The sequence below is a fragment of the Equus asinus genome, chromosome X (assembly GCF_041296235.1).
Source record: "Equus asinus isolate D_3611 breed Donkey chromosome X, EquAss-T2T_v2, whole genome shotgun sequence".
Taxonomy (NCBI): Eukaryota; Metazoa; Chordata; class Mammalia; order Perissodactyla; family Equidae; genus Equus; species Equus asinus.
In genome coordinates this window covers 97,707,302-97,995,659 of record NC_091820.1, presented here as the reverse complement: position 1 = coordinate 97,995,659, position 288,358 = coordinate 97,707,302, and the positions used below count along the sequence as shown (strand labels likewise).

The 288,358-nt window shown below is 41.5% G+C and overlaps 9 protein-coding genes, 2 long non-coding RNA genes and 1 pseudogene across 12 annotated transcripts; 8 read left to right on the top strand and 4 right to left on the bottom strand.

Annotated features, from left to right (window-relative positions):
* Positions 1-49,209: 49,209 nt before the first annotated feature.
* ESX1 (ESX homeobox 1) lies at positions 49,210-56,053 on the top strand. Its single transcript, XM_070501779.1, has 5 exons — positions 49,210-49,224; positions 49,533-49,615; positions 50,602-51,336; positions 52,458-52,503; positions 55,547-56,053. The coding sequence occupies exons 1-5, from the start codon at positions 49,210-49,212 to the stop codon at positions 55,874-55,876; spliced, it is 1,209 nt and encodes a 402-aa protein (XP_070357880.1). The 3' UTR covers positions 55,877-56,053.
* An 8,816-nt stretch (positions 56,054-64,869) lies between these two features.
* On the top strand, positions 64,870-121,230 carry LOC139042664 (uncharacterized). Its single transcript, XR_011499657.1, has 3 exons — positions 64,870-65,135; positions 79,823-79,994; positions 120,203-121,230. It is a non-coding gene; the product is annotated as an uncharacterized lncRNA (long non-coding RNA).
* FAM199X (family with sequence similarity 199, X-linked) lies at positions 102,331-129,889 on the bottom strand. Its single transcript, XM_044763493.2, has 6 exons — positions 129,459-129,889; positions 121,238-121,457; positions 111,670-111,819; positions 111,263-111,424; positions 109,881-110,147; positions 102,331-108,594 (listed from the first exon to the last, which is right to left on the bottom strand). Exons 1-6 carry the CDS (start codon positions 129,653-129,655, stop codon positions 108,424-108,426), a joined length of 1,167 nt encoding a protein of 388 aa, XP_044619428.1. The 5' UTR covers positions 129,656-129,889; the 3' UTR covers positions 102,331-108,423.
* A 12,826-nt stretch (positions 129,890-142,715) lies between these two features.
* Positions 142,716-183,379, top strand: LOC139042659 (uncharacterized). Its single transcript, XR_011499641.1, has 2 exons — positions 142,716-142,896; positions 181,889-183,379. It is a non-coding gene; the product is annotated as an uncharacterized lncRNA (long non-coding RNA).
* LOC106840488 (macrophage migration inhibitory factor pseudogene) lies at positions 166,714-168,284 on the top strand (annotated as a pseudogene).
* A 4,741-nt stretch (positions 183,380-188,120) lies between the features above and the next one.
* ZCCHC18 (zinc finger CCHC-type containing 18) lies at positions 188,121-190,740 on the bottom strand. Its single transcript, XM_014855960.3, is given in 7 exon segments — positions 188,121-188,630; positions 188,633-188,815; positions 188,818-189,106; positions 189,108-189,271; positions 189,274-189,597; positions 190,240-190,353; positions 190,526-190,740. Coding segments are annotated over 5 exon segments (1,200 nt in total). The 5' UTR covers positions 189,470-189,597; positions 190,240-190,353; positions 190,526-190,740; the 3' UTR covers positions 188,121-188,262.
* A 142-nt stretch (positions 190,741-190,882) lies between these two features.
* SLC25A53 (solute carrier family 25 member 53) lies at positions 190,883-200,620 on the top strand. Its single transcript, XM_014855959.3, has 2 exons — positions 190,883-191,157; positions 198,098-200,620. The coding sequence occupies exons 1-2, from the start codon at positions 190,883-190,885 to the stop codon at positions 199,047-199,049; spliced, it is 1,227 nt and encodes a 408-aa protein (XP_014711445.1). The 3' UTR covers positions 199,050-200,620.
* Positions 200,621-219,373: 18,753 nt separating this feature from the next.
* Positions 219,374-222,357, top strand: TMSB15C (thymosin beta 15C). 2 transcript variants are annotated; one of them, XM_044764133.2, is made up of 3 exons: positions 219,374-219,528; positions 220,888-221,000; positions 221,912-222,357. In XM_044764133.2, the coding sequence occupies exons 2-3, from the start codon at positions 220,901-220,903 to the stop codon at positions 221,947-221,949; spliced, it is 138 nt and encodes a 45-aa protein (XP_044620068.1). In that variant the 5' UTR covers positions 219,374-219,528; positions 220,888-220,900; the 3' UTR covers positions 221,950-222,357. The 2 variants fall into 2 exon arrangements, with proteins under 2 accessions (XP_044620068.1, XP_044620069.1); XM_044764134.2 differs by lacking the exon at positions 219,374-219,528 and adding an exon at positions 219,642-220,323.
* A 26,107-nt stretch (positions 222,358-248,464) lies between these two features.
* On the bottom strand, positions 248,465-248,875 carry LOC123282516 (histone H2B type W-T-like). Its single transcript, XM_044763765.2, has one exon. It carries the CDS (start codon positions 248,873-248,875, stop codon positions 248,465-248,467), a length of 411 nt encoding a protein of 136 aa, XP_044619700.2.
* A 6,963-nt stretch (positions 248,876-255,838) lies between these two features.
* On the top strand, positions 255,839-256,249 carry LOC123282582 (histone H2B type W-T-like). The gene has a single exon (XM_044764011.2). The coding sequence runs from the start codon at positions 255,842-255,844 to the stop codon at positions 256,247-256,249; it is 408 nt and encodes a 135-aa protein (XP_044619946.2). The 5' UTR covers positions 255,839-255,841.
* A 24,211-nt stretch (positions 256,250-280,460) lies between these two features.
* LOC139042784 (histone H2B type W-T-like) lies at positions 280,461-280,862 on the bottom strand. Its single transcript, XM_070503010.1, has one exon. The coding sequence runs from the start codon at positions 280,860-280,862 to the stop codon at positions 280,461-280,463; it is 402 nt and encodes a 133-aa protein (XP_070359111.1).
* A 6,896-nt stretch (positions 280,863-287,758) lies between these two features.
* Positions 287,759-288,160, top strand: LOC106827899 (histone H2B type W-T-like). The gene has a single exon (XM_014836064.3). The coding sequence runs from the start codon at positions 287,759-287,761 to the stop codon at positions 288,158-288,160; it is 402 nt and encodes a 133-aa protein (XP_014691550.2).
* The last annotated feature ends 198 nt before the right edge of the window (positions 288,161-288,358 follow it).

Genomic DNA, 288,358 nt, shown 5'->3' with positions numbered 1-288,358 from the left:
AAAACGCCACTTTCTCTTTCGGGAACAAAGCGATGCGATGCAGCAATAGCAGCCGAGACACTGTCGTCCTCCATTCAGAAACAACAAAGGAAATTATCCTTAGGAGACACAAGCCCATGTACAACAGACTAATGGGCAAAATATTTACCAGGCTGTAGGCCCTTTATTCTGTATGCAAATGAGTTGAATCGGAGGGAAGAAAGAACCAAAAACAGCTGTTCTGTTTTCTTTCTCCCTGTGTTGACCGGGAGGAAACGATTTTTCAAGTGGTTAAAAAAAATAAATGACTCTCCAGCTATATTGCTCCTGCTGCAAAGGCAGCCTCCACACTTAGATTTCTTATTGTTCCATCGTCCTGAATACATGTAATTATTCTAGGTCTAGTATTATCTGTCCCGCACAACCAGCAGAGTATCTTCCTGAACTCTTGTCCTGTACCACAGGGACCGACCAAAAATAAAATCCACAGAATAGCAGAAAGTGAAAGGATGCTCCCATGTCTGATGCAAAACTTCTGGAGGAAGGCTATGTCTCCAACCTCTCTCTGCCCCTACTATGCACATGGGCACATGCTCATGCATGTACACACACACACACACACACACACACACTCAAGAGCCACATACTTCCCTCAAGACTTGTGTAAGGAACATGATTACAGATCCTCAAACTCCTTCCACTGCATCATGCTTGGGCTGTACCGTAGGGATGTAGTCACCACCCACACACAGCCTGGAAAGCGACAGGCTTGCCTTAGAACTGCCTCGAGAGCCATATGTGCATCGGTTGCAAAGCCAACTATGATTTCCTCCTGGGCACATGGTTCAATATATGTTTTTGCACAGGCAGGCATGGACGTGAAAGTCATTTTTCAAGAACTCAGTTCCTCAGATGTACATATTTATACACTTTGCCGTGCTACAGAACTTTCTATTGAGAGGGGGACATCTTGTGGATTATCTCAGAACTGAACATTTCTGGAAGGCGAGCCACTAATAGGAACAGCACCACCGATGAGAACAGCAGCCCCCCTTTTCTGAGCACTTCTATATGCCAGGCACAGTACTAGGAACTGTACATGGCCTGTCTCAATCCTCAGAGTGCACCTGGGAAGTAGGGGTTATTTTTTCTCATTATGCAGATAGGGAAACTGAGGCTCAGAGAAGTTAAATAACTTATCCAAAGCCTCACATCCGGTAAGTGGAAGAGCCAGAATTCAACTTCAGGCTTTACTGGCTCCAAAGTTAACTCGCTTTCCTTATGTTATAAAACCAACACTATATTTAGCAGAAGTATGAGAACTGACGCTGCCTAGTTCACCGGCTAAGAGAGCAGGCTCCAGTGCCACACTGCTTGAGCTTGACTCCAACTCTGCTGGATGTCCTTGACAGGAGACATATCCTGATGACCCTCGTGGCTCATTTCCTCCCCCTTCTTGGTAGTTTGACCAAAAGCTGGCTCAGGTGCACTGAACCTAACAGCAGAAAGACAAGGCCTTTGGCAAATGTCACCATCCCCGGTGCACAAGGCTGTTCCCAGGGCCTTCAGTATGCAGATCCTTGTGCTCCATATGCCTGTTCCCTGGTATAGTCACTAGGCTGGGAGAGCCTTTGAGGTACTTCTTGTTCCTTAAGAAAACTACGTGTTCCGTTACTCCTCTGAGGCCAGCCTATAAATACATAATGTGAGTTAGAGACAGGTCTCACTCTTGCACTTAGAGTGCGCTCTCTGTCCCAAGTCTGGTGTGCCGGCCCAAACAGACCCCAACCCTGCTGGAACCTTGCCCCCATAGAATATCTACGCATAGAGAACATCCATGCCTGGCCTGTGCCATGGGAGGATGAGAGTTCAGGGGACTGCACGCACTCTTCTACTTCTCAGTTTGTAAATACTGCCCGCACAGAAACCCTACAGTATATGTGTATCATGTGGTACTACTGGTACATGTCCGTGACCCCCTTACACGACAAACTTGAACATGTTACTTAGCCTTCCTGTGCTTTGGTTCCCTTATGCATTAAAAGAGGTGATACCAGAGTATCCACATCATAAGGGTCGTTAAGTGCATCAATAAGTATACAGAGCTGACAGTGCCTGGTCCAGAGGAAACACTCCATAAACATTAGCAGTTAGTGTGGCTATATTCAGAGCAGAAATGGATCTTCAAAGTCATTGAGTTCAGCCTCCTCACTTTACAGATGAGGAAACGGAAGTCTAGAAAATAGGACATTTGAACAAGTGGACACAACTACTTAGTGGCAGGATAAAGCAAGATCCCAGATCTTTTTCTCCCAGTCCAGTGTGACTCAAAATGTTTGCATGTAGGGGCCGGCCCAGTGGCACAGCAGTTAAGTTCGCACGTTCTGCTTCGGCGGCCTGGGGTTCACCGGTTCGGATCCCGGGTGCAGACATGGCACTGCTCAGTAAGCCATGCTGGGGCAGATGTCCCATATATAAAGTAGAGGAAGATGGGCACGGATGCTAGCTCAGGGCCAGTCTTCCTCAGCAAAAAGAGAAGGATTGGCAGCAGATGTTAGCTCAGGACTAATATTCCTCAAAAAGAAAAAATGTTTGCATATAAACAGAACTTTGTAAATTGAGTCCCATATTAAATGTCCCAAGAGTATCAACTACTTAAAAGAATCCTTAATGAGTCCTTATGCAATGTGATAAGCATCTCTTACTTACCATTCCCTCTTCCCAGCCAGATCTTCCCCATCCTTAAAAGCCCCACTCAAAACATCACCTTTAAAAATCCTTTCTTCTCTCTAGCCTCCCTCCCCTCCCCCAGCTCTGGATTCTTGCAGCACTTGTCATCTCTGCTGCATCATTTAGCACTTAATACTCTCTCATACTCTTTTGTAATGTTTCACGCTGCTAATTTCATCTGTCCAGCCAGACTGTAGTTTCCCCAAGGGTAGAGAGCATTTCCTCCTCTTCATCTGTATTTTCACAGGCTCTAGCATTAAGCTGAAAGTCTCTTGATAGATGTTTGTTATTTCTTTACTAGTTTTTATATACATTTTATCAAAGCAAAGTACACTTGGGCCATGCTAACCAGCAAGCTCTATGTCCACAATGCCAAAACACACCTGTGATTCATTCCGGTGCTCCCTCAGGATGGTCCTTAGATACTGGAGCTGGGTTCTAGGTCATGTTTATACAAGTGCCCCCTACTCCCATGACATTCCCTTCTTCTGTAAACTCTGTCCACGCAATGCTTTCCAACAGTTTCAAAATAAAATGAGTCAGGCTCTGTTCCAAGCACTTTACATATATTAATTCATTTAATCCCTACACTAAGACAGGCACTACTAGTATCTCCAGTTTACAAATGGGAAAACTGAAGCTCAGAATGGTGAATAACTTGTGCAGGATCACACAGATAATGAGGCGGAATCCAAATTAATGAGGCAGGATTCAAATTAAACCTATCTAGTTCTAGAGCCCACACTTTTAGCCACTCTGCTCTAGTGCCTCTGGACCTTCACAGTGATGCTCAGTTGTGTGTGTGCCATCTGTCTTCTCCAAGGGAGGAAACAAAATATTTTCAGTGGTAAAACAAATGAGAAAAACCAACTCGTCAATATTATAATATGACTACACAAGGCCATGACAGGTGAAAAGCGGAGAAGCAGGAGTCCAATAACAAGCATGCCGTTATGGAACACTTGCTAAATGCCAGGTCCTGAGCACTTTATGTGCATTATCTCTTTCAGTCCCTAAGACAACCCTGTGAGGTTATGTTATCTCCATCTTTTAGATAAGGAAATGGAGGTTTACAGAGTCCAAGACGCAGAGCTGGTTAAGAGGTAGAGCCTGAATATTAACCCAGATACGCCTGCCCCCAAAGCCAGAGCCCTCAAGCGTTATGCTATACTTGTGATTGGGTTTTGTGTAGGCATAGAAGATTTGGGCTCCTTGTTTGCACACTAAACTGGTTGTACTAGCATCAGGCAAGGGGGTGAGTATTATTTTGCCACTCTGGAGAGCCACAGAGCCAGGGTCACCAGAGAGGGGATGAGAAGAGACAAGACCTATGCAGTCACTAAAAATTAGAGCTTGCAGCACATAAGTATTCTGGGACAGATGGACTGATGGTAGTGAGAAGGCATGGGCTAGGCCAGCAGAACACCACAGAGCAGTGGTTTTCAAACTTGAGGGGCTCAGAATCCCCTGGAAGGCGTGTCACAGCACAGGTTGGTGGGACCCTACCCCAGAGTTTCTCACTCACTAGGTCTCGGGTTGCACCCAAGAATTTGCATTTCTAGCCAGCTTCCAAGTAATACTGATGCTGAAGGTCCTGGGACAACACTTTGAGAATCTCTGCCAGAGGATATTCCAGGTAGGAGGCAAAGCCCTGGCCTAGCCATGAGGATGTGAAATAACTGACAACTTCTAGTTAGAAGAGACAGTGAGAAGGCACCAGCTAAGAGCTTATCCTGATAGCATTATTGGACCCTTCCTGCTTCGCACCCTCTCTACTTTGTACCTGCAGACTCACTCCCACTCCTATTTAAAGGAACAATCCTGACTATGAGCAAGAAGGACTTAATTAAAGAGCTTCCCTCATCAATATCCTGGGCATTAGCAATGTCACACTGAGAAATCAATGTCTTAGTCTCAATTCTGTTCCTCGGAATCTAACATTCCAACCATCTATAAAGGAAGTCCTGCTTTGCTGATGTCAGACCCACCCAAGGACTGGGGCTTCTGCTTCTGATTTGCAGCTCAGAAACTGACGTGTTGCCGCCTGCTGTCTTGCATGCCCAGTGCAGACTGTAGGTCAAACATCTTAATTCCTTGGGCACTTGAGGCTACTTTTACCCTCACCAAGGAGAAGAATCCCTCATATGGATCAAGGTATGCTCAGCCCCACAAAAAATCTATTTTAGCAGGCTTCCCAAATGCAAAGCTCTCTGGTGAGAAGAGTGAAGGGTCTTAGTATTTACCTGTTCCTTTAAGTCTCGTGTGATTGGTATAGGAAGACTGGGCCTAGACGATCCTCCTGCTGGAGATCTCTGGAAGGCCAAGAGGAAGAGGGTAGGGTCCAAGAGAAAGGAAGAAAGGACTCAGTGGCTTACATTTGCTCTGCTTGTAACCTTCAGAAGAATCTCTCTCTCTCTCTCTTTCTTCCTTTCCCCCATTTTGGAATGTAGGAACCAGAAGGTTAAATGGATGGGTCCAGGAGGCCTTTGGATGGAAAAAGAGGCCTAGAGTAGCCTGTCTCCAGTGGGGGCTTCATGCTAAAGCGAGAGAAGAGTTCTCAAGGCCCATGAATGTTTCAGGCCAGCTTTCCCAGAGTCATATGGTACATGAATTTGGGGACCAAACCCCCAGCAATTAGTGAAGAACATGCATTTGTCTGTAGTGTCCCCTCTGCGTCTTATAGCACTAGGGCCCCAGCAGAACAAAAGCAGTAGGTGACTAGAAGTGACCTGAAAACCAGCTAGATTCAAGATACGTTGTGAAAGCAGCATTGACCATCTGAGTGACATTTCTAGGCTTCAGTTTCCTCACCTGCTAAAATAAATGTAGTAATATTCTCTACCTCACAGAACTGTTGAGAGGATTAAAAAGGATAATACATGAAAAGCACTTACCTGAGCACAGTGTTTAGCACAGAGTAAGGGCTTTATAAGTTGTATCTGTTATTATTATTTTTTATTATTATTATTTCTCAGTGCTTTTGGACTGAGATGGGTCCCTGACTTGCTATGTGACATTCATCTTACTACTCTGGGTTTCAGTTACTTTATCTGTGAGCAAAGAATGCAAATACCTGCTCTACCAACCTCACCAGTATGTGGTGAGAACAAAACTAACTGTTCACACGCTTGGAAAAAAAAAAGATAAGAGCTCAATTTGAACGTCAGGTAGTAAAGAGCGTCACTTGGCTTCTAGTAATCATTATTCTCGGCAAATAATTTAATAAAACAGTCAACCCAGCATCAGTCTGTACCACCCCCCCATTAGCTGCATCAATCATCTTAAGATGACACAGATTTCTGTGTTGACTTGCAACTCATGTTGCATTTTATAGACTTCTTAATTAAAAATCTAATTAAGCTAGAGCTCCAGTCTCATTTACTGAAAACTGGGCAGGAAACTTTACACCAACCCTGAGTAGAGGAAAAAGTGCTATGAAACGTGGCTAAAGATGTAGGCATGGACCAGAGCAGACCATTCAGGCCCTTGCAGACCATAGGAATGAATGGTTATCCTAAGGCCAATGGAAGCTATTGCAGGGTTTTAATCTGAAGGGGCAGGGGGACGGTGAAAACATAGTTTGATTTGCTATGGCTGCTATAAGAAAAATGGATTGAAAAGAGGCAAGCATAGAGGTAGAGGGGCCAGTTAGTAGGCTAATGCAGTCATCCAGGTGAGAGATGCTGGTGTTTTGGTCTAGAGTGACATCAGTCAGGACGGAAAGAAAGGCAAATATTTGAGAGATCATCTAAAAGGTAAAACTGACAGGACTTAGGGAGGGGTTTAAGGTAGGTGGGAGGGGAGACAGATCAAAAATAATGCTACCAGCACCACCGGGTTTCTGGTTGGAGCAACTCGATAGATCACGAGGCCTTTCAGTGATGTAGAGGGCACTAGAAGGGAAACAGGCTGGGGCAGACGTCTATCACAAGTACAACTTGGAATATGTTGAGCTTGAGGTAACTGTGGGACTCCAAGTAAACAGGTACAAGGATAGATCTCAGAAAAGAAAGGTCTTAACTGAAGGTATATGTTTGAGATACATTCTTTCCCACCACCAACACTTTGTGTGGACCGTACCTGGGCCTGCTGACTGTATTTGCTTCCCACTCACAACTACACCCTTCTAGGGCATATATCAACCAGAGTTTAGATCTAGTCCAAGGTCATTGCCCTTGTCAGGTTGGTACTGCTGCAACAGTAAACTGAGCCATGGCCAATTGTGTCCTGAGTTGTAATACTGAGCCGATTAGGAGTGCCCAGATCATGGATGTCTACAAGACAGAGCAAGATGGGTTAGGGTAGGAGGTCATGGTAGTTAATGTTCTACACAGGAAAGAGATCCTAAACGGAAGTCAACTGGCAGCCTAGAGTATGAGGCGTATGTCTATACATCTTGAATTCTGAGGCGAAAACTGATCTCCAGAGATCCAAACCAGGAAAAAGGCATAAGCAAAACCCGAATAAGCACATACATTGGCAGTGGCATTTGGGCTTCTGCAGGGACACTTAGGGAATGGAGTGAGAGCAGAGACTACTTAGGTAATAATGTCAGTGTATGCTAGTCACAAGCACCTTTTGCTAGTAATTTATTTTAACTACTGAGATCACTTCATATTGCATTATCATGCATATATTTAAATGAATAATCTTAAGATCCTGAATGGGATAGTGTGGCAATTACATAATTTCTCCAATAAGAGAAAAGAGGGACTCTTTCTTAGTTGTGTATTTTTAGTTGTGGGTCCTTCTAGTTGTGGCATGTGGGACGGTGCCTCAGCATGGCTTGATGAGTGGTGCCATGTCCAGGCCCAGGATTCGAACTGGCGAAACCCTGGGCTGCCGAAGCAGAGCATGCGAACTTAACCACTCAGCCACGGGGCCAGCCCAAAGAAGGGCTCTGAGATGCATCCTAAAGTTGCATTTACCTGAGTGCTGAGTGACGTGGTCAACTGACAAGGACCAATCAGCAGAAATGAAACGAAAACAAGGACATAATTAGCAACACCCATGCACATGTGCACACACACACACACAAGGACATATGCACAGTACTTAACTGGATTTTATTAACATGGATTGTTTTCCTTCCTATAAGTCAGTTTATTATTCCAATGGTAGATTATAACAGAACTTTCCAACCCTATAAATTGCGGAAACTTGATGTGCCACAAAAGTGTCATAATGAACTCATCCACCCTCAGGGCAGCTGGGTGGAGCCTGGGGCTGACACCGGCCTCACCCATCAACCTCACTGTGCCCTACAAATATCATTTTGTGTCCTGTGACATGGAAAACCTTGGGAAGCACTGGATTATAATATGTATTCATTTTCTTCTTTCCTGCAAATTGTTACCATCAGCCTGGAGGCTTTATTCACATACTTAGCTGACATTTTCTCTGTATGTATTGATTTTTTTTAATCTGGGGTTGCTTTGGGGAAGGTTGATGGAGATGCAGAGTGACTCAAGCAGCTACCTGCTTTCCCTTTACTCCTCCACTGATGGTACACTACAATGCTTCCAAATGTGTTCCACTGGTAGTACAGGAGTTCTTCTGAGATGGCATCCAGATCAATAATGTATGTACACATACACACATCGAAACCCATGATTTCCAAGATATCTTTGCTTAAGGAAAAGCTAAAATAGTAAAAAAATTTTCAAAAGATTATTATTAAAAGAAAAAAATCCAGTAAGATAGTAGAGGTGGTACCTAAATTACAATTGACTGAATCTTGGAGGCACTAATCTAATGTAAATTGCACACAGGCCCTGAAGTCAATAGACCTGGGTCCAAATACCTAGTTTGCTCCTTATAAGCTGTGTGCCCTTGGGCATATTTCTTCACCTCTCTGAGTTTCAGTTTTGTCATCTACAGGTTGGAGGTAAGAAGATTGTTGCGAGAGTTAAATAAAATAACACATATGCACAGTTCATAATATAGTACCAAGCACATAATGAGTTTAAGAAAAGTTGGTTCCCTTCTCCCTAAGCCTAATAGTGTTCTTTGACTTAAATCACTCATTGGAGCTCAAAGTTGACCCCAAACAGAAGGCACCCCAAACTCTGACTGGGTGCTTTCAAAGTGACAGCCTCCATGCTTAAAATGCTGGATAAAGCGAATTTAGATTTGCCCAGATAATTATGTTCAAACTTTGATATTCTAGGTATGAAGTAATTTTAACTGAAAGCAAGGCCAAACAGGAAAATTACAAATTTGAACTTGGCTCTCAACAGGAAATCACTGAATTGTCCTTTTCTTTGGAGATTTCTCTGTTGGTTTTCTTCAAGCTTTTCCATAGCTCTGAGTTGACTGATACTCATGAGATAGTAGCTATTTGCTTTTCAGGACAATGTTCACACCGATGACAAAAAGGCATCAAGAACTGAAAGGAGAGAATTCTGACCACTTTGGGCCTTATAAGTCCCTTTGCAGCATCATTTGGAACCTTGATTTGCTTGTGAAACAAGTCAGAATAAGAGCCTACATGTGTGGAGCGCTTTCACATAAACCATCTCTGCCTGCTTCCATCTCCTTTGCAGAGGTCAAAGGAAACCTTTGCTGGGAGACCTGTCACCCAAAACATCAAGAGACGCCATTCTCCAAGGAGCAAGCAGAGCAGAGAACTACGTGGTGAGCTGTGTCTTTTAAGACAAGAAAATCCAGGAAAAATCACCAAAACCTACGCAGCTGAATACAGATATTTTTAAAAAGGAGCCCAATGTCAGAAAGCAGAGGGCCAGTCATATGAGAGTGGAGTGGCAGGGACGACAATGGGGAGAGAAGACAGGACCTGAAGAAATGAATAGGAAAAGTGCTGTTTTCGTGTCTGGGTTTAAAGGCCCAGGGTCAAATATTTTTTGTTAAATTCACCTCATTGTTTCAGTTGTATTCAGCATCTCAAAATGTTGTGTGTGCAATAGAGAGATGGAATAACACTGAGCGCCCAGTACTCCTTGAGATCAGTCTTATGCACTATCACTTGACTGTGAACTTGAAAGCATGGACTGCGTTTCATTTCAGACCTAACTAGCTGCCAGGCTCAATTCTGCTGGTCTCTTATCCTTCGAATAATCTCACTCTCTACTCCCACCATACACGCCAAACATACTGCATCTCCACCTAGACAGTGCATAGGCACTTCAAACTCATCAAGTCCAGAGCCAAACTTAACATCTCCACCTCAAGAGAAAACTGCTCCTCTTCCTGTGTTGCCATCTCAAGCACATACCACCACCCAAACTCACTAGTTTGTGCCAGAAACCTGGGAGTCACCTTCAAATGTTCCCTCTCCTTTACCTACCGTTTCCAAGCGGTCACAGTCATTAAAGTCCTGTCACCTCTGCCTTCTAAATCAATCTCTCTCTCTCTCTCTCTCTCTCTCTCTCTCATCCAATAGTTCTCAAAAGTTATTGTGCACCAGATTGTTAAAAATGCAATTGCTGGGGCCGGCCTCGTGGCCAAGTGGTTAAGTTCTCGCTCTCCAGTTTGGTGGCCCGGGGTTGCACCGGTTTGGATCCTGAGCGCCGACGTGGCACCGCTCATCAGGCCATGCTGAAGTGGCATCCCACGTGTCACAACTAGAAGGACCCACAACTAAAATATACAACTATGTACTGGTGGGGGGGGGGTTGGGGAGAAAAAACAAAAAAGATTGGCAACAGTTGTTAGCTCAGGTGCCAATCTTTAAAAAAAAGCAATTGCTTGGATTCCACTCCAGTCTTACTGACAGATTTTGTAGGGACAGGATCTGAAATTTATACTTTTTATAAGCTTCCCAGGTGATTAGATCAAGCTTTGAGAATCAGTGTTCTAATCCATCCCCTCCCCTCCAGGCGCCTTCCAATGCCTTAGTTCAGGAACATATCATCGCTCCCCTATAGACTTTAAGGTTCATGAGAGTAGGGACCATGACTGTTTTGATCACTATTGCATCCCCAGTGCCTACCTAGTACAGTACCTAGCACACTGTAAGCCCTCAATACATTTTTGTGGAATGAATGAATGAACTAGGGTGAAGCGGTAGCAGTAAAATATTCAGGATAGAGTTTTATACAGTTTATTGCCATTCGGTTCAAAAATTCAGTTTAGCCAAGGACACAGCTTATCTAATCATAACCCTACAAAGCACATTTTATCCAATAATCTCAAAATCCATGTATGGTGGTTATGGTAATGCTAGCTGCTATAACAAATAAACCTAGTGGCTTAACACAATAGAAATGTACCCCTTGCTTACCCAACAGTCCAATGTGGGTACTCCTGGTCAGCAGGTGACTTTTCAGATGGAAATACAGGGACCCAGGTTCATTACATCTTGTGGCTCTTCCATCTCCAACACACTTAATTCCAAGGTCACTGTGATGTCTGTGTCAAGAAATACAAAGAGAGGGTGTATAATGAACATCTGCTTCCAAAATTGACACAAACCACTTTCGCTCACATTCTATCAGTAAGTATTAGTCACTTGGCACCACCTAGATGCAAGGGGAGCTCAGAAATATAATCCCAGTGACAACTCCATAAAGATAGGGAATATTAATTTCTTGATGATTAATTAGCCATCTTTGCCATGCCATATAAGCTGGTAAGCTGACTCTACAAATCCACTTAGCCAGTATATCTAATTGAACTTTAACCTTAGAGACAATTTACAAACTAATTTTCGTTTCAGAGATTGGCTGCACTGTTCAACTGTACCAGAAGGAATACGGAGTAGTTTCATAGCTAAGAATGTCCCTGAGGAGCTTAGCTAGGAACGGAACCAAGAGCCAGATGAGCTAAAGGTGCCAATTGGCTCACCTCTCCCAGTTTGCTCTGCATCTCCTTGCTGGCAAACTCGACTAAAGCACAAAGTACAGTTATTTTCAAATGTGGGCTTTTGACCTCAGAGCTCCAAATCCTTCCTCTGGGGGAATTTAATGCCCAAATGACAGCTCAGCTAAGACGAAGAGTTTACATCTGAAAGATACCCGCAGAAAGTTGCAATGGCACAAATTCATCTCCATCAAGAATTTGCTGCCTGAACACACACACACAAAAATTGTTTGGGTATATTTGTGCCAATCTTCTAAACTATCATAGAAAACCGCTGGGAGCACAGACATTTAATCATTCTGGAATGGAATGGCTTTTGGGGACAGCATGTCTTTGGGTCTATTTCTATTCAAAGTCTTAAAGTGCCTCAAGTGCCTGGCTAGCCTGATGGATTAGGTACTGAACCCGAAGGCTCTTGAAGTCAATGATTTATGGCAGCTGGAAGCTGTGAAATGTCATTCTGTGGAGAGGGCCATACAGCATTCAGTTGATAGAATTAGCAGACACTTGAACATACATTTTAGCACCAGCTGCTAGGCCCTCTAGAGATATTCGACATATCCAGATGTAAGCTTCCCAGGAAGGCCCATCAGAACCTCAACAGCAGCCAGAACCAAGGCTAGCCTATCTACGTGTGACATATTTCTAATGTCGCAGGAGATAATGCATCCAATGGAGATCTTATTATGGATCCTCACCCCTCCTAAGTCCAGTAAATGAACAATGTTCGAAGATGAGGCAAGAAATAGAAATGGATTATCAATCCAGACTCAACAACCACTCCCAACACTCTTCAAGTCATTGAAGGAAGAGCCAAGTTCCATTCCCAACCTGTCCTGGCCCAAGTGGATCTAGCTCATCCACAAAAGCTTGAGTCAGAAATGTAAGAGCCCTGCTCCTGGTCTGTGCCACTGTCATCTGCCCCCACATCTGGAAGAAATCCAGGCAAATCCACCCCACTGCTTGCTGAACCACTCTGTCCTTCACAGTAGAATTCCTGGTGCTTTAGCTCAGCTTTGCCTCCAGATTCAACTTCCTTAGGCTCCCTCATTTAACAACCTGTTCTGGACTTGCCTTTTTGGCTCAATGACTCTCCCTCTGTTCCTTCCAGCCCCAACCACAGTCCTTCACTTGACTTTGAGCATGATGTACCACACTTTAGAGTTATTGCCCCTGGCGCTGTGGGACCAATGGGCTGCTATGTTTCCTGCACCACTTCCCCACACAGAGAAGGGAAATAGACTCTCTCCTCAATACACAGAACAATATCTCACTGAGCACCTACCATTCAGCATTGTCAGTGGCTGCCCCATCTCAGATGTTTAGACTAAGCATTCAACTACCTTTATACAGCCCCATACCATCTTGGCTGTTCCCCAGCACTAGGACAGATGCCAGATATTTTCACAATATAATGAGGTACTAGGCCACCACTGTATTAATCATTATCTACTGCTGCATAGCAAATGACCCAAACCCTTAGTCACTTAAACATCAAACATATCAGTTTCTGAGGGTCAAGAATCCTGGAGCAGCTTAATTGGATGGTTCCAGCTCAGGGTCTCTCAGGAGACTGCAGTTGTAGGCCAAGGCTATAGTCATCTGAGGGAGATGGAGAAGCTCACACTCAAGTCTTCTGGAAGGAGGATTCAGTTCCTCACCACAAGGGCCTCTCCATAGGGCTGCTCACAGGACATGGCAGCTGGACTCCCCTAGAGCAAGTGGACTGAGAGAGACTCCCCAGGATGGAAGCCACAATCTTTTTATAACCTACTCTTGGAAGGGATACTCCATCATTTCTGTTCATTAGAAGCAAGCCACTAAGACCAGCCCACATTCAAGGGGAAAGGAACTAGGCTCCACAACTTGAAGAGAAAAGTGTCAAAGAATTTGGGCACCTATCATTAAAACCACCACAGCCACCAAACACCTCTGGAAGGGAGAACAAGCTTTTCTCTGGCCCCCTTCTGCGTACTTCTACTGAGCATTCAGAGTACCTCCATTCTCCTCCTCCAAAGCTCCTCCAGAGCTTTGGTGCCCAGTGCTGGGGAAAGCCTTGCCTTGTATTCCAGTCAGTTTGTGGGTTCCAGCTACATGCCTCACTTGCTGTCAGCACCATTTCCCATAGGCCGAGCCCTGGTTCTAACAATCCATGCTTAGTCTAAGAGAACCCCTTGGATTTACCTGATCTACACCTTAGGTTATGCTATAGCTTCCCTGCACTTCTGTAGTGGGAAGAATATGACACTCCTGGATCATATTCCCCGCACCTGCCAAAACTGGATGGAGGCTGCCACGCCTCAGTCTGGACTTCATTTCTAACTGCACAGCTCCCCTTGGAGCCACTTCTGCTACTTTGCTTTTCCCCCAGAATTCTTGCCAAGCTTCCCACTAAATTGGCCTCTTCGTTCCCAGCTGATGATGACAAAATACTGAACTGGATCCTTTCCAAATGGAAGCCCAACATGTGCTTCCTGAATACAGAGAACTGCAAGCCCTCATGGGAAAATGTCAGAGAGCAGATGCCCTTCCAGCCCGCCCAGAAATATCCTTGAGACCCCTTCCTAGGCCCAAAGTACGACAATGACTACCAGGGAGGTAACTCTTTCATATCGGCAAAAATGTGTTTTTTAGATTTATTATTTTTAATTATGATAAATACTCTATCCCCAAACCCCTAATAACACTATATTTGGCTACAGACATCAATCAAAATTATATCCCTCCTAAAGTCATAAATATTCATATATTATTGCATATTTATAAGTTCGTACCTATTATTTATCCTCTGCCTTTTTCATTTAATATTACTTCAAGTACAAATGTCCATATATCAATATAGTCCCCATATTTGTCATTTTTAATAGCCATGGTCCATTGCATCTCATTGACACACGTGATTTTGTTTAGCCACTCACCTCTTGCTGACTATTTAGTTGTTTCCAGCTTTTAATGGCTCTGGTAGAACTCCCATTAACATTTGTAGAAATTACTGTACTTTGTTTTAAGGTTACAAACTAACTTCTTTTGTCTTAAGACTATTTTAGTTGAAACACATTGAGCACATTTCAGACTTTTTAATCTAATTTGTACCCCGCCTACATCTAAAGAGATTTTAGATGGCTTACAATAAAAGCACACATACAATACAAGGCAATACATGCATAGATACTGATAGGACAATTAAAGTCGAGGTAAAACATAATTTGGGGCCAGCTCCATGGCATAGTGGTTAAGTTCAGCGCACTCTGCTTCAGCGGCCAAGGTTCACAGGTTCAGATCCCAGGTGCAGACCTACACCACTCATCAGCCATGCTGTGTCAACAACCCACATATAAAGTGGAAGAAGATTGGTAGAGATGTTAGCTCAGGGCTAACCTTCCTCAAGCAAAAAAAGAGGATTGGCAACAGATGCTAGCTCAAGGAATATCTTCCTCAGCAAAAAACAAAAAAAACAAAAAACCCACAATTTAAAAGGTTTATGTGAGGGCAATAGACTCTAAACTTCATAATTCATGTTTTGTGATGTAATAATGATGTCTATGAGTCCAGATTTCAGTTTCTTCCTGTAGTGGTATTTGTTTGTGCCCCACAGAGGGAACTTTCCATCTCCCAAAATAATCCTTCCCTACTCTGTTATTTAAGACAACAGAATATGGTGGTGACTTGCTTCCTGTGTGACCTTGAACAAGTCACTGAATCTCAGTGTTCCTCAATTTTCTCATACTTAAAGCAAGGATAATAGCTTCACTTATAACATAGGGCTGTTATGAGAAATAAATGAGTCAATATGTTTAAAGCAGTTAAAACAGTGCCCAGGACATAGTAAGTATTACATAAGTGTTTGTGAAGTAAATAAAACAATGAGTCCTCTACATTTACAAGACAAAGAATAAAGAGAAGCAAGGGAAACATTAAAGCCACAGATAGTTTTATTTGGAAAGGCATGCCTCGTTTGGACATAAGATAAAAGACCAAACGAAGACATGAACACTTCCACACACAAAAAAAGTCATTTTAGAGAGCGCTTCTTGATGTAATATTGAGGATTGAGGCTCTAGGCTAGTAGGAGTTTGGAGGTGGAAGTGGTTTGGGGATATCAACTTTGGAGTGGGAGAGTGATTTAAAAAAAAAAAAATCTATGATAATTCTGTTCTGAAATAAGTAACCTTATTGGTATTGGAATGTCTCAAATGCCTGCCCCTCACCCAAAGAACCATTCTTCCTCCAGATACAGTGTTTGGGGTGTTTAATCAAAAGGTTTCCAATTTTTCTAAGAGATATTTCTTCTTCTCCCCTAAAAAGAGATTTCCCCTCTTTAAAAAAATCTGTTAAATCTCTATCTCATGCCACTACCAAAATAAAGACCAGATGGATTAAAGATTAAAATACAAAAAAAACTAGTTTAAAACTGGTAGAAAATACACGTGCATGTTATACAATCTCAGCATGGAGAAAGTCTTTCCAAGCATAACCCCAAAGGCAGAAAATCCAAAGGAAAAAATTGATTTATTGACTAAATAAATATTTACAAATTCTGTCCAAAATTCCATAAAGAAAATGTAAAGGTGAAAGACAAGCTGGGAAAAAAATATTTACAATATGGCTTTCAAAGAGTTAATATACTCAATCTATAACAAGCTCATAAAAAATCAATAATAAAAGATAAATATCCTAATAGAATAATAGACGAATTATATGACTAAGCATTTGCCAACAGAAGAAATGCATATGGGAAATAAATATTACCGAATCCAATAATCACAGAAATGCACATCAAAGCAACAATAAAATATAGTTTTTCTTGCATAAATTGGCAGACATATTAAATGTTTCACTGGAGTGGGGGAACTAGGTACTCTCATACCTTGCTGGTGATTGTAAACACCACTTCTGGAGGAATGGAAACACCAGAGAAGCAAAAGCCTTTAAAATATACATACCCACTGACCTAACAATTTCATTTCCAATAAGTTGTCATAAGGAAATTAGTGACAACACGCACAGCATGTTCACTGCTGAGTACATATAATTTCAACCAGCCATATGATGGCAGAGTAGGCACACCATTAAAGATTATATGACCGAAGAATGAGAAAATATACAAGATGAGTTACCAAATTAAAAACAAAAAGATTAAAAACCAGTATATATTGGAAGGATGGGCCTTTTCAAGCTCCTGCTTAAAACCATTCAGTGCTTTCCCATTGTTCTTAGAATGAAGTTCTGAAACCCTTAACCTGCACGGCCTGTCTAGTCCTTGCCTTAGATTCAGCCTCATTATCCCCCACATTCCTCCTTTCCTGTCACCCTAGCCTTCTTTTAGGTCCCAGAACAGGAGTCAGCAAACTTTTTCTGTAAAGGGACAGACAGTAAATATTTTAGGCTTTACGAGGTGCCACACGGCATGTGTGGGAACTATTCAATGCTGCAACTATTCGACTCTGCAGGTGTAGCACAAAAGCAACCACAGACAATACGTAAACAAATGGGCATGGCTGTCTTCAGATAAAACTTTCTCAAAAACAGGAAAGGCACCAGCAAATCATGGTTTGCCCAGCCCTGTCCCAGAACATCTCATACTCCCTCTAGTCACTGAGCTTTTGCTTTTCCCACATGCTATCACCTCAGCTTGGAGGGATCTTCCCTTCTCACTCCTCCTTCCCATCCCCACTTCTCCACCATTCAAACCTCCTTGGCCTAACTACTTCCTAATCATCTTTCAGATTTCAACTCAAATGCCACTTCCTTAGGAAAGCCTTCCTTGAGGTCTAGACCAGGATCGGTCCCCTTCCCACACACTCTCACAGCACAGCGTGCCTCTTCTTCATAGCATTTAACACAATTTGTAACTGCATGTTTAATTTGTGATGATGGGAAACCCCTCATTAGGCTCTGAGCTCCATGGAGACAAGGACAGTCAGTGTTTTGCTAACTAGTATATCTCCAAAGCTTACAAGAGAGCCAATAAATCCTCGCTCAATAAACCCTTATTGAATGAATGAATGAACAACACATACCAAATGGTTATCTTTGGGTAGTAGGATTATGGGTGATTTCTGGATTTCTCCTTTGCACTTAAATGTGTTTTCCGCTTTCTGAGTCACACTCACATTGCTGTTGTAATTAGGAAAAATAAAAATAGAAAAATCAAATTTTTAAAACATCATAAAAGCAATGCATCAATAATTGTGAAATGATGACATAAGAATAAGAAGACTTTGATTAAACGCGTGATCAGAATGGGTGGAGTTACTCTGGAAGGTCTCTCTGGTTGTATGTAAGCTGGTAAAGGGGGAGAGGAGGGCACAGCAGGTGGGGTGACTAGGGTCTGCAAAGACAGAAAGGTAGGAAGTAACGCATGCTCCTGTAGCCTCACATGAAAATGGAAATGGAAAATCACAAAACCAAAAACCTCAGGAGAGACCAGAAACAAACAGTGTAGAGGAGCGTTAATGGCTTCCACTGAACTTTTCCCCTCTCCTTTCTCTTCTTCATCTTGCTTTTGAAAGTATACAAAACGGCAAATCCCCAAGAGTGCCCCTGATGTGCTTTCTAAAGAATCCAACATAGTTCACATTTCCAATCAAACTTGAACGCTCTCTTAGCTGGGGCACCATGGAGACATGTGGTCCCACCTGGGTGACACATCAAATGAAATCCCTCACGACAGAGCACCAGTGATAATTAAGGTACTTTTATAAAGTGCACTGGAATGGCATTTTCTCAGAGATTGTCTGCAGGTTCCTCTCAGTCCCTGGAATTTCAGTTCTTGCTCCTTATCTATCAAAAAGACTCACTCCTCAGCTAGGAATGCGCCAAACATTTTGACCAAGTACTTATCTGCACAACCACAAAACCAATATCATCAGTTAGGGGAAAACAATTTCCTCTGGCAAGTAGAGACAGCCTAATTGCTTAATCTGACAGGTTATTAATGGTTCAAGCCAACCAAAAGCATAATGGATATTGATAACCACTGGCAGGTTGGACATTTGACGCATACAGTATTGCTGGAAATTACTTACATCGAGGGTTGCAACTGACCGTTAGACTAAATTGTCCAATCTCCGTGGGTTTCATTAAACAGTTCTATCAACTTGATAAAGAGGCAGGCCAGAAAGTTAGCCCATTAACTATAGCTCTGGAAAAAAAGAGGCTAACAGGGTGGAGGATATTTACAGTATTTATGTTCCAAATCAACGTGAAAATAAATCTTCTCAGCAAAATTGTACTCTGGGTGTTGGAGACGGTTGCCCCCCCCCCATTTGGATGGTTTGGGGGGCCAGACCTAGACTGAGCCATTACCTGGAAATGACTGTGAATTGGGGGGAGGTAACAATGGCATTGAGTTTAGTGTTCCAGGACGTTCAGGGTCTGATTCATTACTCACCGGGCTCTTCTTGAGAAAAAGCTGAGTCTCATCCAAAGCAGGCATCACTTCCTCATGCCCCATCTCCCCTTTGCAGAGCAGCAGGGATGGGCTAACACGTGGACAGAAATGGCAACTGCCCCAGATCCCGCCAGGATGCCCAGTGAGGGCTGAACGCAGCCCTGAGCCTCCTTTGTGTGCAGAGGACTTCGAAGAGGCCTAGGGAACCCAGGAATCACTGCTAAGCGACCACAGGGGAAATAATCCACAGCACAGTGAGAGTTTCCATCTATATTCTTCCCTCCTCGACGTTAATAAACCCCTTCCATATGATCAGTAACAGCAGCAAGGCAAGTCTTAAAGACTAAACTGGATTAGAGGTTTAAAAGAAGAGAAATGGCTCAATTAAGCACAACGGAATAACAGAGAAACTAAGAACCAAAACGGTAAGAACAGCAACAACAAACAGAAACCCTCTTTTCTCTCAAGGAGGTGGCGGGGTTGAGAGCGGTAGCGGCAACGCTGGAGAAGGCTGTGGCTATGACCCTCCAGGGAAGAGATGACTTAAACCCAAACTACAACAGTGGCAAAGGCGGCGCAGACAGAGAAGAGGGGGTGGGTGTAAAAAATATTAGGAAGTAGAATCATTAGTTACTGACGGAGAAGGGGGCACTGAGTGAGGAATCTAGAATTGTGAGGCTAATATATAATCCTTCAAATAAAATTAAGTGAGTTAATATTTGTAAAGCACTGAGACCAGTGCCTGCTACGTAATAAGAGCTATATAGGTGCTGGCTACGATCATTATTATCTTCCCGGGCAAACGAGAAGTGTGACATGCCAGACTAACCAGGATGTAGCAGAAGTTCCACATTCAACAACAGATTCTCTACGTCTCTGATGTGAAGTTTGCAGGGCACCGCCCTCCTATACCTGCCCTCCCAGACACGCAGATAACTGGCTCAGGCCTGCGCTGTTCTGGTCTAATACCAACACGCAGCATCCATATGCCACTCCACCTTGAACCAAGGGCTTTTACATGTCATTTCATGTGACCTTCACAAGAACCCCATGAGGTTGGCAGAAGCGAGGTGCTGGCTCTTCACATCACTGTGTTTAGTGCTTTCTCCGACTTCAACTCAGGCTCTGTCGGGGCAAGAACAATGTCTTTTTTGCCCTTATCATCCTCCATCAAACCTAGCAGGCAGTTCCAGGTGCTCAGTTCAATGCAGCAACAGGGTTTAAACTACTTTCTCTGAAACCAAATGACCTGGACTTGAAGCCCAACTCCACCTTTGTGTGACCTTGAGAAGTGAGTTCACCTCTCTAAGCCTCAGATACCTCAGCTGTAAAAAGGGAGCAATAACAGTGCTTTCCTCAGAATGTTGCTGGGAGGATTAAAAGAGATAATGAACATAAAGCCCTCAGCACAGCATCCAGCCCCATGCCCAGGAAATGAGAGTTAGACTTAGTATTGTTTGAATGTATGGAAGCCCAATTAATAGAAGGAGTTTTAAGCAGCGAGGGCTAGAGTTAAGGTGTAAAATCGTGAGGATTTTTTTCCATCAAAAAGATAGTTAGAATAGCGCGTGCACAGAAAGAGATTTGCACAGCCACAGGCCTAGTTCCAGGAAAGGAGCAAAGAGCTCTGAGGGTGAAGAGGAAAAGGTACGAAGGAAGAAGAGCCCAAAATAGATTCAGGAACCCACTGCTTGGCCTGGAAACCTAAAAACTCCGAAGTCGGCTCCTCTGAATATTATTTCCCGATTCAAAAATGTGAGCTCAATTACGTTAGGATCAAAAAACTTTGGCATGAGCTGCAAACAGCTGGGCTCTTGCTATAAATTCCCTGCTGTGACCGAAGCATAATGAAGTTGGGGCTTTTTCATGTGCATCTTTTTTAACCTGTGAGAGAAAAATATAGCTCTAGAAAGTGGAGGAATGCAACTGCCCCTCTTAGACTCTATTTAAATCTATTTAAATCCAGAAATGGCAAGCCCTTGCCAGTCAAAGCTAAATGACTTCTCAAGCATCCCAGGCATGCCAAAAGGGGGCATAGAGGCTTAGCAAAAAGAAGATCATAGCTGTGAGAGGCCAGAAATGCCCATGTCTCCCTGCCAAACCCTGGACCTGGGCCATCACCGCCATCTTTCTGCAGTGCTCTGAAGAGGCCCTCAGATAGTCCACCAGGTGGCAGCCAGGCTTGGAAATCAAAGAAAGGCACCAAGGTAAATGCATCTTCCCCCCAGCTCAGTGACATCTCTTAGTGGCTGCCAAGATAAAGCTGTTGAGGATTTGCTGCCTTTAATTTGGTGTCTTTCTGGATCACAAAGGACCTATCCAGACACCACAAAATGCTGAGGCATGCTTTGACCCTGGGAGGAGAAGGAAGGGTGAGAAACTCAATTCGAAATAGCAGTGACCCAGTACTGCCTCAGGCTGGAGGAAAGGCCCAAGCATATGGGCCATTGAAAACCAATTGCCTGAAGTGAAGCACTGCTTTGCCAACTCAAAACATTTTACCCAACAAGATACTGGTCATACTTTTCCATCATCTCAGTGATTTCTGAAAATTGGGGGTTGTTTCCCCCCAAATAGTTTATTTGGGTAAATAAATAGTTTATTTATGGTTACAATTAAAACAGTTTTCTCAACCCACTACTACTGATTAGCTGGACCACATATAAACAATCCTGTACGAGTAGCTATCTTTTCATGTATCCTACCTCACCTCTTCAGTTACGCTATAATCCTGCGGAAGTCTGGGGTTGTGTCTTATGTTTTCTATAGAAGTCCCCAGAACCTGAATGGCTGTGATGCATTGGAAGCAATCCTTGGGAGAGCTGAATTCAAATCTTGGCTCTCCACATAGTAGGTCTATGACATTGACTCAGTTTCAGGACATCTCTGGACTCCAGGTGGCTCATCTGTGTAAGAGAGATGCTTTTGTAAGGGCAGGAAAGCGCTTCTAGAACTGGAGGAAGTGAATTTGGGATGCAAGAAGCCACAAGATGCATAGGAATCCCCCATGACCATTAATTTTACCTAAAGAGGGGGAAGAGAGGGGAAAAAATTATATGTGCATCAAAACAAACACAGAAATACTATACAGTAAAATGCAAAATTCTCATGATTTTCTTAAAGAGCATGCATGAGACTTCAAAGTAAATTTGTGCTGATTTAAGGTAACACATTGGGGAAGCACCTGGTTCTTACTAGATACACAACAAATACTCATTAAACTGCACTGTTGATTCGCACATATCTGTAGGTCAAATAAAAACAGAAAAGAGTGTTATTAATCAAGATCAGCCTTAGTCTTACAATGTGAAACCTCCCAGGAGACAAATTTCAGATAAAACTGCCAGAAGGCAGGTACTGCATCTGCCTAACTTTGCCTGTGCCCTGTACACTTTTGATAGGAAGAGCGAACCCAGTTTATGTGCCTACTTGATCTGGCCCCTGCCTACCTCTCCAGCCTCATTTCTGCCACTTCCCATCCTGCAAACTCCAAGTCCTGGGAATCAGGAACTTTCGTACATCCCTTTGCTAGCTGAATTGCCTCGCAATGCCGGGTAAGAAATTCTCTCTTTCTGGCCTCTATTTTCTATTTGGTTATGAGATCATGTGCTGAAAATGATGGGAGAGGTCACGGGGTTTCCTTGGGGAAACTGCTACAGTTGTGAAATAGGCTCTGTGGGGAAACGACAAGGATGCCAAATGAGACTAACCTTGAGAGGCCAGCAAAAGAGAACTTTCTGAGTTTCCAGCTCCAACAGGTAAAGAATCTGCTAAGGAGCCACAGAAAAGGTGAGGATCCATATGAAAAGGATGTGTCCAGCCATACTAGTCTTATTTCTGTTCCTGGAACATGTTAAGCTTGTCCCTGCCTCAGGACATTTGCACTTGTTTTTCCTGACCAGAGTGCATAAATATTTACTGAAAGTCTGCCATGTGCTGGGCATTGGAGATATAACAGTGTACAAGACAAACAAGGTGCCTGCCCTCATGGAGCTTATAGTCTAAGGGAGAAAAACAATAAATAAGAAGAGTAAATAAACAAGATACTTTTAGATAATGGTTCAAGCAGGGTGAAGCCCTAGGAAGTGACTAGATGGTTGACTTACATTGAAAAGCAAGTATAGTAGATTGAATGGTGGCCCCAAAAAGATGTGTCCACCCAGAACCTCAGAATGTGACCTTATTTGGAATTAGGTAAAGATGTCAATCCAGTCCCGGATTAAGGAGGGCTCTAAATCCAATGACAAGCCTCCATATAAGAGATGGAAAAGGAGAAAGCACAGACAGAGAGGAAGGCCATGTGAAGACCCATCTGAAGACGGAGGCAGAGATTGGAGCGATGCTGCCATGAGCCAAGGAACACCTGGAGCCACCAAAAACTGGAAGAGGAAAGGAAGCATTCTCCCTAGAGCCTTCAGAGGGAGCACAGCCCTGCCAATACCTAGATTTTGGACTTTGAGCCTCCAGAACTATGGGAATAATTTTCTATTGTTTTAAATCAACTGTGGTAAGTTGTTATGGCAGCCATGGGAAACTAATACAGCCAGAGAAGGTCTCCGTGAAGAAATTATTCTTAGGCTGAACCTCGAATGATGAGAAGTAGTCAGCCACAGGAAGATCTGGGGAAAGTGCACTCCAGGCAGAGAAAAGCAAGTACAAAGGTCCTGTGGCAGGGATAAGCTTGACAAGCTCCAGGAACAGAAGTAAGAGCAGTATGGCTTTAAATAGAGGCTTTTATTATATCAATCTAGAAAGGAACTTTCTGCATCAATCAAAGACTAGAATAAAACCACAGCAGATTAAAAGAGATTTCTGCTGAACGGGTAATGAATACTACCCTGATAAAGGATTGAGTTTATATATTTAGTAAATTTATTTACCAATAATAAACATTATTCATATTAAATATGTTTATTTATTTGATAAATTTGTTGAGTACCTGTTCCGTGCCAACCAGTGTGGGTTTTGACATATAATGTGATAAGATACAAATAAGATAACATTTGTACAAGAGCTGGAAAATCACATGGCCTTGTTATGACAGTTGCACCTGATTAAACATTGCACAACATCAGAAAATTACAAGTTCAAGATTATAAATGTAGTGCCAGGGAGCACATTTATGAGAAATCAAACAGTCCATCAGGCTGTGACGCCATTTAAAAGGTCCGTGGCCAGAAGCACTCCGCATCTTTAGGGGACGGTCACTGCAGCTCTGTAGCACCAGTCACAGCTCAGAAAATGCTTTAGAAATAAATGTTAATGGAATTCAATCTTACGGGATCCCAAACAGCTAACAAAATTCAACAAGAAAGAAAAAATATGTCACACACCAAAGCCTAGAAAGTAATGACTGTTGCTGTTACTTTAAAGACCATGTCTCCACATTTCTAACCAGAAATATCTTGCACTATAGAACTTCTCCAGCCACCCAGGGGAAGATGAAAGCTTGGTAGCAGTGGCTCATATTGGCGATTGGTTTCAAATCTACACTTCCATTATAAATGACTATATATAAATGGCTCTGTACTCTCCGGTACTTGTGAGTCTCCCGGCCAAAGCCAAGAATTATGTGGAAACATGTTAAGTCCGACCGTAGTCGCGAAACAGACCATAGAGAAACATGGACTTCGTTCAGTCAGTTGCGGTGCAGATCTGAGTGCCGAACTCACGCCCTCTCACCCTTTCTCCAGCCGAAACTTCCAAAGCACTCTCCTCTCGTGGGGGTGACCGCCATTTCACAGGTCAGGCAGCCAGGAAAGGGATCACCTGGCTGTTCCCTAGTGTCACACAGCTGACAATAAACTACAGCTGAGACTAAAACCCAGGAGCCGTGGCTTCTGATTCTCAAGGGAGGATTAGAAAAAGAAAAAAAAAAAAAAACCTGGGCACTTGATAATCAAGATTCTCACATATCAAAATACTTGCCTGAAAAATGCCAGTTTGTCTGAGCCCAAAGTTCCTGGTGTTATCACTTCTGTAATGTTTCCACCCTAAATGCATAACCTGAACCTCATCTTAAAGAAACATCAGACGGGAGCCGCCCCACGGCCGCGCGCTGAGATTTTCTTTCAAGCGTCTGTGCGGGCCGCGTTTTTGCTGGTTTGGATTCTGGCGCGGAAGCAGTGCTCGCACCCCGCTAAAGGGGGCGTCCCACATAGCACGATCTAAAAGAACCAATAAGTAGAATATGCTTTGGAGAGAAGAAAGGAAAAACAAAAACGACGACGCACAGCAACATACGTTAGCTCAGGTACCAGTCTTTAAAGTAAAAAATAGAAATTCAGCTAAGTTCATCGACAAAATAATTGGCTTGTAATTTCTAACTGTCAGGGTCGTTAAACACAAAGAAAGACTGAGGAACCATTTCATAATAAACACTAAAAGACGCAACTAAATGCAATGCAATGAGTGATGCTGGATTGGATACTGTTTTTGTTTTCTATAAAGGACGTTGGTAGGACAATTTGCAACTTTGAACCAAGTTTGAATATCAGAAACAGCATTGTATTAATTTTCTGGTTTTGATCATTTTATGTGGTTATATAAGCTAATGTCCTTGTTTTTAGAAAATGTACAATGAGGTATATAAGGATAAAGAAGCATCCTATAACATTCTCAAACAGATCAGAAAAAATACATATTTATAATTGGAGTATGACAAAGTGAATGTGGTAAAATGCTAACTTTGGGAGAATCTGGGTGAAGAGTATATGGAAATTATTTGTACTATTTTTGCAACTTTTCTGTAAATCTGAAATTATCCCAAAGTAAAAAAAATTAAAATATCCGTGGCTATCCATCCTTCTCGCTCTAGTCTGCTTTAGATGGAAAGTCCATACACAAATCATCCTCTCCTCCTGTAAAGCTGGCTCCAGTTAATTTAAGGAGCGCATAATAATATTTAAATCTAAGAAATAATTGAAGTTCACTTTAATTTCAAAATTAGACCTATGCCACGCAGCACTGTGAGGAGGCGATGCAGAGAGTCCAAAATAAACCTGGCGAGATTATTCCAGGGCTGCTACGCCAATCAGCTTGCGAATTGGCACCCTAAAGGGAAGAGTGCCATCTCTGCACAAGGTGCCCTGCCGGGTGCCTACCAACTTGCCAAGCACCAGCGCAGATTCTGAGATGTTTGTCCACAGCGCCAACTTCCATCAAAGGCACTGCCGCAGTATTCCGTTTGGCCACCTGAGGGCGTGCTAAAATTATTTTTTCTAACTCGGGTATTTCCAGGCATTGAGGAGGAAGGTGTGTTGGGGGTGAGAGTCCCAGGTGTCTTCAGGTCCCTTTGCAGATTCCTGATGGGACAGAAAAGAGAAGCGTAGTTCCAGCCTTCGCAAAACTGTGCTGTCTTCAGAATTCAGCTTGTCTTCTGCCTGCATCCCTGGCCACCTTTGGCCTTATTGTCAGAGTCCTTTCTATCCCCCTACACCCCTTTCTCTTCTCCAGACATCTGGAGCCCTCTTTCTCTCTTTCACCTTCTTCCAACAGTTTTACCCAAAGCACTCATTCCCACTCAGGAATAAGATGGATAATGATGATAATCACCCTAGCAGAATGTCACAGCATAAGAAATTGATAATGATGATAATCATGATAGCAGAATGTGGCACCTCTCAACAGAGATTTGAATGTTGACAGAAATCCATGCCTTAAACTATAGGATTAGACTCAGATTAGAACTTCAGGCCTCAAAGCTGGTGGAAGAGAATGTGGGTGCCCTCAAGAGCCTTTATCACTCTCCTGAAATCACACCATGAGTGCCTAAAGGGACGTGGTTAGCATCCAGCTAGGCAAGGGAACAGGGGGCCTGGGTTTTGTTGGGGAGGGAGAGGGGAAGGTTTGAATTTCAGGGCTGAAAACTGGACTCTAGAAAGGTGCTGGCTGGAAGGTAGAAAGGCAGATGGAGTGAAGGAAAACGTCACCACTAGTAAACTCAACAAATCCCGTTATCACAACCTACAAGAAGGTTAAGTAATACAATTGTAAAGCAAAGATTGCTGACCCTTTTGTAGTTGTCCTTCTTCCTCCCTCAGAAAGTAGAAATTTCCTTGATTGAAAAGCAGAGAGAAGAGCTGGCCTGGTGGTGCAGTGGTTAAGTGCACACGTTCTGCTTCGGCAGCCAGGGTAAGCCAGTTCCGATCCTGGGTGTGGACATGGCACTGCTTGGCAAGCCATGCTGTGGTAGGCGTCCCACATATAAAGTAGAGGAAGATGGGCACAGATGTTAGCTCAGGACCAATCTTCCTCAGCAAAAAAAAGAGGAGGATTGGCAGCAAGATGTTAGCTTGTGGCTAATCTTCCAAAAAAAACGCAGAGAGGAAGGCTGGGTACAATAGAGCAATCCCAGTGGTTAAGACTTCTGTGGGAACTGATGGTGTCATGGGATTAAGGTCTGTCAAAGGGAACATTCATTTCCTAGAACAATGTTCTTTTAAAACATCTAGTGTCCATCATCTATTTTAGGAGAAATTGATTATCAATACAGATCTAAAATCACCAATTTAAAAACTTGTAGACTTATCCATTTATTGATTCAACAACTACAGATGTGGATTTCAGATGCCTTTTAAGAAGTCTGATTTAGAGGGGGCGGAGCAAAATGGCGGGGTGAGCTGACCCGGGATTCTCTCCCCTCCAAAATACAACAAAAGATTGGAAGAACTGAATTTCAGAGAATAAATGTAATGCCAGCTCGTTAGAGACCTACAATACCAAGAAGGCGGAGATCATAACCTTGCTTACACCCTCGGAGGTGCTGGAATGGGTAGGAGAGAACATCGCTCCCTCCCCTAGAGTCTGCGATGGCTGCGGCGCGGGTCGGGAAGGAGCGGGGCAGGGGCCGCGCGACCGGGGGATCAGCCAGGACTCCTGCCGCTGATTCAGTGGAGACCCGCTGACGGGGGGAAAGCTTCCATCTGCGGGGACCCTATAAATCAAGGGCCTTGGGAGACCAGAGAACAGAACTGATCTGAACCCAGACCGGCATGTGTGAGTAACAGCCCCTCCCCCCCAGCAAAGCCAGTGGGCGCAGCCATCTTGACCCAAGGCGGAGAGCTAACACTGTGCTCTCGACCCCCATCTAGTGGCGACAGGCTGTAACTGCAACTGAATTCTACCACCACGAGAAAAAACCGCTCCTCTACCATCCAGCAATTTATAAAAGCCCCAGACCAGAAGGAAAACAATAAAAACATAGAATTAAGTCCTGAGGACTTGGAATTAGGTAAACTAAGTGATAATGAATTCAGAGCAGCTATAATCAAAAAACTCAATGAGGTAGAGGGAAAGATAGACAAACAAGCCGAGTTCTGGAGTTACTTCACAAAAGAGATTGAAATCATAAAGAAGAATCAAACAGAATTACTTGAGATGAAAAACACAATGGACCAGATAAAACAGAATACAGATGCCCTGAATGCCCGTGTAGACAACATAGAGGAGAAAATTAGCATAATCGAAGATAGACAGGCTGAATGGCGCCAGACAAAGAAAGAGAACTAAGAATTTAAAAAAATGAGGAAAATCTCTGAGAGATAATGGATTCAATGAGGAGTAAGAACATAAGGATCATAGGAATTCCTGAGAATATGGAAAAGGAAAATGGAGCAGAAAGTGTGCTTAACAAAATTATTGAAGAGAACTTCCAAAATCTAGGGATCAATGGAGAAATGTGTGTAGAGGAGGGTTTTAGATCTCCTAGATTTGTCAATGTAAAAAGACCTACGGCAAGGCACATAGTAGTAAAGTTGGCAAAAAGGAAAGATAAGGAAAGAATACTCAGGGAAGTAAGAAAAAAAAAGAATAACCTATAAAGGAGCCCCTATCAGACTGTCAGCGGATTTCTCTACAGAAGCCTTTCAAGCTAGGAGAGAATGGAGTGACATATTCAAAGCTTTAAAGGATAAAAATCTTCAGCCAAGAACACTCTATCCAGCAAGAATTTCCTTCAGATATGAGGGAGAAATTAAATCTTTTCCAGACAAACAAAAGTTAAGGGAATTTGTAACTAACAGCCCTCCATTACAAGAAATCCTCAAGAAGGCTCTCCCATACCTGAAAAAAGAAAAAAGGGAGAAAGGGGACACAATCCACAGACTAGGGCGACCGATGGATAGAACCAGAACAGGATAGCAAATATTCAATTATAGCATTAGGGTAAAGTTCAGGAAACTACCAAAACAAGGACGATCTTAGCACTCTAACTACCAATTAATAAGACAAGTTGGAATAAAAAATGAAAATAATTATTTAGGAGGGGAATAGCAAAGGGTCTAAATCAGTATTGGTCAAGTAAGTAAGAGACCACCAGAGAATAGACTATATTATACACGAGATTCTAAATAGAAACTTCAAGGTAGACACTAAAATAAAGTACAGAACAGAGTCACAAATCATAAATAAGGAAAAATCTAAGAAACCCAGCATAAGAAATTGCAGTATTAAATGGGTAGTCTAAAGCAAACAGGAAAAGAAATGCAGGAAAACAAGATAATGAACAACAGATTAACAGCACTAAGTCCACATGCATCAATAATCACTCTCAATGTGAACGGATTGAACTCTCCAATAAAAACACACAGAGTGGCAAAATGGATTAAAGAACAAGATCCAACAATTTGTTGCCTCCAGGAAACACACCTCAGCCCCAAGGACAAACACAGACTCAGGGTGAAGGGGTGGAGGACAATACTTCAAGCAAATAGCAAGGAAAAAAAAGCAGGTGTTGCAATTCTCATATCAGACCAAGTGGATTTCAAAATAAGACAGGTAAAGAGACACACAGAGGGACAATATATAATGATCAAAGGGACACTTCATCAAGAAGAAATAACGCTTATAAATATCTATGCACCCAACACAGGAGCACCAAGATTCATAAAGCAACTATTAACAGACCTAAAGGAAGATGTTAAAAACAACACAATAATAGTAGGGGACCTCAACACCCCACTCACATCAATGGACAGATCATCCAGACAGAAAATCAACAAGGAAATAGTGGAGCTGAATGAAAAACTAAAACAATTGGACTTAATAGACATATATAGATCACTCCACCCTGAAAGAGCTGAATACACATTCTTCTCAAGTGCACATGGAACATTCTCTAAGATAGACCATATGTTGGGAAACAAGGCAAGCCTCTACAAATTTAAAAAAATTGAAATAATAACAAGCATCTTCTCAGATCATAGTGCTATAAGGCTAGAAGTTAATTACAAGAAAAAAGCTGAGAAAGGCACAAAGATGTGGAGACTAAACAACACACTACTGAACAAGCAATGGATCATTGAAGAAATTAAAGAAGAAATAAAAAAATACCTGGAAACAAATGAAAATGATAGCATGCCATACCAACTCATATGGGATACAGCAAAAGCTGTGTTAAGAGGAAACTTCATCGCAATACAGGCACATCTTAACAAACAAGAAAAATCCCAAATAAGCAACCTTAAAGCACACCTAACTGAACTAGAGAAAAAAGAACAAATGAAGCCCAAAGTCAGCAGAAGGAGAGAAATAATAAAAATCAGAGCAGAAATAAATACTATTGAAACGAAAAAGGCAGTAGAAAGGATCAATGAGACAAAGAGCTGGTTTTTTGAGAAGATAAATAAAATTGACAAACCACTAGCCAGACTTACAAAGAAAAAAAGAGAGAAAGCTCAAATAAACAAAATCAGAAATGAGCGAGGAGAAATAACAACAGACTCTGCAGAAATACAACAGATTATAAGAGAATACTACAAAAAACTATATGCCAACAGAATGGATAACCTAGAGGAAATGGATAAATTCTTGGACTCCTACAGTCTCCCAAAGCTCACTCAAGAAGAGGCAGACAATTTGAACAGACCAATCACAAGGAAAGAGATTGAAACAGCAATCAAAAACATCCCAAAGAATAAAACTCCAGGACCAGATGGCTTTCCTGGGGAATTCTACCAAACTTTCAGAGAGGATTTAATACCTATCCTTTTCAAGCTATTCCAAAAGATTAGGGAAGATGGAACACTTCCTAACACATTCTATGAGGCCAACATCACGCTGATCCCAAAACCTGACAAGGACACCACGAAAAAAGAGAACTACAGGCCAATATCACTGATGAACATAGAGGCAAAAATTCTAAACAAAATTTTGGCAACCAGAATTCAGCCATTCATCAAAAGAATCATACATCATGATCAGGTGGGATTCATACCAGGGACACAGGGATGGTTCAACATCCGCAAATCAATCAACGTGATACACCACATCAACAAACTGAGGAATAAAAACCACATGATCATCTCAATAGATGCAGAGAAGGCATTTGACAAGATCCAACAGCCATTTATGATAAAAACTCTGAACAAAATGGGCATAGAAGGAAACCACCTCAACATAATAAAGGCCATATACGACAAACCCATAGCTAACATCATACTCAATGGGCAAAAACTGAACCCCATCCCCCTGAAAACAGGAATGAGACAAGGATGCCCTCTATCACCACTCTTATTTAACATAGTACTGGAGGTCCTGGCCAGAGCAACCAGGCAAGAAAAAGGAATAAAAGGAATCCAAATAGGGAGGGAAGAAGTGCAACTCTCGCTGTTTGCAGACGACATGATCTTATATATAGAAAACCCCAAAGAATCCATTGGAAAACTGTTAGAAGTAATCAACAACTACAGCAAAGTTGCAGGGTATAACATCAATTTGCATAAATCAGTAGCATTTCTATACTCCAGTAATGAACCAACAGAAAAAGAACTCAAGAATACCATACCATTCACAATCGCAACCAAAAGAATAAAATACCTTGGGGTAAATTTAACTAAGGAAGTGAAGGACCTATATAATGAAAATTACAAGGCCTTTCTGACAGAATTGGATGACGACATAAGGAGATGGAAAGACATGCCATGTACATGGATTGGAAGAATAAACATAGTTAAAATGTCTGTTCTACCTAAAGCAATCTACAGATTCAACGCCATCCCAATCAGAATCCCAATGACATTCTTTACAGAATTAGAACAAAGAATCCTAAAATTCATATGGGGCAACAAAAGACCCCGAATTTCTAAAGCAATCCTGAGAAAAAAGAACAAAACGGGAGGCATCACAATCCCTGACTTCAAAACATACTACAAAGCTACAGTAATCAAAACAGCATGGTACTGGTACAAAAACAGGTGCACAGATCAATGGAACAGAATTGAAAGCCCAGAAATAAAACCACACATCTATGGACAGCTTATCTTTGACAAAGGAGCTGAGGGCATACAATGGAGAAAAGAAAGTCTTTTCAACAAATGGTGCTGGGAAAACTGGAAAGCCACATGTAAAAGAATGAAAATTGACCATTCTTTTTCACCATTCACCAAAATAAACTCAAAATGGATCAAAGACCTAAAGGTGAGACCTGAAACCATAAGGCTTCTGGAAGAAAACGTAGGCAGTACACTCTTTCACATCAGTATTAAAAGGATCTTTTCGGACACCATGCCTTCTCAGAGAAGTGAAACAATAGAAAGAATAAACAAATGGGACTTCATCAGATTAAAGAGCTTCTTCAAGGCAAATGAAAACAGGATTGAAACAAAAAAACAACCCACTAACTGAGAAAAAATATTTGCAAGTCATATATCTGTCAAAGGCTTAATATCCATAATATATAAAGAACTCTCACAAGTCAACCACAAAACATCAAACAACCCAATCAAAAAATGGGCTGGAGACATGAACAGACATTTCTCCAAAGAAGATATACTGATGGTCAATAGGCACATGAAAAGATGCTCATCATCGCTGATCATCAGGGAAATGCAAATCAAAACTACACTAAGATATCACCTTACACCCGTTAGAATGACAAAAATATCTAAAACTAATAGCAACAAATGTTGGAGAGGTTGCGGAGAAAAAGGAACCCTCATACACTGCTGGTGGGAATGCAAACTGGTGCAGCCACTATGGAAAACAGTATGGAGATTCCTCAAAAAATTAAAAATAGAACTACCATACGATCCAGCCATCCCACTACTGGGTATTTATCCAAAGAGCTTGAAGTCAGCAATCCCAAAAGTCCTATGCACCCCAATGTTTATTGCAGCACTGTTTACAATAGCCAAGACGTGGAAGCAACCTAAGTGCCAGCAACAGACGAATGGATAAAGATGTGGTACATATATACAATGGAATACTACTCAGCTGCAAAACAGAACAAAATCATTCCATTTGCAATAACATGGATGGACCTTGAGAGAATTATGTTAAGTGAAATAAGCCAGCGAGAGAAGGATAATCTGTGTATGACTCCACTCATATGAGGAATTTAAAATTATGGACTAAGAACAGTTTAGTGGATACCAGGGGAAAGGTGGGGTGGGGGGTGGGCACAAAGGGTGAAGTGGTGCACCTACAACATGACTGACAAACATTAATGTACAACTGAAATTTCACAAGATTGTAACCTATCAATAACTCAATAAAAAAAAAAAAAGAAGTTTGATTTAGGGGCTGGCCCCGTGGCCAAGTGGTTAAGTTCACGCGCTCCGCTTCGGCCACCCAGGGTTTCCACAGTTCGGATCCTGGGCGCAGACATGGTACCACTCTTCAGGCCATGTTGAGGTGGCGTCCCACATGCCACAACTAGAAGGACCCACAACTAAAATATACAACTATCTACTGGGGGGATTCAGGGAGAAAAACCAAAAAAAAGAAGAAGAAGAAGATTGGCAACAGTTGTTAGCTCAGGTGCCAATCTTTAAAAAAACAAAAAAGTTTGATTTAAGCCAGTCCATTTTACCCCAGTTGTCCCTGTGAATGAACTTGTGGAATTGTCCATCAAATTGTGAGCCCCAGGCTGGTCTGCCTCTGCCCCAACCCCCACTCCCCAGCCCAGACTGAGTTGCCACCCTACCAGGATCTGTAGAGATGGCCCTCCAGTGAGACAAACCAATGTCTTTGTTCACCCAAAATGGTGAAGCTGTGTGGTGCAATGTTCTAGACTATCAACTCCTGAAAAGCAGGAGGTGTGCCTCTTTCCTTAAGGAGCCTGTACCTTGTTGTCATTGGGTCCCTTGTGCTTCACACAACTCTGGCACTGTGTGTTATGAATAAATAAATGAGTACATAAATACATTTTTTGTAAGTTTGTGTTGTTTTTTTTTTTTGAGGAAGATTAGCCCTGAGCTAACTGCTGCCAATCCTCCTCTTTTTGCTGAGGAAGACTGGCCCTGAGCTAACATCTGTGCCCATCTTCTCCTACTTTATACGTGGGATGCCTACCACAGCATGGCTTGCTAAGCGGTGCCATGTCCGCACCAGGGATCTGAACCGGCGAACCCCGGGCAGCCGAAGCAGAACGTGCGAACTTATCCGCTGCACCACTGGGCCGGCCCCTGTGTTGTTTTATAAAGGATATATGAAGTAACCACCAGATGAAGCTGGCAAATGCCTATCACACATTGAACTCTCTAACACCAAATTATTCTTTGTCTCAGTTAAAATCACTTTTTTAAAAGTACAGGAAAGCAAATAGTTAAAATACTGCCAAAGTCAACCTTTAGGAATGAACTTGCTTCTATACTAAAATGTTCCATATTCTACACTTTATACCTTCTGATTAACTTACAATTAACTTGAAACAACAAGTATGCCCTTAAGATCCACAGCGTGAATATTCTTTTATGCCCGAAAGCAATGCACTGTTAATAAACATAAACGTGCCTCAGGGTCACTGCCCTCTGCAAAGCCTTGCCTTTTTCCAGACCTTCCTCTGCTGCCGCCAGTAAATTTGTCCAGTACTTCCCTCTGCCCATCCGCCTCCTGTGCCACCACAGACTTCTGGCAAGTCCCCAGGACCCCCATCATTTTGTCTGCTCATGCACCTGTCTCCTCTGCCGAAGATCAGGCCATCTTTGTCTCTGCAGCTCCTCTTCCTAGCTCAACATCTGGCATCCCAGAAGCCCTCAGTATGCGTCCGTATATTTGTATGTTTTCATAATTATGCGTGATATTTTCCCACTTGTCTGCTCTTTTCACTCTAGCCTTGTAATTGAGTATATAGTTGGAACTCAAGCACAAGGCCAGTCTTAGGACAGAAGCTTGACTGGCCAGCAGAGGGAGCCCCAGAGCCCGGATCAGTGCTAGGGTGACCGGGCAGATTACCTCTCCAACTGCAGCCAGCTCCACCTTTCCTAACCCTCCCTTCCCCTGCTCAGGAAAACTTGCCTATCGTCCAGCCCAGTGAAACTCAGTGTCTGGACGCAGACGGAAGCTGGAAGTACAGGGTCAGCGACAGAGTTCCTTCCAAAAGGAGATGTGTTCAGTTTGTAACCTTGAGAAGCTGAAACAGCAAGTGGATGGCAGCATCAGCAATGAGCACTAAATGAGGTATCAAAATCCCAAGAAGAACAAAATTTTTTGTTGTTCTTGTTGTTGTTAAAGATAACATGATGTGAGCACTGTGTGCCAGGCACTATCTTAAGTGATGATTTAATCGTCAAAACAACACTCTACCAATTAGGTAGAGGCCATCATCATCCCCACTTCACAGATAAGGAACCTGAGGCTCAAAGAGGTTAAGGGAACTTAGCTGTTCATCTGGACAGTAGGTGATGGAGCTGGGATTCAAAATCTAGTTTAATTCAGAGCCCCCACACATATCTAGTGTACTATACTGTCTTCTATAGGGAGATACCAAAAGCCATAATTCAGGGAAGAAACTGAGACCAGAAAATGTGGTCAAATAGAAAACAAGAAGATGAGTTGGTCATTGCACTGTTGATTTTTTTGGAAGTTACTCAATGCACCATCCAAAACTGCTCTCATACAACTTTTTTTTTTTTTTTTTTTTTTTGCTGAGGAAGACCCACCCTGAGCTAACATCTGTGCCAATCTTCCTCTATTTTTTGTATGTGGGATGCTGCCACAGCATGGCCAACGAGTGGTGTAAGTCCACGCCTAGGATCTGAACCAGCAAACCAGAGCCACCAAAGCAGAGTACCCCAAACTTAACCACAACACCACAGGGCTGTCCCATTGTTTTGTTTTGTCTTTTTTTAAGGAAAAAAAGCCTTATCTCCAGATGGCCCTTGGTTCCATTGCAAATATATAAATTTAGCACCCTTTACTATGATAGTGCTAAGTGTTTATTGGACTAATGGGCTTTCATGAATGGGGCTTTGAGAGGACAGGACACAAGGCAGGTATCAAAGACCAAGGGGAGCCTTTAGGAAACCACGGGGGAAAGGTGCCCTGAGTGAAGTGGGAACATGTGTACCAAATTATTGTGCTGCTCAGAGGTCAAATCCAGGTTCCCATCTCCTGATACAAGATTCTGCTCAGAGATCCCCTAACTCAGCTGACCCGGAGGGAAAGGTGTTGGAGGGAAAAATATCACACTTGTAACCGCCTGATTGTTGTTACAATCAGGGCACGACTGCTGGTATTTCACTATTGCCTTATGCTACTGGTCACCAGTTCGTCTCTGAGGGTAGCCACGTGGCCATGTGTCTCATCCCAAGGAGGTCTGATTCCCATTCACAATCGACTCCTTAGGGAAGAAAAGCCAACCAGGACCCCATATGTACCCAAGTAGAGCTCCCATGGAGGTGACTTGCGAGCTTTGCACACCCACTTCAGGAGACTTGTAGCAACCCAGCAGAGTGAAAAATTGCCAGTTGAAACATTTGCCAACCCAATTGGGGTCACAAAGGTTCATACAGATGATATAAATTTTGGTCTCGGAAGAACTGGAGATGTGTCACAAAGGCAAAAATTCCTGCCAAATGCATTCTCCCCGAGTGGAACGTGAAATAGAGGCTCCACAGCGAACCTTGCTTAGGGATGGACATTCCAGGGGCCCCTGCGCCTGGCACTGTGAAAAGGGAGAAGGCTCGACCTTTGTACCCTCAGGCTAAGCCCACTGCTGCCGCTTGGCAGGCCAGCCTTGGCATAAGAGTATAACTAGCACATCCAACCTGTGATCCCGTGGATATTATGGGTTAGGACAAGGCTGCAGTTAAAAGGTCATTGCCTTTGAAATCAATTTAAAATAAAACATTTAGTAAATAATAATATTGATGGTATTTGAAATGGCAAAAGTCCATGAGGGAGCCCCTCATGTGACCCATATTTGGGGACTCCCACTCCCAGAGGAGTACTGCAACAATGGAAATCTCAGTCACTGAGGCAGACCTGTCTGGGAGAGAAGGCTTTCTGGGGGCAGACCACTGTTCCAGCATCCTTGACTTCCTAGGAGTCGGCCTAGCCTGCCCGTAGAGAAGGACAACAGCGCATACATACTCTGAAGCCAGGAAGAAGGAAAGGGGGCACACTCTTACTGGGGGGCTAGGGTCAAATGCTCCCTGCCTTGTAAAAACACGAGCAGGGCTTCAGGGCTGGGTCTCCCATCAACCCAGAGATACGGTGATAACTTTCAGTAAAGCATTGAAGCAAACCTTTTTCTTTTCCATTTTATCCATCCTATAAAAATCTCCAACCTGGTTAAGCTGACCAGATAATTTATTTGGATTAGCACTAGGGGATTCCTGGATCGCAGAGCACAATGCTTAAAATAAATGAATTGCCTAGTTAGCTTAGGAAACAATTTCTTTCATGGGATGGGTCAAACACTGGTGAATGGGAAGAGAAGATGTTTCTTGCTAACCTCCCAGCAAGACTACCATATTGAACAGACGTGGAGTGGAGACAGTCATAAGAGACAAGTAATAAGGAGACAGTAATAAGAGAAATTACAGCCCCGAGATGGAGGCTACCCCTCCCACTGGCGCCGATAGGTAGGCAGAATGTGCTCCAGGGAACACATACAGCTTCCATCTTCTCCTAGTAGGCTCAATAGGTCCCCTGTCACTATTGGAGAAGTCCCTCAGAATTAGTAGCATTCTGAACTGGCTCCAGCTGGACAAATGTGCACTCAGAATATACCAGAGAACATATTATAAAAGCCCCATGCATAGACTTCAGCCCATGGCCCTGGCTCCTCCTCAGCGGGACACTGTACCCAACTCATTGGAATAAGAGGGTAATTCCTAAATCTCTCCCTTTGGGGTAAATAAGAACACAGCTAAAATGAGTTACAGTTTTCATTTACATCCTGCCTCCCCCAAGACACCACCATGGCCAAAAGTATAAATAGAGCTCTGGGGGCTGGCTCCGTGGCCGAGTGGTTAAGTTTGCGCGCTCAGCTGTGGCGGCCTAGGGTTCGGATCCTGGGCGCGGACATGGCACCACTCGTCAGGCCACGTTGAGGCGGCATCCCACATCCCACAACTAGAAGGACGTGCAACTAAGATATACAACTGTGTAAAGAGGGGGTTGGGGGAGATAAAGCAGAAAAAAAAAAAAAAACATTGGCAACAGTTGTTAGCCCAGGTGCCAATCTTTGGGGAAAAAAAAGGAAGATTGGCAACAGTTGTTAGCCCAGGTGCCAATCTTTAAAAGAAGAAAAAAAAAGAGTAAAAATTAAAAAAAAAAATAGAGCTCTGGGTCAGGCATTTCTATTGTTCTCCCAAGAATAAAAACTCACTCTACCTGTCCATCAAGCACATACAATGTAAATACTTCAGCAATAGATTTTAAAAGGGTGCACATATACTCTGAGTTCATCATCTGTACACCTTCTTCATGTTCCTTTGCATCAGCAATCATATAATTACCGCCCAACCCTCGAAACCCAGCTTACAAATCCCCTTCCCCTTACACCCCCACCTACGAGCTAAGGGATGGGGACAGTAACCCTTTGCAAAGTGTTGGAGCCCTAGAAGTTCAGTTTCCACCCTTGAGTGCCAAGATTATCCAGTTTTAATGCAAATAATAAAAAGGGTAAGTTTGAGCAGAGATGTCAATACCTAGAGCACTAACTGTCCCCTTAGCTTCTGACTCTATATTCAACTGCCTATTAGATATAATAGACATCTGGAAGGCCCAGTGAAACCCCAAACTCACAACATCCACAATCGAATTCATTCTCTCTCCCCAAAACTTGGTCCTTCCCATATTCCTCTCACCAAGTGGTGTCATCTTCTGGCTCAAGCCAGAAACCCAGGAATCATCCTTGACACTTCCCTCTTAATCTCTGTATTCAGTCCATCGGTAAATTCCATTACTTCCACCTCAAAAATAAACCTCAATAAGCCAGACAAAGACAAATATCGTATGATTTCACTCACATGTGGAGGATAAACAAACACATAGATAGGGAGAACAGATTAGCGGTTACCAGAGGCCAAAGGGGTGGGGGCAGGGCGAAAGGGGTAAGGAGCACACATGTATGGTGACAGATAAAAACTAGATTATTGGTGGTGAACATGATGCAATCTATACAAAACTGATAAATAATAATGTACACTTGAAATTTACACAAGATAATATGACCTCAATAAAATAATTTAAAAAATATATATTATCACATAATGTCCAATTTTGCATTAATTAAAACACATTTTTAATAAACTTTGTGAAAAGCAATAAAGTTTAAAAATAAATAAATAAGTAAACCTCAAAGCCAGGTTGTTCTCTCCGCCTCCACCACCCAGTCCGAGCCATCATCACCTCTCACCTAACTGACTGCAGCTGCCTCCTATCGAGCTCCCTGTTGCTACGGGGTCCACCTTCAAGAACTCTTTTTCCATACATCAGCCCTGTGGTTTTCAGGAAACACGTATCAAACCATGTTACTTCTTACTTCAAACCCTCCAGTGAGAGACATAGAGCGCTCATGAATTGGAAGATTCAACATAGTAAAGAGGCCAATTCTCCACAAACTGATACAGAGGTTTAATGCAATCCCTATCAAGATCCCCACAAGATGTTTTGTAAAATAGACAAGATTATTCTAAAATTTATATGGAAAGGCAAGGGAACTAAAGTGGGCCAAACAATTTCGCAAAAGAACACAGTGGGAGGAATCAAATCCACTTGACTTCAAGACATGGCTCTAGTAATCAAGACTGTGTGATAGTAGCAGAGGGACAAACATATAAAGAAGAGAAACAGAATAGAGAATCCAGAAGCAGACCCACACAAATATGTCTGACTGATTTTTGACAAAGGTGTAAAAGAATTTAAACCGTGCTGGAATAATTGGACATTCATAGGCAAGATGATGAACTTTGACTTAAACCTTATATAAAAATTAAATATTTTATATAAAGTATATATATAAAATTAAAACTCAAAATGGATCACAGACTTAAATGCACATCATAAAACTATAAAACTTTTAGGAAAAAAAACAGGAAAACGTCTTCAGGATCTGGGCGAGGCAAAGAGTTCTCAGACATGACATGATCCATAAAGGGAAAAATTAATGAACTGAACCTCATCAAAATTTCAATGTTTTTTTTGTTTTAGGAAGATTGGCCCTGAGCTAACATCCGCTGCCAATTTTCCTCTTTTTGCTGAGGAAGATTGGCCCTGAGCTAACATCTGTGCTCATCTTCCTCTGTTTTATACTTGGGATGCCTGCCATGGAAAGGCTTGATAAGCGGTGCATAGGTCCACACCTGGGATCTCAACTGGCAAACTCCAGGCCGCCAAGGAAGAATGCAAACTTAACCACTTCGCCACTGGGTCAGCCCCAAAATTAAAAATTTTTAATAGAATGCAGGGGGTCAAAAGGTACAAACTTCCAGTTATAGGATCCATAATTACTGGGGATAAAATGTACAGCATGATGACTATTTAACACTGCTGGACGGTGTATTTGAAAGTTTCTAAGAGAGTAGATCCTGACAGTTCTTATCATAAGGAAAAAAATTTTGTAACCATATGAGATGGATGTTAACTAAATATATTGTGGTAATCATTTCACACTTATATGTGCAAGTCACTATGCAGTACACCTTAATCTTATACAGGTCTGTATATCAATTATATCTCAATAAAATTGGAAAAAAACAAAATAAAATAAATTTTAAAAAAGCTTTTGCTCTTCCAAAAACTCTGCTAACAGGATGAAAAGGCAAGGTACAAGGCTAGGAGAAAATATCTGCAAACCACATAACTGACACAGAGTCTAGAATATATATAAAGAACTCTCAAAACTCAACAGTAATAACCAACAATCCGTTTATAATATGGGCAAAAGACATGCACAGACATGCACCGAGGAAGATATACAGATGGCAAATAAGCACGTGAAAAGATGTTCAACATCATGAGCCATTAAAAACGCAAGTTTTCTTAATGAGCTATCCACAATGAGATATCACTGCACACCTATCAGAAGGCTAAGAAAAAAAAGTGACAACATCAAATGTTAGTGAGGATGCAAAGAGATTCTATTATTGATATTGGTAGGAATGGAAAATTGTACAGCCAACCAGAAAATTGGCAGTTTATTTTAAAAGTAAACATTTAACTACCATTAGACCCAGAAATCGCATGCTTGGGGATTTGTAGCAAAGAAATGAAACTGATGTTCACACAAAAACCTGTACATGAATGCTCACAGCAGCTTAATCATAATAACCAAAAACTAAAAACAGCCCAAATGTCCATAACAGGGGAATGGTTAAGAGACACCACTAAGAAATAAAAAGGAACAAACTATTGATATAAGCAGCAACCTGAAATAGATCTTAAGGGAATTATGCTGAGTGAAGGGGAAAAAAAGCCAGTTTCAAATGTTATACACATATGATTCCATTCACATGACATTCTCAAAGTGACAAATTACAGAGCTGGATAATAGATCAGTGGGCGCCAGGAGTTAGGGCACTGTGAAGGGGTAATACCAGGGACTTTCTTTGGGGTGATGGAACAGCGCTGTATCCTGATTGTCATGATGGTCACACAGATCTATCCAAGTGATAAAATGTCATAGAACTACACACACACGCACACACACTGAATCCGATTAAGTTCTGTACTTGAGTTAAAGCAGTGTTTCCCAACCACAGGCGATATCGTCCTGCCCTCCATTACCAATGTCTGGAGATATTTTTGGTTGTGAAAACTGAGGGGGCTTTGCTATTGGCATCTAGTGGGAAGAAGTCAGGGATGCTGCTAAACATCCTACAGCCCCCCACAACAAAGATTTATTCAGTTCAAAATGACAACAGTGCCAAGACTGAGAAAGCCTGAGTTAATAGTATTATACCAATATCAATTTTCTGGTTTGGACAAAGTACTATGATTATTATCTTTGGGAAAAGCCAGATGAAAGGTACACAGGAACTCTCTGTACTGCTATTTTTGCAGTTTCCTGTGAGTCAAACTATTTCAGAAGTAAAAGCTATACCAATTAACGTTACTACTATGACTACAACTAATAATAATAATGATGATGATGATGATGATAAAACGCTCCAATGACTCCCCATTGCCCTCAAGATAAAACTCAAACTCCTAAATATATATTTCAAAACCCAATTCGACCTCCACTCCCTAGCTTGAGTGCAAACTTGGGCAACTCAAACTCTCTGATTCTCAGTTTTCTCATTCGCAAAGCGGACATAGTAATGCTGCAAGGATTCTGTAAATTAATGTTCATAAAAGCACTCCTTAAGTTAGAAATTGCTATACAAATGTGAAGAACTATTAATACTTTTCAGCCTTGGCTCCCATCTCCCCTAGCTCATCTCCAGCCAGACTGAACTCTTTGCTGGCCCACAAATCTGCTCTTCCTGTGTCATCTTCGTTTTGAGCTATCTGCCTAGACTCTGATCGCCGTCCCTGAACTCTACCCATTGAAATTCTTCCCACCGATAATTCATGTACAAAAATTCACTGGTTATAAAATAGGGGGCGAAAGGAAAATGTCAAATATTTAATGTTGGGAGAAACGGTTTAAGAACTTGTTACAAATCTAGCCTAGTTCCTGAAACCTATTCATTCATTGATTGATTCAACAAATATTTATTGAGCATCTAATAATTGTCAGGCACTTTGCCTGACACTGAAATACAATGGTGTGTACAGTTGGCAATAAATATTGATGGAATGATTGAATAAAAGAACGGATGAATGAATAACAGACTATTATGCCATCATTTATTCAAAGCTTTAAACATTTTAAAGTGTAGAAAATACTTTGTGCTATCATGTTAGACAACCATCAGATAGTTAAATGGAATATGGTACTTGTAAAAAGTATAGAAAAAATGAAAGTTGTCATTATCACCTCTGGATGATATGAGTGAGCTTATTTTATTTTATATTATTTTTGGCTTCTTCATACTTTCCAAATTTATCACAGCAATCACTCATTACTTTTGTACTTAGAAAGAAAAGGGTATTTATTTTTAAAAGTAAAAAAGAACTCCCAGGCACACTTAAAGATTCATCTTAAATTTCACCTCTTCCCTATGTTTCCAGATTTGTACTGAATGTGACCTCTCCTTCCTTTGAACTTCCGCAAGATTGCTTTGCTCCTCTCTTGTGGCATTTGCCTTATTCCGCTTTATATTAAAATCTCTTATATATTTTCTTTCTCTCCATGTCTTGTTCACCTCTGTGGCCCTTGTACACAGTACTTGACGCTGAGTTGGAATACACATACACACACACACACACACACGGTAGGGAGGAAGAGGAGGGTAACAGTGAAGAAGGACAAAGGGACAAGACAGAAGAGCCTTTTTAAAGTAGACAGGAACTCCAAAGGCCTCTCTAGACAGCGCTTCAGACAGAGAGGAGAGTGTGATGCTGACTGGTTTCTCAAACAACGTCTAAGACCACCAAGTAAATCCCAGGCCTTTCTGAGAAAAAACTCTGCCACCTCGGGGTTTGTCTTTTGGGAACACCAGCTGAGCTGGGAGGAAAATGAGAGAATAGAGGCAACACTGGACAAACTCAGCTGGTAAAAGTCTGCAGAGTCTTGGCCTTGGGCAAGGCTAGCCACCCCTACCGCTAGTCTCCACATTTGCCAACCAATCAACAAATCCTTACTGAATGCCCACTATATACATAGCCCTGCTTTGGGGAACACTAAGAAGTGTATGAAGTATAGCAAGAATTTACAGGGGCCGGCCTAGTGGTGCAGTGGTTAAATTCGCATGCTCTCGGGCCGGCCCTGTGGCCAAGTGGTTAAGTTCATGTGCTCCGCTGCAGGTGGCCCAGTGTTTTGTTGGTTCGAGTCCTGGGAGCAGACATGGCACCACTCATCGAGCCACGCTGCAGCAGCGTCCCACATGTCACAACTGGAAGGACCCACAACTAAGAATATACAACTATGTACCAGGGGGGGTTGGGGAGAAAAAGGAAGAAAAATAAAATCTTTTAAAAAAATTTGCACACTGTGCTCCATCCGCCCAGGGTTCGCAGGTTCAGATCCTGGGCATGGACCTAACACACTGCTCATCACGCCATGCTGTAGCAGTGTCCCACATACGAAAAATAGAAGAGTAGCACAGATGTTAGCTCACGGACAATCTTCCTCAAGCAAAAAGAGGAAGCTTCGCAACAGATCTTAGCTCAGTGCCAATCTTCGTCTCAAAAAAAAAAAAAAGAGTTTACAATGTAATTGAGAAATCAAGCACTTCCTATAAGGGGTGGTGGGAACTGAGTTAGAACTTGAAATAGCTGAAAGCCAGTGGTAATTAGCACATTGGATTTTTCTTTCACCTTAAAGGTAGATGGCAAGTGGATTACTTTCCCAGATCATAGCAGGGATCAAGAAGGTCATGAACCGCTCCCTCTGAAGGATCCCTGAGAGAAGGCAGCGGTAGGGAGCCGGCCTTTGGAGGCGTGAGCCCAGGGTGCCCTTAGGTGGCGTCAAGAAATCCTTGGGGTTAGTGTCCGATCCATGCAGCAACACACTGACAGCAGTCATTCTCCAAGCTTTCTAGGCACAATAGCCAAAAAATTAGGCAGAATTTAAAGAAAAATCATGGAATTTTATCCTTCATTCCTGGTTACAGGAGAATGGCCCAGCCTCTGGAATGGGATTTCATGCGCAAATGATTCAATTTCATGGAACAAACTTGAAAGGTTCGTTTGTTCCAGGATAGGATAGGAAATGCAAAAATCAACCACTTTTATTGACACATAAAATCACCAGAAATAACAGGGGCCGGCCTGTGGCACAGCAGTTAAGTTCGCACATTCTGCTTTGGCGGCCTGGGGTTCGCCAGTTCGGATCCCGGGTGCAGACCTATGCACCACTTGTCAAGCCATGCATGCTGTGGCGGGCGTCCCACATATAAAGTAGAGGAAGATGGGCATGGATGTTAGCTCAGGGCCAGTCTTCCTCAGCAAAAAACAAAAGAGGAGGATTGGTGGCAGATGTTAGCTCAGGGCTAATCTTCCTCAAAAACACATCACCAGCAGTAACAGGTATCTCCAGGCTGTCTTTCCTTCCCTCTGGTGCTCTCTCAAGGCTAGGACTAGATATGCAAATAGCCTTGGTGAGGTTTCTGCTCACTTTGTCAGTGTAGACACAGCTTCAAGAGTCCGAAGGAATGACAGAGAACTGTGATTCTCTCAAATGTAGGTATGAGAAGCCTCTGTCCATGTGCCCCTTCCATGTCTAAGAAGTAATGCCTATTTTTTAAAAAAGCCAAAGTTTTGGCTTCTGACATGAATGAATAATTTATTTATAATATTAAAAAAAGAAAAACAGACATCACCTCACTGGCGTTTCATCAAAAGCCACCTCACTCTTCCTATCAGTCTTTCCGTGGTGGATTATCAAGGGTGGTCTGTAGGGCCTTTAGGCCAAGGACTGAAAAAGCTGTCAATCCCTAGCTAGAGTCTCGTTGTAGGGAGAAGGAATAATTAGAAAGCACACAGTGCTATGAATGCCCATTCATACGAGGCTCCTGCAGCCCTCAACGAACAGAAAGCTCCTCCACTCCACCCTCATTGCTGGCCACATCTGGAACAGGTGACCCTCACTTGCAGCAGTAATCTATGGGCATGAAACGTCCATAATATTACAGTTCTCTCGACTGCAAAGATCCTTAAAATCCATCTAGAGATTGCCTCAGTTTACAGACCAGAATAAAGGTCCAACGGGGATTACTGCCTGGCAGAGGGACTCCTCATGGGAGTCTGAGCCTGCATCAGCCAGCCGGCCTTCAGCAACGGGAAATCAGGTAAGCGTGCCATCTTAGTGTGGTAGTGCCAAAGCCACAGCAAGGGCACCTCGAGCCTCTGTATGGGACATCAGCTCCAGATTATCCTGGCACTTTGCTCCTGGAGGCTAGTATCTAATGCCTCCAAGTAAGAGGAATGAAGTACTCATTCATGCTACGACGTGGATGAACTTAGACAACGTTAAGCTAAGTGAAAGAAGCCAGCGACAAAAGGCCACATATTGTATGATTCCATTTATAGGACATGCCCAGAATAGGCAAATTTATAGAGACAGAAAGTAGATTCGTGGTTACGAAGAGCTGGGGAAGGTGGGAATGGGGCATGAGTGCTTAATGGGTACAAGTTACATTTTGGAGTGATAAAAATGTTCTGGAACTAGACAGTGGTGATGATTGCACAGGATTCTGAATGTACTAAATGCCACTGAATTGGGCATTTTAAAATGGTTAAGATGGTAAATTTTACATTATGTGTGTTTTACCACAATAAAAAAAGAAAAAAATTACATTAATCTTTCAGTTCCATTGCTGGAAACTCTATTTGCTTTGTTAAAATATTTGGTTATTCCTTCCTTGTGTTTTTTATATCATGTCACTTATTTAAACATGTTAAACACGTATTTAAATAGTAGTTCACATCTGACAATAAGTCTTTGGCGATCTCTATCTTTGGTTTATTATTTATGCATGTTTGACTGGTATTTATCTGTGAGAATCTTGTTAAAGCCCCAGTTAAAGGTAGACTCGTCCAGAAAAGATTAGATTCGCTTTTGCCACATATCCGGATTTGCCACCAGGAACAAATTAGACTGAGCTGGTAGTGTTCATTTGAACCCCAAAGCTACGTGAGGGCAGGCTTGTGATTGCAAACATCAAGGGACACTATCCGGAAAGTGAGAAGAAAACTTACAGAATGGAAGAAAATATTTGCAAACCATAAAGAATCTAGTATCCAGAATATATAACGAAGTCTCACAACTCTACAACAAAAAGACAAATATTCAATTAATAAATAGGCAAAAGACTTAAAGAGACAGTTCTCCAAAGAAGATATACAAATGGCCACAAGCAAATTAAAAGATGCTCAGCACCATCAGTCATTAGAAAAATGTAAATCAAAACCACAATGGTACTACTTTACACCTATTAGGAGGGGTATAATAAAAACAAAACAGAAAAAGAGAAGTGTTGGCAAGGACGTAAACTGAAACCCTCATATGTGGCTGTTGGGAATGTAAAACGGTGTGGCTGCTGTGGTAAAGGGTTTGGAAGTTCCTCAAAAAGTGAAGTACAGAATCATCATATGATCCAGTAACTCTACTCCTAAGTAAATACCCGAAAGAATTGAAAACAGAGCCACAAACAAAACTTGCACACGAATGTTCACAGCAATCAAAGCAGCACTATTTACAATCACTAAAAGCTGGAAACAACTCAAATGCCCATCAACTGATGAATGGGTAAACAAAATGTGATCTATCTCCACAATGGAATATTACTCAGCCATAAAAAAGAATGAGATACTGACACATGCTACGACATGCATGAACCTCAAAAACACAAGGCTAAGTGAAAAAAGTCAGACACAAATGGTCATGTATTGTATGATTCCATTTGTATGAAATATCCAGAACAGGAAAATCCATAGAGATAGAAAGTACATTACTGTTTACCAGGACTGCAAGGAGTGGGGACTGGGAAATGATTACTAAGGGGTGCAGACTTTCTTTATTGATGAAAAATGTTCTAGAATTAGACAATGTGATGGTTGTATAACATTGTGAATATGACAGAAATGACTAGTATATTTAACTTTTTAAAAAAAAATCACAATAGGGGCCAGCCCCGTGGCCGAGTGGTTAAGTTCGTGTGCTCTGCTTTGGCGGCCCAGGGTTTCACTGGCTCGAGTCCTGGGTGCGGACATGGCAGCGCTCGTCAAGCCATGCTGAGGCGGCATCCCACATGCCACAACTAGAAGGACCCACATCCAAAAATACACAACTGTGTACCGGAGGGGCTTTGGGAGAAAAAGGAAACATTTTTTTTTAAAATCTTAAAAAATAAAAATCATAATGGCTATCACTATTGAACCTGTTCTCTCTACAAAGCATCATTCTAAGAAGGTTCAAATCCAAGGTCCAACACTTCCCAGCTGAGTGCCTTTAGGCAAGTTACTTAACCTCTCTGTGACTCAATAACATCATCTGAAAGCACCTTGAACAGTGCTTAGCACATAAAAGCATCAGCTAAGTGTTAATTATTGTGAGCATTTCAATTAATCCTCAACCCCATGAAGTAGGTACTTTTAGTCATTCCCATTTTACAAATGAGAAAACTAAGGCACAAGGAGAATAAGCAACTCACCAGGTTAGCCAGCTAGCAAGTGGCAAGCAAAACCGGGATTCAGACACCAGCAGTCTGGCTTAAGGGTCCCTGCTCTCAATTATTGCCACTCTCTACTTCACATAAAACTGGTATATGAAACCCTTGAATTCATAGCTCATTTTGCCTAGGATGAGGTTCAATTCCATATTTAAGGTTTTCGAAAAGCGAATTAATTTAAGTAAACATGTTAAGTAAATACTACTATGGCTGGTACTCGTTTATGGCAAAACTTGCAGGGGGCACAGGAATGGCTGAGGTTCAGAAAACATTGGAGTAGGGGCCGCCCAGAGGCCAAGTGGTTAAGTTCTCCTGGGGGCCGGAGTTTCACCAGTTGGGATCCTGGGCGCAGACATGGCACCACTCATCAAGCCATGCCAAGGCAGCGTCCCACATAGGACAACCAGAAGGACCCACAACTAGAATATATGACTATGTACTGGGGGGCTTTGGGGAGAAGAGGATAAAAAAGAAGATTGGCTACAGATGTTAGCTCAGGTGCCAGTCTTAAAAAAAGAAAAAGAAAACATTGGAGTAAACCATGGAATCCTAAAATGTGACAGAACACACCTAAGCTGTTACCAATGTACTAAGTAGGCTACTGCACTCCATGATTAAACATGTATGGATCTCTTGTGCAGTAACTCATCCCAGGCCAAAATTGTTCGCCAGGAATCCAGACAAAAGCTCACCGTTATTTACTCCTTTAAAATAAGACAGCAGCAATATGGTGAAAAGTGCACAGACTTTGTAGTCAAACTAGCTTGTACGACCGAGGGCAAGTTGCCTGGCTTCCCTGGGGCTCAGTTTTCTGTGTAGAAAATGGGTATGATAATAATGGTGGTTGCAAAGGTAAGAGTAGGATAAATTATGTACGGTGCCAAGCAGAGGGCCCATTATTAGAAGTTATTCTTAGAATATGAAGGGCATTAACAAATCCTGGAGCACCTGCAAACGCTTCTTGAACGAAGAACCATAGAGCCTGCCACTGTAGCCTGGTCCTTTTTCATTCGACACAGTAGTGGGGGAAAACGGCTCACGAAGATAATTCTAGATAAAGGGAAGGGGAGGAGGGGCAGTGGGAGCAGGGAAGGCGGGAACTCTTCCCAGGTCTACAGTACTGGCCCGGGAATAAGGCGCGCTTTCGGCTCCTGCTGCAGTACTGGCCCGGGAATAAGGCGCGCTTTCGGCTCCTGCTACAGTACTGGCCCGGGAATAAGGCGCGCTTTCGGCTCCTGCTACAGTACTGGCCCGGGAATTAGGCGCGCTTTAGGCGCCTGCGGAGCAGGGTGCAGAAAGAAGCGCAGCAACCCAGCAGAGCAAATGTTGCATGCGCCAGGAACCGAAGGAAGGGCTCCTTGCAGCACAGGCATTCTTGCATGCACTACGCACTTGGCAACTCTCTACACTTGCACTCTAACGTGGGCTCATTACTAAAAATCTGAAGTTCTTGGAGTTTTCTCAAAAGGCACGTGGGGTTTCTTGCAGCGTGCATCTGAGCACACGGACTGCTCTGCAAACCCAACCGCAAACTCTCGCTCCAGGAATGCACGGCGGGATCTGATTTCAAAAACCCAGTGCACGCAGCCTCCAAACTAATCATTTCGTCTTAATCGCTAGCCCGATATGCGGACTTTGGGCGCGAATGAAACAGAGCCAGACAGTCCTATCCATTAGTCGCCAACTTCTAGGAGAGGGTAGTCGCGCTCAGAGCCAAATCCAGGATAGACTAACCACTTCGCTTTAGCGTGCTTGGGCTGCTGAGGGCTCCGCGCTTCCCGCAGCCCTATCTCTCCGTCTTTTCCTCTGGGGAAGCAAGGGGCACCACATCACTCGCGGGCTGCGGAACATCGAGCGTGGGGCGGAGGAACGTTCTCCAAAAACTTCCCCGCGAGCTCCAGGAGCTAGCGTGAGGTCTCCTCCCCCGCCCCCAAAACGGTTTTCACAATCCAGCACAACCCCTTCCTCCAATCAGACACTTAGTCCGAGTTGGAAATGGTCAGTTAAGCAACAAGTGGGAGTCACTGTTCCCCACACAAGCATGCCCACTACAAGCACCACTGTCGCACACACTCGCCCTGTTTTACTCATACGCCCTGGTCACGAAAGCGCCCCCATCAGGTCCCACCGACACCAACCAGAGGTAATGTGAACGCTAACAGAGGGCGTCTAACCGACGCGAGCGCCTACACTTTGACCCTGCTGGGGGCAACATACCCCCTATATAAGGTGCACGAGGCTCAGACTCCGCGCTGGAAGAGGTGCCAGCGGCAGAAGAGCACCCCCGCCGGGCCAGCTCCAGCTCCAGCCCCAGCCGGGGATCGCCACCGAGCGCAGCACAGAGACTGTGGAAGCGCGAGGCTTCATCGACAGCATGGAGCCTCGTCCTGGGTGCAGCCACTATGACGCCGGCTACCGCAGCCTGGGAGCCCACGAGAGGGAGGAAGAACTGCGCGGTCAGTACCTAGACGGGGACAAGCGCTTCGGCAAATCCTGGAAAGGACGTTTTCCTGGGAGGGGTGGGTGGAAAGGACGCCGCGCTGTCGTCGCCGCTGCTCTTCTATCGCAGCCCTTCGCTCCCTCCAGCCCGAGCCCCGTGGGCTCTAGCGCCCCGGTCTCTCTCTTTTGCTTTCCTCCTTTCCCAGATGTGAAGCCTACCTTGACCGGGGTGATTAAAACACGAGGAGACGAGGAGGAGACGCTGTCCGAAACTGGGAACGGGGCAGACGCAGCAGGCGATCTTGGTGCGAGAGGGCGCAGCCTCTTGGACCGCGAAACTCCTGAGGGAGGGCGTGGCGGCCGCGTGGAGCCGCCGCTGCAGCGGGAGGAGCCTCCCCCGCCGGCGGAGGGGCCACAGATCGTGGAGAGGAACCGGCGCCGCTACCGCACCGTCTTCACCCAGCTGCAGCTGTACGAGCTCGAGCTCATCTTCCATCGCACTCCGTACCCCGACGTGCTCGCTCGGTAAGTGGCTCGCTCTGCAGGCGGCCAGTTTTCTCCAAGGGGCTCGGGCTCCTCCCGGGGCGCCTTAGGCTCTTTCCCGGGACCCTTTACCTGCTCTCCTGAGCCAAATGCCACTTCGGCGGCGGGGCTCAAGGCCGCCGGGGTCCGCTCTTGCTCTCTGGGGTTGGGGCAATGCCTATAGAGCCTGCGGGGCTGTGAGACAGGAGTGGGACTAGGGTGAAGCAAATAAGGCAGGGTCTGATTGATCCCAAAATTAAATTAACTAATTTAATTTAAGTTAAATTAATAAAAACGTAAATTAATTTAAAATTTTGATAATTTGTTCATTATGGGTTTTTTGCATTAATTTTTATATTTTGAATAGTGTATTAAAATTTTTATCATGATTACTCAGCTCTTTCGCGTACTTTAAATTTTGCGCACGAGGCGAGGGCCTCGTCTGCCTCCCCCTAGTCTCGGCCATGCAACCTGGAGCACTGTTTTCAGGCGGCAGAGTTTTGAGCGTTTAAAAGCCAGCGACCCCTTCCCCTCGCTTGCCTTACTTGGAGCCTTTGTGGTCCAGATCCCCGTAGTGTAGACGAAGGAACAGGCCTATTCTGGCCCGGCAGGAAAGGGGGGACCAAAACAAGTCGGTGCGAGTGTTGGGGACGCCCTTTCTGGTCCCGCTGTATTGAGCCTTCGCCCGCCAAAGGGCAAAAACGAATTTCCCTTGAGCGCTTCGCCGACGCGGTTTGCAGTTTCTCCTTGAGAGTTCACTTCCCCCTTTTACAGTAAGGAGAAATATTATGCTTCAAAACACCGTTTTAAAGGTGTTTTGGCCTTTTATTTTCACCGAGGAACCTCTCAAGAAAAGATTTCCAGGATTGTTCTCTGCTGTTCCACAAACAGAAAAATTGATTGAGTCATATCCAACAAACAGACCCCCTACCAGGAACTTTCACATATATTGCCTTTTTCTATCTTATTTAACAGAGTTGTTGATGGGCAAACTCTCCCTAAAGCAAGCCCCACGTTGTACCGCAGAAAACTGCCCTAGAAGGGAGGATAGAAATAATGTGCATAATATATTTCATTTTATCCACAACTCCAAATACTAAATATTTGCAATTTTCCCCCCTCAGAGAGGAGATTGCAGGACGGCTGAATCTGAATGAAGGCCGAGTGCAGGTCAGTAAATCTTAAAAGGCTAATTGGCAGGGCAGCCGTGCTAAACAGGCATTAGGTTTTGTCCTGGACATTCTCAGGTTGGTGTGTTTTGTTGTCTTTTCCATGTTTAGCAAATAAGTTTTGAACAATGGGCTCTTCAGGGGTGGAAAATGGGATAAGTAAGTTCAAGCTTATGGAAGTTGCCCATGACCAGAGGAAATGTGATTTCCTAAAAGGGAAAAAACAGAGAACACACACTTCTCCCCTCACCGCGCACACACACACACACACACACACACTCACTCTGAGACATTTTTTTCCAATAAATAAAGTTCACCTCCTTCTAACACTGGCATCCTTTAGGAAGGATGTTAGTCTCCTCCCTAAAGGAATGTTTCTATGTGGAATCATGTTGGAGCTCAGTCTCACCTGGGGAGTGTTCAAATTAATTCACTGAAGAGCTAGGTTATAAGACAGTGCAACTGTACTAAATTATTCAAAATATTTAAAGCCAGGCATAAACTCTTGGCTAAATGAGTGAATTTATAAATATTCAGGCATTGGGAGGAGGAAGTAATTCACACACAGAACACAGTACATGAGTAAGTAATGTATGTTTAGTTACACTGAGACTGACGGGGGGAGCTTAAAAGTCCAAGTGTCGTTGTATTTAAGTGTTTTGTAAAGCAGTGTAGAGAGTACAACCTGAAATTTTAATTCTTTGGAAGACTTTGATGTCAGCCTGAAAACATAGCCAAAATATTGCACTTATGATGGTAATGGGGAAAAGTTTGCAAGCTTTGGAAAATTGTCCTGAAAAATGAAACCACAAAAGAGAAGGAACAATTTTGAATAAAGTGCCACTGACCTAAGAAGGGGTGTAATGTTAGAGAAGAATTGTATACAGTCAAATATATGCGTTGCAGATGCCGCACAAATTCAACTTTTTGGAACTACCAAGTGCATCAGTGGATAGTCCCTTGCGGAATTTTTAACATCTAAGAATTTTTAGTTCCTTTTCGGTGGTATTATTTTGAAAGAGTCAGTTTTCTGGAATTTGATTGGCTGTGAGGATGGTCTCACTTCAGGCCAAGTTCTGACCTGTGTTAATTTAAAATACTTTTTCATTTACTCAGCCAGTGATTACTGGTTTGTAGGGCATGGAGTCAGAAAGTGACTATTTCAGATTGTAGAAAACCATAGTTAATTCAAAGAAGTATTCACCCCCCTCAAAAAAATACATATGTATATATATGTCTCAGATGGCTTAGTAGTTTTGCTGCAGAGTGCATGTGTGAGTGCGGTGACGGAAACATGCTGCACATCTGTGGGTGATGTGCAGAAAAGCAGCCCAGCAAAGCAGACCACTGAATGCTGGCCTCCTAATGCCATGGGCTGGACCAACAGTCAGGCCTGGTCTCAGGTAGAGGGGAGAACGGGTCCTCCACCTCCTCAGGCATGCAAGGTAAGCTCAGAGGAAAAGAAAAACAAGGTTTGCTGAGTTGCTTTTCCTCCTCCCTGGGTTTACATAGTCTTCTCAATGTATTTCTGAAGGGGAAATGAACCAGAAAACACGAATAGGGGAAAAGGCAATGTTCTCATATATTTCCAAACTCTGTAGCATGAATTTCCCCAAGAAACTTAGTAGGCGCTCCCCCTCTCCATTCTGGAAATATAGTAGACCTGTTTTATGAAACCAGTACGTACTAGGAATATGGACCTATTATCAGCCCATACCAAAATTTGCCAGATATGGCCTTGGTTATGTTTAGGGAGATTTTCTTCAGACTGTATATTTATGCAGCAGAAGGACCCCAAGTCATAAGACTGGAGAGAGAAAAGGCCCTTTGTCTCACTTAAAATTTGCAGTTTGGGAACTTCCAAAAGGATTAAATATAATACAAACCCCATTAACTAGCATACTAAGAGGACAACAAAGTCTGCCCGCTTTTTTGTCTGTTTGTTAATAGTTGGCAAACACTTAGGGAGGAGCTTTTTTTGTGCCCCCTTATCCCACATTGTTGTTGAACATCTTCCTAAAATGTGTGATTGAACCTTCCTGCCTTAGGAATGAGTGATGGGATTGGGGTCTCCTGGTGAAGGAGTGGAGCTGGCAGGACCTAGAGCATCCCAGACGCTGGGTGACAGTGGCTCCTGTCCAGGATCCTGAAACTAGCTAGAGCCAAATGAGCTGCCCTTGTCCTGAGCCCAGGAAGCTTTAGAGGGTAGGGCAGACTGGAGCATGCAAAATTGCCGGTGATGACAATGGGATGTCCAGTCTCTTATCTGGGGAAAGGATTTTGAGTTTAGTGAATTTGGATTCAGTTAGGCTAAACTTTCCTTAATACTAAAGGCTAGAATATCGAGGCAATGTCCACTGCTTCAGCAACTCTCAAGTCCCAGCAAGACAAGCTACAAAGTCCCTGGGACCCCATGACCAAGTCTCCCTTGATATACCACCTGTTTAATTCTCAGGAGGTTTCAGACAAAGAGTGATCGCTTAAGCAACATCAGAGGAAATCTTGTCTAAAAGTGCAACGTGTTCCTGTGGATTGGTTACTTCAGACTGAAGATGGGCTTTTCAAATAGGGGGTGGTTCTCCTCAGTATGACTTTAATCGGGCCCACCTTTATACCGTGCTCAGCTCCCCCACAACCAGGGTAACAGTATCCCTGGTGAGAAGAGGATGGAGGCAGCTGGACAGCTGATGATCCAGCGTCTTTTTACCCTGTTATCACGCATGAGCATTAACAGCAGGGACCTGGTGCAATTCATCAGTTAGACCTGCATCCAAGACCTGGAAAAAAACATCATGGAAGACTAAAAATGGGGAGGACAGAGACAAAGGAATGTGCCAATGTCTGGACTGGGCTTGGCTTACTAAGAGTTAGCTGAGGGAGGAGGTGTGCTGCTGACTTTCCCAAGATGTTTTAGGAATAAGGAAATAGCTTCTCCTGCTGCAGTTTAAAATCTCAGTGGTAGAGTTGCATGTTATGCGTTTTTTATTATGACATTAACTGTTTATTATATACTAAACCAATTCCCTTTTTCCCTCTGATTGAAGGTTTGGTTTCAGAACAGAAGGGCCAAGTGGAGAAGACACCAGAGGGCACAGCAGTTAAGAAATCTGGTCCCCATCGCCATGGGTCCCCCTGTGGGGGTCACCTTTGATGGGCTCTATCCTGTAGTCCCTGTTCTAGAGGCTGCTTGGAGATATGTTCCTCTAGTGCCATGGCCACTAGTGCCACCAGGGCCACCCCCACCACTTGTGGTACCCGAGCCACCCGTGATGCCTGTGCCACCCCCAGCACCTGCACCTCCGTTTCCTGTGGCCCCTATAGGTATGGCATGGGACCCTGTCATCAACGGTCCTTACGCAGGTCCCATTTTCTGAAGTATGGTCTTTGTGACAGTTTTTCCAAAGTATTTTTCTGCCAGATATGAATTGTGCGTGGCACAACATCAAGAGTTATTCATCAAATACCTGTTAAATGAACTGAATAAATGAACAAAATCAGTGCCTATTGTTTTTGTAAGGCACATTGTATTATCAATAAAGATGCAAATTAGCAATATATTGGTTTTGGATGCCAGTTGGGATAAGTAGAATGTGGATGGGAATTGCTTAGGGAATGCCATTCAAACAGAAGGTCGAAGGGGCCTCCTTTCATAAGGTAATAGCCCTGGGTCACCGTCAATGGGCCATACACAGCACAGAGTTCTCCAAGTGCCCGTAGAGGTTTACACTGGCCACACATTCTCCTTCCACACCTCCCTGCCGCCGTCCTCATCCCCACCAGGCCCTGTTGTGCAAGATAGGAAGGGGTGAATCTCTAGTAGAAAATAGTATGTTTCCGGGTGGGGCCATGTTCCATTCATGCCAAGGAGCTTGACAGCCATGGACTGTCCTAAGAAGGTACTCACAGGGCTGTAAGGGAAAGTGGCAGCTAAACATCCATCAGTACTCTCCAAATTCTGTTCACTGCCCTCCATTTTGTGGAGGTCATAGGGGAATGGGAAGCATTTTGGTTCAAAGAAGACACAAGAGGGGGCTCCATTAAGATCAGAAAGGGCCTCGTCTCCATTTCTCACCACCAGCCCAAGAGAGCCTATTATTGTGGCTTCCCCAGCGCAGAAGCAGACAATCACACCTTCCAGTGTATTTTGTCACCTTCAACATCCAGGAGATCGTGAAGGTCCACTATTTTTTAAACCATAACTTTCTTTTCAGTAGAACCTTTACTTTTGACCAATCTCTAGTAATGTTTGGTAATTTTTTTTTTTAAGATTGGCACCTTTCCCAATCTTTTTTTTTTTCTTTTTCTTCTTCTACCCCAAGGCCCCCAGGACATAGTTGTATATTCTAGTTGTAGGTCCTTCTGATTGTGCTGTGTGGGACGCCGCCTCAGCGAGGCCTGATAAGCAGTGACGTGTGCACACCCAGGACCTGAACTGGCGAAACCCTGGGCCGCTGAAGTGGAGTGCGCGAACCTAACCATTCGGCCATGGGGCCAGCCCCAATGTATGATAATTTTATGAAAGCAGTCATGCTATGAGACAGCAGCAAGGACTTCAGATAAAGGTTCACAGTGACACGAATTTCCTCTCACAGGAGGTGGGTTGAGGGTGGGAGAAGGTATCGCGGCAGCAGCTATATGCTCCTAGTTTGAAAGGAGGTTCTATTTTCCTTGGAAAGCATATGATTTTTGCAGTGTTGTCCAATATTTTTCATTCCTTTCTTCCCTCCCTTCACATATATAGATGCCAAACACCAGCAAAGTGGTCATATATAATGTGGACTTCTGCAGCGAGGAGGTTATTGCGACCCCAGAGGCCCCCGTCCCTGTTGGGAGTGAGGAAGAGCCAGGAATACACCTGTGTGTTCCCCTTGCTATCCTCACTGGGTGACTTTAAAATCCAGCCATTCTTATTTCCCATTGATGACTCCTTTTCTTCGTGTTAAACAGGTTCCTCGATGCTCTAAGTTCTCTTGAAATGACAGGGGCTGTACAAATAAATAAAAGTTCCAGGACCCCATCCAGCCTTGCCACCCAAGACCCAAAGTCAAAGAGTGCCCACTGCACAAATCCTGCAGTTAGCTCTCATATCCAGTCTGACATACACAAATATCGAACTTTTTTTTCATCTCAGGCTGCTTGAAAGAAGCAAAAATGTGAACAGCCTTTCCCATAAGTGAATGGAGTTTTCAAGAGACATATATACTATTTAAAAAATCATATGTATTTCTTCCAGGTGCCAGATGATTTGAGGAGAGGTGGTGGGATGGAGGCAGAGGAAATACACAAAACATGGCTGCAGATAATAGGTCCCCCTCAGTCCAGGTTCTAAAAGGGAGAGTCTTTTAAAATAATCCCACAAAAAGTGTTCCTCTTAGAGTGCATTTCAAATCTCCCTAAGGCATAAATCAGAAATTAATTTTTTTTTTTAAGATTGGCACCTGGGCTAACAACTGTTGCCAATCTTTTTTTTTTTCCCTGCTTTATCTCCCCAAACCGCGCCCCCCCCCCCGTACACAGTTGTATATCTTAGTTGCATGTCCTTCTAGTTGTGGGATGTGGGACACCGTCTCAACGTGGCCTGATGAGAGGTGCCACGTCCGTCCGTGCCCAGGATCCGAACCCTGGGCCACCACAGCGGAGCGTGCGAACTTAACCACTCGGCCACGGAGCCGGCCACTAATTATTTTAATATAAGGAAATTATTTTGATTTATAAAGCGTTGTTAGAAACTGGCTATCCGCAAAAGAGAGAGATGGTCTTTATAGATGGCAGTTTTCACTGAAAAGTTAAAAACACAATCTCAGGAGGAATCCAGGGCCTTCAGCATTTGACAGTAATAATTCCGGATGTGCTCCTTCCTTCTAAAGTTGTTTCACATCGAAGAACATGTGAAAGGGAGCTTTCACTATAGTAACTTTCATGGCCAAGTTAAGCAGAGAAGATATGAAGTCTTTTAGGGGAAATAAAGCTTTTTTGCTTAAAACTAGGTTTATGTAACGTGGATCTTGTTTCAAACAAATCTAGTCAGAACCTTGGAGATCTAACTTGGAAGTGCCTGAGAATCAAAATCCCAGCCATCATTTGGACCACAAATACTTAGGAAAAAAAGGCAAGGCAGGAAAAGACTAGAAATAATTCTTTAGCTGAGTAGACAAGGGTCTCCCTTGAAATAGGTGTGAAAAGTGACTTTTTAAAGAGAAGAGTTACCATAAATGTATAAAAAATAGGGGAATGGCATTTGATCTGAGTTGTTTTCAAAAGAACAATCAGACTTTGCCTGAATTCTGATCATGGAGTGTTCTACCTAAAAGTGGGCATGCTCTGAGCACATATGGATATACTGTTTCCCCACTCAGTCATTTGGTGCTGGTGTGACTCTAGGAATTGCTGAAAACCTGAAAGTAAAATAATGATATGAAATAATAGAGTCCCTCCCTGAATTTCCTGATTGGTAAATCCAACTTTGTCTAATTTGAATCCCGTAGCCAAGGGACACTTGCTGGAGGCGAATGACATGATAACATAATCCTCATCACGTACCATTCTTCCTAAGAATGCTGCTTGAAATTATTTCGTTTGGGGATTCATCGGAGGCTTTCCTAATGCTTCCTTCCAATTAGTCAAGACAATAGGCTCTCCTGAAAAGAATGAACCCTTGTATCAGACAGCTCCGCTTCTTAGCAGGCACTTTTTCATTTTCCTTCGAGGTATTTTCACACAAAATCACGTTAATTTGGCAATTGAGACAAACCTTCCTAAGTCCTGCAGTAAAAGGATGGCGACGACAGAGAACTAGTCCCATCGTGTTATGCCGCTCTCCCAAGCAAAGTGCCTTTCTTTTTCTGGAGGACGCTCAGCTTAGAGGAAGGGATCCTGGTATTCTCTCTGAACTGGAAGGGGCTTTCACAGTCATCCAGTCCACTCCCTTCACTTTCCAGATGACGGGACACAAGCCCAGAGCAGTGGAGTGGCCTGCCCGAGGCAGCATGCATAGTTCATCCCAGAGACGGCCAGCCTCTGTGTGTCCATGCCCTCCCCTAGGCCCAGGATTTCCCAGCTACGGGCAGCGCACAGCAGCCCAGGTTCAGCTCCTCAGTGCTTATCACCTCCATCTGCCCAGAACGCTTTGCTTCAAGGGGCTACAAACTCAAGGCTCCTCCCCAAGTCCCGGCACTGGGCCATTTTACCTCTAGGAAAAGTAAGCAACTTCCCCTGAAGGCACGCAGTATCCTGGTGTCCACTCTTGAACGCTGAACAGCAGGGGCTTGAGAGAGTGATGCAGTTTGTACCCTCCTCACAAAAGGCCGAGTGTGCTTCCACTACAATAACCCTCGTTTCCCCCAATCCCCTTGCAAAGCTGTGCCTGCCAACTGGCAGCACAACACATAAGCAACAGCCAGCTCTGGGCTTGTGTTGAATTAACTTTTTTTGTAAAGTAGGCTAATAGTTTGGAAACTGTCATTATGCAATTAGTATTCATTTTGAAATGTGGTTATTTATGCTTTGCCTTGATCAATGTCACACTCTCCCCTCCTCAGATGGCACTGCAACGCTGAGGGGCAGGGGCCCAAGGTGCAATGGTGTAAATTTAATTTTCAAATGCACCCCATGGGTCTGTATGCCTCCCCATGCAAAGTGTAGACCTTAAGGAGACTGGATTCCCAACATTTACATGCAAATATTTTTAGACTCTAGGAATACAAAAGACTCCTTCTGAAAGCGCACTCTGTTGCGCTTCACAAGCAAGAGGACACAAGTGATTGAAGAGGCGGCATACAGGCATGGGCAGCATAATTGATACACCTGGACCCTTCTGAAGCACAGCCCCCAGACAAACTAGGGCCTCTCTGAGAACTACAGAGTTGGAACACGATTTTCTATTCTTGGCCCAAGAATCTTGATTTAGGGTAGAGATCAAGGAATAGTCTCTGACCAGTTCCCCCTGAAGGAGGGAGACAAGGAAATGAAGCAAAAGATCTTTTCAAGTCAGGAGTGGACGAGGAGGCTGTGGCAACCCAGAAGAGGAAGAAATCCACGTCCGTGGCTGGGCCCCGAGCTGTTGCTGGAGTGGGGAGCTGGGGGGGGGGGTGAGTGGACACTGGCAACTGAGTAGTGTCTATGGGAGGTAGCCAGTGGGGCACAAGGTGGAGGTCCTGGCCAGCCTGGCTTTACAAAAGAAAAGAAAGGAAAAACAGAACTCAGGTTAACAAACAAATCAGCTCCTAATATCTCCTTCCATAGTTCCCATCACAAGAAAAAGCAATGGGGCTGCTCTTTCTCTTTTCTTCTCATCTCTACTTTCATTTAACTCAACTGATCACCTTAAGGGGTCTCTCCAGGATTGAAATATTCATGAAGAAAGAGAGAAAGTCAGCACAGGGAAGACGTCTTACTATCACTGCCCTTGGCCTAAGTCCCAGCCCCAGCACCTCAAAAACACTCAGGATGGTTCTATCTCTTTATTTTAACCAGAAGGAATTTCCAAGGATGTCCAATGGATTCCATGGGCCCACTTACCAGGTCAAAACCTCGGAGTCAGGCAGAAATATTGCAGGGTGCTACAATGGTTCTTCTGCTGTTTATTTAACACAGCAGCTTGGACTTCAGGCATCCCCATGGCCGAATCTGTTCTTCCATTAGGTGAACATATTCTATAGCCTCATAACTCCTCTTAATACTCTATTTAAGAGAATATTCAATCCATTTATTCCAAACAGAAAGTAAGGAGGCTAGTTAACAGCTATAGTAAGCATGTGGGACATGAAAAGATGAGGAAGTCATCTTCACAAGTCGTGAGGTCGCAGTCCAAGAGTAACAAGCAAGGCCAAGGCCAGAAATCCAGGTCCATTCACCTCGCCCTACTTTATCTTATGATTTCCTGCCCTGGGAACCACGAAAAAGCCTCAACCCACAGGCAAAATTCAAATAGTATTTTTAATAACTATCTTAATAGCGCCCCACAACATTTCAGGGACCTCTGCATAAGTGTAACTTCTTCTTCCACATAACAAATAAGCCTTATAATATTATACACCAACATCTCAGTTAAATAAAATCACATTTGCAGGGAACTTCAGGTTATCAGGATTATATATTTATTGTAGGAAAAAGCAAAATGCCAGGAAAGTCTTTTTTTCCTCTTTGTCTTTTTTTTTGTCTTTTTTTTATTTTAATTTTTTTTCCTGTTGTTTTCACTGTGTTGTGCTTTGTATAACCATTTAGAGAAAGTCCCAGGGGTCAGCACACATTCAGTCTAATTGCCTAGTCTTTTCCAGCTGCTGCCCTAGCAAGGGAAAATAATGGCTCTGAGACACTGCCTCACAGAGAGCCCCCAGAACATGCCATGCTCATTTCTGACCCTACACCCTTGCTCGTGCTGTTCCTGTGCCCTTCCTCATCTCGCTGAATCATTCAGGGCTGCCTGCTTCTCTCTTGCGTTTTCCCCCTCCTTTCGCTGCTCTTCCCTTTCTCAGTCCTGCCTACCCAGCTGTTGCCTCCCTTCCCTAAATCCCCATGGGCCTGAGGTATGGATCACCAATTTGACAAGAACCTTCATACTTATGGCATCCCACCGAAACGTTTGCATAGATGCAATTGTTGTATCCTTCACCTGCACAACAAGCACCTGAAGTTTCTGGCTGGGTCTCCTATTTTCTTTTTCTTTCTTTCTTTCTTTCTTTTTTTTTTTTTTGAGGAAGATTGGCCCGGAGCTAACATCTGTGCCCATCTTTCCTCTATTTTATATGTGGGACGTCTGCCACAGCATGGCTTGATGAGCTGTGTGTAGGTCCACTCCCAGGATCTGCACTCAGGATCCGAACCGCTGAACCCCAGGCAGCCAAAGCGGACCTCCTATTTTCTTGATCCCCCACTGCACCTAGAATAGTGCATTAACAATGATATACAGGGGTAATGGTAACAGCTAAAGTTTTCTGAGAGCTTAGGATGTGCCAAATACTGTGCTGAGCAGTACGCATGAATTATGATTATTGCTATTTTGCAGATGAGGAAACTAAGACACAAAGAGGTTAAATAAACGGAGCATAATGACACAGCTGATAAGCGGCTGTGATATCACTTTGGTGTATACATAATTATTTAATCAAACACTGAATTCAGTCTGCTAAACTCTTTAAATTTGAGAGGAAAATGGACTTATGTATGTTTTCATAAAATTTTCAACAGACAAGATGGAAATACACAAAAAAAATGGGTTTCTTGTTAAACTTCATCAGAAAGTTATCAAGAAAAATAACTCTATTTCTTGGGCACTCTGATGTATTCAGCATTTAATTTAATATATCATCATGCAATATTTCTGGATAAAAATTTGGCAGATAAAATCATTAGGTATCAACCAGGGATTTTTTTTTTCATGCATTTAAACGGATTCTCCTTTCTGTTTTAAGCTGTCCTTTTTAAAAGAGAAAACGATCTCCCTTTCTCTGGGTGAATGGTAAGCAGTCTACGAACACACAATATCACTGGAATCTGGCAGTGTCGTACTTTAAAAAGCAAGGCTAGGGGCCTGCCGCGTGGCCAAGCATTTGGAGTTCCACGTGCTCAGTTTTGGCAGCCCAGGTTTGCGGGTTCGGATCCCGGGCACGGACATACTCCCCTCATCAGCTATGCTATGGAGACATCCCACATGAGAAATAGAGGAAGATTGGCATGGATGTTGGCTCAGAGCTAATCTTCCTCAAGCGAAAAAAGAGGAAGATTGGCAATGGATGTTAGCTCAGGGTGAATCTTCCTCACCAAAAAAAAAAAAAAGCAAGGCAAGATTAGAGCATGAATTTGACCAACTCTCTTCTCCTTTGAATCTGAAGTTTTCAAAGTGTGATTTGTTTTAGTTTTTTTCTTTTTTTTTAGTTTATTGGCATAATTTATCTGACAATAGTTATAGAAGTAGTTCATGGATTGCATATACAGTCAAATGATTTTCAACAAGGGTGCCAAGACCATTCAATAAGGAAAGGACAGTCTCTTCAACAAAGGGTGCGGGGAAAATTGTATATCCACATACTAAAGAACCTTATACCATATACAAAAGTTACCTCAAAAGCCATTAAAAACCTGAATAACCTTCTCCTCTAGGGGCCTGGTGTGCAGCAGGGCACTCAAATGCTCCATGTAAGACGTGTGCTTGGCTCTGCATTATTGGTCCTTCTCTCTCCCTTTTGCGCACGTGTGCACGCACACACATACACATGAGATCTGCAGCTTGAAAACATCCTAGACAAGTCACACAGTCCATTTCATTCTGTGCTTCGTTCGGACATTAGAATGTCCTCACCAGCTATCAAGTTGCACCCATTGAGGTCAAATGAGAACAACTGTCCACTTACTGGCAGAGTTGTCTTTTTTTTCTTTTAAAGATTTTATTTTTTTCCCTTTTCTCCCCAAAGCCCCCCAGTACATAGTTGTACATACATTCGTTGTGGGTCCTTCTAGTTGTGGCATGCGGGATGTCGCCTCAGCGTGGTTTGATGAGCAGTGCCATGTCCTCGCCCAGGATTCGAACCAACGAAACACTGGGGCGCCTGCAGTGGAGCGCGCGAACTTAACCACTGGGCCATGGGGCCAGCCCCCGTCTTTTTATTTTTTTAAAGCATTTTTTTTAAAGACTGGCCGTGAGCTAACATCTGTTGCCAATCTTCTCGTTTTTTCTCCTTCTTCTCTCCAAAGCCCCCCAGCACATGGTTGTATATTCTAGGTGTGAGCGCCTCTGCTTGTGCTATGCGGGACACCGCCTCTTCGTGACCTGACGAGCGCTGCCATGTCAGCGCCCAGGATTCTAATGGGGGAAACCCTAGGCCGCAGAAGCAGAGGGCGAACTTAACCGCTCCGCCACCGGGCGGCCCTGTTGCAGAGTTTTCCAATAAAAAATTCCAAAAAAAAAAAAAAGCAAAAGAAATTCCAATTGCCTAACCCAGGAGTTGGGGAAATATTTCATAAATCTAGTGGTCTACTATCATCAAACTGCTCCCTATAAAAAGCAAGAACAATTTCACCATCAGAGAAGAAAGCCTGGTGAGACCGGCGTTAGAGAAACCGACAACGCCAGCGCCCGCGCCCCAGGAGCGCGCCAGGGCTCACAAGTTTGTATCCACTGAGAAGTATTCAGGAAGAAAATTAATTTTTAAAAGTCCCTTCAAAAATGGATTAGTGATTAAAAACTTTTTTAGTATTGCAATCTCTTAAATAGTTAGTGGCATAATTGGAGAGGGCCTAAAAATTCAAATGAACACAGGCTGTAAAAAGGTCCCCAGCCTCCCACCCCCGGCCACACAACTCCCACCCTGCTCCCGCAGTCCCACCCCCGGAACCCAGCCTCAGTGCTCTGGGCGCCAGCCGTGGCCGCTAGATGGGCTTGGATGGCGAAGAGGTGGAGTGAATGGAAGCCGAAAGCCCCCATAGCCCATGACACCCAGAGATTCAACTCCGGCGAAAAAGGGATCAGTGTAGTGACTGTGTAAATGAAAACGATTACTTTCTCCGGGCTGAGCGAGCTTCCACAGCAGCCGCACTTGGCAAGCGCGACTCCACTGGTCGCCTGCGCCTGCCCGCCTGTGCGCTCTGCCCTCGCCTCACTTCCCGTCCAAAAAGCACTGGCTGCTCCCAGGAACCCGGGTAAGAAAAGTATCAGGTCACTGGAGGGAGGATGGCCGGCCGGGCGGGGCAGGGGGGAGGGAGGTCTTCTCTCAGCGACTAAAGTTCTTACCCACCGACCTTGGGGCTCGTAGACCACTTTTGCAAAGTTGGCTTTTATAGGCAATCGGTACGAAAATGTACAGCCTGCTTTCACCAAAGTCAAGCGGCAGAGGTCCCCGCTGAAACGTTCTTATTAGAAATTTCCCCCAATCCCCATCCCAAATCACATAACCTTTCTGACTAAATTTAGCTCTTGAATCTCATCCTGTGACCAATTGTTTCTACATAGATGATATCCAATAGTGTGGTCAATTTTTGTTCATTTAACATTATTTCGTAAATATTTTTCCATATTCGATTATATTCTTTCATTGATCATTTTAATGTTTGCATTCATATATTGTAATTTGCTTATAATTTTTTCCTTGTAGATAATGAGCCATCAATAGCCTTTTGTTGAATTAATAAACATCTGTGTGCACATAGATAGGTATAGATATAGATAGAGAGACTTTTTTCTTTGAAATTATTTTCTCAGGCTAAATTTCTGGGCTTGGAATACATTAGTCAGAGGGTAAGAAGTTTTTCCTTGCCCTTGTTATGTGTTGCTGTGGAAGGCAGTGTAGAGTTTTGGTTAAGAACACAGGATTTGGACTTCAACAAAGCTTTATTAGGCTGGTTCTGCTTATACTAGCTATGCGAGTGTGGGCAAGTGACCCTACCTCCCTGAGTCACAGTTGCCTCAGTTATGAAGTGGGGAAAACACTCTACAGAAGTGTTCTGAGGAAGGCGGGCACAGTAAATGCTGGCTGCTGTTATTAGGATCACCACTTCCAACATATATATTTTCCCACAGCCTCACAAATATTGGGTTTCATCTTTCAAAACAATTATTTTGTTGATTAAATGGTGCATAAAATGGTACTTTGTTGTATTTGTACTTTCTTGTCTCATAATGAAGTTTACTTATTCTTCAAGTATTGATTGATTCTATGTGCTTTTTGTTCTACGCATTGTCTGTCCTCTTCCCCACAGTTGGGATTATACTTTATCAAATAATTGTGCTTATAAAGAGTTGTCTATTCTGTTCTTTAGATTTGATTTTATCTTATTTTAACTCGGTTAAAATCCAGGCTGAGATCAATTGTGCCCTATAGTAGGAGATGTGTGATTCTAAGTTAATTTTTTCTGTCTTGCTATCCAGTTGTTCCAAAGTGCTGATTTAATATAAAGGACTTTGCTCATTGTTTTATGGTGCGTATTTGACATCTGTTAATGTTATATAGGCTAAAAGCTATTTCCAACCTCTGTTTCTTTGATAAATATCTCACTTTTCAGCCAGCATCACAGCCTTAAGGATTACTGCTTTGTAGCTTGCTCTAAAGTGTGGTGAAACGAATCTTTACTTATTTTTTTAGACTATTCTTTTGTTTTCTTGCTTATTTTTCCCTTTTGATAGAAATTGTGTCAAAATTAGAAATTGACAAATTGAAGAGCAAATTGTTGTATTTACAAATATGCTGTCTTCCCATTCAAGAGGTGGTCGATAGTGGGCCATTTTACAAATAACACATGAATCTTACAGTATTGTTGAAATCCCACAACTATCCCTAATTTATTCTCTTTTTAGTAACAAGGGCCAATTCTCTTTGTAACATTCAGTAGCTGTGGTAAGCAGAATAAGTCCTCCAAGGATATCCCTGTCGTATTCCACGGAACTGGTGAATATGCCATGTTACATGGCAAAGGAAAATTACAGCAGAAGATAGAATTAAGTTTGTTAATCAGCGGATTTTAAAATAGGGAGATGATCTGGATTATCTGGGTGGGCCCAATGTAAGCACAAAGGTCCTTAAAAGTAAACAAGAGAGGCAGAAGCGTAGGTCAGAGTGATGAGATGTGAAAAGGACTCGAATGGCCATTGCTGGATTTGAAGATGGAGGAAGGGGACCATGAGTCAAAGAATCTAGGCTGGAAAAGACAAAGAAACACGTTAGTCCCCAGAGCCCCCAGAAAGGATTGTAGCCGTGCTGACACCTTGTTATTTCTTTTTAAAACTAGTTTAAGCCAGTCAGTGTTTTTGGTTTTTTTTTTGTTTGTTTTTTGGAAGATTGGCCCTGAGCTAACATTTGTTGCCAATCTTCCTCTTTCTTTTCCTCCCCAAAGCCCCCCAGTACATAGTTGTATATTCTAGTTGTAGGTCCCTCTGGTTGTGCTATTGGGACACCGCCTCAGCGTGGCCTGATGAGCGGTGCTAGGTCTGCACCCAGGATCTGAACTGGTGGAACCCTGGGCCACCGAAGCTGAACACATGAACTTGAACCACTCAGCCACGGAGCTGGCCCCTGCCACCTTGCGCTTAACCTAGTGAGACCCATGTTGGACTTCTAATCTACAGAGCTGCAAGATAATAATTCTGTGTTCTAAGCCGCTGAGTTTGTGATAATACCTTATAGCAGCCATAGGAAACTAATAATACATTAGCTCAGTGAAAGCTGTACAAGGATTCCCCTTACACTGACTCTCGTGCTCTCTATCCTTAACCTTTCCCTGAGACCAGTAAAAGTTACAGGCCCGATCTTGGCCCCTGCCTTTTCTGGCTCCCAGAACATAGGAGACATCTTTCTAGAAATTAGTTACTTCTGCTTGGTACGTTCTGTACCACTTTGTTTAGTCCCGCCAGCCCACTTTTGTACTTCTACCTTCATCCCTAAATCACCTGGGAATCTGTAGGTGCTCAGAAATGGGGGAAAGGGAGCTGGGGAGCTTGAAATCACACTTCCATTATATAGCCCCCCCCCCCGGGGTTGATCAGATTTGTAAAATTTTCACACCATCTCAAGACTTTCTCAAACACTCATTTTTCCCTTAAAAGAAAAGAAAAGATTTGCCAGAATCACTTGGCACTAGTTTTCAAGATTCTGGTAAGTTAGCTCTTAGGATGAAAAGCCAAGATGCCATCCAGCTTGTGGCAAACTGGATTTGGAATTTCCACATCATACCCATTCTGCCTTCACCAATTAAAAGCTTTAGAATTAGAATTAGAGTACTCTTTCATTTCAAAGTAAAGTGTACTTTCATTTTATTTCATGCACCAAAATGTATGGAAACACCAATCATGAACCACATATTGCTAGGATAATGTAAGCTGGGCCTCATCTAAGGAGCTGGGCAGAGATGGAATAAAATTTCCTTTTGCTGGGGCACATTGATGGAGATAGTATTATTATAAACCATCCCCCTTTTGGTACCTTTTATTTATTGAGCCTTTACTCTGTGCCAAGTGATATGCTAAATAATTTAAATAGGTGATCCCATTTGATCCTGACATTAACCCTAAGACTTAGGTACTGTTATCCCCACTTAAAGATGAGGAAGTTGTTGCCCCCAGTCACAAAGTGAATAAAAGCTAGGATTCGAAGTCAAGCCTGTCTGACCCCAAAACCCTTGCTCTGTTGAGTTTAATACAGTGGGAAAGCACTAGGGTGCTACTGCTGGAGTGATCTGGCTTCCAATCTCAGCTCTGCCGGTTGTTTGTTCCAGCTGTTTTTTCTTGGGCAAGTTCCCTAACCTCGATGTCTTCTGCATCCTTGTCTATAAGATTGGAATAATAGAGAACTGATGAGAGGATAAATAATATAACATAACTTCTGTACCTATACAACCCCTAGCCACAGAGTAAGCACTCAGGAGATGTTCGCTCCTGTTACTCCCTACTGTCTCCTATCATCATGTTATCACCTGTCATGCCACCTTTCATATGTGGCACAACAGAAAAAGGCCTGACTGGGAGTCAGGTGGTCTGGGTTTTTCTCTCCACTCTTTTACTATCTCTGTAATTTGAATAAGCCACTTAACTCACTGTATCTATGTTGTTTTATATAAAATTGTGAAAGCAAAACCCTGCCGCATGTATACAAAGTGGTTCTAGGGACCAAGTGAAATCAGACATATTTCCAAAAAAAATCAGAAAAGTATAAAGAGATAAAGGTGTTATACAGACATAAGGAATCATTCCATCTATTACTTTCTAGGGATCAGAATAGCCTATTCATATTTCTACTTTCTTCCCCTTTTCCCAGACCAATCCTTCCCATTCTTATTTCTCCCCAAAGAAAGAGAAAGGAAAACAGATGAGGCAAATAACATGGAGAAGAATTAAAAAGTTAGCAGAGTGGATATGTGATAATAATAAATAATTGTCATGTTTTGGTCATGTCTTGGCTGTGATGATGATACTATGGTTCTGTTTATAAAAAGGGCCTATCTTTTGGAGACCCACACTGACGTATTTACTGATAAAATGATATGATGTCTGGATTTGCTTCAAAATAATCCAGGGTGGGGGGTAGGGTTTTTGCAGAATGGGTGAGAGCATTGATGTAACAAAATTGGTGATGAATGACAATTGTTGAAAGTGGGTGATACATGCAGGAAGGTTCATCTCTCTCCTTTTTTTTTTTTTTTTTTTGGTGAGGAAGATTGGCCCTGAGCTAACATCCATGCCAATCTTCCTCTATTTTGTATGTGGGATACCTTCACATCATGGCTTGATGAGCGGCCTATAGGTCTTCGCTCAGGATCTGAACCCGCAAACACAGGCTGCCAAAGGGGAGTGTGCCAACTTAACCACTACGCCATTGGGCCGGCCCATGATTCTCTCTACTTTTGTATATGTTTGATATCTTCCATAATTAAACTTAAAAATAATATCAAAGGTTGCAAACTCAAATGCCTACGGAGCCAGGAAGAGAACACAAACGAGGGAAGCAAACCGTCTGGGGACTGTGGAGAACCGAGAAAGAATATGCCTCATCCACAGGGGACGGCCGTACTCAGCTCCAGCTGACTGTTGCTAGGTGGGAATGTGGGGCTGGGCTGCCAGATTGTCCAGTTTTTCAAGAGAAACCAAAAAAAATTTATATGAAATCTTCCAATCCTTAAGGGTCAACTAATTCAAATATGTTTTATCAACACTATGCTGGCCAACTAAAATGAGTCTGAGGACCAGATTAAACCTGCAACTGCCAGTTTCTAACCTCCGCCTAAAAGGCTAATTTTAGGCAATTTCACAACTTAGCAGCAGTGGAAAGTAATGGAAAGCCCTTCTAAAATCAACAAAATTTGAATGCCATCGTTCTGCCCTGATATTCCTCATTACAAGTTCTGCTCCTTCCTACGTATGCTTTCTTCTCCACCCTCCATCCCTACCTGTGAGTTTCTCTAACTTTATCTTTTATTCTTACTACCTGGTTCTGAGCTCAGATCCCTGACCACTGAGGACCAAGACACCATGAGGTTTCAAGACAAGAGGCCTCCCAAAAACAAACCAAGCTTTAGCACCCCCCACCCCCCCCCGCCGACCTGACCCTTCTTTCTGGCACATTTTACTGCTCTTCTTAATGATAAGCAGGTAACTTGGGAGAGTCTTAAGAAACATTATGCCCCAAGGGGCAAGGGAATAGGCTGGAAAGTGCAGGGCATCCTAGGGAAGGAGCAGCTCTTGTGTTATCCTTGAAAACCAAGGTAGTCACTCTTGACAGACAGCCCATGGGGCAGGCACTTAGTGTGTGTTTCCTAGTCATGGAGGTGGAGGGAGAGGGTGGGTCTGTGCTGAGACCTCCCTTCTCCCTCGTTCACTCCTTCCCCACGATTGTGAGATGTCTGGTAGTCTGCTAAACATATAGTTTTTCTCTGAGAGGTCAGGGAAGGCTTCCTTGAGAAGTGATGTTTTAAGCTAAGAAGAGAAGGATGAGTAGGAGTTAACCAGATGGAGAATGGTTGGAAAAGCATTTCAGCCAGAGAAAACAGTGTAGGCAAAAGCCCTAAGGTAGGAAATCACTAGGTACTTTTGAAGAATTGACAGAAAGCCGGTATAGCTGCAGAAAGGAGGAGAGTGGCTAGAGATATGGCTAAGATTGCAGGGAAGGACTAGATGATGCAGAGCCTTGTCAGACCTGAAATGGAAAGCCTGGTCAGTCCATGACACTGCACTGGGCACTATAGAGGCTATAGACACACCCTGCAGACCTGATCCCTGCCCTCCACCAGCAGACAGTAGCCAGCGGGATATTAGGCAAGTGCCACCAGGGTTGCTAAAGAATGTTATTGGAGGGGCTGGCCCAATGGCAGCGCAGCAGTTGAGTTCATATGTTCCACTTTGGCAGCCTGGGGTTCACTGTTTCGGATCACGGGTGTGGACCTATGGACCACTTGTCAAGCCATGCTGTGGCAGGCGTCCCACATATAAAGTAGAGGAAGATAGACACGGATGTTAACTCAGGACGAGTCTTCCTCAGCAAAAAAAAAAAAAAAAGAGTTGGATTGGTCGCAGATGTTAGCTCAGGGCTAATCTTCCTCAAAAAAAAAAAAAAAGAATGTTATTGGAAGGTACTGAGGAGGAAGCAGTTACTTTTGAACAGAGGGATTGGGAGAGGCTTCGGAGAAGAGGTGACCATTACTTGAACCTTGAAGGATGAATGGTATTTCAACTGATAGAGAAGGTGGGCAGAGAATTGCAGGCAGCAGGAGCAGCGTGCATGAAGGAACAGAGGCAAGGCAATTCAGAGCATGTGTGGGAGGAAAGAAAGGCAAAGTTGGGGGTGGGAACAGCGTTTGAGAAATGACACTACCATCCAGTCTGACTTTGGGGAGGCCTTGAATGCCTAGCTAAGAAATTTTGTCTTCATTCTGTTGGTAACGGAGAGTTCCTGCAGGCTTTCGAGTAGAGGAGGCCTGTGTTTCAAGAAACTCTCTCTGGCAGCAGCATGGACAGGGAGGGAGGCCAGAGCATCAGGGCTTTTCTAGCAAAGTAACAATCCTGGACGTGGCTGGCAACAGGGAATAAGAACTGCTGATAAGAGGTCTAGATCTAATGGCACTTTCGGGGAAAATAATACTTTTTGTGACTGTTTGTGATGGTTCAGTTTGGGGATAGTTTACAAATAATGAAATGTGGTGACAGGAACACAGTCTATTCTGTATAAATGACGGTATTTTTTTTGAGGGGGAGAGACTGGAGAGAGAATGAGAGCCTTATTTTACCCTCTGTCACAAAAAAGAATAATTTGCCTGACTTTTCACAGGAACATCTGCCCTGGCTGGGAGATGGGGTTAGATGATCTCAGAGGGGCCTCTCCCAACTCCAGGATTCTCTGAATGTGAAATGGGCAGTGGGACCAGTGATATGAGAGTAGAGCAAATGCTAGAAAACATACAGGAGAACTGAAGCCGGCTCTTCCAACAATTGAGCTGAGCCAACGTGGTCCTTTTGGAGGAGGGAGGAGAGTTGATAGTGAGGAAACGAGCTCCCAAAGGTACCAAAGACGGGAGCATCCTATCAAGCACGCCTGAGAGGAAGCCAGAGGCTCGTGTGTGGCCAGCAGACTTGATCAAGGGAGGTTTGGAGGGCTCCTCCCGCCAGAGACAGACTCCGTCTTGCCAGCTCTCCAGGCCAGTCAAGCACTAGAGAACCACTGGCTGTCCTTCCTTTCAGAGATGGCATATAGTACAGAACTTGACTATCTCCAAGCATTAGCCTAACCATGTTAAGCTCACCTAAGGGTTAGGGGTTAGGTTTGAACCCCCTCTTTACTCTTTTAGTTTCTTTAGAGACAATAACAGTTCCTCCAATGAAGCGATTGTTGGCTCCTATAGTAAGTCAATGTCTAGGATAAAGTGATGGATGTTCCTCCAGGGCCCTGTGCAGCCACCTTCAGTGGAAGAAGCTGGCAGAGGAAATGAACCTGGAGGGTAGTGTAGTCTCATCTGGAGCCCCATAAGCGTGCAGTATAACATCTCCAGATTCCTGTTAGCCCCGGGCTTCTGGAAAGTGAATTGTGGCCTTCCTTTTTGGCAGTTTCTTGTTGGTACTGGCAGATACCCAGCCAGCATGTACCTACTTCCTGTGGGATTATTATTTTCATTGATGTTTATGTTGCAGCCTTTTTGTTTTTCTAGAAGAAAAGTATACTGTAGTAAGACCATCTTTTTTTTTTTTTTAAAGATTGGCACCTGAGCTAACAACTGTTGCCAGTCTTTTTTGTTTTGTTTTGTTTTTGTTTTTCTGCTTATCTCCCCAAACCCCCCCTGTACATAGTTGTATATCTTAGTTGCAGGTTCTTCTAGTTGTGGGATGTGGGACGCCGCCTCAGCGTGGCCTGATGAGCAGTGCCATGTCCGCGCCCAGGATCCGAACCCTGGGCCGCCACAGCAGAGCACACGAACTTAACCACTCGGCCACAGAGCCAGCCCCTATGTTTCAGCCTTAATACATGCAATCCACCTGTCCACTTGTAAAGGACAAGCCCATCTGCCAGTGGCTGGCTTGGTTCTGCCCAAAGGAAGATGGAAAACACTTAGAGCTCCTAAAGCTGTTAGAGCTAGTGGTTATAATGTGAGATATGAAGAATATACACACTCCAACCTAAACAGCAACGAATTCTACCTTTCTCTGTCTAGCAAGGTGATCGATGCAAGTTTATAAAGCTTAAATGCCTCACGAATACACTATAACTATAATTGGCTCATTATTTTATTTATTCTGCTAAGCAAAAATCAGAAGTAACTTTATGTTTCCATTACTAATAGGACTCTTTCCAAGTATATTGACATTTCAGTTGGTTTTGAATGGCTCTAAAGTATTCATCACCTTAGACTGATATGCATATGTATACAACATATATACATAAACATAACATACTCATATATGTATATAAATACACATGCCTGAAAACACGTCTACATGCAATCATACACATGTATACACATGCACACATTCCTATGCAAACACACAGGCAGATAGATAAATAGATCTAAATGTAGGTACACACATATAGAATACAGATGCATATACACAAAGACATACGCACCTAAAACCAATACTGTGAGGAATGCTAATTGTATAGGAAGGAGTAATTAGCAAATTCATTTATTTTCTTGTTTATCTTGACAAATAAATCTTTTCTCTATGGTTAGAATTTTGTGAGGGCCAGCCCCATGGCCAAGTGGTTAAAGTTGCGCACATTCTGCTTCGGCGGCCCGGGTTCGGATCCGGGCGTGGACCTGCTCCATTGGTCAGCCATGCTGTGAAGGCCTCACATGTACAAAACGGAGGAAGATTGGCACAGATGTTGGCTCAGGGCTGGTCTTCCTCAAGCAAAAAAAGAGGAAGATTGGCAATGGATCTTGGCTCAGAGCGAATCTTCCTCACCAGAAAAAAAAAAATTGTTACATGTCATTAGTGATAATAATGAATCCATTGTGAATTTTTCAGGTCTTCTTGAATTTCACGAGTCAAATTCAGGTCAAAATGTGTTAAGATGAATGTTCAAGTAAGTTAACGAATATTTCTCTTTGGGAGTTGAAGTATAAGGCAAAGGTTAATTAATCTATTTTAAAATACTTTTTCTATTGTGAGATTATCCAACATAATATTAAGTCCAATTTTTAAAACAAAACCTTTCCCATTCAGTCCCAAATGTATGAACTGATTTAAATATAAAAATATAGGGACCGGCCCCATGGCCGAGTGGTTAAATTTGCGTGCTCCGCTTCAGCAGCCCAGGGTTTTGCCAGTTCGGATCCTGGGCACAGACCTAGCAAGCCATGTTGAGGTGGCATCCCACATAACACAGCCAGAAGGACCTACAACTAGAATATACAACTAGGTACTGGGGGGCTTTCGGGAGAAGAAGAAGAAAAAAAAAGAAGATTGGCAACAGATGTTAGCTCAGGTGCCAATCTTTAAAAAAAGAAAAAGAAAAAAATATATATATATAATTGTTCCGATAAGAAAGTTGGCTGCTTTCTTTAAAAACAGGAGGGAAATGTGTGAGTGAATATATGGGCAGTAAGTGAGGGGCTGTGTTCAGAAGGTGTTAGGATCAATTATCTATGTGCTATATTTCCCCCCAAATGGAATACACTCTGAATGAATTGCTCTCTAATCTTTATGCTATAATGTGAAAGTTGTAAAAATAATGGCAAATATATTTTCTCCTGCTCAAACAAAGTAGCCCAGGAATACCCCGTAAAATCTACATGCATACCATCTAACTTGTTTTAAGTGCTGCAACCTGGAAACAGGGTTTCCTAAATGCCAGTTTTTTCTTGTGCATGATGCTTTAAAATAATGCTGAGTTCAACCAAACAGATTCCAAAATTGTTTGTGTATTTTCCTACCGCAGATGATCATGACTTACTATTTTCTTATAGAATTGATTTTTACATAACTTAAAATTATACTCTATTGTCAAAAGTTAGAAAATACAGATAACCCAAATGTAGACTTTAAAAATTACATATAATTCTACAACCAAGAGATAATGACTATGAACATTTTGGTGTATATTTTTCCAGTCTTCTAATCTAAATATATATATATACATATATATAATTTTAAATAAAAATTAGATCATATTATAAGTTTTGTTTTGTAATATCATTTTTCCTTAATAATATATCATGAACATACTCATTTGGTGACAATAAAAATACATCTAAATCATTACAATTTTAGCGGCTTCATAGAATTCTAGTATATGAGTTGCCATAATTTATCTAACCAGTATCCTATTGTTGGACATTTCAGTTATCCTCATCATATCAACACTGTGATGAACATCTTTGTGTTACATTGAACCATATATAATTGTCACTGTTGTAGGCCAAAAATGGTCAAATATTGGCAATTTCGTACTATTCAACTTAATACATGTGTATCTATGCCAAACTCTGATTATTTCATTAGGATAAATTTCTAGAAGTGGAATTTCTGGATCAGAAGACATGCACGTTTCCAAAGCTTGAAACATATTACCAGATTCAAAATTGATCTTCATTACCTTTTTTTTTATTGAGTTAATGATAGGTTACAATCTTGTGAAATTTCAGTTGTACATTAATGTTTGTCAGTCATGTTGTAGGTGCACCACTTCACCCTTTGTGCCCACCCCCCACCCCACCTTTCCCCTGGTATCCACTAAACTGTTCTTAGTCCACATTTTTAAATTCCTCATATGAGTGGAGTCATACACAGATTATCCTTCTCTAGCTGGCTTATTTCACTTAACATAATTCCCTCAAGGTCCATCCATGTTATTGCAAATGGAATGATTTTGTTCTGTTTTGCAGCTGAGTAGTATTCCATTGTATATTTGTACCACATCGTCTTTATCCATTAGAAAATTGATCTTCATTACCTTTTACATCTGAAGCATCTCTTCCTTGTTACTGGGGTTTCTCGTGATATTGTAGCGAGAAATACAGATTAATGTAAGAAGTGTTCACGTAATGTTTGGACAATAGCTTACAATGACAAAAACAAAGCATATATGTTTTATAAAGTAAAAATAAACTCTTATGAAAAGATGTTGTCTCATACACTTATTTCCAAAAGAATACCATTTTCACCAAAATCTCACTGCAGCCAAACAGTCTTGGTTGCCCTGGAATCTACTCTTACTGTCTAGCAAGGGTACTTACATTCTTTATTTGAAGCATCAGATGAAAGTCCCAGTTGAACTATTACAGTGAGAAATACTGGAGTCAGCCAACTTGTCCTAAATATTGTGTAGCAGGCAACTTTCACCTGTTTTCATTTCTTGAAAACCAGTACTGGAGGATGTGTCTTGAGAACATGATCCTTTTTAAAAATGAAAATTTTAGACCATTTTAGCCAGGTGTTGCAGAGAAAATCCAAGTATGCAAAAATAATATCCAAATAAAAAAATTAAATTAGCATAGATCTTTATGCAATCTTTAAAAGGGAAGGGAAAAGATGTAAAGTTATCTAAGTGTTGTTTTCAGGTATGTGCACTGAATATCACAGTACAGCAACAGTAATGGCCAGTTGTTCTAAGGTCTTTGAATTAGCCCTAGAACATGAATAAATGTGAATTAGAAGAAAAGGAGGAAAGCTTAGGGAGTGTAGTAGGTTAAACTATTGACACAAATTCTTTACTCACCTTGCATCCACGTCCTTTGCCCTGTGATTTTGCAGTTCCTCCTAGTAAAGAGCAAGTGTACTTCCCCACCTCTTGACTTTGGGCTCAGCCATATGATTTGCTTTGGCCAATGGAATACAGACAGAAGTGACAGTGTGCCCGTTCTGAGCCTCGACTTCAAAAAGCAGTGTGTATTTCTGTGTGTGTTTACATTTTTATTGAGATATAATTCACATAACATGCAATTCACCCATGTAAAGTATACAATTCAATTAATTCAAGGATGTTTAGTAAAACACAGTTGTGCAATGATCACCATAATTAATTTTGGAATATTTTCAACACCCCAAAAAGAAACCCCATATTTTATTTATCCATTCATCAGTTGATGGACATTTAGATTGTTTTTGTATTTCCATGGCTATAGTGAATAATGCCGCTATGAACATTTGTGTAGATTTTGTGTGGACATGTGTTTTCAAGTCGCTTGGGTATATATCTAGGAGTGGAATCGCTGGGTCATATAGCAAATCTCTGTGTAACCATTTAAGGAACTGCCAAACTGTTTTCTAAGGTGGCCACACCGTTTTACATTCTGACCAGCAGTATACCATTGTTTCACATCCTCATCAACACTTGTTATCATCTAACTTTTTGATTATAGCAATCCTAGTGTGCGTGAGGAGGTATCTCACTGTAGTTTGGATTTGCATTTCCCTAATGACTAATGATGTTGAGCAGCTTTTCATGTCCTTATTGACGATTAGTATATCGTCTTTGGAGAAATGTCTATGCAGATCCTTTGTCCACTTACCCCTTGTGCCTCTGCCATGGATGGAAGAGCTTGCCTTGGGGAGCCAGTGCACTTTCATTCTGAGCCCCAGAATGAACACACCTGGAGCAGATCAGAACCAACCAGCAGCGCTGAGCCAATCCCAGTAAGACCGCTAGCTTGAAGCATAGCCTCCCAACCCAGCTGCCTAGATTAGAAAACCCCTAATTGACATATAAGAAATAAATAGTTATTATTGTGTTCTACTGAGATTTTGTGCTTGGTTGTTACTCAACAATGCTTGATTGATACTAGGGTGAAAGAAAATAGTTGACATTACTAATTACAGATAGCAACATCTGTATAGAACTGCTGATAGTAGTTCTTTGCCTCTTACTTCCCCTCTGCCTCCCAAAATAAAAGAGGGACACACCTTAGGGACCTCTGATGGCTCTGGGTACCTTTTCAATCATCTCATCCCACACTTATTACTACATTGCTAGTATTTCCTTTCTAGAAGTTCCTGAAGAATGAAATTAATTCTATAGTAGAGAATATATAGTCATCAGAATCTATAATAGTAATCTATCTGCTTTTTACCATCCCATCACTGTTAGTACTTAATTATGTCTTCCTTCTGCCCATCCACTCTTATGACTTACCACTCCTACCCAATCAAAAAGAAAAAAGATATTCTAGATGAGAGAAAAGTAACATTTCTCCTTTGCTATTTACTATTAAGTGTCACTGGATGTTTCCACCAATCAAGAAAAAAAATTAAAGAATTTGAAGGAGATTTTCATAGTCAGATAATGCTGGGTACGATAGCAAGTCATTGCCAAATATCCTCCCCTTGGCACAGGCATTGAGTAAACAGGAGACCTGAGGAGAGGGATGGAAAATAATAAGACAAGCAAGCCAGGTAACTTAAAAAATAAGTTCACCAATGCAGTCTTTTTCAGTGGGAGGAGCTACTCTAAAACGCTCTCCACTGGTACCTTTACTTATTAACCTAAAATTAAGGCCCAATCAACCATGAAGAAGAAGAACCATTAAATAGAGTGAGCAAACTGACACTGACCACTGAACAGCAGGACCCTTACTACATAACTAAGGTAAACGTCCCAAGAGCAGCTGATCGCTATGTCTAACACTTTCTCACCTCTCCGGCTAAGAAAGAGCTGGATGTCACCTACAAGTGCAGCATAAAGCAAATAAATAAATTGCAATATTATCTCCCTAGATACTCAGATAGTAAATGGGGATAGTACTTAGAATTCAGTAAAGGAGTTAAGAATAATTTACTGAGAGATCATCTCTTTTGGTCCTAAGATTTGTGCCTCCTGCAGTACAAACAATAAAACTAGGTTTAATAGAAAATGGGCATGATAATATCACTCTTTCAATAGGGTTAACAAAATGGAAATACAATCAACACAGATTACAAGATATAGAGCAAACAGTTCCCCAAAGCATTTATGTTTTTATACTGTCCCAAATCATGTTAGCTTTTCAGTCTCTATTAATACAAAGAATGTCACTGTTTAAAAAAATCAGCAACAACAACAAAACAAACAAAAAAACCCTTTAACTTTTGAGATCATCTCAGCAAATAAGTTAGGGCCAAAGCTAGGCCATTGTCTCTGGTTGAGAATATTTTGTGTAAACGTTTGGAATCTTCCACGAGTTGCTGAAACCCAAAGTTTAAGCATTCAAAAATCAGTGTAATTGTCATATTAACAGACTAAAAAAGAAAAACCATTTGATCATTTCAATAGATGCGGGAAATGCATTTGACAAAATCCCACCTCCATTCCTGATTTACAGAAAAACAACTTAGCAAGCTAGGAATAGCTGGAAATTTCCTTAATCTGTTAAAGCACAACTGTGAAAAATCTACAGGTAATATCATAATAGTAATAAACTGAATGTCTTCTGCTTAATAACAGGAACAAGGCAAGGAGGAAGCTGAGAGAGTTGAAGCTATCATCTCAGTTTTCCCTGTGAAGGAGGTAACATTCTCTGCCTGTGCCCAGTTTTCTCAGCCTATCACTCTGATATTGTTCATAGATATTGAAGAACTAACGGAAAAGGAAAAGAAAGCCAAAAACTCAGCTTTGGGTGAGTAATGTAAAAGCCAGTCATTTATTAGAAGTGCTTGCTCTGCAATAATTCAGTGAACATCACTGTGCCAAGCACTGCACATGCCATGATAGGCACATCAAGGATTTCTGCTCTAGGGAGGCGCTAATGCTGAAACCTGGGCATGCATCAAATCACCTAGGAGCTTATTAAAGCACATAGTCCTGCGCCCCATCTCCAAAAATTCTAATTCAGTAGGTCTGAGGTGGAGCCTGTGAGTCAGGAAATGCATGTTTTCAAAAAGCTTTACCTGATACTGATGCAGGTGGTTCCTAGACTCCATTCAGAGAAATACTGTAGTAAGGATTATAAGACATCACGAATATGGCAGCTTATGTTTTCTGTAAGTGCATTGAATGACAATGCTAACTCTCTCCTAGTGCTTTACCTGCAAGGTCATCTGTTTATAGCATCCTAGGCCACAAAGACACACTTCTCTGCCCCTGCCTCCCATGACACCACTCTATTCTAGGCTTCCTCCCTTTTCCCAGCTGACGACTTGACAATTTTGATAAGGACTGGCTCTGTATTGAGATGTGTGAAATGCCCAGAGGAAGAGGCATTTGGTGGACCACTTCCTGCTGAAATCATATTTACTTCTGCTTCTCCACCTTTTTGGCCTGTAGCTTCTCTCCTCAGTCTCTGAAGGTGTCTGACAGAGCAGCGCCTGCTGTTGGGATCCTCTCTCCTTTTCAGCAGGAATATTTATGTATAAAACCTTGGACTACATTATATATGTAATTAAGACCATTTGTCAAGAGCAATTATATGCAGTGAAATAGTACACTGGTAAACTGGCCTAAATTACAGTGCTTTCTATCCACATTAATTTGCTTTGTACATGCAAAGTGCAATTGAAAGAGCAGTGTGATGTCTGACAGGCCCTGAAGGGCAGCACTTGCCATAAGTAATTCAAACTGAGCCCTGTTATCATTTACAGATTTATTTGGTTTGGAATCAATGAGAAGGAAAGGCCTGAAAGCTTTAAGCTGATGCTGATCACTTTTGGTTTGGTAACTCCTTGTAGTTAAGTTAGATATTTTTTCCTTTGAATCTTAGTCATTATAGCTTCTTAGATGGCAAAACACTTAAATGATCTTCAAATATTTCACAAATTCTCCTTTCTTTCCTCTCCCTTTCTTCAAATTTAGCATCTATAGATTTCTTACCCTAGAAAACTTTCCTTGGAGAGAGTTGATCACATAGGGCTGGTAACTAAGGCAACTTTATCATGCCCTGTTGACATCCTCTCCTTCAACACCGGTCTTAGAATGAATATTGGCCCTGAGAGTACCTTTAAGCATCCTCTGGTTCTGTCTCCCCTTTTTGGATAGGAAAACTAAAGCCATAGAGGGAAGTGGCTTCCCCAGGTCCCAGAGATTGAAGCCTCACCTTTCTTCTGCCCTCTGCCCCCTCCACCCCACCCCCCACTAGCCTTCACTTGCCTTGAAGCCAGCCTGGACTTTAAAGTTAGCCATTTAAGTCATGTTATGTCTAGAACCTGGGAACCCCTGACCCCTTTGACCTGCTTTGCCAGCCCTGAAAACTGGGGAGCCCCACTGTTTGCATTTACTGAATCTCGCTTGACTCATTCTCCGGGTCTTGCACCAACCTGCTGCCAGATCTAGTGATTCTACTTTTAGCAGTATTTTCCAAATCACTCCGTGTCTTCCTAATTCCTACTGCCAACAATCAAGTTCAGGTGCTCATTGCCTTTCCCCTGAATTATTGGTACAGCCTCCTAACTCTTCCCTACCACCAGTTTCTCTTTCCAGCCTCATCTCCACTGCCACCCTCTGTACAGCTGGAAGGCTAACATTGCTAAAACCAAGTCACCCTATGATACCTTTGCTTGAAAGCTGCCAATGGCTCCCTAGAATGGACAACATAAAGTCCTGACTCCTTGGCCTGGCATTCAAGGCCTGCTAGGAATTGGTCCTCACTTATTTATGCAGCCTCTTCTATTCTTTTTGCTGTATCATAGTTCCCAAACTAGACTACTAGCTTTTTCTCAAATGTACCCATATTTTCCCTCGTCCTCACCTTCACTGTTAATCTTTCTAAGACCATCTTAAATGCTCCCCCTGCCACATAAAACACTACAAAGTCTCTCTTCTTTCTTTCATAGCACTTAATTATAATGCAATTTTGGAAACAAATATTTGGTTCTTATATCCTTCCTACTCAAACTGTCAGCTTCTTCACCGTGTGAACCATCTGCTTAACCTCTGATTCTAGCAGAAGTCATGGTTTAACATGCAGCCACTGGAGCAGATGTGTGCAATGAAAATATAATATGATCCACATATGTGTTTTGGTTTGGTTTGGTTTTGTTGGTGAGGAAGATTGGCCCTGAGCTAACATCTGTTGCCAATCTTCCTCTTTTTGCTTGAGGAATATTGTTGCTGAGCTGACATCTGTGCCAGTCTTCCTCTGGTTTTGTATGTGGGATGCCACCACAGCATAGCTTGATGAGCAGTCTGTAAGTCCACGCCTGGGATCTGGACCTGTGAGCCCCGGGCCACCAAAATGGAGTGCGCGAACTTAACCACTACACCACCAGGCCAGCCCCAAATATGTGATTTTAAATTCTCTAGTGGCCACATTCAAAAAGTAAAAAGAGGCTGGTTCCATGGCCAAGTGGATAAAGTTCTGTGCACTCTGCTTTGGCAGCCCAGGTTCATGGGTTCAGATCCTGGGTGTGGACCTGCTCCAGTCATCAGCCATGCTGTGGAGGCATCCCACATACAAAATACAGGAAGACTGGCACAGATGTTAGCTCAGGGCTAATCTTCCTCAAGCTGAAAAAAAAAACTGGAAGATTGGCCACAGATGTTAGCTCAGGGCCAATCTTCCTCACCAAAAAATAAATAAATAAAAGTAAAAACACAGAGTAAAATTAATTGTAATCATATATTTTAACTCACATCAAAATCTTAGCATTCCAACATGTAGCAATATAAAAATATCATTGAGATATTTTATATTCTTCTTTCATACTAAGTCTTTGAAACCAGGTGTGTATTTTCAACTTACAGCACATCTCAATTTGGACTAGCTGAATTTCAAGTGTTCAATAGCCCCATATGACTAGCAGCTACCACATTTGGACAGTGAAGTTCAGGATTCTTGCTGCCAGGCTTCAAATCCCAGTTCTGTAGCTTATTGCTGTGTGATCTGGACTATGTAATTGCTTAAGACCTCTGTGCCTCAGTGTAAGTATCTGTAAAATGAGAACAATAATAGTACCTACCTCATAGGGTTCCAGTGAAGATAAATGAGAAAATGTGAGTGGAGAGCTTTTCACATAGTTTAACACACAAGAAACAGTGTCATTATTACCCTCATCTTTGTAGTCACTGCAGGGTCCAGAGAACATCCATGGTCACCAACTAATGCTTATTTATTGAGTTGGAGTGAATTCTGCTCAGAGATCCTCAGGTAGCAGAGGGATCAAAAAGTAAAGCTTAAGAAAAATTAGCCTGAAAGTGTGAGGTGTCTTAAAGTACAAAATCACAATGAAATATACTTGTCTTTTTAATGTGTTTACTTTCCAGCCCCTAAGATTCTCTCCGCTTCTCCCTGACACCTGGGGAAAGGACCTCCTGTCGCTCAGATCACTGGTTCTCAACCTTGGCTACATGCTGGAATCACCTGGGGAGTTTAAAAATCGGCTGCCTGGGTCCATTCCCCAACGGTTCTGATGATTTCATTCGTCTTGCGTGAGGCTTGGCCACTGATAGTTTTAAAACTCGCCAGCTGACAGGCAACCAAGGGGCCCCAGATCACCTTACTTTGAACCATGTTTCTCACAGTGCTCCACAGACCAGCCAAATCAGGAATGTCTGAGGCACTGGTTTAAAACGCAGATTCCTGGGCTCTATTGCAAGCGTCAGTCAAAAATATCCAGGAGTGTGAACCTCCAGTCTACCCTTATAACAAGTTTCTCAGATGATTTTTCCTTTCGGGCATTCTTGCCAGCCCTCCTTCTACACACAGCTCCCCAGTTACTGTGTCATGTAATGCTGTTCCTGCTGCATATCCTCAGTTAGAGGGTGGCCTCCTGTCCTTGGTCTCTGTACAGAAAAGGCCTCATTCCTGTTCAGTGGGGTGTTCCCACCTCCACTCACCCTCCCAGAACATGGCTGCTGTGTGGTTGAAATTCTAATCCATTGCTCTGACCCATCAGGGGCCTGGTTTTCCCATATCCTCCATCTCATAGCAACAGGAAGGCTGACATATATTAGAGATGGGGAGCATGAAATCAGGGAAGGCTTCACAGAGGAGGCTGCATTTGAAATGGGCAGGATTTTCTCAGACAGAGATGACGGGAAGAGGCAACATCTTGAGCAAAGATCTAACGTACTGTTAGAGATTCAAAGCATGTGCTCTGGAGAGGGTCATAGGTTCAAACTCTAGTCCTGCCCCTTCTTAGCTTGAGTTGTGACCCCACCCCTCTCACTCCAACATCCATCTAGTCTTCTCTGCTTTATAATACTACTTTTTCTTCCTAAAGGTTTTTATTTGCTAAATCTTTTTAAAAATTATTTTATGGAGGTCATATTGGCTTATATTTGTGTACATTTCAGGTGTACATCATTATAGTTCAGTTCTTGTATAGACTGCAATGTGTTCACCACCAAAAGTCTAGTTGCCATCTGTCACTGTACACATGTGCCTCTTTACCCCTTTCACCCTTCCGCCATCCCTTCTCCTCTGGTAACCACCAATCTGTTCTCCTTATCTGCGTGTTTGTTTGTTTATCTTTCACATACGAGTGAAATAATTTTTACTTTATTTTCATAGCTATGCGTTCTCAGTAAGTATGTATGCTCCTTTATCTCTGGGCAGGAATAGCCCCTCTGGGATTGATAACCATCCTCGCTCTCCACATCCCCCCTTCTATATATGTGCAGTTGTCTAGTGGCAGCCATTTTGTCTCACTTTCCTCCTGGTCCCCAGCCCTGACATGACTTCCAGTGCTCTTCCTCAAACGTGGCTGCTAAGTTGTTAGAAATCATTGCTCTGACCAATGTGTGCCCAGTGTGGTGTATTTTGTTGTAGATGATTTATCCAGATTCCAGGCCTTGTAGCAACCTCAACCCAAATGCAGACTCAGCTGCAGACCTCAGTCCCATTTGCCCCCGAGTCATCTATCTGACCTTAAATCAGTGATTCTCAGTGTGGTCTGAGGAAGACAAGAATCAGAGTCACTTGGAGGATAGTGTTAAAATATAGATTCCTAAGGGGCTGGCCCCGTGGCCGAGTGGTTAAGTTCGCGCGCTCCGCTACAGGTGGCCCAGTGTTTCGTTGGTTCGAATCCTGGGCGCGGACATGGCACTGATCATCAAACCACGCTGAGGCAGCGTCCCACATGCCACAACTAGAAGGACCCACAACTAAGAATATACAACTATGTACCGGGGGGCTTTGGGGAGAAAAAGGAAAAAAAATTTTAAAAAAAGTCTTTAAAAAAAAAAATATATAGATTCCTAAGTCCCCCATAGGAACCCAATCTGCTGGATCAGAATCCCTAGGCATGGAGCCTGGGGATCTGATTTTTTTCTTTTTCTAAGTAACTCTCAATTGCAAGTTTGCTTTGGGATGGAAGGAAGGGTAGTGAGAGCATGGAGGAGTCTATAGAAAATGTAGGTGATAGTGTCAAAGGGAAACTCTGCTCATCTCACCCTTTTTTTTACTTATTACTCTTCTGCTCCCCCTCAACCATGAAGGGCAGAGCTTAGGCAGTGGAAGAAGTGTTGCTGGTTGTTCTGAACCTGCATTCCAGAGCTGACTGGGAAGCCTGGTCCCGTGCCCAGATTGTATCATCTTAGGACAATTTGGCTAATCAGGTTATGGTAATATGATAAAAAGAAGTAATGGAATGACGTGTTCTCCTCCTAGGGCTATAAGCTTTTTAACAGAGATTCTAAGAAATAAATCTTAAATGCAGGAATGACCTATGATAGAATTTCAATCCTGCAGCAGGCTGGTGGAAAGAAGAGGCGGCTACTAAGAGGTGGAGACAGAGAGAGAGAAGATAAAGGAGAATCGTAGCAATTCTGCTGATACATCATGTTGGCAACTAACCTATAAAGGGACTCATTTTCTGTGTTGCTTCCTGAAAACAACCCTCTTAGGCAATCTCTGGGTGCTGCTGGGTGGCATCGTTGTTTAGCCTGAAACCCCTGACCTAAAGAGCATCGCGTTCCTAGGAAGTGGGTGCCCCTGTAAAGTGCACTGTGCATATCATTGTGCCTCCAGGAGTCCAGCTGGACCTTGGCAAGGCACAAGGCTTGGTTAGCAAATCCAATGAAAGTGGCTGGTGGCCGGCCAGATCTGTTTGGTAGCCTTAGCAGTTCTCCCTTCTCTTGTCTCAGTGGGTATTAAGTTAAATCTAGCATGATCAATTACAGTGTTTGTATGGGAAGGAATTGTTTTTCTAAATCATAAACCATTTTGCCTAAAGAAGGAGTAATCACATTTTAACTTGAAAAGCGATGATAATAAGCAGCCATCCTTCTGTGTTCCACAGGAATCTGCTAAGTGCCTGTTTTGTATGCAGTACTGTGTTCTGTGCTGTCTCTTTCCCCTAGTGGGTCCCTTTGCCAGAAATACATGACTACTTCCTAATCTTGCCTTTTAAGACAAAGCTTAAATTTCTCTTCCTCAGTCTTCCTCAGTCTTAAGTGACCCATTCACCAATCACTCTCCATCATGTTACCTGATTTCATCTTCTTCATAGTGTTTTGAGTACTTGAAATTATCTCATTTGTTTCCTTCCTTCCTCTCTCTCTCTCCCTCTCCCTCCTTCTCTTTCTCTCCCTTTCTCCCACCTTTCCTTTCTCCCTCCCTCCCTCCCTCCCTCTCTCTCTCTCTTCCTCCCCCACTGGCTAGAATGTAAGCTCCAGGACAGAAAGCAGGTCTTGTCTGTCTCTCTCATTTCAATACCCCCAGAGAGTAGCCACTCAAAAAATATTTGTTTAATAAGTGAGTGAGACACCTGAAAGACAGGGATCTTCAGCCAGGTCTTAAAGGACATGGCCGTGGATCCGAAGGGGAACCAGCTTTCCAGGTAAGGAGACTAGAGTAGAAGGATCAATCACCTGAGTTTTCCTGGGGCCAGAGGCAAGCAGCCAGCTCATAACCCTGGGGCCCAGTTAGGCAGCTATGAATGCAGTCATTGGAGGAATGGGAAAGTCTGGAGGGAACAGGAAAGAGCAGGTAGGATGCAAAGCCACAGATGCTGGGATGAGGATGTACATGATCCACAAATCAGTGAGAAAAAAATCGTTTGGTTACTTAGTAGGGAGTAATGATGCAAAAGGTGTTTAACAGAGAAAACTAGAGCAAAATCCAGTCATGTTCCATAAGTGCAATTCGTCCTCAATTAAACCTTGTTGGAGAACACAATGTAAAGCAGAAAAATGCCTTACTCCTCTCATGCTTCTCCTTTCCTTTCTGTAACACAGGAACTTAAGGAACGTCATCAACAATAATAATACAATGACGATTCTATTGTCAGACCCGTAGCAACCTTATGCAGTAAGTACCATTATGAGCCCCACTTTAGAGATCAAGAAATAGAAGTTTGGAGAGGAGATTACATAATAAGCCCAAATTCAAACCCAGATCTGGTCCAGAGTTCTGTTAAGCACCATCTAGAAGATGGAGGTTTCAAAGATAAAAATCCTATTTGTAAATTTATTGGGAAAAGATACCATCTTGAAAGAGGCATAATAATGTTGGAATAGGAGCTTTCTGAGCACCAAAGCCTGAAATGAAAATGTTGTATTCGTACTCTGCTCTGACAGGAGGCGATCTAAATGTATTATGATGTACTACGTACCTGTGTACCCTAAATGTATTATGAGGTACATCATAAATGTGTTAGGGTGTAGTGTTAAGAGCAAGGGCTTTAAGACTAGGGAAACCTGAATCTTAATCACAACTCAACACTTCCTTTGTGTGAGCCCCTCGGAGCCTCAGCTGCCTCATCTGTAAAATGGGGATGATACTAGTCCTGAGGTCTTCAAGATGTAGTGAAGATTAAGTAAGCTAACACAGGTAACCTGCCACTGGAGAGGACAGAAGCACCAGCTTTAGAATCAGATGAATCTGCGTCCAAACCTAGCCCAACAATCTAGTAGCTGTGTGACCTTGGGCAAGATACTTTACCTTTCTGTGTACTGGTTTGCATATGTGTAAAATGGGAAAGATAATATTTACAACTCCTTCTTCCAACAAATATGTATTGAGCACCTGTGGTACCAGGCACTCCACTCAGTTTGGGGATAAAAAGATGAATAATCTTTACCGTTAAGGGATTTACAATTTTGTTGTAGGAGACAACAAACACATAAGAATAATATATTATTACAAGTGTTATGATACAGTAAGGGCCCAAAGAAAGGAGTCTACAGTTCTATGTGGAGGAGTTAGAAAAGGCCTTCTAGAGGAGGTGAGGAAGTTGTGGAGAGCAAAACTGGATATATTCTAGAGTGTGAAACGAACAGTGAGTGAACGTTGGTTAGAAATGGAAAATGATGTATAGAGATTTAATTTTTTACTGTAAGGTATAACATAAATAAAAGTGCACAGGAAGTAAATGTAAAGCTCAATGTATTGTCACAAAGTCACTACAAATGTCTAACCACCACCCAGGTCAAGAAATAACACCTCACCAGCACCCAGATGCTCCCCCATGCCCTCTCCCTATTACTACTTCTTTCTTCTCTCCAAGGGCCACCATCACACTCACTTTTAACAGCAGAAATTAGTTTTGACTTTCTGAGCTTCATATAAATGGAACCATACAATAGGTGCTCTTTTTACGTCTGGATTCTTGTGTCCCGTATTGTAACTGTGAGATTCATCCATGTAGTTATGTGCATACTACATGGTACAGTATGCTATTGTCTGAAGATAGCACATTTTTTATTTTTCCATTCTGCTGTTAATGGAGATTTAGACTCCTTTCAATTGGGGATATTGCAAATAATGTGGCTCTGAATATTCTTGGTGCACATTTCCATGTGTCTCTGTTGGGTATATACCTAAGGGTAAAGTTGCTGTGTCGCAGGGTAGTATATGTTCAACCTTAGTAGGTAACAACAAGCACTTTTCTAAAGTGGTTGTACCAAAATACACTTTCCCAAGCAGTGCTTGGGAGTCCCTATTGTTCCACATCCTTCTCCAACACTTGGTATTGTCAGTCTTTTTAACTTTAGTTATTTGGAGGAGTATGTAGTGGTATGCCATTGTTTTAATTTGCATTTTCCTAACTACAAATGAGGTTGAGCACCTTTTCATATGCTTATTGGCAATTTGGACATCTTTTGTGAAGCACCTGTTCAAGTCTCTTGACCAATTTCTGGTCTTTTTCCTAAATTCTCAATCTTGCCTTGTATCGCCTTTAACATATTAAGAATAGTTATTTTAAAGTCCATATCTGATAGCTCCATTATATAAAGTATAAGAGTTTGGGGCAGAGTTGTGAGGCCTTCCTCTCCTTGGTGAGCCCTGGACTAGAGCTTTTGTACCCCCTTGCCCCTTGAAGCTATCAAAGCACTGCTTGGCTTCTCAGTCATTCGGCAGTATCTTCTGGAATAAACAGGGGCCTTATAGGAAAAGTTGCCCCAAATGCCAGACTCACCTCTCTGAGTTTCTGCCTTTTCTTGGTCCTCTGGATCTTGGCCTCCAAAATTCTTCATTTCTTTGAAGCAATGTATCTGTGTGTGTGTATCCACACACATACAATTTTCATAGTTTCCCTCCATGAAAGAGTTGTCCACATTCCTAGTCCACTGTTACCAGAGTGGAAATCCTGCTTGAAACATTTTTTTAAAAACGTTACCTCATGTAATCCTCACAATAATCCAAATGATTTTCTCAGCATCACACAGCTAAAATGTGGGAAAGACAGCAGTGGTAGCCCAGTCTCTCTGATTCAAAAGGATAAATAATAAAACAAAGGGCAGTGTAGCAGTCTGCATGGTACGTGATTAGAGCTGGCTAATTAGTCTTGTTAGTTTCATCTTGTCTCTAACTTTTAATGCTAATTCAAGTATTACAGGAAAAGAAAAAATCTCTTTAAGTGAATTATATATTTGAGAAAAAAATACATCAAGATAAGGATGGCTAATATATATACATCTCAGAAAAAATAAGTTGAGGTAACTGGCTTCTACCCAGTGAAGAATGTGCTTGTCCCCGCTTTCCGTCCTCATTACCATTGCCTTAGTTGAGACTCTAATCATCTCTCATCTGGATTTCTCCCTGTAAGTTCTACTGCAGAAGAAGATAAGGAGGATCAGTCTTCCTAAAGTGCTAACAGGGTCACCACCCTGCTTTAAAACCTTCAAACAGGCTCTAGTATTTCCCTTGACTCCACATTCCTCTCCAACTACTCCTTCAATTCTCTGCTCCCTTTCACAGTAAAGTGCCTCAAAACAGTTGTCCCTTCACCGGCTATTTTCATTTCCTTACCTCCCATTCTCTCTTATACCCATTTCATTCCAGCTTCTGCTCCAGAACATTAAAACAGAAAAAAAAAACCTGCTTATTTTTTAGGTCACCAATGATCTCCATATTACCAATTGCAATGGACCATTTTCCTACCTCATCTTAGTCTCAGCAGCACTCTACATGGTTGTCCACTGCCTGTTTCTAGAAACACTAGACTAGACTCCTCTTCTGACTTCTCTTCCTCTCCCCAACGTCTTAATGTTGGTGTCTCAAGTGTTGGTCATAAGAAACGCCTATCTATATTTTCTCCCTGTATGATTCCATCTCGTCCTAGCTTGAAATACTACCTATATGCTATCTCCCAAATTTACATCATCAGCCAGACTGTTTCTGAACTTTAGCCTCATTTACCTAACATTTGATTTGATGTTTCCACTTGGATACCTCAAATTCAACATGTCAAAAACAAAACTTTGACTCTTACATTACTCCATCTCTTTCCTTGTTTTCCTCATCTGAGAAATGTCATCTTTCCCTTTCTACCACTATCATCCTAGTCCAAACTACCATCATGTCTTGCCTAGATTATACCAGTTGCTTCCTGACAGGTATTCCTGCCTTTATCTTTGCTTTCCTATAATACAGTCTCCATAGCGCAGCCAGAATAAACCTTTAAAAGCCTAAATCAGAACATAGAACTGCCCTTCTTAAATCCCTCGGTCTATACACCCAAAGCGCTTTCATGTAGTATGAGGAATAAAAGTGTAAGACAGTGCTAGCATCATAAGTACTTGTACATCTGTCTCACTCTTCCTAAAAGATGGTTAACTTATTTAATTTCGTAGACTCCATAGTGCCTTGTATATTATTAAATATATACTAAGTCAGGAGTCTGCAAGCTTCTTTTGTAAAGGGCGAGTTTTAAGGCTTTGCAGGCGATATGGTCTCTATCACAACTACTTATCTCTGCCATTGTAGCGTGAAGGCAGCCATGGACAAGAAATAAATGAAAGGATGTGGCTATGTTCCTATTAAACTTTATTTATGAAAACAGGTAGCAGGCTGCATTTGGCCCATGGGCTGTAGTTTGCTGAGCCCTGTACTGTGTCCTGAGTCTCATCTGGACAACATCAAAGAAAAATGGATACTGTGGTAGACATGCAGGTGCACCACTCAGATCTCCCTTCAAGAATCCGCCTCAAGGGGTGCAATTATCTGACAGCTTCTGGCTGCAGGCTCCTTTAGGACCTGCTGTTTTTGAGCTGAGGCCATGTGCTTCCTAGGCAGCCCTCAGCCTATGACTGAGTATGATGGTGGTAGAAAGCCTCACCATTTCTTTTGCAGCACAGGACAATCTTTGCACATGAGCAATCTTTGCAGACCTCATTCAGCTGGTCAAGACTTTCAGCGCTACCCTGCAATCTGAGGCTCTTCCTCCCCAGTCCTCCTTCCTTCCCTCTCTGCTTTCACACGTGTCAGACTTGTATGACAGTCTAAAGACAAGTAATGTGATGGCAGCTTGGACCTCAGTGGTAGCAATGATGGTGGTAAGAAGTGGTCAGATTCTGAGCAAATTTTGTAGGTAGAGCCAACAGGGTTTGCTGATAGACTGGGTGTAGGTTGTGAGCTAAATGAAGGAGTCAGGGATGATGTCCAAGATGATTCTATCTAGTGTATCTTTGTTTTCTAGTTCATTCATTTCTGCTCTTTTTATTATTACTTGCCTTCTCTTCTCTTTAGTTTTATTCTTTTGTTCTGTCTCTGAATTCTTGTACACTTAATAAATTAATTTTTAAGCCTTTCTTCTTTTTCAATGTAAGTATTTAAGGCTATAAATTTCCCACGAGTAATATTTAGGTGCACACCATGAGTTTTGATGCATAATGTTTCCATTGTCATTCAATTTGTTAGTATTTTTTCATTTTAGTATTTCTTCATTGACTCATGAGTTGCTTAGAAGTGCATTTTCAAACTGCCAAAGATACAGGTTTTTCTAATTATCATTTTTTATTGATTTCTAATTTATCTGCAGTGTGGTCAGAGAAAGTGGTCTGAAGATATTTTTAAAAAATTGTTCAGACAACTTTTTTTTTTAAGATTTTATTTTTTTCCTTTTTCTCCCCAAAGCCCCCCGATACATAGTTGTATATTCTTCGTTGTGGGTCCTTCTAGTTGTGGCATGTGGGACGCTGCCTCAGCATGGTCTGACGAGCAGTGCCATGTCCGCGCCCAGGATTCGAACCAACGAAACACTGGGCCGCCTGCAGCAGAGTGCACGAACTTAACCACTCGGCCACGGGGCCAACCCCCTCAGACAACTTTTATAACCCGATATGTGCTCAAATTTCATCAAAATGTTATGTTGGTTTGCTGAGAGTTCTGTAATTATTGGGCTTAGTGTTCTGTATATTCCATTAGGTTAAGCTTGGTAATTGTGTTGTTCAAATCAATATCCTTATTGAATTTTTATCTGCCTGACCTAAGAAATACAGGGAAAAATATTTTTTAAACTCCCACTATGATGTGGATTTGTCAATTTCTCCTTGTAGTTCTGTAAATTTTGCCTTATATATTTTGAAGCTATCTTGTTATGCATATTCAAGTTTAGAATTGCTATATTATTATGGTGACTTGAAACTTTTATCATTACATAGTGACAACCCTCTTTATTTGTAGTAATGATATTTGCCCTCAGGTCTATTTTGTTTAATATTAATACAACTATACCACCTTTCTTTTGATTAGTGTTTGCCTGATACATCCCTCCCCATTGTTTGATCTTCAACTTTTATGGGTCCTCATGTCATAGACCTGTCTCATGTTTGTGAGATTCATCCATATTGTTGGGTGTAGTTATAGATCATTCATGATCAGGATTGCATAATATTTCATTGGGCGAATATACTCTGATTTATTTATCCATTCACCTGTTGGTCATTTGGGTATTTTCCAGTTTGGGGATATTATAGTGTTGCTATAAATATTCCAGTACGTCTTTTTGGCAAACATAAACTTTTCTATAGGGTATATTTCTAAGAGTGGAATTGCCGAAGATTAAGGTATGCATATATTCAGCTGCAGTAGATACTGCCAAACAGTTTTGCAAAGTTCTGGTCCCTCCACCTCCTCACCCACACTTGAATATACGCTATTTTTAATCTATTTGTTTTTGCTATTTTTTAACCCCATAAAGTAGGTATTGTTATTATTTTATACTGTTAATATTTTAGATTTCCTCATGTTTTCCTTTTGAAGCCTCAGCACTCCTTTTTTTTCCACTTTTATTTATTCAGTATAATTGACACACAGTGAAATGCACAGATCTTAAGTGTAATCGTCCTTCCTTCTCGAATATCAGACTTCTATCTGGGATTATTTTCCTGAAGCACATCTTTAGAAATTTGTTTCGTGAGAGTCTGTTGGTGGTAATCTCTGCTTTTGATTATAAAAATTCCTTTATATTGCCCTCATACTTTTAAACTTTTAATTATTAAAAAACCAAACATATTTAAAAATCAAGGTAAGAATATAATTAGCTCCCACATACCTACTACCAAGCTTCAACAATTATCCAATCATGCCAACCTTCTTTCATCTTTACCTCACATACTTTACCCCCACCTGGATTATTTTGAAGGAAATTCTAGACATCGTATGCTTTCATCTGTAAATATGTCAATATATATCTCTAAAATATAAATTCTTTAAAAAGTAAAGATAACAACAGTACCATTATCACCAGGAGAAATGATAATTCTTTAATATTTAAGATCATTGAATATCGTCAGTGTTCACAGTTTCCCTGATTGCTTTTTTTAAAACAATTTGATTGGTTCAGGACTCTAATAAGTCTACACATTGGAATTAGTTCATATGTTTCTCATGTCTCTTTTAATTGATAGGATCCCCCCTCCATCTTCTTGTTTTCCTCGAAATTTTTTGTTCAGGAAATAGCATTGTTTGTTTTGTTGGGTTTCCCAGAGCATGGATTTTGCAAATTGTATGTATCCCTTTGGTTTCATTTGAGTTCATTTGAACTCAAACCAACTAGCTACATACAATCCTGAACCAAAGAACACATAAAAACCAGGTCATCAAAATTTACACTTTATTTCTTCTACAGACACATAAACAAGGATGGCATCATCTCCATCCAATGTGAAGTGCTAGGTAATCAGGCACTCTCCGTGTTTACTTACTATTCCTTTATGTGTTTTATATGTATACCAAATAGTGACTTAAAACAACTAACAGAATTTAAATGAGGGGCCAGCCCCATGGCTGAGTGGTTAAGTTCACACACTCTGCTTCAGCGGCCTAGGGTTCGCTGGTTCGGATCCTGGGCACAGACCTACGCACTGCTCAATCAAGCCATGCTGTGGAGGCATCCCACATAGAAGAACTAGAATGACCTAGAACTAGGATATACATCTATGTACTGGGGCTTTGGGGAGCAAAAAAAAGAGAGGAAGATTGGTAAGAGATGTTAGCTTAGGGCCAATCTTCCTCAAAAAGAAAAAGGAATTTAAACAAAAAGATCAGATATCAGATAGAACTGGTAGACAATTTAATTTTAAAAGTGAGGATAACATCAAATACTTTAAGAAATGTAGGTGTTAACATGGGAAGGGTAGATGGAGAATTTGATATTTTTAACTGAAAAAATATTTCTTTCAAAAATTAAGGAAAAGTTTGGCGTCAAACTCTTTTGCTACAAATGATGGTGTTTTAAGTTATATAATAAAGTATTTACTCAATCTGAATTCTTTGTGGAGGTTTTTAAGTGGTCATACTCGCAGTGGAAATAAATCTTTTAAATAATTGTCTTATTTAGATAGACTCAGCGCACTGATGACAAGCCAATTTTCTGAATGTACACGAGATAAATGGAATTAATACCACTAAGCAAACATGACATTTTTGTTGTACCGCAATCATAGATGAGTCACTAAGTAAAATGATTAATCACAAATCAATGTTAACTAGGCTCAAAAAGCAACTATTCTTCCCTTGCAAGGCAATTAGAAGCTCTAAGTTTATAAGCGAATGAGTTTATTCTAGCTATAAGCACACAAGCATCAGAGTATTCAGGAAATTAGTGTGCAATTAACCTAAAATGAGGACCACCTTATCATATATTTTGGCATATTTTTATCATATAGGGTATTGTACAAATATATAAAATGAAATCAAACTGGAGATAAATTTTGGATAATGTAATACTAAGAGAACTAGTCTAGGATTTTAATACGTGTCACTACGATACTGAAGAATCATAAATATCTTCATTTCATCAGCCTATAAATGGCTTTGCTTCATTTTGCAATGATTAGAACTTATAAATTTAAAAAGTAGCATTATCATGATTTGTCATTTTGAAATGAACAGGAATTTACAAAGAAACAAACAGTATTCGTACTCTCAATAAATACTCTCTTAAAACAGGAGAAAATGAAGAATGATGGTGCTTGGATTTTTAAAATAACTATTTGAATTGAAATCTCCATTAATCTCAGATTAACAAAGCTATTATTAATATTAAATTAGCAAAGTTCTTTGCGCATGTGCAAGGAAGCATAGGGATACAAAAACGAAAATGAGGACTGGTGGGGATGACAAATAAATCTCCCTAATTGTAAAGCAGAATGGCATGCAAACCAAGTAAAGGTACAATAAACATTTCAGTAGTGCCTAGAAAAAGTAATACACCTTAACTGAGAGGAATTAGGGTTGCCTTAAAATGCACTGGAACTAGGATTTGGGAAGTGCTTAAATGCCCATGCTAGTCCATAATGAAGTTTTCACTGGTCTGTAACAAAATGACAATGTGGAAAATTTTATAAAGCTTATCTAGATTCTTTCCTATTTTCTCGGCATTAAAAATAGCTTTCCTGTAATGAAATGCATCATGGTTTCTTCTTTTGTGAAATTCTCAAAACCAATGCAAAAGAATGTAAGCTGTGTGAGGGCAGACTGTGCTTGCTGATTTACCACTTGTCCCCTAGTGCTTAACACAGTGCCAAGCATATATTAGGCATCTGGCAAGTATTGCTAAATGAATGAATGAGGAAGCAACATCTGAGTTTTCCTTTGCAGGATGAGAAGGATGCAACAAAAGTTATTTCATTGTATATTTAATAAATAATGTATTAGCTATCTATTGTTGTATAACAAATTAACCCAAAATTTAGCAGCTTAAAACAACACACATTTATGATCTCAGCTACTGTGGGTCAGGAATCTGGACGTGACTTGGATGGGTGCTTGAGCTCAGGATCTCTCACAAGGCTGCAGTCATCTCAAGGCTCCACTGAGAAGGATCCACTTCCTAGCTCACTCACAATTGTTGGCAGGATTCGCTTCCTCATGGGCTGTTATACTAAGGCCTCAGTCCCTCGGTTCCTTGCTGTGTGGACCTCTCCACAGAGAATATCACAGCATGGCAGCTTGCTTCATCAGAGTGAGCAACTTTGAGGACAAGAGAGGGTACAAGCAGGACAGAAGTCACAGTCTTCTATAACCTAATCACAGAAGTGACATCCCATCATTTTGGTGTATTCTGTCAGAAGCAAGTCACTAGGTCCAGCCCACACCCAAGGGAAGGGGATTACACAAAGGAGTGAATGCCGGCAAGCCTCAGGGGCCACATCAGAAGGTGAATACTACAAATGTCGAGTAGCCTCATTGGTTCGCGTGCAGGGTAAATGAAGAAATGTGTGGAAGATGAAGATGAAAGCAGACCAGGGTCAGGCAGACCGTGGAGGCTCTTGAAATGTCTGAAGTTGTCTGGTCTTTGTTCTGACGCTCGCTACTCAAAATGTAGTTCATGGATCAGCAGCATTCATATCATCTTGTTACTTGCTAGGAATACAGAATCTCGGGCTCCTCCCCAGACCTACTGAATCAAAATCTGCATTTTAACAAGATCCTATGTACATTAAAGTTTTAAAACTGCTGCTCTGGTTGTTGAGAAGGAGAAAACAGTTTTGGTGAAAAGATTGTACGTGAAAGGAAAACGAGGAATGAATCAAGACGACTAAATCTTTTGAGGAGGCAAGACAGGATTTGGTTTGATCATGGCATTAGGAGAAGATTTACAGAATATGCTTCACCCTCAATATCAGTGGTCCCGCTTATTCTGCGTTAGAATCACCTGTCAAGCTTTTAAAGAGGTGCCCAGCTCCTAGGAGATATGCTGATTCTAGGCCTGGAGCATTGTGTAGTGCCAGAAAATAAAGTGCTCAAAATACAAAAGGATAAGGATAGGTCAAGGGGACACTGGGCCAACCTTTAAGAGTGCCCCATGTCCAAAGCTGGAAAAATTTGAGCAACCAAATAACATAGTATTGAGTTATAACCTAAAGTATAACATAAATATCCATAAATCCTTACTGATATAAATAACTGAATAAATAAATGGAGAAGAGCCAAATCTTCCAGAGAGAATTCCCAATAATATATGTAGATACTTCACTCTCCAGGAGGCGGAACCTATTTCCCCTCTCCCGCCTTGAGTGTGGGCTGGACTGAGTGACTTGCTTCCAAAGAACAGAGTACGGAAAGGGAAAAATAGTAGCTTTGCAATGAAGAGCCTGGCAAACACTAGCCAGGTGATCGAGGTTAGCATGACCAGTGTTAAGTCATGTTGATAGTACGTACTCTTCAGGATGATGTGATGAGAACGGCAACCCACCTTTGTGGTAATCCTCCCCAAATCTCAAAACCCCAATCTAATCATGAGAAAAACATCAAACCCAAATTGAGGATTACATTGCACAAAATACCTTACCAATTCTCCTCATAGTTGTCAAGCTCATAGAAAACAAGGAAAGATTGAGAAACTGCCACAGACCGGAGGCAGCTAAGGAGACAATGATTAAATGCAATGAGAGGGGCCGGCCTGGTGGCGCAGCAGTTAAGTTCACACGTTCCGCTTCGGCAGCCCAGGGTTCACCGGTTCGGATCCCGGGTGCGAACATGGCACCGCTTGGCAAGAGCCATGCTGTGGTAGGCATCCCACGTATAAAGTAGAGAAAGATGGGCGTGGATGTTAGCTCAGGGCCACTCTCCCTCAGCAAAAAGAGGAGGATTGGCAGTAGTTAGCTCAGGGCTAATCTTCCTCAAAAAAAAAAAAAATGCAATGAGAGATCCTGGATTGGACTCTGGAATAAAAAAAGGACATTAGTGGAAAAACTAGTGAGATCTGAATAAAGAATAAAGCAATAAATAAATCTGAATGCGTAGTTCAGTTAATAGTAATGTACCAATATTAATTTCTTAGTTTCAACAAATGTACCACGGTTATGTAAGATGTTAACATTAGGGGAGGGGTAACAGGTATACAGGAACCCTCTGTGGCAACTTTACAACTTTTCTGTAAACCTAAAATTATTCCAAAATAAGATGTTTATTACAAAACACTAGATGCCCAGGCCTCACTCTGAGATTCTGATTTAATTTGTTCGGGGGAATGAGGCGGCGGTGGGGGTTAGGCACCATTATTCTCCAAAGGTTCCCCAGAGGATTCTGACGTTCAGCCAGAGTAGACAATCATTACTCTATACTAGTTGTTCTCAAACTTGAGTGTGCATCACAATCCTCTGGGGGGACTGTTTAAACAGACTGCTGGGCCTCACCCCCCAAGTTTCTGATTCAGAAGGTCTGGCACAGGGCCTGAGAATTTGCACCTCTTACGAGTTCTCAGGTGATGCTGATTTTGCTAGTGCGGGGTGCACACTTTAACCACTGCTCTATCCCAAAATCTTAAGGTGGTTTCTCCCAAACCACTGTGAAAAGTAGTGGCATGATAGAAAGCAGTGTGACACAGTGGAAAGAGCGCCAGTCTCAAAACACCTGGATTCTAGTCCTTAATTTGCCATCATTCAGCTATAGGACCTGGAAGAAGCATTTCACCTGCCTTGGCTTCAAGCTTCTCAACTGTAAAATAGACTGGTTTAAGGACCATTAAATCAAAAAGTCAAGCCTCTTTCAAGTTTTCAGATTACCGTCTAGTTCTGTTATGTCAGATGTGACAAATGATTCCATGAAATCAAACCCAGTATTTCTAAAACATCAGTGGAAAATTTTTCTCTAGAATATGTTATGATTATGAAGTAATGAATACTTGAATCAATAAGCCAGAGCTAATACATTCAAATTAAGAATATCCCCATTCCATGTTATCACCATAACCTAGTCCAATGAGGCTGTCACTGCCCAAAATATTTCTGGAACAGTTTTCTTTAATATACATCAAAGCCAGTTTTTAGGCCACAAGAAAACCAGTCGTATTACTTTTAAAATCACATCTCCTTGACCAAATGTAGCAATTTCTAGTTTGCTCACCCACATTAACCACCAGAAAGCCTCTAAATGATCCTTGGTTATTTCCAAAAACCAAAATTGCCTTGAAAGGACAGTCTTACCCATTAGGGGGAAGAAAACTCATTTGAGAACTTGATAAAAGACATGGAGCCCTCTCCAGAAAAATACATCAGCATGCCAAAAAATTTTGCCAACGATTTTAATCCCTAGGCTCCAATGTAGAAATCCCTGATCTCAGGAGATAAGACTCACCACTACCAAGAACACCCAAATATTCAGAAAAGACTGAGAAGGAATCATTTGGAAGCAAGTACTCTGAAGGAAACAAATGCAGAATAGGAAAAGCAGCTGACTTGGGGTGTGAATAGGCACCTCAAGATTTGGATTCGGATTTGGCTATGTCACTAACCAGCTTTGGGCAAAGAAGTCACTTTGCTCTTACTGTACATTTCCTCATTTCCAAAATGGAGGCAAGGAGAAAAAGGGATTGAGCTATATCAGTGGTTCTCCGTGTGTGCAGTGGACCAGCAACATCAGCATCCCCTGGGAACTCATTAAAATGCACATTCTCAGGCCCAACCCTAGACCTAGTGAATCCGAAACTCTGGGAGCAGGGCCTGGCCATCTGTGTTCTAACAAGCCCTCCAGGGGATTCTGACGCACACTCAAGTTTGAGAACCACCAAGCTAAATGAATGATCTCCAAAGTCCCTTTAAGCTGTTAAATTCTACGATTTATTTGGAAAGTATAAACTTCCTAAGTTAAAATACAAAACCAAAACCAATAGTCTCAATCACATCCGTTAAAAAAGATTTCTTAAAATTAACTCTAAGGGATAAATGAGTAAGACTCTCTTAATTTTTCCTTGTCTCCCACAGTCCCTTTGCAAAACTCTCCCTAAATACTAGGTATTAAAATTCTTACCTTGTGGGCCACTTTTGGCTAAAAAAATATTTCTTGGACCCAGAGGTAGGTGAGACAGAAAATACCTGGTTCAACTCAGCTTGAATAGTTATTTCCCTCCCTCATGCCTGCTACCCAAATTATCCCGTGGCTTTATTAACAAAGTAGTAAGGAAAACAACCGGTATTATTTTGCTAAAAGCAATAGATATCTCACTTTCAGTGAAAATGTGCTCAAGACACACCATCAGGACTTATCAAGCAATAATAATTATTCCACCTTAGTGCCAACAAAATGCAGAATGATTTTGAAATCAATGAGACTAATGGTTATGGTTTCGATTTCAAGCAAGTAAACCAGATATTTGATATTAAGGAATTATTTTTATTTATAAAGATATGATTATCATAGTAAAGTATAAAATAGGACTGTCTTTATCTTTTAAAAATCTCATACTGGAATGTTTAAAAATGAACTCTGTCACCTGGAGTTAGCTTTAGTATCACTGGGTTTGAGGTAAGGTGAGTGGGTGGGGGGAATGAAAGAAACAAGACTGGCCATGACAGAAGAGTTGAAATAGATATGGGTATGTGGGGATTCCTCTTACTGTCCTTCTTGACAATTTTTCTAAGACAAATCTGAAAATATATAAATTCAGTTATCTGCTGTTTTTAAGAGAAATGAAAAACATATAATGGGATCCTGGCGACCAAATGAATAAATTGGAATGTTAAAAATGTTATTTAACTATTGCAAAGAGAAAAAACACTGTTCCTCAATCTAGTATCTATGAACCTATTACTAAGGAACATGGATAAAGCAATATAAACAGGTCACTCACCATCAGATGCAAAGTGATAGCGAGAGGGTGGAGGACTGTCAAGACCCAAGTAACAGTGACTCCATTAAGGCTTTTGCATCGCAAGAACAAACATTCTGAGGGATGATTCTGAAACGCACACTTCTACGTAGTTGTAAGCACAGTTTTAAAAAATGAAGTCTTTAAAAACTTATGTCCCAGCACTGTCACTTAAGATTGTTTTTGCATCAGAGAAGGATGAACTTAGAGAAAGCTGCATGGTAGCTCTCTTCGCAACATAAAAACTGAGAAACTGGCACCAAATTTCCACATTATTCAAACATTAAATCTTATTCATAGTCAAATGAATAGTCAATATTTGAGAAATTTCTCCATTAAACCAAGTTCCCAACTTGGGTAGTGGCTTTAATGAAGTAGAAAATGAAGTCCAGCTTGCTCTCCCTCACATGCGAATCACCTCCAATGTTCACTGTGGTCAGCAGTTTGAAGTCACTGATTACTGTTAACTGATAGAATAACCATAGTGGTCACTACTACACCAGCAAATCTCTAGATCAGTCTGTTCAAGAGAACTTTCTGTGATGATGGAAACATTCCGTATCTTGTGGTTTCTAATATAGTAACCTCTCACCTTATGTGGCTACTGGGCACTTGAAGTGTTGCTAATGGGACCAAGGAATTAAATTTTAAATTTTATTTAATTTTAATTCAATTAAATAGCCACATGTGGCTAGTGGCTACCATAAGGGACAGCACAGCTCTAGAGTACCCAAGAGAAGAAAACACACACACACACACACGTTTCACTTAATATCTAACTCACATTTATTAAAAATTGAAGATTGCAGGAAAGCATGAATAAGACTGGCTTTATTAAAGAAGCTCAATTAACTTACCTTTGACTAATCAATGAAAAGATTTAATATCACAAAAGGAATTTTGAGAATTAGGTTGATTCCAACCTCTGAAATTAAAAGAAAAGCCGCTAAAACATTTTCCAAAGGAGAGAGCAACTGCAGCCGCCCTCTAGTGGCAAGAGAGAGAGTTGCTGCTGACGAGCTGAGCTGCTTCTGTATCTATACAGAAAACTGCTCACAGACATTTTTTATAGAATTCTAACTTAAAAAGACTCTAGGTTAATATGTAAGGAAAATAGAATTGATTTTTTGTAAACAAAAGTTAGACATACTTTTCACTTACTATGAATGCTAATCTCTCTAGAAATCCGATCTCTCCAGAAAAAAATGATTTGCCAATGACGTTTGGGAAACTGGGGCTTTCACAAAACAGAAGTTTATGGAGCCTTAACCAAACTGTGAGCAAAAGAAAAGAGAGCAATTCTTCTGTGGTGACAAATGTTCTGGGATGGAACATGAAAAGAGTGGATTTAGAAGTATAAAGTAATGAGCAGCAGTGGGGTTTGTAAAAATTCATGATACATCAAAAGAAACAATTAAAATATTACAATTGTTCTTAATAACCAAAACAACACTTTTCATTCTGATATTCAGTTTCAAAAGACAGCTCTGCCACATTGCCAGTTTTAATTACAACCATACATACTCATTTAGATTTAACTACTGAACTACTACTTTCAAGTACAGGAAGGAACTCAAAATAGAAACGACTTGTGTTACAGCTATTGTTTTTCCCTCACAGCTTCAGGAAAAACAGCTTTTATATACATTGTAGTAAGTACAGAATGTACAGAAGACAGTTATATATACAAAAGTGCATTAATATAGTAATACATTTAGCAGAAATACAGGAAAATAATCCTGGTTAACAATCTGATACATTACAGTATTTAAGACTACTTGAAGATTCTCCAAACCAACTTCCTACTTGCTTTGGTTATGATATGGATGCTACAGAACTAACCTTTGAAACTAAAACAAAAAAACTGAAATGTTGAACCATCTGTGAAATGTTTTTACATATACCTGTGTTTATTTATCTTTAATAGTTGGTGACAACAGTCCTATTAAACTCCCAACACAAAGATTTCGAATGGATAATACCTATATCTAAATTAGAATATTCAAAGAGGAAATTAAATTGATACACTACAGGAACAGACATGGTCTGCTCCATTCCTAAAAGCCTCAGCTAGATAGCCTAACCCCAAAGTCTCAACTTAAATCCAATTGGTCAGCTACTATTAAAGAGCAAGCAGCTCCACGAAACAAGCCATGGCTTCAGGCCACTGTTCCTTAGAACAATTCAGAATAGGTAAGTGTTAACTTGTCATTTATACATATTAATTCTACAACTACCTTTATATAGTCAAAATGCATATGTATAATTAGAGCAATTTTCTTTTCTACCCCCATCCCTCACCACAAGAAAAGAACACAGATTTCCACAGGTTCCATTGACCACAAAGATGTAATAAAGAAATTTGACAATAAAGAAAATGTACTGCATATTGAAATCAGAGAAGACCAAAGCAGTTTGTCTGAGTTCAGTCTGAATGTCAAATTAAAAATTAATTTACCATCATGTGGTCTAGGTTAAATCATTAATAACCTTAATTTAAAACATAATTGTGAGGGGGGCTGAAAACAATTTTAATTTAGAAAAAATATGAAAATACAATTTTAGGGAGTCAACTCAGATCTTCAGCTATACCATGCAACTTCCTTACTCTTAATAGCCAGTTAATTAGAGGAACTGTCAGAATTCCTTCTAAGCCTTTTGGAATAAGTAAATTATTTGCCAAAGAAATAAGAATTAAGCATTCTAAGGAGCTATGTTCCAGATACCACGCTGACAGAGATGCCTAGGTCTAATATCTCAGATGCTTCTCACCCACTTAGCATAATTTCATTGTAAAGATAAAATTTATCTTACTTTGTCAGACTTAAAACGAATCCAAAGTTACCACAGTACATGTGTATACAAATACTTATTTTCTAACTTCTAGTCCTCTTAAGGATTAAATTTACCTCTAAGTTTAGCTATGTTGAATGTCACTGTGCTCAACATCAATACTATTATTTGAATGCAACTGGGAATTTTCCTATCAACCATCTCAAACTATAAACTGACTTTAACACCCTCCCAATTCCAAGCAAACATTTTCCTTGAAGATAAAAGTGCTGAAAGGTAATTTGTTAAAGGGGAGGGGAGTCTTCCAGCTATCACACAAATGAATGCAAAGAATCCCTAAAGGTCACGAGGAAATCAACTTGCTATATAATCTCTGTTCTTGAAGTACTTTTGCCTTGAAAATTCTCTTCCAGATACTGAGAGTTACCTAGTTTTAAAAGTATTCTGGCTTATAACCTTTTTCAGGGAAAAAAATTAAAAGAATACATTAAGCTATATTTTAGATAAATATCAATGTTCTTCAATGACCTAGCTGGGCCAAAAATAAAGTTATGCAAATGAAATTTAAGATCTGAAGGGTGTTTTTTTGTTTTATACTCTACTACCATTGACTGGTTCAATTTAATGGCTTTGCTTACTGATATCCAACAGCATGGGCATTTTATAAAACGAATTACAACATCTAGATTATTTTTGAGTTGGGAAAAGCCTGATATGGACAAAAAGTACAGAGGTCACCTTTAAGGCACATGCGGCTATAGAGAGTAAGCCACGAACAAAAATCTCTGCTAGAGAATCTGGAATAAGACTTCTATATTTGTCATGTACTAACATTTTTGGCTTAATTATGAAGACATTTGATAAATTTCACAATTTTTAAAGCTCATCAGAATCTGGATACCTTTATATAGTAGTTTCTTGGAATTTTTCCTTTATGAGGGGATTTAGCACTTTTAAGAGATTTCTAAATAAAATGAGATATCCATCTAATCCACAGCATCATTAAATTACAAGTCAGTTTCTGGGATTAATTCAGCAATATCAGTTAACCCAATGGAAATGGACAAAACTGCCACAGCCTAACAAAAAACGACACAAGTCTCATGGAAAAAAAGTGTTATTTTACTCTAAGTTCTTGTGACAGAATGTATTAGCCCTTCATACTCCCCTACACATTATACTGCATTGCCTTACTTTCAGTTGCAAAACTGTAGAAAAAGACATGCCATTTTGTTTAACTCAAGGTTCGTACTTTAAAAAGCTGTGGTGGAGACTGACAGACTTCTAGAAAAATTTTTTGCCCCCAGTTTTATGGAGATATAGTTGACATACATACAAGATCTCTAATAACATATTTCTGGATAAATCTGAGGGGACTTTATCATGCCCTCAATTAACAAGGTTTATTTCTAAAGGGACAGACTTATTTGCTCCCGTGTCCATTCTCTACAGATGAGAATGGACATTGGGACAAATAGGTCTCACATTTTTACTAACTGGTCAGTTAGGGCTTATATTTAAAAAGAAAAAATATTGAGTTGGATTTGTTTTAAATTGAACTCAGAGATATACCAGATTGAATAAATTATTACTTATGCTAAGAAAGACATATCTCAAATTTGAATTATTTACACAAAGCATTAAAACAGGGAAAAACTACATCACATTAACAAAGGCAAGAGAACTTTTTGTCTTTTTCTGCTGGGTTTTTTCTTGGGGGGGGGGATGAAGAAAGACTGTAATCTCCCTCTTTGATCACAAGCAAACCCAAGTTGTTTCAATTTTTTTCTTTTAATCAGAGGAAGTATTTTCAATCTCCTCCAAACCAACTTTATGGACTCTCTCTAATTTGTAGTACCGTAAAGACAGTGCATCCAGATTTACACAAAATTTCATGGTGCACTTTACTATAAACACGTAAACCTGGATAAACTTTTTAAACTGGCTTTGTGGCGCTTTGGTAAACTTGTTTAATAGTGACTTAAGTTAAATCTAAGGTAATAAGACTATGTGATTGTTGAGAGAGTGGAGAAATTCGTCTTATTACATCATGACTCCCTGTTTCGGATCTTTTACTGGTCACCGTCAAGTAAATTGTTGCCACGTATTTAAGAGATCAGTGCTGCTCTATGGTCTTCAAAAGTGGCCTGTTTTCCTTGAAGAGTAGGTAAAGAGAACAGACAGTGATCCTCCAGAATTTTGCTTTTGCTAAGAGCAGCCAGAGAATTCAGCTGTATTTGCTCTTCTCTCCATTTACACTTCCTACACTTGGAAGGGAAAACACAATGAGGTTGTCCCTTCCCACCTTCCTCAGAGTATTCTGGGGTCTATCCCCCAGCTCTCCTTGGGCCCTCTAAGCTGGTTAGGAGTACCAAAGAGGGCGTAAGAGAAAAGTGAGAAGGACTGCTCCAACTGAAACCTTATACACATATATACTTTTATTTTAGTAAAATTTTAGAGTATGAATTTAGTAGTCTTCAAACTGTTACAAGCATACCACAGACCTCAGCAAAGCTGCAATATATCAATTTTATCCTCAGTTTCAATTCTTTAACCTTCAAGGAATCAAAATGAAATCAAATTTTCAAAACACATGATTGTAAGCAAAGGTTAAGCCTTTATATCAACTGAGAATTAAGAATTTAAGTCGTTAATCTTGTTCTTAACGAGTTACTTGATATGATAAAAAGTTTAAAAAAAAGTAGAAATCCTTTAAAACTGTGACGCTATAGTTTTAAAAAATATTGATTACAACTCCTCCTACAGAATCATGATTACCTCTCAAAAGTTATCCACAATGAAAAGAAATTAATTATGAAAGTCAGAAAGCAGCTTGATTGTCAGTAGTATCAGTTTCCAGCTTCTTTAACCCATGTGAAAGGACATATGGTAGAAGAAAAGGAATCACACTACTTCTAATGTTCATGATAACAAACTCTCTATGAAAACATTTAAAGAAACTCCATGATTTCACATTTAAAATTAGAGTTCTATTAACAGCCAACAAGCTAAGGTTTTTTTTCTATTTCTCACTGCTTTGTGTATTTCTAGCGATTAAGTTTAGCAGAACTGTAAGGGTTTGCTTTAGTTAATTTTGAACATTTACCTGTTCACATGCCAGAAGCTGTTATGCCAAATGTTTTAAAATTAGAGCTGTGCTGAAAAAAAAAATGACCTACAAAAAGAACTTGAGACAGAGACTTTCTGCCTTTGAGATAGCTTCACAGCCTAAAATTTCAGAAAGCAGTGGAAAAGTAGAATTGGTTGTTTTGTTTAATTGCTTTCTCCATTTGAATGGAGCATCAAGTCTAAAATTCAGCTACTAGTAACATTATTTCTTCAGTAGTTATCACTTACAGAAAGGATTCTGAATTTACATAAAGTGAAAAACAAAAACAAACCTAACAGGAAAGATATTAGGGCCTGCTTTTACACCTCTGAGTTAATAATGAATAAAAACAGAACTAAACCTAATGAAGGCACTATTGTAAACAGCAATCCACACCCCACTCCTACAACATCAAAAAAAGATGTCCACTAGGAATTGAGAATTACGCTATGGCCCTTAGGAGAGTAAACTAAGAACTTGTAACATTAAGAAGGAAACTGAATTATATCTCTACACATGTACATATACTGACACAATAAACTACTTGTCAGCAGTACCTTGAAATCTTCTAAAGTGTAAAAGTACTAGTTTTTGAAAAAGCCCGCTTAACCACCCTAAAGTTTAAATAGTCACAACATTTACTTAATCAGTGGTTCTTAAAACTAGAGTGTGCGGCAGAATAACGTGGTGCTTGTTAAAACACAATGCTGGGTCCCGACCCCAGAGTTTCTGGTTCACTAGGTCTCGGGTGGGGCCCAATACTATGTATTTCTAACAACTTCTCAGGTGATGCTGAAGCTGCTAGTCTGGGGACCACCTGCTGAGAACCACTGGCCTAAATTATTAATGGTACATCAGCACAGCCCTAACCAAAAGTTTGGTCAAGATGCATGTAAACAAATAAGGATAGAATACTTTGATGCTTAGAAAGAACACTGATAAATTCACCCTTATTACATCAAAACATCTACATCTGCTTCGTGGTCTTCCTCAGTCACTTTCAAGGACAGCACTTCTTCATTAAGGAAGAGCCCACTGAGCCTCTCCTTCCGAGCCTGCCTCTGCTCTTTCAGCTGCCTCTTGCGTAGGGCCTTCTGCTGTAACTTCCGCTGCTTGGATCGCTTCTGTCAAAATAAAAATTTCTAAATCAGTGAAGTTCACTTCTGTTATATCCACTCCAAAGTATTTTATGGCTCAAATTCCATATTTTCACAATTCTTAGAGATGTTCAAATTCCTCTGCAGTATGATCCTGGTTCCAGTAAGTGAGCCATTGGCTTAGATTTGAAAATGATTCTTCAAGATTCGATTTTTATGCTATTTGAGACCAGTGAATCTTCTGAAAAGGGTTGAAACTTGATCATTTTGGCTACTTATGGATAGCCAATCATTTCAAAGACTTTTTGAAATCAAATTAAGTTACACTGGTGTCAGTGCAGAGTGAACACATAGTGAACAATACTGAATACAAATGTAGAGAACATTGCCAAAATCTCTAATGCTTATGCTTTCAAGGTGCCTTTCATCCAAAAACACTAGGAATTTTACAATGGCTGGGAAAGAATCATGTCTTTTTCATATTAGGCAAATACCAACTTAAAAGCCCATTTAGAAACTCAGTGGGTACTCTATTCCGTGTCACTGGTGCCAAAAAGGAATGACCACATATCCAGAGGAATCCCTTGGCAACCAACAAAGCTGGCTATGTTTCTGCTACTTCGGTAAGAGCCAGAGAAGGAATCATTGTGTATCTTCTAGTCACCACGGGTTCCCAAAGAGTTATAGAGACACCGTTATCATCCTTAAGTTGGCTCCAGACTGTCGCTACTGCAAGAAATTGAACTCTCCTGCTAAGCATCACAGAACCATTCTATATACACTTACACCTCCTATTTTTTACGTGCTCAATAATATTGTACAGCATTTTTCCAATTGTGAAAAGAGTAGACAGAAATTAGAGAAAGCATTATTACATTTTTGAAAGAGTTAAGAAGAAACATTCAAGATTAAAACATTACGAAAACATTTAACACACACCAAAGACATGCAGAACATTCTTAGGAGCTAATAGACAGCAACATTAGCAACATAGTGAGATCCGCTCAATAGTGAGTGGCAGTCAATATTGCAATCCTGAGACTCACTCATTATTTCCATCAATTTACCATACTCAAAACAGACACAAAAATCAGGTAAAATTGAATGCGATATGGCTGTGGGTCAAAACAGTATTTCAAAGCACTCGGCCTAGAGGGCTTTGTCCAAGAGCAGAGCATTCTGCTTATTCAATTACAATCAAAACCCACAGGCATCTAGATAGCAGGATAATTTTAACTCTTCAAGAAATTCATCTGAAGGAGTACTAATGTTAATAGAGAAAGGGAAAGTTTTGTATTGATTAGACGTTTTACTTTTGAATCCCGAATCCGCTCTGCTGCACTTGCAGACAGGTTGCTGTCACTGTGTGCTCGACTCATGTTGGCACTGGAGTTTGAAGCAGAGTTTCCAACACTGGACCCACTGCTGCTTGCAGAACTGACCATGCTGGCACTGCTGCTGCTGGCGCTGGCACTGGCACCGCTCACTCCACTGGTGCTTGCACAGCTAAAGTTGCTTCTCTTCCAGGCCTCTCTTGCGGGCCGTTGACGAGGGCTATGCTCCTTGATATAGTTCCTGACCTTGGAACGCACAGACAAAAACCAGTTAGTGCTGTTCCTTGATGTTCTAGCCTCAAAATACTGGAGGAAAGAATAAAAGAATGTTGTACTTAAAGACGGTCAAATATGTACATAAGTAGGGCATAAGGACAAGAGAATCTCTAAACGTACAAACAAGTACCAGAAAAACTGACAATGTTCAAAATTCTACAATACATATAATGGAGCTAGATTTTAAAAGCATATAAAGTATCAGTAAATGGAAGGCTACTCGCCTCCAGAATTTAGGATTATAAGAAAATAACACTCAGAAACAGAAACTAACAATAACATAAAATAAATGACATCAGGCATTTTTTAAAGGACTCCACTTAAGATGACTGAAGTAAGTTGCTGCTTATATCTAAGATTAGGGTGTTTCCTAAATCTTAGCTAGGGGCCCCCAGTACCTGTCTTCAAATGCAAGGCATCAATATACCATACTAATGAAAAATGGGCTGGAATGTAGACAATTTTAGTACATCTGTTGAGAGAAATACTAAAAGGAGAGAAATTTCTCACAAATGATGATAAATGCAAAAAATAAAAAAAAAACAAAAGTAGAACATAAGTATTCATTCAGCTATGTACCAGAAAGAAAGCAATAAAGACTATATTTAGAAGATACCAGAAATGTGTATTTCAGAAGAGCAGAAAGAAAATTCATTACATGTTATTTACCCTAGCCAGGTTCAGTTACTCTCTAAGACCACTCAAATCCCTCAGCCCAGATGTGCACTCAAGCATAGCTCTCGATAATCAGTATTTTGATTCTGTCTTTCTAAGTTGAGTTAGAATAAATCCATACCTTAGTGTAACCACCCCTTAAGTGGTGACATTAAGTTTCAAAGCCTACACACCGAAGCAGTAGGTTCTAGATCCACATGATCCCAGAAAAGTACTGCCAGGTGAAATGTACATAAAACCTCTTAAAATCATGCATTCTCAAATATTGCCATCATTTTTTCTAATATGACATTTCACAGCAGTGCTTTTGACTGTAATTATCTATGTGGTTACATACGATTATTCAAGTCTACATGTTATAAGACAATGGTGTTTTCAATAGCTGTACAATCTGTATTTTCTTTACATACCTGCTTCAATTTTTCATCTGTGAGACAGTTAAGTTCAATAATAAACTCACTGTCTGTAGGGGAGATTTGAGCAGAAGGATCAATTATTTTAATAATATCAAGTTGCTCCCGAAGACCCATCTCAGTACTGACTTTACGACTCAGATATTCAATATATTCCACCTATGTGATGAAAAATTATAATAAACAAGATCAATGCCAAAATCTCAGATCTTTTAGTGTGCCACTTAGGTGTTTTAAATATCAGAAGCAATTAATATTATATTTGTTCCCTGCAAAACAGTTAAAGCTCAAAGTCAGATTGACTAAGCAATCCACATTTACCCAGTAGCTTTAAATAGGCAATAAATTGCACTTCACATATTCTCCACAGATATCCTTTTAAATAAGAATGTCGAGATGTCTACCTGCTCATCATTTGTCATTGCACTCCAAGGAAGTTCATCTAAATTCCGGTGCTTGTTTTTCTTTTTAGGAAGCAGGCAAGGTGAACTTGGAATACTGGGTATGACATCAGAAAGTACATCACTCCCACTGGCAATGTCACTGCCCGGTAACTTGATAAACATAAGGAGAAGGGGATAGGGAAAGCAAGTTTTTAAAAAAATATACATTTTAAATACCACAGCGTGTTTCATACTGATTAAAAATTACTTTAATAAAAGACTAATAACAAATACAGAATCAGAAACCATTAATTCTGATTCACTCCTATTTTAGACAAAGCAGCAACATCAGCATACTGTTTGTATACACTTATTCAATTAGAGATATTTCCCAAGAGCTTAAAATCATCAGGAAGACTTGTTAAAGTGCTAACTTAAGAGTCAATCATCATTAATGTTTTTAATTCATAATGTGAATGTAGGCTAGGGCCTACACAGCATAATGAATAAGGGTACTGGTCTACTCTCAGGGGACCTGAGTGATCTCCCACTCCCTGGCTCTTTGCCAGACACTGTGCTAGTCAAACTGCCAATATGAAGACAAATAAATCATGGTCCTTGTCTTCAAGTCTGTATTAAGAACCTTGAGACAATCAAAATAATTTAAAATGTGGTGTTAATATAAAGAAAACCACTTTAAAGACCATAAGTATTAGAAAAGAAAAATTTTTTAAAAAATGGTAAGAGACAATGTATAGACAGAGGAAATAGAAGTAAGCCTAATACACAGAAAATCACATCAGTTTAAAGTGAGATGAACAGCAAAAATATTTGCTATATTTTATATTGTCTATTAAAACCCAGTTAGGATGGATTTAATATTTAACAGCTTCATTGAGTTATAACTGATGTACAAAGAACTGTACGTATTTAACATACACCATTTGATGACTTTGGACATACGTACATACCTGTAAAACCATCACCACAATCAAGGTAATAAACATATCCATCACCTCCAAAAGTCAGAATGGATTTAATTTTAATAAATGTGCTTAAGTCACTCATCAAGAAGATAAAATATTTTCTTCTACAAGGAATACATAATAATTTTCAAAGACAATCCTTTCGTTTTTTACAAGGCACAAATCAACAACTTTTTGGTTTCGTATTGTTTTTTTGGTTCTATAGACTTTGCAATTACACCTGAACTCTGGATGATTACTAGGTTTTTGAAGCTACCAAAAGAGAAAACCTCCTTTAGCTGTGAAGAAGATTGCAATCACATGTATTTGGCCTCCTACTGTACCCAGAGCACTTTCATAGGTACAGGGGATTCAAAGGAGCGCGAGTGATGGTGCTCACACAAGGACATTATGCTCTACTAAGGAAGATAATGCAATAACACAAACATACAATTATACAACATAGCAAATGACAAATGCTAGGTTTGAGACGACAGGTCATCAAAGGAAATATCTAGCAGTAAGATGATGCTGCAGGATTACAGCTTAGGAGAGCTACAAGGGGGCAGGTATCGGGGATTCAATCACATAGAAGAGACGAGTGAAGACACAAAAATGGAGTTAATCACTAAGCAAGGTGACCATGATGTTTAGAATAAAATTGTCTAAGTTAGTTACTACTCTTAAAACCACATTTTCATTTTGACAGTCATTGATGAATCCAAGGGCATAAGTGACTTCCAGCAATTTGTATGACTTCCTTTAAAATCTCATTAACTAACACTGAATTGTTCACCCTTAGCCCTAACGTTATCTAGTCGGTGTCATGAAAGGATGATTGCCGAATGCACAGATGAAGGCCATCTCTTTTTCAGCCTTTAACGTCAAAAAAGAAAATGTTTTGCTACTTTCCCCTTGAAAGACTTCAAATCACAATACTATTACATTAAAGATCTCCCTGGGGTTCCTAAAATAAAATGAGACACTACTTATTAGATGAAAGGCCTCCCCGACTTCAAGCTCCTTTGACAAATTAGGTAGAGAAAGGAACTCTCAAAATATCTCTACTCTCAAAATTTAAGAAAAATGTTCATCTAAATCTTTAGCAAATATCTGCTAGATGGCAGACTACATGTTAAGCACTTAAATTTACGCCTTTAATTCTGTTTGTGTTTATTGGAGGAGGGGTCGTAAAAAAGGGCAATTACTGGTTCTTTGGCCATTTTTTCAGGGAGAAATAAAAAGATCCAAAACAGAGGTCCAATCCAGTTGCACTGCTCACTAGCCGGGTGATCTTGTGGTGGTTAGTTTGCTTCTTTGAGCCTCAGAGTCTTCCGTAAATTATGGTTAATGCCACCCATCTCAAAGGACAGTTGAGAGGTTTAAATGAGGTAACATGCCTGGCACATAGGTGACAATAAATCGATGTATTTTCCTTTTCCGCTCCCTTGCCATGGCTTTGAACCCTTAGAAAAGGTAGCATAAATCCTCAGAGAATGCCACGTGTTACTAAAGCGGCTGGGTTAAGTTTCACGAGGTAGTTTCTCAAAATGACAGAATGGGGAAAAGAAAAAGGCATTCAGGTAAGGAAAATAATTTAATCAAACCATAGACGAAAAAAAAAAGGATGAGTTAAGGAGACCACTATGATTAAAATACAAAATCAGTGCTAGGGATTTGAAAGCTTAGCAAATGAACCAGAAGCTGTTACGTGATACATAGTAGTAGGCCAATAACATTTTTCTAAGGAGAAGCAACTTGATGAAATTGGTGTTAAGGGAAGATGAGTTAAAAAGCAGTATGGGGACAAAGTAAAGTGAGGAAAGACTCAAATTAGACAGAAAGTTCTTATGATCTAGGCCTGGACTAAGATAAGCAAAAATGGAAAGAAAAATGGCAACAGATAGGGAAAATTTTGAATGAAATACACTTAACAAGACTATTTAATAAGTGAGTGGATAAGGATAATAGTCTGATGACCACATGTGAGACCAGAAGAAAGCTGGTGACATTTCACAATCATACAACCCATCCAGGGTGATGCACTTAAAGACCTTAATTTTTATAGCAACAGACCTAAAGCAATGTTCTAGATGTTCTAGTCCAACACTCTCGTTTTACAAATAAGGAAAAATGATGTCTAGGGAGGGTCATATGGTTAGTGGTAATATCCAAAGTAGGACACAAGCCTAGTGCTTTCAACTTGCCAGGCCATCTTGCCTTGCAGGTAGTTTGGAATGAGAGAAGAATGTATTTTGGGATATGGAGAGTTTGTAATGAGAAAAGCCAAGTACAACTGTCCTTTGAAATAACAGTAGTCATTTTTCACTACACTGTAAGACAGGTCTCAAAGCAGAATCTATTTTTTTTCCATGGAAACACTGTAATTGAAAGTTGCATTACTGATCAAGGACTCAGCATAAGATAATGGGTTAGCATTAAATAATAAGGTCATTCGAGTGGAAATGTCAAGTAGTCAATTGGAGAGATGGGATTAGAGCTGCGGATGTACATCAGAATTAATTGTATGGGCTCCTGTATATTTATTAGACCAGCAATTTTCCACTTTATGACTGATAATATATTTCAGGATAAAAATGCTTAATAATTCTCACCCCATATTTTTCATGAGCAACAATATTTGGTTTATTTATATTATAGTCAGTAATTGTGACAAGTAGGGAGAATTAAATCAAACCTCTACCATATTTTCTGCAGTATGCAGCAAAATTTTATGAGTAAGCTCATTTCTGTAACAGCTGATGTGTAATTTCAGATTGCACCTCTAGGTTTCAAAGTGACAGCTGAATTACTCACTCTTTAAATTTTCTATGCTTTCCTGCTCAAGAATAAAATAATTTCTCAAGCTCTAAGAACAGTCAAATACATCTTTAATAATAAAAGGACTGCAAGCAAAGAAAACTATCAGCACAGCAAAATGCTTTGATGCTACTTCAAATGCTAAGATGCTGCTTCATTCTCAGGTAACATCCTGCCTTATGAAGTAGTTAGTATTTTTCTTCCCAGAGAATCTATGAATCATTTATATTTACTTTAGTAGTAACTGAAATATCTGTTAAAAAGAAAGACTTCAAGAGATGCGGTTTTTAATCAGAACAGAGGTAATACAAATTTTTAAACTACAGTCGATGATTGTTAGTCTATATGAATCCTAACACATAATTTGTAATTATCTTCTTGGATAATTTACTGCTCATCATTATGAGGTCCTACAAAGACAAGAGAGCGTTTTAAACCTTTCAGCATATTTAAGTAGCAAATATCCATGGTAACAGAGTACCCACACTCCAATTTGAGAAGCGGGAAAACACATTACTAAGGCAGGTCTTATTTTTGTTCAGTATTGTAGGCAATGTTGTAGTCAGTCATGCACATTAACAGCGAGTGGTTGGGGACAGTTTTCCACTGTAATTCCTCATGAAATGAGTGAAAAAGTCAGCAATTAAAATAAGAAAAAACACCTGCCACTTGGCAACATTATGAAAAAGAACTCTAAATAAAACATATGAAATAAGCATAAAAAATTTTTCTCAGAATTATCATGAGTCCATCTGACTACACTTTATTAAGAATCCTTGTAGTCTGATTTTAAATACAAAGCATGCATTTAAAAAAATGAGGCACTGAAGAATAAAAAGGTACCCAGATAAACATGCTCACTGCTGTATCTATAATAGAAAAAAGACTGAGGCAGATGTAAATAGGGGAATGGTTTCACAAGTTCTGGCACATCTAGTATCAGGGATATTATGTAGTCATTAAAAAAGTCATTATGAGGGCCAGCCTTGTGGTCTAGTGGTTAAGTTCAGAGTGCTCTGCTTCAGTGGCCCAGGTCTGCAGGTTCAGACCCCAGGTGTGGACCTACACCACTCATCAGCCATGCTATGGTGGTGACCCACATATAAATAGAGGAAGATTAGCACAGATGTTAGCTCAGGGCTAATCTTCCTCAGCAAAAAACAGAGTCATTATGAAGATCATGAAAAAGTTTACATGTTAAATGAGAACAACTTATTACAGTATTTTATCCAGAAGAAAGAGGAATACTTCCTAACTCATTCTCCAAGGCCAAAGCGATACAAACACATCACAAGAAAACTACAGATCAATATCCCTTATGAATACAGAAGCAAAAATCCTCAACAAAATACTAGCAAACCAAAACCAGCAGCATATTAAAAGGATTGTATACCATGACCAATTAGGATTTACTCCAGGAATGCAAAGTGGGTCAGCATACAAAAATCAGTCAATGTAGTACATCATACCAATACAGTCATGTGCTGCATAATGATGTCTCTTTCAACGACGGACCATACATACAACCGTGCTCTCATAAGATTAGTATTACAGAGCCTAGGTGTGTAGGCTATACCATCTAGGTTTGTGTAAGTACACTCTTTGCTGTTCACACAATGACGAAATTGCCTAATGAAGCACTTCTCAGAATGTATCCCCACCGTCAAGCGATGCATGAGTGTAGAATAAAGGAGAGAAGCTGCATGATCATCTCAATAATGCAGAAAAAGCATTTGACAAAAATCTAATACCCTTTCAGATAAAAACACTGAAAAAACTAGGAACAGAAGGAAATTCCTCAATATGATAAAGGGCATCCATGAAAAACCTACAGCTAATGTTACACTCAATGGTGAAAGACTGAAAGTTTCTCCTCTAAGATCAGGAAAAAGACAAGGATGCTGCTTTTGCTGCTTCTGTTCAACATCGTATTGGAGCTCTAGCCAGGGTAATTAAGCAAGAAAAAAAACCTATCCAGATTAGAAAGGAAGAAGGAAAACACTCTCTCTTCACAGATGACATGATCTTTAATATAGAAAACCCTAAAGAATCCACACAGAAAAAAACTATTATGGCTAACAAATGAGTTCAGCGAAGTTGCTGTATACAAAATCAATATACAAAAATCAGCTGTATTTCTATACACTAGCAATGAACAATTTGAAAATGAAATTAAGAAAACAATTCCATTTAAAACTGCATTGAAAGAATAAAATATTTAGGAATAAACTGAACCAAGGAAGTACAAGACTTGAACAATGAAAACTACAAAATATCACTGAAAGAAATTTAAAGAGACCTAAATAAATAAAGACATTCTATCCCATGTTGATGGAGTGGAATATTTAATATTGTTAAGATGGCACTATTCCCCAAATTTATCTACAGATTCAATGCAATTCCTATCAAAATTCCAATTGCCCTTTTTGCAGAAATGGACAACCTGATCCTAAAATTAATATGGAACTGCAAAAAAAACCCCAAATATCCAAAACAATCTTGATAAAAGAAGAACAAAGTGGGAGAACTCATACTTCCTGGTTTCAAACTTTACTACAAAGCTAGAGTAATTAAAACAGTGTGGTACTGGCATAAGGACAGACATATATAGCAATGAAGAAGAATTGAGAGTCCAGAACTAAACCTATACATCTATGACCAATTCACTTCCACAGGGGTACCAAGATCATTTGATAGGGAAAGAATATAGTCTTTTCAACAAATGGTGCTGGGACAACTGGATATCTACATGTAAAAGAAAGAATCAGGACTCCTATCTTACACCGTAAATCTAAAATAACTCAAAATGGATCAAAGACCTAAATGTAAGAACTAAAATTCTAAAACTCTGAAAAAGAAATGTGAAAATCTGCATGACCTTGGATTAAGCAATGGTTTTTTAATTATGACATCATAAACACAGCATTCAAAGAAAAAACAGATAAATTAGACTTCTGTAAAGTTAAAAACATTTGTGTGCCAAAGGACACTATCGAGTGAACAGACACTATCAAGTGAAAAGAACCCACAGAATGGCAAAGATTTTTGCAAATAATTTATGTGAGGCTCTAGTAGCCATAATATACAAAGAACTCTTACAATTCAACAATAAAGGACAAATAACACAATTTAAAAATGGGCAAAGGATTTGAATAAACATTTTTCCTAAGATATACCAATGGCCATTAAGCACATGAAAAGATACTCAACATCTTTCATCATTAGGGAAAGGCAAATCAAAACCACAATGAGATAGCACTTTACACACAGTAGGATAGCTATAATCAAAAGACAGACAATACCAAGTGTTGGAAAGGATGTGGAGAAATTGGAACTTTCACATATTGCTGGTGGAAATGTAAAATGGTACATCCACTTTGGAAAATATTTTGGCAGTTTCTCAAAAATTAAACATAAAGTTATCACATAACCCAGCAATTCTACTCCGAAGTATATATTCAAGAGAATTAAAAATATATATCCATATAAAAACTTGCACCTGAATGTTCACAGCAATATTATTCATAATAACCCCAAAGTGGAAACAACCCATGAGCTGATGAATGGATAAACAAAATGTGATGTACCCATACAATGGAATATTCAGCCACAGAAATGAATTGTTGTGGACTGAATATTTATGTCCCCCCAAAGCCATATCTTGAAGCCCTAATCCCCAATGTGATGATATTGGGAGGTGGGGCTTTGGGAGGTAATTAGGTTTATATGAGGTCACGAGGGTGGAGCCCCCATGATGGGATTGGTGACCTGATGAGGGGATGAAGAGACCAGAGCTCTCTCTCCCCACTCCATGTGAAGATACAGCAAAAGGCAGCCATCTGCGAATCAGGAATAGGGTCCTCACCAAACCTGACCATAAAAGCATTCTGATCTTGGACTTTCAGCCACCAGAACTGTGAGAGATAAATATTTGTTATTTAAGCCACCCAGTCTATGGTATTTCTTTTAGCAGTTGGAGCTAAGACAGGAATGAAGTACTGTTAGAGGCTACAACATGGATGAGCCTTGAAAACATTATGCTAAGCGAAAGAACCCAGACACAAAAGGCCACATATTCTATGAGTACGTTATATGCAATGTCCAGAAGGGCAAATCCATAGTTAAAGTAGATTAGTAGTTGCCAGGGCACCGAGGTAGAGGGGAATTGGGACCATTTGCTAACAGGTATGGGTTTCTTTCTGGAGCAATGGAAATGTCCTGGAATTAGATAGAAGTGATAGCTGCACAACACTGTGAATATATTAAAAGTCACTAAATTATACACTTTAAAAATTATTTAAAATGAATTTTATCTCAATTTTTCTAGTTAAAAATTTTTATAAGTTTTTATCCAAATCATATTTACAACCATAAATAAAATAGAAGCATTTGAAATGAGACAAGATATAAAAATAGAAGGGCTGTGGATGTTTTTTCCTCTTTAAAAGCTCTTAGTTTTCAGTGTAGCATTGTTTATAAAACAAAAAAACTGAAAACCAATCTAAACATCCATTATTAGGGAACTGATTAAATAAATTATGATGCAGCTATCAAAAAGAATGAGATACATCAGTCGAAAAGAAGCAAAGAGCCAAACAGTGGCTGAAGTATGATCCCATTTGTGTGTCTGTTTTTGTTGTTTGTTTGTTTGTTTTGGTGAGGGAGATTGGCCCTGAGCTAAACATCCTTTGCAGATCTTCTTCTTTTTGCTTGAGGAAGATTGTCCCTGAGCTAACATCTGTGCCAATCTTCCTCTATTTTGTATGCAGGATGCCACCAGGCATGGCTTGATGAGCGGTGTATGGGTCTGGGCCTGGGATCCAAACCTGCGAATCCCAGGTCGCTGAAGCAGAGTGCGCGAACTTAACCACTACCGGACCTGGCCAGCCCCTGTGTGTGTGTTTTTAACACTATGCAAACACACTTGTATCTGCACAAGCTCTTAATAGTGGTAACAAGAGCAGAGTGGGACTTGGAGATTTATTTTTAATTTTATGCCATTCTGTATTATTTGATATTTTAATAAAAAATTGTTTGAAATAAAGTAATATTTGATTCCTCTTTTGGAATACAACTTCAAGTATTTAGATGGCTTTCAAATATAGCGGGCATTCAAGTAACTGTTACATCATTGCTGTGTGCAAGCAAAGCTTCTTTAAATGTTATTGTCTTTTACAACCAGAAAATAGATGTCACAATAACATGATCTACATTTTCTGATAGATTGCACTCATTACAAGACAGCATTTTCAAACAATCTGCCACAAAGCCATTTTACACGGGATATGTGCCACAAGAAGAAAAAACATTGTCAGGTGAAAAACATCTCTTCATATGAAGAGAATACAAATTAGGAATTATATTGTATTTCTGATAACAGAACTAAAAATTATGCATTCATGGTAATAGTGGTTTGTGATCTTAGATCTATAACGTGACCCTGATGTAAAGATATTGTGCCTATAAGGACACAAAGACTATTTATTATAATGTAGGAAGAGTAAATTTGCTTGCATTCATGCACAGAAAGGTACTGATGATATATAATAATGGAAACATTATACAAGTATTAAATTACATGAAAATCTACAAAAGGATATCTGTAGCATCAGAAGCCTAAAAGGTACATTAGCAAAAATAAAGGCTACATATTCCATCTAATTCTTACTGCTGTCAGAGAATCTGCAGGATTGGATAAATGCTAGAGAAATTTACTTTAAGGCAGAGATGAAAATATCAAAATAAAAATCCATACTTCTACTTATGGAGTAATGATGGCAATATAAGAAAAAAAAAACACGTACCTGCCACTCAAACTCGCTATCTGACCAATCCCAGTATGTGCTAATTGAAGAAGAGACATCACTGCAGACACTCCCCTCAGGGAATAAATCAAAAGAAGTGAAGTCTTGATCATCTAACAGAGAATAGCAATCATCTTGATCTCCAACAGAAACGGATGAAAACAGCTCCTCACTGCATTCTGAGCTGGCAACGCTTGTTCCACAAGAAGTTAAGTTCCATCTTAAAAACACAACACAAAAGAAATCACAACAGGAACTACAGAATCCACACAATCTTAAGATATTAATAGGATACTTCTATGACATTTATGAGGAATGTGGGTATATTTTTAGGCATGATAATGATATTGTGATTATTTTCTTAGGAGCACTTAGGACTTATACTAAAATATTTATGAATGAAATATGTCTGGGATTTATCCCAAAATAATAAGGAAGGGTTTGGGGAATGAGTAGGGGTAAGATAAAACACACCACCACGTGCAAATAATTCCTGAAGCTGCATCATGGGTATATGGGGTTCATTACACTATTCTCTCTACTTTTGTATCTGTCTAAAAATTTCTATAAAATACTTTAAAAGAAAAATGTATTTAAATTAGGAGTAAAGTAAAACCTTCATCCATAAACAAAACATAGCTTAGTGGTTGTGAGTAAGCTCTGGAGTCAGACTGAGTTCAAATTCTTGCTCTGTCACTTGCCTGCTGTTTATCTTAAGCAAAACACAGCCTCTCCAAGCCTGCGTCCTCATCTTTAAAATGTGCATACTGTGAAGATTACATGAGAATGCAGACAGAGCACTTAGCATACTGAAAAAGTGCTCAAGACATGGCAGCTATGATTATTATTATTATTATTATTATTAAAGGAAGAGGGTAGTCATTGCAGGGCAGCGAAAAGCACCAACAAAGTACACAGGTAGAAGCTCAAAAAGTGTTTCTTATATTTAAGTAACATTTACATATCAATGTTATACAGGATCATTACAAAGATGGTGGAGTAAGAAAGGAGTGATGAAGAAGATTAAAATGACCAATAATTCCATTACCCAGCAATAACTAATCCCTAATATTTTGGTACTTTTTTCTACATGCATACATATTTTTTTACAGAATCAGCATTCTGCATAGGTATATTTTAGTATCCTGCTTTTTTTCACTTAACATTATATACTGAACATTTCCCCAAGTATATTACTTGAAAACATTCTAATATCTATATAATATTCCATTTATTAAGTGTATCACAATTTATTTAACCTTACCCCCTCAATTATAGATACTTTGGCGGTTTCCAGGTTTTTTTGGTATTACAAATAATACTGAGATGAACCTTTTTGTTTAGAACTATTTATCCAGATATATAATCTCTCAGGCTAGATTACTGGAAAGGAAAGTACTGAGTCAAAGAATATGAACACTTCTAAGGGTCACAGTATACTTAAACAGCTTTCTGAAAGGCTACACCAACTTACACTCCCCAAAGCAGTAGCTATAAGTGCTCATTTCACCACAACCTCAACAGCACTGGAATTTTCATTTTTAAAATTTTTACCTATCGGATAGGAGAAAAACATTTTTATATCAATTTTCTTTCTTTGATTACTGGCAAGATCAAAATTAAAAATACTTATGAGCTATTTTACTACAGCATTTTTCTATGCGTTAATGCTTTCCTTACTGATTTTCTAAGAGTTCTTTCTGCATTTAAGGATATTAACATTTTGTCTGTAGTATTTGTTGTAGGGTTATATATTTTTTCTTTTTTTGATCTTGAAATCTACAAATCTGTTTTCTTTTGTAAATTTCCACTAGCTTTATACTATTCACAAAATAATCTTCATTGCTTTGGCAGTAGCCTAGGGAATTAATCCTTAAGACAATGATTTAGTATATCCGATACTAATAAGGTACTGAAATAATGACTTCCTGAAGAAAAGCCTGTTATTTACCTATTATTAGGTTGTTTCTCATCCTTCATTAAATCCAGTTTTTTCTTGACTTGTGTACTTCACTTTTTAACTTCCCCTCTTATTTTGTATGGCTAATCTTAATTCCAAAGTTCTTGATTTACAAAATTTGGGCAACTTGACAATTTTACGGCACCTTTTCCTTTGAGCTAAAGGTAGAAGATTTTAAAGCACTGAAACACACACACTCTAAACTAGTATAGTTCAGTAAATACAAAAGCAGATGTCAACAAACTTTTATAAACAGGCAAAAATCTAAAATTCATCTAAGAATCCTAGAATACTTTGTAATATGACCTAGTTTCATCACATGCTTGTTAGGTAGGCAGTATCCTCATTTTTAAAAAATCAACAAACCTAGGAGAATTAACCAAACTGCCCAAGTCAGGCAATATCAAAGCTGTGAATGGCAATCGCAAGTTTTGTTCTAGACACAGTAAACCATATCTACACTGTGTCCGGGGAAAACTATTTTTCCTCTTGTGTCTTTAAATTGCATATGACTTTTTAAAATCTTTATTCATTCACTCACTCAACAAACATTTAGTCAGTATCTTCTATGTGCCAAGTACTGTGTTATGTGCTAGGAAAAGCTATTAGACAACTGTTTTTAATAAGAATTTCTTTTCAGCTTGCAAAAAATAGGCAGAAATCTGTTTCCCTCCAGGAGTAACAATGGCTTTTCTTTTGAAAAAACTATGCCAAATTTAATAATATTGATTAGATCACTAACAAGGGAGTCAGGAATTTGCATGGTTTTGTGCTCTTACCCTAGGGCAAAACCAGTATATTCCTCAGTTTTCCAGATCCATGACAGGGTTCTGGGTATTCTCAGAAGCCTTTGCTCTTTTTTCTTTTCTTTTTTTAATTTACAGTAGCAAGGAAACTGGGCTCATACTTGAAACAAATCATTTATAAAATAGAACAATAATGCTTTTTACTATTAGAGATTTTTTTAAGTGCTATTACCTTCTAATTTGCAAACATTATTTTTATTATTATTTTAAGGCAATATGGATAAAAACAAAGTCGGAAGTACTTTTATCCACTGCTGGTGGGAAGGCTGAATTGGCATAATCTTTCTGAAAAGCAATTCAGTAGTGTATATATAAGAGCTTTAAAGAGGTTCATTCCTTTGGATTCAGTAATTGCTCTTCTAGTAATCTATCCTCTTCCCCAAAGAGAAATTTGGAAAACAGATGTCTGTACAAACATGTCCAAACAATATTATAATAGCCAAAAAAGGGAAAATAAATGCCCCCAAACATGTGGAATAATTAAGTAATAATGGTGTTCTTATAATCATTATAAATGTAATATATATTTATGTAAAACATAAAGTTATTTATAATCATTAAAAATCTATTTTCCGGGGCCAGCCCTGTGGTGTAGTAGTTAAGTTGGCACACTAGGCTTCAGCGGCCTGGGGTTCACAGGTTTGCATCCTGGGTGTGGACCTACACACTGCTCAGCAAGCCATGTTAGCTCAGATGTTAGTTCTGGGACAATCTTCCACAAGCAAAAAGAGGAAGACTGGCAACAGATGTTGGCTCAGGGCCAATCTCCCTCACGTCCCCAAAACAAAAAAAATCTATTTTCTGACTATTTACTGAAAAGGAAAACACTCACAATGTAAGTGCAAATACCCTGGTCACGATTTATACACACAGCCTGAGCTTGATTTTTAAAAATTGTATATAAACATAGAAAGAACATCAAAATGTTGACAGTTGTTATCTTTAGTGAAAGGGATGATGAGTGGTCTTTATAGTTCTGTATATGCCCACAATTTTCTATAATGAGCTTTTTAATAAAAATTTAAGTGTGATTCTTTTAGACTGTTCTGTTGGCTTCAAAAGTATAATGAATGACCACTGTGTGCATATGCTCAGCACTGAACTATTCAAATTTACAAAGCCCTGACATTTTATTCCACTAAGAGAAAGCTACCGAACACTAAGATCCTAGCTAGAACCCTAAAATTATTCACAAAGACTCTCTCTGTATCTTAAAAGAAAATTGTTGAAAAGAATCCCATTGAAAGGGGGTTTAACTCAATAACTAGGCTTGCTGCCCAAATTTTAATTAAAAAAAAAGTAAAGCAAGAACATTTACCTCTAAGGCTTTTCAGCAAGAATACACAGACAAAGGACTTTCAGTAATATTTTGGTAAAATTAAGAAAAGCATGTACGCCATATACACATTCTTCTGCAGCCCTTTGTCTCTCAGGCAGACCTAAATATTAATTCTCAGGATGAGAATCCAGCCAAGGAGCACTGTGGAATAAAGTCCTACTGTCACTGATGAAAGTCATTCCAAATCCATGCCATGCATTCATTCTCAGGGAACAGTCCACTATCATCTATTGTATTCATTACTGACTCCCTGCCAGAATCCCGATACAGACACCCTGACCTCTGCTACTCCTCCAGAGCCCAACAGACCATCGGGGTCCCAAGTTAGAGCAGATGACACAACCCCCCTACTCTACTCACTCAAATTCCCAACCCTCCTCCCAGCGACCTCAACTGTCCTGGGATGGTTATCCATGCCTCCCACCCCCTTTTACAGTCTTGGAAGTAAAAACCATCCTATGTCACTTCTAGGCTAATTCTTCCACGTGGGCTTCTGAGTTCATCCCACCCATCTCCTGTCATCCCACCTGTCTTGTATTTTCAATTTCTCCCTTTCCTGTGGGCTGCTTCTAGGGAGCTAAAATCTCTATTCTTGGAAAAGAAAGACTAAACAAGGCAAAAAACAAACGAAGAAACCTTTACTTTTTTTCAAATTATTACATCTCCTCTCCTTCCTCTCCCTGCTAAATTTATTGAAAAGTTTCTTCTACTCTCTCAACCTTTGTAACCCACAGCTCCACTCCTATCACGCTACTAGAATTTGTTTTGATTAAGCCCAAATCCACATTTCTAGCCTGGATAGTTCTCCCAAGCCTGCTCCCCACTGTCAGCTTGTCTCAACAAGTCCCCCAAGCAAATGCCTCCTGCCTCTGGAACCTATCTCACTTCATGAAACGTGGTTCTCCCACCTGCAGCTCACAGCAATTCTGCATCTCTAATTCTACACTGAGATAGGAAAACTGTGGGTGGCACAAAGGGCACACAGCAGTCTTGGGGTTTTCCTGGTTAATGGTGACTGAAAATGGGGCTCTAAAAAATCACACAACTGAGTAACTGCTTTATACAATAGTTCATTTCGTATCCTGCCAATAGGGTGTACAAAAGTGAGGCGCTGTCCTCCTACACGCTTTTCAAGATTGCTCAAAGTACTGATGTACTCCTGAAAGATGAAGAGAATAACACATCAAGTAGTTCATATTAACTTCTTTCATCTCACATTTTAATTATAGGACCTACCAATAGCATTATAATTTTTTCAATTTGCTAAATGACATCCTTTTTTGATGACAGTGGAGGGTTACAGTGGACAAAGACAAAACCCACAATTACATCAGAAAAATCTTGTCCCCAAAACCAAAGAAAAATGTCTTAAACACTATATATATTCCATATTGACATCTCAATTAAAAAAATTAAGCTTTTTGGCTTATTGAGATTAATTTTATTCTCCCCAAGTTCTAGACAAACCCAACTTGGTCATAAAATCCTAAAAGATACTCCTGGGAAAGTGTGAATTCTTAGGAAACTGGCTGTGTTCGTGTAATTTATCTTCAGCTGAACCTAGACCAATGACACACCGACCTAAGTCACAGGTTGACTAATCTGAACACTATAAACATTCAACCTTAAGGATCATAAGTACTAGTGCCCTGACTCTCTTGGTTAACGACAACTGCAAATAGCGCCCAGAGTCTGGCAAAGGAGCAGGCCCAAAATTGTCATCATCACAAGACCCTTACATGGCGTTAAATACTCTTCACAGTTTCCTTACCAGGTAACAACGAAAAAGCAAAATAATGGCAAATCAAGTATCTACCCACTGGCAAGCTTTCTACTCTTAATGAAATTTGTTTTGTAATGACTAAACCCAAAGCAGAATATCCGTACTCAACTATTCAGATTGATTTTTGGATTGGTGCTTGAATTGGTGAATGATGTGGTATGAAGAAAAAAGTGACACATACAAATTCAAAATAAAACAACTCCTTAAACTAAACTTTGCCCCTATACATGATTTAGCTGTTTGCTTCTCCCTAAAATGACTGGAAGCATATGGTCCTCTCAAACACCATCTTGAGGAGGGGTAAGGCGGCAGAACATTCCAGGAGAAAAGATTTAAAAAGCAAGGTAGCCTTGGGCAGAAACATCATCCGGAGTAAGTGCTGCTGATTCTGCTTCCCCGAATCTCTGCTGAAAAGGGTACAGAACAGGATACATTAGACCTCCCACTGCCATTCCAAGCCTGCGAAAAGCAGGGTAGGAGAGGGAGGTTTTAGAAAAGCAGGCTGTAACTAGGAAAAATAATGCTTGCCTTGGAAAACCTGGGGCTGAACAGGAACCTCCCCCTCTATCTTCACTGCCCCATTCTAGAAAACAACCTTGACTTACCATGGTCTCTAAGAAAGGGGTAGAAAAACAAGGAAAAATGGGGAGGAGGAGAAAGAAGAGAACAAGCAGTAAGAAATGTATTCTTCTCCTTGCTTCACTCCCCATGACCCCCACCCTTTTTGGCAGGGCTTACCCTCTGTCTCCACTCCCTTGCCCTCATCAACAGCGGGCTAATTCTGAAATCGTTTAACTTTCCTGCATATACGACTTGTTCCCAACCTGCAAAACTTAAATATCAAATATGTGCAAAAGTATTTTTTATATTATTTTCCAGCATAGACAGCCCTAAGCACACTTGGTTTCGTGAGTATGTTACATTTGTGTTATAGTCACATCATCATGAGTTAAATAGGCTTCTGGGAGTTAGTCTAAGAAACTGTAACAACCATTTATAACACTGGAGCCATTAGTGCTGTTCCAAGTTTCATCACTGGTTCCAAAGGAGTAGTCCTGGCTTTGCCTAACTCGGTTTTATGACCTTGTACTCAGTCTTTTCTCTCTGGGCCTCAGTTTCCTAATTTTTGCAATGAGGATTTGGAATAGTCATAACAAATTTACTACCACTTTTCAAATATGTTATACTGATGTTCTGTATAATTATTTAACTACATCACCTTGCTTCCAGACTAAAACTTTCTTTCAAGTAAGAATCATGTTTTATACTTTCCTTGTACCTCAGAAGCTCAGTAAATCTGCAGACTGATTCAAGAGGCGGGGGGCACATGCAAAAGACATTAAAATGTTGAAGAACTTGTTCACGCTCATATTGTAAATTGGATCAGAAATCAGAACTAGACTCCTTAATTCAACTCCAGTGTTTTCCATAGCTGAACCCTTCTCCTCCTCCCTTGTCCACACACCCTCCCAGGCCTTTGTATATGTATCTCAAATATCCACCTATATTAAAGGTTGGAGCTATGTGTAAAACATCTTCAAATTCCCTACATTTGGTATAACACTGAAATGCCTGCATGTGAGAATTCTCCAGAACACTCTACCTTCCAATAAAACCAGTTAGGGAATGCATCCTCTGAATAAATTTGTTTAATCAAGCCTATCCCAAGCCTCACTCCATCCCTCCACTGGGGGAGCAAACCAAGGGATACGCTACATGAAGGAACCTTCCAGATTTAAGCTTATACATTTTGGCAGGGCCTAACGCGCTAAGGCAGGGAGTTAATAAAGGAGAGGGAGAAAAAACAATCGTCTGGTTTGCTAGAGCTTCACTAAAAAATGGGGGGGGAGGGGAATAGGGCTGTGAGACAGGTTAGAAATTGGGAAAAGGAAGATTCTGGCTTTAAAAGTGCCACATTTCAAAAGATCCATGGGTTGATTGTGAGCCATCCGAAAGCCACTCTAATAGCGTACCGGAAATGGAAGGGGTTAAACTTTTGCGGCTGGATGGAAACAGGGGAGCATCGAAATACCAAGGGTGGGGGTTTGGGATTCGCAGGGCACAGAAGGGGCGGGAGGGGGAAGGGAGGAGTCGCTGCGGTCAGAAGATGAATGGGGGAAGAGAGGGAGAGTAAAATGCCGGCCAAAAGAAAACCAGGAGGGCGAGGGTGAAAACGGGGCGGGGGAGGGGGGCCGCCGGGAAGGAGCGCGGGTCGGGGAGCGTGGGGGAGGGGCGGGAGGGCGCAAGGCCAGGCTCCGGGCGCCCGGCGACCTGCCGCTGGAGCGGTGGGGGTGGGGGGGTACCCCGCCCGCACCCTCGGCCGCGGTTCGTACCTGTTGGTGTGGAAGCGGTGGAGCGGGTCGGTGCGATGGCAAGAGGAGAGCTGGCAGCCAAAGTCGCTGATGTCCAGGCAACCTGGCTCCTCGCTGGGGCAGGTGCCCACCCCGCGAGGGGCTCCCAGCAGCGGGAAGGGCTCCTCGGGGGTTAGAAACTTCTCGTACGAGGTGGTGGCCGACGCCTCGTCGGACATGGCTGGAGATGGCCTGGCTCGGGCTCCCTCTCTGCCCCGGGCTGCGCCCCTGCCCCCACGCCAACCTGTCCGCTGTCGCCGCCGCCGCTCCCTGGCGGGCTGAGCGCCACTGCCCGGGGACTGAGTGCCCGGCCGCCCGAGAGGCTGCCCGAGGCCACCGCGGCCCGCCGGCCACCCAGTCCGCACCTCGGGGACCTCCGCCGCCGCCGCCTCGGTCGTCGCCGCGGCCCGCCCACTGCGCTCGGGCTCGCGACTGCTGCAGTCGGCCGGCGCCGCCGGGAGGGGCTGGCGGCGGGAAGCCGCTCCCCGTGCCCCCTGCTGGAGCGGAGGAGGAACTGAAGCGCCGCCGCCCGCCCGCCCGGCTGCACGCGCTGCCGCGGCCGCCGCTTCGCCCCCTCCTCCTCGCTCTCCCCGCGGCTGATGACTAAGCAGCCAGCCGCAGCCCTGAGAGAAGGGACTTGGCCAAGGTCACACCGCGAGTGCGTGAGAAAGAACCCAGATGCCCCGCTTCCCAGCACACTCCATCACCCTGTCCCAATTCAACAAGTTTTTATTGCGCTCCTGCAAGGTGTGTGCTCCGCACTGTGCAATGAGCTGTAGGGAAAATGGGCCAAGTAGGGAAAAATAGTCCCTGCCTCGTCCTTGGTCACCTAACCCCGAGAACTCGACGCAACAGCCACCGGGCTACTTAGCGCAGCTGGACACGTCGTGCTCTTTTGTGCTCTGTGTGCTCGCATTATGCATTCTGCTCTGAATCCCCTGCCGATCTCTCTTGCTAATCCTTAAAGCCCCAGCTCAAACCTTGCCTCCTCTGTGAAGCCTTCCCTGACTCCCAAAGGAGACTTATGGATTCCCGCCAAGGCTCCCGTAGGAAATATATTATGGCGCTTAACTTGTTCAACTTCAATTAACTTACTAGGTGTCACATACTCCTCTTTCTTCCTCTGTCTTCTGTTTTCTCTGTATTCTAGACAAATGGTTCCAGATCTTAGGCGCGTACAATTTTTAAAAATATTCGGAGGAAAAGCCAACATTGCCAATCCTTATTTTTCCAAATGAAGGGAATTTTTAAAACTACCTACTACTATTTTATAAAAAGAAGCACATTTTCATTTAAATGATGAGGGCATAATCTCTCAAGAAAAAAACATTAAATATCTTCAGCTTTACGGAAAAATTCGTTACATGGAACCTTAAGAGAAGCATAGAACTAAAGTAGGTGGAAAGGGGAAAACGCACAAGAAAAGGAGGGAGAAGAGGGGAGCTGTCACAAACAAGCCTCAGTGAAACTCTGTGACTTGTCCTACCAAGGCAGCTTATCACGAAAACAACTCTCTCAAACGCTGCTTTAGAATGTATATATTGTCTTGCTTCAGTTATTTGTTTACCTGAGTGTGGAGCATGCCTGTCTTCTTTCATTGCAAGAAGGTATGTTACACTGTGAATGTGGCTTTCAAAATCATTCATTAATATTTGATGGGGCCGGCCAACTTAAAAACCGTGTCAGTGAGGATGATGATGGTTTGAGCTATGGTCCCCAATGCACCAATCTCCAGGGGTCTGGGGAGAGTGAGGTTGAATGGACCATGGCTTAGTCCCCCCAAACAGGAGACTTGATTGTCCAAATGAAAGGAGAGTCAACTGCTGCATAATAATGTGGGTCCTCAGGTAATAGCAGCAGAAACTATTAATAAGTTAACAAAGTAGTCTAACTTAAACATGTATATTTATACATATACTGTAATAAGATAGTGTTTTTTGAACTGAGTCTAATGACAGAGTCTGTGAGTTTTCTACAAATATGTTTTACTTTTGTGTTTAATTTTAAGCATATTCTGGGCTATCTGTATGACAGCATGATAACTAACAGCTGCCACATAATTAGGACACGTATTTCAGTTTGTTTTTACAGTCAAGTTGGCACAAGTTACTACTACTTTAATTGTCATGAACTAGTGAGAAAATAAGGTGAACCTCCACTTCATGGCTTGCTATACAAATGAAGGTTTTGTGGTAAATTGAGAAGAGGAAAGTGATGGGAAAGCAGAGTCCTCACAAGACACATTTACCAGCACGTCGAAGGCCAAGAGCACACCTGGCCAGTCAGTAGTATGTCTAGGTTTCTAAGGGCACTGTTGTCTCAGCCACATCATGTGTCACATTAAATTAACATTATTTTTTATTTGTGCACAACTTGTAAATTTATTTTACTGTTAAATTTGTATAACAGCTTTACGAACAGCAGAGTTTATATTTAGTTTTCTGTTTGTTTACATGTAAGAAATATTATTATTAAAAGAATTTATACAAATGCTTGAGTCTGAGAGAATATTTTTCCTTTAAAAGAGATCTCTCCTATATATTTCTCCATTGAGAAACACTGATATAGATACTGACTGCAGTATACAGAGTATGTTTACTAAGTATCTAAGTATCTATCTAAGTAAAGTACTAGAGTACCTTTACTAAGCTCTTAGCCACTAGGAAATTGATGACTATTGTGCATCTTACCTTCTGGCCCCACTTCAGTTTGCTTGGTTTGTCCTTGGGGTGTACCTAGTCTGAACGGATTTACTGAATTCATCCCTCCCTTCCGTTCTCCACCAAAATCTTTACTAATTTCTATTTCTCTGAAAACAGGGATATAGTAGTTCCCTACCTTCTCTGAGGGTTCGGGCCTGGAAGGAAACCCTGGGGTGGTCTGCATTCTTCAGACGCGTAATTTCCCTCCCAGAGAGCTGATGGGCTGTGGGAGGGCTGTGGAGAGACTGAAAGGGACTGAGAATTGTCAACTAACCTATGTCATTTTGGTTGCTATTGGATAGAACTATATTGGACTTCACCCAATGATCTATCTTCTAACCATTGTGATTTTTTTTCATGTGATTGATGGATGCAAAATATGAGTATATCTACATTTATAACTACATCTATATATATATAAAATCATATATATATATATGTATGTATGTATATATTAGCTCCCCAAATATCACCAATGCAACGTGCTGATAAAACAAAGCTTGAGTTTATTTATTGCAGCAAGGGAGAACACCACCTCCACAAAGATTTCACAGTGTCTTAGAGGGGAAAGGTGAGGACAGATTTTATTAAGAACTGGAAATTTGGTTTCAAGTGGGGATTTCAATGTGGAAACTTGATTAGGATTGACTAAGAATCATGATACAACAGTCCAGGAGTGGTGGAAGCAGCAAGGTGAGCATTTTGAGGTGAGAGATTCAGAGAATCTTAGGGTACAAACTTGGTTGATGCTTTCCGTTGAAGAGTTGGTGGGTCTTTCTTGTGAAAGGTGTAAGATCTGTATCTGGACTCATTTTTTTGCACGTGGATGTCCAGTTGTTCCAGCACCATTTGTTGAAAAGTCTATCTTTTCTCCATTGTATTGCCTTTACCCCTTTGTCAAAGATCATTTTATGTGGGTCTATTTTTGGATTCTCTATGCTGTTCCATTGATCTGTTTGTCTGTTCTTTTGCCAATACCACACTGTCCTGATTACTGTGGTTTTATAGTAAGTCTTCGAGTTGAGTAGTGTCAGTTCTCTTACTGTTCTTTTCCTTCAATATTGTGTTGGTTATTCTGGACCTTTGGCCTCTCCATGTAAACTTTCGAATCAGTTAATCGATATGCACAAAATAATTTGTTGGAATTTTAATTGGGATTACATTGAATCTGTAGATCAAGTTGAGAAGAACTGACATCTTGACAATATTGAGTCTTCCCGTCCATGAACTTGGACTATCTCTCCATTTATTTAGTTCTTGTTTGATTTATTTCATTAGAGTTTTGTAGTTTTCCTCATATAAGTCTTGTATGTATTTTGTTAGGTTTATACCTAAATAGTTAATTTTGGGATGCTAATGTAAATAGTAGTGTGTTTTTAATTTCAAATTCCACTTATTCATTGCTGATATAAATGAAAGTGATTCACTTTTGTATATCAACCTTGTATCCTGGAGAAGTTCTTGTGATGAGCAATCAAACCATTTGCCTGGGCAGGACAGGCCTGGAAAATAAAGAGATGCTCATGAAGACAGTGGAATAGCAAAATTACCTTAATGTAGACAGTAACGTGTGGTTGTGGCTCTCAGAGACCAGACTGAGAATAGGGCTAGACAGTGTTGGTTTTCAGTCCCTCCAGTGCTCATCCTTCAGGCTAAGCTGAAGGATTGACAATTACTATCTGAGGGTGTGATCATTCTGTAACTTCACTATTGTTTGAGGTGTCACAATCATATGTCAAGTTTTCATCTATGGTTGTTTCAATCTCCAGGTTTCCAGGAGTGGTTGTTTAAATCTCTGTAAATGTCAAGTTTTCCTGCTCTTTCTGCTGTATGGCCATTTTCTGGATCATTTGACAGGACAGTGACTGTGATGGAGATGATAGTCTAAAACCACAAAACAGACAATACTAAATACTAAAAGAAAGATTATGATCAGAGTTTGTATGTTTGATTATGGTCAGGTTTTATAGTCCACTTCTCAGCCAGGAGCCAAGAGTGCCCATATTAAACCAAGGAAATAGATACCATCCCTAATCTGAAGAGTCTGCTGAACCAGCAATGAGTCATTCTCCAGCTTACCCAATTTCTGATTTCTTGGTTTACTTCCCAGACTTTTAGTAGTATTAGAGATCTCAGAGAGGTATGCAGGGATGTAAGCACAACATTCTACTGTTAAAATAGCCTAGATTCTCCCTCAAAAAGCCAATCTTACATCTAGGGCAGCTCTATTCTGAACCACTGCCTGTTCAATTTCATGAACTTCTGGGGCAAGACGTTTTATAGTCTCAGTGGCTTTATCTGGTGTAACAGATTTTAGGCTGGTGTAACAAATTACCACAGACTTGGTGGCTTAAGAAAACAGAAACTTATTCTCACACAGTTCTGGAGACTGGAATTCTGAAATCTGGCAAGACCACCCTCACTCCAGGGGCTCTAGGAGAGAAGTGGTTCCTTGCTTCTTTCAGCTTTGGTCACTTGTGGCCTCATCACTTCAATCTCTGCCTTCGTCTTCACATCACCTCCTCTTCTGTGTATCTGTCAAATCTCCCTCTGCCTTACTCTTATGAGGCCACTTGTCTTTGGATTTAGGGCCCAACCAGATAATCCAAGATAAGGCCCTTCTCTCAAAATCTTTAACTTAATCACATTTTTTGCCGTATATGGTAATATTCACTCATTTGCCAGATAAGGTAATGTACACAGGTGCCATGCATTAGGAAGTAGAAGTATCCTTTGGGGGGCCACCATTCAGCCCACTGCAGTGGCATCGTCTACATTGCTGGTCCTCTTGTAAAGCGTGAAATAAAGAAGCCTCAGGAGAGAAAAAAGAAACCCAGAATTCCCCTAAGGTAGTTAGAGTTTCAGTTCTCGAATCAGAGCCTCCCTCTCACTTTTTCTTTCTTGAATTAAATTATCTACTGATCCTTTTTCCTAGAGGACAAACCAATGGGCCAAAATGCGTCATATTAGAGACAATCCCAATAATAAAGCCAATTTTCAAAGTTTAAAAAAAATATAAGGATAATGATCGAGCCTATGCTCAACAAAAACAGTGTTACATCAATGTTACATCTGAGTTACAAAAAGAATAGATGAACGTAATTTTTATAAAGGGAAAAAATCTGAAGATATAGAATAATAGAGATATAATGTACATTCTACACCATGAATATACCAAACATACAGGAAGAATATATATTGAGAGAATATCAAGAATAGCAACTAAAGAGATTCAGTAAGTCTGGAACAGGCACAAAAAAGTCTGTATTTTATTTTATTTTATTTATTTATTTATTTATTTATTTATTTATTTATTTATAAATCAGCTCTGTCTGTTTTTTTTTTTTTTTTAAAGATTGGCACCTGGGCTAACAACTGTTGCCAATCTTTTTTTTTTTTTCTGCTTTATCTCCTCAACCCCCCTTGTACATAGTTGTATATTCTAGTTGCAGGTCCTTCCAGTTGTGGGATGTGTGACGCCGCCTCAACGTGGCCTGAAGAGCGGTGCCATGTCCGAGTCCAGGATCCGAACTCTGGGCCGCCGCAGCGGAGCACGTGAACTTAACCACTCGGCCACGGAGCCGGCCCCAAAAGTCTGTATTTTAATAAAACTCCACAGGTAAGTCTGATGTGCATCCTCAATTAAAAACCCCTGCCCTTGAAGATGCTAGATTCAAATGAAGAAGAAGTAAGGTTGAGGCCAAGTAAACATGTAAAATAATAACTGAAATTATGACTGATAACACTATACTGCTGTTGCCTAATAGTCTCAGGCAAAGCACCACGAAGACGCTGATAAATAGAAACATCTTAGAAACCGAGGGCATTGAGAAATCTCTAGGTACTTCCCATAGCGCATACAATTTCTGAAACTTTTATACTAGTAACACTTTGCACATACAGATTTAACCTGGGGAAGGCTGAGCATCTCTTCAGATTGGACAGCTCTTCCCATGCAACTCATCAATAGTAATATCAAATAAACATAATGGTTTCTAGTACCTCTCTTTTTATAAGGTGAAAGAACAAGTCTGATTGTCCAGAGGGTCTATGGAAAATCTCAAAGATAGCTTTAGGTGCCAAAGATATCCAGCAAGTTATTTTACTTTATTTTACATTTAGGATTCAATCTTAGGAAGGAAAAATAATTAAAAGTTGTCAGGCTATTGGAACACTTAAAGTAGGACAGCTGGTGATGAGAAACGATATTTGGCTATTCATATGTAAGTAACAATAAAACATTTAAAAATAAGAATACAAGGTAACATGATTATCAAGAACCTTAGTTCTTTCATAGATGAGGGAGCTTTGTTTTCTTAAATAATCAAGGACATAATAAAGTCAACATACAGCACAGAAAATTATTCTGGTAAAAGATGGAATCTTTTTTATCTAGGCAGATTACACAGAATAACCCTTCATATTGTAGATGAAGGAAATAAGCAGTAAACCACTGAGTGTCTTGTACTGTGCTGGGCCCTGGAAATACACAATGAATGTGGCATACTCTAAACCTTTCAGGATTAACAATCTAGGTAAAGAAACAGATATAGCAAAAAAATAAAAAATAAAAAAAAAAAGGAAGAAAAGAAAAAGTGACAGAGATTGCTAGTTGTCTATCACATACCGTTACTCCCTGTTCTTTCTCAGTAACAAAACCTGATTTTGTTGCGGGGGGAGGGGTGGTGACCATGTACCCAGATGAAAAAAATGTAACTTCCTAGCCTTCCTTTTAGATAACCATATGACTAAATATAGGACAACGGTATGTGGGTAGAAGTTGTTGGGTGGGGCTCCCTCGAAAGCTTCATAATTTTGTCTGTGTGTATGTGTGTGTGTGTGTGTGTGTGTGTGTGCACATGCATGTACTGGGGTGGGAGAGGAGGAGTGATGGTAACTATGAGGCTGCTAAGCTTGGAGGCCCTTTTGTGTTACCTTATTCACCCTTGCCTAGGACACAGATGTGATGGCTGGAGCTACAGCAATTATTTTGTTACACTGAGGAACACTTGAGCTAGGAGGGCAGAGCTTGATCTTGGAAAACAAACAGAAAGATGAAAGAAGCCACCACAAAAATATTGAATTGCCTACCTTTGGATTTCTTTTATGTGATAGACAAGTAATTGGTTCTTCATGACAGCCAAATGCAATTAATAACTGACACAACATATAATTCAGTACAATGAGATACAAGGTCTAAAAGAGGTAAATGTAAAGACCTATGAGTGCACATTTGAGGAAAGGAGTTCTGCCTGGGAGACAGGAGTTTGGGGAGGCCTTCACAGAGGGAGTCACATTTGACCTGGGCTTTTAGATTATGAGTAGCTGCCTGCTAGGCCAGGAAAGATGAGTATTTTAGATGAAACAGTGTAACACTGAAATTCCATATTATTTCTGTGGTGAAACTGGTGAATTTTGAAAGATAGATGATGGATTTAGAAAAAGTTTTTGATTAGAAATGGATGATGTGTTGGGGCCTGGCCCGGTGGCATAGTGGTTACGTTCATGCACTCCACTTTGGCAGCCTGGGGTTCACAAGTTCGGATCCTGGGTGCGGACCTAGCACCACTTGTCAAGCCACACTGTGGTGGCTTGCCACATAAAATAGAGGAAGATTGGCACAGATGTTAGCCCAGTGACAATCTTCCTCACACACACAAAAAACAACCCCCCCCCCCAACAAACAAAACAAAGAAATGGATGATGGGATATTAATCATATGCAATCACTCCTCCTTAAGGGTTGATGGCCAGAAAAATTTTGAGAAATATCAATCAAGGAGACTGTTATAATAAAATTTACATATTTGCCTCATATAATTTTCTTCTTATTTCTAAAAGGAAATAAATAAATTTTTCCCCTGTATAATTCTATCCATACCAATGTTTAAGTTCTTTAAAATTTTAAATAAATGGGTAGTTTACCATTCTTCAGTTGCTCCTACCAAACCTTCATTTCACTATTGTTACAGATAACTTAGGAAAGTCATATCTCCTCTTCAGTATATGTGTGTTAAGAACATAAGTAGAGTATTACTTCCTATGCTATATTGAAAGTCTTGTACACGACTAAAATACTACACAAGACCTATAAATATTGCAATTTATTTGACTAATGTAAAAAGGGCTTTTCAGAAACAATCACCATTTCTCACATCAGTAGAAAGTTTTAATTTCTACTGATTTTTTTTTCTTATGAAATAGAGAATGTTTCTTTTGGTTACCAAGTCAGAAGCAACTACTTAAAAGATCCTCCTGATATTTTTTGGAGGGAGGAGATAATCAATATATTTTGTTAAAAACAAATAAAAAAGAACTAAAATAATAAACTATAATATATAAACAAAAATAATAAATAAAAAGGGAACTAATTATGAGAGGTCACACCAAAAGGAATCTATTCAAATATACTCAGAAATATTTTTTCAGATATGTTTGGGTCCTAATTAAGGTGGAAGTTATTTGAGAGGAAAATCCCAGTGAAAATTATCGCCCTGGCATTTTTACTGTACGCCAGAGAGTGGATTTTTTTTTTAATTTTTTTTTAAAGATTTTATTTTTTTCCTTTTTCTCCCCAAAGCCCCCCGGTACATAGTTGTATATTGTTTGTTGTGGGTCCTTCTAGTTGTGGCATGTGGGACGCTGCCTCAGCGTGGTTCGATGAGCAGTGCCATGTCCTCGTCCAGGATTCGAACCAACGAAACACTGGGCCACCTGCAGTGGAGTGCACAAACTTAACCACTCGGCCACAGGGCCAGCCCCCAGAGAGTGGATTTAGTCAGCTGAGATTGGTAGGAGCGGCTGTACAAGGGATATATGATAGGATATATATAGTGGAAGAAAAAACTGAATGAGATGCCAGATGTTATGGAATTTGCATCTTTGCAAATGTAAATTTTAAAAATCGGGTTGTTCTCAACCTGAATATTACTCTTAACTCACAACTGTACACTTCTACAATATTATGATTGAGGTTTATAATGATGACACCAATATGTGTCTGAATCATAGCAGAATTATTTATTTAGGATATACTTTTATTATTTGCAAACTGGTAATCTGGTCTGCTTTTTAACACCTCTAGATTAAGCAGAGCATCCTTATCAGGTATCCAACCTTGGGCTCATTCTTTGGCCATCTTCAATAACAGTTTAGACTGAGCAGTAATAAAACAACCAACAGCTGATAAATTTAAGATTTACGCTATTATAGCAAGAATATCTGTCACAAAATAATTATAATTTAACCAAATTTTTAAGAAATGCCACGCAGATCTTCCTAATAATTATAAGAATTTTTCATATTCTGCAGTGAGAAGAAATTACAATGAAGCATGAACGATGTAACTTCATTTCTAATTTGATAGAATGTAGTCTGTTGGTGTGAGCAAGATAAGAGATGTTAGGAATCGGCCTGGCCTCATTTTCATTTGAGTTAGGTCATATGTCCAAATTTGATTTGAGGGGCCCTGTCTAGTTGCATCTTAACTCACCCTTGGCTTCCCCAGAGATGGATATGACTGTTCTGCCTACAATGGGGGACATGCGGAGGGCCTTCTTTACTTAGTCCTCTGATAAACACAAGATAAGGATGAGTCTCAGGGAGAGTTCCCTGAAGCAGAGCCTGAGAGGGTGGTGGTTCTCGTGCAAGTGATTTATTGAGAGAGGACCCTCACATGCAGGGGCGAGGGAAGCAAGGGTGAGGGGAGGGGAAAAAACTAAGCCACTTGAAGACCAGCTTTAGCCTGACCCCACAAGGAGTACTGAAGTAGGATTTGGACCACAGAATTGGTCCACCTTGAGGCAAGGTGGCTGGCATTATGTACCCTCACCATCAGTCAGTCATTGACTGCAGGTTTCAGGGGTGTGTGGGCAGTGGGGAGTGTTGTAGAGTACTGAAGCTCTTATTCTGTAGAGTGCAATTCTCCAGAGAAGCAAGCAGCTGTAGTCAGCAGCTACCACCCACAGTTGCTGGGAGCTGGGTCCGTCTGCCTTGTAAAGGGGGGCTGAACTTGTCACCAGCAGTGTATGTACACTACAGTATAGAAACACTGTCATATATGTGTTAGGACCCCAGACTGGCCCTTAAGAAACATAACTGAAACATACAACGAAAGCACTGTAGAACTTGAACACTAAAACTATGTATGACATCGTTTCTAAAAATACGTTATGAGCACCATTAGCGATGCTGGGAACACATCTCCCTTTCTAACACTGGGTTTAGGAATATACTCTCTCCTCACCTACTCTTTGCTAAGCAGTAGCAGCTAGTGCTGGCTTCTAAGATCAGGGCAAGATGCCCAGTAGTGAAAGAACTGGGTTGGTTAGGAGAATTTAAGGCAGATGAAGTCTCTGGAATTGGGGATATGGGGTTTAGGGTAAAAGGAGCTGTAAGGGCAGGGTCTCTTGTTTGTGTCTGAGACCTGCACCCCAATCTCCCCCTGCCCCATTTATTTCTACTGGCCCTAGAGACATCCTTGTCTGCTTGTTTTTCCTCTGTCAACACTTTTGCTTTGATCAGGATTTCTATCTTTCCCGGCCTCTGGAATTGAACTTCTCGTGGCTTTACCCTTACACAGACATTTCCTAATAGTTTGACAGCTAGAAATAATGGGGGAAATTAAGTAAAAAGCCTTCTTCTGCTCTCTCTTTCCCCTTTTTCCTTTTAAATTTAGCCACTTTAAATAGAACACCAAGCCCAAACATGCATGCTCTTGTTGGGTGTTGGGAAAAAAAAATAGAAGTTGATTCTTCTGCAATTCAAGCACAGAGGCTTTCCTTGGTACGCAGGATAATGGGTTCTGAAGTGCCAGGAAGGAGTGAAGAAGGTGGTCAGGGAGCTAAAAAATGGTACAGGGCTGAGGACAAGGCAGTGCTTGATTTACCTTCAGCAAACTTGGGGACTTGCCTTCTCTGCCTTCCACAGTCCCTTTACCATCACCAGTCCTTCTCCTGAAAAAAACCCACTGTGGACTGCCTGAGGACAAGTTGGGAAGTGGGAGTGGGTGGGTGTGGAGCAAGAATAACAAGATCCCGGGTACTGTAGGCTCTGAGGGAAAGGAGGGAAGTCCTTTTTTGTTTTAATCTGGGAAAGGGAGATTTCCCTGTGTTTTTGGGCTGAGGTAAAAATACCTGATTCTACAGACGTCTAATGTGTAATTACTGCCGCTTGGGCTAGAGTCTGAATAGTATACTAAAGAGTCTCTTGGTGCTGTTCTAAAACAAGCAAAATCTTTGACAACATCCAAGCTTTACAGAATGGTGGGGTGAGGTGGGGATCCTGCACCTTTATCTCCAGTAGCCTTGGGCTGTAGAGGCAGTAATGGGGTCTGTGTGACACAGTGGGGCACAATAAGTGAGTTGATTATGACTATTGCTATTTTAGTCATCTCCTTTGCTGCCAGCCTTCAAGGGAGAGACCCTTGTTTTATTGCTTGCTGCCCTTCTTCCTCTGAAGAGAACCAAGCCTACCCCACATGCATGGATACTGAGGCAACTATTAGGGAAAAAAAAGAGCACTTGAAAAGAATTTATGGCCATTTTCTCAGTGATATTTGAGAAGGACCAAGACATATCAGAGTTTATGTGAGTTAAGTCTTGACTTTATTTGTTACTAGCTCTGTGACCAAGGGCAAGTTTTGAGTTATCTATCTCACTGACCTGAATTTTCTTAGCTCCTTTAGAAACATACAAAGGAGGGGAGGAAAGGATAATACTGGTAACTACCACCAATAATTGTGAAGATTAAACAGTAACAACCAAAAAGTGAGTTTAAAGCACTGAACATAGTACCAGGTCCATATACGCTCAAATGTTAAGCATTATTATTATTTATTAACTAGAAAGTCTTAGCTGAGACGACATCTCCATCAAAGTCAATAATTGTAATTTCTATTTCAATATAACGTTTAACTCTATGCCATGCGATGTTCTATGTGCTGCTCATATGTGAACTTTTAAAATTCTCACCACTCTAGAGGTAGGTACTACTATTATACCCATTCTACAGATGAGGAAGCCAAGGAATAGCGTGCTTAAATCACTTGCCCAAGATTCCGAGGCTGGGTAGTGGCAGAGTGGAGATTCAAACCCAGAAGTCAGGTTTACAAACTTCTGTGCTCTTAACCATTGAGATGCCAGGTTTGTCAGACAATAACCAAAAGGAGATGGGGAATGGAGGGTAGAAAGGGCACAGGTTCAAGGTGAACAGTCAGAAACCGCAAATTTAAGAGTCTGAGTTGGTCCGGAAGCTTAAAGGCATCAGTATGAACTGTTCATGTTGTAAACTTACTTAGGTTCAGCTCGTACTTAAAAATTATCGGTAACCTTACAAGTCGACTTACAAGCAAACTGAGAAAATGTTCAATAGACGACTATGACTAAGAGAACAACACTGGTCTTTCACCCGATCTTTGACCTGGATCTCCCAATCAAGCAACCTGCATACAAGAGGGCCTTGATGCGGCAATAAACATGGACGTGAAGGGGTTAATGCCGGCGTTGCGGGTGCAGAGGGCGAACGCGCAAAGGACTGTGGGAGCTCCGTTGTACGTCGCCCCATGGGCGGCTGGGAAATATCCAGTGCGCATCTCTATTATGACCGACCGTAAGTGAGGGCCACCGGCAGTCTGGGTTCTGGCCCCTGCTGCGGCTGAGGCTCTCAGAGGGCGCAAGGCAAGGGCTGTTGGCCACTCCCGGGAGAGCGGACAAGGCGGAGGTTTGTAGCACTTCTTTTGGGCCGAAGGGGAAGGCACGTCCTGCCTCCAGCCGCTCAGGGAGAGCGGAACGGAAGTGAGGGGTGGTGGTGAGGAGTCGGGGGAACTGGCAGACCGGTGGACCCGACGTCGAGAGTTGATGGCGTCGGTGACGGAAGGGGGCGTGTAACTACGTTGTGTAGGTGTTGTGGTTGAGATGTGTGAGTTTTGGTTATTTGGGGATGGGGGAGGTGGCGAACAGATGAATGGAGGTTAAAATCAGGGTGAAAACGTGTTGCCGGCTGGGCACTAGCACATATGAATCGTACCCGTGCCCGATGGTTTTATTGGAGTGATTTTATTGGGCCCCTGGTTTCAGATTCTACTTTTGATGGGTTGATTGATTCCCTTTAGCAAATTACCGAGTACCTGCTCTGTGCTGAGCACTGCCCTAGAGGCTCTGGATGAGGAAAGGAATTAGTCTTTATCCTCGACATTTACAGCCTGTCCGCTACTATATGCATTTGGAGACAGGCAGTTACAATGCAAGGAGATAGAGATAGATATATCAAGTGTTTTGAGAAAGCTGCTGGGGGGCGCCAAACTCACGGTTTGGGACGGACTTTGATGTGGTGATTTGACGTGTATTTTGAAGATAAAATAAGCAGGGCAAAACTATGTGCAGTTTTCTCCCAGGCATGTTCCCTCCCTGTTTAGCTCAGCGCAGCTACCTGGAGAACTGAGTAGCACTTCAGGCCCAGCCTAGTTTATTCCTGGTGAGAGCATTTTTTCCATCACAATGGCACTTCCAGGACCCCTACTGGAGAGTCAGTCTTACCTGAGAGCAAGGCCTCCCAATGCCTGTGGAGCCTGCAAGCTCTGGGTAGGATTACAGTGCGTGAATGAAGGGCTGTCTGGCCTAAGCATTTGAAACACTTCGGTGCCAGTTCTTTAGTTTTCCAGCAAACTCAGTTCACACAGAGAATTGTGTGCATCGAACTGGAATCCTAAGTAATCTTTTAAAACTTTTGAATCATCAAACATGCTGCTTTGTTTACCAGAGAAACAACAGTACAGGTGGCCCTCCCTATCGCTGGGTTCTGCATCCCCAGATTCAATGAACAAATCAAAAGGCCTACAATGTTGCATCTGCACGAACATGCACAGACTTTTTTTCTTGTCATTATTCTCTAAAAAATACAGTATAACAACTATTTACATAGCATTTACATTGTATTAGGTATTATAAGTAATCTAGAGATGATTTAAAATATATGAGGAGGCTTGTGGAGATTATGTGCAAATACTATGCTGTTTTATATAAGAGACTTGAGCATCCGTGGATTTGGATGTCTGCAGGGGTTCTGGAACCAATCCCCTGCAGATACCCCAGGACCACTGTATAGCAGACAATCAAAGTCAGTAGCTCTCAAACTTCCCTGTGCATCAGAATCAGCTGGAGGGCTCGTTAAAACACAGATTGCTGGGTCCAACCCGCAGAATTGCTGATTCAGTGGGTCTGGGGTAGGCCCCCCAATTTACATTTCTAACAAGTTCCCAGGAGATGCTGATACTGCTGGTTCTGAGACCACACTTGGAGAACTACTGGTCTACCCAAAACTGATAGTAGTAAACTGGAAAAGACATCTCTAGGGAAGAATAGGCACACTTCTAAAGGTTAGACATGTCTGAATTAAGTCAGAGTAGGTGTGATTTGTTTTTGTTGTTTGTTTGATATTTTGAATGAACGAGCAAAGATGAATCTTCATGAGCTAAACAAAGCAAGTTCTTTCTTCACTCATAGATGTCAGAGTTCTTTGTACCATAAACTGTAAAACAACAACAACAAAAAGTAACTTCTTTTCTTTTCAAATCTCTTCCTGAGTTATATTCAAGGAGCTAGTTCTTTACAGTGAAAGTTGATGTGGATCAAGGCTGTCCTAGGTAGAGAAGCCCAAGGTGACCTGGCCTACATGCTGATCTATATGACCCGATGGATTTTATGGTGTGGTTTAAGGCTGCCCCAGGGAGAGAAGCCCAGGGCATCCTGGCCCACATGCCGATCTATATGACCGCATTCATATCTAAAGTTATACGACCACACAATAACCAGACCCCATCTGCACTGAAACCATTTAATGACTTTTTACATCATCTTTTCTTTTTCCAGTAAAAATAAGTCATGTACCCATGCCTTATAAATTTAGCCCTAACCCTCAACACATTGCAGCAGCAGCTCTGACTGCCCATGAGTCCTGTCCCCATGCAGCGGCAGCAGCAGCTCTTTACTGCCCATGGGTCCTGTCCCCATGCTACTCCACACTATTCTCTAAATAAAAGAACAGTACTGCCAGACCTTGAGAGTCCAAGAAATCTTTCTTTCGACTCTTTGGCTCGCCATCCCCGCATCAAAAGTCACACCTCCACTTGTGTCATCACCAAAAAAAAAAAAAAAAAAGAAAAAGAGTTGTTCCTAATTTCTGGTAATGTATTACGTTTGAAGTTTAAAAAAATGAAAAAACAGTTTGTGACAATCTAAACGATACAGAAAAATTAGTATAAGGAGCCAGAATTGAGAATGTGTGATGAGTAGTAGTATTCATTTTTCACCCTCAATGAAACCCCTCCCTTCTCAGAGCACAGAGGGAACTCTAGAGCACAGAGGGAACCAGAAATCTTACTGTGCCAGAGCTTAACTTGAAACTTTCTTTTAGGGATTGGCCTAAACAGTCTCCTGGAGGGTGGCAGTCCACAGTTCTACCTACCCTCCAAACCCTCCCATGAGCCTGAAAAAGGCCAGTTCACATTTTCAGAAATGTCACTAATCATTCTAGACCCTTGTCAGTGTTGGATCCCAAATCTCTCCCCAGGCCAGTTACAAAACAAAAAAAAATACAACTCTACAACCAAACATGCAGACACATAAAACACACAAAAAGGTCCAAACAAACTGGCCTGGGTCTATTATGAGCCTTTGCAGGGGCCAGCAAGATGCTAGGATGACCGGTGCCCTGGATGTTTCAGAAAGCTAAGGATCTGTTGTACCCACATTCCAAGGGAGTCAGCAGGACACTGTAGAGGAGGAAGAAGTTTTTCTGGACTCTTTTAGGGTCCCTGGCTAAGTCTGAAAGTTAAATTGACAAAGACAGATTAACAGGAGAGAAGCATACAAATGTATTTAATGTAAGTTTTACGTGACACGGGAGCCTTCATAAGGAAATGAAGACCTACAGAAATAGACCTGAGTATTTTATGCTAGGTTTGATGCAGAGTGGACAGTCATGGAGGAATATGATAAGTAAGGAGTATGAGGTGAGTGTAGTGAACTGGGGGAAACTTAGCCAGGCCTGTTTGTTAGGATCCTTCTCAGCATCCCTTTGTCTTTGGAGATAAAGATGCTTCTTTCCTCTGGATGTAGATAGGGCACCTCTCAGATGAGGGTTCTATGACCTGTTTCAGGGGAGAAGGGGGGCAGCAGGTCAAAGTGGCCTTCCTGCTTCTGCCATTTTCTCAGACTCCTTCAGCTTAAAATATTCAATATGCCAAGGTACTGTATTTTGGAATAGCATGTCCTGACCCCCATCACCACTCACACACATGATTCTTGGATATTAATCAAATTTTGCATATGCTTGGTGAGCCTCTCACCTATGCTTGTGCACTGCTTCCTCTGCTCCACAGCAGCCCTCATCTCTACCTAATCTGCACCTAGTCTTATAGACAGTATAATTTTCTATGAAATGTGAGAAGATAAAAGGAAATAAAACAAATCTATGTTAGTTTGAGCTATGCATCACTGTGTCCTAAGTGATTCCTAAGTAGGAATGATTTACTTTTGTTGCTTAAACACTCAATATTTCACAGACCCCGAGAGTGGACACGTGGATGCTAAAAAGAATTTGGGGCCATGTGTGTCAGAGCAAGAAACACAGGATTATTCTAGAATTCAAATTCAGACAGGATTGTTTCCAATCCACATTTCTTACTTGCTACAACTGATTCCCTAAACAACTTTAAATCAGTATGTGGAGTGGGGTTTCAGGTCTGGCACATAACCACAAGGCTCTGGAGATCATTGTTTTATTTGTTCATCAGCAATATTGGCCTGTAGTTTTCCTTTTTTGTGTTGTCCTTGTCAGGCTTTGGTATCAGAGTGATGTTGGCCTCATAGGATGTGTTAGGAAGTATTCCATCTTCCATGATTTTTTGGAATAGCTTGAGAAGGATAAGTATTAAGTCATCTCTGAAAGTTTGGTAGAATTCTCCAGGGAAGCTGTCTGGTCCTGGGCTTTATTTTTGGGGATGCTTTTGATTACTGTTTCAATCTCTTTACTTGTGATTGGTCTATTCAGATTATCTATTTGTTCTTGGTTCAGCTTTGGGAGTTTGTTAAGAGTGTAAAAATTTATCCATTTCTTCTAGATTGTCCATTTTGTTGGCATCCAGGTTTTTCATAGTATTCTCTTATAATCCTTTGTATTTCTGTGATATCCATTGTAATTTCTCCTCTTTCATTTCTAATTTTATTTATCTGAGCTTTCTCTCTTTTTTTCTTTCTAAGTCTGGCTAAGGGTTTGTCAGTTTTGTTCATCTTCTCAAAGAACCAACTCTTTGTTTCATTGATCCTTTCTACTGCTTTTTTTTTTGTTTCAATTGCATTTATTTCTGCTCTGATTTTTATTATTTCTCTCCTTCTGCTGACTTTGGGCTTTGTTTCTTCTTCTTTTTCTCATTCAGTTAGGTGTAGTTTGAGATTACTTATTTGAGATTTTTCTTGTTTGTTAAGGTGAGCCTGTATTGTGATGAATTTCCCTCTTAGTACCACTTTTGCTGCATCCCATATAAGTTGGTATGGTATATTTTCATTTTAATTTGTCTCCAGATTTTTTTTTTGATTTCTCCTTTAATTTCTTCAATGATCCATTGGTTGTTCAATAGCATGTTGTTTAGTCTCCACATCTTTGTCCCTTTCCTAGCTTTTTTCTTGTAATTAATTTCTAGCTTCATAGCTCTGTGATTGGAAAAGATGCTTGTTATTATTTCAATTTTCTTAAATTTATTGAGACTTGCCTTGTTTCCCAACATGTGGTCTATGCTTGAGAATGTTCCATGCACACTTGAGAAGAATGTGTATTCTGTTGTTTTTGGATGGAGTGTTCTATATATGTCTATTAAGTCCAACTGGTCTAGCTTTTCATTTAATTCCACTGTTTCCTTGTTGATTTTCTGTCTGGATGATCTATTCATTGATGTGAGTGGAGTGTTGAGATCCCTTACTATTATTGTGTTGTTATTAATATCTCCTTTTAGGTTTGTTAATAGTTGCTTTATGTAATTTGGTGCTCCTATGTTGGGTGCATAGGTATTCATAAGTGTTATGTCTTCTTGGTGGAGTGTCCTTTTGATCATTATATACTGCCCCCTTTGTCTCTCTTTATCTGTCTTATCTTGAAGTCTACTTTGTCTGATATAAGTATCGTGACACCTGCTTTCTTTTGTTTGCCATTAGCTTGGAATATCGTCTTCTATCCCTTCACTCTGAGCCTGTGGTTTTCGCTGGAGCTGAGATGTGTTTCCTGGAGGCAGTGTATTATTGTGTCTTGTTCTTTAATCCATCTTGCCACTCTGTGTCTTTTGATTGGAGAATTCAGTCCATTTACGTTTAGGGTGATTATCGACATATGAGGGCTTAATGCTGCCATTTTATCACTCATTTTTGGTTCTCCTGCATTTCCTTTGTTTCTCGTCCCGTGTGTTTCGGTCTCCCAATTGAGTTATGTAGTTTTTTATGTTGTGTTTCTTTGTTTTCTCCTTATTTATTATTTGTGTCTCTGTTCTGCTTTTTTTTTTTAGTGGTTTCCATGAGGTTTGTATTCAAAATCTTATAGATAAGATAGTCCATTTTCTGATGGCCTCTCATTTCCTTAGACTAAACCAATTCAGTCCCTTTCCTCTTCCCCTCCTAAGTTATTTTTCTCACATGTTATTCCATCTTCTGTTGTGAGTTTGTGGTTAAAATGACAAGATTATCTTTGGTTTTGGTATTTCCCTTCCCTTTATCTTCAATGGTATACTTGAGTATTTGCTAACTTGTTCTGATGTATGGCTACAATTTTCTGATTTAGTCTACCTATTTATCTCCTTACTCCATACTTTGTAACCCTTTTCTCCCTTTTTTTTTTCAGGTATGAAGGCCTTCTTGAGAATTTCTTGTGTGTGTGTGCAGGGGGTGGTCTTGTGGCTACAAACTCCCTTAGCTTTTGTTTATATGGGAAAGTTTTTATTTCTCCATCATATCTGAAGGATATTTTTGCTGGATAGAGTATTCTTGGCTGAAAGTTTTTGTCCTTCAAAGATTTGAATATGTCATTCCATTCTCTCCTAGCCTGTAATGTTTCTGTAGAGAAATCCACTGAAACCCTGATAGGGGTTCCTTTGTAGGTTATTTTCTTCTGCCTTGCTGCCCTTAGTATTTTTTCTTCATCATTCACTTTTGCCAGTTTCACTACTATATGCCTTGCAGTAGGTCTTTTTACATTGACATATTTAGGAGATCTGATAGCCTATTCCACATGGATTTCCATTTCTTTCCCTAGGTTTGGGAAGTTTTCTGCTATTATTTCTTTGAACAAGCTTTCTGTTCCATTCTCCTTCTCTTCTACCTCTGGAATACCTATAATTCTTATGTTGCATTTCCTAATTGAGTCAGATATTTCTCAGTGACTTTCTTCATTTCTTTTTAGTCTTAGTTCTCTCTCCTCTTCTATCTGGAGCATTTCAATATGTCTATCCTCGATTATGCTGATTTGCTTCTCTATGGTGTCTGCTTGAGCGTTCAGGGAATCCGTATTTTGTTTTGTCTCATCAAGTGTGTCTTCCATCTCCAATATTTCTTATTGATTCTTCTTTATAGTTTCAATCTCTTTTGTGAAGTAGCTCCTGAACTTGTTGAATTGTTTCTCTTCATTCTCTTTTAACTCGTTGAGTTTTTTGATGATAGCTATTTTGAATTCTCTGTCATTTAGATTACATATTTTTGTGTCTTCAGGACTGATTTCTGGGAACTTGCCATTTTGTCTCTGGTCTAGAGATTTAATATAATTTTTGATACTGTTAGAGGACGTGGTTTTGTTCTTTCGCATCCTGGTATTATTTGCTTGCAGTTACCACCTATCGCCACTGGGTGGGGGTCAAGAGCTGTTTATTCTGAGCCCTCTGCTGGAGCCCGTGCTGGGTGGGTGTAGGGGAGGGGCACTTTCTTCTGTGTGCTCTGTGGGTTTTCTTGCTCTGCTCTGGTTGGCTTGATAAGGTCACCCTGGCACTAGCTTTCACCTCAGTAGGGGCTTTCCCTTAGGCTGTGAGGGACCTCAGGGATCTTTGATGTTCCTGTGAACAAGTGTCCCCTCCCCCCTTCCTTCCCTCTTGGAGGTCACATGCAGTCCCAGATCGCAGTCTTTTGGGGAAGAAGCGAAGTTTTCTCTTACCCTCTTCCACCTCCTCTGAGGGGGTCTCCAGCCTCTCCACCCTCTGACACGTGGCTGTTTCGGTCTCTCAGATGTCGTCTGTGTTGTGTGGATGTCCTCTGTTGGAGTATGAATGTCTTTTTCATTGAATGGTGGAGGGGAGAGATGACCAGAGAACTCACTCCACTGTGACGCTGACGTCTGATCATTGTTTTATTTGGAATATGGTTTCTGAGGATGTGAGTCCTTGCAACAGGTGAGTGAGAACTATAAAGGACAGGGAAAAAAGAGTAATTGTCATAATCAGTGTCACATTTTTTTCTTTACAAAATAAGATGAGAGAAAAATGAAGAACTCACTAGGAGGAGGAGCAGGCAGAAATATATTCTACAATCTGGTATCTGGAACTGATGACCCAGTTGCTGGGTGCATACCTATTGCTTTTCTCACAGCAGAGGCAGAGGCATAAGCATCTGTATGCCTGCAGCCAGGTTGCCTTTAGGTCCTATGACTGTGTTGGGGACAGGGAAGCTATTGCCTCTGTTATCACAAAAACTTTTCTACACTTGGTACGGTGATGAGTAAAATTGGAGGACTTAATCTCATATTAATATATATATCTTTTTAACTATAGAGGCATTTTAATAGCTTTTGGAGCTCTAAAAAATTCATGTAATTATCTTCCAAAACTGCATTGTAAAAGAGCCAAATCCAAATTCTGACTGAAAGCTGGAGTTCTGGTTGGAAATGACCTCGCCAGAAATGTGTTCTCTAATTTCAAGGTCCTTAGAGGAGTTGTCAGTGCCCTCTAGCCAAAGACCACCAGGGACATACCTGTGGGTGAACAAGTCGGATTGATTACTCAGGGTGTCGAGGGAGAATGTACACCATGGGGAACTTGTGGGGTGTCTCAGAGGGTGTTAGAAAGGATTTATTATTGGATTTGGACTTGTGTTAGGTGATTCGGGGGTGGATTTAAAGAAGTGAGGCTTTGCTCTGGATTGGATTCTGTTAGGAAGTAACAGAATATGCATAGGAGTAATTCTGTGCTCGGATATCTTAATGAATCTTACCTAGGAGGATAGACTAGAAGGAGGCTAATTGGTAAAGTAGCAGCATTCGCTGTTAGCTATGATAGGAGGATGTTTGGTCGTTTTGTGGTTTGGTTAAAGTTCATGTTTTGTCCCTTTTCAGACAGGATTATGCAGTGGTCTTGCTTTCGTCTTGGACACTGTGGTCACATGGTGGCCTTTTCTGATGTTGATGGTCTGTGAAATTGTTTATGTTCATCAGGAGAACCCCAAGGCCTAGCTGTGAGGGCCAGGCCAGCTCCCATAGGTCAGTGGCTGCTTTTCTTCTCAGAGTGATCGCTGCCAGGTCCAGCAGCCTGTAGGAGACCAAAATCCTTTTCTGTCAGGAGCCATATATAACAGAGAAGTGGGTAGATGTGCTGAACAGGAAGGAATGGAGACTGGATGTGGATGAAAGCAGCTAGTACCCTCTAATGGAGCTTAGGAGCCTCAGTGAAAATAGTAGTCTCTTGAGGTAGTTTTTCCTTAAAAACAAGTCAGATCAGAGTATACTTAAGCAAGAGTAGTAGGTGGGAGAATGTAGAAGATTGTATTTTTCAAAGATGGCCACAGCAGTATCTCCCATCCCACACTCTCTTCCATAATGTGTCCTTGCCACCCTTTCATTGAGAAGTAGGATTGATGTCCCCTCTGTTTAAATATGGGTGGATTTTGATCGTATTAACCAATAGAATAGGGAGAAATGACACTCTGGGACTTCCGAGGCTAGGCCATAAGAGGCAGTGCAGCTGCTACCTTATCTGCAGGCACATTGACCTTTAGAGTCCTGAGCTGCCGTGTAAGAAGCCCGACTACCCTGAGGCTGCCAAGCTTTGAGAAAGCCCAGGCCCATAGTGAGACCATCTATAGGTCCTCTGGTCTGCAGCCCCAACTGAGGTTCCAGCTAACAGCCAACATCAACCAGGAGACCTGTGAATAAAGACACCTCTAGATGATTAAAGCTGCCACCAGTTGAGTTTCCCCACCTGAGGCCCCAGACATCATGGAGCAGAAACAAGCCATCTCTGCTGAGTTCCTGAACTGCAAAATCCAAGAGCAAAATAAAATGATGGTTTTATGCCACTGAGCTCAATCAGTGGTTTATCACAAAGCAATAGTAACCCAAACAGAGGTAGAAAGTTTCGTTAACACAAAAGGAATGCAGTAAAAGGAGCAAGGAAGGCAAGTAGTCGGTAGAGGGAAAACAGGCCAGTGACAAGGCATTTAGCTTTGCTGCTGCTGCTGCTGGGCTCTTTGGTCCCAGAGACCCCAGAGTGGACAGAAGTGAACAGAAGAGGGAAGAGTAGAAAGAGAAGTTATCCAGTGTGCTAAATGAAACTTCTGCAGATAATGCCACCTCCTTTGAAAATAAGATCTTGAACTATTTAATTATTCCTTTAACTGAACATCTTGTTTAAAACTAACAGAAGTGTGCGGGCTTTTTTTCCTAAGGGAAAAGTAGTAATATTAACATTAACACTGGCAAACTAGTAAATGAATAACAAAATTTAATATTACAGTTGCCTATGGTAACAATCCTTTGAGGATATCCCACTAATCATTTTCAGTCAATTATCTTGAGTTATTTATAAAAAATAATTTCTAATTTTCTGTGGTTACATGAAGGCTTGCCTCAGTTTACCTCATTTCAGGTGTTTACTCTGATAGTGCTAATGCTGAAACTGTCTGTGAAGACTGTTAGCTCTTATACTTCTTTGGTAACAGTACTTAATAACCAGAGGGTAAGGGACATCTGCTGTCCTCTGTCTCATTGTATGAGGTCAGAGGAGAAGACAAACAATATTATTTCCAATGACATGTATAGGAGTTTCAGTTTTTTAATCTGGCAGAATCCAGTTCACTTTTAAAGCCTCCATATGTTCCTATAATTTACATACATGAGTTGCTCTTGCTAGGTAAGTGATTCTACCTGTAAGTTAGAAGAGAAGTCGTAGTGTAACTATTGGAATTGTTTAATCGGTGAGCAATCAAAGATATTGGGTATAAATGTTGATTACAACCGCCAACTGACCTCATTGTTATGGGCCAAGTACAAAATGTCTCAGTCTCTTGTTTCGTTGTAAAATTTCCTGTGAATTTTGTGTTTGACTCTTTCAGTGTGTTCCAACCACACTCAACTACTCTCTGCGCCCCCACAGGAACCTTGGTCATCCCTCTCCTACTACTGAATCTGCATATTCCCTTCGTACATTCTGCCATGAAAAGTATTCCTGTCCATTCGCATATACACGAATCTTATCCAACACTTAAGTGCCACTTGTTTGGAAACCTTCTAGATCTCCTGTTCTCTTCATCATCTTTGCCTGTTTCTATTTTCTGTCACCTTCAATTTTTCATTATAGTTATCTGCGCGCATGTATGGCCTTTCTACTGGTCTGTGAGCCTCTGGAAAACAGTGTCTGTATTAGATTGATTTGGGGGTTCCCCACAGCTCCAAGACAGGTGTTTTGTTCATCATCAGGATCTGTAGAGGGCTCCCGAGCCTGGAGATGCTGGTGAAGATCACACATCTATTACTGGCGGAGCTAGGACCAGAACCCAGGTCTCCTAGTTCACACCTTGATGTTCTTCACTAGATGAAGGAGGAAGAGGAGAGGAAGGGGGAGGAGGAAAAGCAGGAGGGAGTAGTGTGCTTCATGAGGGCAAAACTTTGTACAGTAGTTCCCCCTTATCCACAGGGGATGTGTTCCAAGACCCGCAGTGGATGCCTGAAACCGCGGATATACCGAACCCTAAATATACTATGTTTTTTCCTATACATACATACCTATGATAAAATTTAACTTATAAATTAGGCACGGTAAGAGGTTTACAACAATAGCTAATAATAAAATAGAACAGTTATAACATTATACTGTAATAAAAAGTTATATGAATGTAGTCTCTCTCTCTTGAAATATTGTACTGTACTCACCTTTCTTCTGGTGATGATGTGACATGATACAATGCCTACGTGATGAGATGAAGTGAGGTGAGTGCTGTAGGCACTGTGATGTAGCGTTGGGCTACCGTTGACCTTCTGACGCTATGTCAGAAGGAGGATTATCAGCTTCCGGACTGGAGTTGACCACAGGTAACTGAAACCACGGAAAGCGAAACCATAAATAAGGGGAGACTACTGTATCCGATTTGTTCACTGCTGCATCCCCAGTGCCTAGAACTGTGCCTGGCAGATAGTAGGTACTCAATAAATATTTATTGAAATAATAAGCGATGGTGTAAATAGGCATTCATGTGCAAGGATGATAACAACCTTTAGGGGCATGGGTATTGTTTACTTATTACAGGTTCTTTTCTCATGCTCTGCCTCGATGCGTGGAAGGAGAAACACAAAGCCAGGAAATCCCAGCTTTTTCTGCGCTTGTGTTTTTCCACTGCTTTCTTGTACCACATGTCTTTCCCTGGTAGCAATTCTGAGGACTGTGAGGCAGCTCCCACTGAACTTTTGCATTAGTGTTCAGATAAAAGAAAAATGTGATGTTCTGGGCATGAAATGTCTTAATTTTATATGAAAGCCTTGTTGGGAAAGTTAGTATTTCATTAAAATAAAAAGAAAAAAGCAAAAGCAGAGCTCATTACTGTGGCTGCCTCTTATTGGCGTTGGTGTCCTGTATCAGAGTGGCACACTGTGGCTGGGGTCTAGGGTTTCCCCAGAGGCCTTGCTGTCTCGGTGGAGCTGACCCCAGGTAATTGAGCCCATGAATGTGGCCAAAAAGCAAGAAATAGGATGGATAAAACTACTACCCTTAGCCCCTGTACTCACTGGCCTGTGGTCATCATCCTGGTAACTTCTACCTCAAGCCTCACTAAGGGAATCCCCTGACCCCCAATCTGAATTCTTCCTCCCTTGGCGGTGGTCTTTTTTTCCCTTGCCTGTGCTCATTTGGTTGTGAAGAAGATACCCGTTCCTTAGCTCTCCTCCAATCTTCCCTCTTCCTGACTCCCACCCCCAGGGTCAAAGTGATTTAAACACATTTATATAGGAAAATTGTCCCCTCCGTTGTCTGTGGTGCCTGAAGATGCGGTTTCTAAGATTTAAAATCTGGGGCAGAAGGAGTGGGAGTAAGAAACCCACTTTGGCCTCAGTCTAGTCCTAAGCCGCCTGGTTTATAAGAACCCCTCCATCGGAGGAGTTAAGGGGGCTTGCCCAGATTAAGAGCACAGACTCTGGGGCAAGACTGCCTTTGTTAGAATCTGGGCTCCACACCCTATAGGCTTTTTTGGCCAGTCTCTTGTCTTCCTCAGCTGGCATCATGGCCTAGGCAGCTGTGATGTTAAACAGTCGCCACTGACTGTGTTTGGCAAATGCCCTGTAGATAGGGCTTTTCCGACTATCTCTCTTTTTTCTGCTGAGTTGTATCAAGTAACTACAAGCCATGCAAAGGAGGCTTTTTCAGGGAGCTGACAGATCAAATAGTGACAGTGCTCTGGGGGTGGGAGTTTTTGAGGAGCTCCAAGCTGTTCTGGCCCCTCAGGTGAGTACTAGGCAGCTGGTTTTCGTAGTTTACCACGGGTGTGAAGCTGCTGCTTCTCAGGCCTATCACTGAGCAGGGGAGAGGGGGATGGGAATGGGGCAAGGTAAAAGGCCCCAGAGATCGTGTTCTTAGCAAGATTCAGTAGTTTTCTTGAATAAATGCTCCTCGGACTGTTGCAAGCTTTTGGATCATCTCCAGAGTGCTGAACAAGCTGATTTGAACACTGTTTGCCAGTGTTCTCATTGCTCTTTTGGAGGAGTGGATCTCCGGAGGTTCTTACTGTTCTGTTCTGAAAGCCCCTACTCGTAGATTGTTATTCTATTTAGGGTGCGATCTGATCTCCGTATGAAGTAACAATCTTGGTGTGTGGATATTTAGGTCGGAACTTCTTAGCAGTGGGCAGGATTTGGACTAGCAAAGAAAATGCTGAAGGTGGCATTCTCCTGTGTCTTCTGGACTCAAAGTCTGTCCTGGACTGAGGCTGGGCTCTGTTTGTGAGCAGACCAGTAGGTGAGAACTGTGGGAAGCCAGTGAGATTATGTTGTTTTCGCCCCTACTAGGCCATTTCTCTCTATGCTCATAGACACCTGAAAACCTGGAGATAAGTTTGAGCCAAACTTCTTCTCCAGAGATGCACCACCAATTCCCCTTTACTGTTCACTGTATTCCCCAGAAAGTTTATTAGACTTAGTCCTTTCCTTTAGAAGGAATTTGGGAGAGAACAATATTAAAAAGGGGAAGCAAACATTTTTTGAATGAACCACTGAGTTGTGAGCTGGAGAGAGCATGGAAGTCTTCCTGCAGGAGGCATGGGATTTGACCTGGTCCCTCAAGAATGGGAGTGAGTTGGTTAGTTAAAGAAAATAGGTGGTAAGTAGGAAGCAGTTAAATTTCATGCAGCCAACTGAGATATCTGTAACGAATTCCCCTCGCTGAACCACAGCAAAATAAATCCCAGGTTTATCCCTGTGAGAAAGCCAGAGACTAGGCAATGATCAAAAAAATAAGGAGGGAGGCAATATACCATAGTGGTCAACAACCCAGGTTCTGATGTCAGACGACTTAAGTTCAAATTCCAGATTTTCTGCTTATATGCTTATTAGCTGTATGACCCTGGACAATCTACTTAACCTCTGTGACCCTATGATCTTTATCCGTGAAGTGAGAATACCTTCCTGCCTCACAGGTTTGGTGAGAAGATTAAATGAGATAATGCACCAACAGTGCAAAGCACAATGCCTTGCACAGAGTAAGTGCTCTCCAAAAGGCAGCCATATTTTTGATCTATGAGTCCAGCCACAAATCCATATACCAAACGCACAGAGCCTAGAGACTGTGGGTGTGGTCAGAATTGAAACTGTTTTTGAATGCTTCCTGCAATTGCTTTGCTTATTTCTGTTCTGTTCACCTTTAGAATTTGGCAGCATCTTCTTGAAACTGCCAGCATGTTTCCATCATGTTAGGAGGAATCATAAGGAGTGTTTTTTGTTTATATTTGAGACGGAACATTAAAAGGAGCGCTCACTTCATGGGTGGAGGGAGCAGAGCTGAAATAGAGGCAAAGATCGAGCAGGGAGAATCCCCAGGAGCTAGGTGAGATTCAGAGTGATGGGATTCTGGACCAGCTTAGCCTCCTACCAGAAGATTCTACTACCTGGGTGTTTCTTTCCTGGGGTTTCAGAGGTCCAAGGTTTTTATTTATTCAATCATCAGACAGGCACTGGAGCAGAGTGGGTGTGCAGTAGTATTAGTAGTAGTGTTTCCTTTCCTTTTTTTTTTTTTTTGAGGAAGATTAGCCCTGAGCTAACTACTGCCAATCCTCCTCTTTTTGCTGAGGAAGACTGGCCCTGAGCTAACATCCATGCCCATCTTCCTCTACTTTATACGTGGGATGCCTACCACAGCATAGCTTTTACCAAGCGGTGCCATGTCCGCACCCGGGATCCGAACTGGCAAACCCTGGGCCACTGAGAAGCGGAACGTGCGAACTTAACCGCTGCGCCACCAGGCCGGCCCCTGTTTCTTAACTAGAGCATGGGCTCTGGACCAGGCCAGGCTTGAATGTGAGCTCTTGCTTTTCCTAGCTGTGTGACCTTGGGGAATCTACCTAACCTTTCTGTGCTTCTGTTGCTTCATCTGTAACATGAAGATAATAATATTACCTACCCCACAGAGCTGTTGGAAGAGTTAAAAGAGTTAATAGATGTATATATAAAGGACTTAGACAAGTTCGTGGCATATATTAAGTGCTCAACAAATGTTAAATATTATAATTACTTTTATAGTGGTTGGGAAAGTGGCTAATTTAATTCTCTCTTTATTCGCTTAATTCTCTGTTTATATGCTCAACTAGCTTTGTTCACTGTTGTGTCTCCCATGCCTAACTTGGTGCCTGTCCTAGACATGGCACTTATGAAATAAGTTTGTTGGGTGAATGAATGAATGCTCACAGGTAAGCGATTCTCATACAGTGACAGGTACCATAACAGAGCTTGTGTACAAGGAACTTTGTGGGATGTGAGGGATGCGAAATGATATGCTCAACTCTGAGCAGTTCAGGGGACATTTTGTTGAGAGGGACTGTTCCCTTCTAGAATGTTCACAGTGCAGGCAGAACTATGAGAACAAACTGCATCCGAGAACTAAATAAAGTGATACTAGGAAGCCACCAGGTGGCAGTATTGCAGAGGGATGCAAGCAGCTGAGGACAAGACTTTCCAGCCAAGAGTTGATGTTTCTGTCTGAGGCAGTTTCTCTCTCCTCCCTACAAAAGTTCAAGCCGAGATTTCTTTCCCTTTGTCCCGCTGGTCCCGAAGCACTGCCATTCCTACCTGAGGCTGCTTGGGAGGCTGCCAGCCCTGTAGCCTCTCTGTCTTTACTGGGCAGAGGAGAGAGATGATGCCCGGTATGTTTCCAGTTCTTCAGATGTTGGGCTTCTAATTCCCACACCACTGGTCTGCTGTTTCCCCTGCTGTGCCCCTGTGGATGGAGTTAAAGGGGTGAGGGGAGAAGCAAAGCTAACATTTTTTGAGACAGTAGGCACTATATCAGAAATTTTATATAATCATTTCATTGAATTGCCACAAAACTGTGAGAGATTAATTTTGTCATTTATTTTATCCATCACCCGGCTTCAGTAGTTAACATAGGCATAGCCAGTCTTGTATCAGCTATACCCCCCACCCAACAGCACTAGATTATTTTCTGGCAAATCCTAGACAATATTTCATTGCATCATTTTATTTTTAAAAACTTTCTTACATAACTCTAAAAGATAAGGACTTTTGAACACACCACAGTACCATTATAATGCTGAAAAAACCAAGCAATGACACGTTAACATTATCAAATCTCTAGCCAGTGTTTAAATTTACCTGCTTGTCTCATTTTAAAAATTGCATTTGGTTTATTTAAATCAGGATTCAAACAAGGTCCATGGATTTCATTCATTTGACATGTAAACTGTGAACCTTTTTACACTGGGGGAAACTGAGGATCAGAGAAGACCATCTGTTTTGTATTCAAAAGCAATTCTCTGTTGAATCAGACCTGGTGCCAGTTGTTAGGGATATAAAGTTTAGGAAGACACAAGTCCCTGACCTCAAGGAGCTCAATCTTGTGCTCCTGTAATGCTCTGTGAATATATCTATCACAGGACTTATCACATTATGTTATTAGTATGTGGTTATATATCTGTCTCCCTAGATAGTTGGCAAATTCCTTAAAAGGCAGGGGCCATTTCATGGTCAACATTGTATTCCTAGTACCTAGCATAGTTCCTTGTACATAGTAGGTATTTAATAACTATGGGGAAAGGAGTGATTTTGTCTGGCTGGTCAGTGGGAACCAGTGAAGAGTTTCAAGCAGGGCAGCAGCATGATACGGTTTTCACTGTAGGTAGGTAACTCAGGTCGCCAGTTGAATTGAAGGCATGACAGACTGGACACAGAGAGGGCACCATTACCGATTCCATACTAGAGAGGATGAGAGCCAGACTAGGGCAATGGCAGTGAGTATGGAGAGGAGACGACAGATTGGAGAGTTACTGAGGACATGAATTTGGCAGGGTTTGGTAATTTCTTAGATGTGAAGAATGAGTGAGAGTTCCAGGTTTCTGGCTTGAATGATGGTGGTACCACCAATAGATTCAGAGTAAAGAGGAGAAGCAAGTTTGGGGCAGGGAAGATGAGTTTCTTTTTGGACATGTTGAGGTTGAGGTGTCTGTATCACCTTCAGGACGCACTATCCATCAGGATGTGTGAGACCAGAGCTCAGGCGAGAGGTCAGGAGTGAAGATCTGGGAGTCACAGTGTGCAGGTGAAACTCAAAAGCCTGACAATGGATGCCATCAGTCAGGGAGAGGACCTGTAGTGAAACAGGGAGTCAGCTAAGGAGGTTACCCTGGGGAGCCCTGACACTTACTGAAGGGCTGGAGAGTGAGAAGCCCATAAGAAAGATGGAAAAGAAACAGCCAGGGAGATTGGAAGAAAACCAGGAGTGTGTGGTGCCACAGCAGCTAAGGGAGGAAAGAGTTCAGGAGGGAGGCAGTGGGAGTGGTTGACGCTTTTGAGGCAGGTAAGGAGATGGTGATAGAGAATAGTTCAGTGTGGCCAGGGTGTGGTTGATGGTAGAGGAGTGGCAGGAGGTGAGCCCACAAAGGCCAGTTGGGCCCTCATGCAAAAGGGCCTTGGTCACCAGGCTAAGAAGTTAAGGCTTTAGTTCTGTAGATAATGGGGAGCCATTGAGGGGTTTCAAACAGGAGTGACCTGGTCAGATCGGGATGTTCTAGAAAGGTCAGGCTGAGGCAGCGTGGAGGATGCTGTGGAGGAGTGGGACTGGAGGCAAGGCTCACTGGAATGGAATAAAATGGCACTTGGGCTGTAGAAGAAGGGACTCTCTTCCAAGATCTTTAGTAGGTAAAACTGGCAGGCAGTGAAAACGGTAGTTAACACTCACTGAGCACTTATTATGGCACTATTCTCAGTGCTTTGTGAATTATCTCATGTAATTCTCACGACAAACCTACGGGGCAGATAATATTGTTAACCTCATTTTATGCACGAGGAAGCTGAGGTACAGAGAGAGAAAGCAATTTGCTAAGGATCACAGAGCTAGTACATGAGAGAGCCTAGATTCAAGCCCAGGTGGTGGCTCTTACCCATTCTAACCTGATTCGCTGCCTGCCCCTTCTTAACTTCTAGATTGTTTTGCCTTGATTAGATGTGGGGAGTGGGAGGGTGTCACTTAGGATTAAGTTCAGCTGTGAGTTATCAGACATCCAAAATAACGGTGGGTTAAACAGGGTAGAAATTCATTTCTCTTTCATGTTAAACTCTGAAGGGTTTAATATCCTGTCATCTTCACAGTGTGACACTTGTCCTCGTGGTACAAGATAGAGCTCCACCCATCACCTTCATGTTCCAGGCAGCAAAATGCTGGGTGGAGGGAAGGGGAGAACACATATTGGAGACAACTAGCACTTTCTACTGCATGAGAAATTCCAGGACTCTGCCATGGGTGACTGCACGGAGGATGGGGTTGCAACCAATTAAGGTAGAGAGTACAGGAAACCTGTTAGGTCAATATTTGCCCAGCACCTTTCTTTTCCTTTGGAAACAAAACCCTCTGCCTTTTGGAGGTGCTGCTCCTCTCCTGTCCAGCCATGCAGTTCTAGTAGGGACTTCCAATCATAGTACCCTGTTTCCCTAGCCACAGTTGGTTTGAGTCGTTCATAGGTGGACATGTGATCTAGATCAGAACAATCAGAATCCCTCTCTTTAATTTTTTTTCTAACTTAGATGGGGGAAAATATTGTGTCCTACTTTTGTGGCACAGCTGGGAGATGTGTGGCCAGGAATTGTTGGTGGCCATTTTATAGCCCCAGGGAGGAAGCTTGCCTTAGAGAATGCAGTCAGCATGCAGGATGAGCAGTAGATTCCTGTTGGTGTTCAAGTCTTTGGTCTTATTTGTCCCTGAGGCTCACCTACATCCTTGCCCTTCCTATAATTATGTGAGACTTCCAAAAAATTCCCTCTTTTGCTCAAGTTAAAGTTTTGTTTCTGTTACTTGCAATCAATAAAGTCCTGGTTAAAGCTGTGTTCTAAAAGTTAATTTGGGAATCAATGTAGATGTGTTTAGGGTCTGTGGGGTGATGGGGTCATAGTAAATAGCAACCAGAAGCAGGGAGACAATTTATGAGACCGTTTTAACAGTCTACGTGAGAAACAATGAGAATCTGAGCTAAGGCAATGTCAGTGAATACTGTAGCTCCTGGCTGGGCTTACCATGTCTCTTCTAGACCTTAAATCAGTTGCCCATATCTACAGGCTGGTCATCTTTTCCTGGATGGAAGACAACTGGTCACTATTCATTGTGAGCATATTTTCCTCTGTGTCCCTAGACATGGTTATAATAGTTGCTTAAAAACTCTTGTCTGCTAATTCCGATAGGTAAATCGTCTTGGGGCCAGTTTTCTTTGACTGTCTTTTTTCTTTAGCATGGGTTACATTTTTCTGTTTCCAATATGTCCAGTCATTTTGATTTGTCTCCTGGACATTGTAGGGACATTGTAGGACCTTATGTCCCTCAGAAGAGTATTGATTTGTTCGTTTTAGCAGGTAGTTTCTTTATTCAAATTCCATACTCAGTCTCCCCTTCAGTAATCAGCAGCTGAAATTTCTGCTCAGTTCTTTTGACTTTATCTGAGCTGTTTGGAGACTGCCCCATGCAAGTGTGGTTCAGAGGTTGGCCAGAGATTTGGACAGAATCTACACTTAAAAGATAAGACTGGAACTAGGTGAGATTCTCATTTTTTAAGGCTTTTAGTCACAGGGCAGGCCCCAATCAGTGACCTGCTGAGTGGGTAAAACTGAATCTTTAGCAGAGGACACAATTCAGGGCTTCAGCAGCTGGAACGTAGGGGCGCAAAATCCTAGAATGGGGAGATCCTGACAGGTGAAGTCCTAAATTCTATGTATAGATTCGCTTTCAGTTTCTGCCTGCTCTGGGTTGCTTGTCTCAGTACTTTCAGGTAGTTGTTTTTTAGTATTTTGTCCAGAGTGTATTGTTTTTATATCTGAAGGAAGGTGGCTTTGATAGAAGCTACTTGGTCACTTACTGGAAGCCAGAACCTGTCTGGTCACTGTTATATAAGCTGTGGCCAATGTAGTAAGAATGTTCTAGTGGGATAGTAAGATATTGTACCCAGGATCCAGATGTTAGCTCCTGATGATGTGGCTTGATAAAGGTAGTTTTTATAACCATAGAAACTAAATGTGAAGATGTTTCAGGATGACAGGTTTGGAGGTGTAAGAAGATGAGAAGCCGCCACTCTGGCTTTCCCATGAGCTGAAATCACTTCACTCTGGAGAGACAGAATCCCACTGCCACCAACCTGAGTGTCTCTTCCCAGGAGGAGCTTCACTCTTTAAATATGCCCCATCCTGATATCTCCTGGTCACCTCTGCTTTAAAAAAAAAATAATAATAATGAGTTTATTGCAGTAAACAGTAATTTCTGTACAATTTATAGATCAGAATGACAGGCCAAGACCCCTACCCAGTCCTCTGCCAGACCTAGTGTCTGAGATGGAGAAGAGTGGATAAATTGAAAAGCTTTTGTTTTTTTTTAATAGGAAGATTAGCCCTGAGCTAACATCTCCTGCCAATCCTCCTCTTTTTGCTGAGGAAGACTGGCCCTGATCTAACATCCATGCCCATCCTCCTCTACTTTATGTGTGGGACGCCTACCACAGCATGGCTTGACAAGCGGTGCCATGTCTGCACCTGGGATCCAAACTAGTGAACCCCAGGCTGCCGAAGTGGAACGTGCGAACTTAACCCCTGCGCCACCAGGCCGGCCCCTGAAAAGCTTTTTAGCAAGTTGGATGATGGGGGATGGGGACATACTGTACGAGGGGGAATTAGAGAGAGGGTAAAGTTAAGGATGATCTCCAAGTTTCTGCCTAGACATCTGGAAGGATGGTCAGTATAGGCTAGAGAATATAAGAAAGAGAGCAAGTTTAAGGGAGAAGATGAATTCAGCTTTGGCCATGTTTGAGATACCTGTGGGACAGCCAGTCAGATGAGAACATGTGAGCCTGGAGGACTGGAGAGAGATCTGGGATGGGGATGTATATTGAGGAATCACCAGTAGATAAGTGATAGATGAGGCCATAGATGCAGATGATATAACCAGGTAGCATGTGCAGAGTGAGAAGAGAACTGATAACAAAGCCCAATCGTTAAGGGGAGAGCATAGGAAATGAGTCACTTTAGGAGACTGAGAAACAGCCCTAAAAATGAAAGGCAAACCAGGAAAGGTGGTATACAGAAGCCAGGGGAAGAGAGTCACACAAAGGAGTTAGTGGTCAATAGGGTCCAATTCAGCAGAAAAAGCAAGCAAAGCAAGTACTGAAAAGCCTGTGTTGGCTTTAACAACTAGGAGGTCTGTACCTCAGAGATTGCAATTTCAGTGGAGTGGCACCAGATTGCAGTGGTTTGAGGAGTGCATGGTCATGGTAGACTTTAACTTGTGGCTCCTATTAACCATTCCCAGTAATCATGACCCTGTGTAGTCCCCTGTTCTTGAATCTTGTGGGCCATATAAGTAAGTTTAACTGACAGAATGCAGGGAAATAATGCTGCTTAACTTCCAAGGGTAGGTCATAAGAAGCCTTGCAACTTTTGCCATGGTCTTTTGGAGCCCTGAGCAAAGAAGTCTAATCAACCTCCTAGAGAGAGCACATGGAGAGATTCTGAGATGACATGGAGACAGAGAGCACCCAAGCTGTGCCCAGCGTTCCAGATATCCCCACCAAGGTGCCAGGCATGAAGGAAACCATCTTGGACCCTCTAGATCAACCTAGCCACCAGCTAGATACCACTGAATGACTCCAGTAGATGCCACGTGGGACAGAAGAATTGTCCAGGCAGCCTTGCCCAAATTTCTGACCCACATACTCATGAGTATAATAAAATTGCTGTTGTTTTCAGCACCAGGTTTTGGTGTGGTTTATTACATAGCAGTGTATAGCTGGAACATGGGCATTGAAGTAATGGAGACTGTAAATGCATGCTATTCTTCCAATAAGCTTGGAAAGGGAAAGATCAGATGGAAGCTGCAAGGTCTCATAAGATTGAGGGAGGATTTTTAAAAAAAATGGTAGAGACTTGAGAATGTTCATATGCTGATGGGAAAAGAGCTAGGAGAAAATGAAGGTTGAAGATGTAGAAGAGAGAGATGACTGATTCATGAGATTTTTGAGAAGGGAAGGGATGAGATCCAAAACTCCAGTGGAGGGGCTGATCTTGGACACAAGGGTAGTGGGACACTTCAGCCTCTAAAATCGGAGGTGTATTCCCTTCTCTGGATCCTTAAAAACGTCAAGCTTTCCCATGTACTGGACCTGAGAGAATATATGAAGGTTAGTTGGACAGTAATGGATCTCCTAAGAATTGATTGACTGAGGCACCTTCTCTGGCTCATTCATTTAACCCAGACCAGGAAGTGACTAGAAGTCACCCCTTTAATTCTGTTTTTCCTCTGTTAACTAAGAGCTGATTCTGTCTACTAAGAATGTTGGGAATAGGAATAGGTGTCAGGCTTGAGGATAGTGATGAAGATTTAGAAGAGCTATTGTGAGAAAGGAAAGCAGGAACTGAGTAAAGTTTTGTGGGAGGTTTTCTAGGCAGTGTTATTAGGTTGAAAACAACAAAAATGGGATGGCATCCATCATCACACCTATGATATTTTCTTTATAAGTGCTTAGAAGCAATGGCATAAGATAGAGAAGACAATCTTTAGGTGGAATCAAAGCTGATGTCTTGGGGGCAAGATTTGATGAGAATATTGGTCATGGAGGTTTAAGGGATTGATTATAAGTTGTAGACTAAACAAGGAGATGGGAAGCCATGCTGGGAGAAAAGTGGAGGGATAAGGAGGTCTTGATAAGGCTAAAGGTGCAGTGGGAATAAGAGTGAGAATGAACCGGAGAGAAGGTAGCAATGGTCATTGTTTCAGGGGGAAAGAATTCTAGGTGATCGCCAAGTTCAAGGTATGATCATGGAAGAAGGTCATTGGAGATAAGATGATTAAGGGAATGAGAAGCTGGTGTGTCGGATGACTAAAAATGTGAAACTTAAAATCACTTAAGATAGTGGAAAAATTTGGAGGTGGAAAAGAAAGAATTGAGATGCCATATCACTCAATGAATTTAGGGAGTGAACAGAGTTCAGTAGCTGAACACTGCAAGAAGGCTGTGATGTGCCTTACAGAGAAAATGCATGCATTAGATAAGCTCCATTCAGGCATGAGTTATAGTGCTGGTAGCTGTGAGTTCAATTTGTTGAATCAACAACACAGTATCTCCAGAAAAAGGAAGAGGAAATTTGCTGATCTATATGTGATGTCGCTCCAGAAAGCACTAAAGTAGCATCTATTGTGTGTGATGAAGCTGTGGAGAAGATGAAAAAGCAGCTTAATTTTTGGATTCATGAGTTGACAACCAAATTTTAAAAAGTGTAGTGGACAGGGGCTGGCCCCGTGGCCGAGTGGTTAAGTTCGCGCGCTCCGCTGCAGGCGGCCCAGTGTTTCGTTGGTTCGAATCCTGGGCGCGGACATGGCACTGCTCATCAAGCCACGCTGAGGCGGCGTCCCACATGCCACAACTAGAAGGACCCACAACGAAGAATATACAACTATGTACCGGGGGGCTTTGGGGAGAAACAGGAAAAAAATAAAATCTTTAAAAAAAAAAAAAAAAAAAAAAAAAAAGTGTAGTGGACAACATTGTTGTGAGGCTGAGCAGCAAAGAAATTTAAGGTCATGTTACCCAGGGTCAGGAACATGTTAAACCCTACTCAGCTAGTGTTTTATTGTAAAAAAAATACTGCATATAATTCATTATTTTAAGAAATATAAAATAAGGTGTCTTTAAACAGAAACACAAGTGAAACAAGGTTATATATTGAGTGGTTGACAGGACTGTGACCAGGCGCTTGCAGGAACGTCACCTTGTATTTCCACTAGCAGCAATGGCTCAGTATTTGCTAATTCACTGCTTGTGATGACTTTATTGAACATAACTACCACATATAATGAGAATCGGCGTGTGTGTATATATATGTTTTGGAGTATTTAATGCAAATTGCAGGCATCCTTAACATTACCTTTGTAAATATTTTACTATGTATGTCCAGCACATCGGTTCTCCAAGTGTGGTCTGAGGACTCCGGGGACACCTGACGACCCTTTCAAAGAGTCTGGGAAATCCTCCTTTATCCAGCTACATATCTCCATAAGATTGGATTTTCTTTATATACTTCAACCAAAACAACCACACATACAACTACAACCATATCATAATGCAGAAGTAAATATGAGCACCCAGCTGTCTTGTATTAAGGCAGACATTAAAGAGATTTTCAAAAATATAAAACATCTCTAAATTATTTTTTGTTTTGGAAAATAGTTATTTTAATAAAATAAGTTATTTATGTTAATGTGTTTATTGTTATTTTAAATGAATTAATAAATATTTTTAGATATTTTCAGTTTTGATTTCCAATACAGTAAATATTGATAGATCTATAACCTACATAAACAAGCTCTCTTTAGGGTCTAAAAAATATTAATTTTTTTTACCATGTGCATGTAATTTTATTTTAAAACATATCATAAAAATAACTGTCAGCATTTTGAAAAGAAGCACTAGTGTACCTCCTTTGAGCACATTTGCAAAACTTGCAAAAGGAAGAATTTTTTTTGTCTTTTTAAATTTTTTCCAGCTTTATTGAGATATTATAGACATATAACCTATCTAAGTCTAAGGTGTACGATGTGACAATTTGATACACATATATATTGCGAAATGCTAGAAAGGAGGAGGAATTTTTAAACTATTCCGGGGGCCGCAGCCAGCATGGAGGACGGTACCTGGCGGCGGTTGCGTAGCTCAGGTTTCAGGGCTGCGGCCGTGCGTGCGTGTGGCCAGCGTGTCGCTTGGTTCCTGTGCGCCAGACACATCGTTCCTCTGCCATCATGCCAATGGTGGCGGTGGACACCCACGTGCCCCGCGCCTCCGTGCTGGATGAGTTCCTCTGCGAGTTCACCCAGCAGCTGGTGCAGGCCGTAGGCAAGCCGGCACGGTCCATCACGGTGCGTGTGGTCCGGGCCAGATCATGGCCTTCGGCGGCTTGAGCGCCGTGCGCGCCCTGCAACCTGCATAGCATCAGCAAGATCCGAGATGCTCAGACCGCTCCTTCAGCAAGCTGCTGTACGGCCGGCTGGCCAAGTACCTGCGTGTCAGCCCAAAAGGATCTACATCCAATACTACGACATAAATTCAGCCAATATGGGCTAGAACGGCTCTACCGTCACCTGAGGGCCACGCCACCCCAATGCCACTGCGCCAGGCCCCACCGCCTGCAGTATTCTGCCCGCCCTGCCTCCAGCGACCCCCACCTCCCTGTTGGGAGAAATGAATCGTTTGCAGACTAAATAAATAAATAGATAAATAAATAAATAAACTACTCCAGCTCTGCATGGAAAGTGACTAACACAGAAAGACCAGTTCTACTCATTGAATTTGCTAAGGCTACATTTGTGCAAATCTGGAATCCCACACTAGCTTTAACTTTTTATTTTTGAATAATTGTAGACTCACAGAAAGTTGAAAAAGCAATACATACAGTCCTATGTATCTGTCGCCAAGCCTCCCTCGATGGTGGAAATTGTAGTACAATATCAATATCAAATCCTGGAAATTGATATTGGGACAATATTGTTAACTGGACTGCAGACCTTATTCAGTTTTCATCATTTTTTACATGCATTCATTTGTGTGTGTGTATGTGTAGTTCTATACAGCTTTGTCCCATATATACATTCGTGTAACCATTACTACAGTTAAGATATAAAACTGTTCAATTATCTCAAAAGTGCTCTCTTTTGCTACCCCTTAATTTTTGTACCCCTCTGCTCATCCTTGTACCCTGGCAATGATTCATCTGTTCCCAATCTCTCTGTTTCTGGCATTTTGAGAATGTTATGTAAATGGAATCCTATACTACATAACCTTTTGGGAATTGACTTTTTCACTAGTGAAATGCCCTTGAGGTCCATCTGGGTGGTCGTGTGTATTAATAGTTCCTTTTTATTGCTGAATAGTATTTCATTAGATGGATATACCAGAGTTTGCTTATTCACTCACTAATTAAAAGACTTTTGGCTTTGCTATTATGAATAAAGCTGCTATGAATATTCACAGACAGGTTTTTGTGTGAAAATGTTTCCGTCTCTGGGATAAATGCCCAAGAGGCTACTTGCGAGGTCATGCGATAAATGCATGTTTAGTTTTATAAGAAACTGCCAGAATCGTTTCCAGAGCCTTACCATTTTACATTTCCACCAGCAATGTATGAAAAATCCCATTTCCCACATCTTTGGTATTACTCTTTTATGTTTTAGCCCTTCTAATGGGTGTACAGTGGTAGCTTATTGTTATTTTAGTTTGCATTTCCCTGATGGCTAATGATGTTGAACATATTTTCATGTGCTGCTTTACCATCTGTATATCCTCTTTGGTGAAATTCTGTTCATGTCTTATGCTTATTTTCTACTTGGATCATTTGTTTATTACTGTTGAATTCTGAGAGTTCTTTATATATGCTAGATACCAATCCATTGTTGGATGTGTGGTTTGTAAGTATTTTCTCCCAGTCTGTAGCTTGTCTTTTCATCCTCTTAGTAGGGTCGGTTATAGCACGAGTGTTTAATTTTGGTGAAGTCCAGTTATAATGATTTTTCTTTTATGTATGTCATTTTTTTTTGGCAACTTGCCAAAGAACTTTTTGGCAAGGTCTAGGTCCCAAAGGTTTCTCTTATGTTTTCTGCTAAAAGTTTCATAGTTTTGCATTTTACACTTAAGTCCATGATTCCTTTTCAGTTAATTTTTGTATCTAGTGTGTGGTTCAGGTTGAAGTTAATTTTTTTCCCTATGCATGTTCGATTCTTCAAGCACTGTTTTTTGAAAAAGCTAGTCTATTGAATTTTTTTTACATCTTTGTCAAAAATCAGTGTTGCTCTGTTTCTGGGTTCTCTATTTGTTTCCTTTGATCCGTGTCTATTATTCCTCTGATATCACACTGTCTCCATTTACTGTAGCTATATAATAAGTCTTATCATTGGATAGAGTGATTCTCCCCAGTTTATCCTTCTTTTCCAAAATTGTTTTAGCTATCATAGTTACTTTGCTTTTCCTCATAAATTTTAGAATAAGCTTTTCTATATCTATGAAAAATCTTGCTGAGATTTTGATAGTAATTGTGTTAAACCTATAGATCACTTTGGGGAGAATTGACATCTTTACTATACTGAGTCTTCTGATCAATGAAAACTGTATGTCTCTCCATTCATTTAGATATTTGCTTGCTTGCTCGCATCTGTGTTTTACAAAGGAGGATATACCTGTGAAATGAGAGGATAGGTAGATTCTCAGTGATTTCATCTTGCTCTGTGAACTCTGCAGCCTCAGTTCCCTCATTTGTGGTGACAACTCCCGTATAAAGTCATTGTGAAGATTTAGAGATGCTACAGGTCTGAGTCCTGCTTCTGCCATGTTTACTTTCCTCCATATTTTTTTTTTTTGGCTGGGAAAGATTCACTCTGAACTGGCATCTGTTGTCAATCTTCCTCTCTTTTCTTTTCCTGGGAAAGATTTGCCCTCAGCTAACATCTGCTGCCAATCTTCCTCCCTCTCTTTTTTTCCTTCCCAAAGCCCCAGTACATAGTTGTATATTCTAGTTGTAAGTCTTTCTGGTTCTTCTATGTGAGCTGCCACCACATCATGGCTACTGACAGATGAGTGATGTGATTCTGTGCCCGGGAACCAAACCTGGGCTGCTGAAGCAGAGCATGCTAAACTTTAACCACTAGGCCATCAGGGCTGGCTCTTTCCTCCTTAATTTCCTCTCTTTAGCTTTTAGGCCTCTTGAGTCCTCATCTGTGAACCCACATGCAATAATAGTGGGACTGACTTCCAAGGGGGTGTTGTGAGGAGATGCTGTGAGAATGCAAATAAAGCACCGGGAAGCCTGCCTGACACAGTAGGGGCACCATAAGAAGTGGCTGTAGAATACTGTTATATGAATGTAGTGAGGTAAAACTGTAATTTCTTCCTTTCACTGAGAGTGACTGTTGATAGAAATCAGGGAGCTAGCCTAAAGACCTGCCAGCACAAAGTAGTTAGCAGGATCTTGCTGAAGGTTTGGGACAGTGGAAGATGTTCATCGCAACACAACAGACAACAGGAAAGAGAATTTCAGAACCAAGTGGCTGCTATGACCCAACATTTATAGAATAAGAACAAGAACGTGAATGTTTGTGTTTGTGTAAAAGCACATCTGAAAGTACACACACCAGGCTGGACTGTGGGGAGTTGGGGGAACTTTCACTTTTACTGTCTTCTCTTCTGTCTTTCAAAGCTGTTTCGTTATTAAAATGAGCATATGCTAAACTAAACAATGTAAAATAATTTTTTAAAAGGCCAACCAATAAAAAAATTAACCAATCAGCAAATTACACAAAAGAGTCTCAGGATAGTTTCACTCAAACTTCTTTTTCATTCAGCCTTCTGCTTGGCCCTTGGGCTCCCTCGCCTCCTTGGCTTAGCAGCTCCCATCCTCCAGAGTTCCTTCTGCAGTTGTCCTTCTGCAGAGAAGTTTTGCTGCTGTTTTCCTCTAGGCTCTGGCCATCTCAGCTGGGTCCACAGAGCCTCACTCACCTCCCCAGCTAAGTAGGCATCCCTGCAGGTGTGTTCTTAACCCAAAGACAATTCCCGTTCTGAAGGGGATTACTGGGTTAGCTCTTACAAGATTTTGTTCTCTCTCCCTTCACATGGGTAAAGTAACCTAAGGCTACTGAGTTTAATGAAATTCCCTGTGAAGAGGCTAAGAGGGAGGACTTAGGTAATCTGTCGTCAAGGCTGTTCAGAATTGGAGGAGAAGCATTTGGTGCAGTTATGATAGTATTCTATGGCACAGAACTTACAATGCACCAGGCACTCTTTTAAAGAAAGTGCAAATGTTCACTCATTTAATTCTCACCACAATTGTATGAGGGACTTCCTGTTATTGCCTCATTTTACCAAGGAGGAAGCTGAAGCACAGAGAGGTTAACTACCTCGCCCAAGTTCACATAGCTTGTAAGGGAAGGAGCCAGAGTTTCAAGAATGCCCATATCCAGTTCCTCCTCTCTCTATCCAACCGCCCAAACCCTCCACAGGCAACCTGACTGGCCACTTTTACGCAACGTACAGTATTCAGATTGGAATCACAATATCACTTCTTGAAGAACTCAACCAGTGCCTGACTCTCAAAAGCTAGATTGAGGAACATGGCTTAGTTGGTACAATGTATTAAAATGTCCTGTTGGAAACTAATTAATTTGTGATTACCTTCTTTTTCATCAATATGTTATTGAGGGTATAAAAGAAGGATTTAGGGCAGCCAAACAAAGAAGGGAGTGATGTAGTCTTATTCCATAAGAAGTGAGTGAGATTAGCCTTTTCGTAGTTGAGTACCTCAAGATGTGCTATTCGGCTAAGGTGAAGGTATAGTGGTTGGGGCTGTGGATCTAGAAGTTTACAGAAGCCTGTGTTCATCTTGAGACATTCTACCATTGGTCTTCAGCTAGAGAAGTGCCTACATCTGCTGGAAATGCATAATAAAACGTGTAGAACTGGATGATAATGAAAAATCTGCTTCTCAGCCAAGCTTTTATAATGCACCTGAAACAGTACTCAAAAGCAAATTTAAAGCCAAAGTGCAAATATTTAAAATGAAGAAAGACTGAAACTGTATGCAACAAATGTCTACTGTAATAATTTAGGTAAAGTACAAGAGAGGCTCTAATAGAGATAAGAGTAGAAATCAAATGAAGTAGAAGAAAAGAAACAATAGAAAAGTCAGTTAAACCAAAAGTAAATTTCTCCGAAAGACTAGTAAGAAACCTCTGGAAAATTTGACCCAGAATAAAGAGAAATGCACAAATTAAAAAAAAAATTGAATGTGTTCTTAATGCCATTGAATTGTACACTTTAAAATGGTTAAAAGAGTGAACTTTATGTTATATGAATTTTACTCCAATAAAAAATATTTGGAGGGGCCGGCCCAGTGGCACAGCAGTTAAGCTCGCACGTTCCGCTTCTCGGCGGCCCAGGGTTCGCTGGTTCAGATCCTGGGTGCGGACATGGCACTGCTTGGCACGCCATGTTGTGGTAGGCATCCCACATATAAAGTAGAGGAAGATGGGCACGGATGTTAGCTCAGGGCCAGGCTTCCTCAGCAAAAAGAGGAGGATTGGCAGTAGTTAGCTCAGGGCTAATCTTCCTCAAAAAAAAAAATTTGGAATGAAAAAGGGGAGATATAACTATATTTAGAGTACAGAAGAATCAAACTATTTGGCATATCTAGTAATTACATTAAAATACCCCATTAAAAAAGTGTCAGAGATTCCAGATGAAACTAGCTATGCAAAATGTTGACAATTCTTGAAGCTGGGTGATGGGAGCATGGGGGTTCATTATGCTGTTCTCTGTACTTTTGTGTGTTTGAAAAGTTCCATTAAAAAAGTTAAAAAACAAACTCCCAAATCATTTGAAAATTGAAGTAATTTGGTGATTTCTTAGAACTGAACTGACCTTTAAATATTACATATCAAAGTCTCTACTAATGCAGAGTTAAAGGGTATTACAAGCACATTAAGAAATGAGGAAAGACCCTGAGTATGAGCCAGTGCTACCAAAGTAGGTCATGCCATGGGCCACCTCCGTCTCCGGTTCCTGTGGGACATAGTCCTTCATTCAGCAACTCTACTTCTAGGAATGTATCCTCAGGAAATATTTGGCCACATGTGCAAATCTGTATGTGAATGAGGATGCTCTTTCAGCAGGTTGATAACAGTGAAACATTGGAAACAAGGATATATAAGGAAGCTGATTCAATAAATCATGGTTATAAGCAAATAATTGGATATAATGCAGATTTGAAAATCTATTTTAACACGTTGGACCTCTTTTTCCTCGTTTGTAAATGGAGAAAGCTGAAGGACGATAGAAAAAAGAGGTTGTACTCCTCAACTAGTTTTATGAGGCCAGCAAATCCTTGATACCATAATCTGACAAGAACGTTACAAGAAAGGAAAATTACAGGCTAATATCTCCTATGTACCTAAATACAAAAATCCTAAACAAAATATCAGGAAATTGAATCCCCCTAGCAATATATAGCAGTTATAATAAATCAAGACCAAATTGGATTTATTCTAGGAATGCTTGATTGGTTTATTATTAGAAAACCAAACAATATAATTTGATGTGTTGAGACAAAAATAAAAAAAATATATATAATTGTCTTAATAGATACAGAAAAGGCACTCAATAAAATTAAATATCCATTGAAGATTTTAAAAACTTTAGTACATTTGGGGTGGCAGGAAACATCTTTAATCTGATAAATGATATACGAAAAACCTGTAGCCATACTTAATGCTGAATTGTTAAAAGTGGTCCTATTAAGTTCAGGAATAAGACAAGGATGTCCTCCCTCACCACTTCTTGTACTCTAGGTCCCAGCCAGTACAGTAAGGCAAGAAAAAGAAATAAGATGCACATAGATTGGAAAAGAAGAAATAAAACTTGTTTATTTGCAGATGATATGCATGTGCATGTAGAAAATCCCAAAGAAGCTACAGATAAAAACTTATAATTATTGAGAGCGATTAGCAAAGTCAATATATAAAATCAATATCAAAAGATCAGTTATATTTCTATATACCATCAACAAGCACTTAGAAAATGAAATTTAGGGGCTGGCCCAGTGGCATAGCAGTTAAGTTTGTGTGCTCTGCTTCAGCGGCCTGGGGTTCACTGGTTTGGATCTCGGGCGTGGACCTACACACCACTTATCAAGCCATGCTGTGGCAGGCATCCTACATATAAAGTGGGCACAGATGTTAGCTCAGGGCCAATCTTCCTCAAAAGAAAAAAAAAAGAAATTTAAACAAATATTACATTTACAATAGTGTACAAAATCAAGTACCTTGAACTAAATTTAAATAAAATAGGTGTAAAACCTTAAGCAAAAGTTATAAAGCTTTATTGACAATACCAAGTGTTTTTGAGGATGTGGAGCAACAGGAACTCTTAAACACTGATGGTGGAAGTGGCAGTTGATATGACTTTGGTAGACAGTTTGGTAGTATCTAGAAAAGTTGTTTGGGGGATCAGAATTGGCCGCCCCAAAACGTGTGTCTTTGACTTGATTATTTTTAAGAAGAAAAGACTTTGAAAGAAACTTTGACCTTCCTCTTAACTGCCTAAAAGAATTCAAGATAGAAGGCCTGTCCCAGGACAGGCCATCACCATAAATAACTCTGGGTATGGTAGGCTGGGAGGATCCTCTCCAAGCCCATTTTTATCAAAGTTCTCTCTCAGGTCACATTGCGTATAGATGGCCCAGCAAACATTTGTTTATCAAACATTTGCTTTTCCATCTCCATGTAAATTGCCTTCCTCCCCTTTGAAGTCCCAAACCACTACCCCCAACATCCTCCTTTGTCTTTAGCTGAAGATGGTATTTAAGGTGGTGGCTTCAGCCATTCTGATGAGTGACTCAGTTTTCCCCCATGTATACATGGTTCCTCCCATGTATACATGTTATTAAGCTTCATTTGATTTTCTGCTGTTATTCTGGCTCATGTCAATTTAATCCTTAGACCAGCCAGAAGGACCTAGATGGTAGAGGAATACTTCTTCCTCCCCTTCAGTTTGATGATGAGGATGGATAAAACTTCACTGGCTGGATGCCACTTGCTCCTGGACTATGCCAGCCAAGAGATCCTGGAGACCTGACAAGAGCCAGCAGGAAGTAAGAGTTCTCACCATGTCGCTCTCCCAGATCTCTCTACCTGCAGGGTTCAGTGGAAGCGAGAGTGGTGAGGTCTTTTTCCTTGTCTAAATTTAGATTAGCAAGAGAAAATATTGGTGAAGCTAGCTTCTTGGACTCAGCAACTCTAGGAAATTTGGTTTGAGTACTCCTAGTTTATTGATCCTTTCCATCCCAGAGATGGTCAGTGTTTTTCCTTGTCTCTGCCTTCGTGTCTGTGTCTTGAGAGCTTGACTTTGTGAGCTTTTTGGTCTCCACCATCTGGAGAATGCACGTACTGGTGTACATCTTGGCAGCCAGTCGAATAGAGTCTTGCATCTATGGTTAAGCCATAAAAGGCTTATTGGTTTGAGTCACTATTAAGATCCTACTCATCAATGGCCAGAAGATGGATCATTTAAATTGGAAAAATGTCTAAATTGGAAAAATTTTTAGAGAGCTCTCATCATAATTGTTTTATTGGTAGCTATGAAAAGACGAAATTAAAAAGAAAATGTAAAGAAAGAATGACTAGCCTTAAGAACGTAATCAAATTTAGGATCTACCAAAACCCTGTTGGTGGAACCCTGACTCAGGCTACAATTAGACTGAAAAAAAAAAACCACCCTTAAAGGTGTAAAGGTTGATAGGATTATAAAGGTTGGGATGTTTGAGCAAATATTACATAAAGAGGTTGTATCAACTTTGCCTGAGTGTTTTTTTGAAAATGGATGTTGTGTCTGGCTGGGAATGCTTCCTCTACCCAATATAAGACTGAGACTTGTTGATGAAATCCTAATAGAAGCTATGATTAGAGGTATAAGAGTTGATGGAATTGAGATGAAATTTTGTAGAAAAATTGATATATTTATGTGCTTCATGCGAAATGATTACATCTCTTTTGCAGAATTATAAATTGTATTGTGGGGATAGACATTGTGTCTCACTGGGGGAAGCATTCCCCCAATATTGATATTGTAAGACAGCGTATAAATCTGCCCTTCAGACAATGACAATGTTAATTAAACATGCTAAAGGAAGTCCGTAGGGTTGCCTCAGTCCACACAGTATGAGATAAAAACTGGAGGCTAATATCAGGTGCTAATAAAAGAGATAATAAAACCCCTCCCACCAAGGTAAATTGGCCTAAGGTTAAATTGTACACTTAGAAAGAGGGCCTTTGTTAAACACTTTGTGCAGAATTTTAAAGGTTTGGCACATTGTTCTAAAGTTTTAAAGCAATAGCTGTGGAGTCTTTGTGTATGTGTGTCTGTATGTATGTTATATATGTGTGATATTTTACCTCTAGATGGTATAATTTCTAAGAGAGCTCTCTTTAATTGGCTTAAAGTAAGAACTTATATAAATTATTTCTAAATGTAATAGAAACTAAACCAAATGTTTTTCAAGTTAACATGATATAAAATAATCTTGGGTGAATGAAACCTTGTTGAAGTTTGTGGTTTGATTAAAATAGTCATCTCTACAGGATTATCAGCATTGGATACGATGCAGACATGCAGCCTGGGTTTACTAGTCAAATAAACTCATGTTGTCCCTGTTACTAATTTGTTAGCAAAATAATAATTTAAAATGATAAGCTAATTTGGTCTAATGTCTTATGAAGTTTTCATGGGTTATCTAAACATAATTGTGGAGAGAAAATTATTTAGATATAAGAGATAAGAGTTTATAGATAATTATAAGCAATATAATGATTGCTTTTAGCAATCATTATAGTTTATGCCATGTGTACTTAAAATAACTTCCAAAATCTCTTTGGTCACTTGAAACTTTGAAGTTTTGCTAGGTTAAATTAAATAATAGAAAATTCCTGGAATATCTAGGTCATTTCCAAATAAGATAAAATATTAGATATTAGTTACTAAATATAGGTTTATCTACTTTTGGCTTCTCTTTATTTAACATATATATTTTCTTTCTTTTTTTTTCTTAAATATTGGCACCTGAGCTAACAACTGTTGCCAATCTTTTTTTTTTGTCTGCTTTATCTCCCCAAATCCCCCAGGTACATAGTTGCATGTCTTAGTTGCAGGTCCTTCTAGTTGTGGCATGTGGGATGCTGCCTCATCGTGGCCTGACGATCAGTGCCATGTCCATGCACAGGATCCAAACCAGTGAAACCCTGGGCCGCTGAAGCAGAGCGCTCGAACTTAACCACTTGGCCACAGGGCCGGCCCCTGCTTTTTGCTTCTTATTACAGAGAAACTAAAAGATGTTTTAGTTTAAGTCTATTAGTAAACGTGTCTTGTATTTAATTAAAAGATTGTACAATGAAGTAGCATGTTTCTAGAAATTATAAAAGGTATTTATAAACTTTCTAAGCCACAGAATGCTAATGTAAAAGACAGTTCGTAATTGTTTACTTCTTAGTTTTTACTTAAAAATTAAGGTTTCTAAGGGTTAGAAATTAATATATGTGATTAAAGCTACTAAAAATTAATAAGGAAAACATCTTAGTATTGAAGAAAAGCAAGATGTATGATTTCAGTAATAAAAAATAAAGATATTTTTGTTTGTTAAAAAGGTTATAAAAGGTTTGTAAAAGAAAACCCTCTAAGAGTTTTGTGTATGGTCAAGTTGGCCAAGATTGAAGTGAATTTAACTAAGCAAATGTGTTTTAATATAAAAAATAAGCTGATTAAAAATTAGAATTTGGTTTTTTCTCTCTCAAAAGGATAATTTTCTTAAACTTTTTGTCTGTTCTTGATAAAGAAATTATGAAAAGTTTTTCTGTGAGTAATCTACCTTAAGAGTAGGGATTTTATATTTTATCAAAATAAATTTCCAAGGCAAGGGAAAACAGGATTGAAACAAAAAAAACCCCACCAGTTGGGAAAAAATATTTACAAGTTATATATCTAACAAAGGGTTAATCTCCATAATATATAAAGAACTCACACAGCTCAACAACAAAAAATCAAACAACCCGATCGAAAAATGGGCAGGGGACATGAACAGACATTTCTCCAAAGAAGATATATGGGTGGCCAATAGGCACGTGAAAAGATGCTCCTCATCACTAATCATCAGGGAAATGCAAATGAAAACTACACTAAGATGTCACCTTACACCTGTTAGAATGGCAAAAATAACCAAACCAAAAAGTGACAAGTGTTGGAGAGGTTGTGGAGAAAAAGGAGCCCTCATACACTCTTGGTGGGAATGCAAACTGGTGCAGCCACTATGGAAAACAGTATGGAGATTTCTCAAAAAATTGAAAATAGAAATACCATATGACCCAGCCATCCCACAACTGGGTATGTATCCAAAGAACTTGAAATCAGCAATTCCAAAAGTCCCATGTACCCCTGTGTTCATCGCAGCATTATTTACAATAGCCAAGACATGGAAGCAACCTAAGTTCCCATCAACTGATGATTGGATAAAGAAGGTAGTGTATATATATATACAATGGAATACTACTCAGCCATAAAAAGGGATAAAATCATCCCATTCACAACAGCATGGATGGACCTTGAGGGTATTATGTTAAGTGAAATAAGCCAAATAGAGAAAGACGAACTCTGTATGACTCCACTCATAGGTGGAAGTTGAACATATAGACAAAGAGAACTGATTGGTGGTTACCAAGGGAAAGGGGGGTGGGGGAGGGCACAAAGGGTGAAGTGGTGCACCTACAACATGACTGACAATAAGGTACAACTGAAATTTCACAAGGTTGTAAACTATCATAATCTTAATAAAAAGTTAAAAATAAATAAATAAATTTCCAGTATTGTTTTCCATCAGGTCTTTAATCACAGGCACTAAAGTTTTTCTTACAGCTATTTAATTTTCTTCATTTGCCTGAAAATCTTTCTCACCAGGGTTAAATGGATAACTAAGCATTGTTTCATAGGACCTATGATTTTATGTGGGTAAATGTTATTGATATAAGTGTTTTAAAAATTATATAATATTCCTAAAATTCTGACCTGTGCTGATTATCAGTCATAATTCTAATTATTATCTTAAAGTGTTGTATGTCACAGAAATAACCAAATTTCTTTGTCAATTGCCATTTTTAAGTCTTTTTTCATTTACAGACAGTTATTTTACTCTGATGCTTTTGGAAGTATGTTTCATCTTCAGAGGGATTCATGGAAAGGACTCTGACACTTACTCTAGAATATAGGTGTCTGATAAACTTTCAGATCATAAAACTGAACTGAGTAAGAAATTACAAAAGTCTAATGGAGAAACTAAGGACTTCATGAAACTACTGATAGAAGATTAAGATTAAGAGTTGGGGGCTGGCCCTGTGGCAGAGTGGTAAAGTTCATGCACTCTGCTCTGGTGGCCCAGGGTTTTGCCAGTTCGGATCCTGAGCATGGACATGGCATCGCTCATCAAGCCATGCCGAGGCAGCATCCCACATGCCACAACTAGAAGGACTCACAACTAAAAATACTCAGCTATGTACCTGTGGGGCTTTGAGAGAAAAAGGAAAAATAAAAAATCTTTAAAAAAAAAAAAGAGTTGATTACATGGGACTGAATGAACTGATGAGGATGATTATAATTTTTATGACTTTTCGTTTGAAATATTGCTGTTTTTTTTTCCTCAGGAAGATTAACCCTGAACTAACATCTGTTGCCAGTCCTCCTGATTGTTTTGTTTGAGGAAGATTAGCCCTGAGCTAACATTCCTGCCAATCTTATTCCACTTTATATGTGGGTCACTGCCACAGCATAGCTAATGAGTGGTGTAGGTCCGTGCCCGGTATCCACACCTGTGGACCCGTGCCTCTGATGGCAAGCATGCCAATCACGCACCATGGAGCCAGCCCTTTGCTGATTTTTTTTAATGTTTTGTTTTTTTCAAAATTAAGGAAATCTTTTTCTCTTAAGCTAACTATGATTTATAACAATTTGGTAAATTATACTTTTGTAAGCAGAATTGAAACATTTATCTTTTTCTCCTTACCTGATCCCTCCCGAATTTGGAAATCTTAGTGAGTGAATATTCTTATTTTCATGGCAATATAGTTATTTGCATAAGTTCAACAAGAATCTGTTCTCCTTATGACAAGACACAATTGGAACATTGGTTATATTACCAAGGCTTTGACTGGAATGTCATAAATTTGAGAAAAACATGCATAGACTTGGGTATGACCAAAATAGCTTTAAGGGACAAAAACTGACTTTATGAAACAAATAAAGCCACTTGAAAATATTGACCTGTTACCTTGCTTATAAGATTCCCAGCAGGCTGACCAGGTGAGTAAAGAATGTCACTTCCCAGGCAGGTGCAAGAACCTCAGGATATTTTGGGGACCTAGAGAAGAGAGGAATTCACCCAAATCTAAAGGTATTACAGTCAGAATCTGATGACAAGTCCTCAGCTTAACTTTCCTGGCCTGAAGAGGCCTATAAAGTTCAATCAGAGATTCCATATGAAAAATTCCAGCAAAGTGGATTTAAAAAAGCCTGTATGATCAATTTCTATTTTTACTGTACTTATGTATATAATTGGGACAATTTTTATTGAAAGTAGACTTATTTTCCAAGCCAACTAGTCTTAGTTTGGCTATCTTTGGTAAAAATGAGGGTGATTTTAAAGAGAAAAGTTATGTTTCAGTAGAAACTATAATACACAATGGTAGATATCAGATTCTAGTACTGTTGATTGTCTTTGAAGTTTTGTTTTCTACCTGTAAACTGGACTGGATCCTGAATTCATGTAGTTTCCTGAAACATCTGCCTACAGATCTCCAGACTAACATTTTCGATTTTATTTTCATCATTTTCATTTGAATTGAGAACTGAAACCACCCCTGTTCCTGAAGCCCTGCAAACTGAAGCTGGGCAACTTGATATAAACTTAAGAGAACTTACCATGATATCATGCCTGTTGCCATGTAAGCTACTAAAGAGATACCTGAATGCCCAATGATATCATCAGAGACATTTCAAACTGCAAAAGATGCTTTGACCCTGACATCTAGAAGTCTTCTTGACTGTCTATCCCCTAGACTCAGAAACTGGTTTATAATTTGCTCAAACCAGTAACTTTGTTTTTCTGTTTGTTTCCATAGAAATTCTTCTTATTAAATACCTGGTTGCTGCTTACACAATATTGGCCTCACTTTGGGAGCCCACCTGCATCACTGTCTGAAATGAAGTTAACTGGACTGATCTATTATCAAGACCAAAAGACGCACTCGATGAGATGGAACAATCTACCCACTCAGCTTCTGGACTGTGAAACTTCCTAAAGTTTCAAAGGTGGGACTGTGGACAATCAGAATTGGCCACCCCAAAATATGTCTCTTTGGCTTGATTATTTTTAAGAACAAGAGACTCTGAAAGAAACTTTGACCTTCCCCCTAATTGCCTAAAAGAATTCAAAATGGAAGGTCTATCCCAGAACTGGCCATCACCATAGATAACTCTGGGTATGGTAGGCTGGGAGGATCTTCACAAAGCCCATTTTTATCAGAGTTCTTTCTTGGGTCACATTGTCTGTAGATGGCCCAGCAAACATTTGTTTATCAAACATTTGCTTTTCCATCTCCATGTAAATTGCCTTCCTCCCCTTTGAAGTCCCAAACCACTACCCTCAACATCCTCCTTTGTCTTTAGCTGAAGATGGTATTTAAGGTGATGGCTTGAGCCATTCTGATGAGTGACTCAGTTTTCCTGGGTTTCTCCCATGTATACATGTTGTTAAACTTCATTTGATTTTCTGCTGTTATTCTGGCTCATGTCAATTTAATCCTTAGACCAGCCAGAAAGACCTAGAGTGTAGAGGAATAGTTCATCCTCCCCTTCAGTTGAAAATACACATACTCTGTGAACCAGCAGTTCCACTCCTAGATATATACCCTATGCATACACATGTGCACCAGTAGACCAGAAAAAAGATGTTCGTAGCAACATTTTTCATAATTGCCCCAAACTGGAAACAGCCTAAAAGTCCATCAACAGTAGAATGGATAAATAATTTCTCGTAAATTTGTAGAATGGAATGCTATAATGCAACGTTGAAAATGATGAACTAATGCTACATACATCAATGTTGAATCTCAGAAACATAGTTGTAAGGGAAATGAGCCCGATACAGAAGAATACATGCATTATAGTTCTATTTATATAAAGTTCGAAAACAGTTGTATTTGGGGATTCCTATTTGAGTCGTAAAGCTCTAATGAAAAGCAAGAAAGTAATAGCGATACTGTCATGACAGTGGTTTCTTTTAGGGGAGAGGAAAGAGGTTGTGATTGGGCAGGGGCTCACAGGTATTTCGGAAGTTCTGACAATGTTATATTTCTTGATGTTTGTGGTAGTTTCCTTTATAATAACTTATTAAGCTGTATATTTACATTTTGTGCATTTTCTGTTTTTTTTTCCCCCTTAAGTAAGAATGTTTTCGAACCTGGAGATAATATTAGGATCTCGCTCAGGGTTTATTGTAAGAATGAAATGAAACCATGTAGAGCTCTTAGAATATGCCTGGCACTTTGTGAGACCTTAATAAACGTTAACTATCCAAACACAATAAAAGTTTGATGTTATTACTGTTTTCATCTGTTGCCAGTATTTCTCAGTTTGCAGTTTGTCTTTTATTTCTGTTAATGCTATCTTCTGAGTTATTGGTCTTTCCTTTATAATTTCTTTCATCACTCTTAACCATAGAAAGACTTTTCCAATCCAGAGATTTAATATTTATTTTCTTGCAGTTTTAAAAGGGGTTGCTTTTGAACATTTGATTCTTTTTATTCCTTTTGTTACCACACAAAGGGCACGACCTACTCGCCACAAGACAAAAGCCAATTGTCCAGAGGCAAGATGGTGGCAGAGAAAGGGCATTTATTAAGTGATAAGCTAGCAAATCGGAAAATGTGGGGACTAGTGTCCTAAAGAACACTCTTAAGAGGGGCACAGAATCTCAAAGCAGTTATATAGGCCAGTGGGTTATAGAGGAGAGGGTTAGGAATGTTGACCTTCTGGTGTTACAGACTGGGAGTCGCCACACCAGATCTTTCAGTTGTCATCGATAATGGATACCAACATAGAATCTCTGTCCAGGGGTCATCACATTCCTAAGGAACTCAAAAGAACAAAGTTATTGTCTGACTGTAGCTGGGAGGTACATACATGAGTAGGGGTCATCAAATCTACAGAGCAAGTAGATCTCCTGGAGGGTGCATATCCAGCTGGGTTAGTTAGTCGGGGGTCATTCAAAGTTAGAACATGGTCTCTTTTCTACAATATGGCTTCCCTTATGTGAGCCTTGTGTTGCTCCAGTATCATTTTCATAACAACAAAATATATTATTAAAGAATTAGTACACACTTGCATAAAATCTACATTTATTTCTCAAATTGATCTGGAATTCTTATTTAGTGTCATGAGAGAAAGTAAACTGATCTTTTTTCCATACAGCTAATGAAGTCCCCCTAGCACCACTTAAGTGAACAATTTGTCCATTCCCCACTGACTTCTGCTGCCCTCTTCTCTTACATATGTTAAATTCACAATCATTTGCACCTAAAGCATAGACAGGAAACAACATGGTGCTTGAATGGAATGTGATAATATGACTGAAGGGGGGCCGCTGCCTGACAGCAGAAGGGGTAGCTGCAACCAGAGGGAAAGAAAAAGAAAAGTAGAAAAGCCTCTCCTGTCAAACAAGTGTTCCTTAAATTAAGATTCCATGCTTGTGTGTGACGCACAAGCCACTTGCTTTTATGACGTTTGGCTGATCACTTCACGAGTGTAGACCTCGGTTTCCTCCTGTCTAGTGCAGATAGGCTAGCACCTACATCACAGGATGCTGTGCACAGGAGAGCTAACCCGAGTAAGGAGCACAGGCTTAGGAGTCAGTCAGCCAGGCATCTCATCCCTGGCTCCACCACTAAGTAGCTGCATGACCCAAGGTAACTTTCTGACTTTCTAGCCTGTTTCCTCATCTGAAATATGTGGCAATTAATAGTAATTAAATTAATATTAATAGCAAATTAGAAAGTAATAGTACTAGCGATCTTATGGGGTTGCTACAAGTATTAAAGAACTACTGCGTTTAAAGGGCTTAGAACAAGGATGCCTGACACATTCTAAACTTTCGGTAAACCACAGTTGTGGTGATTTTAATTTTGATCGCCGTTATAGAAGGATCAGGAAGAGAAAGCAGATTCAGCAAAGGAGACTGAGAAGTAGCTGCCAAAAAGATCTGGAGGAGAGAAACTATGAGACAGGGATGTCATGGAAACCCAGGGAAAATAGTATCTAGAAGGAGGGAGATAATGCAAAAGAAGGTCATTCAAAGGCTACTTTCTCCTGAAAAGACTCATTTAATCTCTTGGCGACTAATGAGAATGAAGGGTGAAAGGAAGGGGAAAAACTCACATTCTTAAATGAAGGCTATCAACACAAAATTCTCTAAAAGCCTTCTTTCAGCTAACTTTCTTATTCTGATCTGAATGCCCAGGTCTCCCATGTCTTCTGAATAGGGAAAAACATACTTCCTGAGTAAAGGAAAAGCCAGTGTCACACAAAGTGAAATAAAGTCTCAAGATTGCATCATTTCAGTGAAATAAAAATTTAGACAATTTCGAGTTTACACAACAGAGAAGAGCATGGGGGAGGGCAGAAAAGGGGATGAATCACAGAACAGGTTTTCAAAGCAGGGGTCTGTACTGAACCCCCAAGCTAACTCCAGTGAAAAGGAGGGCAGTGGGAGGGGTAGTATTTACTTATTTTTCTTTTTACTCTACCTGATCCCAGAAAGAGATTATGACAGCATAAACTGCTTATCTGGGTAAATCATTCAACAAGCATTTATAGAGTAAAACTGAGAAAAAGTGAGCAGAAAGAGGAATGAGATTTTAATCTAGGAGAGATGAGTGGGCAGATCCCCTCTAAGGGTAGATTCAGAGAGGGGTGAGGAGGAATAAAGGGCTGTAAACCTACAAGGGTCAGAGAATGTTGGGAGCCCCTGTGGCTTTGGGGGCCTGAGTGGATCTGCCTCCTGCCTGGGGGCAGGGGAGACGTCTCCTTTGGCTCTGGAGAGATGGTGGTGGCTGCCTGGGGCCCAGAAGTGCCCCAGAGGGATGCAAGGAGTGGGCCTTTTGAGACTTTGCTCCTGACCAGTTCTCAGCTAAAGGGTCCCAGGCAGAGGGGCCCTCCCAGTCTCCTTCTGGCCATGAGGGTTAAGGAAGTGAGGCTTCAGGCAAACATGGAATGTGGGGTGGGGGAGGGGTGATGGCAGAGCACAGGAGCCTGAGCCTACAGCCCTCCACCAAGAGAGAGTGTGGCTCCAGGGAGGGCAGGGTTGTAAGGTCAGACTGTGGAGTCTTGGATGGAGCAGGAGCAAGAAGCCAGAGAGGAGCCCGTGGGGGTGATTCCGGGAGGAGAAGCACTTAGAGGCAGGTCCTGGGTGTGTCAGCCCAGGGAAGGCTGCAGTGGGCTTCCTGCAGTGCCTGGCTTCTACCCCTCCCTCGGGGACTCAGCCAGGGGCACCCCTTTGACCCTATTGTCCCTGTTGAGCAGGCCATCAACTGCAAGCATAATTACAGCCCCAATACCCTCCTTCCCTCAAGACCACCCAGCCCAGGATTCTGTGTGCAAACTCCGGGTCTGCAATTCCTACCAGGCTACCTGTCAGTCTAGATGTGAGTGCCCTGCCAGGTCTTGGGTCGTCGTGTCCTCTCCCCCTCTCCTCCTCTCTTCCTCTCTTCCTCTCCCCTACCCATGCAGCTCTATGCTTCCTCTCCTCCACACACCATTTCCCACTGCAGCACGTTCTGTCCTCTTATTTCTATTTCCTTCCTGACAAATGTCCTCAGGTCTGCATTCATTTCGCTTCACTCCCTGCCTTAAAGGAAATCATCCCTCCACCAAACTTGTCATGCTCACAAGGGTAGGAACTGATATACCTGCAAGGAACATGGAACTCTCAAGAACTGAAGTCACACGTCATTTTTTATCACCCTCCAATCTGAGACCATGAGGTGGAATAGGCATAGGTGTCCAGGAAGGTCCTTCTGTGCTCTCTCTCCCCTCTTAATGCCCTCAGGTCTAAAAGGGTATGTGGGCTTTCTAATTCCCATATTTTTTTTCATGCCCTGGCGTCCAGATTGTTTTTCTTCCTTCCCTGGCTATTTCCATTGTTTGTGTCCGGGAGAGGTTAGCTTGGAGGCCTTGGGCTGCTGGTGTCCTCTAACATTTAGCTAGGGTGAGGCCTGGAGGGTGCTGAGCCTCTTGGTACTGAGCTCTCATAAGTAGCTGCTTTCTCTGTAACTGGGGATAAGGCAGAAGGTAGTGTCAGCCCAAAGGACAGTCTTGTTGTTGCCACCAGGTGTTGCCCAGAAGCAGCAGTAGCAGCAATCTAACGAATGTACCCAGGGAAGGCCCCTACCCAAACTGAACAATGTAATGGAGCCCCTGAAGTACCCATTTCCCATGTTTGCCCCCACTCCCATCCATCCCATCATCAGATTTCTCAGGATGCATTAGAGAAGAAAGCATTGGAACATTATTAACTAGTGAGTGCAGACTTTTAAAAAATTTTTCAACAGCTTTATTATGATATAATTGACATAAACTGCACATATTTAAAGTATATTAAATAAATGTATAACATTTGACACACGCATACCACTGTGAAACCATCACCACAAGCAAAATAAGAAACATATCTGTCGCCCTCAAAAGTTTTCTTGTGCCTTGTCTTTTTTCTTGTGCTCTATTGCAGCCCAGGCAATAGCAGGTGCAGACTTGACTCTGTTATGGAGGAGACAGGTCAGTTGTGATAAGGGGCTCTTTGGGAGATATTCAGCCTATTTCAGCTTCCATTTTCCTCATCTGTAAATGAAGTGGATAAAAACTCCATTTTGCAGTATGATCTCCTCCTATTATAGCTTTTATATTTAGTTCTCTTATTTATTTTTCCTCTATATTCCTAAAAGTAATATCACACACAGAGACATTAAACTTAATACTTATATACGTTCATTGACATAGAAGTCCACAAGATATATTGTTTGGTGACGAAATACACAGTATAGAACAGCAGTTATATTTGGTCACTTTTATCTATACATATATCTATCTGTATCCACAGGTATAGGGAAATATCTAGAAGGACATTCATCAAAGGGCTGACAATGGTTATATACAAGAGGAGAGTTTCAGGTAATTTGTACTTTCGTTTTTGTATTTTCCTTCCTGTTTGAAGGTTTAAATTCATCAAGGAAATAGACACATACAGAGAATAGACCCTCAGGTGGATGGAGGAGGGAGCAGGGACAGGTCAGGCCATCCCCTCCACGTTGCTGGTATCCCTGACCTCTTCTTCCCCAAAGAGAGCCACTTTGTGGATTAGTTACTGTCACCGCCCCCCGCCAGTTTTTCCCATCACCAGTTTCTGAATACAGTTAAGGGTTCACTTAGGCCTGGGTCTAGCACCTTACTGTGGCTCAGAGGGGTCATTGTGTTCACCAGGGACCTCTCTTGACCCCTCCTCCTTCATATGTGTCAGCTCCTACAGGGCGATGATCAGATTCTCAAACACCCGGGCCTTGTTGCTCTCATTGTCACCGGTTTCCTTTGAGTGGCCCTCTTCGCCACGATATGAACAGCAGATCATGTATTTTTGCTTCCTGGCTCTATGTATATCCTCGGGAACATCATTCTTAGACCCAGAACCATCGCTGGTGCAAGGAGCTTGAGCCTGGGAACTGTCGGGGGAATCAATGACCAGAATTTGATCCTGAGGTCTGGACCTGCCTCTGAGGAGAGGGGCACCCATGGATGTAAGTGGAGGGTCCTGAGACCCAGGATCACATCCTCATCTGAGTCATCAAGGGTATCATCTATCTCTATCACTTTGCAGTCAGCACTGCTGATCACTATTAGTGGAAGGCCCTGAAATGCCACAGGGCTTGCTGCCCTCTCTCTGATTAGCTCAGATCTTTTGGGCCACCTCATTTTCATAAAAGTGTCATCCCAATCCTCTTCTCCCTTATCATCTTGATTAACTCCAGTAAATTAGGAAGATGCTCCTGATCACCTGCATACATCCTGAGAAGATGCTTCAGCCTGAAGTGCAGGTCCCCATTCAGCTCAGTTCCTAAAAGGAGCTGGTGCAGGTGAGTCTGGCTCGAATCTTTCTGAGCTATGATCCCTGCCTGAACAGCATTCTGGAGCTGCACTTCTAAATGGATCACATAAAGGGAGGCTTTCTCCCCTTGTGCCTGCAGAGTGTTAAAAAATTTACCATGGGCAGTGACACTGCTTTCAGACCCCCCCCCCAAATACCAATTTCATCACGTGCAAGATATCTGCCACACTTAGGTTGGGGTTGGCCGCCTGGAGCAAACGCATGACCTCCTGGGCGGGGCCCCTAAGGGTTTTTATCAAGTATTTGAGCTTTTCCTCCTCACACATATTCCAATCTGGCAGGACCCCATTGACTTAGATCCCCAGTTTTCCAAGGTTTCTTCCCCTTGGACTGGCACCACCCTCCCGGAGAACAACTTCATGTTTCTTTCTGCCGTGTTGACCCTTAAAGGACCAAGACTCCTCCCCAGGGACCTCAACATGGGATGGGCCCAAGGCGGCAAGCGTGTGTTCTGTCACTGGCTATTACCCGCAGGTGAAATGATGCTAGCCATGACACACGATGACGCTCTATATGAATATAACAAGATGTTCAGGCTTTTTAGAAAAGCCTAATTAACGTGCAGGAAGAATCCCCAGAGCAATGTTCGCGGGCTCTTCCTTCCTTGCATCTCAGAAGGGACTGTAAAGAAAAGGAAAAAAATGGTCAATAAGGTAGTCGACTGCAGGGAAGCAGTCTGCACTTGCTCCCTCTACCTTCCTGGACACCGTGGAGTACATTTTATATTTGCCCACTACCCTAAAAATGCCTTGCAGGAGACTGGCAATCACAACGTTCCAGAGCTAGTGGGTGTTCCCGTGCTAACAGGGTGCTTTTCTGAGCCACATCCATCCTCTCCTGCCAGTCCTCCAGGAGGGAGAGCAACTGTTGTTTCAAATTCTAGGTGAAATAATGTATGGAGCCAATGTCGGGCTCTCAAAATAGAGTGCAGTGGTCTAAGTCTCAACAGATTTGTGTTAATAAATAAGATCTCCATCAAACTGAGACTCACGGTGTCAGGTCTCAACCACATCCCCTTCTCAAAATTTCCCGTTATTAGATTCTTAGACGAGCTGGGAAACAAGTGCGCGCCTTCACTTTCTGTTTTGTAACAGGTGCCCTCCGCGAGAAAATCTACAACTGGGGGTTGTAGATCCCAGTCCTCAGGGCGTCAAGACTGCGCGGTCCCGGAGGGCAGGGAAGGGAAGGGTCAGCAGCGTGTCTCCTCCCTCATCCTGCTCGCCCACCCTCCGCTGTAGCCTGACGGAAAATTCCCTCTCCCACCTTCTGAATACAAGCCAAAGCGAATCCTCCATTACATTTTCTTGGGGAAACCGTCGGCCTACCAGCTCTGCAATCAGCCACAGAGAATTCAAGTTCGGATTCGTCTTTGACGGCCTGCCACGGAGAAAGGGAATAGGAGTTGGACACTCACACGCACATATTCCTCCCCGGGAGGAAATGAGGAAATGCGAAGGGGGTTCAAAGCAGGCAGCTTGCGATTCTCCCAGCCTCGACCCTTACCATCCCCCTGAAAACGCCCCCCTGCCCCAATCCAGGCAAATCCTACCTATTCAGCAGCATCCATTTGAACCCCACCTCCACTCTCAGCGCAGCCGGGCCAAGAGAGCGCTCCTTCCCCTGCCTTGGAGTTATCCATTCCCCAAGCCGGGAGCCGCCCAGTACTGCTGGGGCTTCCCCGTCCTCTCTGCGCGGGGCAATCGCGCCCCCTGTCTACCTGTGCTCTGCTGGAGGGCAGCGGATTCTCTGGTGTGGACAGCCGTGGATGCCGCCTTGAGGTATCCGCAGCCCTGCAGGGGAAAGAGATAACGCCTCCTCGGCCGCTAAGCGACCCAGAGCTGCCTAAAGGAGCAGCTTGGTACCGCCGCCCAGCTAGCGGTAGCCGAGTAGAGGCAGCACGGTTCCCATGGCAGCCACGGCCGCCCCCGCCCACCCGCCGGGACCTCCCAGCAGCCGCCGCTTCTTTCAGTCTCTGCCCATTGAGACAAAAAAGCGTGATGAGCCCGCTGGCGCGGCCAATCGGCGGGGCGCGGGGGCGGCGTCCCCGCGCAGCCTCCGGCCCCAGGCCCTTGCTCGCAAAAGGGGGAGCAGTCGACCGGGGCTGCGGCACACAGGCGCGGGAGCCGGCGCGGTGTCAAGTGCAGCTCGGACGCACCGACCGGGCCGATTTACATTTTACCCGTGAGTTTGCTGCTTCCCCCTCGCTTCTCTTCTCTCTCTCCCCTTCTGCCTCCACTCTCCTCCGCGCTTTGAGACCGGCTGCCTTAAACACGAGGTGGGACAGAAATCAAGTGAACAATGAGTTCCTCACCTTTGTATACGGGGAAGGGAGGGGGGAAGCATTTACTGAGCGCTTTCTGCGCGCAAATGCTCTTGCAGGGACATCTCATTTGTTCTTCTCAGCAGCCTTATGAAGGAGGTAGCAGCGTGCCCGGTTAGCAGAGAGGGAACTTCAGTACCCAGGCAGTATGGTTAAGAAGTGCAGACTAAGTTCATACCCAAGTCGACATGTCTGATTTCAAAGGCTGCCCCTTATAAACAATCCTCTCTACTCTCAGATTGAGGGTTAGAGGAGAAAAACCAAATTGGAGATGGGAGGGCCCATTTGGAACTATGTAGAATTAGTGAGCAAGGTCTATTATCTCCATTTTACAGATGAAGAAACAGAAAAGTTAGGCATCTTGCCCTGCATCAAAAGGCAGAGAAGTATAAGCATCCGATTATGCACTCAAGTCTGTTCTCCAAATTCCAGCTATTTGCCCAGCCGAGCCGCCTAGAGAGCATTTTTACATTGGTGGTCTCAAACTATCTCAGTCGCAGTCTTGATGTGATGGTAGTGCTAAGGGAGGGGGCGGCAAGGCAACGGGGAGTGGAGTGGGGAAGAGGTAGACAACTTTTATGTACAGAAGAGGTAACTGAGGCACTTTTCTTTCTCTTTTTTATGCTATTTTTTTGTGCTACAATAAGCTGCCTGTTTATTAAAAAAAAAAAAAAAAGTAAAACATGATTTCTACAGCTTATGATCCCACAGCAGACAGGGCTTGGAAAGGTTAAATGACTTGCTTGAAATTACAAACTGATGCCAAAATTCGGACCAAGTCTCTCTGGCGCCAGAACCCATGCTATTAACCGAAGTATGAGTACAAGGCTGGATGCCTCAGAATCATTGTGGAGAGCTTGTTAGAAATGCAGATTTCTGAGCTCCACTTCTGGGGGATCCTGGTTTGCTAGGACTAGGGGTGGAAAGTGTGATTTATATTTTTAACCAGTGCTGTAGTTAATACTGAAGTGGAGAGAGATCTGTGAGCCACTGTGATAACACCACATCATGCTGAGGGTAATAAGTGAATGAGCCTGCTGCCGATGTATCTGTCCACAGCATATCTGTCATGAATTGTAACTGCAGAGCAGAGGTTCCTACCTAGGGTCCTTCCTGAAATTGTTTACAAAGAATTTGGACTCTGTATATTTTTCTTTTCTTTTTTTTTTTAAAGATTGTATTTTTTTTCCTTTTTCTCCCCAAAGCCCCCCCACCCCCCCCGCCCCGGTACATAGCTGTACATTCTCAGCTGTGGGTCCTTCCAGTTGTGGCATATGGGACGCCACCTCAGCGTGGCACGATGAGTGGTACCATGTCGGCGCCCAGGACTCCAACCGCCGAAACGCTGGGCCACCTGCAGCGGAGCGCACGAACTCAACCACTCTGCCACGGGGCCCGCCCCCTCTGTATATTTTTCTAAGTCTGTAGCTTTGTACATTTTCAAATAAGTCTGTGGCCCAGAAATGGTGAGGAATCACCCTTCTACAAGCTTTCTTGGTAACATCATCCTCATTCACCTTGTACTTGAGGGAGAAGTGTGAGAAATGAAACACAGTTTGACCTAACCCCCTAGCCACAGCTCTCTGCCGCTGATACAGCTCTTTCATTTCCTGGCTTGAGGACAGGTTGCTAGGTTGCCCTTCTGTGAGCTCTTGAGGGGACCTCTCCTCTGCTGGATTTGGCATCCCTGGCCCCAGAGAAGGAGCAACTCCATGGAAACGGCATGCAGGGCTGTCTGGAGTGAATGGGCCATGAAGCCCAGTGACTGGGAAACCTGTTCCATTTTCCATGAATTCCGGTTCTTGGAGAGCAAGTCTTACTTCCCTTATGTAGACTGTGGCTAGGAGGCCCCTTGTGGGACTTGTTCTTGACTCCTGATGCTTGGAAGCAAGTGAACAATCTGATGCCCTTTGAGTGCTGTGTGGTTTGTCTTCAGCCTGCCAAGGTACTTTACCTGCACCTTTCTGCCTTCTTATTTACAACCCCAATACCTAGAGTTCCTTGGAGTAAACACTTCAAATCTGGAGATGAAGCACCTTCCATATGAGGACTGTGGCCTTTCTCTTGCAGATGGAATAGAGCTGGGGTGGTAGAGGGTAGAGGGTGTGAGAGGTAGAGAGAAGACTCAACTCATACAATCAGGGGTGACGCTAGCGTAGCTCTTGGGTTTCCTTCAGACTCTTGCTTCTGCTCTCCAGTACCGTGACATCTGACCCTGGGTCTTAGCAGATTCTTGTTCTGTATTTAAATTGGCTTTATCGGCAAATTAGGTGATCTGCAGTTGGACCTGGTGGGAGTGAGATCAAATATGACAAAGGATAGATTTTAGAGCTCCAGCAAAAGATAGTGAAAGGAAATGGACTGTGTAAAGGTGCCTGGATTGGGCCATTAAAACAAAGCAAGGGGCTCTTCATGCAAGGCTGGGAGGAGGATTTGCTAAGATGGCTTCAATTGGATACAGAGCATCCCTTATCTCTGGCCTCTTGTGTGGGAGTGTGTTCCAATTCATGGCTCTAATGAGACCACATTTTCCAATTTCAACAAAGAAACCTTAAAAGCTTGAAGGTTAGGAGATAAAGCTTTCAGTTGAAACAATAATAGCTGCCCTTGGCTCATTGCCTCCTCTGTGCCAGGAACTTTCTATCTGTTATCTCACTTAAGCTTCTCAGCAACCCTGTTGAGACAAGCATTTTTATCCCATTTTGTAGACAGGGAAACTGAGTTTCATGGAAGTTAAGCAACTTGTATAAGTCCACATAACTTGTAAGTGGAGGCCCTGGGACTCCAGCCCAGGGCTGTCAGACTCCAGAGCCCAGGAACGGCTCTTCTCTGCTGTCTTCCAAAGAAGAAATTTCAAATGCACTCTGCAGACGACCCAGTGCTTTAGACTGATTTCAGCCTTTAAAACAATGTAGTTGTAATCTTACCTTGATTCTGAGATTTCATTTTATTTTTAATGAAACTACTAATATATCTTATGGAGCAACTAATATCCTGGGTACTATGCTAAGTATTTTATATACTTCATCTCATGTGACCTTCATGACTATCATTTTACTGATAAGGATACTGAGGCTCAGAGAGGTGAAGAGACTTGGCCAGGGTCCCAAAACTAAGAAGTGGCAAAGCGAAATTCACACCCAAGGCTGTCTGACTTCAGAGCCCGTGTCTTCATGCTATAACGGGCTGCAGTGGGGAAAACAAATATGGCCCTCATTCTAAATTGGCTCCTCTCTGTCAGCCACGGCTCTGTCTCCTCCCCACGGCCTGTGTCCCAGTGCCATGCACCACTCATGCTTGTAAGCCTCTGTGCCGTAAGCCTCTTCCTCAGTCTAGAATGCCTGCCCTCCCTCCTCAACTTAATGAGAGCCTACTGGTCAGTTAAGGATCAAATCAGATGCTCCTCCTCAGAGAAAGTGTTTGAGCGCTCCCTGTCCCAGGTGGACTAAATTGCTCTTGTCTTTCTGCTCTGACCTTGATTAGTGCATCTTTTATTTTGCCTTCCAGTATAGTTTAGCTCATCGTTGACCTGTCTCCTCCACTAGGTTCCCAAGCCCTTCGGAGCAGGCACCAAGTACTGTTCACCTCTAGCTCCACAGGGACTTGCCCGCAGTGACTTAGTAGATGATCACTATGTGTTTGCGAGCTGACCAAAGGACCAGCTGAGGGATGCCCTGAATGAATGGGCGAATGAGGGGCTGGATCCTGGGGGAGTCACACAGGCTGTTCATGTGGACTAGACTGGCCAGGGGAGGCTGGAATCCCTGGGCTCACTTTACTAGGCTGTAAATATGGCAGGCACATCCTAGGATAGCTGGGCTAACTGCTCAGGGCTGATTCCAGGCCCATTCTGTGGTCTCTACTTTGGAATTCATGTGAAGGGGCCAGACTGTCCGGAATTGTTTCTATGACACCTTTACATTCAAAGAAAGGCCTTTCCTGCCTCCCGTGTGGACACAGGATTTGTTCCACTATACCACTTCTTCCGCTTCTGGCTGGCTTGAGAGTGTCGTGCAGGAGCATGTGCTCTGTGGAGAGAGATGGTGAAGTCAGGAAGAATCTTTTTTTTTTTTTTAATACCTTTTATCAAGGCCACCATGCCATGGACGTTCAAGCACTTTATCTCGTTTTATTTTATTAATCTTTGCAACAGCCTTTTGAGGTAGGTCCCTTGTCCTATTTTGTAGCTGAAGGAATGGAGACTGAGTTAAGTGTCTTACCTAAGGTCACACAGCTAAGCTAAGTGGTGGAGGCACAATTCAGTTTCAGGTCTGTCTGCCCCCAAAGCCTGGCTTCTTGACAGAAAAATACATGGGAGAAAGTGGACTCCCTCCTCCCCCATTCAGTGGAAAGAATTAGATTTATAAAATGATGAATTAGGTGTTTAAGGTAAGGTGTTTCTAAGTTATTGTTCACCTTTAATCCCTGAGAATGATTGGCAAAAATGGCAGAAGGAATCAGGGATGGAAAAGCACGATTCCTCTATCAAATATTATCCTGAATTCCCCCATGTGAGCCCCCTGTGACATGCACAGTATGAGGATGCCTAGAGAGCATTTCACCTTGTCTGCTTATTTTATAACTGAGGTGGATGAGGCTCCAAGATGTCAGTGAATTTCTAGAGGTCATGCAGGAGGTTGATAACAGAACCGGCAGTTGGAATGCTGGTCTGCCAAATCTTAGCCCAGTTTTCTTTCTGAGAAGTCAGCCTGCCTTATGCAGTCAGTCAACACGTGTTTATAGGTTTCTCAGAAAAGTGTGGGGAGGAAGTGGAACATTATTGCACTCTGAAATAAAAGAGGGGACAGACATTTCCTTCCCCACCCATCCTTCTTTAGGTGCAGGTAAAACCTGGGGGAGAAGTCCCTTGCTAGGTGAGCTGGGGAATGTTGGGGGCCCACATGGCTTTGGGGGCCTGAGTGGATCTGCCTCCTGCCTGGGGGCAAGGGAGACATCTTCTTTGGCTCTGGAGAGATGGTGGTGGCTGCCTGGGGCCCAGAAGTGCCCCAGAGGGATGCAAGGAGTGGGCCTTTTGAGACTTTGCTCCTGACCAGTTCTCAGCTAAAGGGTCCCAGGCAGAGGGGCCCTCCCAGTCTCCTTCTGGCCATGAGGGTTAAGGAAGTGAGGCTTCAGGCAAACATGGAATGTGGGGTGGGGGAGGGGTGATGGCAGAGCACAGGAGCCTGAGCCTACAGCCCTCCACCAAGAGAGAGTGTGGCTCCAGGGAGGGCAGGGTTGTAAGGTCAGACTGTGGAGTCTTGGATGGAGCAGGAGCAAGAAGCCAGAGAGGAGCCCGTGGGGGTGATTCTGGGAGGAGAGGCACTTAGAGACAGGTCCTGGGTGTGTCAGCCCAGGGAAGGCTGCAGTGGGCTTCCTGCAGTGCCTGGCTTCTACCCTTCCCTCGGGGACTCAGCCAGGGGTACCCCTTTGACCCTATTGTCCCTGTTGAGCAGGCCATCAACTGCAAGCATAATTACAGCCCCAATACCCTCCTTCCCTCAGGACCACCCAGCCCAGGATTCTGTGTGCAAACTCCGGGTCTGCAATTCCTACCAGGCTACCTGTCAGTCTAGATGTGAGTGCCCTGCCAGGTCTTGGGTCGTCGTGTCCTCTCCCCCTCTCCTCCTCTCTTCCTCTCCCCTACCCATGCAGCTCTATGCTTCCTCTCCTCCACACACCATCTCCCACAGCAGCACTTTCTTTCCTCAGCCCAGTGGAGCCCCTATTTCTTTCACAACAAAATCCTTCAGGTTCTCAGATCTGCAGTAAGCATTCATTTCTTCTTGATCCCAAATTTCCTTCTTGTGCCCTGGCTCCCTATTTACCTCTCATACTACCCCACGTGCTCCTGGATCATTCTGGGATGAGAGCAATCCTTTAGAGTCCTTACACTGCCTCTTCCCTCTGTCTCTCTGTATAGTGGTTCTGAACCAGAGACAATTTTGCTCCCGCTCCTAAGGGACATATGACAATATCTAGAGATATCTTTTCCTTGTCATAGCTGAGTGGGTCACAACTGGTACTACCGGCATCCAACGAGAAGAGGCCAGGATGCTGCTAAACATCCTACGGTGCACAAGACAGATACCTACAACAAAGAATTATCTGGCCCCAAAATGTCAATAGTGTCAAGGGTGGGAACCCCTGCTCTATCATATATCTACAGGTCTACAAGGTTAGGCTTGAAAATTGCCAGGTGTGGAGTCTTTTGGTGCTAAACTTCCAGGAACAGCTACTTTTTCTGTTCCTCAGTTGGGAGTAGGGGGCAGGGCGTTGCCATGAAACAGCTACAGCATGGTTAGGAATCTACAGAAAGACAGATGAGGGAGATTCCCTGCTCCCCAAATTTGCTACCAACTTTTAGAGAAAGTACCAGGCTATAACTTTTGAATGCCTTTCTGCTTCTGTCAGATAGTGCCACTTTTTGGAAAGAGAATAGCAGGTTATTATTCTAGCAGTTTATTAAATGCAGAATTTCATGTGGTGAAAGTTGAATAAAATAGGTTTTGGAGCCTTCCTTCCCCAATTTCATTTTCTTCAATCTTAAACCTTCTTTGAATATTAGAATATCTGCTGTGTCAGCAAAACACTGTAGAGGTGACTGTTCAGAAAAACTAACTGCCTTTGTTTTAATTTAAGGTTGATTTCTTCCTTAAGAGTGTGCCTATTTCTCAGAAATTGGCCCAGAGAGTTGCTCGTTTCCTTAGAGCTGAGTTTTTTGGGGCTCTGTTTCTAAGCAGTGAAAATGCTCACCAACAAATTTAATGGTCCGTCTAACCTCTTTTTCTCCACTCTTGCCAGTTCCTTGCGTCTGCACGCAGTTGTCCTCAGCATGGGGGAACAGGACCACTCTCCTGGGAAGGAGCTTCAGCACTGGATACGAACAGAGGCTCCAGGAAAGAAAAGCTGGCACCCCCAGGCCTATGCCCTTGGGGCTGTTTCCAACTTTATGTCTACTTTTCTGACCTTTCCTATTTATAAGGTTGTGTTCCGGCAACAGATCCATGCTGTGGCAGTGTCAGAGGCTGTACGACAGCTGTGGCATGAAGGCCCTCAATACTTCTACCGGGGAATCTACCCACCCCTTCTCTCCAAGACATTGCAAGGGACTCTGCTGTTTGGGACTTATGACAGTCTGCTGTACTCTCTCTCCCCTGTTGGGCCACATTCCCTGGGACACCGCTGGGCTGCAGGGCTCATGTCTGGTGTGGTGGAGGCTGTGGCACTCAGCCCCTTTGAAAGGGTGCAGAATGTGCTCCAGGATGGTCGCAAGCAAGCTCGCTTCCCCAGCACCTTCAGCATTCTCAAGGAATTCAACTCTTACGGGTTTTGGGGGCGGCTGTCTCTGGGCTACTATCGTGGTTTCTGGCCTGTCCTTCTCAGGAACAGCCTGGGGAGTGCTCTGTATTTCTCCTTCAAGGACCCCATCCAGAATGGCTTGGCACAGCAAGGCTTGCCTCATTGGGTCCCTGCCTTGGTGTCTGGGAGTGTCAATGGAACAATCATCTGCCTCGTTCTGTATCCTCTGATTGTGCTAGTTGCCAATATGCAGTCCCAAGTTGGCTGGCAGAGCATGCCAAGCCTGTGGGCCTCTGCCCAGGACGTGTGGGACACTCGGGGCCGAAAGGTGTTCCTAATCTACCGTGGAGGCTCCCTGGTCATCCTAAGGTCCAGCGTGACATGGGGCCTCACTACAGCTATCCATGACTTCCTGCAGAGGAAGTTTCATTTCAGGAAAGAGGTGAAAGACTGACTAGCTACAGCAAATGTGGCCATGGCAACTTTGTTATTCTAAGCTTTTCCAGGTTGGTCATAGCTTACTTCTTTGGCTTGGTAACCTAATACAACCATTCTATAGCATCTTTGAACTATCAGTGCACTAGAGAAGTTCCCAACTACCAGCCTATTGGGCACAGACAAAGCCCAACAGGATTCCTTGGTCAGAAAGAGAAAGTCACCCTAGTCTCTCCACAGCTTCAACAACCTCAGACTCACGTGGACTTTGAATAACTTGTAACCCAGATGAAATGTCATTCCTTTAAGGAATCCCTTGACAATAAGAGGAAACTTTAAAAGATGACTTTAATTGGGGCACTGTGAGTTCTGGGACCCCTCCAGTTGTCCTCTAGACTAAACCGAGTGGAGGACCAGGAACTCTCATTTCAAAGGACTAAGCTTGACTCTTAGGATGGGGATTCCATAGAACTTCTCAGATGGCTGCATTTTCATGGCATTATTCACTACCGCCCCCCAACTACTCTCACTTCTCAAGGCTGTGAGTCCTAGTTTCAAAGTGGCAACTGTGGCTGGAAATCCTAAATTAGACTTGCCTCAACTCATCAAGTGCCACAAGAACTGGTGGAGCTGGAGGTGGGAGTGGGAAGAGGTGTGGTTCCTGGATGGATAGAAAGAATAGACTTTGAGGGAAGAGTGTAGTTGCATGCAAAATAGAAAAATTTACTGTAGATTGCTTGGTGTTATCTGCTGGGACATTTTTGATAGCAACGCGATAACATCTCCTAGAAACCACTTGAGTTTCCCTAAGAAATCTGGAAGTGAAATGACCATATCTCTTCACAAATAATTGCATATTTTATTGCTGTGAATAAATATAGTTACTGTGACATACATTAAAGATCAGAAATCTTAGCCTGTCATTCAGAGCCATTCAAAATATGGTCCCTATATAACTTACAGCATTTTATACACCATTGCCACTTAAATAGATCTCATACACTGGCCAAACTGGACTATTCTCTCCCCAAACATGCCGCCAACTTTCCCATGGCCTTGCTTTGGCCCACACTATTCTCTCCATCTGTAGTCTCCCTTCTCCACATGCCAGTCTGCCAAAATCCTTCTAGTTCCTCAAAGCCCAGCTCAGGTGCCACCTTCTTTGTGGAACCTCTTCTGATTTCCCACTGAATGTGACGTTAATCTCTCCAATAACACTTCATACATGGCACTGATTCCATTATGTCACTGATCTCATGTGGCCCTGTGTTCTTCTTGGTGTTCTTCAATACCTCCTACTAGATTGTCAAACTCCTTGAAAGCAGGGATTCTTATACACATTTTTAAATCTCCCATTGTGCCTAGGTGCTCAATAATGTTGGCTGAATTATTGAGTTGATTGTCAAGCTGTGATATGGTCTTTATCCTCAGGGTGCTGTCCCTTGTACATGAAGATACTGTTGACTCACTGTCAGCAAGACACATGCCTTTGGGGTGTGATTTTCTTTTATTAGTGGATTTAGTTTTGTGCTAATGATAATGATGCTGCTGCTGATAATAATAACAGTAATAAAAATGACTTTAAACTGGAACATTTGATGAGTTTGTGTTATTGATGGCACCTTTGCTATTAGCAACACTATAGGAACTGAAATTTCACAAGCAGAAACATTGCATAACTGTCCCATTCATTTCAACTCTGGAATTTTGAGGATTTACAAGATGACATGTTGCAGATTTCCCCTTATAGCTGATATCATGATGATGACTTCCGCTTGCACATCCTTATTGAACTGAACATGTCATTTATAATGACCTGATTATAGATCCTAGTAATGAGAATTCCTCACTGAATATCACAGAAATTAAAGACATAGCTGTAGACGGTATGAGATCAGAGAGCGTTTGCCAGCGAGGTTAACAGAAAATGGCTGGTCCAGAATAGCTTCAGACCAGTTCCCACATCTGATCCCTGTGCAGACCTGGACAGGGTGGGACAGAACTCTGCTTGTGGATTCAAGGATGGGGAACACGGGGTCTGCACAAGGGAAGGAAAAATAGAACAGCAACTAGTTATAGTTCAAGGCTAGCTCTCAGAAGGACGAAAATATTCTTTACAAAAATCCATAACTTGGCTATGGCTTTGATTTTTAAGCTGAAAAGAAGGGAATAAACTACCATATTCCCCCACTTTTTTATCCAAGAGATACATTTATTTGCAAGTATGCTGTTGTCGATGAAAATAATCCATAATCAATCCATAAATGAAAATTTGGGTGAGTTTATTCTGAGCTAAAATGTGAGGACCATGGCCCGGGGCCTTTTTTCCTAAAGGAAGGAAGTGTGCCAAAGAAGTGGGGTGTACAGAGTGGTTATATACCCTCAAAGAGGATGTTTCACACACGATTGAAATGCCCCTTTTACAATAGTCGCAAGACTGCTCTGTCGGCACAGCGATTGATGGACACAGCAGGTAGGTCTGCTATCTAGGCGGGCGCAGCAGGAAGCAAGTCTGTTGTCTCGAGCTGGGTGGTCACAGGTGAGCTGGGTGGTCAAAAGTGAGCCCAGCAATCAGTTCCTGGTCTAAAGAAAGATGCCTATCCTTAAGGAAACGCCAATGTGGGGGGAAGTTGCACCTTTATCTTAAGGCCATTTGTTCTTGCCACAGTAAATGTTTAAAGCAGATATACAGTGCATGCTTGATGCCCATGTCAGGCCCTTTTGGAAAAACAAAGGCCAAATTAGGTTTACACTAAATGACTTCCTCATATACTCCAATATATCCTATTGCTTGCCATTTCTATTTGTCACTATCGATTTCCACTTATGTCACTGTGTCAGTCCATATCCCTTTCTTCATTTTAACTTCTTATTTAGAAATAATTTCAAACTTATAAAAAGTTGCCAGTGTAAGTAAAGTATAGAGAACACCCATATAGCCTTTACCCAAATTCACCTAATTCTCTGTCCACACACACATATTTTTTTCTTGAACTATCCAAGAGTTGCAATTTTAATATTTCTAGATTCAATATGTGTAAATTAAAATTCTTTTTAAAAGACCGTGTTTTATCTCTATGACAATGGCACAGTTAGTTATTATAGAATATTAGAAAATGAAAACTCATGGCATGTTTTAAAGCTATATTCATGGTCATTGTTTAAATTTACTATATTTGCCTTTATAAAAATTTTAAATTTACATTATTTGTGTTAATACTTGAAGCTATGCAATTATAATTTAAACACAGATTTACAACTAAAGCCTGTGATAATTTAAATGATTGATTTTTACAAATTGGTTCATGTGAAAACTTAGGCAAAATTATAAAATTATATAGACCTATCGAATTTTTCCACTTAAATCTTCTGAGTAAAGTTTGGATGTAATAGTTTTCTACCTAGTAAATGTAAATATCAATAGTTTTGTGATGTTGATGTGGTTATATTTTCTGACTTTTTTTTCTTTTTCAAAAACAGCTTTATTGATGAATAATTGACATACAATAAAGTGCACATAATTTGCGTGCAATTTGATAAATTTTGACATGTATATACCTGTGAAACCATCACCCCAATCAATATAATGAACATATCCATCACTCCAAAAACTATATTAGTTTGCATTTTCTAGAGTTTTATGAAAATGGAATCACAAAGCACGCACTCTTTCTTCTCTGTTTTTTTCATTCAGAATAATTATTGTTTTTTTGTTTTGTTTTTTTTTAATTTTTATTTTTTTCGGATGTACATCATATTTCAAATTCTGTATACATTACATCATGTTCACCACCCGAACATTAATTATAGTGCATCCCCTCACATGTGACCCTAATCACCCCTTTTACCACCCCCCCCCCACTTCCCCAATGGTAACCACCAGTCCAATCTCCAATGCTATGTGGGTTTTTTTTGTCGTTTTTATCTTCTACTTATGAGTGAGATCATATGGTATTTGACTTTCTCCCTCTGACTTATTTCACTGAGCATAATACCCTCAAGGTCCATCCATGTTGTCACAAATGGCCGGATTTCGTCATTTCTTATGGCTGAGTAGTAGTCCATCGTGTATAAATACCACATCTTTTTTATCCATTCGATGACTTTTGGACCTGAAGTCAATAAAATAAAGAGGTAATAAATACCTATGTCTATTTAAAACTTATAAAATGTAGAATGTAACACTAAAGCTACTTGGTAGAAAAAAGTTGAAAGAATAAAAATCCGTGTATAAGCACTGTATATTTCTGTCTAAATATAAACTACATCAGCTTTTATAAAGATCAAGGTAAAATAATAACTAATGTATAACAACTATTATCACAATTATGTGGTTTATTAAGACAATTTTGCTTTAGAAATGTATTTTTAAATAGTAAATAAAATAGTTTACATGTTTGGGATAACTGATATAGTATGGTATATTAATGTTAATAAAATAATGTTATATATGAGAGAAAAAAGCATAATAAACCAGGAGAAAAGTGAAGTTTTCATAAAAGAATAAGATTTAAAAAATACTATATTTCCCTATTCTGTTCACTCTCCAACTTCTCTGTTTCTTTCACACCATCTTCCTTCTCGTTAATCTGCTATGCCTCCTCCCCCATCTTCAGTCCCAGCTGGTGACCTTGCTTTCCATTTCATTAAGAAAAGAGAAGCATTTGAAGAGAACTGCCAGTTAAAGGAATATTTATAAAGCTCTCACCCATGGAAGGACCACCCCGGAGAAGAAATAGAACACCTTGCTAACCCCCTCCTCCTCACTCCCCAACCCCCAGCCCCCTCACTGATGACATTCCTCCACCCATCCTAGAGGTAACCTCTATCCTGACCATTGTGATATCATTTCTTTGCTTTACTTTATAGGTTTATCTTCCATACAAGCATCCCTAAACAGCACAGTTTTGTTTTACAGACATTTGAACTTTATGTACTTTATATACCTGGAATTGTGACTATCTTCTTTCACTCCACATTATTTGTGAGCGTCATCCATGTTGTTGCAGGTAGCTGTAATTATTTCATTTTTAAAAATTGTGATTAATTTTTAAAAAAGTCTCTTAGAAAAGTTCCTTAGAGCAGTTTCGATTCACAGCACGTTTGAGAGAAGATACAGAGAGTTTCCATATACCCCCTGCTTCCACACATACGTAGCTATAACCACGGACCTGCTAGGACCGGTTCACTGACCCCATCTTATCAACAGGGTAATTAAGAGTTGTTTTTCAGGCTCTGAGAATCCCCCCTTGTCCAGTTCAGGCCGCTTGAGACCACCAGCCCATCAACTGGGCCTGTGCAAATGCCCAATCAGTGACCCTTTTCATATCGAGGGACTGAAACTCCACCCCGAGATCATACTAACACCACCATTTTGTGAACACACATCCTCTGAAGAGCCATGAAGCTCGACTACACTTGCGCAGATCATGGATTACCTCACTTCTCCTTACCTCCAATCATCTATCTCCACACTTCAGACTGCCCTGCCCTTCATCCCATAAATTTTGCCCCAAGCCCTGGATTGAGGAGACAGATCTGAAAGCATATGCTGCCTGTCTCCTTGCAGATTGATCTCACAATGAAGCTGTTTTCTTTTCCCAAAAGCTGATGCCATAATAATTGGCTCTTTATGCACATCAGACAAGAGGAAAACAATTTTGTGCGTTAACATAGCCTCCCCCATTATCAACGTCCAACATCAGAATGGTACATTTGTTACAAGTGATGAACCGACATCATTATCAAAGTCCATAGTTTACTGTACGGTTCACTCTTAGAGCTGTATATTCTGTGGGTTTGGACAGATGACATGTATCCACCGTTATAGTATCATACAGAGTAGTTTCACTGCCCCCCAAATCCTCTGTGCTCCACCTATTCATCCCCTTCCCCCACCTTCTGGCAACCACTGATCTTTTCACTGTCTCTACAGTTTGAACTTTTCCAGAATTTCATATAGCTGGAATTATACAGTATGTAGCCTTTTCAGATTGACTTCTTTCACTTAGTGATATGCATGTAAGTTTCCTCCACGTCTTCGTGGCTTGATAGCTCATTTCTTTTCAGCACTGAATAATATTACATTGTATGAATGTATGAAAGTTTATTTGTCCTTTCACCTACTGAAGGACATCTTGGTTGCTTCCAAGTTTTAGTGGTTCTGAATAAAGCTGTTATAAGCATCGACATGCAGGTTTTTGTGTGGACACAAGTTTTCAGCTCTTTTGGATAAATACCAAGGAGCACAATTCCTAGATTGCATAGTAGGCATATGTTTAGTTTTGTAGGAAACTGACAAACTTCAAAGTGGCTATACCACCAGCAAAGAATGAGAGTTCCTGCTACTCCACATCCTCCTCAGCATTTACTGTTGTCAGTGTTCTGAATTTCAGCCATTCTAATAGGTATGTAGTGATATCTTATTGTTATTTGGTTATTTCACTTTCATTGCTGTATGTACCATTGTATGAAGATACCATAATTTATCCTTGATAACTTTGAGGGACATTCTGGTTGTTTCCAGTTTTTGACAGTTACCAAACAGAAACACAGGTGTCTTTAGGATATTTTTACCTAAGAGTGGAATTGCTGGTTTCTAGGGTATGGGCACCTTCAGCATTACTAGATGGTGCCTAACTTTTTCTAGAGACTAACTTTTCCTGATCGTCATGTACCAATTTACGTCCTTACTAGCAGTGTTTAACATTGCTCCCCCTGCTGGCTAACATTCGGTATTATCAGACTTTAATTTCTGCCAACTAGTGGGTGTAAAATAGTCTCTCATAATTTAATTTTCCTGATTACAAATAATATTGAGCATCTTTTCATATGCCTTTTGGACATTAAGATTTCTTATTTTGTGATGCATTTATTCAAGACATTTCCCAAATTTTTTCTATTGAATAGTGTGCCTTTTTGAAATTAATTTGTAGGAGTTATTTATAATTCTAATTTTAGTCCTTTGTTCTTTATATGTGCTACATATATCTTTCCCCACTTCGTCTCCTGTTTTTTGATCATTTTCTGGATGGTTTCTTTCAATAAACAGAAATTCTTAACTATAACATAGTCTAAGTTTTCAATCTTTTTTCTTCATGCATGCTGCTTTTTGTCCCTTTTCAAACAAATCTTTCTCTTCCCCCAACATCAGAAGATATTCTGATATGAATACGAATATGAAGATATTTCTGTATATTTACATTTGGCAGTTCTATAGTTTTGCCTTTTACACTTAGGTTTGTGTGTGTGTGTGTGTGAGGAAGTTTCGCCCTGAGCTAACATCCGTTGCCAATCTTCCTCTTTTTGTTGCTTGAGGAAAATTAGCCCTGAGCTAACATGCGTGCCAATCCTCCTCTACTTTGTATGTGGGATGCCTCCACAGCATGGCCGACAAGTAGAGCAAGTCGGCACCCAGGATCCCAGCCGGCAAACCTGGGCCACTGAAGCAGAGCGCACAGAACTTTAACCACTCCACCACGGAGCAGAAGCTACACTTAGGTTTTTAATATCGTTTTGCCAAGTGTGTGAGAATAGAGATCCAATTTCATTTTGTTCCTTATAAATACCCAGTTGCCCCAATATCATTTGTTGAAAAATCTCTCCTTCCCCCACTCATTCACAATGCCAACTCTGTCAAATATCAAGTGTTCATAAATTTCTGGGACTATTTGTGGCCTCTCTATTTCATTGATCTATTAGTCTAATCTTGTGCCAATATGGTATTGTCTTAATTCATGCAGCTTTGTAATAAGTCTTGATACCTGATAGGGAAAGTCTTCCCACCTCATTTTTGTTTTTCAAGAATTTCTTAACTGTTCTTATAAATATCTACTAAAACAGATGCTGAGATTTTATTTTCTACAAAAATTATTGCTGAAAATTTAATTTTAGCAAAAGAAACTGTTGAGTTTTAATGGATGCAAAAATAATGGTAGAGATTCTAATTTTGATGTTTCTCAGAGTTTCATAGTATTTTTCATTGTGTCTAACATATTTTTTGTTTGATTTTTATTAGTAGCTGAATTTTTTAAAAAACTGCTAACAGTAAACAGGATTTTCAGGAATGGGTTTATAATGAGTTTCTTATAGCTAATGCTCTTCCGTTTTGTTTTAAGAGGGAAAATATATCTTGCGTTAAGAAATCAGTTTAATGTGTTGATCCCTCATATTGACATATTCAATATAATATACTATTATCTGTAAGAATGCCAATAATTCATTAAGTTTTCAAAAAGTAAACAGTACACCTTAAACAAATTACTGTGTTAATGGAGAGGAACTGTGGGATGGAGCACAAAAAGCTCAGGATGTCTGTATCTAACTGCCTACTTGACGTTTTCACTGAGATGTCTTATGGGCATTCCAAAATTAATATGTCAAAGATCAAACTTTCTAGTCCCCTTACCAACCTATCCCTGGTCTTCCCACTTCCAGCGGTATCAACATTTTCTGATAATTTCAATACAAAGAGTCCTAACATATAGGGGTCTTGACTCTGATTCACCACTATATTTCCAGTGCCCAGAAGAGTGTCCCATACATAGTAGGTGCTCAATAAATATTTGTAGAATGAATGATGGTCCCTGCCCTTAAGAAACGTTTGAGTGAAAATTATTCAACAATCCACACAAAGTAGTATGTGAAAAAGCCAAAAGATTTCTGTACTTTCTTTTCTACTTTTAGACCCACAGCCCTTGTTCAGCACCTTGTTATTTTTTACCTGAACAACTGCCACAACTCTTTTTAATGGGTCTCCTTACCACCTTCCAATGTGAACATTAGACGAAATCCAAACTGTTTAACATGACATTCAAGGTTCTCCATGATCTGACACCAGTTTACTGTTTCCATCTTATTTTTCTTTACTTAAACATTATGATTCCTGATGTTCCAACCATAAAGAATACTAGGTATTCCCTGAGTGTGCCCTGTGCTTCTCTTTGTTCTTGTTTTCCCCTCTGTGTGGAATTCCATTGCTCCCATTTATTCCCTCACCAAATGATAGCCATCCATTATGACACAATTGAAATGTCATTTCCTCTATGCAGGTGTCCCCAACACTCCCAGGTAAAATTAGGTTTAACCTCTTTTCCACTTTCCCCTGGTACTTAATAAACTTGATGTAGCACTTACAATCATAGAAGTCATAAGTGTTAGATTTGGAAATAGTCTTGGTGATCTTGTGGTCCAACTTTCTCATGCTATAAAGGGCGAGAGCAAGAATCCAGGTCTTTTAATCTGCTTTGTGTCTTAATTATTTGTGGACATATTTTGTGTCCTTCACTTGATGGGTCACTGGGGGCAGAGATAGGGTCTTATTCACCTTTGTGTTCTCCATGATACCTAATACAATCTTTTACACATAATGGATATACTATGAGTGTGTTTTAAATGACTTGAGAATTAACATCAGAGGGATGGATAAAGTAGAGGTACCATTCATAATAGTTAATGTTTATTGAGTGCATGCTGTGTGCCAGGTACTATACCAAAGCTTTATAAGAATTATCTAATTTATCACACAATCTTATTGGATAAGCACCACTACATGTTTTCATTTGCCTGAGATCTCACGGCCAGAAAGTTTTAGAGCCTTGGCCAAAATCCAAATTTGTCCGATTCTAAATCTTTTGCTTTTCATCATTGTGATATAATGCAGAGCAACACAGTGGTAACTCAAGCATTATGAGTTTGGAAGATGGTTAATGGATGAGAGGCTAATTTTTCTTTCCTGGAGGACTTAACAGCTGGGTTTGGAAAGGTAGCTTGGGACTAAATTGTGGAAGGCCTTGAATGTCAGGCATGGTATGAGAAGTCATCTCCTTTCCTCTACTTTCCATCTGCACCAGTCTAGATCCTGATTACCTTTTGAAGCCCAACTCAGGCACTACTTATTATATGAGAACTTCCAGAACCTTCCAAGTCACAATGAATTGCCCTGACTTCCATAGCTTTGTTTATATCTCTGCCATGTTGCATAACGCTACTTTTTAAATTTTTTGAATTATTTTATTGGGGTCATATTGGTTTATAACGTTGTGTCATTTCATGTGTACTTTATTCTTTATTTGTTTCTGTATAGACTGCATCATGATCACCACCAAGAGTCTAGTTTTTATTTGTCACTATACATACATGCCCATTTACCCCTTTTGCCCACCTCTCTCCCTCTTCCCCTATGGTAACCACTAATCTGTTCTCTTTATCCATGTGTTCGTTTATCTTTTACATATGAGTGAAATCATATGGTATTTGTCTTTCTCTGTCTGGCTCATTTTTGCTTAACATCACGCCCTAAGGTCCATCCACGTTGTTGCAAATGGGATGATTTTGTCTTGTTTTGTGGCTGAGTAGTATTCCATTGTGTGTACGTGTGTGTGTGTATATACATTTCTTTATCCATTCATCAGCTGACGGGTGCTTGTGTTGCTTCCACATCTTGGCTATTGTGAATAATGCTGCAATGAACATAAGGGTGCATAGATCTCTTTGTATGGTTGATTTCATGTTCTTTTGACAAATATCCAGTAATGGGATAGCTGGATCATGTGGTATTTCTATTTTTAATTTTTTGGCAAATCTCCATGCTGTTTTCCACAGTAGCTGCACCAGTCTTCATTACCACCATCAGTGTATGAGGATTCCCTTTTCTTCACATCCTCTCCTACGTTTGCTATTTTTTATCTTGTTGATTATAGCCATTCTGACAGGTGTAAGGTGATATCTCATTGTAGTTTTGATTTGCATCTCTCTGATAAGTAGTGATGTTGAACATCTTTTCATATGCCTGTTGGCCATCTGTATATCTTCTTTGGAAAAATGTCTGTTCACCTCCTCCGTCCAGTTTTTGATCTAGTTGTTTGTTTTTTTGTTTTTGAGTTGTATGAGTTCTTCACATATTTTGGAAATTAACCCCTTGTCAGATATACGATTTGCAAATATTTTCTCCCAGTTGCTGGGTTGTCTTTTTGTTTTGTTGATGGTTTCCTTTGCTTTGAAGAAGCTCTTTAGTCTGATGTAGTTCCTTTTGTTTATTTTTTCTTTACTTTCCCTTGCCTGAGTAGACATTGTATTTGAAAAGATGCTGCTAAGACTGATGTCAAAGAGTGTACTGCCCATATTTTCTCCTAGGAGTTTTATGGTTTCAGGTCTTACATTCAAGTCTTTAATCTATTTTGAGATAATTTTTGTGTATGGTGTAAGACGATGGTCTACTTTCATTCTTTTGCATGAGGCTGTCCTGTTTTCCCAACACTGTTTATTAAAGAGACTTTCCTTTCTCCATTGTATGTTCTTGGCTCCTTTGTCAAAGATTAGCTGTCCATAGATATGTGATTTTATTTCTGGGCTTTCATTCGGTTCCATTGATCTGTGTGTCTGTTTAATGTTACTTTCTTAATGGTAATATTTTGTGAATGTGTCTGTCTTCTTTACAGTGTGTAAATTCCTTGAGAGCAGGCACCCTAATTTATTTATGGTTATATACCTCTCATTCCTTATTTAGTAGCTGATACATAGTAGATGTTCAATAAATGTTTATTGAATTAGATGTTTTGTTGGAAGAATATAGACATGAATAAGGCATGGTTTCTGCTCTCAAGAGAAGACAACAGTCTATTGAAGGAAACAGTACATTATTCCATATGAGTAGCTACACTATTTGTGTGTAAAAAGGATGTAGAATTCAACAACCAATTAGAAAATGCAATAGAATAAATAACTCATTCATGGTAGCCCCACAATCTATAAGGCAGCTAGGAAGATAGCTAACAAAGATGTACACGCCATTATGCATAAAAGTGTAAAATTGTATTAAAGGTAATTTTAAAAATATCTGAAAGTGGAGAAATTATACTTGTCAACAACTGCACAGGGTCTGAGATTTTACCCTATAGAGTAGCTAACATATTTGCATGGATTCTGGCATAAGACATGAGAATCTTGGGTGAGAGACAAAGAACTTTACTATTCATGGCAAAATCAGGAGCCAGAGTTTCATGTTGATTTGTGTCTATTCCCAATGCTTCCCAAGTCCCACAAGGGCAATGTAAAGGACCCCCAATGTATGACTGCACCTCAGTAGATTGTGATACAGGAGAGGAACAATGAGTTTGGAGGTTCCACAGCTTTTATAGACTGCAGAAGCAAGCCTGCTCTTTGTCTATGGGGAGATGTTTCCTTATCCCTCAGGGTTGCTCATTGTAAATATGACCCTGAGAAATGGCTCAGATAAGAGTCGTTAGGGACTTGCATTTTTAGTATGCTCAGCAAGAACATGTAGGGGTGCTCAGGGCCATGGTAGATTGTCTCTCCTAACAATACTACATTCATGCGTGGGAAGATTTCATGTCAGTAAGTTAGCAATTCTTCTCAGATTAATCCATAAATCCATTAATAGTCCAATCAAAATATTAACAGGCCCTTTTCTTGTGGAACTTGACAAACTGATTACAAAATTGGAAAAGGTATATGTGAGAAATTAGTATATGAAAGATGAGGCATTGCAAAGGGGTTAGGGAAAGGATGCATAATTTAATAAATATGATTAACAATTGGTCTATCTCCCTTACGGAAAAAATCTAGATCCATGCCTTATACAAAGTAAAGTCCAGATGTATAAAAGACTTAAATTACACAACCAAAAAATTAAAACCAATTAAATATATAGACAAAAATCATAATGACCTCAGAGTAGAGAAGAATTTCTTGAACAAAACACAAGTTTTGAAGGAAAAGATTGATACATTTGATTAGTGAAAATTGTGTAATAAAAGACCTAAGAAAAAGTTAAAGTTAAAAGACAAGTAACAATTGGTACAAGCTTTTTGGAAAAGTACTTGGGCATATCTAATAAAGCTGAACATATATGTGTCCTATCACCAGCAACTCTACTTCTAGGTATATATCCAAGAAAAATGGGTATGTATGTTCACTAAGAGGTATGCATAAGTATGCTTATGGCAGCACTATCTGCAGAAGTTCCAAACTGGAAAAAACCCAAATGCCTATCAACAGTAGCATGAATAGTGTTTTAAGTACGTAAAGGGAACAAACTAACTACAAATACACATGACAACATGAATGAATCTCACAAACCTAATATTGAGCAAAAGAAGCCGAACACAGAGGAGTATCCATACTGAGTGACTCCATTTACTTAAAGTACAAAAGAGACAAAACTAATTTTCAGGAGAGTGGCTACTGCCCTTGGACACAGTCACTAAGAGGGGGCATAAGAGAGGTTTCTGGGGGCTGGTCATGTTCTGTGTCTTGAGCTGGAAGCTGGTTACATGGATGTCTTCATTTTGTGAACATTCATTAAGATGTACTCTTAAGATATGTCCAATTTTCTGAATGTATATTGTACCAAAATAAAATGTTTTTGAAAACCTGCCTAATAGGATACTTTCTTATACATGGCTCCCATTAGTTGAGTTGCATGTGTACCAAAATTCATTTTTTCCTGAAACAGGTTTATTCTATTTACTCTGTTGTAAACCAACAAAATATGAATGCAGAAAAAATTTTGCAAAATATATTGCAGACTAATAATTAGAATATAGAATGTGTAAAGCGCCCATAAGAAGCAATACTAAAAGATAAACAAAAGAAAACGAGGTAAAGGATATCAAAAGGCAATTTATAGAAGAGGAAATATGTATGGCCAGAAAACTGATAAAAAGATTCTTACCTCATGAAATAATCTGGGGAATATAGATTCAAACACTAGGGAGATGCTTATTTTCACCCATTAGATTGGTAAAAAAAAATCGTAAAATGCTTATTTGCAAGAATTTGGGGAAAATGGGAACTCTTCTACACTGCTGATATGCATGTAAATTGGTACAATTACTGTGGCAAGCTATTTGGTAGTCTAACGAGGCTGAAGATGCACATACTTTGTTATTTAGCAATTCACTTCTAGGAGACATGTTTATAGAGTAATAGGAAGCTACAGCAAGAATATTAATTGCAGCATTGTTTTAATAGAAAAAAGGCAACAACTTAAATGTTCACAAGAACAGGAATGTATAAATAAACCATGGCATATCCATATAATGGAATATTATATATCAGTTAAAATGGATGTAAGTATGTTACAGTATAAACATGGATAAATCTAAACAATCATAATGTTGTGTAAAAAAAAGCAAGTTGTGGAAGATTCCACATAATGTGATATAATTTGTTGTGATGCAAAAATCACCAGAAAACATGACAAGCTAATAAATAAATGCTATGGGACAATGGAGTAACCATTTGAGGAAAAAAATTAGGCTGATTTTCATATAACAACTGTAGTACAAATTCCAGAGGGATCAAAGATTTAAATGTAAATTATAAAAATAGAAAAGTACCAGAAGAAAATGTGTAAATATTTTAATCATCTGAGGATTTGAGTAGTCTTTCTGAGCATGGAAGGGAATTAAAAAGCAAAACAGGAAACAATTCATTTTGTGCACAATTCTAAGTATTTGGAATCAGCGAACAAAACAGAGATCTTTGCCCTTGTGGATTTACAATTCAGTGGGAGAAGATTGAAATAAAATAATAAATATAGTGAGTAAAGAAGTTGTATAGTGTTAGATAGTGATGAAAGCAGAGCAAGTTAAGGCAGATGGAGAGAACAGGGATGAGCAAGTTGCAGCATTTAACAGAATAGCTCAGGGAGCCCTCATTGAAATGGTGAGATTTGAGACTTGAAAGAGGTGAGAAAATTTAAACAAATGGATATCTTGGACAAGAGCACTCTTTCCAGAGAGACCTTGCAAAGGCCTTATGGCAACAGTGAACCTGGCTTGTTGAGGAACAGTAAGGAGACCACAGATGGGACAGAGTGAGTGAGGAAGAGAGTGGATGAAGAGCGTCAGACATATAACGGAGTACCAGGAAATGTGTGGGTTTTGTAGAGACTTTGGCTCTCACTGTGAGTGGCACTGGGTAACTTTGCAAGATTTCAAGCAGAGAAGTACCATGATTTTATCAATATTTAAAAATGATTACTTTAGTTTTTATGTTGAGGATGCACCATACAGGATCAAGGATGAAAGCAGAGAGATCTGTTAGAAGGCTGTTGCAGTTATTCAGATGAAAGATGATGTAGATGATGATGGATTAGACCTGATATGTAGCAATGGAGAGAGTGAGAAGGGGTTGGATTTTGGATGCATTCTGAGATAGAGCCAAAATAATTTCCTGGTGGTTTAGATGTGTGGTGGGAAAGAAAGGGAGGAATGGAAGATGATGTCAAGATTTTTGGCCTGAGTAGATGGACTAATGGAACTGCCATCAGTTGTGATGGGAAAGGCTGTAGGAGGAGTAGGTTTGGGAGACAAAATTAGAATTCAGTCTGGGACATTTTGAGTTTGAGATGTCTATTAGACATCTGAGTGGAGGTGCAGAGTAGGCAGTTGGACTGTAGTTTTGGATACAGATCTGGTCTTCAGACATGAATTTGGGAGTTGTTAGCATAGAAATGGTTCTACAGCCATTGGACCAGAAGCGATCACCAAGGGAGTATAGATAGAATTGAGAAGAAGAACAGGGATTGAGCCCGGGGAGACTCCCATTTTAAGAGGTCTGGGAGGAGAGGAGAAGCCAGTAAAGGAGACTGAGAAGGAGAAGAAAGTGAACCAAGGCGGAGTGACTCGTCAGCTTGCCAAAAGCTGCTGATAGGTCAAGTAAGACAAAGACTAAGAACTGACCGTTGGATTGAACAACATGGAAGTTATTCATGACCTCAACAAGGACAATTTCAGTGGAGTGGTGGAGATGGACCCTTGATTGGAATGTGTTCAAATGAGAATAGGAGGAGAAAAATTGGAAACAGAGAACAGAGACAACTATTACGAATGGGTGAAGAAGTAGTCTAAGTGGATACCTGGGGGAAGAACATTCCTGATAGGAACAGACATTGAAAAGGGCCTAGGTGACAGTGAGTGCAGCTTGTTTGAGGAACAGCAGAAAGGCCATAGCTGGGGCAGAGTGACTGAGGTGGAGAACAGGGAGAGAGTGTAGGGGACTAGAGAAGGATGGTTGTCTGAGGCTCCCTCTTGACACCAGATTGATGTAGGAAGGAGGCCTAGTGGAATGCAGTCGTAGACCAGGAACATTGATTCAAAAGATGCCTTCAAATATTCGTGTTCAAATATTGCACATGGAAATGTAAATCGCATATTTCTGTAAAAGAGATTTGCATCAAAGGGGAGCAAAGAAATGGGGTGATAGCAGGTGGGGAAGTAGAGTCAAGAGAACGTATATATAAAATAGTGCACATATAATGATGAAAAAAAAATATATATACGAACATAAGAAACAACAGCATGATTGTATCCTGAAAGGAACTACCTAGTAGAGAGCACAACATTGATGATGTTGGAGATAAGCGGGAGAAAGATGGTAGTGGTATCATTGAATTGGTGTGAGAGAAAGAGATCTAATAGGAAAGCAGAGGGGCTTGCTTTAGAGGGGAATCTGGAAATGTTATATTAGTATGCTAGGGTTGCCATAACAAAGGACCATAGACTGGGTGTTTTAAACTACAGAGTTTAATTTTTTCACAATTCTGGAGGCTAGAGATCTGAGATCAAGTTGTCTGCATGGTTGGTTTCTGGTGAGACTTCTCTCCTTGGCTTGCAGGACATCTCCCTGTGTCTTCACATGGTCACCCCTTGGTCTGCATTGTCTGTGTCCTAATCTCCTCATTTTACCTTAACTACCTCTTTAAAGAGTCGCGGTCTGAGATACTGGGGGTTAGGACTTCAACATATGAATTTTGGGGGACACAACTCAGCCCAGAACAATCATATATGATATCAAGAGGAAGGCCATATATACAGACGCAGGTGCTGGTGGGTGAAGCAACTTGGTGGTAAGAGTCTGTAAAAGTTCTCTTCTGATGGCTTCAATTTCCTACTGAAATAAACAAATGAATAGTTGGGATATGAAGGTGGTGTTGGCAGTTCGAGGAAAGAGAAGGTCATAGTAACTTAGAAAAGTTGGAAAGTTAAGGGAGAGGAGAGCTATAGAGTGATTGCCTGGCAGCATTACGGGCCCAACTGAGGTTCATAGTCATAAATTTAAACTCCAATTAGTCATGTGGTTGTGTATTTTCCTCCAGCCAGGTTTAGCTGTGTGGGTTCAGGCTCCCTGAGGTGTAGTTGGACTTAGCTAGAGTTATGATTTTGCCAAAGAAGTAATACAAAGTGAGAGAGGGTCAGGAGAGAGGAGGGTATATGTAAATGAGTAATTATAAAGATTGAGCTAGGGAAGTAGAGAGAAGACAATAAGGGAGCAAGAGATGGTGAAAATATAGTAGGACCAATGAACTGGAGATTCTGGTGACATTGAAGGATAGTGGAGTCTGGGTACCAAAGGAAGTGAGCTGCAAAAAAACAGGAGGTGATGGTCAGAGAGAGAGATGTTTGAAATTGAGATTATGGAGGGGTTGCTATAATTACAATGACAAGGCCTAGGGTATAGCCATGTGAGTGAGCAGCTGAGGTGGAGCCAAGGACAACGTCATGAAGGAGAAATGTTCAAGGAACTGAAAGAGTCAGTGTGTCAGAATGGTCATTCTTGAGCTCACCAGGAGTTAAAACTGGACTACTACTGTTGAGAGTGACCACGTTCCAGGAGCTAAAATCTGTGAGAAATAAAGAGAAAACTGAAGTTTGGCAGATGACCATAACAATGAAAACTAGCTGTCAAAAGCTAGAAGTTTTCAGGGAAGTGAGAAAGGAATGGTCTAAAGGCAGCAAGGAAGACATTTACCTGAACTTCAGGCTCTGTGGTACAATGGTGGTGAGAGAGAAGAGTCATCTGCTCCTCTCGAATGGGCTTCAGGGACACAGAGTTCTCAGGGAAGAGCTTGGTTTCTGTCAGGGAAAGACAATAAAGGGCATGTCCAGAGAAGAGGTTGAGGATATAGTGGAATTACCACGGGTGCATTGTTTTAGGAGTGGGGGGGGGTGTGTGAGAAGTGAACTCAACAGGGGATGTGGTCACAACTTTATAGAAGTTAGAATACAGAAGCTGAGGGGTGTTGTAGAGATTTTGGGGTTCTTGTGGTTGTTACAGCACAAAATCGGGGTTCTTTGGCCTGATGAGCATAAAAGAAAGCTGATTATTATAGCATCAGCTTTTGGGAAAAGAAACTAGCTTTATTGCTAGATTGATCTGCAAGGAGCAGGGGCATATGCTCTCAGATCTGTCTCCCCAATCCAGGGCTTGGGGCACAATTTATGGAATGAAGGGCAGGGCAGTCTGAAGTGTGAGATAGATGACTGGAGGTAAGGAGAAGTGAGCTAATTGATCTGCACAAGCATAGTCAAACTTCATACCTCTTTCATAGGATGCATGTTCACAAAACGGCAGCGTTACCATGATCTGAGGGTGGAGTTTTTAGCTCCTTGACGTCAAAAAGGTCACTTATGGAGCATTTGTGCCCAGTTGATGGGTTGGTGGTTTCAACCAGGCAGAACTGGACAAGGGGTCTCAGTTCCTTAAAAACTACTCTTAAGGGCCGGCCGGTGGCAGAGTGGTTAAGTTCCCCTGCTCCGCTTGGGCAGCCCAGGGTTTCGGCGGTTTGGATCCTGGGCGCGGACATGGCACCGCTCGTCAGGCCATGCTGAAGCGGTGTCCCACATAGCACAACCAGAGTCACATCACAACTAGAACATACAACTATGTACTGGGGGGATTTGGGGAGAAGGAAAAAAAAAGATTGGCAACAGTTGTTAGCTCAGGTGTCAATCTTTAAAAAAACAAAAACTACTCTTAATTACTCTGTTGATAAAATGGGGTCAGTTGAACTGGGCCTGGAGGGCCCCTGGTTACATGGTGACTGAGACAAATGGGGCTAAACATCATTAGATGAGTTCTGATGTATTCAAGGCAGATAGATTCGACATAGATTTTTAAGTTTGGGCTAGGGAGGAGTGGGTGTCTGGGGCTCCCTGTCGACCCCAAGTGATGTGGGAGTTCAGTCTTAGACCTAAAGCATTGGTCCATGCAATGCTGCATATTGCTCCTGGAAACAGAGATCACTTAATCTGTAATGATAGAAAAATGGACTAGAAACCACATACCACATTCAGGATAAGACTACTCCTGGGGAAGTGGGAGGATGAATGGCATGGGGCAAGGGTCAAGGAAACCTCAGTTTTCCTGTAATGTTTTTATCCCCCTAAAAAAGCCCAAAGTAAATATACCCATATGTTAAAAACATTCAAATCTGAGTGGTGGAAACACTGGTGTTTATTATATTTAATGCCTGGAACATTGTAGGTACTCAATGAATATTATTTATTGAATGAGTAACACAACACAACGTGCTACAAGACCACAGAAAAGGGAATGGAGAGAAGCAGGGAAAGCTTGAGAAATCCTTGTGGAGAGAGTGATTGCTGATCTGTGTAGATACCTACCATCATACACGAGCCATATGGAAAACATGGAGTGCAAGGGAAAGACGTAGTCCTGTCTCCATTTTACCTTAACCCTCTAAGGTTCTGGGTGAGTATCCAGAAAGACCTGGAACATTTAGTCCTTTCAAGTAACTACCAGATCCACCCTTTTCTCCCCCAACATAGACACTGGGTGGTGCTGCTGTCCAAAAATTCTGCTCTATCATGGATTTATTACTTCAATCTACAGACAGGCATTTATGTAGTGTCTCCTGTGGGCCAAGCAAAGCGCTAGGGATTGGGGATATAAAGATGAATAGCCTCAGTGGATTCTCCTCTGATTACCCTAAACCGACTAGTACCATGTTCATTGGCTGAGAAAATTGAAAATGTGACTTTTATGTAGAGCACCACTGTCACAGAACTGTCCACCTGTGAGGGTGAATGACCCTAAACTGCCCACCCTCTCCATGAGCACCCCTCTTCCATGACCTGGCCAGGGATTAGAACAGACCACGCTGAGCACCGCTTCCAAACCACCGTTTGGTTTTCACAGCGTGCTTAGGCTCCTATGGCTAAAACAGCCGAGAGACCCTGATTACGGTTCCTTCAGCTTGGATCTCGGAGTTCCAGACGTTCAAAGCTAACTGGGCAAGGAGTGTCTGCTTATGGCAGAGGCCCCAGTCATCGTGGAGGAGTGAGTGTACTTGGGCAGAAGGGAAGCGGACCCTCAGGACGAAAGTACCAGGAGCGGTAGGGGAGACATGCTGGATCCCTCGGCGAATCAGGGAAGGCTGGGATGGGGTCTTGGGGAGGCGGGTCTGGTGTGACGTCATCAAGACCCTGCCGCAGCCATTGATTTCCCGAATAGAGGGAGACTGTGACTCGGGCCGGCAAGGCTACAACGGAGGGAGGGCGAGGAGGCGGGCCTGAGGCCCCTCGGCCAATCGGAGGGGCTGGGGCGGGGCCTGGGGGGGGCCCTGCTGCGCGGCGGAGCCCTAGAGGTACAGCGCGGGAAGGCGGCCTCGTCTAGTGTGCGGAGCGTTCCCAGCCCAGCTATCTGCTTGTCGCGCGTCTTCAGGCTTTCGGGTGAGGACAGGCGGCGCCGCCCGAGCCAGAGGACTGTGGGGACGGGAGGGCGCGGCGGCCGCGGGGCGGGGGTGTCGCGCCTTCAGGAACTGGAAGGGCCGGGTGGGGACTGGCGTTTCGTAGAGGCGCCTCCTGGCCAGTCGGCGCCTTTGTCTGCCGGGGCGCCGCCTTCTGCGCGCCACGCCGGGGCTCTCGGGTCGGTCCCCGGAAGGCCCGAGGGCGCGGCCCCCGGAGCGGCCCGTCGGCGGTGGCTGCTGGTCCGAGGCTGCGAGGAGGAGGAGTGGGGCAGCCGCCCGGAGTGGGCCCTCTGGGGCTGCCCTGCGCGCTCTCCCCCTGGGCCGATAGGTTAAGCTGCGCGCCGGTCAACGATGATGCTTATTTTACAACGTTGAGAAAACCCGCCTCTGCACCCAACCGTGTTATTGTTTATTAGTCCCGGTTTCCCCACCTCTGGAGGTCGGCGTCCGATCTCTTGTCAGAGGAGGGTTTTAGGGTGACCTCGACGGAAGGGGAGCATATTGGGGACTTCTGGCTGCTTTAGGGGGCCTCTGTTTTACTCTGAGCGCTAGAAGTGTCTTAGCCCGCCAGGGTGGGGCCAGGCACGCGCGTGAGAGCCCTGCTTTCCAATCTCTTGGGTCTCCCATTGGCTCCTCTGGACAAACCTCGTCTTCTAGCCTCTCCCTTTGCAGAGAAAACTTGGTGAAATAAAACTCAACTCTTTGGTTTACCCCTTTCTGCTGACGTCCTTGGTCTGATGCTAATTAGCTGTGCCATTTTAACAGCGTTTACAAACCTGTAAGTGCCATGGGACTTCTCTCTCCCTCTCCTATTGTAGTTTCTTGATCTACTGTCTTTGGGCTGATAAAATGGAAAGAAACTAGTACAACTTATGCCACCCTTTTTTGTGTGCTGCTCCCAACCCCCCCAAGAAAATATGCCCCAAAAGTAATTGAATACAACATGAAGGTTCTCAAATAATGCTATCTACTGTTACAAATTCATTAGCTGTTGGAATCCAGTCCTTATTTTTACTATCCCTTTTACTATTGGGTTTCTATCACCTCCATTTTACCTTTGCTATGATTTTAAAAGAGTCGGACATATTGGCTCAGGATTTGTAGGGCATCTTGGTTTCTAGTGCACCCTGATTCAGTGGCATTTAGTGTCTATCAGAAATGGGGTAATGATGTGGAAGAAAAAGTATTCTAATAAAAACATAACTCTTCTAAGATCTGTTGCTCTTTTCCTCTTGAAAATCAGCAGGTAAAATACACATTGATATTAAATGTGAGAATTTTGGCTGTTACTCCTTAGTCCGATAATAGTTCTACCAGATAAATTTTTTAATTTCTTTTTCAGTCTTTGACTCAAGATGAGTGATAAGCCAGATTTGTCTGAAGTGGAGAAGTTTGACAGATCAAAACTGAAGAAAACTAATACTGAAGAAAAAAATACTCTTCCTTCAAAGGAAAGTAAGTCATGGGGGCTCTCTAGGTGAGGCAAACAGTGATGAAGATTGATAGGTTCAGTAAATAAACTCATCCAGTAAATTTTGGCACAAAGTAAGCAATAAGTAGAGTACCAATGTATGTAATGCAACATATAAAAATATCAAATATTTGCCTTCTTACCTTGCTTATATACGTGTTTTTCACAAAATAGGCCCTAGTAGTAATGGGGGAATGAAAAAAAGTTTTTTGTTGGAAAATTACTAAAAACCACATCAAAACCAATCTTAGAATATTAGACTTAATATTAGAAGCATCTTAAGTTTTGTCCAACTTTTGGTTATTTGCCATTTTTCTGCATCTAGCAGTTTGGGCCTGTGATCTTATCCCTATAGAGCCATACACTCTGGAGCTTTGGCCTTCTCTACCTGATGACGAGATGCGGTGGGAGAACTAGTTTAGATCTTGGGTATACTCAAGTCTCCCAGGGATCAAGGGATCAGTTTTGCCCTCCTGACTTATAGCCTACTGAGAAACTCCAACCCAAGGGGCACATTTTTTCATGGCAGCATTATTTGAAAGTTCCAAAGTTAGTCAAAATTATCTGAAAGGGTATAACTTCCTGATTGTATGGCAATAAATAAATCTGAAGAAAATGCTTCACTTGCTCCTCAGTCTCAGAATAATCTATGGTAAAAAATGGCAACAGCATAAATCTGCATCTCAAATGGGAAAAAAAACAGCTGATGTAGATTCTAGTGAATGTTCAGTTGGTTAACACACACACACACCCGATGGAGGATTTGTAGTTAATTCTTTGGCATTTGAAAGTTAAGCAAGTATGGCAGCCTTCGATGACTTGGCAAAGGGCTCCTTTGCACTTAATCTTAGGAAAATACCCTCTTACTGATGTTTTGTATTTGTTTTTTCCCCAGCTATCCAACAGGAGAAAGAGTGTGTTCAAACATCGTAAAATGGGGATTTCCTCCCAAGATCAAATTTCAACACTGCCTGAGTGTCTTGGATTTGGGCTCGTTTTTTTTTTGTAAACCTTTGTGTTGTAGAGATTTTAGGCATCTTCTGATGTCTTCTCACCCATGCTCCCTGGCTAAGAGGTCAGGGGTAGCCAATTTTCCCTTATGTTCATTTTTAAAGTTTTCATTGGTGCGTAAGTTCCAGCTGGCAGATGCTGTCAATAATCTCACCATCGATGAGCTTTGTTTGTGTAGTCCATGCACCCCCTACAGGATAAACCACTTTTAATCTTCTACAATGAGCGTCTCCATTGCTCCATAATCTTCATGAAGTTGCATGCGTTTGCAGCTTCTCACAGTTTATTTTCATTTCTAATGTAGTGATAAAATAATAAATATAATCATTACCTTGAGACTCCTGTGGTCCATTCTTGGTGGTCTTCTAAGGAATGAAAGTATACAAGAGAACTCTTTTCAGCCAAACAAAACGGTTGCAGGAAAGCCACTTTAGCAGATTAGTCACAGGGGAAAGGCTCCCCTCTGTTCAGGTCCATTGGGTTCTGACTTGGGGATGCTAGGTGCTTTTTCCATAGAGATGGAATCATAGAATTACAGAACCTTGAGAGAGGCAATGAAAACATAGGGTCCAGAGTGATCTAAGGTGAATAAGAGCTGAGATTTTAGCTGGGCTCTCCTGTTTTCTGGAAAGTGCTTTCAACTTAATGGACGGGGACACCCAGGGCTGCGGTTGGATAGGGAAGGGGCCGGGAGGTACTTACTGACATGCACTGTGCTAAGTACATCACATATTCTATTGAGCATAAACTCAGATATCGAATACCTGCTAATGACCTGTAGCACTGAACCTCTGGTCTGGTTCTTGATTCACTGTCTTATGAACCAAGAATTTTTGGTGTTCGTGGGGAGTGTAAGTGCTATGGACTGAATTGTTTCTCCTGTCCAAAGCATTCATATGTTGAAGTCCTAACTCCAAATGTGACTGGATCTGGAGATAGGGTATTTAGGAGGTAATTAAAGTTAATTGAGGTCCTAAGGATGGGGCCTTAATCTGGTAGAACTAGAAGAAGAGGAAGAGATACCAGAGATCTCTCTCTCCCTGCCATGTGAGCACACAAGAGAGTGGCCATCCACAAGCCAGGAAGAGAGTTCTTACCGGAAAATGACCCTGTGGGACCTTGATCTGAGGCTTCTATCCTCCAGAACTGTGAAAAGTAAATTTCTGTTGTTTAAACCACCCAGTCTATAGTATTAGTCAGCAACCCAAGCTGACTAATACAATAAGGAATACATATAAATAGGCAAGTTCCGATCCCTGCCCTTAACAATAGTTTCATCTCTTGAAACTTATAAGAACCAATCACTTATAATCCCACCAATTAGAAGTGTTAGCATTTGAGTGTATAACCATCCAAACTGTGGTCTATTAATATTCATCTTTTCATACAAATTGGGATTGTGCTGTCTGTGTCTACTTGTACCCTCAAGTATTATCTTACGCCCCCTTCTAAGAGCTGACATCCTTACATAATCACTGGGTTTACAGGAAGTGGAAGCTGTTTTCTCTGCAATAATAAACTTCCATAAGCAAAACAGTAGGTAGGTCAACTCTGATCACATGTCAGTGAGGTGACACAATCACAGGGCTTAGTGTAGCCAGAGGATTTGAGAGTTGAAAGTAACCATGGTGGTCAACAATACCTTACCTCTTTCCTGAAACAGTTATCCAGTGGACTCACTCAGTCCCCTGCCATGACAGGCTGTTTACACTGTGCCCAAAACTGCCTCCTTGTAGCTGCTATTTAATTTTCCTAGGACTGTGTGCTGGAGACTCACACAGCATAGTTAATCCTTCCTCCAATATTTGAAGTCAGCTGTTGTGTGCCTGCCTCTATACCCCCAAGTCTTCTCCTAGTGACACTTCCCAGATCCTTTGGATCCAAGTTACACACATGGGGAACCATCCTGGTTGCTGATGTGCTCAAATTTGCTCATGGTCACATTTCTTTGCATCCTGATTCTGTCATCCAACATACTTGCTTTCCTTTCAACAATGCCATTTGCAAATTTGAAAAAGATACTGTACGTCCAAGATAGGGTCAGCATCCTCCGCATTTGCACATTATTTAGGCTGTATTTGCACAAGATTAGGCTCATTTCAAAGGGCCTAAAGGAAAGAATGGACATTGCAAGCTGAGCTGAGATTGGGTAATAACTCCCATTGTTCACTTCCATTTGGTAGTCGTTATTTTCATTAGTTTATTGATTCCACCCAGAGCAATGTAAGTGTTAAACTGAGTGGCAGCATATGAGAAGTACATGGTGGCAGGTGAAAGACATTTAGCTGTTAAGTGAGTACTCGTACAGATATGAGATGGGAAAAACAATTGCTTGCCCAGAGTGGTTTTACTCAGCATTTCTTAAATATATAATGTGGAGCTACTCTTCTAGTCATTAGAATCACTTCCTTGTCTAACCAGAGAGAGATTTTTTCCTTCCCAAATAAACTTACTATTAGCAGGGATTGAGATTTAAGACCCCTGAACAAACAGACAAAAAAAAAAATACATCGATTTCTTCCTGAGTCTCCAAGGATGAACACCAAGGAAGGCACTAATTGGTTCACCCCTGGGTCACTTGCTCCCGCTTTGAACCAATGACTGTGGGTCAGGTTCTGCAGGTCCTTCATTGACTGAGCCAGTGGGGGATGGGGCTTGGAGTGCTCTGATTGGAGGCTCCCGTCATCCAGTGATACATACTTGCAGGTCATGAAGCTCTGTGCTTTAAAAAACAAAAGAGTATAGACTGGAAAAGAGTAGAATCGGATAAATTTGAACAAGTTAGAGTTAGTTACTTCAGTTTCTAGGAAGCTTGAAAAAGGTTCCGTTTCATGAACTTTTGGATTTAGCTATTTCCAGACTGTGTTTGTGTCTTCGATTATTTATTTAAATGAATTCCACAATAAAGGTCATGTTGAAAAAAGTTTGTGTGGGGTATTTTGTTTTATGAATAATATTTACCCCCATTTGATGTTTGTGATTTGTTATTTACAGCAGTAAAGCTGTTTCCTTTGTTTGGTATTTTCTGTATTGTGACACCAGATTTATCTAATAATATTTGAAGTAGGATTTTTGTATCCTCATTTATAAATGAGATTGCTCAGAAATTTGTTTAGCCTGCTTTCTTCAATAGATTTTATCATCGTATTATATTTTCTTGAAACAAAAAGGAGTTTTTTCATTATCTGGAGCTATTTTATTAGAGTAGAATTACCTGTTCCCTGAAGGTCTGATCAGGTACATCCTTGGAAGCCTAGATATTTGGGGCATTAGCATATTTTTATGATCTCCTGTACATACATATTAAATTGGTTTTTCTTCTGTTACTCTGTCTTGTGTTAATTTTATTATAGTCAACATTTTCAGAGCCTCATGAGCTAAAGAGAAAGAATGGGAGCAAAGCAGGACAGTAGAGAGATCTTCCCTGAGTTGTACAGACATGAAGTGGGGCAATGCCTTTTCAAACAGGAGGCATAAAAGTCTGTGATTTTTGGTCCAATGGAGAAGAACTCTGATGGGCCATTATACCTCTGGACCTCTCCTTGGGATCATTAGACTAGGGATTTAGGATAAAGGAGTTCCCTTATCAGGAATATTTATTATTGTTCTGGAATATTAGAAAACTCTTTTTTTTAAAGATGTTATTTTTTTCCTTTTTCTCCCCAAAGCCCCCCAGTACATAGTTGTATATTCTTCGTTGTGGGTCCTTCTAGTTGTGGCATGTGGGACACTGCCTCAGTGTGGTTTGATGAGCAGTGCCATGTCCGCGCCCAGGATTCGAACCAACGAAACACTGGGTGCCTGCAGTGGAGCGCACGAACTTAACCACTCGGCCATGGGGCAAGCCCCCTAGAAAACTCTTATGAAAAGATTTGAAAAGATAATTTGTTTCCCAAGGAGACCAGTAAATACTACCACAAAACAACTGCAGGTAAATCTCTTTGGGTGGTGCCTCAAGATATTCTTACACATCTAGAACATAAAATTATATGGGAAAAACTCAGTGCAGAGCCATCTCATTTTCAAAGACAGACTGTGGACCCACTTGAAAAAAACAGTATTTTACTTAATCACTTAATTTCTATCATGCTAATTATTGCTGCTTCAAAATCCCAATGATTGCCTGTATGACATACAATTGCTGTTACTAACTTCTTCTTGCACACTGATCTCTTACATATCAGATTAAGTGAAAAGTCATTTTAAGAAATCTAATTCCCTAGGATACTTTTATTGTGCTTTGTGTGATTTGCAATTGTGAATTCAGGAATCAAATACAAGCATTAGTAAAACAATGTTAAAACTGCACCATATAGACTGTGACGACTGGAATGCCACGGTGAATGATACACATGAAATCTAGAAAGGAGAGAGATAAATGTGATTTGATTTTGAAAACTGGGAAGGGAAATTAGTGCACTTATTTTCTCACTTCAGAGGATGATTGAGGAAAAAGGACAATGAGCAATCCTCATCTAATGGTGTCAGTTACTAAAAAGACAGACTAAGAGCAAGGGATTTATATCTTAAGCAACAAATTATAAAGAATAACTGGGAAAACAGAATCAGTGGAGCAAACATACCTCATTCAAACTTTTTTCAACATTACCCATATTACAGAATCCATTGAAAACATGGGTAAGAACCCAAACACAATAGAGAAATGAGTGAATTAAAAAATTCAAGAAACAATACCTCTTGCAGGTTCCCTAGAATCTGAAGTTGCTACTCTAATTCCTTTAGACTTATTTGATTCTGTTCTTTCCGAGCCTGTAATATTTTCTTCCTGAAAATGCAAAACATCATCACTTGCATATCAGCATCATGAGGATGATAGGAACGTCCAGTCCAAGCAGCTCAACTCCTGATAGCGGGGGGTAGGGAGGAAGTATTCCCCTTACCCCTAGAGTTCTTATGGTTGGACTAATAATAAAATTAATACAAGGCAGAATAATGAGAAGAAAACCAATTTAATACATACATATGGGAGATCATAACAATATAGTGCTCAAGGAAATGACCAAAGCAGGCTGTTTATATACCATTTAGACAAAGAAACAATTATTGGTGAATATTTGACAAAATAAGTGAGTTTGGGCTTGGAGTAGCAAATTAATGAGGAGGTAACAAAATTTACTTATATAGCTTCCTCTGCTCCGAGTTCCCTATCTCGGGTGATAAGGATGCCCTCCATCCTCCTGATATAGGGAGAATACTTTCCCATGGGTGTTTGTTTCCTGGTTTCAGGGGAACAAAGGAGGGTCAGAGTGTTCTTCTTGCACTGGCTGTTTCTCAAGTAACTTTAATTCAAAATAACCAATATGCCAAAGTGTCATATTTTGGGATGGCCTACCATGAACTCTATTAGTTCTCTCCTCTGGAACTTCCTTGGAAGTTTCACATGTTGAAATTGAGGTGGTAGATTGCTCCACTATTTCATTGAACCAGTTTCTTAGTCCTGAGAATAGGTCAGCTGGGTTGAACTCATTTTAGGAGGCAATGATGCAGATGGGCTCCCAAAGTTAGGACTACATTGCACAAGCAATCAGGTATTTGATAAAAGGCGTTTCTAGAGAAACAAAACAAAAACAATGGTTAATGATTGGAGTAGACTATAATCCCAGTTTCTGAGTTCTGAGGGTAGACAGTCGAGAAGATTTCTGGATATCAGACTCGAAGCATCTTCAGATGGAGTGAGGGCAGGCCGTGACAATCTGACAGATTTTCCTGGTTTGCAGTTTGAATGTCTCTGATGATGTCACTGGATGTACCAGCAAGCTTTCAGAATGGCCCATATAGCAACAGGCATGAAGATTGTATTAACATGAGCTATTCTGGCAATTTCTCTGGTTTATCTCAAGCCATTCATATTCAGTTTGCAGGGTTTTGAGTAAAAAGGACAGGTTTTGTTCTTAGTGATTCCAAGTCAAAAAGGTGAAAGAAAATTGGAAATGTTAGCTTGGGGAGTGGTAGCCAGATAGGAGGAAACTAGGAGCACTCAGGATCCACTCCAAAATCTCAGACAATGAACAATGCTAGAATCTAAGATCCACAAGTATGTGTTATACGTTCTACTGAAATATAATTTTTCTTTCTAAAATCACCCTCATTTCTACCAAAGATAGCCAAATTAAGACTCACCTGTTTGCAGAATAAGTCTAGCATCAATAAACTTGGCCTGATTATTTGCATAAGTGCAGTAAGAATAACCATCGACCATATAGGCTCTTTTAAATCTGCTTTGCTGGAATTTTTCAAAAGGAGTATCAGATTGAACTTTTGAAAACTTGTCAAGGCTAAGAAGCCAAGCCAAGGAATCGCCATCAGACTTTGCCAATAATACCTATATATTTGGGTGAATTCCTCTCTTCTCAAAGTTCCCAAATATCCTGAGGTTTCTGCATCTGCCAAGAAGTGACCTTGCCTACTCACCTGGTTAGGCTTCTGAGAACCTTGTAAGCAAGGAATCAGGCCGATATTTCCAAGGGGCTTCATTGGCTCCATAAAATCAACCTTAGTTCCTAAAAGCTGTCTTGTCATATCCAAGTCTATGCATATCGTTCTTAAATACGACATTATAGTGAAAGACTTGGTAACATAACCAATGTTTTCAATTGTATCCTGTTACAAGAACAGATTCTAAATGAACCCTTGGAAAACAACTACATTGCCATGAAACTAAGAATACTCACTGAGAGTTTCTGAATTCTGGAGGAATCAGGCAGGGACAAAAAGTAATTGTTTTATCTTTGTTCACAAAAGCATTCTTTACCAAATTGCTCTAAGTCATAGGTAGCTTAAGAGAAAAAAAAATTTCCCTTAAATCTGGAAAAACAAAAGATTAGAGAATCAGCAATATTTCAAAGAAAAAGTCATAAAATTTATAATCATCCTCATCAGTTTATTGTGTGCTATGTAACTAATTCTTGTTATCCTGATCTTCTGTCAGAAGATTTATGAAGCCATCAGTTTCTCCATTAGAGTTCTATAAATTCTTATCCACTTCAGTGCTATGATCTGAAAGTTATCAGAAACTTGTATTCTAGAGTACTTGTCAGAGTCCTTCCCATGAATCTCTCTGAAGATGAAGCACTTTTGCAGGAACACTTTTTAAAAAGCATCAAAGTAAAACAATAACAGTAAATGGCAAAAGACTTAAAAATGGCCACAGGTAAAGATCTGATGAGAGTTGCAATTGACAAACAAATTTGGTTATTTCTGTGACACACAACACTTCAAGATAATAGAGTTACAAGTGATAACATACTAAGACATATCAGATTCCTAGGAATTTCATATAATTTCTGGACTACTTATATTAATAACATATATACACACAAATATAATCTAAGAAGGTTTAGTATCACTCATTTGACAAGACTTCCCATGTAATTTAACATAACAAATAAGCCTATTTAGTGTAATGTCCCTCCTTTCATAAGGAGGGAAAACAAATCTTTGAGATGTTCCAGGGGCCCTCTGGAAATCCCAAAGTTAGTTCGAGGTCAAAAAGACTTCATTTAGAGGCCAGCTCTGAGGCCAAGTGGTTAAGTTTGTGTGCTCTGCTTTGGCATCCTGGAGTTTGCTGATTCAGATTCTGGGCACAGACCTATGCACCACTGGCCATGCCACGCTGTGGCAGCATCCCACATAGAAGAACTAGAATGATTTGCAACTAAGATGTACAACTATGTGCTGGGGCTTTGGGGAGAAAAAAAAGAGGAAGACTGGCAACAGATGTTAGCTCAGGGCCAATCTTCCTCACCAAGAAATAAATAAATAAATAAATAAATAGGAAGGAGATTTTCCAGTTTTGATCTTCTAATAAGAAAACAACTGAGCTTTAGAGTTAAAAAAAATATTTCATTTAGAATTTGAATCATAGGCACTTTGTGAAAAATATCAAAAAGGTTTAGATACTTGACTGAAAAGGAACACAGATAATTATGAAACAATACTTAATTATCTATTTGCCCACAGTGACCATAAAAGATTTTCAAAGGCAAACACAGAAGGTTACATAGTTGTGAGCAAAATCAATCAAAAGTCTGATAAAGCACAGGAAATTATTTTGATAAAATACCAAATCATTGCTTTCAGGCAGATGTCTTAAATGGTAAAGAAAAACCTATCACAATATCTTATCAAGAGCAGACCAACAGTCCAAGAAAACTTTGTCCTTTTAAGAAAAAGAAAACCAAATTCTAATTTTGCACCAGTGTACTTTTGATATTAAAATTCCTTTAATGTAAATACATCCATTCTAATTTTAGCTTGCCCACACATAAAATTCTTTTCTCAAGATTCCTTTTCAACAAACTTTCTACAACCTTCTATATCCATTTATGTTTTCTCCTATCATTTTAACAATCATTTTATTTTAGGACAAAATTACTATCCTTTTTCCTTTAACAGAAATGTGTCTCTAATACTCATACCTTCTTCAACTGATAACACACACCATACTTTTCATATACAGTCGGCCCTATGTATCCACGAGTTCCACATCTGCAGATTCAACCATACATAGATTGAAAAGATTATGATGGTTCTGTTTCTACTGAACATGTACAGACTTTTTTTCTTGTCATTATTCCCTAAACAATACAGTATAACAGCTATTTACATACCATTTACATTTTATTAGGTATTATAAGTAATCTAGAGATTACTTAAAGCATATAGGAGGATGTACATAGCTGATATGCAAATACTATTCTATTTTATATAAGGGACTTGGTACCTGCAGGGGCTCCTGGAACTAATCCTCCGTAGATACTGAGGGACCACTGTACAGTCATTTTCTTTCACCCTTATTATATCCACTAGTTTTGTAAACAAACAAACTCAGCTCTTTTACAAATCAATTTTGGCAAGGGCACTTCTATAGCAGTCTGTATTTTTATTTTTACTTTTATTTTTGATAACAATTTCAACTTTAGTAGTTCAAGTATTATTTTCTCAATTTCAAAACTTACAAAGCTTATCTAGAAAAGAAATGATACAGGCGGTTGTTTAGAGTAACTACAGATCTACTCTTAGAGGATAGTATAATTGCCTATGCATTACATTAAATGAATATAAGTTGCTTCTATATAATATAGTTAAAATAAACCATATAGTTTTTGGAAATTACGGTATGAGATTCTCTCTTGTCTATAGGCTCATCCTGACAATGATGTGCTAGACTGGGAATGATAGAACAGGCAAGGGAAACAGAGTCCCCACGTTATTGCTGAAGAGGGTTACTTTAAGTTGAGTAGGCAGAATAAAGATTTGAAAGATGGGACAACAAATTCTAAACTTATGGCAGAGCTATAAACATCTGGGAAGCCACCACCAGAATTCCCAGTCATACAAATAGTCATAGAAATGGGAGAAGTTCGTTGTTGTTCCTGTTGCTGTTGTTGTTGAGGAAGATTTGCCCTGAGCTGACATCTGTTGCCAATCTTCCTGGGTTTTTTTTCATCTTTTTGCTGAGGAAGATTCACCCTGAACTAACATATGTGGCCAATCTTCCTCTATTTTGTATGTGGGTCACTGCCACAGCACGTCTGCTGACAAGTGGTGTAGGTCTGCACCTGGGAACTAAAACCAGGCCGCCAAAACAGAGAGTGCTGAACTTAACCACTAGGCCATGGGGCTTGCCTCAGGAGAAGTTCTTTTAAACAAAGATTGCTGCCTGGCTGCAAATGTAAAAAGACAAGGCAGGGGCCACCTGGTGGGGAAGTGGTTAAGTTGGTGTGCTCTGCTTCAGCTGCCCAGGGATCATGATTTCTTATCCAGGCCGTGGACCTGCACACCATTCATCAGCCATGCTGTGGCAGTGTCCCACATACAAAATAGAGGAATACTGGAACGGATGTTAATTCAGGTACAATCTTCCTCACCAAAAAAATTAAAAAGTAAAAAATAAATAAGTAGACAAGGCAACAAAAAGTATGAGCCTATCAAAGAGTGATTACAGCCTGGCCTTGAGGAGTTATCATTGTGTCTGTACAGGACAGAAAAGCTAGTTGTTTTTGTATTGGCCTTTTCAGTTGGAGGCACAGAACTTTCGGTTGTTCAGTTTACTGTAGTATAAGATGAGTGTATTTCAAACATGTTGGATCATTCCACAGTAAGAAATACAGTGCATATTATGGCCCAGCACGCACTTACATGTATAAAACCATGTAAGTAACTGAAATAAAAGTTTAATAAACTGACATGTATTTCCTATTTTTGGTATATGCCATGTATGCATTCTATTTTGCACTTTACGAAATTATTCTCTTTCATTCATATATAGATAATAAATAAATCTATAATAAATCTATTTACAAATTACAGACAGAATTTGATATATATCATCAATCCACCCAAATAAATAAAGATACTGTGTACATTTTAAATTCAAATAAATGTTAATTGTAATTCACCAACTGTCTATGACCACAGTTTGAAAAACAAGAAGTTACAGTACATCCTTCCACAGTAAGGGAAAGCTCTTATGGGAGCTCCACTGCTCCCCTTCCAAAGGGGCACTTGCTGCTTTGCCTGCATTCTCTCAGCATCAGTATACACAGTTTGCTCAGTTAATTCATGCTTGGTAGTTTAAATTTTCTTACATTTTCTTTCGGTTCATTTTGTATTCTCAGTTCCTCACATAGTTCTTTTATTTGTAATTTTTGCTTTCCAGTGAAAACTAGGAAGCAGGCAATTGAGAACTGCCTATCATATTTTAGCATTGTGTCATAGGTTAACAAACTTACACACACATTTCAAAATTTTTAGAAGTATATTCTTCCTCATAATAAATTTTCCAATGGGGAAGAAAATATGTTTACAAATAGACTCAAATATCTTTACTTCCTCTCACAGGAAGCCAAAAGTAGATAAAGCTATTTTTAGTAATGTTTCAGTATTTTATTTTATTTTATTTGGAGATGATCTAGATATCCAATGAATTTGACTTAACTCATTATTTAACTTCACTCGCAAAACTTTGAGGTTTTGAGTAACCAAAAGATTTTGGAAACTGTTTGCTAAAAGGTTCACCTAGAAATTCTTTTCACATTTACATCTATTTAAATAATTTGTACTTTACAATTATGTTTAGATTACCTACAAAAACTTCATTAGATATTAGACAAAGTCAGTCATAATCCTAAGTGATTTTTCTTGCTGACAAATTTTGTAAAAGATATAATATGAACTTATTTGACTAGCAAAGCCAGGCAGAATAAAAGTTACTTATCTGCATTAGTTTTAATCCTGATAACTCTGAAGACAGGCCTATTTTAATTAAACCAAACTTAAGCTAGCTTTTATTTGCCAAAGATTATCTCAGACCATGTGAACTTGGAAAGCCATTTGGATTAGTTTCTATTATATCTATGAGATTTAGAAATTACTTAATTTATTTTAAGCCAACTGCACAGAGCTCTTTACACATTAGTTTTGGCAATACAATCCAGAGGTAGAAAAAAATCATACACCTCTAACACACACACGTAGACATGCATAACACACAGATAGACATAAACAAAGATCTTATAGCTTTTGTTTTAAAATTTTACCCATGAATCAGGTACACTATAAAACTCACTAATAATTGTGTCTTTCCACAGATACAACTAAAACAATTGTTTCACATGGGAGCTCTCTAAAACTTTTCAATTTAAAACTTTTTCCAATTCAAAGGGTCCATCATCTGGCTATTGACGATCAGGATCTTCTTAACAGTGACTCAAACCAATAAACCTTTCTATGGCTTAACCATGGATGAAAGAGTCATCCCCAAAGGAGAGGAAAAAGGATGCAGCCTTCTTAAGATCCACACAGTTCACTCCAAGAATTAGTGTACAGAAAGCACAAGCAGTAACTATGAAGGGTCTTGTTTTTGTTTTGTTTTTCTTTTTTGCTTGAGGAAGATTCACCCTGAGCTAACATCTATGCAAACCTGCCTCTATTTTGTAAGTGGGTCACTGAAACAGAATGGCTGCCAACGCAGTGTAGGTCTGCACCCAGGAGCCAAACCCAGGCCTCCAAAGCAGAGCATGCCAAACTTAACCACTAGGCCATGGGGCGGGTAGGAGCCCTATTTTTAAACAGTTGTTCCAAAACACAAGGAATCATATGTTTCCTCCCCTTTTGTACAGGATAGGCTGACTTACCGAGACAAAAGTTCACCAGATTTTTAAGATTCCCTAAGCTTGGATCCACAGCCTATTTGACTGTCCACCAGATGCATACATATCCTCTGACCAGCAGGGACCAGAGAGAATATTCATATTGGTCACGGAGTAGACAAAATAAAACAATGAACACCTCTGGAAGAAAAGGATCAATGGTAAACAAGAGTGCTCATACTATATTTTTACCAGCCACTATGCCCAAGGCACTAGGTCTAAAAATATTTTCTCCTGGTAATCTAAACTGAGAGAGAGGGAGAGAAGAAAAAAAGAGACTCTTACCACTTTCATTCCCACCAGATCCTGTAGACAGAGATCTGAAAGGCTGGAGTGGTAAGAAATGCTTACCTTCTCCCAGCTTCTCTCAGACATCCCAGGATCTCTTCCTCTTCAGTAGTCCCAGGGGAAAGAAGCTTTCCAAGCAGTGATTCCACTGGCTTGCTTGCAAAAACTGATGAGGAGGGAGAAATTTTCCCCTACCCCTCTTGAGTTCTTGCAGCTGGACTAATCATAAAATTAACACAAGACATTAATAGGAGAAAAACAATTTAATCTGTATGTACGGGAGATCATAACAATATGATGCTCAAGCAGGCTGTTTATATACCCTTTTAGACAAAGAAACAATTATTTGTGAAGATTTGACAAAACAAGTCATTTTGGGCCTGATGCAGCAAGTTAATTAAGAAGTAACAAAGTTTATTTATACAGCTTCCTCTACCCTGAATTCTCTATCTCTGGTGATCAGGATGCCCTCCATCCTCCCAGCATAGGGAGGATACCTTCCCATGGGAGCTTTGTTTCCTGGTTTCAGGGGAACAAAGAAGGGTCAGAGTGTTCTTCTTGCACTGGCTGTTTCTCAAGTAACTTTAATTCAAAATAATCAATATGCTGAAGTGGCATATTCTGGAGTGGCCTGCCTTGAAACCTATCAGTGCACTAAGCTCTGAATTAGCTAGTGAAGAACCTGCAGCTCCAGTCATTGGCCCAATATGTGATCAAGTGTCTTGGGCTGCACCAATAAAAGTTTTCCAGCATTACTCAGCCTCACAGATTGAGGAGGAAGTTGGTATAATTCTTTACCAGCTGTCCGTTTCCTTGATTAATTGTATGCTTTTAATCATGATGATAAGGATGTGAATCCAGACCACTGAGTGGACATATCTCCTGTATCATCCATCAAATTTTAGAAAAATGGTACCAATTAATAGTATTAAAATTATTCCCCCTCACTCAACAGGGTATTTTTCCTCAGGGAACATAATTTTTTTTTTTTTTTTGGCAAGGAAGATTGGCCCTGAGCTAACATCTGTTGCCAATCTTCCTCTTTTTGCTTGAGGAAGATTGTCTCTGAGCTAACATCAATGCCAATCTTCCTCTATTTTGTATGTAGGATGCTGCCACAGCATGGCTTGAAGAGTGGTGCACAGGTCCACGCCTGGGATCTGAACCTGCAAATCCTGGGCCACCAAAACAGAGTGCACAAACCTAACTACTAGGTCACTGGGTCAGCCCCTGGCTTTTCTTTTTTCTTTTCATCTCCAAGCAAATGAACCTGACAAAATAAAAACACCCCATTAAATTGGCAAGATTGAGACCCAGCTCCCAGTGCATGAACCAATAAAGGGGTTGATCCTGATTTCTGATCCATCATTACCCACCTCCTCTTTGATCATGGCCTATCACTACTGAGTAATAGGGGAATGAATGTAGGATGGGAGAGGACTAAGCTTCAAAAAGTGGACTTTTACTCTTTCCTATTATAGGAGGGAACTTATAAATAAATCTAGGGTCATTGGTGGACATTAGTGGAATGTGAGAGCACCAAGAGTCCCCTCTAGGAGGTCATCAATAAAGTCCTTGCCATGTTGCCTAGCATCCATCTGAGGGTTGTGACATGGCCAGTTTCCCCCTCACAGACTCTGTTGCTGCCCCAGGATTCTTCTGAAAATTTGAAATTAGTCCATTATGTAACTCCTTCTTCTTTAAGATATTCCTACAGAGGCCATGGTGCACAATGTCAATCCATGGCGGATGTAGTTACACAAAGACCATATGATTTTGGGTCGCCTTGATGCTTATCCAGGTATTTTGTCATACACCACTGGGAATTTTGTTTAAGGAGAAATAGGGTGCACAATTACTGTGCCAATGATAGTATTTGGACTAGCATACTGAATTCTTTCCTTTATACAAACCCAGTATTCTTTCCTTAGATGGGTTAATACCAGATTTGGGGGAAAATGGGGATTTAGGAGATCTCAGTTTCCCCATTCCTTCACAGTATCAATGATTAGACAGCTGTCTATGAACAAAAACAACTCCAGGAGACTTCTAGATTCCACTTAGGAAATTCTATCAATACCTTGGAACAACAACAACAACAATCACAAAAGCCCAGAGAACAATTCAACAAAAAGAGAAGGAAGACAAGTTTGCTTTCCCTGAATCATTCCATCCTCCAAGCAAGCATTGCTCAGGGCAAGGAAAGAATGTCCCAGCTAGTAAGAATTTCTCCCCCCTGGAAGGAAAAGTGGAGTGGGTGGCCAGCTCCTCTAGCATCTTCTGCCACTGTGTGAAGGTCCAGCTTCAGTTTCACCCCACCCAGCTTGACAAAGAAAGTTGGCTAGGAACAAGGGAGAAAATCAAAGGCTATTATTAGCAAACACAAAACAGGAGTGATTATGGTTCACAGGGACATTTCTGTGGACAAACTCAGCAGCTTCCACCACTGACAAAGTCACTTTCTGACTGTGTAGATCCCACCAGCTGTCCCAGAGGTATTTAAGTTCGCTAAAGACAGCTATGCCTCACTCATTCACTGTTTCCTCCCCACCCCTTCCTACCCCTCCCCAACTTGCCAGAGCCTGGAACCTCAGAAGTAGCCATCAAAGCTCTCTGTGGCTGTGTAAGTGTAGGACATTAGCCTCCTGGGTCCCTCCATGCCTCCATCACAACCCAGGAGTTAAGCTGGCAGCCAGCCCAGTTTTCTAGCAGCTGTGTAAGTGCAAGACACCAGCACCCTTGGCTGATTCCACCAGCTTGCCCGCACTTGGGGCTAGCCCTTCCAGCTGTGCACCTGCATGCCATGGCCTGATGCTTATCATCATCCTCTAGTACAGTATGCATGCATGGAAGGGAGAGTATGTAGCCAAGGGTGAACACACCAAGGGCCACTGTGCAGCTCCTTGTGGTTAGGAATCAGATTCTGCCTTCTGTCACTGGCCAGCAACACCATTCCCACCTGAGCTGGTCCCTCAGATGTGGAGCTGCATATCCCCCAACCTCACACCCTTACTGCCATCCACTGCTGTGTGCATGCCTGGTGGTAGAGTGTTAAGCCACAGGAGAGCACACAGACATCCAGGTCCTCCACAGATGCCAAAGAGTGCATAGTTTGACCCGAACATTGCTACGTGCCCTAGGCCCCATCACTACAAGTGTGTCTGCAAGTGTCTCTGCCACTACACAAGCACCTGCAGTAGGCCCTTACAGCTGAGAGTGTGACACCACTGGCTTGGGCCACCACTGCTGCATGCCCTGGTCCCTAGACACCAGTCCTGGAGGCACTGCTTTGGAGCCCAACAGCCTTTGCAGTCACTGCGCTCCCCCTGCAGTGCTCACCAAGAAACACAGTTGTTGATACTGCAGACCCCAGTGGCCTGAGCTAAAGAGACATCACACCCCCTTGTACTCAGGATGACCATATGCTCCTGCACTTAGTGCCCTGCACCAGTAGACCCAAGGTTATAGCACAATCCAGTGTGCCTCCATCCACAAGTGAAAGGCTACCCTTTCTGAAATCTGGAAGAGGTGACTGCTTCTTCAAATGCACAGACACCTACACAAGGCTACAGTGATCAGGAAGAATCAGAGAAACATGTTTCCACCAAAGGAATGCAGTAAACCTCCAGAAACTGGCCCCCTAAAAATGGAAATTCAAAAACTGTCTGACAAAGAGTTCAAAATAATTGTTCTACAGATGCTCAGAGAGCTACGGGAGAACACAGATAAACAAATTAACGATAGGAAAACAATACAACAACAAAATGAGAAGCTCAACAAAGAGATGGGAAACATAAAAAAGAACAAACCAGAAATTTTCGAGGTGAAGAAATCCAATAACTTAATTGAATAATTCAATAGAGAGCTTCAATGGAAGACTTAGACAAGCAGAAGAGAGAATCTGTGAGCCACCAGAAAACATATCAAACAAGACCATACAATTAGAAGAGCAAGAAGAAAAAAGAATGAAAAGCAATAAAGAAAGCTTATGGGAATTTTGGGACACCATCAGAAGAAATAATATATAAATTATTGACACTCAAGGAGGGAAGGAGAAATGAGTAGAAAGCTTATTTAAAGAAATAATGGCTGGAAAGTCCCAAACATGAAGAGAGATTTAGACATCCAAGTTCATGAAGCTAATAGGTCACCTCAAAATTTCAATCCAAAACATTCTTCTCCAAGACACATAATAATAAAATTTTCTGAAGCAAATGATAAAGAGAGAATTTTTAAATGAGCAAGAGGAAAAAAAAGTCTGTCATACAAGGAAATCCTCATGAAGCTATCAGTGGATTTTTTAGCAGAAACCTTAAATGCCAGAAAAGAATGAGATGATATATTCAAACCACTAAAAGAAAGAAACTGCCAATCAAGAATACTTTACCCGGAAAAGTTGTTTTTCAGAATTGAAGGTGAAAGAAAGACTTCCCCTAATAAACAAAAGCTCAGGGAACTCATTACCAGTAGACCTGCATTATAGGAAATGCTGAAATGAGTCTTCAAGCTAAAACAAAAGGATCCTAATTTGTAATAAAAACCCATGAAAATATATAACACATTGATAAAGGCAAGCATATAGTCAGATTCAAAATACCCTATCACTGTAATATGGTGATGTATTAACTACATAAATCTACAATAAAGGTTAACAGATAAAAGTATTAAAAATAGCTATAGTTTCAACAATTTGTTAACGGATACACAATTAAAAATGTAAATGCTAGCATACAAAATATAAAAGAGAGGGAATAAAAGGATAGAGTTTTTTTATGCAATCAATGGTAAATTGTTATCAGCATAAAATAGAGTGTTATATCTATAAGACGTTTTGTGTAAACCTCATGGGAACCACAAAGCAAAAATCTGAAATAGATACATAAAAGATACAGTGGGGAATCAAAGTATAGCACTATGGAAAATATTTGATTTATGAAGGAATGCATCAAGAAAGGAAGAGAAAAATGGAACTACAAAACAGCCAGAAAACAAATGATAACATGGCATTAGTAAGTCCTTACCTATCAATAATTACTCTGTTAATGGGTTGAATTCTCCAATCAAACGGCACAGTGACCGGATAGATAAAAAAGCAAGTTCCAACTGTATGCTACCCACAAGAGACTCACTTCAGCTCTAAGGACACATGTAGATTCAAAGTGAAGGGGTGGCAAAAGATATTCCATGCAGGTGGAAACTGAAAGAGATCAGGGTTAGCTAAACTAACGTCAGACAAAATAGGCTTTAAGCCAAAAATGGTAACAAGAGACAAAGATGATCATTATATAATAATAAGGGGGTCAAGTCTTCAGGAATATATAACAATCATAAATATATATGCACCAAACATTGGAGCACCCTAACAAAATTGAAAGGAGAAATAGACAACAATACAATAATAGTAGGAGACTTCAATACCCCACTTTCAACACTGGATAGATCATCCATAGAGAAAATCAACAAGGCAATAATGAACTTGAATCATACTTTGGACAAATGGACCTAACAGACACATACAGAACATTTCATTCAACAGCAGCAGAATGCACCTTCTTCTCAAGTACACATGGAACATTCTCCAGGATAGAACACACAACAGTTCATAAACAAATCTTAACAAATCTAAGAGCACTGAAATCATACCAAGTATCTACTCTAACTACAATGGTATGAAACAAGAGATCAATCACAAGAGGAAAGCTGGAAAATTCACAAATGTGTGGAGACTAAACAACATGCTCCTGGATAACAAATGGGTCAAAGGAAAAATCAAAAGAGAAATCAAGAAATATTTTGAAACAAATGAAAATGGAAGCACAACATATCAAAACATATGGGTTGCTGCAAAAGTGGTTCTAAGAGGGATGTTTATAGTGATAAACAGCTACATAAAGAAACAACAATGATATCAAACAATCTAACTTTTCACCATAAAGAACTAGAAAAAGAAGAGAAAACTAAGCAAAAGTTAGCAGAAGGAAGGAAATAACAAAGATAAGAGCAGAAATAAACGAAACAGATTCCAGAAAAACCATGGAAAAGATCAGTGAAACTCAGAGCTGTTTTTTTGAAAAGATAAATAAAATTGACAAATCTTTAGCTAGACTAACTCAGAAAAAACAGAAAGAGGACTCAAATACATAAAATAAGAAATGAAAGAGGAGACGTTATAACTGATACCACAAAAATTCAAAGGATCATGAGAGACTATACTATGAACAATCATGTGCCAACAAACTAGAATACCTAGAAGAAATGGATAAATTCCTAAAACATACAACCTTCCAAGATTAAGTCATGAAAGAACAGAAAATCTGAAGAGACCAATATCAAGTAAGGAGATTTAACCAGTAATCAAAAATCTTCCAAAAAAGAAAAGCCCAAAATCAGATTGTTTCACTGGTGAATTCTACCAAACTTTTACAGAAGAATTAATGCCAATCCTTCCCAAACTCCTCCAGAAAATTGAAGAAGAAGGAACATTCCCAAACTCATTTCATAAGTCCAGCATTACCCTGATGCCAAATCCAGACAAGGACACTACAAGTAAAGTATAGACCAATATCCCTGACGAGTATAGATGCAAAAATTCTCAACACAATATGAGCAAACCGAATTCAACAGCACGTTGAAAAGATCATTCATCATGATTAAGTGGGATTTATCCCTGGGATACAAGGATGGTTCAATGTACACAAATCAAAAAATGTAATACACCATATTAACAAATGAAAGATAAAAAGCATAAAATCATCTCTATAGATGCAGAAAAAGCATTTCACAAAATTCAACATCCACTTATGATAAAAACTCTCAACAAAGCGGGAATATAGGGAACATAACTCAATATAACAAAGACTGTATATAAGAAGTCCAAAGCTAACATTTCATACTCAACGGTAAAAAGCTGAAAGCTTTTCCTCTAAGATCAGGAACAACACAAGAATGCCCACTCTTGTCACTTTTATCACACATAATATTGAAAGTCCTAGCCAGAGCAATTAGGCAAGAAAAAGAAATAAAAAGACATTCAAATTGTGAAGCAAGAAGTGAAACTGTCACTATTTGCAGGGTACCTAATATTATATATTGAAAACCATAAAGACTCCACCAAAAAACTGTTAGAAGTGATAAATGAATTCAGTAAAATTGCAGGATACAAAGTTGATATAGAAAAATATGTTCCATTTCTATACAATAATAATGAACTAACAGAAAGAGAAATTAAGAAAAAAACTCCAATTTACAATTGCATCAAAAATAATAAAATACCTAGGAATAAATTTAATCAAAGAGGTGAAAGACTGGTACACTGAAAACTATAAGACATTAATGAAAGAAATTAAGGAAAACACAAACAAATGGAAAGATATTCTGTGCTCATGAATGGAAAGAATTAATATTGTTAAAATGTCCATACTATCCAAAGGAATCGACAGATTCAATGCAATCTCTAACAAAACGCCAATGGCAATTTTCACAGAAATAGAACAAACAATCCTAAAATTTGTATGGAACCACAAAAGACCCCAAGTAGCCAAAGCAATATTGAGAAAGAAGAGCAAAGCTGGAGGCATCACACTCCCTGATTTCAAACTATATTAAAAAGCTATAGTAACCAAAACAGTATGATATTGGAATAAAAACAGACATGCAAATCTATGAAACAAAATATAGAGCCCAGAAATAAACCCACACATATATGGTTAATTAACTTATGACAAAAGAGCCAAGAATATACAATGTGGAAAAGGCAGTCTCTTCAATAAATGGTGTCGGGAAAACTAGACAGCGCTACACAAAACAATGAAACTGGACCACTGTCTTACACTGTACACAAAAACCACTTCAAAGTGGATTAAAGACTTGAATGTAAGACCTGAAACCATTATACTCTTAGAAGAAAACATATGCAGCAAGCTCCATGACATCAGTCTTGGCGATGGCTTTTTGGATCTGACACCGAAAACAAGGACAAGAAAAGCAAAAATAAACAAATGGGACTACATCAAACTAAAAAACTTCTACAAAGTGAAGGAAATCATCAACAAAATGAAATGAGAGAAAATATTTGCATACATCTGACAAGGAGTTAATATCCAAAATGTATAAAGAGCTCACACAGCTCAATAGCAAAAAAAAAACCCTCTGACTTAAAAATGAGCAGAAGATCTGTATAGATATTTTTCCACAGAAGACATACAGATGACCAACACGTATATGAAAAGATGCTCAACATCACTTCAGGGCAATGCAAATCAAAACCACAATGAGATATCACCTCACATCTGTTAAAACGCCTATTATCACAAAGACAAGAAATAACAAGTGTTGGCGAGGATGTAGAGAAAAGAGAACCCTTGTGTACTGCTGGTGGCAATGTAAATCGGTACAGCCACAGTGGAAAACAGCATGAAAGTCCCCCCGAAAATTAAAAATAGAACTATCAGAGGATCCAGCAATTCCACTTCTGGGTATTTATGCAAAAAAATGAGAACAATAACTCAAAAAGATATATGCACCCCCATGGGCACTGCAGCATTATTTACAATAGCTAACACGTGGAAATGACCTAAGTGCCCACTGATGGTTGAATGAATAACGAAGATGTGGCATATATATATATATACACACAATGGAATATTATTCAGCCCTAAAAAGAATGAAATCTTGCCATTTGCAACAACATGGATGGATCTTGAGGACATTACGCTAAGTGAGGTAAGTCAGAGAGAATAACAAACACTGCATGATCTCCCTTATCTGCGGCATCCAGAAAAAAAGCCAAGCTCATAGATACAGAGAACAAAATTGTGATTCCTGTAGGTGGGGTGTAAGGGGTGGGCGAAACGGGTGAAGGGAGTCAAAGGTACAAACTTCCAGTTATAAAATAAACAAGTAATGGGAATGTAATGTACAGCATGGCAACTACAGTTAATAATACCGTCTTGCTATATGAAAGTTGCTAAGAGAGTAATCTTAAAAGTTCTCCTCACAGACAAAAAAATTCTGTAACTACGTATGGTGATGGATGTTGACTGGACCTATTGTGTTGATCTTTTCACAACATATACAAATATCGAATCATTATGTCATATACCTGAAACTAATATAATGTTGTATGTGAATTGTCCCCCAATAATATGTATATATTTTAATACAATATATATAAAGAACTAGAGAAGACAAGCCCCATCCAAGGAGGGCAGTCTCTACTCAGCTCCAGCAGCCTGTGGAGAATATGAGCCCAATGTTGCCAGATCATCTGAGTTTTTTCCAGAGAAGCTAGAAATACACATTTCTAATTGTCAAACCCCCCAATTTTTAAATGTTTCATTGGAAACATTGCAGGCCAAACAAAACATTTCAGCTGGCAGGCCATGGCCTGGTTTTACACGCTTCGAAGTCAGACAGGCCTGGGTACAAATCCCAGCTTTACCATTTACCAGTTGTGTGCCACTAGGGAAGCCCTCCGAGCCTGTGTTTTCTCATCTGTAAAAAGGGAATGATAACAGTACTACCTCACAGGCTTGTTGTGAGCATTAAATGAGATAATGGAAGCACAATGCTTAACACAATAGACGTAATGAACTCTCAGTAAGTTTGATCTGTATCATTCCTCCCACAAACACAAGAAGTCAGCCCATTCTCCCAGCCCTGGCCTTCCTGTCCACAAGCTAATTTTCTTCAACCGTGTACCAGAAGTGGATATAAAAAGGGCCCCGTTGGCTGCTAAGCACCCCCAGTCATTCCCTTTTTTAGCGAGGGTTTAGCCTTGGCACAACAACTGGACAGGGCTTGCTTTTCTGGCCCCTGCCACACGTTTTACTGCCAATTGTGGTGATTTGAAATTGGTCGTTTTTTTGAAGCATCATCCAAGACTATCCTGACATCTCAGGCAGGTGTTCAACCCCTTGGCCCCTCATATTCTTCAGCACATTTTTTGCGTGTGTGTGAGGAAGATTTGCCCTGCGCTAACACTGTTGCCAATCTTCTTCATTTTGCTTGAGGAAGACTGTCGCTGAGCTAACATCTGTCCCGATCTTCCTCTGATTTATGTGAGATGCCACAACAGTGTGGCTTCAGCAGTTCTAGGTCTGCGCCCGGGATCCGAAACTGTGAAGCCTGGGCCACCGAAGTAGAGCGTGCGAACTTAACCACTATGCCACCAGGCCAGCCCCAGCACATTTTTACATATAGAGCCCACTCTGCTACCCTTCTTTCTAACACAGCAGCCTGTCGGAGTAAAAGTAAAACATTCTTAGAGAGTAGGTCAATGTTTTCCTCAGCTCTGCTGTGCAGGATGAATGATTCTCCCACACTGCCTCTCCACCTCCACCCACAAAGCATCACCAGCATCCACCGGAATGCAAGCCATGTTCTGACCACTGAGTCGGGACTCCTCTAGGAACATCACTAAATGCATTTTACCTCTCTGACTCCAGGAAAGAAACCTACATCCCACGCGTTTTTTAGGAAAAGGAGTTTGAACACAACTTTGGTGATGAAGGGTAGACTGTGGGTTAAGCGTGTTACATAACGTAACCTATCCCAAAGTGTGGTGTACATGCCTCTGCAGGCACATGAGATGATGTTAAGTGGCATACAGACTTTTTAAACAGTTACGCAGTTTAATGGGAGTTACAAACATATAAATACCTTGTTATCTGTGATTCAGTAGATGTGAAGGCTAGGAAAATACAAAAACATCTTGAAAACGAGTTCATTAAAATAGCTGTATTTAAACAATCGTATAGGGAGGGATTTTCCAGTGTAATGATGGGGTGCACAAAATCCAGAGGCAGGTGTCCCGTTTCAAATCCCAGCTCTACCACTTACTGGCTAAGTGACGTCGAGCAACATACTTAACATTTCCGTGCCTTAGTCTTCCCATCTGTAGCATGGGATTGTTATGAGGGTTAAATGAGCTAACACATTTGAAGTGCTTAGAACTATCCCTACAGTATATTAAGTGTTATCTGTTTGTTAGATTAAAACTAAATGTATATAACGCTCCCAACACCTGGTAAATCCTCTTGAAATGTTACCCATTGGTGTTGCTTTGTATTCTCAATGCCTGGAACCAACAAATCTGCAAGGAGCATTTGATTCAGAAAGAGCATTTAACTGGTCAGCGCTCATAGAGAACTGATGGAGCCCAGAGCCTCTCTGCAGTAGGAAGGAGAAAACAGGGCCCGATGGAAGCTGAGCCTTCTTGAAGGACTGCCAGGAATGGGGTTGGAGAGAGGGCCCAGCTACCGTTCTCTATCCTGTTAAGATAGGTGTGGGTCCCTTCAACTGACAGATGAAGAAATTAAGTTTCAGAGAAATTCAGCCAGCTGCCTATTGTCACCCAGCCTATAAATGACAGAGCCAGATGGAATGCTACTTTGCTGGAGGACTTACATCCACGGTGGAGGAATATAGAATCGATCCACTGGGGTGATGAAAGTGGTATTTTACAGAAATTAGTATGGCAGAGGTATGGTGGTGATGATAGAAATCTAACATCAATAGCATTAAGGGAGATTCCACCACGATTATCGAGTACCTCTAAACATTCTCAGATCTCTCTAATCCCCCAAAACTCTCCTGTGATACCGCATCTCTGTCTTCCTACTTACTGACCAGTAGTATCCCTTTTCTGTGAAAGAGTACTCTATTTCTATCTCCATTCCGCACCTCCCACTCACTCCTCAACCCACTGCACTTTGGCTTTTCTTCTCCAACCCATCACTGACTGCTGTGGGGTGCCAGCAAATCCACTCTCCTCAATCTTCACACAGTTGCTCAACAAATATTGAGTCTCTGCTAAAGTGCCAAACACAGTTCCCACCACTGATACACGACAGCACATGAGACAAGGTCTGTCTTCTCATGAAGTTCACAGATAAATAAGCAAACAAATATGAACAAAATAATCTTATGAAGAAAAAATATATGTGTGCAATGGGGGAGAGAGCAGTGCTTTAGATTAGGAGGTCAGGAAGGCCTCGATGCAGAATTAGCGAACAAGGGAAAACAAAGTCCCCAAGTGACTGTACTAAGCAGTTCTAATAAGAATTGAACGTGACGATCTGTTACACAGGTTAGTAAGCAAGTTATCTGTGAATTTTAAAATGTGATGAAAATGTAAAATAAAGTGAGAAAAAATCTAAAAGCAAATAACTTTCTGAAATCGAGTTAAGACTAATTAAAGCACAGGACATTTGGTCAAAAAAGAAAATTCTAGACCATGCATATAATGAAATGGAAAAGAGAGAAGGAACAACCTAGTAAGTCAACTTTGATCTCACACCAGTAGTCTTCCCATGAAAACAAGTACTTTAATTGACCATACTCTTATTTCCTAAGCTCACAGGATTCTGAAAAAAAATCTTCCGATCTGCTGACTGGGTGCTCCCAAACTAGTTTACTCAATGAGGGCGAATATCACTAACAGCGGGGCACATGAGGGTCATATCCTCCGAATAGATGCTGTCATCGGGCCGAACCTGTTTCAGCACCTTCTAGAGGTAGGTAGAGCAGAAAGCTCCAGGCAGCACATTGACATTCTTCATCTTAGTCAGGGCATCTTGGAGCCCTTCTGGTGAGAAGATGCAAAATCAATTACTCAGGTATTGTGACAACAACTCCTTTCCAAGAAGGAGGAATGAACTGGAGAGTGAAGTAAGGTGATTAGTGTAGAGCTTGCATTTAAATGAGGTTCAGAAATAGTTGTGAATGTTGATAAAATTAGGAGCAATGGAAGATCTCGGATAAACTTATAGATTGCAGATCACCTCTGATTGGAAGGCAGGCCTAAAGGGCTTCAGCAAGAAGATCACACAGTACCTCTAGGCTACATAATTCCTCCAAGTGCCTCGATTAAGGGGTTCCCGTCCATAAATTAAAGGAGAATTTAACGTTGGAAAATCTATCACTATAGTTTACTTAAATAAACCAAGAGAAAAAAATGTTCCCAAAGCTGCCAAAACCACTGAAAGGGCATTGTGATAGCTATTAAGTCATTTAAAAGACCTAGAAAACCGAAATTGTTATTCTGAGCACATAGACCTCAAACAAAATCCCAATATCACCTTTGCTGATGAAATGCCACTATCATTCCTATTAGAGTCAGAAATGTGACAAGGAAGCTTTTTATCAGCATTTTGATTTAGAACTATTTGTGAAAACTTGGCAATTAAATTTTTAAAAAGTTTAAACACTGAAAAAGAGTCTAAATATTTTCAGTTGACCAGATTATACTGCAAATGACTAAAAATCTACAACAGTTTAGCCTCAGGGAACTTCACACTTTCAGAAATAAATAGAAACACCAGGAGTTACTATGTCAGTAATATCTGCCAATATTAACTGCACGAAATATTAAAAGAGTAATTTTAAAGAATTTATTTTAAAATTCATTTAAAAATAATGAAGAACCATTATATTACATTAACGGAAATTACAAATTCAAATACAAAATATTTTTTTAAATGATTAGGGACGGGCATTGTCTCAGATATTTGAAAATCAACTTAACAAACTGGCCTAACAAAGTCAGAGGGATTCTCATATCTGCTTCTACACTTATCTGTTGTATACCACACATAACAAACTTCGGGAAAATTGCACCGTACGTTTGTGAGAGAATGAGAGTGAAAAAGGAAAATATCACTATAACAAAAATACTCCCCCTTAAGGCTGACCTAGAGAAACATCTAAGAGAAACGACGGTTTAGGAAAGCCGGGAAACGTAACAAGGTCAAGGAAAATCCAGGATTTCCCGTGGAATAAACTGTACTCAAATATATATAAAGTATAGCCAATAATATTTCCTTTATGGTAAAAATACTTTACCGTTTAGCCGAATGCCACACGATCACCAAACTAGAGTAGATCCCTCCTTTTCGGGCGACAGCTCTTTTCCTGCCAAGTGAGGTGGCTCTGAAAAGAGCCTTTGGGTTGCGATGCTCAGGTGCTCCTGAGGCAGCTCAGCGGCGGCTGATGTATCTGATGAGGGCCTTGGTGCCCTCGGCCACGGCGTGCTTGCCAAGGTCCCCCGGCAGCAGCAGGCGCACGGCGGTCTGGATCTCTCTGCACGAGATGGTGGAGCGCTTGGTGGAGCGGACCAGGCACGTGGCCTCGTCGGCGATGCGCTCGAAGATGTCCTTCGCGAACGAATCCAGGACGCTCACGGCCTCCTGAGACAGGCTCAGGCCCTCGTGAACCCGCCTCAGAACCCTGGGGAAATAGGTGGCGAAACTGTCGAGGCAGCGGCAGCGGCGGCAGCGGCGGCGGCGGCGCCTTGGCTGCTTCTGCTTCAGGCTCTTCGGGTCGGCTTCCGTGGGTTCCGTGGTGCCGAGGCTTTCCTCAGAGGAAGGCTCAGAGCCGGGCTCAGCCATGTCAGAGTTGGTGCTGCAGCAGTTTTGAAGGAAGAACAATGGCAGCCGCTGAGAGGTGGTGGCGCATTCATGGCGCTACCTCTCTGACGTCATCGGCAAACTCTCTATGTGATTGGATGAAATGCAACGCGCTAACTGGCACCCTGTCACATGTGACCGGTCATCCTCCTGCTTGGCATCACACCCACCAGCCAGTGTGGGAATCTGTCAACCTCTAAACTACCTGTGACCTTCAGCAGAACGTTTTTGAAAGATGCCGTATAGGGCAAAAGATCATCTGATGACGTCAGCCGATTCATGCCCCAAAAGAGGAACTTTGGAAAGATCGTACCAAAAGCACCCAAACTGTAGAAGTTTGTTTTAGCTCCTTGAGAGACTGCGACCTCCATCTCCCAAGTCCCTGTTGCCATCAGAATGACTCTGGCCACTTTGGGTCCCTTCCCTCCAACCCTGTGGGAATCTCCTGTTGTCCTGGGCTATGCCACTCTGGATAGAGCAGGAAATATCTGACATGGGCAGCAGGGTTTTCATGGAAATTAAGGGATGCAATTAGCCAACTTCTGCCTCTGGATTTGATCAGAACCCTCAGGGAGACAGAAAAAGGTGAAATAAGACAACTGCAGTCTCCAAACACAGAACACAGACACAAATGGAATACTTAGAAAAATACTTAAACAGTCACCAATTTTAAAATTCTTTTCTTGCCATTACTTAGGTCCCAAAATGTATCCCACATACTTGGATTGGTGGATTAATAGCAGAACTGTTGGTTAAAAAAATGATTAATTCTCTGAGAAACTATCATGGGGAGAAAAACAAAACATAAAGGGGAAAGACTTGAAAATTAATAGCATATCCCTTTTCAAGATGCTCAGTGGTGAAAGGTTGAAAGCTTTTCCTCTAAGATCAGGAATGAGAAAAGGATGCCCACTCTCACCACTCCTATTCAGCATAGTACTAGAAATCCTAGCCAGAGCAATCAGGCAGGAAAAAGAAATAAAAGGCATCCAAAGAGGAAAGAAAGAAGTTCACTTGTCTCTGGAGATCATATGATCTTCTATAGACAAAATCCTAAAGATTCCACCAAAAAACTGTTTGAACTACTCAATCAATTCAGTAAAGTGGCAGGGTACAATACCGACAAACAGAAGACAGCTGTGCTTCTATCTGCCTACAACATAACATCTGAAAAGAAATAAAGGAAACAATCCCACTTACAAAAGCATACAGTGAGGAATACACCTGACCAAGGAGGGGAAAGATCTGTACACTGAAAACTATGAGACTTTGAAGAAAGAAATTAAAGAAGACACAAACAAATGGAAAGATATCCTGTGTTCATGGAGCGGAAGAATTTATATTGTTAAAATGGTCCATATCACCCAACGCCATCTGTAGATTCAATGCAATCCCTATCAAAATCCAATGGAATTTTTCACAGAAAGAGAAAAAGCAATCCTAAAATAGGTATGGAGCCACAAAAGACCCCAAATAGCAAGAGCAATCCTGAGAATGTAGAGCAAAGCTGGAGGCATCACACTTCCTCGTTTCAAACTACATGACAAAGTTATAGCAGTCAAAACGGCAAGGTACTGGCCTAACAAGACACATCTAGAACAAAGGAACAGAATAGAGCGTCCGGAAATAAACCCACTTATCAATGGGCACCTAGTATTGGACAAGGAACCAAGGATACTCAAAGGGAAATATGGTCTGTTCAGTAAATGGTGCTGGGAAAACTGCACAACCATCTATACAGGAATGAAATTAGAACCTTACCTTATACCACTCACAATAATGAACTCAAAATAGACTAAAAACTTAAATTTAAAACGGAACCAGAAAGAGTCTTCCTGGGCTGTTCACCTTAGTGGCACAGAGAGTAACGGGTTGGTTTCTGGCCTGCTGTTTTTCCCTTTGGTTGGTTTTATGCTGTTAATCATAATTACTTAAGAATATTAGGGGGCTGGTCCAGAGACCTAGTGGCTAAATTGGCCATGCTACACTTTGGTAACACGGGTTTCGTTCCCAGGTGTGGACTTACACCACTCATTGATGGCCATGCTGTGGCAGCAACCCACATGCAAAATAAAGCTAGATCGGGAAAAATACTAGCTCGGGATGAATCTTAATCAAGCCAAAAGAGGAAGATTGGCAACACATGTTAGCTCAGGGCAACTTTCCCCAGCAAAAAAAAAAAAAAAAAAAAAAAAAAGGAAAAAGAAAAAGAAGAGGAGAATATAATTTATCTAGGGCTGCTGGTTCTGTTAAGTGTCTTTGAGATTTTTCTTTTCTATCTGTAAACTGCAGTGGATCCTGAATTCTTCTAGTTTCCTTAAACATCTGGTACAGAACTCCAGATTAACGTTTTCAATTTTTTTCTGTCCTTTTCATTTGGGATCATTGAAAACTAAAACCACCCTTTTTCCTGAAGGCCTGCAAACTGAAGCTGGACAACTTGGTATAAACGTAAGAGGGAGCACCACGATACTCCATGTTTGGACAATCTTCACACCACTTGCTCCCTAACCCACTCAATAGCTTTGCCTGAATGCCTGGTGACATCATCGGAGAAGTTTTAAACTGCAGGGGGTGCTTCAACCCTGACCTCTAGAGATCCTCTTGGCTGACCATCCCTTGTTCACAGAAATTGATTTACAGTTTGCTCCAATCAATAACCTTGTTTTTCTTCTCATGTCTCTAGAAATGCTTCTTATTAAATATCTAGTTACCTGCTTCCACGATATAGGCCTAACTTTGGAAGAGCCTTCCTGTGTTCTAAAGATGAGCCAAAAGACCTGGAGGGAACTCAAATCAAGGAGCGAAATGTCGTCAGATGTTTCTCTGCACCATCTTTGTCCTAGAGACTGGGTCCTGTTGAAATCCTGGACTTCATCCCTGCTGGATGGGACCATACAAGAAATGCCACAGGAAACAGGAGCCAGGCCATATTAAAACATCACAACTGGGATCACCCCAACTTTGGATGACTTCATAATCTGGATGCTGACTTTTCTCAATGGACAAATGAACCCCTGACAGACCACAAGTTGCTATACAGAAGATGGTCTCCTAAAGAAATGGAAGGAATGACTCCCAGGTTCTTACCTTACCTGTTGGACTACTGGACAGCAGGCTACTTGGCTACATCACATGTCACCTGAGTTTCTGGGCACTAACCTTGATTGGTTTACAGGCCTCTTTGCCTAGATTCCCCAAGGATTGAGGTCCATTATGCAGAGGGGATACTAAAATTTGGGCTTTCTATTTTGCTAATCTCTGTGGCCATTTATGTAATTATAAAATGTGAACTTCAGTGTTGTTCCAAAGTCATTGATCAGAGTACTAAAATATTAGTCATGCAAAGCACATCTCACTCTCCCGACCTGCTACCCCAAAATATTTTAAGATAAAGGTAAGAGAGTCTCATTCCACTGATCCTGATCTTCACACTTTCACAGGAGGAAGCAGCCAGAGAGGTCTTCCCCTCCATTCCTCAAGACTGGGGAATAATTATGAGACAGTGGGGATCGAAACTGAGGATGAAGATGTTAAAAAATCTTCTCTGGGCTAGAAGAAGAGAAGAAAAACTATGAGATAAGCTTTCCTAACTGCAGCTGTGTGTATTCAGCATAAGCAACTGTTGTTTAAAACTAACCAGGTCTTTCTGTCCCTCCTTAGTATAGGAGTGAGCTGTCTTTCCCTGAATGTCAAGGTGCAGACATCAAGATTTAGTCTTCGCGGCCAAACGCAGGCTGAAGATGAAAACTAACCAGAAAAGTCCAGAGAGTTAAGTGAAAAGAAATTCAGGCTTCAAGGCCAAAGGCAGGCTGAAGATGAAACCTAACCAGAAAAGTCCAGTAAGTCAAGGGAAAAGCAATTCAGTCTTCAAGGGCAGATGCAGGCTGGTGGGAAGGCACCAATTAGCAAGGTTACAAGCTCCCCTTCCCCTACCTAAAACCCCACGTAAAACCCTCTACCTTTTTCCATTCGAGGAGATGGATCTGAGTTCTAACTCGCTTCTCCTCACATGGCTGCCTTTCGATAGTAAACCTCTTTCCTTGCCAGAAGCCTGGCGTTTCAGATTTTTTCCTTGTTGGCCCTACTGTGTGGTGGGTAAACGATCCCGTGTTTGTGTGCAGCAACAACCATGCTTCTCTGGATTAAATAGCTGAAAAGGAAATACTTTAGGAATCGCTTAGGCAAGTGTTTCTCTTAAGCATACAGCAGGGTGGTATTGCAGATATCAGGGACTGTTTCTGCTTTTCCTCCTCCTTCGATTCCCTCTGTGACCCCAAACCTGCCTCACTTATGACTCTGAGGCTATGTACCTTTGTAGGCAAGGTGGAGAGGGATGGATTACAATGAAAGTGTCAGGTCTTAGGGGACCCCTGAAAGGAAAGGACTGTGAGGAAATTGGGAAAACTCAGTGGTCCCAAATAGGGAACTCTGGAATTGGGACCAGTTTCTGGTACAGTTCTTTTCAGCATGTACGGGCTTGATACATTCTCCTTTCTGCCAACCCTATGTCTATATCTATAGTCCTCTATGTCCATGGATACAGGGATGGGAGAGGATGTCCACTAAAGTTAGGAACGTCGCGCCACTTAAGGTGAACTTTCTGGCCTGGATTATAGGGGAACATTACATGTGCGAGATCACCCAGGCAGGGGGAAGTCAAGTGAAGAAGTATTCCAGAGTTTTCTACTGTGGCTCAGGGAAACAAGGACTTGGTTGTATGGACCTATCATGTACGTGACACCCAGCAGCATCTCAAAGCGGATGTGTTGTGTGGCACTGTTTGTTAGACTCTTGAAGGCTGCTCACTCCTGGACACTTCTTGCATTGAAAAGGCATCTCAGATTTCCCCTGTTCTTGACTCTCTGCGGGCCTGTAATTGCTTTGACCAAAGGAGGATGGAGGAAGTGATGTTATACCCATTACAGAGATAATCTTTAAGAGGACACATAGCTTCTGCCTTGTTGTTTCAAGGATCTGAGCTGCCAAGTAAAGGATCTGCCTATCCAGCTGGACACCCACGTGGATAGGCCCCTCCATGGCAGCGGTATGTGACTGTGAGGTGTCCCTTAAATTGAAGAGTCCTTTAGACATCAGCTGAACACCCTTTGGTGACTCCAGCCTGGTTTATATTTTTAGGGGTCCCTTATACTTCTGATTTGGACAACAAATGGGGTAGAAAATGTAAAAATCTCCCATTCAGACCATGAAAAATAACTTGACAAAATCATTATCTACGTGATTTTAAATGCTCAGCTTCGTGTGAAAAGTGATGGAGGTTACAGTTCACTGAGACCTTTCATAACTGTAGATGCTTGAATGACTGGACCCTTAATGAAAAACTGGAGTTTTCCTAGAGAGAAAGGGAGATGGCAAAGAAAATTCTATTCCACGTCCTTGATTTCGGATGGTGGAAAGTGTCCTTGAGAGTTTGTAATCACAAGGGTGTCCTCATGTAGCTTTGGGGTTCATATACACTGTCATCATGGTCCAAATCATTCCCTGTGGTAAAACTTCTTCAGCGGTTTTCTCATCATCATATATTTTCTAGTAATAAAAAGTAGCTTTTTTCACTTGAGGATTGGAATCACTTTAATACGAGTAGAATTAGCTGCTTGCTGAAAGTCTCACAGGACATACTCTTGTAAGCCTGACCCATGGGATCCTAGCTCATTGAAGACCTCCATTTCTTCAATTCTTCTTAAGCCCTTTTGGTTCGAGCCCTGTAATTTATTTTTATAGAGATTCGTTAAAGAAATGCCTCTGCCTATATTATAATAGAGCTTTTTTATTAAGATTGCATTTTTCCTTTTTCTCCCAAAGCCCCCCGGTACATAGCTGCATATTTTTAAAGATTTTATTTTTTTTTTCCTTTTTCTCCCCAAAGCCCCCCGGTACATAGTTGTGTATTCTTCGTTGTGGGTCCTTCTAGTTGTGGCATGTAGGATGCCGCCTCAGCATGGCTTGATGAGCAGTGCCGTGTCCGTGCCCAGGATTCGAACTGGCGAGACCCTGGGCCGCCAAAGTGGAGCATGTGAACTTAACCACCTGGAAACGGGGCGGGCCCCCAACATAATAGACTTTTGAAAGGAATATAGTTTTCATTTTGAAATACTTCCCTCTTATTGATTCTTTTTCTCTCACTCTGGTAGTTTCTCAGAGAATTAGAGTAATCTTTTCTTCAGCTGATAGCTCTTATATTTACTCATGAATTCAAGTATGTGAGGTATCTGGGCGACTCAAGTAATGGGAAGAAAAGAATTTTAAATTTGGTAAATAGTAACTATTTCTAGTATTTCTATAAGGCTCCCCATTTTACTTCATGTTCTATCTTTGCAGAAAGTGGTTTGGCCATCCTCCGTCTTTCCTTGATGCACTGAGGGTTTTGATTAGAACTGGAGGCAGTCGTTGGTCAAGCGTGTCCCATGACTTCCAGGAGCACTCTGCTGGTCATGTCTGACAGTTCCTGGTCAAGCCACAGTGGCTCAGCCCTGGAAAGAGTAGATTCTGGGTTGAAGGAAACTGGCCCCAAAGTGGCCGGACTCGCTCTGATGTGGCATGGACTTGGGTTGGGGAGGTCAGGCTCTTAAGGCACGGAAACTGAAATCGCTAGCATTTGAGTGTTTCTGGTGAAGTCTTTTCAAAGATCTCATACCGTAGGCATCAATCAGCAGTTGTTGTCAGTTGACCTTTTGCTCGATGCGGCATGTTGCAGAAATTCTCTGCTGGAGGTCACAGGAAGTTCAGAGGTCTGATTGGTGGACGTGATGCCAAGCAGGAGGGCATGCAATCACCTGACAAGGCGTGGCTTGGAGATAGGCTTCCCTGGGTTGCATTTTATCCAATCAGGTAGGGAGCTTGCCGGTGACTGCAGATAGGCCGCGCTATAAATGGGCCGCCAGCCCTCAGCAGTCGCCATCGTCCTTCCTTCAAAAGACCGCCTCTGGCATGGCTGAGCCCGGCTCTGAGGCTTCCTCTGAGGAAAGCCTGGGCACCACGGAGCCCACGGAAGCCGCCCCGAAGAGCCCGAAGCAGAAGCAGCCAAGGCGCCGCCGCCGCCGCCGCCGCCGCCGCTGCCTCGACAGTTTCGCCACCTATTTCCCCAGGGTTCTGAGGCAGGTTCACGAGGGCCTGAGCCTGTCTCAGGAGGCCGTGAGCGTCCTGGATTCGTTCGCGAAGGACATCTTCGAGCGCATCGCCGACGAGGCCACGTGCCTGGTCCGCTCCACCAAGCGCTCCACCATCTCGTGCAGAGAGATCCAGACCGCCGTGCGCCTGCTGCTGCCGGGGGACCTTGGCAAGCACGCCGTGGCCGAGGGCACCAAGGCCCTCATCAGATACATCAGCCGCCGCTGAGCTGCCTCAGGAGCGCCGGAGCATCGCAACCCAAAGGCTCTTTTCAGAGCCACCTCACTTGGCGGGGAAAGAGCTGTCGCCCGAAAAGGAGGGGTCTACTCTAGTTTGTTGATCTTGTGGCATTTGGCCGATACGTAGAGTATTTTTACCGCAAAGAAAACATTATCAACTCTACTGTCTACGTTTCTGAGTACAGTTTATTCCATGGAGAATCGTGGATTTTCCTTAACCCTGTTGCGTTTCATGACTTTCCTAATTGGTCATTTCTCTAGGTCAGCTTTAATGGGGGGAATTTCTGTTATACTAATATTTTCCTTTTTCACTGCCATTGCTTCACGAGTATATGGTGGAATTCCCCAGAAGTTCATTATGTGTGGTATGGCAACAGATAAAGTGCAGAAGCAGATATGAGAATCCCTCTGACATCTGTTAGGCCAGATTATGAAGCAGATGTTCAATTATCTGAAACAATGTCAATCTCCTCTCTACTTTTGGATAAAATATTTATCATGTAAATTTGTAATTTATGTTAACATGAGGCAGTGTGTTTATTATGATGATCTTAAGTTATTCTAAAATCAATGTATTGAGTCTTCTGTTCTAAGATTTTGCACGGTAAGTATGGGCAGAATGTAGCATGCATAAAAGTTCTTTGGGGTCCTTGTAATTTTTAGAAGTGTATAGTTGCCCTGAGACCAAAAACGGTTCTAGATATTTACTCACTTGTGCTGCAATCAGATCAACTGAAAATAGCCTCTTTTTCAGTGGTTAAGTCTTTTAAAAAATTCAAAGCCTAATGTTCATTCATTAAACTTTCAAATCCTAAGGCTGAGAGAAAGCTTTCTCGACACCTTCCTGACTCTAATCGGAATGACAGTGGCGTTTCATCAGCAAACACGATATTGGGCTTTCATTTGAGGGCTATGTGTTCCCAATAGCATCTTCGGTTTTCCAAGCATTTTCGGTGACATAGTAGGTATCAAGCATTCACAGGTGCCATGTTAGCAACTTTTGAGATTAACATGCTTTTTAATTTTTGGCTTATTCATATAAATCATATTGATAGATTTTCCAATATTAAATCGTGCTAGCGTTCTTGGAAGGAAATCCGTTCCTCCTAGGTGGCTTTTCCTGGACATCATTTAGGTCCTTTCCTCTGCTTACTCGTGTGCACGGTCGCCAACAGGTTAGAGCTCCGATTTCTCACGACTTCCTGGCCACTTGCTTCCTTCAACAGTCCCCAAAGCCCGACTGTGTCCTAGTGCCTTCAATTTTCCAGAAGCAGCCCGGACCCAAGGCTCAGCTGGGTTCACTCTGCAGCAGGAACCTGGACTGTGGTAGAAGGCAAACCAGGGGCTTGGGGAGTGACCGTGACACTTGAGTTACTCTTTCCTTCACCTCTTTCTGTGTGAGTCTCCAACTTTCCAGGCTCCTCATGTTTGAGGCACAGCTGTGCCCGCCCCCAACTAGGGCAAGTTCTGCCTTCCAGGCATTCCTCTACCCTTCTTCTTTGAGCAGTGCCATCCCAAAGTGCTGGATTCTACTCGGAAGTTTCTTTCTTTCTTTCTTTCTTTCTTTCTTCCTTCCTTCCTTTATTCCGTTCTTTCTTTCTTTCTATCTATCTTTCTTTTCTTTCTTTCTTTCTTTCCGTCTTTCTGTCTCTCTTTCTCTCTCTCTTTCTTTCTCTCTTTCTTTCTTTTTTTCTTTCCTAGGAATATTAGCCCTGAACTAACATCCACCACCAATCCTCCTCTTTTCGCTGAGGAAGGCTAGCCCTGAGCTAACATCCGTGCCCATCTTCCTCTACTTTATAGGTGGGACCCCTACCACAGCAGAGCTTGTCGAGCGGTGCCGTGGCCGCACCTGGGATCCGAGCTGGCGAACCCGGGCCGCCGATGCTGAACGTGCACACTTCACCGCTGCGCCACTGGGCCAGCCCCAAATTCTTAGTTTCTTTATTCTTATTCCCTTCTCCAGGAGAGGCTGGCTACTCCTCCCCGAAGGTCAGGCCCCCTCCTCACTCAGGGGAGCTGCAGATCATGGCCCAGCAGGTATGTCAGGGTTGCAAAAGACCTGATGTGTGAGGCTTCCTTGTCTCTGCTCTTTGTTGATAGAGTGACCACATAATTTCTTGTCCAATTAATGTGGACACTTTTGACCTAAAAGGGGCACTACGAATAACTGTGCTAGGACAACAGGGAAAATCAGGATGCGTGGACACCCTTGTAGGGAAAAGATCTGGGGGATAGAATAAGGACATCCCTTGGGGTTTGGGGATTTGCAGAGCACAAAGGTTAGTGGGAAAATGAGAGGGCATCACCTTTTTTGTGATTTATTCTCCTTGAAGTTCTGGTGCCTTTGTTTTGTGGAGACAAGTAGCATTGCCAGGCTGCATTAACAGGGAAAAGAGCCGCGACATGGTGAGAGTGTCAGTTAGGGTCCCATAGGTGCTGTGCGCTAGTGGGACTAAGCTCTACAGCAAGAGTGATTAAGGGCACTGGTTTTGGGGTTGGATGAGACTCCCGGCTTCAAACCCCAGCGGTGCCTCTTAGTAGCTGGGGTGCCTTGGATAAGTGACTTGACCTCTCTGAACCTCCTCTGTAGAATAGGGTCTACAAGACTGTTGTGAGGACTCAGTGAGATGACGCAGACAGAGTGCCCAACGAATGGTGGCTATACTTATTCTTGGTCCTGAGATTCAGGCCCTCAGGCAATTGGAGGCGTGGGGGTGAGATTTGGTGCCAGGCAGCTGTATGGACACCCTCTCCTGGCTACCTTGGCCCCATCTGTTTGCTTAGGGCTGACAGCGAGATAAGGGAGGATGACTTTTCCCTCCTGAGCCTCACGTTGGGGAAGTTGCTCAGATTACACTCGTCTGGGTTGTGATGGGACGTTGCTAGGGAGCAATTGGAAGGTGCCTTGTTAGCTCGCTGGTGTTGGGCATTGCCGACTCAGGGCTTTGTTGGCAAGCTGTTCCTCCCCCTACCCATGAAAGCTTGGAGCCCCTCACGCTCTTCCTCTCTGAGCCTATTCACCTTTAAAGCCTTGGCTCAAATCCTACCTCCTCTGTGAAGATGACCTGACCCTTGCAGCCTAAATGACTTCTCTCTCCTGGAGCCTCGGGAACTTCAATTGTAAAATGGGCATGTGATGTATGAACGCCCCTAAAGAAGGGCCGTGATTAGGACTGAATGAGAGAATGGATGTAGCATGCCAGATGCAGGGTCTGGTACTGGCCTACAGTGGGACCGGCCTCTTTCTCTTCCAACTCTCTGAACTCCCACGACACACGCATCGTGGTCCTGATCAGATGCAGCCTTCCATTGGTAGTCATTCTAGAGTATGGCTGTGCTAGCTCTCCATTCAAGTGTCCTGTCACAGAGGTTGGGGGCCATGTCTTATCCTTCCTCCCCTTCCAGTATCCAGCACTATACAAATCACCGTAATAACCATGCTTTTTTTGGAGCACTTTATGATTCTATGTGGCCGGCACTCTGCGGTGTATGTTATACCCATACGTGTAGACTTTACCCTTTGCCCCTGTATTTTCCTTCCAGCACAGGCAGGCATAATTCTCCCCGTTGAGGAGAGTGAGGTTCCGAGAGGTCGGGTTAACTACTAGCCAAGCTCACATAACTAGTAACGGCATAGGCAGGAATCAAATCCCGGTTTGACTCCTATGCTAGATTAAGTTTCCAGTGAACGCCTGGGACCGCACGAATGGGAGGATGGACAGAAGAAGAGATCAGAATAGGAGTGCCGGCACCCTTACCCCTTTTTAGTAGAGGGAGGCTTGCTGGAGAAAAACCTATGCGTAATAAAGATACAGGATTCAGTGGGTCCCCAAGACTAGGTAAGGGCACACGGTACCTCTTGGACAGGAAAATAGAGGGAGGCCAAGCTAAACCCCAGGGCAATTGCCCCAGGGAATTCCACAGTGGCTCCAAGTTCTCAAAAGTTAGGAGTGGGGGACCCGCTCACTGACCGTTCTCAAGGTGAACTCTAGAGGAAGCCCGGGTCAAAGGAGCCTCCTTCGAAAGGGGTTCCTAACCTAGGAACTTTTGAATTCCCTTGGAGTCAAGGCTGGGCTTTTCCCTCCGGAAGCTCCTTGGAAAAAACCAGGAGAGAATAGCAAGCATGGGTTCTATGATTAGGCGTGGAGATGAACTCTGCTGCGCTCTTGCATCAGGGGCGGTGATGGAGAGAGAGCAGAGGGATTTGCTGTTTAATTCGGCAGACCGCAAAGCTCAAGTGGCTTCGGACTGACCTGGAAACCCATCGTTACGACCTTACAGGCAAGAAGGCTGGTAGTCCTAGGCGGGACACAGTGCCCAAACCTCACGCCCTGGGCTAGAGCACTTCAGGGTCTTGGGAATGTGCTCAGCTAGGCTTTGCCTGGTCCCGGTAGAGCTAGGCCTCTTATGGGTGAGTGCTTCAGGGGTCTATGAGCTGTCTCTTTGGTTCCGCCAGACTTTCCAGGGGTCTCACTCCAGAGGGAAAAGCCCTTCTCTGGCAGAACTCCAGGGTTTTCAGCTCTACCCCTGCCCTGGCTCCCTGAGATTCAGATTTGGGAAGCCTTAGCGAGGGAGCAGGGCACATCCGAGCTCTCCCCCTGCCCCGACTGGCCTGCCAAGGCAGCATCCAATGGCACTCCCGGCTTCTACTCACAGGACCTCTCCCCGCTGACCTGTTCGGGCAGGCGGCGTGGTGCAAGGAACAAGAAGCTGGGCTCACGTGTCAGGTGGAGCTGAGGTCTAATCCCGGCTCACCTGCTTTCTGAACTGTGTGAGGCACGGGTATTGACTCAACTGTTTAGTCTATAGGCTTCTTTCTGCATTGGTGATATAATAGTGCTTGCCTCGTAGAGTATCAGAGATCCATGAAGAGGGCTTTCACGTGCCCCCACCCAACCTTGCAGAAGGGGGAAGAATCAGCTATCAGAAAAACAAGAGGACTGTCAAATCTGTGTGAAATCATCTTTGTGAACTGTACAGCATAACTCCGAGCATTACTTTTTGTTATTCTGTGTGACAGGATACAAATTGGTAACTGTGAAGGTAGAAACGATAGCAAAAGACAAGCCTGGAATTGCCACATTTGAGTAATGTTCAGTTCTGCGACCGCCATATTTTAGTCACGCTATCGTCCAGAAAGGTCAGGACTTCTCGTGTTAGGGTTTACAGCACAGCTTGCATTCATCTGTTCAGTTATTCAACAAACATTTACCGAGTGCCTACCATGTCAGGCACTGCTAGGTGCTAGGAATCAGAGACGAATAAGCTGAGAGCCCGTAAACTGCTTAGAGTCTACAGAGGGAGGCACATACTTTAGTCCGATGTTTGTAATATATTAAATGCTGTGAAAGAGATGTGCTTAGGCTGTTTCGGGAGCCCGGATGCAGGGCATCCCACGAAGCTGGGGGCGGGGGAAGGGGGGGTCAGGAAGGTCTTTCTGGGAGAGGTAAAGTCCAAGTCATGTGGGTCTTGTAGCTTCTCTCAGGTTTTATTTCATATTTTGCTGCTTGTTCATTTGGGGTTCTGTTTTCAAAATGAGAAGGAGGCATGAGGTAAGGGAGACATCCTAACGGGCGGAAAGAGCAGGAGCAGGCTGGAGGCTGGGGATGTAGAGCGACCAACTGTCCTACTTTCCCGGGTACTAAAGGGCTTCCCGGGATGACTTGCAGGTACATTAGCAAAACAGTGTCGGTTTTCCTGTGATCGAGGGCACCCACGATGTGGGACTGTCACGTGCTGGGATCGGAAAAGTGCTAGGCGAACTGAGAGGCGTTGGTCACCCTGTGGGGGAGCTGCAAGGGGCTCAGTGTCTGTGCAACCTTAAATGCTAGGCAGGAAGTGGTGGCAGATGAGACTGCGGAGGGAAGCAGGGACCAGATCACGAAGGTCCTGGAGTGCCTATTAAGGAACTTGTACCTTGTCCTCCAGGCAGTGGGGATCCTGGAAGGGTTTTAAGCAGGGAAGTGACAGATGGTCAGATTTGGGTTTTAGTTAGATCACTCTGGCAGTAGTGCAGAGGCTGGATTTCAAGAGGCCGAGACTGGAGGCAGGAGGTGGTTGCCTTAATCCAGGTAACGATGGTGAAGGCTCGGTGAGAAGCAGTGGGATGGAGTGGAGGGGAGAGATTCAGGGACCACTTGAGAGCTAAATTTGGTAGCGTGACTAATGGAATGTGGAGACTGAGGGACAGCAGAGTTGACGATGATCACCCCAATTTAGAAGAACTTTACCCAACATTTTGCATAAATGAAAAAATAGAAAATAAATTATAACCGAACACCCATCTACCCACCATCCACCTCAAGGAAAAAAATAGGACAGACCTTGTCAAAGCCCCACGGACCCCTCCCATATACCAGTCCCCCACCCCCCACCCCCGAGAAGTAACCCCTGCATCGAGTTGATGTTTCTCATTTCCGTGAATTTATTTATGCTTCTGCTACGCAGATATGAGGTGGTAAACAACATACACCGATAGCCTTGATCTGCATGCTTCTAAACTTTATATAGATCACATCATGATGTAAGTGCTCTTCTGTAACACGCTGTTTTCTCTCACTATTGTGTGTGAGATACTGCCATAAGGACATCCACAGCTCCTGTTCACTTATTTTCATTGATGAATGGCATTCATTTGTGCGAATATATCACAGTTTGTTCATCCATTTTACTGTTGACAACCATTTAGCTTGTTTCTAAATCTTTGGTTAAGAAATACAACGCTGCTAACAACCTTCTCCTCCGCGTCTCCTTGTGCCCAGGCCTCTGGATTGGGTACCTAGAGCGGTAATTGCTGCAGTCAGCAGTGTGTGCATCTCCTGCACGTTAATCGATATGCCGGATTGCTCTCCGAAGGGGTCAGTCCACCTTGCACTCCTACTAGCAATGTATGCGAAGTCCCCATTGCTCTGTCTCCTCACCAGCATTCGGGGTGGTCAGTCTTTTGTTTATCCTTGCAGCTCTGATGGTGTGAAATAGTATCTCACCGTGGTCTTAGCAGGCTTTTCTCAGACTACTAGCCAGGTGACGCCTCTTCCCGTGTATTGTTTTCCATTTGTGCTTCCTCTTCTGTAAAATGCCTGGACTAAGCTTCCTAATTTTTCAGAAGCACCTGAGGCCATAGAATCCCCTCTAAGAGGCACCTAGCCATCGCCATTATTGGAACTGTCTTATACAGTCACTCTTTATGTCCCTATGTGTTTATTGCCCTGCAGCTTTACTATGATGTGTCCACATGTGTGTCCTGAGTCCAGGGAATCACGACTTTCCTTCATTCTGGGAAATTACAAGCTAGTCCCGCTTTGAAGGTTATCCCTCCCCCCTTTGCCCAGTACCCCGTACACAAACTCCGATGAGGTGAACGTTTTACGTTTTTGGCCCACTCCTTATGTCTCTTCACCTTTTCTCCCTCTTAATCTCTCCAGGAGGCATTCTCCAGAATTCCTTTCGTCTGTCCTCCGATGCCCTCGTTCTCTATCCAGGGGTGTCTAATCGGTTATTTAAAATTACACTAAGCTTGTCTTCCAGTGGTTCCATCTTTCACTTTCAGAAATTTTGTTGGATCCTTTGTGATCTTTGGTTCTTTCCTCCGTCTCATTGTTTATATCCTCTCATCTACCTAAACACATTAAACACTTTTTTTAATAGTTTGCACCTGATGATAAGTCTTTGGAGGAGGATATGCCTGGTTTTTTGAATTATGAGCGTGTTTGGGAGGGCTTTCTCAGTGGGGACCTTCTTAAAGCCTCAGTTAAAGGTGGGCTCCTCCAGAGCAGATTTGACTTGCATTTGCCCCATGCTGAGTTCCTGCCAGAATGCTTTGAGCCATACTGATAGTGTTGATTGGAACTCCAAAGCCACATGAAGGCAGAATTGGGATCTTCAATTCTCAAAGGGGCCTTTTTCCCCCATCGAGACCCAAGACGTGGAGATATAAGTGTCCTCATCGTGTTGTGCCCATCCTAGTAGCTTAAAGGCCAGCTTTTCACTGAGGGTGTTGTCTTTCAAGGGCCTGGGATTGACACAAAGGTCTCAGTTGTCTATTAACCTCCGGCTCTTTTCCAGATCTTCCAAGCATTTAAAATAAGGTTTACGATAATCTTTTCAAGGACTTCTACCTGTTTGCAATGGGAGGTTTTTCGATAAGCTGCTCCAAATGGTGCCCAAATAAGAATTGTAAGTGACCCTTAAAAGTATGTACCAGACTAGGGTCACCCAGTGGTATTCAGCTGACTTCAAGGCCACTCTTCAAGACAACTTGCACTCCCGTGCCTATGGCCTTGAGGGACTGATTGGAGGGCTGGGCTCAGCTGGGCCCCTGTCCTGCTGCACAGATTCTCAGAGCCGCTCTATGTGGTGTCTTCCGCAGGATAAGCAGACTTCCCACATGGCAGTTCAGAGCTCTCAAGAAACCAGGCAGAAGCCACCTGTCCTCGTAAAGGTTAGATCCATAATCATCGTAACATCCCCTCCAGCATTTCCCGTTGGTCAAAGCAGTCACCAGCAAGCCCAGGGTCAAGAGCGGTGGATAACAGACAGGACCCCTCAATGGGAAGAATGTCACGGAATGGGGAGCTTTCCTGAGCCTGACACGTAGTGCCACGCAGCTCTCATTTCTGGAGATGCTGCTGGGTGCCACACACTGAGTATAACCGTACAACAAAGTCCTTGGTGCCCTGGCCCAGATGGTAAACTCTGGAGTGGTTTTCCACTTGACTTGCCCCAAGCAAGGTGACCTGGCCCACGTAGTGGATCCCTCTAATCCGCGGCAGAGCCTTCACCCTTAAGGAGCATGAAGTTTCTAACCGTTACGGACATGCTCGCCCACTCATGGGTCCCTGGACATAGACTCACAGACACACAGAGCGGCAGAAAGGAGGATGTTTCAAGTGAGTACTTGGTGAAAGGAACTTCACCAGGACCTGCTACCAATATCTGATTTTCCCCGACTTGGGGCCAACGAGTTTCCGCATATTCGTCATGGCCCTCTTCTTTCAGGGCTCCTGGAAGTCTTGATAATTCAACTGCAATCCATCCCTCTCCTCGGTGCATACAAAAGCACGTGTGGACAGAGTCATTAATGAGGCAAGGCTGAGGCCGCAGAAAGAATTTAGAGAGGAGGACAAGCAAAAGCTGCCCCCAATGTCTGTCATCCCACCCTGTTAGAGCTTGGACAAGGGAAGCACTTGTTCATACATTTCAATTTGGATTAATTACCAAAAGGACATAGGGGCCGGAGAAGCAAATCAACACTGCTTGATTTTAGAAGTAATGAGAAGGAAATTTCCTTTTACTTTAAAGTACTTCCTGTCAAGTAGATTAATTCAGAGAAGCATGGTTTCTAGAGTCCTCTGATAGGCTCAAACACAGCAAGGCTGATACCAGACACTGAAGTGAGCTTCAGGAGATCAATCACGGTCCTGGTGTCACATCTAAGCCAGCAGTCACGTGACCTTGGCTAAAGTCCTTCATCTCTCAGGTAAGATCTCCTCTGGGAAAGGACACTGAGTTCCTAGGAGAAATAGAATTCACTATGCCAGTCCAATTATTTTAACAAGCGCAGTAGTGATGCGCAATTCCTCCTTTAAACAAAATTCCCAGTGGTGCATGACAAACTACCTGTGTGAGCATCATGTCCACCCCAAGTCACGTGGTGCTTGCCTAACTTGAACACCCAAGGGCTGCCGTTGTTCACCATTGCCCTGGTGTAGGAACATGTTGGAAGCAGAGTAGCTACATTAAGGGCAGCTTTCAGGATTTCAGAAGAATCCTGGGGCAACAGGAGAGGCCATAAGGGGCAGGACTAACCATGTCACAACCCCCAGATGGGTCCTAGGCAGCATGGCAAGGACTGGATAGACGACCTGCTAGAGGGGTGTTGGGGTGCTCTCATGCTCCTCTGATGTCCACCAGTGACTCTAATCTTTGTTTGTAAAGTCCCTCGTAATAAGGAGAAAGAGCAAATGGTCACTTTTATAAGCTTACTCTTCCCCCACCCCACGCTCATTCTCCTCTCCTCCGGGAGTGAGAGGCCACGATCAAAGAGGAGGAGGGTGATGATGGATCAGGAACCAGGAACAACTCGTCTTACCGGTCCCTGTCTTGGGAGCTGGGTGTTCATCCTGCCAAGATGATGCGGTGGATTTTATCTTGTCAGGCCCATGGGCTTGGGGGGTGAAGAAAAAATAACTGAACATTCCTATGGCTACAAAAGGAAAACAGGGTGGAGTCAGAGGGAATTCGTTTAACACTGTTAATTGGCAAAGAACCACAGCCCCTTCCCCCTTAACCTCCAAGGCTGAACAACCCAAGAAGACTCTTATTGCTTCAGCCCAGGAGAACTGCTCACACTTTGGGCCAATGGCCGTGCCTCAGGGGCTGCAGGTCCCTCACCGACTGAGCCGGTCGAGAGCGGTGTTTGGGCTGCTCTAATTGGATGCTCCTATCATTTCGTGATGCCGAGTTGCAAGTCACGAGGTTTCCATTTTCAAAACTAAGAGCCTATACCCTGGAAGAGAACAAAATAAGATTAATCCGAACGAGTCAGAACGGTAACTTCAGTTTCTTGCGGATTGGATTGGTATTGTTTCTTTACCTTTTCGATTTAGTTATTTCTGTACTGTGTTTGGGTCCTTGCTTATGTTCTTAAATGATTTCCGTAAGACTAGTAATGTTGAAACAACTCTGAATGGGGTATGCTTGTCCTTTTAGCAATATTTTCCCTGAGTTGATTCTTATAATTTATTTAGGCAGTAAAGCCCTTTCCCTTAGTTTGTCCTTTCAGTAACCCACACCGTTAGATCATGACTGCTCACTAGATGCCCTTTTTCCTTAATCACCTTCTGAAGTGAATAACTGCCCGTGCTCTTTTCACCTTCCCGTCTAAGATCATCTGGAGGTACCACTCAGAGAGATTAACTTGCAGTTGATTGGGTGGTAGTTTTTCCTGGTCTCCTTGGAAACCAAATTCTTTTCTCCAAATCTTCTCACAAGATTTTTCTGAGATTCCGGAATAGTACATGTTAACGCTTCTGATCAGGGGGCTCCCATAGCCCAGGTCCTCACTCTAAACATCCCAAGGAGTGTCTGGGGGTATAATTGCCCATCGGAATTCTTCTACATTGGACTGAGAAAACATGAGACCTTTAGACCCCTCCTCGATCAGGCATTGCCCCCCTTCATGCTCGCACTCCTCAGAGGAGAAAGATCCCTCTAGTGTCCTGTCTTTGCCTCATTCTTTACCTTGAGCCTGCGAGGCACCCTCAAACTTAAATAGACTTTCTGCTTTGTCTCTCCTGCAGAGTGCTTTAAGTCCCATTTCTCAGGGCCTTAAAGACAGTTTGGTTTCGGTAAGTTATCCAGATTTTGTCTCATTGTTTGGCTGAGAGTGACATCCTTTACAGGTTTCTACATCCTAATCAATAGGGGAATTTGCAACTTATTTTAAAAGTACAAATGGAATACTTAACAAAACTGAATAAACATTGGTACTTAAAGCAAATCACAATGCATTTATTAGGACTGAACTGACAGCGTATCGTTTCTCTTCACAGAGATAGAGGGCCAGAAATAAGAAATAAATGAAATTATTCAATGTTCTAATAGTTGAGGAAACCTACATGGAAGGGGTCACCTGGTTTCCCCTAAGTGGTCACCAATGTGCTCATGCTCTCTCCTTTTAAACTAAATGAGTATCTACAAACCACTGCGTATAATCAAACATCAATATTAACACACAGGAAAGAGAGTCCTATGAACCACGAATTTTGAAGCAATCTAATATGGGCTGTACCAGGAACCACGAAAACAGAGAGGGCGGCTACATGAGAATCCTGACTAAATACAGCGCAGATCAGCAGACGCGTGCATCTGGCCCACAGACACGAGAAAACTACACGTTTGTTGCTTTAATGCACCATGTTTTGAGGTGGTTTACCGTGCAGCACAGCTACATGACACACTATTACGAAAAATTCAATTGCTTCCAGGTTGCTTAGGGATTTGGATGCTTTAATTAATCAAAACATCTGCTCAGCTGGGACTTTTCATCAACATCCTATGCTTATATAAGCATTGCGAGAATTTTAAAACTGTAACTACACCTCCTAGTATACATCAAACTAGCATTTATGTGCTAAGAGAAACAATGTTCTCTCAATATAATGGAAGAGTCAGGAGATATGCCCACCAATAGCTCCAAATTCATGCCACCTGTGGGTTGAACTCTGTCCCCCGAAAATTCATACGTTGATGTCCTAAACCCCAGGACCTCATGGGTGATTGTATTCGGAGATAGGGTCTTTGCTGAGGGAAGCAAGTTAAAATCAGTTCCTTATGGTGGATCCTAATGCAAAGTGTCATGTCTCCATGGGAAAAAGGAAAATATGGAAGCGGAGAAAGCACATAGGGAGGAAACTGTGAACACGCTTAGGGAGGTCTCTGCCATTTACAAAGCAAGGAGAGAGGCCTGGAACAGATGCTTCCCTCACACTACTCTGAAGGAACCCACCCAGCTGACACCTTGATTTGGACTTCGAGCCTCCAGACGTGTGAGACATTAAACATGTGTTCGTTAAGTAAACCGATCTCTGTCACTTTTTGCATCAGCCCTAGAAAACTAATATAATAATCTTAAATCACCATGATTAGAGAATGCCAAACAGACAAAGAAACATGTGGCAGGCAAATCGTCACACCTGATATCCTCTCTGTCACCAAGGCCGAACATCTCATGAAGACACTTATCGGTTCGCACCAGAAGACCGGCTGGCATATCAGGCCAATGGCTGCGGCTCACTTGTGCGGGTCCATTACTGGCTGACTCAGAACCAAACGGGGTAGGAGCCTCTCAGATTGGACGCTCCCATCATCCCCACGATGCCGAGGTACAAGTCAGGGAGGTTTGCGTTTTTACAAACAAAGAGTAAAGCTTGGAAGAGGATAAAATTAGATCATCTGAACAACTTAGAGTGGTAACTTCAAGTTGCAGGCAGCCTGGAATAGACGCTTTTTCACGAACTCCTTGATTTAGCTCTTCCTTTAGTGTGTTTGGGTCCACATTGTAAGTGCATTCCGTAACCCAGGCACTAGTGGAAACAGTTTGAATGGGGTACGTGTGTCCCGTTAATACGATTTTCCCTGGGTTAGTGCTTATAATGCATTATTTAAGCAGTGAACCCTTTCCCTCGGTTAGTCTTTACAATATACCGCTGCATTAGATCGCGATTGATCACTAGGGGCCCTTCTTTCCTCAGTCATCCACTGAAGAGAATAATCACAGTCACCCACTTCCGCTTCCACTCTTCAACATCAAACACCATTTCCCCCCTTCTCTTCCTAGATTTCCTATGTGTCGCTCACCCTTGCACTCCCAGTTTTCTCTCCGCAGACGCGTTAGGGTACATTTTTAACGTGTTTTACTAATGCTCCTATATGATTTCTGAATCTACAGATGCAAAACACTCAAAGCACCATAAAAATGCCCTAATACATTAGATTTCTTAAAATGACGTTTTACATAACACCATAGCTAAGAGACCAGCACACAAGAATAACTTTGGGAATTCATTCCCGTGTCATATTGACAAACTCTGGCACTTTGCAGCAGCAGCATCCATTAGCATGAGAGAAATTCAGTGATTCGTGCGGTTGGCTTTTTTCAGACTGGTGCACACTTGTTTCTCTGAAAAGGCACGTGGCTCTGCAAAGAGTGTTGGCTCCTGAAATTTTGTTTCCGGTGTGTACAACAATTTCTAGTTGTTACAGAAAGAGAAGTACTGCACTTGATTTCGTGGTAGCTTCTAATGGCAACTTGTGCAGCAAGCTCTTTTTGTCTAATCCTCTTATATGATTTTACCAACATTCTAGAATAACAATAAGTGACGAACTTCATGTGGGGCATGTTCGCCTAAATTCTTTCTCTATTGATCTCAAGGGGAGCTCCAGAGGTAATATTGCAATAGTCGGTGAACTCTCTCTACTATCCTGCCCTGCCCTCATTTGACTCCTGAGCAAGTGGTACTCTGTCAAAGGTGGAATACTCTGTTTTCCGTCTTTCCTGGGTGGGCCCAAGAAACGCTGTGACTTTCGTAGTCTATCTAGCTTTTGTATCACTGTTTGGCTGAGAGAGCCAACATTTACAAGTTCCCACATTCTAGTCAAAAGGGTTATTTACAACTTATTTTAGGTGTTCAAAGGAAACACTTAATCATGATGAAATATTGGGCTTTAAAGCAAATCAGAATAAATTGCAAAGGATTGAAGAACCACGGTATACTCTCTCTCCACAGGTGTAGGAAGCTAGAAATCAGTTTAAAAGGAAAAGTAATCAGAAAATCGGCAACGTCTTTGAGATTCAGCAATACACTTACGGAAAAATGGAAGAAATAAAAGTCAAACCAACCTCTTCTTGGGCCAAAAAAAGAGGAAATTAGAATATACTAACCGTAACATGAATATTAACCTTCAAGTTGCTGGAGGAAAAGGGATTCACTCATCTTAGTTTTTTAAATTGCTGGTAATCCTCCTTTAAGTTGATGCAAGAGGCCGTTGACAAAGAAATAACAGGCCAAAATGGACTCATTTGCCCTCAGGACAACAAACCAAAACTTAATTGCAGTTTTAACGTCTTCCACGAACGAACGTGGCCTTTCAATAGTCAATCTGAAATTTCCTGTTTAGCACTGGTGAGGCAATCTATACCATAAGACTCCTGCCGTATGCCCTTCCCCTAAAAAGAAGATGACCTGGCCTGAAACAATCCTTTTGTTCCTTCTGGTAATAACTTCCCCGCCCCACATTTCTGCCTATAAAATCCTTCCATGTCGTACAACTTTTCAGAGTACCTCTCTACTTACTAGATGGGATGCTGCGCAGACAATGAATCACTCAAAAAAAGCCAATTAGATCTTCGAGTCATCAAGCACCATTTAGAACCATCGTTTCATGGTGGCGCAGAAAAGAAATGATGACTCTCCAGAAACCAAACTTGAAGTTCATGGAAGATGGCGATCTAAGTGACAGACAATTCAAAATAGCTGTCACGAAGAAACTCAACGAGTTACAGGAAAACTCAGAAAGACAATTCAGTGAGCTCAGGCATAAAATTAATAAACAGAAGGAGTACTTCACCAAAGAGACTGAAAGTATAAAAACAACCTGCCGAACAGAAGCTCTGGGCTGAAGAATGCAACAAATGAGACGAAGAATAAAGTAGAAAGCCTTGGAAATAGAGCAGACCACATGCAAGAGAGAATTAGCGAGCTCAAAGATAGAAATCTAGAAACCCTTCAGGTGGAGAAGGGGAGAGATTTAAGATTTTTTCAAAATTGAGAAATTCTATGAGAAATATATGACTGAATCAGGAAACGCAACATAAGGATAATGGGTATGCGAAAAGGAGAAGAGAGAGAGAAGGGAGCCGAGAGCTGATTTAAAGAAACAATAGCTGAGAACTTCTCAAACCTGGGGAAAGAACTGGACATACATGTACATGAAGCTAATAGAACACCTAATTACCTCAATGCAAAAAAGATCTTCTCCAAGGCGCATTATATTAAAACTGTAAAAGTCAATGACAAAAAAGAATAAGAAGGGTGGCTAGAGACAAGAATATAATAACTTACAAGGGACTCCCATTAGGCTATCAACAGATTTCTCACCAGGGACTTTACAGGCCAGGAGAGAGTAGAATGACATATTGAAAATAATGAAGAGTAAAACTGTCTGCCAAGAATACTCTACCCAGCAAATTTACCTTTCAAATATGAAGGAGAAATAAAATCTTTCCAAGACAAACAGAAGCTGAGGGAATTCATCGCCACTAGACCTGCTTTATAAGAAACCTTGAAGAAAGGTCTCCCACTCAAAACGACGGCAAAGAGATACAAACTTTTAAGCACGGTGATAGACAAATAGAATCAGAAAATTGCAACTCTATAACTGAATGGGTTATCAAGAAGTTAATGATAACACAAAGGCTAAAGGGAAAGAAAGCATTAAAAACAACAATAACCACTTTAATTTGGTAACAAACTTACAACACAAAAAGGGATAATTTGTGACAACAAAAGCATAGAAGAGGAAGAGGGAAAGGATGGGACCTGCATAGGCAGATGGAGATAAGATGTCATCAGTAGAAAAAGGACTGTCCCATCTCTCAGATATTTTATACAAACATCATGGTAAACACAAAACAAAAATTCAGAGCAGAGTCACAAAACAGAAAGACGGAGGAAACTGAGAAACACGTCACAGAAAACCAAGTGAAACATAGAACGACAAGAAAACAAAAGACAAAATGGCAGGATTAAGCCATCATAGATTAAAGGTCAACAAGCAATAATCAACCTAAATGCAAATCGATTGAACTCACCAATCAAAGGACACGGATTAAAAATAAGACTCAAGAATGTGCTGCCACCAGGAGACCCCATCTCAGCTCCAAGCATTTGACAAGATCCAACACCCATTATAATAAAAAAATTCTCAATAAAATGGGTGTAGAAGGAAAGCACCTCAACCTAATAAAGGCCATATATGACAAACCCATAGTCAACATGATATAAAATGGTGAAAAACTGAAAGCCATTCTTTTAAGAACAGGAACAAGTCGAGGATGACCACTCACACCACTCTTATTCAACATAATATGGGAAGTCCTAGGCGGAGAAATTGGGCAAGAAAAAGAAATAAATTGTATCCAGGTTGGAAAGGAAATAGTAAAACTATCACTGTTTGGGAATGACATGATTCTATACAGAAAACCCTAAAGAATTCACCAAAAAACCTTTAGACGTCATTAAACAAATACAGTAAAGTTTCAGGGTACAAAATCAAAGTACAAAAATCAGGAGCATTTCTGCAAACTAACAACAAAATAGCAGAAAGACGTCAAGAGTACAATCCCATTTACACTTGCAACAAAAAGGATAAAATACCTGGAACAAACTGAGGAGTTGAAAGACCTACACACCGGAAAACAGAAGACATTGCTGAAATGGAAAGATATTCCGTGCTCATAGGTTGGAAGAATTAACACAGTTAAAATGCCCATATTACCTAAAGCCATCTACAGATTCAATGCAATCCCAGCAGAATCCCAAGGACATTCTTCACAGAAATAGGAGAAAGAATCCTAGAATTTCTATGGAACAACAAAAGACCCTGAGTAGCCAAAGCAGCCCTGAGAAAAAAGAACAAAGCTGGAGGTACCACACTCCCTGCTTTCAAAATATGCTACAAAGCCCTAGTACTCAAAACAGCATGGTATTGGTAACAACACCAACACGGATCAACGGAACAGAACTGAGAACCCAGAAATAAAACCATACGTCTGTGGACACGAATCTTTGACAAAGGAGTCAAGAACATGCAATGGAGAGAGGAAAGTCTCTTCAATAAATGGTGTTGGGAAAACTGGACAGCTGTATGCAAACGAGTGAAAGTAGACCATTATCTACACCATACGCAAAAATGAACTCTCAATGGATTAAAGATTTGAACGTAAGACCTGAAACCATAAATCTCCTAGAAGAAAACATAGGCAGTACGCTCTTTGACAACAGTCTTAGCAGCATCTTTTTGAATACCATGTCTCCTCAGGCAAGGGAAACAAAAGAAAAAGTAAACAAATGGGACTACATCAAATAAAAAGCTTCTGCATGGCAAAGGAAGCCATCAACAAAATCAAAAGACAACCTACCAATAGGGAGAAGATATCTGCAAATCGTGTATCTGATAAGGGTTAATATACAAAACAGATAAAAAACTCATACAACTCTGTAATGAAAAAGCAAGCAACGTGGTCAAAAGACGGGCAGCAGATATGAACAGACATTGTCCCAAAGAAGATATAAAGCTGGTCAACAGGCACATGGAAAGTTGTTCAACATCACTACATATTAGGGAAATGCAAATCAAAACTACAATGAGATACCATGTCACACCCCTCAGAATGGCTATTATTGAAAAGACAAGAAATAACAAGTGTTGGAGAGGATGTGGAGAAAAGGGAACCCTGATACACTGCTGGTGGGAATGTAAAGTGGTGCAGCCGCTACGGAAAACAGTATGGAGATTCCTCAGAACATTAAAAATAAAACTACCAGATGATCCAGCTATTCTACTTCTGGGTATTTTCCAAAGAACATGAAAACACTAATTTGAAAACGTGTGTGCATGAAAACACTAATTTGAAAAGACATATGCACCCGTATGTTCATTGTAGCGTTATTCATGACAGCCAAGACTTGGAAGCAGCCTAAGTACCAATCAACCGATGAACAGATAAAGAAGATGTGGTCTGTAGACACAATGGGATACTACTCAGCCATACAAAAGACCAAGTCCTGCCATTTGTGACAACATAGATGGACCTTGAGGCAATTATGCTAAGCGAAATAAGTTAGACAGAGAAAGACAATTACGGTATGACTCCACTCATATGTGGAAGATGAACAAACAAACATAGATACAGAGAACAGGTTGGTGTTTACCAGAGGGGAAGGGCGTGGGAGGAGGGCAGAAGGGGTAAAGGGACACGCGGGTACAGTGATGGACGGCAACTAGACTTTTGGTGAACACAGGCAGTCTACACAGAAGCTGAAATATAATCATGTACACCTGAAATTTATGTAATGCTATAAACCAATGTCACCTCAAGAAAAACGCAAAGACTAAACCCTGGAAAAGAACAAAATCGTATCGATTAGAATCAGTTTGGCTATTAACTTTGCTTTCTAGGAGCTTAGATAGGTCTTTTTGCTTGAACTTTTTGACTTAGTTGTTTTGATACTGTGTTTGGGTCCTCGCTTATCTTTTTGTTTTCTTTCAGTTTTATTGAGATATAATGGACAAATGACATTTTGCAAGTTTCAGGTTATGTTCTTAAACGAATTTCGTAATATGAGTAATGTCGAAAAAGGTTTGAATGGGGTATGTTTGTTTTCCCTTGATTTGATGCTTATAATTTGTCCTTTAAGCAGTGGAGTCCTTTCCCTTAGTTTGTCCTTTCAGTCACCCCACACCCTTAGATCCTGATTGCTCACTAGGTGGCTTTTTCCCTCAATAATCAACTGAAGTGAATCATCACACGTACTCGTTTCCCCTTCTGGTCTTCAACATCAAACCCCAGTTTTCCTCTCCTTCCTGAATTTCCTGTGTGTCAGTCATCCTTGAGCTCCAGTCTTGACTCCACAACCCAATTATAGTGCATTTTAAATTTGGTTTTACTAAGTCTCCTATTTGATTTTTGAATTTATAAATGCAAAGCATCCAATAAGCAATAAAAATATCCTCATGGATTTGGTTTCTTAAAAGTACTTCTCACATAATATGATTTGGATGAGAACAGGATGCAAGAAGAAGTTTGGAAAGACGTTTGTACATCATGTGAGCAAAGCCTGGAATACTCATGTGGCAACAATGAGCATGATAGAAATTCAGTGTCTTAGTAAAAAACCGTTTTTCAAACTGGTCTGCAGTTGTGCCTGTGAAAACGCACAGGGCACTACAGCGAGCTTTCGCTTCCAAAATTATGTTCCAGATGTGCAGGTTCGTCTCGAGGCACGGCCCAGAGATTTGCTTGTAGTTCATTTCGTGGCAGGTTTTCCTGGTCTCCTTGGGAATCAAACTCTTTTTTTGAATGTTATTGTAAGATTTGCCTAACATTCCAGAAGAATAACAATTACTATTCGTGGTGAGGGAGCTCGTTTATCTTAAATTCTTATTCTCATGATTCCAAGGAGAGCTCTTGATGTACAAGGGCCCATCAGAGTTCCGCATTGGTCGGGAAAAAACTAGGCTTTTCTACCAACTCCTTGATCAGGCACTGGCCCCGTCATAGTCACAGCCGAGTTGCTCAGGAAAGCTCTCTGTAGTACCCTGGCTCGCCTGTTCTTTGTCTTGAGCTCGGGGGGCTCTGCCAAAGTTAAACAGTCTTCGTGTTTTGTCTCCCCTGGAGAGTCCCGTCCGTCTTCTCTGGGGCCCAAATAAAGTTTTGTTCCTGTCGATTATCCAGACATTTTCTCATTGTTTGACTGAGAGTGACATTCTTTACAGGTTTCTACATCCTAACCAACATGGGAAATTGAAACTTATTTTAATAGTATAAATGGAATACTTAACAAAACTGAATAAATATTGGGGTTGAAAGCAAATCACAAGACATCTCTAAGGCTTGAAATTACGGAGTATCTTCTCTCTTCACAGACATAGGAGGCTGGAAATAAAAATAAAAATTAAATTGCTCAACACTCAAATAGTTGTGGAAAATGACAAGGGTGGGGTCACATCACTTCCCTTAATTGGTCACCAATGTTCTCTTAATGTAATGGAAGAGGCAGGAGATATGCCCCCATTTACTACAAAATTCATATCTCCTATGGGTTGACTTGCATCCCCCTGGAAGTCTTATGTTGACGTCCTGATCCCCAGGACCTCATATGTCATCGTATTTGAAAATAGGGCCTTTACTGAGGTAATCAAGTTAAATTATGTTCATTTGGGTGAGCTCTATTCCAAAATAACTTGGGTACCTATAAAATAGGGAAATTTGGAAACTGAAACACGCATATAGAGAGGAAAATGTGAAGACTCAGAGAGAGATGTCCGCCATCGACAAGCCAAGGGGAGAAGCCTGGACCAGACGCTTCATTCACATCACTCTGATGGAACCAACTCAGGTGACACCTTGATTTGGACATGGAACCTCCAGAAGAGGGAGACAGTAAATATCTGTTGTTTAAGTCACCTAATCTCTGGCATTTTCTGCAGCAGACATAGAACACTAATAAAATATTCCTAAATGACCATGATTAAAAAGGTACAGCCCATCAAACAAAGAAACAAGTAGCAGGCAGTGAATCACACCCCTTTCCCTCTCAGTCACCAACCTGAACATCCCAGGAAGACACTTAGTGGTTTGGCTCAGGACACCTCGCACATCCGGACGATGCTGTGGCTCAGCGGCTGCAGGTCTCTCATTGGCCGACCCCAAACAGAGTAGGGCTTGAGTCTCTCTGATGGGACACTCCCATCGTCCCCATGATGCTGAGTTGCAAGTCACGGAAGTTGGGGTTTTCGAAAGAAGAGATTATAAGCTTGGGAAGAATAGAATCAAATAAAGTTAGAAAGTTAAGAGTAGTAACTATAGTTTCTAAGGAACCTGGAGTAGCTGTTGTTTCTTGAAGTTTTCATTTAGTAATTTCTGTACTGTGTTTGGGTCCACGCTTTAAATGAATTCCGTAACACGGGTAAGGGTGAAAAAAGCTTTCATGGGCTATGCTTGTCCTACTAATAGTATTTTCCCTAGGTCGGGGCTTATAACTTGCTATTTAAGCAGCGAAGCCTTCTCCTTCAGTTCGTTTTCAGGGAACCACACCGTTAGATTGTGATTGCTCATGAGGTGCCCCTTTTCCCGCCATCACCCACTCTTGTGAATAATCACATGAACTCACGTCCCCTTCCAATCTTCAGCATTAAACCCTATTTTTCCTGTTCACCTCACAGATTTCACGTGTGTCACCCAACTTTAACCCTCCAGTCTTCACTCCTCAGAACAATTAGGGTGCATCTTAAATGTTGTTTTACTAGTGGTCCTGTTTGCTTTCTGAATTGACAAATGCAAAACCCCCAAAGCATCATAGAAATGTCCTAATGCATTAGATTGCTTAACATGATTTTTTACATAACACCATAGGTAGGAGACCAGCTCGCAAGAGTGACTTTCGGAATGCACCTCTGTGCCATATTGACAAACACTGGCATTTTGAAGCAGCACCCACTAGCATGACAGAAATTACGTGACTTAGTGAAGTGCCCTTTTTTCGAACTGGTCCAAAGTTGTTTCTCCGACAAGGCACATGGCTCTGCACAAGAGCCTTTAGCATCCAAAATTCCGTTTCACGTGTGTGCAACAATTACTAGGCACCTCAGAGAGGTTTATGCTGCACTTGATTTTGTGGTAGTCATTCTTGGCAACTTGTGCCGCAAGCTCTTTCTTCAAATCCTTTTATAGGAATTTTCCAACACTCCCGAAGGATAATGAGTAACGAACTTGGTAAGGGGCTTCTTTGTCCTCAATCCTACCTCTACTGATCGCAAGGGGGAGCTCTGGAGGTAATACTGCCCCCCTTCACGCTTGCAATGCTTAGCGAAGCTCTCTCTAGTGTTTTGACCTACCCTCAGTTTCCTTTTGAGCAACTCGACCTCTGTCCAAGGTGGAATACTCTGAGTGTGGATCTTTCCAGGGAAAGTCTTCCCTCTCTTCTGATGGGCTCAAGGAAGGTTTTGATTTCGGTAGCTTATCCAGCTTTCGTCTGCTTACGTGGCCGAGAGTGGCAACCTTTAGCGGTTTCTACATCCAAATCACAAGGGTCATCTACAACTTATTTTAAAATGTAAATGAAGCAATGAACAAATGCAGTGAGGTATTGGGCTCTAAAGCAAACCATACTTAAATACAAAGAATTGAAGTCCCGAAGTGTGTTCTCTGTCCACACGTGCAGGGTGTTTATTAGATACGGATTAAAGAGAAGAGCAACTAGAAAATCACCAGCTACTCAACTTTTTTCAATATGCTTATAGGAAAAGGAAACCAATAAAAAGCCATTGGCCAAGAAGAAGATGCACAGGAAATTAAATTTATTTTGCACTATCATAAACATCAGCATTCAAACCCCTTGAGGAAGAGGAAGGCGTCATTTTAGTTCTCTTATTTCCTGACCGTACAGTTCTTAAGTTGGTAGAAGAGGCTAGAGACACATCCCACTACCAGCTCCGGATGGTATGCTTAAATCGTCATGATCAAAAACAAAAAGGAGAGCCAGCCTGATGGCCTAGTAGTTAAAGTTTGGCGCTCTTACTGCTTCGGCGGCCCGGGTTTGCTTCCAGGTGGCGGAACCACACAACCCCTCTGCCAGTTGCCATGCTGTGGCAGCAGCTCACATAGAAGAACTAGAGGACTTACAACTAGGATGTACAAGCGTGCACATCTTTGGGGCTTTGGGGAGGGGAAAAAAAAAAAAAAAGAGGAAGACTGGCAACAGATGGCAGCTCAGGGCAGAGCTTTCCCTGCAAAAAACAAAGAAACAAAAAAACCAAAAAGGAAACAATAAAAAAGAGTCAAAGAATCACATCTACTTCCTCCTCAGACTCCGTGCTTATTGCCACAGGAAGGCTGTTGGTTCAGCCCTAGTCACTCCATCACCTTCCGGGCCAATGGCTGTAGCTCACGGGCTGCCAGTCCTTCATTGGCTATGCCACTGGACAGTGGGGTTTGAGCAGCTCTCATGATACAGTCCCATCATCCAAGAATGATTGCAAGCCATGATGGATTGTGTATTAAAATTGTTAGATTATCAAGTGGAAAAGAACAGAAAGGGATAAATCTGAATGATCTGAAACAGTAATTTCAGAAATCACGTAATCGGAAAAGTGAATTGTTTTTTGAAGTTCTTATTTAGCTATTTCTGTGCTGTTTGGGTCCTAATTTATGTAATTACGTGAATTTCTAACATGGGGCATGTAGAAAAGTGTATTAGGGATGTACTGATTCTTTTCTCATCTTTTTCACATTACGTGTTGCCATATCAACATGAAGAACCCCGGGATAATCCCACTGTCCAATCATGGAAGAATTAGAGTGAAAACGTTTTTTCCTTTTCCTCCCCAAAGCCCCACTACATAGTTGAATGTTCTGCCTGCAAGTCCTTCTAGTTCTTCCATGTGTGCCAGAGACACAGCACGGCAACTGACAGAGGGCGTGGGGTGGTTCCCCACCCGGGAACCGAACCCGGGCCTCGAAGCGGTAAGAGCGCCGAAATTTAGCTCTTACGCTAGCCCATCAGGGCTGGCCCCAGAGAGTGGAAATGTTTTAAAAAATTATGATGGGGACAATTTTCACCTCACAAATCCCTATAAAGTTAAACCTAAAAAAAGTAACAAAAATGACGTTTAGAAAAGCTATTTAATACAATATGGTTATGGACAACGGCCCGTTTTCCCTCGAACAAATGCTACCACAGATATACTAGAGTTGATGATATTTAGTTACGGGTTTAAAAAAATGCTGTAACTATCGGCAGAACGCCACAAGACCCAACTACTAGCCCTTTTCGAGCTACAGCTCTTTTCCTGCCAAGCCAAGTGGCTCTGAAAAGAGCCTTTGGGTTACGATGCTCAGGTGCTCCTGAGGCAGCTCAGCGGCGGTTGGTGTACCTAAGGACGGCCTTGCTGGCCTCAGACACGGCGTGCTTGCCAATCTCCCCCGGCAGCAGCAGGCGCACGGCGGTCTGGATCTCTCTGGACGAGATGGTGGAGCGCTTGGTGGAGCGGGCCAGGAGCGCGGCCTCGCCGGCGATGCGCTCCAAGATGTCCTTCACGAAGGAATCCAGGACGCTCACGGCCTCCTGAGACAGGCTCAGGCCCTCGTGAACCCGCCTCAGAACCCTGGGGAAATAGGTGGCGAAACTGTCGAGGCAGCGGCGGCGGTGGCGGCGGGGCCTTGGCTGCTTCTGCTTCGGGCTCTTCGGGTCGGCTTCCGCGGGCTCCGTGGTGCCCAGGCTTTCCTCAGAGGAAGGCTCAGCGACAGGCTCAGCCATGTCACAGGCGGTGCCAGGGCAGTCTCCAAGGAAGGAGAACGGCAGCTCCTGAGGGACGGTGGCCCTTTTATAGAGCCGCCTCTCTGACGTCACGGGCAAGCTCCCTATCTGATTGGATAACATGCAATCCAGGGAGCCTGCCTTAAGGTGTTAACATTTTCGTTGTGTTTTTCTTCTTGGACCAACGGCATTTTACGTGTATAATTTTTCTAAAAATATATTGCTTTTTTTAATGAAGTTGATAATTTTCTAATTGTTTCCTTTGTAAATTGATTTCTAACTTCATACTCTGTGAAGAGGGAACATATTGTGGGATCTCAATCCTTCGAAATATATTATAATTCTCTTTGAAGCCCCATATTTTATCACAATGGTTAAGAGTTTCATTTGAATCTTTATAAGAAGTTAAAACACCCCCTTTCGATTTGGATTTAAAAACCTTTAAAGGTTGCCACTCTCAGGCAGACAATGAGACAAAAGCTGGAGAAACTACAAAATCAAAACATTTGTGAGCTCAGCAAAAGACAGATAAGCGTCTCCCAGAAAAGACTCCCACGCCGAGTATTCCACATTACAGGGCACCACTTGCTCTAGAGAAAAACGGGGGCAGGTCAGGAGAGTAGAAAGAGCTTCATTGAGAATTGCAAACATGAAGGGAGCAATTTTACCCTCAGAGCTCTCTTTGATATCGATAGAGATTGGACTTAGGACAAATAAGCCTCCTCATCAGGGTTGTTACTTACTATTATTCTCGAATGTTAGAAAAACTTTACAAGGCACTTTTTTAAAAATGAGCTAGCTGCACAACACACCTAGAAAATCTACCACGAAATCAAGTGCAAGTCGATTCCTGTTTGTGGCTCCTAGAACTTGTCGTATACACCCGAACAAAATTTTGAAAGCCGAAGGTTCTCTGCAGAGCCATGTGCCTTTTCAGGAAAACAATGATGCACCGCTTACAACAAGTGCACTTCACTGAATCGCTTAATTTCCATCAGGCTAATTTTGCTGCTTCATAATCTCAGCGTTTGAAAATATCAAAAACATCTCTTTTTCCACAGTTATTCTTGCACACTGGTCTCATACATATCACGCTATGTGAGAGGTCATTGTAAGGAAAAGAATCCATTAGATACTTTGAATGCACTTTGCTTATTTCACGTTTGTAATTTCAGAAGTTAAATGGAAGCATTGGTAAAAACAACAGTAATTATTCACTTCAGCGGATGGTTGAGGAAAATCGGGAACCCAGGGAGCCAGCACCTTGCAATGGTGTGGTTTAATGTAAAGGTAAATTGAGGCAAAGGCTTCACTGCTTAAATAACAAATTATAAGCCTCAACCCAGGGAAAGTAGTGTTAATAGGATAAGCATACCCCATTCAAGCTCTTTCCACCATTACTCGCGTTAAGAAATTCATTTAAGGCGGGGGGAGGGGCAAACACAACACAGAGCTAAGTAAAGCAAAAAGTTCGAGAAACAAACCTATTCCAGGCTGCCTATAATCTGAAGGTTCTATTATAACTCACTCAGATGACCTGATTCTATCCAGTGTTAAATCCTTTGTTTTTGAAAACGCAAACCTTCATGACTTGCGCCTGGGAGGGGATGCTGGGAATGTCCAATCAGAGAGGCTCAAGTCTCACGCGGCTCTGAGTCAGCCAATGAGGGACCCGCAGCACTGAGCCACCCTCATTGGCCTGATGTGCAGTCAAACATTCCCCACCGAACCAATCGGAGTCCTCCTGGAATCTTCAGCCTTGGTGACAGACAGGGTAAAGAGTGTGATTATTTGCCTGCTGTTTGTTTCTCTGCTTGATTGGTTTTATGCTTTTCATCAAGGTTACTTAAGATACGTCAATGTTTTAGAGCAGTTATACAAAAATGCTAGAAGTTGCGTTCTTAAACTACGTATATTTGTTTCTCACACTCCTGGAGGCTCGAAGTCCAAATCGAGACGTCAGCAGGGTTGGTTCTTCTGAGTGGTTCGAATGAAGGATCTGTTCCAGGCCTCTCTCCTTCCTTGTAGATGGGGGAAAAAAATCTCTCTCTATTTCTCCACATTTTCCTCCCTGTGTGCACGTCTCCTGCCTCTTGCCTTATATTAAAAGAACAAGGGTGACTGCTTACATGAAATAAGGTAACCCCTTCCCGGTCGTTTTCCACAGCTATTTGAATGTCGAGAAATTTATTTTAGTATTTTATGTCTAATTGCTGTTTCTCTGAAGGGAGCATATACTCTGTGATTTCCAATCCCTGGAAAATATTATGATTGCTTTCAACCTAAATATTTTAAAAGATGTTTAAAGTATTCCATTGGTACTTTTAAAATAAGTTGTCATTTTCCCTATTGTGTAAGACATAGGAACGTGTAAAGTATGTCACTCTCGGCCCAACAATAATTTAAATCTAGATAATCTACAAAAATCAAACTTTTCTTGAGCTCTTTGGGAGAGAGACGGGACTCTCCAGGAGACCCAAAAGACAAAGATTATTAAACATGGGCAAAGTCTCAGGAGCTAAAGAGAAGAATGGGCGAGGGGCAGGCCAGGAAGCTAGGGAGGCCTTCCCTGAGGAGTGCGGGCAGAAAAGGGGCGATGCCTTTTCAAGGAGGAAATACAAATGTCTGTGCTTTTTGATCCGAGGTAGAAGAGTTCTGATGGGCCATCAGACCTCCAGAGCTCTCGTTGGAATCACTGGAGGCAAGATTTAAGCTAAACGAGTCCCCTCATCAGGAATACTACGTTTTATTGTCGTGGAAGTTTAGAAAAAATTTATGAGAGTGTATGCTTCCCAAGGAGACCGGAAAAAACATGCCCCAAATCAAGTGCAAGCGAATACTTCTGAGTGGAGCCCACAGATGATCTTACACAACCAGAACATAATTTTGGGCATGAAAAGCTCATTGCAAAGCAATTTCAAAAACAGAAATGTGGACTCCTATGGGAAAAAACTACTTTCCTAAGTCACTTAATTTCTATTACGGTAATTGTTGCTGCTTCAAAACCCCAGTGTTTGCTGGTACAAAGTACAAACGTTTTTCCAAAGATTTCTTGTACACTCGTCTCATATATATCATTTTATGTGAAAGTTCACGTTAAGAATCCTAATCCACTAGGATATTCTGATGGTGCCAGGTGTGTTTTGCATTTGTAAAATCAGTAACCAAATACAGCCATTACCTTAATTGAGGCTTTTTTAAGATTCCTACACATGAAGTCCTCCTAAACAGACACATCACAATCCAAAACTAACCACCCTCAGCAAAATCGAACAATAAACCAAAATGGAAACGTCCAAAGAATTATCACCACATACCAACTATAGAAAGTGTGTTTGCCATGTTCATATATATGGCAACATAGAAAAATCATTAAGAAGAAACAGCTAGTTATCAAAAAAAAAAACATGCAAGTGATTTTTCTAAACTTGAAAATTGTAACCACTAGAAGAAATTATTACAGAAATGTTAAACAGCAGATAAGACATAGCTGGACAGAGAATTGGTGAACTAGAAGATAAATGGAAGAGGTAATACAGAATACCTCCTAGGGAGATAAAGAAAAAAGGGTTAAAGTGAGGCAAAGAGACATAAGGAATGGAGTCAAAATGTATTAAGTACATCTCCTAGGCACTGCAGAAGTGGAAAGCTGGATCACATCTGGAAAAATAGTATACAAAGAGAAACGGCTGGCAATTTCCCAGAACTTAGGGGAGCAGTGAATTGCTAGGCTCAGGAGGCACACCTAGATATATTATCCTTAAAGCTAAAAATGACAAAAGCATAGAGGGCACAATAGCAGACAAAAGGAAGACACACTGCCTAGAAAGGAAGAACAAATAGTGTGACAGCAAACCTCTTTTACCAACCAATGGAAGCTAAAAGCAAGTGGTGAGAGAAAATAACTGTCAACCTAGAGTTGCATATCTAGCTAAAGTATCACTTAATAATGAGGCTGAAATAGACATGAAGATGGACCAGCCAGAACAGCCCTCAAGGACAGACTTGCCACTCTGGCTGCTGTGAGTGCAGTCAGCTGGCAGTCCTCAGCCATTAGGCACTTCAGGAGTGACCTCAGCTGCCGAGAGCTGCCTTACCAAAGGTCAGGGAATTCCCACGATGGCCACATCCACTGCCTGATCAAGGAGAGGCTACATATATGTTGATCATCCCTTTCTCAGCTGTTAGATCTTGCCTCCAGTGATTCCAACGAGAGCTCTGGAGGTCTGATGGCCCATCAGAACTCTTCTACCTCGGATCAAAAAGCACAGACATTTGTATTTCCTCCTTGAAAAGGCATCGCCCCTTTTCTGCCCGCACTCCTCAGGGAAGGCCTCCCTAGCTTCCTGGCCTGCCCCTCGCCCATTCTTCTCTTTAGCTCCTGAGACTTTGCCCATGTTTAATAATCTTTGTCTTTTGGGTCTCCTGGAGAGTCCCGTCTCTCTCCCAAAGAGCTCAAGAAAAGTTTGATTTTTGTAGATTATCTAGATTTAAATTATTGTTGGGCCGAGAGTGACATACTTTACACGTTCCTATGTCTTACACAATAGGGAAAATGACAACTTATTTTAAAAGTACCAATGGAATACTTTAAACATCTTTTAAAATATTTAGGTTGAAAGCAATCATAATATTTTCCAGGGATTGGAAATCACAGAGTATATGCTCCCTTCAGAGAAACAGCAATTAGACATAAAATACTAAAATAAATTTCTCGACATTCAAATAGCTGTGGAAAACGACCGGGAAGGGGTTACCTTATTTCATGTAAGCAGTCACCCTTGTTCTTTTAATATAAGGCAAGAGGCAGGAGACGTGCACACAGGGAGGAAAATGTGGAGAAATAGAGAGAGATTTTTTTCCCCCATCTACAAGGAAGGAGAGAGGCCTGGAACAGATCCTTCATTCGAACCACTCAGAAGAACCAACCCTGCTGACGTCTCGATTTGGACTTCGAGCCTCCAGGAGTGTGAGAAACAAATATACGTAGTTTAAGAACGCAACTTCTAGCATTTTTGTATAACTGCTCTAAAACATTGACGTATCTTAAGTAACCTTGATGAAAAGCATAAAACCAATCAAGCAGAGAAACAAACAGCAGGCAAATAATCACACTCTTTACCCTGTCTGTCACCAAGGCTGAAGATTCCAGGAGGACTCCGATTGGTTCGGTGGGGAATGTTTGACTGCACATCAGGCCAATGAGGGTGGCTCAGTGCTGCGGGTCCCTCATTGGCTGACTCAGAGCCGCGTGAGACTTGAGCCTCTCTGATTGGACATTCCCAGCATCCCCTCCCAGGCGCAAGTCATGAAGGTTTGCGTTTTCAAAAACAAAGGATTTAACACTGGATAGAATCAGGTCATCTGAGTGAGTTATAATAGAACCTTCAGATTATAGGCAGCCTGGAATAGGTTTGTTTCTCGAACTTTTTGCTTTACTTAGCTCTGTGTTGTGTTTGCCCCTCCCCCCGCCTTAAATGAATTTCTTAACGCGAGTAATGGTGGAAAGAGCTTGAATGGGGTATGCTTATCCTATTAACACTACTTTCCCTGGGTTGAGGCTTATAATTTGTTATTTAAGCAGTGAAGCCTTTGCCTCAATTTACCTTTACATTAAACCACACCATTGCAAGGTGCTGGCTCCCTGGGTTCCCGATTTTCCTCAACCATCCGCTGAAGTGAATAATTACTGTTGTTTTTACCAATGCTTCCATTTAACTTCTGAAATTACAAACGTGAAATAAGCAAAGTGCATTCAAAGTATCTAATGGATTCTTTTCCTTACAATGACCTCTCACATAGCGTGATATGTATGAGACCAGTGTGCAAGAATAACTGTGGAAAAAGAGATGTTTTTGATATTTTCAAACGCTGAGATTATGAAGCAGCAAAATTAGCCTGATGGAAATTAAGCGATTCAGTGAAGTGCACTTGTTGTAAGCGGTGCATCATTGTTTTCCTGAAAAGGCACATGGCTCTGCAGAGAACCTTCGGCTTTCAAAATTTTGTTCGGGTGTATACGACAAGTTCTAGGAGCCACAAACAGGAATCGACTTGCACTTGATTTCGTGGTAGATTTTCTAGGTGTGTTGTGCAGCTAGCTCATTTTTAAAAAAGTGCCTTGTAAAGTTTTTCTAACATTCGAGAATAATAGTAAGTAACAACCCTGATGAGGAGGCTTATTTGTCCTAAGTCCAATCTCTATCGATATCAAAGAGAGCTCTGAGGGTAAAATTGCTCCCTTCATGTTTGCAATTCTCAATGAAGCTCTTTCTACTCTCCTGACCTGCCCCCGTTTTTCTCTAGAGCAAGTGGTGCCCTGTAATGTGGAATACTCGGCGTGGGAGTCTTTTCTGGGAGACGCTTATCTGTCTTTTGCTGAGCTCACAAATGTTTTGATTTTGTAGTTTCTCCAGCTTTTGTCTCATTGTCTGCCTGAGAGTGGCAACCTTTAAAGGTTTTTAAATCCAAATCGAAAGGGGGTGTTTTAACTTCTTATAAAGATTCAAATGAAACTCTTAACCATTGTGATAAAATATGGGGCTTCAAAGAGAATTATAATATATTTCGAAGGATTGAGATCCCACAATATGTTCCCTCTTCACAGAGTATGAAGTTAGAAATCAATTTACAAAGGAAACAATTAGAAAATTATCAACTTCATTAAAAAAAGCAATATATTTTTAGAAAAATTATACACGTAAAATGCCGTTGGTCCAAGAAGAAAAACACAACGAAAATGTTAACACCTTAAGGCAGGCTCCCTGGATTGCATGTTATCCAATCAGATAGGGAGCTTGCCCGTGACGTCAGAGAGGCGGCTCTATAAAAGGGCCACCGTCCCTCAGGAGCTGCCGTTCTCCTTCCTTGGAGACTGCCCTGGCACCGCCTGTGACATGGCTGAGCCTGTCGCTGAGCCTTCCTCTGAGGAAAGCCTGGGCACCACGGAGCCCGCGGAAGCCGACCCGAAGAGCCCGAAGCAGAAGCAGCCAAGGCCCCGCCGCCACCGCCGCCGCTGCCTCGACAGTTTCGCCACCTATTTCCCCAGGGTTCTGAGGCGGGTTCACGAGGGCCTGAGCCTGTCTCAGGAGGCCGTGAGCGTCCTGGATTCCTTCGTGAAGGACATCTTGGAGCGCATCGCCGGCGAGGCCGCGCTCCTGGCCCGCTCCACCAAGCGCTCCACCATCTCGTCCAGAGAGATCCAGACCGCCGTGCGCCTGCTGCTGCCGGGGGAGATTGGCAAGCACGCCGTGTCTGAGGCCAGCAAGGCCGTCCTTAGGTACACCAACCGCCGCTGAGCTGCCTCAGGAGCACCTGAGCATCGTAACCCAAAGGCTCTTTTCAGAGCCACTTGGCTTGGCAGGAAAAGAGCTGTAGCTCGAAAAGGGCTAGTAGTTGGGTCTTGTGGCGTTCTGCCGATAGTTACAGCATTTTTTTAAACCCGTAACTAAATATCATCAACTCTAGTATATCTGTGGTAGCATTTGTTCGAGGGA

What these genes read in the sequence shown, in the direction of transcription:
- ESX1 (XM_070501779.1), top strand. An exon ending in CGCTTTCGGCTCCTGCTACA is followed by an intron (nt 49,616 to 50,601) that starts GTACTGGCCCGG and finishes CCCCTATATAAG; the next exon opens with GTGCACGAGGCTCAGACTCC. An exon ending in TACCCCGACGTGCTCGCTCG is followed by an intron (nt 51,337 to 52,457) that starts GTAAGTGGCTCG and finishes TTCCCCCCTCAG; the next exon opens with AGAGGAGATTGCAGGACGGC.
- FAM199X (XM_044763493.2), bottom strand. Translation starts at nt 129,655, where the DNA reads ATGTCCGACGAGGCGTCGGCCACCACCTCGTACGAGAAGTTTCTAACC. An exon ending in CACCGCTTCCACACCAACAG is followed by an intron (nt 121,458 to 129,458) that starts GTACGAACCGCG and finishes TGTGTTTTTAAG; the next exon opens with ATGGAACTTAACTTCTTGTG. An exon ending in AGCGGATTCGGGATTCAAAA is followed by an intron (nt 108,595 to 109,880) that starts GTAAAACGTCTA and finishes TTATTTTGACAG; the next exon opens with AAGCGATCCAAGCAGCGGAA.
- SLC25A53 (XM_014855959.3), top strand. Translation starts at nt 190,883, where the DNA reads ATGGCAGCCACGGCCGCCCCCGCCCACCCGCCGGGACCTCCCAGCAGC. An exon ending in GGCCGATTTACATTTTACCC is followed by an intron (nt 191,158 to 198,097) that starts GTGAGTTTGCTG and finishes CACTCTTGCCAG; the next exon opens with TTCCTTGCGTCTGCACGCAG.
- TMSB15C (XM_044764133.2), top strand. Translation starts at nt 220,901, where the DNA reads ATGAGTGATAAGCCAGATTTGTCTGAAGTGGAGAAGTTTGACAGATCA. An exon ending in TACTCTTCCTTCAAAGGAAA is followed by an intron (nt 221,001 to 221,911) that starts GTAAGTCATGGG and finishes TTTTTTCCCCAG; the next exon opens with CTATCCAACAGGAGAAAGAG.
- LOC123282516 (XM_044763765.2), bottom strand. Translation starts at nt 248,875, where the DNA reads ATGGCTGAGCCCGGCTCTGAGCCTTCCTCTGAGGAAAGCCTCGGCACC.
- LOC123282582 (XM_044764011.2), top strand. Translation starts at nt 255,842, where the DNA reads ATGGCTGAGCCCGGCTCTGAGGCTTCCTCTGAGGAAAGCCTGGGCACC.
- LOC139042784 (XM_070503010.1), bottom strand. Translation starts at nt 280,862, where the DNA reads ATGGCTGAGCCTGTCGCTGAGCCTTCCTCTGAGGAAAGCCTGGGCACC.
- LOC106827899 (XM_014836064.3), top strand. Translation starts at nt 287,759, where the DNA reads ATGGCTGAGCCTGTCGCTGAGCCTTCCTCTGAGGAAAGCCTGGGCACC.